General features: G+C 38.6%; 3 protein-coding genes, 1 long non-coding RNA gene and 1 pseudogene across 7 annotated transcripts; 3 read left to right on the top strand and 2 right to left on the bottom strand.

Moving 5' to 3' along the window:
• Positions 1-1,246: 1,246 nt before the first annotated feature.
• Positions 1,247-2,290, bottom strand: LOC109268614 (uncharacterized). Its single transcript, XR_002080711.2, has 2 exons — positions 1,992-2,290; positions 1,247-1,789 (listed from the first exon to the last, which is right to left on the bottom strand). It is a non-coding gene; the product is annotated as an uncharacterized LOC109268614 (long non-coding RNA).
• A 32-nt stretch (positions 2,291-2,322) lies between these two features.
• On the top strand, positions 2,323-39,659 carry BCL2L14 (BCL2 like 14). 3 transcript variants are annotated; one of them, XM_019451983.2, is made up of 7 exons: positions 2,323-2,444; positions 4,384-4,438; positions 24,857-25,293; positions 29,804-29,977; positions 32,029-32,099; positions 34,199-34,465; positions 39,227-39,659. In XM_019451983.2, the coding sequence occupies exons 3-7, from the start codon at positions 24,864-24,866 to the stop codon at positions 39,263-39,265; spliced, it is 981 nt and encodes a 326-aa protein (XP_019307528.2). In that variant the 5' UTR covers positions 2,323-2,444; positions 4,384-4,438; positions 24,857-24,863; the 3' UTR covers positions 39,266-39,659. The 3 variants fall into 3 exon arrangements, with proteins under 3 accessions (XP_019307528.2, XP_019307529.2, XP_019307527.2); XM_019451984.2 differs by lacking the exons at positions 2,323-2,444; positions 4,384-4,438 and adding an exon at positions 5,953-6,105; XM_019451982.2 differs by lacking the exons at positions 2,323-2,444; positions 4,384-4,438 and adding an exon at positions 16,684-16,909.
• An 8,256-nt stretch (positions 39,660-47,915) lies between these two features.
• Positions 47,916-225,847, bottom strand: LRP6 (LDL receptor related protein 6). Of its 2 annotated transcripts, XR_008419569.1 has the most exons (25): positions 225,536-225,847; positions 200,922-201,315; positions 153,049-153,246; positions 123,184-123,380; positions 121,294-121,425; positions 117,900-118,296; positions 116,578-116,749; positions 97,894-98,110; positions 96,846-97,135; positions 95,331-95,557; positions 93,191-93,375; positions 92,232-92,558; positions 83,103-83,305; positions 81,164-81,375; positions 80,034-80,224; positions 72,502-72,711; positions 69,874-69,999; positions 64,568-64,804; positions 63,973-64,083; positions 59,248-59,478; positions 57,863-57,999; positions 57,093-57,190; positions 54,699-55,033; positions 49,036-49,196; positions 47,916-48,299 (listed from the first exon to the last, which is right to left on the bottom strand). XR_008419569.1 is itself a non-coding variant. In XM_053895297.1 (23 exons), exons 1-23 carry the CDS (start codon positions 225,588-225,590, stop codon positions 54,739-54,741), a joined length of 4,842 nt encoding a protein of 1,613 aa, XP_053751272.1. In that variant the 5' UTR covers positions 225,591-225,847; the 3' UTR covers positions 51,943-54,738. The 2 variants fall into 2 exon arrangements, 1 of the variants encoding a protein (XP_053751272.1); XM_053895297.1 differs by lacking the exons at positions 47,916-48,299; positions 49,036-49,196 and having other exon boundaries at positions 51,943-55,033.
• LOC128774911 (bublin coiled-coil protein-like) lies at positions 169,979-170,231 on the top strand (annotated as a pseudogene).
• Positions 195,023-195,717, top strand: LOC109268617 (39S ribosomal protein L42, mitochondrial-like). Its single transcript, XM_053895299.1, has one exon. The coding sequence runs from the start codon at positions 195,161-195,163 to the stop codon at positions 195,587-195,589; it is 429 nt and encodes a 142-aa protein (XP_053751274.1). The 5' UTR covers positions 195,023-195,160; the 3' UTR covers positions 195,590-195,717.
• Positions 225,848-235,232: the final 9,385 nt, after the last annotated feature.

Here is a 235,232-nt window from a genome sequence, read left to right as displayed (position 1 = left end):
AGCTAATAAATTGGACTTCATCGAAATTTAAAACATTTGCTCTGTGGAAGACCTTGTGAAGATAACAAGACAAGGTACAGAGTAGGAGAGAAATATGTGAAAACCAGATGAGTATCTAGAATATATTAAGAACTCTCAAAATTCAACAGTAAAAAAAAGCAAACAATCCAGTTAGAACACAGACAAAACACACACAGAGACATTTCACCAGAGCAGATATACAGGTGACAAATAAGCACATGAAAAGATGTTCTTCATTATTAGCCACTTATTTTTCAGAAGTCTGCAAGGTTCAGCTAGTATAGACCAGGTGGCTCTGTTGATCTTGGCTGGCCTCCCTCTGTGTGGGGTTTAGCTGATCAAGGCTGGGATCCCTCTGTGTCAGCTGGGACTCCATTCCATGTATCTCTCAGCCTCATCCGTGAAATACACACTGAAACCACTATAAGAAGTCATGACCTACCTACCAGAATGGCAAACATAAAAAGTAGCAACAATAAACACCAAATCCTGACAAAGATGCAGAGAAAATAGGTCACCAATACATTGCTGGTGGTAATGTAAAAGGGTAGGATTTGGCAGGGTCTTTTTTTTTTTAACTAATCATGCAACTGCCATTATGACCCAGAAATTGAGCACCTGAGCATTTATCTCAGAGACATGAAGACTTACATTTACACAAAAATAGTACACCGATGTTTGTAGCAGCTTTATTCATGACAGCTCCAAACTAGAAACAACCCAGATGTCCTTCAATGGATGAATGGTTAAACAAATGTAGTACATCCATACCTTGGAACACTTTACTCAGCAGTAAAAGATAATAAACTATTGACAGATGTGATAACATAGGTATATATCTCCAGTGAATTATGCAGTGAAAAAAAAAAAAAGCCAATTCCAAATGGTTACATCCTATATGATTTCATTCATATAACATCCTTGAAATGACAAAATAATAGAAACAGAGGATAGATTGGGGGTTTCCAGGGGTTACGGAGAGGGTGGGAGCAAAAGGGAAGGGAATGTAGTCATAAATAGCAACATGAGGGATCCTTATGCTGATGAAAGTATTTTGTATCTTGACTCTGCCAATGTCACTATCCTGGTTATGATACTGTACTATAGTTTTGCATGATGTTACCATTGAGGAAAACTGGATAAAGGGTGCATGGGATCTTTTTTTTTTTTTTTTATGGGATCTTTATTTCTTACAAGTGCATGTAAATCTACATGGATTTCAAAATTAAAAGTTTGATTTGTTTAATTAAATAAAACCACTTATTTTTCAGAAGTCTGCAAGGTTCAGCTGATATAGACCAGGTGGCTCTGTTGATCTTAGCTGGCCTCGCTCATGTGTGGGGTTTAGCTGATCAAGGCAGGATCCCTCTGGGTCAGCTGGGACTCCATTCCATGTATCTCTCAGCCTCATCAGGCGGGCCTGGACATGTCGTTATGGCTACTATGCAGTGTGTACAAGAAAGCAAGCTCTAATGGACAAAAGTCCCCCAAGCCTGGGCTTCAGTCCTGACTTTCATATTGTAAGGGTTGAAGCAAGGTACACAACTTAGCCCAGAATCGAAGGACAAGGCAGAGCATCCTAGTCTTGAAGGGAGGGCACAAAGTCATAGGCACACGGGCACAGGGGGTAATGAACAGCTGGGGCCATGAAGGGCTCCCCCACATCATGCTGGATCTCCTCCAGGACTGAAACTAACTATTGCCACTCTTCCTTCTCATAGGCAGACCGTGGCTATTCTCTGTTGTTTCAAGCACCTTCCAACAGGGTCTGCCAAAGACATGTCACAGGGGAAGAGAATATATATTGTCTATAACCGTCCTACTCGGAGCCAATCTGCCTGTCATGTCCACAGCCACTTGCCTCCACCTTCCCCAGCCCTGACTCAACCTTTACTCCCTCTGTCGCCCCATCTGATTCTCTTCTCACCCCTTCCGTCCTCTGGAATCCCTGTGCCTTTCCTAGCACTCACCAGATTTTATTTTACCAGAATTCCTGTCCAAAGTCACTGAGATCAGTTCTTTTGGCCTCCATTCCCTCATCTTCAAAAGGTGGATTAATAGCAGTACCAACACCACTCTCCATTAGTGTTGACATGAGGATGAAACCATATAAGTCACATAATGAGTTTACCCCGCCTGGTGCAGAGTAACCCCTCCCTAAATTGCAGTGGCTCTGTTTTCTTTTACTAAGGGTGCAAACTGCGGGCAGTTAAAGGAATCCCAGCATTCTTAGTTAGAACTCTGAAAATATTTCCCCATAGAAACACTGTTCTATTCCATAACTGTATTCTGTTCAACTATTATTACTCCTAATCATTCTGTGGTCCTGGCAGTCCAGCCTAATCCTGAAGGTTAGATGGGTTCTCCTGGACTGGCCTGGCAAAACTAACCACCATGAAGAACATTACGGCAAGGAAAAAAATGTGAGTTCTAAACAAGTCCTTTACACATGAACTTTTGAGAGGCGCCTGGGTTGAGCATCTGACTCTTGATTTTGGCTCAGGTCATAATCCCAGAGTCATCAGATGAAGCCCCACATCCGGCTTCACACTGAGCAGGGAGCCTGCTTGGGATTTTCTCTCTCTCTCTCTCTCTCTCTCTCTCCCTCTGCCTCTCCCCATGTTTACATGCTCTCTAAATAAATAAATAAATAAACAAATAAATAATAAATAAAAATTTTAAAATAAAAAAAAACAAATGAACTTTTGAAATAGAACCCACTCTTAAGTTTGATATTACCTAGAAATGAACGTTATGAAGGTAGATACTTTGGAGATTGCAAACGTACCAGGCTGATGAATGGTGGATATTCTACTGACCTGAACCGTCTGAGCGAGAACCTTACGAACGAGGCTAGATGCCAGAGGAACTCAGGGCCATGGGTAGGAAGCCAAACCGTGTTGTAAAGAAAACTAGGTAGACCTTGGGGGAGAGGGGTCAATGGGAGATCACAATCAACACCTGGGTATGCAGCAGTTGGGGAGAGTCTTAGATGGGAGTCCCCAAAATGGGGAAAACGGGATCCTGAGAGCAATACCAGAGGGGTGCCTACTTGACGGTGACAAGCCCATGAAAATGGAAAGGTTGTGGCTGGAAGCTTACAAAAGTCTACCTGGGACCCAGCCAGAAAAGTAACAGCTAGACCCATACTTTGAAAATGGAATGGAATGGCCAGAAGAAATAGAAAAACTATAGCTCCAAGGCTAAGAGCCTAGAAAAGATGGATTCAGGGCCTTTATGTGGAAATGCTCGAAAAGGTTTGAATATAACACTACACCCCGAGGCTAAGCTGAGAGGTTTCAGCACACAACTGTGAGACACTCAGGACTTTTCACTGTAGTAAAATTCAGCATGAAGTTGACCTTGCAGGTGCACAGGACAGAAATGAGCAGAACGGGGAAAGGTGAGGGAGGGCATATTGCAAGCAACACAGGGAGTGGGGAAAGGAGCTGGCTTTTTGTGGAGGTACCGTCCCTTCTGCACACTGGACTGGTGAGAGCCAAGTTGAGACCCAACTGTACATGGGCGCAGGTCTGCTGGACTCGGTCTCAAACCTGTTAGTGCACCCCTCATAATACTGTGTCTCTGACGACTACACGTCGACCCTAACATGGCACCAAGATCTTTATGATGTTGAAACACAGAGAGCCAACAGGGAATCTCAGGGATGTATCCTATATTCCTGTCTTCCTCATCCCCGACGGCGGTCATGACGCTTCTGCTTGAACAATTTCACTGATGGAATCTCACTTCTCATGAGACACCCATCTCCTTATTCAAGGATTGTCATGGGGCACATGGGTGGCTCAGTCGGTTAAATGTCCAGCTCTTGGTTTTGGCTCAGCTCATGATCTCCTGTTTTCATGAGATGGAGCCCCCTGCCGGGCTCTCTTGGGATTCCTGCTTGGGATTCTCTCTCTTCTCTCTCTTCCTCTCTCTCTGCCCCTCCCCGGTGCATGTTCTCTCTCTCTCTCTCTCTCTCTCTCTCTCTCTCTCTCTCTCTCAATGAATAAACTTAAATAAATAAATAAATAAATAAATAAATAAATAAATAAACAAACAAACAAATAAATAAATAAAAGCCTGTCCTGTGAAGGATTCTCTCCAACCAAACAGATCAGATCTGCACCCTGGTGACTTCTACTGCTTGTCCTCGTTCTGTTCTCTGGAACGGAGCAGCTAAATCTAATCCTTCCTCCCCATGAGGCCCAGTTCCATTCTGCTAAATCTTCTCTCTTCTAGGATAAATGGTCCACATTACACAACCTTAATAATCAAGTCAATGAGCGTTTCATGATGGCCTTGACGTAAGCAGAACACAGTGCCCATGCAAAGTGAGTAAATTGTCTCTTTGTTCTTCAGGCAAACCGGGCGAAGACAGAAGCATGGATGGTGAATTCTAATACCAAGAAGACTGGTAAGTATTATAAAAAATGTTCAGAGCTTGCCATGGTGTAGCTATGGGGAAAGTGTAGACCAGTTCACCTTGGGGGATCTGAAAAAAGACTTCTAAGAAGAGGTGGGAGTTGAGCTGGGGCTTGCAAGACTTTGACAAGCAGATGGAGGGAAGGAGGCAGGTGGGGAGTGAAACAAGCAGAGGGCATGGGCTTGAGGACCTCGGCTCTCAACTTCCTACTTGACCTTGAGCATATTTTAAATGAGGGCCCTAAACTAAATGATCTCTAACGTCTGGTGCTAGAGACCCGATAGGGTGTGAGCTTGAGCATTCCAATTTAGGCAACAGTCCAAACCTGTGAAGCCCTGCCTATATCAAGGGAGTGGCATATGTGTTTGGGACAGGAGGTAGGGGGATAAGAGGAGGATAATCCATTCACTATTCTGCCTGTCACACTGATTCTGCACCCCTCACCATTCTGACTGTGTCATGTTGGGATACTGACAATGTCCTTCTTAGACTGGCAGTTACTATGAGCCAGACACCTTTGGAAGCATGACATATTTACTTTTACATCCCATGGACTCCTCACAGCAGCCCTATGAGATAAGTACAAGTTTTATTATTCCCATTTTACAGATGAGAAAATGGAGGCACAGAGAGATCAAATATCTTGCCCGAGTTCATTGAGCAAGGATTTGAACTCAGGTAGTCTAGCTTCCTACCTTACTTCTTCAATAAAAAACAGAAGAGCAGGGCACCCGGGTGGCTCAGCCGGATGAGCATCCAACTCTTGATTTGGGCCCAGGTAAAGATCTCCCAGTTCATGGGATCGAGCCCCGCACTGGGCTCTGCGCTGGCAGCGTGGAGCCTGCTTAGGATTCTCCCTCTCCCTCTCCCTCTCTCTCTCTCTCTCTCTCTCTGCCCTGCCCCCATTCGTGCTCTTTCTCTCAATAAATAAATAAACATTTGTTAAAAACACAAGGGCAGAACTGAGCACAGCTCTGTGGGCATGCTCTCCCTTACTAGGGTGAGAATACTGTTAAACTGTAGCTTCTTTTGCCCTCCCATTCACCCAGCCTAAGACATCAGCTTTCTTGGATGCCATGCCACATCAATTCATTCTGAGCTAGCAGTCACCTAAAGCCCCTAAAAGGCTTTTGACAGGAGCTGCTCTTAAACCAGGTCATTCCCATTCTGTTCGCATGCAGTGGATTAGTGAATCCCAGATGCTGGGTTGTTCATAAGCCTTTTAGATTCTCGGTAGTAGCTCCTGGTTTCACCCTACAATAATTCTGAAACATGATATGTTATCCAACGTTCCTGTTCCCAGCTTAGTAATAATATAACATGAACAGCTAATGGTTAGTGGAGGATTCATTAACTAAATGTGTTTCATGTAGTATCTTCTATAGTAGTTTTGTCTTTACACGAAGTCTTTTGTGATTGTTGTTGTTGTTACTATCGTTCTCATTTAAGGGAAAAGAAAACCAAGGCTAGTGAAGTTAAGAGACTTGCTCAACATCCAATCGGGAAGTGACAGACCCAAGGTTCATATCCAAGATTGTTCGATTCTGGGGCCAGAACTCATTCATATGCTTTCCCACCTCTTTGCATCATCTAGAAACTTGCCATTATCTAAGTCAATCACAAAAAACGTCAAACAGAATCAAGGACAGAACTCAGAGGTAAATTATATCCCTCTAGGCATATATGAACCAATTATTCAGGTAGTCATACATAGATTGAGGCATTTTTTTACATAATATTGAAAGGCCAGAGAAGTTTAGCGATCTGCCCAAGCTCAGACACTTAGGGAAGAAAGGAGATGAAAAAGAAAACGATCTTGGGGCACATGGGTGGCTCAGTAGGTTGAGTGTCTGACTCTTGATTTTGGCTGAGATCATGTTCTCGTGGTTCCTGGGTTAGAGCCCTACGTGGGGCTCTGTGCTGACAGTGTGGAGCATGCTTGGGATTCTCTCTGTCTCTGTCTCCCTCTCTGTGCCCCTCCTCCACTCACTCTGTATCTCTCTCAAAAAATAAATAAGCAAGCTTTTTTTAAAAAAAGGAAAATGACCCAGAGAGATCAGGCCCTTCATTGCATCAGCACACGCTTCAAGTATAAATGAGTATAAACATATCCAGAAAGTTTTGCAATTACAACGTCATCGAGACTGCAATTCTCCAACTTGTTCACATGCGTCTCACGAGCATCTTTGTCAAAAACCGTGCTGGAGCAAACGTGCACTTCATCAAAGACAACCCCCTGCCCCGTGGGAGATGGGATGAGTCTGCCCTGATGGCCTCTCAGCGAACACGCAGAAGCCCCCATTCTAACAGCTCACAAATCATCCTTTTACTAACGCGGTGTAGGATTTGGCAGGGAATTACCACAGGTGAAGCTTTGGGAGGCATGCCAGCTCCCTGAAAACTACACAAATCATCTCCAGGCATCAGGCTCCACTCAACACTGGCCCTGCGTCTCCCTGCCCTGTTGAACACACCTCTGTCATCTCCTCTTGACTGAAAACTTCAGCTTGCCTCAGACCCTTCCAACTGAGACTGTTTTCCTTGGTAAGAGAAGAGAGAAGTCCAATTGAACCAGAGTGGTCCGGTCTTCTTTCTCCCTTCTGTTGTTGGAAATGAATCTTAAAAAAAAAAAAAAAAAAAAAAATCCTTTCTTCTGTCATTCATATTTTCAAGGACCTCAGCAGAGACTGACCCTCACTCCAGGCCAGTTCCCCTCTTTTGTATTTGCTCTCTGTCCTAGCCACTGACAAAGACTCTCTTCTTGCCTGAATTTCATTCAGCCAGGCTCCTCTGAGCCCGTTGAGGGCCCCATCCTTGGGTATGCTCTCCCAGAGTCCAGTTGTAGCAAGAATCCTTTCAGGTCGGTTTAGCCAGAATCTCCCACCCTTGATAGAAGATCCCCCTTGATATCTGACCAGATTCTTCCTTCCCCGCCATCCCCCAGGGAATGTCTGGCTGCCCTGACCTGCCTCCAGCAAGAACCCTATCAGGTCGGGTTAGCCAGATTCCCCCTTATTCGTGATTCTTCTTCTTGGCAATTTTCTATCCACTGACCCCTTCCATTAGGAAGTCCCACTTTGCCTGTTGTTAAATTAAGAGCTAAGCCCAATGTCCCTGCCCTACTGCAGAACCTCAGTACCTAGTCCTGAATTTTGTCTACCTTATCATTTTAACAAGTGACAGAATAATTTTTTAATACCTCTTTTGGACACCTTTTATATGTGTTCATCTTTTTTTTTTTTTTTTTTACTTTTTTTTAAATTTTTGATAGGCAGAGAGAGACAGAGCACAAGTAGGGGAGGGGCAGAGAGAGAGGGAGACACAGAATCCAAAGCAGGCTCCAGGCTCTGAGCTGTCAGCACAGAGCCCGACGCGGGGCTTGAAATCACGAACCACAAGATCATGACCTGAGCCGAAGTCGGACGCCCAACTGACTGAGCCACCCACCCACTGAGCCCCATTAATGTTAATTTGTTTCTAGAAAGAGAGAGAGAACAAGGAGGGCAAGAGAGAGCGGGAGACAGAGAATCCCAAGCAGGCTCTGCACTGTCAGCATAGAGCCCAATGTAGGGCTCAAACCTGATCTGTGAGATCATGACCTGAGCTGAAATCAAGAGTCGGTTGGTCGCTTAACTGACTGAGCCTCCCAGAGGCCCCTATGTGTGTTTTTTTAAAGTGAGAGCTCATGTAAGGACTTCCTTTTGACCTCAAAATCAAATGTCTTCCCTTTGCTTCCTTCTCCAGATCATTCCCTTCTACTTACCCAATAAGAGGCAGAATCAGGATTCAGCTCCAAACTCTTTGCCTACACAGCCTGAGCCCTTATGGTACTATATTATTTGTAAATGAGTTATTAACTAAGCCATTAAAAACAACCAATACCAGAACCTTGAGACCTCTATCCCAATGCCTCTCAATCAATTAGACAATTAAAGAGGAATCTGAAAGGAACATGAAGTGCAGAGAATTAAGTGATTTTAACCAATGTTAGGAGATAATTTTTTCAAAGGTAAAATAAACAAAGCTGGGCCCTAGGTAAAGTGGTAAGGAGATTTTAAATAGTGATGTACTCCGCAATAGGGAAAAGAGTCTACCGTGAACTGAACTAAGCTTGGATTTGCACAGGGTGAATGTGTATTTTAAAGGGAGAATGGAGGGGCGCCTGGGTGGCTCAGTCGGTTGAGCATCCGACTTCAGCTCAGGTCACGATCTCACGGTCCGTGAGTTCGAGCCCCGCGTCGGGCTCTGGGCTGATGGCTCAGAGCCTGGAGCCTGCTTCCGATTCTGTGTCTCCCTCTCTCTCTGCCCCTCCCCCGTTCATGCTCTGTCTCTCTCTGTCTCAAAAATAAATAAATGTTTAAAAAAAAAAAAAAAGAAAGAAAAAAAAATAAAGGGAGAATGGAGTAGAGACCCAGAGAGCAGAACAGAGTGAAAAATTACAAGAAAGGAGGTCTAGTCCATGTGAAACCATCTGGGTCTGTTAGGCTCCTGCCCTCCCACAGACACTGGCAGACAGGGGCCCAGGGCTCAGGTGCTGTCTCGAACAAACTAAGTTCTTTTGTGATCCTTGAGTTTTCTCGGGCAGGCAGTTTAAGGGGGCCTAGCTAAGGTCATTGTTGGGATGTGGCCATATGCTGTTGGCAATTATGTTAGTGTTTCACTCAAGTCTTTATAGGCCAAGGTTGAGGCCTAGTCAAAAAAAGGGCTCAGAGGAGCCTGGCTAGAATGTGGTCATAGAGAATCTTTCTTCAACTTCCACATAATACAAAAGAATATGTGTCAAATATTTTATTTACCTCATTAATGGGTGGTGGGACTGGTATAATACTACAACCAGTTCAAAAGAGAACTTAAACTACCACGCATTTATAGTCAGTTAAGAAATGCTGGAACAGGGGCTCCTAGGTGGCTCAGTCAGTTAAGCGTCTGACTTTGGCTCATGTCCTGATCTCATGGTTCATGGGTTCAAGCCCCGCATCGGGCTCTGTGCTGACAGCTCAAAGCCTGGAACCTGCTTCGGATTCTGTGTCTCCCTCTCTCTGTCCCTCCCCACTCATGTTCTCTCCCTCTCTCTCTCTCAAAAATCAACATAAAAAAAATTTTTTTTTAATGCTGGAATAAATTGACAAATAGAGGCAAACTGGAAAAACAGGTCAATATCCACAGGACAATTAACAACCCCATTCCACAGGAGCCCATCTGCATTTTAATGGAAGGAACACTTTGTATTACTATCAGTCTCCTGTAAGTCAGCTTTTGTCTCTACAGAGTTGTAAAATAACCCCATCAGAAGCAAGCAAAGACGCACACATCTGTAAAATCAAATAATGTCCAAAGGTTCCAGCATTCCATTGAAAGGATATCCAATAATATCTTTTCATCCACTTCAAAACCTTCGTGTTTTCATCTACACCAATCTTCTTGTTCTGTATACCAAGCTCAACAGCAGTAAAAGTGAGTCCAGAAAATCAAAAAGATGATTGAAAAGCATCGATGATCAGGGATAGATCCACACAATAAGTATTAAGAAGACAGTCAATTTTGGTGGTTCGTTTCCTGAACTCTGAAGCCTGGTGGTCTAGGCTTCCTCAAATCCCGACATTGCCACACTGGTCGTGTTACACTAGGCACTTTTTCTCAGTTTCCCTGTGCCATCAAAATCCTCATCTGTAACATGGGTATAACAACAAGTACCTATTCCATAGCTGAGGGAATCATTGATAAAGTCTGGGTAAATTACAGATGTCATCCTTACGCCTGTGGGAGCCTGTGGCCATGAAAACCTGCCTCTCTTCAGCCTACAAGGCAATGTTTGGCTAGGCCAGATTTCTATCTTCATGATCACAAATTCTACACCAAGGTCAACATTAATTCTTTCTCCCAGGGTTCCCATTGCTTCTAGGAGACTAACCAGTTCTTGTCTGCCAAGTGCAAGAGTCAAGTGTAAGCAAAATTTATCACCATTGCCTCCTTTGACTTGAGTGATGACATTAGCACCAAGTATGAGGTTCTCCTTGTTTATCAGGAGTGTTTAGCAAAAGCCACAGTAGTGTAAACGTGCTGTCACAACTATACTCTGCTTCTGTGCCACTGTGATCCCTGTTCCAAAAGCACCATCCATCTTCCCTCTAGTCATAGCAAGACCCCCAAAACAGCACCTCAATTCTTTTGGTTTGTCTTCGCTCAGACATTCTAACCCCAACTTACAGCATCTCCTTGCAGGTGTACAGGAGGGAAAAAAAAACCCTTTCTTTGGCCTCCTGGGTACTTCCACTGGGAGCCTGTAAATTAGACAAAGGGAGATTCACAACAGAAAAACAAAGCCAAGTTTATTAACACATACAGCTTACATACACATGGGAGAAACTCAGTGATGAGTAACTCAAAAGGGTGGCTAGAACTTGGGGCTTACATAGCATCTTAAGAGAACAACAGTACATCTACACAACTATAGCAAACAAAGAAGCAGTTGTTAACAGACCTGCAAGTACTTTCTGTGACTATGCCCTGGGGCTCAGAGCAGAGGGAACAGGCACAAATTCTCATCTCTGAGTCTCACCCAGGAGAGTGAGTGCACACTTTACTATCTGCTGCCTGAGGGTCTTGCTTCTAATTAGCACACATCTAAGTGCGAACTGCAATCCTTCCTGGAGCCTGAAAGAGCTGGTGGGCACTTCCCCCGCCTTCTCGCTCCTACCAGCTCCAATAATAAAACCAAGTTGTTGGTATCTCCTTGGAAGGGTCTTGTCAACACATCTAGGGCCCCAACTTTTAAGGCTGCCGCCTGAGGGCTGGGCTGCCAAATCACCCCGCTCTGATAGCTAACACGGCTTGCCTCTGCCTTCTCCCTTTAGCCCACTCCAAATCACCAGTATCTCTCTCGAAGGAACTTGCACACATGGCTGGCACCCTAGCTTTTGCAGATGCCACGAAAGGACAGGCCCCCAGATCACTTGGTTCTGAAAGCCAACAGGCCTTGCACTCACAAATCCCATAGAACTATAGCCAACAGCCCACCTTCACAGACATATACTTAGGTCCAGTGTAGAGGGAGGCAGGCAAAAAAGCCCATCTCCCAATTTCTACTGGAAGGGCCCTAATTATATACTTTCCCAGCTGCTGCCAGAGGGTTTGGCGTCCAATCTAGATGCAAACTATGATTCTCCCCTTTGAGACACTGACAGGTTTTGGCACACCTTCAAGTTCTGGGAGCCACTAAGAACAGAGCATGGATAATCACAAAGGTTTGGGGGACAACCAATAGCCATTCTTTTTAAAAAAATTTTTTTTTAATGTTTATTCGTTTTTGAAAGACAGAGAGAGACAGAGTACAGCAGGGGTGGGGTGGAGAGAGAGGGGGAGCACAGAATCAGAAGCAGGCTCCAGGCTCTGAGCTGTCAGCACAGAGCCCGACACGGGGCTCGAACCCACCAACCGTGAGATCATGACCTGAGCCGAAGTCGGACGCTCAACTGACTGAGCCACCCAGGTGCCCCAACCAATAGCCATTCTTACAGAGATTGAGTCAGTACTCAAAAACCTCCCAGCAAAGATAATGAAGATGGCTTCTTTGGTAAATTGTACTAAACATTTAAAGAAGAATTAATACCAATCCTTCTCAGTCTCCCAAAAAAGAAAAGACAAGGAGACACTTCCAAACTCATTTTATAATACCAACATTACCCTAATACCAAAACCAGACAAGAACACTACAAGAAAAGAAGATTAAAGGCCAATATTCCTGATGAACATAGATGCAAAACCCTCAAAAAAATATTAGCAAAACAAATTCAGCAATGCATTTAAAGAATCAATACACTATAACCAAGTAGGATTTCTTCCAGGGATGCCAGAATAGTTCAACACCCACAAATCAATGTGACGCACCAGATAACAAAATGAAAGATAAAAAGCATACAATCATCTCAGTAGATGAAGAGAAAACATTGGACAAAATTCGATTTCTTTCATGATGAAAACTCTCAACAGATTGGGTACATAAGGAACATGCCTCAACATTATAAAGGACAAATATGACAAACCCACAGCTAACATCATACTCAATGGTGAAAACCGAAAGCTTTTCCCCTAAGATCAGGAATAAGACAAGGATACGCACTCTAGCCACTTCTATTCAACATAATACTCAAAGTCCTAGCCAGAGCAATTAGGCAAGAAGAAGAAAAAATCAAAGGTATCCAAATAAGAAAAGAAGAAGTAAAATTGCCCCTGTTTGTAGATGACATATTATAAGCCTAATACACACACACACACACACACACACACACACACACACACGCACACTCACACACACAGCCCGTTAGAGGGGTACCTGGGTGGCTCAGTCAGTTGGATGTCTGACTTAATCTCAGCTCAGGTCTTGATCTCATGGTTCGTGAGTTCGAGCCCCTTATGAGGCTCTGTTGACAGTGCAAAGCCCGCTTGGCATTCTCTCTGCCTCTCTCTCTGCCCCTCCCTTTCTCACTTGCCATCTCCCCCAAAATAAATAAACCTAAGCAAACAAAAACATGTTAGACCTAATAAAGGAATTCAATAAAGTTTCAGATACAAAACTCAATATACAAAAATCGGCTGCATTTCTACATACTAACGTTAACTATTGAAAAAAGAAAATTAAAAAAAAAACAATCCCATTTACAATATCCCATTTACAGTAGCACCAAAAATAATAAAATAGGCATGAATTTAACAAAGGAGACATATTTCATTCAGTTGCATCATTGAGATTGAAATAAGAATGAGAGTCAGAGCCCCAGAGAAGTATGTTATCCACTCTAAAATCTGTACATCTGGACTTTCAACTCTTATTTGATAGTCACTCTATACTCACAAAGATGGGCAAAAACCCCAAAGTTTTCCTGAGGATGAGCTATTTTTTTTTCACTTTTATTTATTTAAAAAAATGTTTTAAGTTTATTTATTTTGGGAGACAGAGAGAGGAGGGTCAGAGAGAGAAGGAGAAAGAGAATCCCAGGCAGGCTCCATGCTGTCAGCGTGGAGACCAATGTGGGGCTCGAACTCATGAGCCATGAGATCACGACCTGAGCCGAAACCAAGGGTTGCACGCTTAACCGACTGAGCCACCCAGGTGCCCATGATGATGAGCTTTTTATTCATACATCCAAACACTTAGGGATTTTTCCCTTAGACATATTTCCCACAATAATTTCAATAAATTCCAGAATCCAAGATTAATGCAAATTGAAAATAAAAATAACAATTTCAAAAATATCCATTGCCAATAATTCAACTCTTAGGACTCATTCCTCAGTAAACAATACAAAATATGGGCAAAGATACAGTTTGCCAAAAAATATGGGCAAACTATACTCTGCAACATTATTTATAACAGTGAACACATGAAAATAGACATTTTAAAAATGCCTGGTTGAATAATCTTAGGGCTTCCATTCACTGGACTTACACAGCCATTAAAAATTCTCTTTACAGGGCGCCTGGGTGGCTCAGTCGGTTAAGTGTCTGACTCTGGATTTGGCTTAGGTCACGATCTCATGGTTCGTGGGCTCGAGCACCACAACAGAGCCAGCTTGGGATTCTCTCTCTCTCCCTCTCAGCCCCTCCCCTGCTCGTGTTTTCTCTCTCTCTCTCACTCTCTTTCTCTCTCTCTCTCTCAAAATAAATAAATAAAACTTGAATATCCTATTTACAAAATACGTTTGTTGGTAGGGAGATAACTTTATGATAGACGTTAAGTGCAAAAAGCAAGTCATAGGGGCGCCTGGCTGGCTCAGTTGGTAGAGCATGGGGCTCTTGATCTCAGGGTCATGAATGAGGTCAAGCCCCACGGTGGGTGTGGAGCCGACTTAAAAAAAAAGAAAGCAAGCCGCAAAACTATGATAACGTCTTAACTATGTAAAACTATGTACATTGTGTTTGTTCAGGAATCCTTCTGGTTGAAAGAAACACTCAAATCAGCTGAGTAAAAAAAAAAAGGGGGGGGGGGAGGAGTCTCCCAGCCTCCAGGTGGCCAGTGGAGAGCTCTCAGTTATTGCTTATTGCTTCTCTCCTTATTTCTCCCCAGTTCTCTCCTGATTAGTTCCTTCCTCGCTTTTTCTGCCTGCCAGCTTTTTCTCCTCTGCTGCACAGGACCCAAACACGACCTCCCAAATGAAACACCCAGTGCAGGTAGCTAGACTCTCTGTAACACAATTCCAAATTTCAGGCAGACGGAATTGAATTGGCCCAACTTGGGTCATAGACCATCCATTTCTTGTCCAGTTGGATATGATTATTTAGGGTAGAGGTCATTTTGTCCAGCCGGCTGCAAGGGTGCCTTCGGAGAAGTGCGTAATTGGAAGCAGTGAGAAAGGGAAGGGCAGAGGGCCGGGCAGACGCTTGGGAGGTAGCTAGAGGTTATTATCATAGAGGGAAGGAAATAAGCCACATTTTTAATAACATTGATCACTGAATGACTGGATCATGATGGTCTTTATTTTATCTATGCTATTTTACACTTTACAAGTGTTCTACAACGCTGTGTTTTTTTAGAATCAGGAAAAATGTGGGTTGGGTTGGGTTTTTTTTTCATATATAACAAGTTTTGAGTTCCATCCCTATTATGTGCTAGCTTGTTATGGGAGTTGCCAGGTTGAATGATTAATGGACGTTCTCTGTCCTCAATGAGCCTGCCTCCTTGTGCCAGTTGCCCCTTCCTTGTGTTTGTACTTAACCTTGCCAAGACCTTGTGGGATTCTAAGTCGTTTCTGAAGCCAGTGTCATTCAGTTATGTAACTCTGAACGCCAATAACAACTGTAGTCTGTACCATGTGACTTAGTTATTGGTGGTATGCAATTGTTGACTCTTGAACTGTTTCAAATGAATATTCTTTAAAAAAAAAAGACTAAGTTTTTTTTTTGTTTTTTTTTTTTTAAAGAAAAACCATTCTAGGGGCTCCTGGGTGGCTCAGTTGTTTGAACGTCCAACTCTTGATTTTGGCTCAAGTCATGATCCCAGGGTCCTGGGATGGAGCCCGGCATCACGCTGAGCATAGAGCCTGCTTGGGATTCTTTCTCTCTCTCTCTCTCTCCCTCTGTCCCACTTTCTGCACGCATGTGCACTCTCTCTCTCTCTCTCTCTCTCAAAAGAAAAAAAAAGAAAAAGAAAAGCCATTCTTAATATTTTAATACTCCTTAAGTTGGCTAACTAGCACACGTTATGTGCAATAAATATTAGTTTTCTGGTTAAAATTCACTTTGTCACCATAGAACTAACTTTCCCATAACCACCGTCCATTTGTTTCTCATGGACCTGTTTGCCTAACATCTAAACGGCCAATTCTTCCTTCACTTTTATGAAATTAGCCTTAATTCCTCTTTCCCCACCTCACACTTCCTTCACCTTCTTGTTTTACTGGCCAGCTCTCAAGGTTTCAAGATCACACATATGGCCATAAATGTCTCTTTCAGTTAAGAATCTGGATAGAATGTGAAATCATATTTAACTGTCTTCTTTCATATACATAGGGAATTCTATCTTTAAAGTGTGAAAAAAAGGGGGGTCGGGAGCAGCGTCTGAGTGGCTCAGTTGGTTAAGCATCAGGCTTTGGCTCAGGTCATGATCTCATGGTTCATGGGTTTGAGCCCTGCATCGGGCTCTGCATGGAGCCTGCTTTGGATCCTCTGCCCCACCCCCCCGCCCCTCTCTCTCTCTCTCTGTACTCATCTCTCAAAATAAATAAACGTTGAAAAACTAGTAATAAAATAAAATTGTGGGGGAAAATGAGTTTTTGTGGCTTCTATGGCTGGGGTTAGAGTCAGTCTTTAAAGCCTTGCCAGTGGTTCCATTTGAAATATAATCTTTGAGTCACAGAGGAGAAGTAACATGATACAGTGTGAGGCTAGGAGAGCCAGGGTTCGGATCTCAGCTCAACTGGCAGGGACCATTAGCAAAATACATCGTGTTTCCCTGAGCCTGTTTCCTCATCTGTAAAATGGGAATCATAACACCTGCTTCTCAGTGTCTTTAAGATTAAATGCGTTACAATAGCTGCCACGTACATATTAGGTGGTCAGTAAACATTTGTTAACCTGATGAAATGTAAAGAACTTGCAGAACTATCAGGAAAACACCCACCTAATTGCCCCAAAGGGCAGTGAGAGTTTTTGATAAAGGAGGTAGAACTACTTTTAGTCAAATTGCATGGGCAAAGGTCAACCCCTCCTTCAGTTAAAAAGCTGGGGGCAGGGCTTAACCAGGAAGTGTAGTCCTTCCGTAAGCCTCCCTTCAGCCTTACTAGTCCCAAACCTGAAGCAGCTACAGTCAGATGGGATCTTGGGTCACATGAGCCTCCCTAAATGAGAAGCCAAGAAGACTGGGTGAACGTTTCCTCTTAAGTTTTGTGGAGAGAGACTCAGGTACAGAAATACCTTGCTGCCTACCTGACCTGAAGCAGGAAAAACCACTGACAGCTGCGTTCCCAGGTAACACCAGGGGGCACCAGTGTTCCCAGGAGGACCCAGTCTGGATTTTCAGTCCTGGGTTTGCTAAAGGAGGCAAATCCAACCAGGGGAGAGGTTTACTGGGTTTATTAAAAAGTTCTTAACATGTAAACTCGGAAGCCAAATGACAGCGAAGAATCTAGTTTGTTGGGGTTTCCAGAAAAAGGAGAGAGAAAGAAGTATTAGGTTTCTCTTTCATTTCTCCTTTGCTGTAGAAGGTTTGAAATAGCTCAGTTAAGCATATGTAACTGGCTGGATCATGTATAACACTATGCAGTCCTCTCTCATTGTAGGACAAGGTGTATGATGGAGTGACAGCCGGTCAGGGGCCAAGAGCCCACGGAGGTGCTGTCTCCTAGAGCAGGGAGGGGGCTGAGGACGGGAATCCCCGGGTTTGTGCCCAGGGTCCTGGGCACCTTGTGGGAACGTGGTCTAGCTCTGGCAGACCCTCACTGGCAAGGCCCAGGTAAAATGGGAAATCCCTCTCCCTCCCCTCTAGAAAGCTCCCTCCTGTCTGAGCCCACCCCCACCCCCCACCCCCTGCCCTGTTAGAGCCTCAGTCCTTTTGTATAGCTGAAGTGCTCTAAGGCTCTGTCTCTCAGGTTCCCTTCTGTTGTGGGAAGTGAAGATATTTTTAGCTCATTTCACCATTAGGATTACAAAACGTGTCCTCCTCGGAGATGGCAAACAGGGGAGAGGCATGGAGGTATAAAGCTGTCTGGAGTTCAGGGAGGAAGGAAAAGACAGCCTCTGAAGGGCACAGGGGCCACAGGGTGCTGAAGGGAAGGCTCGAGGCAACCAGACAAAATTCAGCTGACAGTTAGGTCTGGGAACCCCCTGGGGGATGAGTGTCTGTGTACAGGTGCACGTGGCACCCGGGCCTCATCTGTACATCCAGAGCTGGTGGAAGTAGGCTCGTGGGCTGAGCCCTCCACGGCCTTGGCCTTCGAACCGGGCAGACCCGCACGCAGCAAACTGAGCTCAATTCTGTCAGGCTCGCTTCGGCCACCAGTCACGGCAGCCTCCGTGCCGGAACCACAAGAGGCACACGTGCTTGTCCGTTACCTGCCACGGGGAGGGAAGTGAAATCCAGCCTCAGCAGTGAATCCACCGCTAGAAATCCCCAGAAGTGTGTCCGTCTGGTGATGAGAGCTAAGGACCTTCCCGAAGTTTCGGACTTCGCAGCTGAACATACAGTGCCGCCCACACAGCCCTCTGGGCAGGGGCTCCCAAAGGGAGAGGGGACACCGGGGGACTTTGGCCATTTAGGAGGGGTGAGGGGAGGGAGGACCCGTAAGAGAGGGAAGAGAGGCCAACGCTCTCGGACCTTGCTTGTGAAAGTAGGTTTGCCGTGGTTTGTTATGGATAAGGAGAGTGGATATAGACCGAGGGTGGAGCAGCAGGGCTGAGGATCCTGAGTCACTGAGTTAGAATAAGCCTCACGGGTCTTACCGTGTAGCCAATCCCCCAGTCCAGGCTCTGAACCAGCCGGGGGGTGGGGGGGGGCACCCAGGGCTTCCTTCCGGCCACATGCAGAATATTTATGGTGTGAGTTTCCATAAATTCAAAAGTTGGGCTTTTCATACAGAGAAAGACAGATACCATATATTTTCTCTCTTATGTGGATCCTGAGAAACTTAACAGAAACCCATGGGGGAGGGGAAGGGAAAGAAAAAAAAAGAGGTTATAGTGGGAGAGAGCCAAAGCATAAGAGACTCTTAAAAACTGAGAATAAACTGAGGGTTGATGGTGGGTGGGAGGGAGGGGAAAGTGGGTGATGGGTATTGAGGAGGGCACCTTTTGGGATGAGCACTGGGTGTTGTATGGAAACCAATTTGACAATAAATTTCATATATTGAAAACAAAAATAAAATAAATAAAAAGTTGGGCGGCTTTTACTTTCCACAGGAATAGCTGAGAGCAGAAGGGACCCAACAGGTGATACACTAACGCAATCCTGCTTTAAAACAAGCCTTAGCTATAAAGTTAACGGCTCTCCCTTCGTTTACAATGAGGATCAGTAGAGGGCAAGACCCTACGCTTGTCAAATGCATTTAACGTGTCTGAACTGACACTTTCATGTCTCCACTATTTTATTTTAGCCCAGTGCTTTGCGGGCGCTGGTCACAGACTCCCCACCTCCAATACCCCCCCCCGCCCCACCGTAGGGCTGCCTCATCTGGGCCAATACCTGAGCCCTGTGATGCTTTCGGCTTCTCTCTCATTTTCAGACTTGCCCTTTGGCTGGGCCAAGGGCTCCGTCCCTTTCTAGCTTGTAACACGACAAAAATCTCTTCTTTCACGTGGAAAGACTGTGTGCTCCATCTTGACCTCAGTAATTTTCCCCTTTTCTGCTCTTGCTCCTGAGTCAGCATCTAGCAAACTCTTTTCGTAAAGAGGTCAGACCCCACTTCTCTCAATCAGTGCCACACACACGCGCGCGCGCACACACACGCATGCGTGCACATGCACACACACAATTTTAAAGTCGTCCCACTACGTTAGAAAGGTTTGGGGTTTTTTAACTTACGTGCAGGTTTCTTCAGAAGCATAGTATGGCTTGAGGAGAGGGCTCACTCTCCCACCCAGGACATAGTTCCCACAGGACCTGAGTGCCTTCCCTGCCCAGAGCCATCCTGAGCGGCCCAATTCAAAAGGAAGCTTCCATTTTAAAACCTGATCACTTCTCTCGGGACACAGTCCAGCTCTGGGCTGTTGCCTGAGCTCGCCTCCTGCCACACCAAGTGGGCTCTCCCAGTTCTGACCACCTATCCTGCTCTTGCCTCACTCTTTCTGGCTTATTCTCCTGCTCCTCTCAGGCTGCTCACTCTCTCCCTTGGTCCATCTCAGTCACTTACTTTTACCTCAGTTCTCAACATCTTACATGCATACGGTTGCCAGATTTGCATAAAAATGCATGACATCCAGGGGCGCCTGGGTGGCTCAGTTGGTCAAGTGTCCGACTTGGTCATGATCTCATGGTTCGTAGGTTCAAGCCCCGCGTCGGGCTCTGTGCTGACAGCCCAGAGCCTAGATCCTGCTTCGGATTCTGTGTCTCCCTCTCTCTCTGTTCCTCCTTCACTCATGCTCTGTCTCTCTCTCTCAAAAATAAATAAACATCAAAAAAAAATTTTTTTAATGCGAGACATCCAATTTAGTTTGCATTTCAGATAAACAACAAATACTTTGCTCTAAGTATAAGCATGTTCCATACAATATTTGGGACATATTTATACTAAAAAATATTTGCTTATCTGAACTTCAAATTTAATAGGATGTCCTGCATTTTATCTGGCAGTTCTATAATCATTTTTTATTCATTCATCAAATATTCATAGAGAACTTACATGTGTCAGGCATGGTGCTTCGTGCTGGGAAAGCCAGCCAGGTTCCAGTCTTCATATCTTACAGAATATATACTTTACACACACACACACACACACACACACACACACACCATATACATATATATGTGTATAAAAGGGTGGCTTTTGTGCTAAGCCAAATATTTGTATGTCACTAGTTTTCTTGATTGCTGCATTTGATGAGGTTGCTTTTATAAACGCTAATATTTATTTACAAAAAGGTAACCTATTAAAATAATATAATTGTAATAAAGAATAATGCCAATATTTCTTGCACATTTATCATCTACCATGCACTATTTTAAGTGATTTACACACACTAATTCTTTGTATCCACATACAAACTTGACAAAGCGGGTTTGTTTGTTTCATTACTTTGGTTTTGTTTTTTGAGAGAGAGACCGCGAGAAGGGGAAGGGGCACAAAGAGAATCTTCTGTAAGCTCCGTGCCCAGTGCAGAGCTCGACTCCAGTCCAGGCCTCACCTCATGACCACTGTGACATCATGACCCAAACTGAAATCCAGAGTCAGACACTCAACCAACTGAGCCACCCAGTCGGCCCCTAAGTAGGGTTTTTTTTTTTAATCCCCATTTTGCAAATGGGAAAATGGAGGCATAAATAAATTAAGAAATGCGCCCAGTCACACAGCTCATAAGCAGAAGACCCAGCATGTGACCTAGGTTCTCTAAATCAAGAAGCCAGCATGTAAACCACTACTTTGTATGGACCACCACTTGTTTTAAGGATTTTCACTTTGTAATTTAGTCCTCCTACATGGTCAATGAGTTAGATAATATGAGTCATATTTTATAAATAGGAAAACAACACCTCAGAGAGGTTAGTGATTCGCTTCAGACCCTTTACCAATAAGTGAAAAAGCAGTTTTCCAATCTCTCTTCCTCACTGCAAATGCCGCAACCTCCCCATGCCATCTGAAACCCCCTTGGAGCTTAACTAAAGCAGCATTGCCCAAAGTGAGTTTCATAAATATTCTTTAATGAAAGACTTATCCAGGCACTTGTTCAAACACTTAAGTTCTATTCTAAATGCTTTACAAATATTAACTAATTCAATCTCCAAAACGGTATGAAATAGGTACTGTCATCACACCCATTTTAAACATGAGAAACTGAGGCATGGAGGCAAGTCACATGACTGCTAGTGGCAGAGCCAGGATTTGAACCCAGTCTGTCTCCAAATAGGAAAAAACATTCCACAAGCCATTGTCAAGTGCCTTTTTGCTCCAGGCTTTATTGTAGGCACTGGGCATGGGGCTGAGACAAAAGAGCACACAGACATGCCTGCCCTCATGGGGTTTATATTCTGTTGAGGAGGAAAGAATACATCTAGACAAACTTGGGAAAGGATCCTACTTGGGGGGGTGGCTAACACCGTACCAGGAAGAGGCAAACAGTTGACCTTTGAGACCATGTGGCGGGGGAGGGCGGGAATATGGGGGGCGGGGGGAGACAAAGGTGGAGAAGCAGCGGGAAGGAGCATGTGCGTTGTGGAGTTGTTGAAGTGACTCCAGACAGCAAAAGTTTCACTGTGGTGCATCACGTGACTGTGAAATTGGGAGATGGTGAGGGAAGAAAGATTGTCAAAGCCTGGAATAGGACAGGGATATGAGGAAACATAAGGGAGGAGGAAGCATAGTGGTTCTGACCCCTACCTCACGCCACAGCTCTCAAGCTTTACTCATGTTCAGTTACCTGAGGCAGGTGTCTGGAGCTCAGAAGTCATGTAAATACGCCTGTGTGTGTAGGAGGCAGTTCAGATCTAGCAAGTCTTCCTTGGCCACCCTGGGAAATCCATTTCTGTCCCCTCCATGTGCACCTTGATGTTCTGGCACAGCCCCCTGCAGCCCCTCCCAGCCTCGCTTCTGTCAGAACTCACCCAGACAGGGGCCATTGCTCTCTCAGGCCAAGGGGCCTTTCCTCAGATGAATGGCTTCTATACCAGCCTCTCACAAATAAAAGAGAGGAAACAAAAGTGGAAAGAGGAAGCACTGGCAGGCAGGCAGGGGAGATATTTCAGCCACAACACCTCCTTCAAACAGTAGAACCTTCGGGAAAAGTTAGAGAATATTGGACGAGGCAACGAAGGACCAAAGAAATTAAGTAACTTGTCCAAGAACATTGCACGTTAGAAGCTGAGCCAGCCCCAACCATCAGCCTCCAGACAATTTATTTGTACCCTGTCTCACTGCCTCAAACCCTGTCTGCGGTTAGGGTCCCATTTCTTTGTGAGTTCGTCTCGCTAGAAGAGGAAATAGTGGAGAGAAAAGGAGGAATAGATAGGCCGGTGGATCCCATGAATATCACCACAGCTTACTTATTATCATCAGCTTCCATGCCTAAGTAGGACCATGGAGGGAAGGGAACATGGTTAAAAGCCACCTCAAGAACAGAGTCAGAGGGCCTGGGGGATAACAGTTGTACTAGACAAAAAAATTATAGCCACCATTTTTGAGTCAGATTCTGGTGGGACTTCTCATACATTATCTTATACCCTCACAATATCCCTGCAAGATGATTTCTTATTTTTAATTTACTTACATGAAACTCAGGTTCAGAGAAGTGAAGTAACCTGTCCCAGGTCACACAGCTAGTCAGTTGGAAGGCCAGGAGTTAAGCTTAAATCTCCAGATTGTCAGAGTGAGAAGCCCGTGCTGTTTTCTAGTACAGCAGCTGCCTATGAAATTGTAATCCAGGGGCGCCTGGGTGGCTCAGTCGGTTAAGCGTCCGACTTCAGCTCAGGTCACGATCTCACACTCTGTGAGTTTGAGCCCCGCGTCGGGCTCTGGGCTGATGGCTCAGAGCCTGGAGCCTGCTTCCGATTCTGTGTCTCCCTCTCTCTCTGCCCCTCCCCCGTTCATTCTCTGTCTCTCTTTGTCTCAAAAATAAATAAACGTTAAAAAAAAAAAAAAGAAAAAAGAAATTGTAATCCAATGAGATGGGAGGACGGCACTTTCCGGCATCAGGAACAAAATGGAAAATGTAGTCCTTAACATCTAACAGAAGAAAACAGAGTATATTATTTGCAAAAAAAGAAATGGTTTCCTAGGGGCGCCTGGGAGGCTCAGTCTGTTAAGTGTCTGACTCTTGATTTCGGCTCACGTCATGATCTCACAGTTCGTGAGTTCGAGCCCCGTGTCAGGCTCCTTGCTCACAGTGCGGAGCCTGCTTGAGAGTCTCTCTTCCCCTCTCTCTCTGCCCCTCCCCCTGCTCATGCACAGGAGCACTCTCTCTCTCTCTCTCTGTCTCGAAAATAAACATTTTTTAAAAAATGAAATTATTTCCTAGCAGGAAACCAAAAAAGGTGATATTTCATGAAAGCTTTAATTGGAGAAAATCATTTTATTATACATGTCCAGTTATTCATTCAGAAATAAAGATGAAATCCTTCCATTCCATCATCTTAGTGCTCGGATTGATCTTCCCAAAACCTGCCAGTGACTACATCACTCTCCCACCAAATCTTTGAAAAGCTCCCTGCTGCCTCCATCAGTGCTCTTCAAAGCTGTAAAAATAGCAGGATTTTTTTCAAATGAGATATTTTTAAGTTTATTTATTGATTTATTTTGAGAGTGAGAGAGAGAGAGAGCACACGCTCATGCAAGAGTGCATGCTCTAGCGGGGAAGGGGCAGAGAGAGAAGGAGAGAATCCCAAGAAGGCTCCGAGGCAGGGCTCGAACTCACGAACCATGAGATCATGACCTGAGCCAAAACCAAGAGTCAGAAGCTTAACTGACTGAGCCACCCAGGCGCCCCCGGGTCTTACCTGGGATCCCAAGATGGCAGGAGGTAGAAGCAGACCTATGCAAGCCAGTGGAGACGGTAAAGGAAGAAGGAAGAGAGGATGGGAAGGGTCAGAGACCCCAGTTATTTCCCTCCTGAGTTAGCCTCCCCCTTTGCCCAACTACCCTCCCCAGGAAGTCCTTTGACTGCCTTCTGAGGTCTCAGGTCTCAGGCTCCTTTTGGGAAGTACTGACTGATCAGAGTGAGAAAACGCAGAGCATTTAGCCGCAGGTTCAAAGGCCCCCATAGTTGGCCCCACTGCCATTTCACTTACTGTCCCTCTATCCCTCAACCTCAGCTGCTCACAAAGCGCCTACATGTGTCTGTCACCCCTCTCGCCACTCTGCAAATACATCCTAAACTCCACCACAGTCTGCCCTCTGCCCACCCTGTTCTTAGCCCCCATACCCACCCACCCGCGTGAACCCTCTCTATGTGTCCTAGAGGCTTCGCTTGCCCTCTCTGGGCAGGTGTTCCCCACCCCCACCACCCCCCTCCCCGCACTGGCTACCTGCACCTCTGATCTGGCTCCTCGCCCGCTCTCTTCGTGTGGAGCTGTCTCTGTGCCTTCTCTCTCCCTTGTCTCTGAGGCTGTGCTTTCAGAAAGAACCCTGCGTTTTCCGCGTCCGATGCCTCCCTGCCTCTCTGCGTGGAAAGAACAGGTGCTCGAGGAACGTTCGCGGCACTCCACCCACCTCTCTGGACCTACAGAGAGTAGCGCACCCACAGGTCAAAGGACACGTGTGGACTTTGTTGTTGCAGGGTCGCCATGTGCGCCACCAGTGCCTGGGACCTGGAGGAGATCCCCCTGGACGATGACGACCCAAACAGCTTAGAATTCAAAATCCTGGCGTTCTACGCCAAACACCACGTCTTCAAGAACCCGCCGGATGCCTCCTCCCCAAGGCCACCGAGAACAAGAAGTTTGTCCCAGAGAGGACTGGGGAGTTGGCCAGCAAACGACTCGTGGACACAAGTGTCATGGGCTTGGAGAACTTCCCCATCCCCTGAGCAGGCCACAAACCTGGGCAAGAAAAAGTCGTCTTGGAGAGCACTCTTTGGAGTGGTAGAGAAGGAGGAAAATGAACAGAGCCTGCCTAGGGCCCGCTTGGAGGGTCAGGCGATACCAGAGCCTCACGGTCCCAGTCATTCAAGGGCTAGGTCCCTTTCTAACATGGGACAGCACAGAGAGCATGAAGGTAGGATTGGGGGATTCTTCTCTCCCACAACAAGATCTTCCCCTTCTTTGTGTGTCTGGTGGTCCATCTCCTCCCAGCTGGTAATGTGGGCTGAGGGAGGGCACGCCATTGTGCCTCAGTTTCCCCACTTATTAATATTCAATAATAATTGCCCTGCTTTTCTCAAGACCGAGCAGGAAGTAAGAGAATGGCAGCAAAGGGTGACAGAACAGGTTTTCTGGCTCCACTGCCTATAAATAAGCTTGCTGCCCAAACTCCCGATCCTCTGTGCCAAGGAGCCCTACACAGGGGTTGAGACTGCCACACTTCTGGAGGTAAGCCGACTCACCTCCCTGGGCCTCTGTTTCCATCTGTACATTGGGGTGTCCCACCCTCCCTACCTCTTAGGGTGGATGGAAAGATCTGGTAGCTGCATGCAAAAATACTTTTCAAAGTATAAGGCCCTCTGTGGGGAGAAAACACACCACGAAGAAGCATTTTGACAAAACCTTCCCCTCAGTAGAACAAAATACATTTTGTCATTTGTCTCAGGACAATGGAACATTTTCACAAAGGGCCTTAGCATACAGTTACCCTCCATCAACAAGCTTCGGCATAAGTATCTTCTTCCCTTTCAGCAGTGCCCAGTGCCCGCTGCCCACATTTTAAAAGAAGCGCCCACTCCTGCTGGGCTTGATGGCTGGGGTAAATTGTCAATAATTAGTCAACAGGTGGCAGTAATGTCTCAATTTTAAAACGGTGTGACCGTCCCCGGCTTACTTGGAGAATCAACCCCCGCTGGGTCGTTTTCTATCCCTCACGATGATCAAGGAAACGTTTATTTCCCGCTGGACTTTAAAATTTTAGAACCGGAGAAGTTGGGGGTGAGGTTATCTGGGGAACTCCTCCTCTCTGCACCCCACCCCCCTGCCATGGGTACAACAAGCTCCCGCTGGGGATGGTAGCTGAGCTCTGGAGCATACAGAACCCTGTGGACACACCTACATAGACTTTTCTGCTTGGCTGTCCCCTGGATTTTTCCGAGAGACAGGGGCACTTTTTACAGACCTTAATCCTCTGGTTTCCTGAGACAAATGACATTCTGTATTTTGATAACACTGAAGTGTCATTTGACCTTTTTTATTTACTAAAATTCTAAGATCTTTGTATAGACATAGATAGCTCTAAAATAGTAGAAACGGTCACTTCCCAAGGAGGCCTTGCTGTAGACACTTAGACTCGGTGTATATTCCCTTCCAACACTTCTCTTGCCCGCTTTCTTATTTGGTCAATTACGTGGGTGGTCTGTTGGTTTTTCATCGGATGTGACTCAAGAGAGTCTCATGTTCTACTTCTATTTTACCACGCATAAATCAGAGCTTAGCAGCTGGTGTCACCTGGGTTCTTTTAACTGAAGTTCACAATTTAGCCCTCGCTGCTGTTTCCAGGACCCGGACCCAGGCTTAAGTCAGAACTGTAAGGTTACGTCCCAAGATCAAAGTCTAGAAGCAAGAGGTCTTAGGAAGTAGAAAAATGGCGTCAGTGCCAATCTTAGAAACTACAAACCCAGGTTCTTTGACCCGTGAACCCTTGTTTGTCCACAGCTAGGATTCGCTAAATGTGGAATGATTCCTAGTCTGCCATCCCTAGGCTAGTAACTTCCAACCTCAAAGTCACCTTATATTCCAAAGTGGCTGCTGAGACTCCGGCCATCATCTCTCCATTTCAGGCAGGAAGAAGAGGAAGCAAGTGGTGGGAGGTGGGGCGGGGAACAAAAGGGTGTCTTTTTCTAGATAATTCAGTTCCGTTTTAGAGAGCTTTCTTGGAACTGCACTCAACTTTTCTTACATCTCACTGGCCACTCTTTAGTGTAAAGAAGGCTGGGAAATGTAGTCTGTGCAGCTGAGCCCATTGCTGCCTGTGACATTTCAGGGGTCTCTTGCTAAGGCAGAAGAAAATGGATTCTGGGAAGGAAGTAGCAGTCTCAACCATAGGGAAACACCCTGCCCCTTCTCTTTAAAACAAATGCCTCCAGGGGGTGCCTGGGTGGCTCAGTTGGTTGAGCGGTTGAGCATCTCACTCTCGGTTTACTCATGGTCTCATGGCCTGAGTCGGGCTCTACACTGGCAGCATGGAGGCTGCTTGGGATCCTCTCTCTTTCCCTCTCTCTCTGCCCCTCCCCCACTGGTGCTGTCTCTCTCTCTCAAAATAAATAAATAAACTTTAAGATAAATAAATACATGCATCCACAAAACAAATGCCTCAGGCCAAAGGCTGGATGCCAAGTCCTCCGGCTGTGCTCTCTCGCTCTCCTTATAGTGACATCACCTCCCCCAAAAATAGACCCCAAAGGACGGGCAGCCGTTCTGTCCTCTCCCCACCCCCATCCAATTCCCCCTTGCCTATCGGATGAGATCGACTCCAACAAGAAGGGAATCTTTTTTTTTTTTTCTCAGAGTTTAAAATTTAGGTATTTATTTTAATTAATGAGAATCTTATTAAGGAGGACGCTTGTTGGGATGCGCACTGGGTGTTGTATGTGAATGATCCATCACTAAATTCTCCCGAAACCAATACTACCCTATATGTCAGCTAACTAGAATTTAAATACAAACTTGGAAGAAAATAAAGAAATAAAATGGGCATCTTAGCTAGAGCTGGTTCATCTGAGTCTAAATGTACTTGCTCATACTTTTCCCTGCACGAATGTCACCTGCCTCTCTCCCTCCGTGCCCACCAATTCATAGAAAGCAATGCACTGTAAGCAGGTGAGTCAGATTGGGTATTCCCAGGCCGCCAGCGGTCTCCTGATCGCCCTGCCACATGACGGGGGCTGGGGGATAAGGAGGGACAGCCTTTGGGGCCTCTGTCTGCCTCCTTCAAGTACAAGATGGGCACAGTGTGGCTTTCTGGTAGAAGAGCCATGCGCTGATCACCCCAGACAGGCCGCACGAGGTTACAGAGGGGGAAAAAAATCCCCATCTTCTGCCGATACAAGGGAAGGCTCCCAGATACAAGAGGCTCTGGGATCCAGCCTCTTGCCATTTCCTTGTCAGGGGCCATGGTGGCCAGCGTTCAAGAGAGGAGGCTGGTTGGGCCGCAATAAGGTGGAAAGTATATATTTGGTTTGGCTGTTAAAACGGGAAGGAAAAGCATCCATCCTTCTCTCCTTGACTCTCTAATACTTCTCTCTCAATTCACTCCTTATTATCTCTTTTTGAACCCTGTGAACCAAACATGAAAAATACGGCTTTTTAAGGAAACCATTATGCCTTTTTTTTTTTTTTTTTAAGGAAGGCATTGTGGACAAAGCATTAGTTCCCATGGTCTTCCAGTGATGCCCAGAGGGTGAAGGGGGAGCACTAAACTCCCATACTGTGGAGGAATCCAGGGACAGAGTCAGAAGTCACATTGGCAGCTCCGTAGGATGTCAAAGCATGGGACAGGATCCCTCCTGGGACCCAGGCTATGCCTCTCTTAGCCATCTTCATTTACAAAGCCCAGGAATTCCTCTGGGCACCCCAACCTTCTGGCCCAAACCCCACTGTGTTGCTTTCTTCAAGTGTGTGAATGGGATAACGTTTTCCAAATACTACTTGGGCTCCGTAGGGCATCAAAGACAGAGCTGCACACATTTCTAAAACTTAAGAACTTAGCGACAAATCAACAATGAAAATTTTAGTCCCAAATAACTCAGCAATACCACCTGCTCCACCCCACCCCCCATCCCTGATGAAAAGCAGAGCTGACTCGTCCCTTCACAGGCTAGGACCTTCAGGGGGCCTTTAATTCAGGGGGCTAGGATATTTAAACCTTCATGCCCCCACATGCTTTATTCTATAGTAATGTGTGCAAATACATACATCTTTTCCTGGATTATAAATTCTTGAAAGCCGTGGACTGCACTTTATGTCCCCTGGTGTACCTATCAGCGTTAATTGGATGTTTCCCATTAGACCAGGAGGAGAGAGAAGACGTGTCACTTTAAGACCAAGGGGAGTTCAGTGTTGACTTGATAATGGGCTTGAGTAATGAATATGGTCTGAGAGCAGGGATATTTCTCTTTCCTCAGTGACCAACCCCCAAAGGCTTGTCAAACTCTTGAATGCCCTCCTCTGCACGTAGGGGCCAGCTCTCCCAAGATATAAAGAATGTCCTCCCCCCCCAAAAAAAGAATAAAAATAAAAGCATAATGAGGATTCCCTCAAGCAAAGAACTAAGCACTTTCTTTTGTGTTTCTTCCCTTGCAAAGGGGAAAGGGGACCCTAATTTTGCAAGACTTCAAAAAGAGGGTGCAGAAGGGCAATTGTTTCAAGGTGGCAATCATTCCTCTGTGCGCTCCTCCCCCATCCCAGCCTCTGCCAGGCAACTGCCAGAGCTTTCTGAAGAATGGCCTCCCCCGCACACACGTCCCCCGGCAGCTTCCTCTCCCTCTAGGCTGGGCTTTTCATTTCGGGCGACCGTGCATACCGATGAGCTAGACCAAGTTCTTCTGGGAAGGGCCGCTCAGCACCATTTGGTCTCGTTTCAGCTGAGGACCCCCAAGTCGTTTCCATTGCCAACCGCGTTGCCGAAATTGTGCATTCCTGGCCCCCAGCCGACGAGGTCCACAGCCAGGCGGCAAGCCGCAAGTCCAAAGGCAGTTTTGTCCATCCGTTCATCCAGCGCCAGGGCTTCCAGCTTCCAGCGCCCAGTGGTAAGAAAGGTAAACCCCCTTCCACGTGCTTGGGTCGTCTGGCCGGGTGTCCGCCAGGCAGAGCTATGCATTCGTGGGTTCGGTCAGCGCAGGGCTCTGCAGTTAGGGGTGTCTGCTGCCCTGGGCCGAGGGCAGGACAGCAGGCTGCTGGAGGCCCCGACCTTTAGCTCTTGAGACCGGCCCAGGCAAGGGCAGTGCGCCAACAGACCGAAGCAACGTGCCAAGCTCAGTGCTAACTGCAAAGCCTCCTGCTGAGGGGGCGGGGGAGCACGAAGCGGCCGCTCAACCTTGTCCACCGAGGGAGATGAGCTATTGGATTTAATCCTGTGGGTGACGATCGCGGGCCGGTTTGCTCCCGGGAATGCCCAGGTTGCGGAGGGAGCACGGGCCCAGGGACTTACAACGTGGCCCTGTGAAACAGCAGGGCGTTGTCAGACACCAGGTCTGGCACACCACGTGTAGCAGAAGCGAGAACTAGTGACCAGAGGGGGGGGGGGTCAGCTGTCACCAAAGCCACAGCCGTAGCGAGGACCAGGAGTTCCCAGCAGATGTGCAGGAATTCTGGAGTTGAACGGGAGCACAACCACGTGCCACAGGAAGAGAAGTTCAGTCCCACTTGCCATCACTGACGACTGTCTCTGCTCGTGGCCCTCCTTCCCCAAACTCCAGCCCAGGGGTGGGACGGAGGGGAGGCGGCCCCAGGATTGCAGTAGCCGAAGTACAAGGCGCAAGTGGCGGCGGCTGCCTGGCCTGCAAGCGGAGCGGTGATGTCGCCTGTCTCGTGCCGCATTGCTGGGACCGCAAACTACCCCTTCCGGGGCTGGAAGAGAAGAGGCCCCTCTGAGTGTGCTAAAAAGTGCCTCCACCTTATTGTGATCCCCTGTGTGTGGAGAGCTGCCCCTGAACCAGCCTCAGGCTGATGCTCGTCTCCTCTGTGCACGTGAGAAATGCCGGCCCTTGTTACAGTGACTCCCAGAGAGAGGGGCTACAGGGGCAGATAAAAACTACCTACACACGGGCCACGGAGACCCGCGTGCTGGTGCCTCCCAGGTGATTTGAGGCTCAGACCCCCCACTTCCCTTGCCTTTCGCTAGACCTTCCTGGGAGGTGATGGGCTGGATTAATTTCCTGGCCTCTCCTTCCCTCTTATCTGGAACACACATGAGGACTCCATGACTTCAAAGATTGTGCCATCAATGAAAAGCACTCCTGTATCAGTAACTGGCGTTTCTCTGTGTGGATTCTGTTCCGTAGCCATGACCGTTTTCCTCATGTTGGGTGGTTAGCATGTTTTGAGATAAGAAAAATCATACTCCACGTCCCCCATTCCCACGTACATACCAACAGGAGCCGTCTCTCTCTCTACCTGCCATTTTAGTCTTTGGAGTGGGAGCACTCCATAAGTGTATTTACTTATACCTCACTTTGTTGTAAAGACAGCATGCAAAGTATACATGTTAGTAAATAAGATTAATCAAATAAATCAATTTGAAAGATAATGTAAAAAGAATGCACTAGCGGGGAAATAGAGGTGGGTTTAGGAATGAGCTTAATTCCCAAAATGCAAGCCAGGAAGACCGTACCCCCTCTTAGCTGGGGCCCATAAATTCGGCTCTGTACTTTCTAGCAGCACAAAGGGGGAATATGACCAATTGGAATTTATGGTGTCCATATGGGAAAAGCAACATCTGCTCAGGAGAATCCTACCAACGAAAAAGAAGGTTCTCCTAAACATCTTCAGAGACAGGACCATGGGTCGTGGAACCAATATCGTCAACGACATTCTTACAGTAAATAAAGTGATGCATTTCATGGTGAGAAGCGGGGCGCTGAGAGAAAAAAGAAGAAAGGAAAGGAGGGGTCTGTAGGAGAGGGCAGCTGGAGTGGTTTGTGCCCCATCAGTCGAAGGAAGGTAAGAGTTAAGTTGCTGAGAATTACAAAGCACATGTCTCCCTCAGTCCCTAACCAGGCTACAAGTATTGTCCCTGGGGGCAAAAAAAAAAAAAAAGTTAAGATGATTTTTCTTCTTAAAAGAAATAACTGGAATTTTCCCCCGACAGATGGAGAAGAGCAAATAATAGCCCAAATCGTTGAGCTGCTGAAATATTCAGGGGATCAGTTGGAAAGAGAGGTATGGAGCTTCTTGAACTAATGTGATTTCTTTTCTGTGCCCACGCACTGGGACAGAGAATGGAAGCGTACTGCAGATTGTATTCCTTTGCAAGTTCTGGTTTCCACTTAGTCCTAAATTTTATTTCCCTTGGAGTCCAAATTCTTCATGCTGGCAGCATCTCAAAAATGAATCACTTTGGAAAACATAAGTAAACCTTCTGGAGCCTCCCTGGAATTTTTGGAAATGAAAAATGTAACTTTGTTATTGCAAGAAAAGACACCAATAAATTAAAATTTGCTGAATAGAATTATGAATCTGGTTCCCCGTGTAACTGATCCTCGGGGAAGTTTAGACTCTTGCATTTGCCCTGCAGTCTGGATATCGATGTCCCACGCCTGCTCCAAGGCTGGAGTCCTTCCCAAAATCTCCCCCGAGAGTGGCTGGACTGTTCTCTGCTCAAGGTCTCTCTCAGCTATTTGGCCGGGGAGGCGGATTAGTGTTACTTGGAGAACTTTGGACTTACTTCCTGCCATTTAGAAGTCAAGACCCATCATTCCCGTCAGGAAAGTGTGAGAGTGTCTTCAGATACAGAGCTGGTGAGCAGGACCCCAGAATTCTGTGCCGTTACCCACAGACTGCTGAGTAGCCTCTGGGGTCAGTCAGGGACTGGCCTGTGGACCCCTTGCCTTGTCCTGCCACGATCAGTGGATGGAAGTCAGGCCCCATGCGGCTTGTGCAGGAGGGGAAACAACACTAAGTGGCCAGCCACTCTACCCCAGTCCCAACTTCTCAGTGGGTCCTCCCTCAATGCCTTTGTCAGCAGTGTGTGCAGAGGATGGTAACTGGGAGGGCATGTGAGCTTCAAGTCCACAAGTAGAGGATGAACTGGGGTGCAGAGAAAGAAAATAGAATACGGTACATGACTTGAGGGCACTCCTATGTTTCTATGGAACTAACATCAATGGATAGGAGTTATGGGGCAATTGATTTTCTCCATTTTAGGAATGAACTTTCTAGCACTCAGGGCTGCCTTGTGACGGAATGAGCCTCCTGTCACCAGAAGAATGGCCAGTAGATGCCAATAACCAGCCAACAGTGCAGTCCTTGTACTGGGAGGGACCTATTCGAATCCTCGAGGACTCTTTACAGCTTGAAGACGCTGTGGCTCTCATGGCAACCTCCTTCCCAGCCTCCCTAAGAAGTGACTTGCATTAGGTCAGGGAGGCAAGGGACAGGAAGTGGTACGAAGCTGACCTTTGTGGCTCTAAAGAGAGACGCTTTCCTTTTCATCCCATAAATTACCACTTTAAAAGATCTCGCTTTGCTTGATGCACGCTCTTGATGATTTGGGGTGACGCTTTATGTTATTTATGCAGAAAACATGGTTGTTTCCCCAGTAGAGGACTCTGGTAGGAATACACAGAAGGTCTGACTTTGCTGTGTGGGTGTGAGTTCCTACTAGAGAGGGACAGTGACTCTGTCTAACCCTAACCCCTACCCCCCAACCCCATGGCTGCAGAGTGCCTGCAAAGCCCCTCATCCCTGAGACCACATGCAGGCTCATCTTGCACCTTCCTGAGATGCCAGAGGCAGGTGCAACCCAAAGGAGCAAAGAGAGAGGGGCCAGGGTACTCCATGGAAGTGTTTCTTTCTGGCATTTGATTCTTCGACCATTCTGGTAGAGTCCAGGCTTCTGGCTGCCCACTGGGGTTTTGAGTCTAGCTTCTTCAACTGGGTCGCTGATCAAAAGGGGTCCATTCTTGGTGTAGAGGACATTAGTCATTCTTGCTTCAGATTTATAAAACAGACAGGCTCCCGTGTCTCACAGAAGTTGGGGGGTGGGCTGGGCTCACATAAAGGACGCTGCTCCACCGAAATCTTTACATAGCATCTGATGCATCCCCCAGGATATCCCTTGTAGAAACAATGTTTGTTGAGAACCTGCTTAGCTTATCATTCGTCAAAGATAGAATTTCCAAATAAACATTTAATCCTTGCTCACTAAGAAACTTCTTAGTTGGAGCCAAGGTTTTCCACTGGGTGTTTCAGGGGCCCACTGTTGAGTCGGCTTCACGGGGCCAGGCTGCTGTACTAAATGCATATCCTCTTGTACACAGTTAAAGAAAGACAAGGCTTTAATGAACAGCTTCCAGGACCAGCTGTGCTACCCTGTTTTCAAGATCATCACAGACCAGTTCCTAAGGGGTGTGGACACCAGGGGAGAATCAGAGGTCAGAGCTCAGGGCTTTAAGGCTGCTCTTGCAATAGACGTCACGGCCAAGCTCACTGCTATCGACAATCACCCTATGAACAGGGTGCTGGGCTTTGGAACCAAGTACCTAAAAGACAACTTCTCGCCCTGGGTCCAGCAGCACGGTGGATGGGTAAGTGCATCCTATTTCAAAATGAACCTTCCCAGAATTCAGAGGAGACAGAATGGAAAGTTGTGGGGTTTTTTTCATTTTTTCGTTTTTTTTTTTTTTGTTTTTTTGTTTTTTTTAAGTGAAGGGAACACGTCTTTGAGGCAGTTCTCATGGATTTAGAAGTTGAGTGGCAAGAGATATATCCCAGTGATGGGATCCTATTTTTAGTGATTATCTTCATCATCGATAAATATTTACTAGGCTCCCAAAGGGTACATGGGATATGTGTGTTGGACCAGGGGGGACTGGTCAGATATAACAGGAAATGAAGAGATGTCAAGATATAAAATGTTTAGATATAATTTCTGTTTTCACAAATTTTGTAAGCAACCCAAGTCTGGCAGTGAGACAAGGAGAGGCAAACACTTCCTTGTTCTCTTAGCTGCTGACAGGCAGAGAGAGACACAGTGTTCATGATATTTTGTCATTGCTGCTTGGACCCAGCCATTTTGACAGGGACATTTTGATACAAAGCAAAAAGCAAACCATTAAATTTGTATCGTTTTGTTTTGTTTTATTTTAAATGAAGTTTATTTTTTAAGCAATCTCTACACCCCACATGGGGCTTGAACTCAACAATCCCGAGATCAAGAGTCACAAGGTCTCCCCACTGAGCCAGCCAGGTGCCCCAAATTTGTATGTTTTTTTAAATTTTTTTTATTTTTTAAATTTATTTCCAAATTAGTTAGCATATAGTGCAACAATGATTTCAGGAGTAGACTCCTTAGTGCCCCTTACCCGTTTAGCCCATCCACCCTCCCACAACCCCTCCAGTAACCCTCTGTTTGTTCTCCATATTTAAGAGTCTCTTATGTTTTGTCCCCCTCCCTGTTTTTATATTATTTTTGTTTCCCTTCCCTTATGTTCATCTGTTTTTTCTCTTAAAGTCCTCATATGAGTGAAGTCATATGATTTTTGTCTTTCTCTGACTAATTTCGCTTAGCATAATACCCTCCAGTTCCATCCATGTAGTTGCAAATGGCAAGATTTCATTCTTTTTGATTGCCGAGTAATACTCCATCGTACATATATACCACATCTTCTTTATCCATTCATCCAATGCCCATGGACATTTGGGCTCTTTCCATAATTTGGCTATTGTTGATATGTATCTGTTTTTAACTACCTGCTATCAGGCGAAACAGACATCTTCACCACCATGCCTCAGACTCAACATCCCCCCCCTCCCCACCAACCCCATCCTTTATCCTCATTCCTTGAGATTTCCTTAAAGCTGCCATACTCAGATGGCCTCCCAAGGTTAACCTTTCCAAAATGTGTAGCCCATAGTTTTAAATATCCATAGGCTCAGGGCACTTTATTTTGTCTGTTCAGATCCTTCTTGGAAGCACAGGCCTTTGTCCCACATTATCTTTAGTCCTCTTTCCACTAGAATGGAGCAAGGATAGTGGGTTTGAGTCTGCTCCACCATGGTCAGCATGACCCTGAGGCCTCCACTCTTGGTCTCTTGGTTTCCAGAAGGAATGCAGAGCTGATCTTGCTAAGGGACTGAAGTGCCCGCTGTGGTCTTTAGTGGCTGCCTGTTAAGCTTACCTAGTCTTCTGTTCCTTTCTATTTTCCACATCTGCACCAGATATGGTAGCCATAAGGGGCTGATCTGAACAACTGAGGCTCTTAAGTATTCTAAATTCAAGCTGCCTTAACTCATGCTAAGATGCCTCGACATTATTTTGGCTTTAACTGTTCTTTCTTCCAGGACCCCCTCAAGTCCCTCCTCTGTCCCCAAGCCTTTCCTGACCGCTCTAGCTTAAGGGCCTCACTAGCCTCTGACTTCTTACAACACTTCATATCTGCACTATAATTACATACAGGAAAGAATCATCCTGGTTAATGTTAATATATTTTTCCAAAATATATTTTTCAAAATATAATTTGGTCTTGTTAATATATTTTTCCAAAAAGATTGTAAGTATCAACTGGGTCCATGGGCCAGTTCTATTCAGTCTATAAATAGACTAAAAGTCTATGTAGTTGGTTAATGCAGCTGAAATGCCAACTGTGTTCTGTGAAAAAAAAAAAAAATAGTCTACACCGAAAGCACAAACAACAAAAGAAAAAATAAATTGGATTACATCAAATTAAAATTTTTTCTGCTTCAGGGGCACCTGGCCAGCTCAGTCGGTGGAGCATGTGACTCTTGATCTTGGGGTTGTGAGTTTGAGTCCCATGTTGGGTGTAGAGAGTATTTAGCAAATAAATATCTTAAGAAAGACAAATTTAAAAAATAAGTAATTTTTTTCTGCTTCAAAGGACACTACCAAGAAAATGAAAAGACAACACACAGAATGAAACAAAATATGTCCAAATCATATATCTGAAAAAGAACTTGTATTCAGAATATGGAATAAATTCTTACAACTCAACAATAAAAAGACAAAAGCCAATTTTGAATAGACATTTCTCCATAGAAGATATACAGATGGCCAGTATGCAATGAAAAGATGCTTGCTTAACATCTTCATTTCAACATTAGGCACATGTGAATCAAAACCACAGTAAGATATCATTTCACATGCACTAGCATGGCTAAAATAAAAAAGACAGATGTTGGTGAGGATGTGGAGAAATGTGAACCCTCATCCACTGCTGGTTGAATTCTAAATTTTCCCTTTTAGAAACAATTTGGCAATTCCCCCAAAATATTAAACATAGAGTCACCAATTCCACTCAGATATATACCCAAGAAAATTGATAACAAATGTTCACATAAAAACTTGTACATAAATGACCATAGCAGCATTCATTTTATGCATAATAGCCTGAAAGTGGAAACAACCCAAATGTTCATCAGTGATGAATGGTGAATAGCAAAACCAAAGGCAGTATGTCCATACAGTGGAATATTATTTAGGCATAAAAAGGAATGGAACAGATGGATGAACCTTGAAAACATTATGCTAAGTAAAAGTTAGACAAAAGGGTCATATACCATACGTTGTAAGATTCTATTTTCATGAAATGTCCAGAATAGGTGAATTCACAGAGACAGATTAGAGAAGAAGAGAGAGAATAGGGAGTGCCTGCTAATGGATAAAGAGTTTCTTTTTGTGTGATGGAAATGTTCTAAAATCAGCCAAACGTGATGGTTGCACAATTCTGTGAATTTACTAAAAACCACTGAATTATATATTTTAAAAGGATGAACTCTGTGATATATTTCAACAAATCTGTTATGAAAAAAATGGTGGTTCTAATTCTAGCAAGCAAATTAAAAGACAAAAGAAAAAAGAATACATTTTTATTTACTTATTTTTAATTTGGCTGCTGGTGTTAGAGAGAAAAACAGTTTTAATTAGAGAGGATTGATGGATTTTTGGTAGAAATAATAAAGGGAATTTTCAAAGCCTTCAGAATTTGATGACATTGTTCCTTATCATTTGTAATTTATTAGTTTACTTTTCCAGGTCATCATAAATCCGAATTTTAAGTCTTGGCCACAGTTAGGTTTAATTTGGAGCATGTGGCTGGAAATTGGAAGAGGGAAGAAAAAGAATGAGAGAGAAAGGACTATAATTTTTCCAAGGCTGATAGAGGAGTTGCAAAAAATAAAGAAGGAGGATGTTGATAAAAGAATATTTACAAGTTGATATGAGTTATGAAAATGTGAAGGAGATGTGGACACCTGTGCTCAGTCTCCAAGCACAAGAAAGAAAGATGACACTGGGTGGCAAGCTTCTAGGGACTTCCATTGGCTCTTGGTATTTTGGTGGCACTCCAGGGTGTCCTTATAGTGGTAGGGAAGGAGGAAAATGATTCCTATGCACCAGTTTTCCAGGGTTCCTAACTATCCCAGTGTTTCACATTTCCTGCAAGTACATCTATCTTCCCAACGAAATTGTAAACACAAGGGCAGATTTATGTATTTTATGCTTGTCTCTCAACACTCCCATTCTTTCTACATGCATCATAGATGTTCGGCCAATACTCTTAGCATAATCAATCAATCAATCAATCAATCAAATGAAAGAATAACAACTGTATCTAAAAAACATGTTAGGGGCATCTGGGTGGCTCAGTGGGTTAAGTGTCCGACTCTTGGTTTTGGCTCAGGTCATGATCTCACAGTTCATGGGTTTGACCCCAGAGTTGGGCACCATGCTTGGGATTCTATCTCTCTAGTTCTATCTCTATCTCTATCATCTCTATCTCTATCTCTATCTCTACCTCTACCTCTACTCCTCCCCCACGTGCATACTCTCTCAAAAATAAACTTAAAAAACATAAAATAAAAAATAAAAAACATGCTAAACTAGCTCCCATGAGATTTTAATTCACCCGTTGGCCATTTTTCCTCATTGTAAAGGACTGTTCCAATAGTCACCCTGTGCTCCTACAACTTCATCCATTTCACAGAGCTTTGCAAAGAGCATAATCTTCAACTTTCCATAATCTTCAACTTTCCAATATCTACTCCTTTGAATTTTTTTTTTAACTCTTTTGAATTTTAAATACAGCATCAAAGCCTTTCCCCATCTAGCCTATCAGCCCTGGGTGTGTAACCTAAGTCCTTCACATATGTTTTCCTTTCCTGAATACCAAGGCTGCTGGTCATCTTTCCAAACCTCCCCCCAACCCTAACATAGTCTCTGAAACCCGGGTCATGCCTGGGACAAGAGAGCAGAGTTAACAGGTTTATGTTTTCAGTTCAACAGTGAATTAAACTTGGAATTTTGTGAATCTATTTCTCTTTTTCCCCTCTAGGAAAAAGTGCTTGGGATATCACATGAAGAAGTAGACTGAAAAATCAGAAGATTTGTAATCTGGAATACTCATTATCCAGCTAGGATCCTGTCTACATTGGTTTCAGCATAGACTATGGGAGAAAATTAACATGTACAAGGCAGAGGGAGCACTGAAGTTTTCAAAGTCATTGTTCCTGTGAATCCAGAGGCCTGAGGAGAGAGGCCTTGTCTGTCTGCAGCTCATAGAATGTAGTAGTGTGGCCAGTGACATCCATGTTTCCCAGGTTCTCCAATGAGTGTGGGAGGAAGTCTAGGAAGACAAGTGGTAATTTTCCTTTCAGATGTTCAGAACAGAGACAGTCACCTTGCCTCTGTTGGCTGCTTTGGGGAAATTTTGTTACAGATATTTGCTGATCTCATAAGGGCGAAATGATAAATTGTGCATGTGTTTACTCTTTGGTTTTCTAGTACCATTTCTTTTTAAACTACACTTGGGATGGCCTAATAATGACGTTGTTTCAAGCCTACTTTTAGGAAGATGTTGCTATTGATGTTGGTAGATGCAGTTCAAAGAGACTTGAGTTCACTGCTATATCCACTAGTTTGGGGATATATTATCATGTCTGCCTTTTGACTCACTTCCCTAGAAAAATGCTTTGGCAGTTTGAAAAACTTCCATTTGGCAGAAAATTATTACTTCTACCTCCCTCAGCAATCTCAGAGACCCCACCTCTATTTCTCAAGGACTCTGAAATTTTCTTTATTTTTTTTGTGGTAGTGTAATGATTAGTAGCTGTTAAACACGTGCAAAGACCACTGTCAAGACTATCTTACATGGGGCACCAAGGTGGCTCAGTCGGTTAAGCATCCGACTTTGGATGAGGTCATTATCTCACGGTTCGTGAGTTTGAGCCCCGCATGGAGCTCTGTGCTGACAGCTCAGAGCCCGGAGCCTGCTTCGGATGCTGTGTCTCCCTCTCTCTCTGCCTCTCCCCGCACTTGTGCTTTCTCTCTCTCTCTCAAAAATAAACATTAAAAAAATTTTTTTAAAAGAGTATCTTATGTTTAAAACAAGTAAAAAGTAATAGTACTAAGATTTCCACGAAGATCGAATGAGTTAATTTATAAAAAGTGCTTACAACAGTGCTTGGTATTTAGTGCTGAGTGCTCACTTATGTTTAATATGCGCTGCCCTCAGCTAAAACAAAATTTCCTCTCCTCCCAAAGCAGTCACTGATTGCTTTTCTGAAATTAGTGTTCAGAATGAGGTTTTATAGTAAGCGAAATATGTTTCACAATTGTTTAACAAACAATAATTATTGAAACAATAATTTTTAAAATACTATCAAATTATAGTCTTAAAAATGTCTAGATCTGTAGCACCCAGCATGTAGCCTGATGTAAAACAGGTGTTTAATAAACCTGTGATGAGCAAATAAATGAATGCGTTAATCAGACATACTTCCAGCTCCAAGGGAAAAATTGGACCCATCTAATATCACATCAAATATCACTACTCTACCCATCTTAATTAAAATGAGTTATTCTCCCAGATTTGGAAATGGCAAGAGTAAAAGTAAGCCTCCGCAGCCAGAAGCACAGGCTAAATCACACTTCCGTGTGGTGTTACCACAGAACACGCATGCCCCAGTCTCCACCACTGAACCAGAAATTGTGTGCCATCACTGGCCCCACTGCTACTGAGAAATGATGCTGCTACCCCCACTCCCATCTCTCTTCCCCACCGGGAAGAATCTTCCCAATCTTGCCTGTCTCCAAGGTAAACTTCCAGGTGGATTACTTGGATTAGCTGACCCCAGATCATATGCCTGTGCTCCAGCTGTCAAGAGCTAGGAGAGTGGGCTTTCTACATTTTCAGTTCATTATGGGAGAAGGCTGTTTACCATATTTAAGTTACATAAGGTAGGGCATTCCCTAAGAGGAAGAGGGGGGCTCAAATAGGGGCTGTCCCCATTTATAGTGGCAAACATCCAATATACAAGTCTTTTTACCCCCACTCCTTCTGCTTACCGTGGCCACAAAAGCCAAAAGAATTTTGAGTGAGTTGCAATCAAATGGGGCCAAATTCTTCAACAACTCTTGTGACGTGGCTTTTGTGTAATTGTTTCATAGTTTTCTAACTTGTTCATTGGAAAGACTGTAAGAACTCTAAGGAGATAATTAAAGGTATTCTTGTACTTTTTAATCCAAGTACAAAAAAAAAGATAACTAACGTTAAACAGCATTCAGAATGCAATTGTTTGGGGCTCCTTGTGGAATTAATCTACAAGAAACACAAATGATAGGGGCTGATGAGGGGAAGTCTATGTTTGATCTGTAAAGTGTGACAATCTGAGAAAGCAACAGTGACTTGACAGTGGATGAAAGAGGAAGAATCAATGATTAGTAAACCCTGATACCACGGTTGATAAATGGTGGATGGTGGTTTTAGGTAATGCTGAATCAAACCTGGAGCTGTGGGAAAGGGTAAATAAAGAATGTAAATCAGGTAACTGTGGGAAAAAAAAATATTCCCTTTTGCTTCCTGCCCCCACACAGAAAGTCAGAAAAACATCCGAGATAAAGGAGTTTCTTCTTATGGATGGCGACAATGGGGATCACCTCTTCTCCCACTTTGATTCAACCATTCTACATTATGCATTTGCAACCTTGCACCTCTGGGCCTTTATAACGATATTTTTTCTCCACTTGGTCTGTCCTTGCCTCCTGGTCCCCTTTCCCCTTATTTCCACTAATTCAATGAACTCCAGCCCATCTTTCCAAATTCACTCCTTCATTTCTTCCAGGAAGCATTTGCTAACCCTCCCTTGGCTGCCAGAGGGCTACATTTGGATACCTTTCTTCATAGAGATGCTCCAGAGCACACTATTTATGGACATTATACTTAAGACATTATGCCATAAGAACTAATCTTTTGCATTGGATTATAAATGCTTCTGTTAACAAAAATGCTTTTGTAAACAAGTATTATGTCTAATTTAACTTTGTCTATCTAATGCCTGGCCTACTTTTAATATACAATTGCAAAATCATATACCCTAGCCTCACTGCTATAACTGGTAAATCAATGAGATTGGAGTATGGCCCAAGATATGTGTAGTTTTAACAAACTCTCCAAATGTTCCAAATCATCTGCAGCTTCCAGCCAAGATGAAGTAATAGTGACTGAGTTTAAACTCCTGCTTAAAACAACTGGAAAAAAAAAAAAGACAAGCTATATGAAAGAATAGCTTTCCGTTTTCAAGACATTGTGCATCAGGCAATGAAGGACTAGTCCCTGAGAGATGAGAAATAAGGTGAGCGTCCAACTCTTGATTTTGGCTCAGGTCATGACCTCATGGTCATGAGATCGAGCTGAGCATCTCTCTCCCTCTCTTTGCCCTTTCCCAGATCACATGTGCACACACACTCTCTCAAAGAACTTAAAATTTTTTTTAAATTATAAAAAAGAAAGGAAATAAAGAGAAAGAAAGCAGAATGGTGTCAAAGTAATGAAACCAAAAGATGGTTTGTGGAGATCAGTAACACCTCTAGCCTGATTGATCAGGAGAAAAGGCACAACTTACCAATAATAAACAGAGGGAACATCACTATAGGTCCTACAGATATTAAAAGGATAATAAGAGAATATCATATACCAAAAATTCAACAACTTAGATGAAATGGACAAATTTCTTAAAAGACACACTACCAAAGCTCACTCAAGAAAAATAGAATGTAGGTGCACCTAGGTGGCTCAGTCGGTTAAGCCTCTGACTCTTGATTTCAACTCAGGTCATGATCTTGCAGTTCATGAGATGGAGCATGGATAGCAGGGAGCCTGCTTGGGATTCTCTCTCTCTTCTCTCTCTGTCCCTCCTTCCCACTCGCATGTGCACACACACTCTCTCTCTCTCTCAAAAGAAATAAGTTAAAACATTTAAAAAACTAGAATGCAAACTTAACATTTCCAAAATGGAAAACATTTTAAGCAGTTCCTTTTTCTTTTCTTTTTTTTTTTTTGGGGGGGGGGGAGTATAGGATTGCATCTCTTTCTCTTGCTTTTATTTTACTTATTGTCAAGTTACCTAATATACAGTGTAGTCTTGGCTTCAGGAGTAGATTCCCATGATTCATCACTTACATAGAACATCCAGTGCTCATCCCAACAAGTGCCCTCCTCAATGTCCATCACCCATTTTCCCCGCCCCCCAACCCCCACCCCCATCAGCCCTCAGTTTGTTCTGTGTATTTAAGAGTCTCTTATGGTTTGCTTCCCTGTTTGTATCTTATTTTTCCTTCCCTTCCATAGTTTCTTTAAAAGTTAAACATCTACCAGATGACCCAACCATTTCATTCTTAGGAATTTATTCAAAAGAAATGAATTGGTCTAAAACTTGTACCAAATACAGTAACTATAGGGGCGCCTGGGTGGCTCAGTTAAGCGTCCAACTTCAGCTCAGGTCATGATCTCGCAGTTTGTGAATTCGAGCCCCACGTCAGGCTCTGTGCTGATAGCTTGGAGCCTGGAGCCTACTTGGGATTCTGTGTCTCCCTCTCTCTCTGCCCCTTCCCTGCTCACACTCTCTCTGTCTCTCAAAAAGAAATAAACGTTAAAAAAAAAAACTAAAAAAAAAAAAAAAAGGAATTTATTCAAAAGAAATGAATTGGTTTAAAACTTGTACCAAATATAGTAACTATAGGGGTGCCTGGGTGGCTCAGTCAGTTAAGCCTCTGACTTCAGCTCAGGTCATGATCTCACAGTTCGTGAGTTCGAGCCCCACATCGGCTCTGTGCTGACAGCTTAGAGCCTGGAGCCTGCTTTGGATTCTGTGTCTCCCTCTCTCTCTGCTCCTTCCCGGCTCATGCTCTGTCTCTGTCTCTCTTTCAAAAATAAATAAAAACATTTAAATAAATAAAGTACAAATATAGTAACTATATTTGTGAAAGCCCTAAATGGAAAACAACCCAAATGTTCATCAACAGATGAATGGATAAACAAATTGTGGTATATCCATACAATGAGATACTATTCATATATATATGAATATATATATAATATGTATATTATATATATATAAAGAATAAACTATCAGTATATGCTGTAACATGCATATGAATGAATCTCTAAGAAGCTCAACCAAAACCAAAAAAAAGTCATACACTACATATATACTTATATAAAATTATAGAAAATGCAATTAATTTATTGTGACAGAAAACAGGTCATTGGTTGCCTAGAACGGAGGGATGGAAAGAAGGAATTATAGAGGGGCATGAGCATTTTGGGGTGATAGAACTGTTGTTACCTTGTCTTACTATTTTGTGTGTATATAAAAACACAAAATTAATTACTGCATACTTCAAATACATGCTGCAGTTTATTGTATGTCAATTATACCTCAATAAAGCTGTCATAAATTTTCTTAAGACAACATGGCAACATTTCAGACAATCAAAGGCACAATTTATCATGATTAGATCAACACTGTAAGATATGCTGAAGGAAATTTCTTCAGCCAGAAGGAAAACTGTATTAGAAACCCAGATCTATAAAAAGGAATGAAGAGCACCAAAGAATAATATGAAGGTAAATAAAAATGTTTTTCTCATCTTTAAATTTTAAAAAAGAAAATTGATTAAAGCAAAAACAATGTCTCATGACATAACATGCAGAACATGTATGACAACAAAACATAAAAGACTAGAAGGGAAAAGTGAAAGAGACTGTTTCATTTTATATGAAAAATGAAGTAAAAAAGAGTAAAAAGAAGGAATAGTTGGGACAAAGAGAAAATATCAAAATGGTAGACAAATCAAATCAGCAATAATTGCATTAAATGGAAATGGCTAAATACTACCATTAAAATGCAGAAATAGTATTGATAAAAATGAAGACCAAACTACATATTTTATGTCTAAACATGAAAGAAAGAGAGGTTAAAAGTAAAAGAATAGAAAAATGAATGCAAAACTAGTCAGAAAGCTGGAATGGGTATATTAATATCAAAGTGGACTTCAAGTCAAGGAATATGGAGGCAAAGAGGGACATTACATAATAAAAAGGTGAATTATTACGACAATAATCCTAAATTATGCAGAGCTCAAAGCAAAAATTGACAAAACTAAAAGGGGAAATAGACAAATCCACAATTAAAGTTGATTTTCACACTGTTCTCCCAGGAGAACTGAATAGAAAATCAGCAAAGATATAGAAGACTTGAACGACAGTATAAACCAAACTGACCTAATTGACCTTTACTGAACACTGTATGCAACTACAGCATACTATAGTTAAATAAGAAAAAATTCAACCAAGTAAGTTTTATCTTTTTTTTTTCAACCAAGTACATTTAAAAAAAAAATTTTTTTTTTTAACTTTTATTTATTTTTGAGACAGAGAGAGACAGAGTATGAACGGGGGAGGGTCAGAGAGAGAGAGGGAGACACAGAATCCGAAACAGGCTCCAGGCTCCGAGCCGTCAGCACAGAGCCCAACGCGGGGCTCAAACTCACGGACCGCGAGATCATGACCCGAGCTGAAGTCGGCCGCTCAACCGACTGAGCCACCCAGGCGCCCCCCAAGTACATTTTAAAGATCTAATTGGCTTTACTGAACAATTCATGAATTGGCAGCATCCTCTGTACCGAGTAGAGGGGAGCTCCAAAGGGCTACAGAAAAGGAAAGGTTCTTAAAGGCAGGACAAGGAAGTCATAAACAGAAAAAAGGATTCTTTCGGGTGAAGTCCTTCCTTTGGGGAATGCAGAGGGCCCATGTGACATATTACCTTACTGGTGCTGACTAGAAAATTCCTGACAGGTTAAGACTACATTTCTGGGGGAGGTTGAAACTGCAATTAGGTTAAGCATTACACCCTGGTTTGTTGATGTGGCCTAGCATAAGTGACTCCATTTTGGACCTGTGATTTTCCTTTTTAATAGTACTCAAGTGCCCATAAAACATGCACTGTGATAGACCGTAATCTGGCTGGTAAAACAAGTCTCAATAAATTTTAAAGAGTTAAACTCATACAGAGGACCTATGATCATTATGGAATTAAATCTAAAAATAACAAAATGGTATCTGGAAAATCCCCAAATATTCAGAAATTAAACATACTTTTATGTAATCTAGGGTTCAAAGAAATTACAAGTGAAATTAGAAAGTGTTTTGAACTGAATGATAATGAAAACACCAAGATTTGTGGGATGCGGCTAAAGCATACATAGAGAGAAACATACAGCTTTAAATATTTTTATCAGAAAAAAAAATGTCTAAAATCAGTGACTTAAGCTTTTATCTTAAGCAACTAGCATATTTAATCCAAATAAGTTAAAGGAAGGAAATAATGAGCAGACAACAATGAAACAGAAAATGAACATACAACAGAGAGGAATTAGAACAAGAGCTGATTTTTAAAAAAATGTTATTATTTTTTAGAGAGAGAGTACAAGCAGCAGAGGGGCAGAGGGAAAGGGAGGGAGGGAATCTTAAGCAGGCTCCATGCCCAGCACAGTCCAGTGATGCAGGGCTCGGTCTCACAAACCTTGAGTTCATGACCTGAGCCAAAATAAAGAGTGGGACGTTTTACCGACTGAGCCACCCAGGCACTCCAGAGCTGATTTTTTTTTTTTTAAAGATCAAGAATATCAATACACCTTCAGTTTGACTGACCAAGACACAAATTACCAATATCAGAAATGGAAACAGGCATTGAAAGGATAAGAGACGCTTTTATGCCAATAAGCTGACTACTTAAGAGGAAATGGACAAATTCCTTGAAAGACATAAATGACAAAAATTGACATAATAGAAAATATAAATAGCTCCAGATCTACATTGAGTTCTTAAAAGCCCTGTCATGAGAATCACAGCACTGTATAAAACTTGATTCCCTTAACCCTTCCCAAGTCCTTCCCAAGAACTTGGGAAAACTCTATCAGAGCCTTATGCCAACAAATACTGAGAGATTAAATGAGTTCAGGCATGCCTTGGCAGTTAATTAAAATGGAACAAAGATTAGAATCTCAATCTTAATGTCCTTTTCCCTCCACCCACTGCCAACTGCCTCTGATCAAAATTTTGCACTGGAGTTTTTCATACTCAAACTGGATGTTTCCTGTCTAGCTTAGGTGTTAATCGGTTGGTTGATTACATTAAGGGGGAGACAGAGGGGATATTTAGTACTTGGTGCAACAGTAAATGCTGGACAAATCTTAGCAAAATCATCTTTTATTTTTAGTCTCTTAATTGGGAAAGATTGGCTTTATATGGTGATGAAAGCTGAAGTTACAAATGCAAATCTTGGGTGGAGAATTTTCGGGGTGGGGGGGACAGGTGGTGGTGGGGTCGGTGGTGTTATGAAGACGGCATGGTAGTACAAATAAATGGAACCAGAAATCAGAGCACATTGTAAGAAAGGAAAAGTATGTTCTAAGTTCTTGAGTTGGATCCCTGTAACATAAGAGATTAACAAGAGAAAAGCATACAAATGTCTTTTAAGTTTTAAGTGACACAGGAGCCCTCATAAAGAAATGAAAACCCAAAGAAATGGTTAAACCTGTGTTTTATGCTAGGTTTGATGAGAACCGCAAAGTCATGGAAAGATATGATAGAACAAAGAGTATGAGCTATGTGTAATAAATGGGGGCAAACTTAGCAAGGCCTGTTTGTCCCTTTCTCTTCTGAGATAAGGATGCCCCCTTACCTATGTGTACAGGGAGGGCACTTCTCACATTAGGGTTAACAACCGGCTTCAGGGAAAGGTCAGAGGGTTCTTCCTGCACATGCCATTTCTCGAATTCCTTGAAATACTCACTATGCTAATGTGTCGCATTTTGGGGTATCATGTCCCGGACCCTGTCAACAGTAATTCATCCTTTAATTGACATTTGCAGAAATACTGCAACTGTACGCAAAGAATTAAAAGTAAGAAAGACTGTACGTGTTAACTTAGCAGAAAACTTACCTGGGTAGAGAAAAGTCCAAAACAACTTGCACTGTCCTTCCCACTCTTGAGCCTGCCTTTAAATCAGGCAAAGCAACCTCGGTTCTGTCTTTCCTTTCTTGGACTCCACTGGGAACAGCACAACTTTGTTTTCCAAAGAAAAGAATGGGAGGGGTCAGCAAAGAAGTCAAGGTAAGCTCACTTAAGAGAAAGAGTCTCAGAGAGAAGACTTTACACTAACATTTGTTCCACTTAACCCCCTGATGTTTGAGCTTAACTAATGCCAAATAATAAAGCTTTCCTCTCTTCCTATCAAACCAGCAAACTTAGACCCAAGCAGGGATCTAGTAGCTGTGAGTTCTCACTGGTTTTTCCATTCACTCTCATGTTAAATGTTGTAGGGGAGAATAATAACTTTGTCTACCCTTCTGCTCTTAGCCGAGACCCTCGTAATAAGAAACAGATGAACAAAACAGACAGAAAATAACATGTATTAACTTACATATACATGGGAGATACCCAGGGAAAAGTGAGAAACTCCCCTAGATGGCTTACAATTCAGGCTTAACTACCGTATGAATAGGAAAAGGGGAGGGAAGATGTAGGCCTCTTAGGGAAGAGTAAGTAGGAAGTGATTTTAGGAAAGATGAATGGGTCCTTAGAAGAATAGGTGGGAGGTGTGACAGTCGGGACGAAGTTTGGCTATTTTTCCTAGTCTTCTCTCCAGGGATAAGAATCATTTTTCCCTGGTTGATCAAGCTCCCAGGGAGGGGATTTATGGTTTATGACAACTGTGTTCCTTTTGGAGGATCAGTCTTTAGACAGACAAGGGGAGCTCAGAGAAAGCCTCTATCTGTATTTGCTGTTTTAAAGTGCCCACCTGAATCACAGGGGCGTATTTTGAAGGGGTATATTCTGCGGCTCCTTCGGTATCGTCGTATCATATTGGGCTTTGTGTCAGGAAGAGCCATGTTCATTTTTAAAGCTAATTTCGAGAGGGGGGAGGTTCAGAGTCTACGGCGGGCTCCTTCCAGGAGTTTACTGAAAACAAGAGCAGGAAACACAAAATATTTCCCTTATTATCTGTTTCCAATCACAGGTATGGGCAGCACTGAACTATGCTCAAACCTCTCTTCCAAAGTTGTATTTTATTTGAAATACAAACAAGAAAAGTGGGTTTTGTTGCCTCTGAAATGCAAGTCACAGCAATGAACAATCGGCTATTTTAATTTCTTGCTGAAAAGAATTGACACTTTTATTTTCCACTGTTTTATTATAAAAATCAACATTTCATTTGTTACAACTCAGCTTATTGTAATAATCAAAAGGGGATTTATACAAGGTATTTTTATACAGTTTACAATTAAAGCACTTATTTTACAAAAAGGGGGAAGTGAATAGTGGACAAGGGCTGACCAAATGTTGGCCATTTAAATATAAATACATCCTTGCAAAGCACCATCGTACCAAAGTCCATGAACAAGAAACACCAGCTGACTTTAAGACAATAACAAAGATTAAAGCTTAAGAAAAAATTTAAAAACACAAAGGATAAACATCTGAAAGCAGCACCAGATCCTTCACTTGCAAATAAGGCTAGTCCAGCTTAAGCTCTTGGTATCCTCTTCTTTTTACATTTTCCTACTAACCCCAGATACTTAATTTCATGTAAAATTAGATTTATTCACTTTCTTTTCCTTTTAATATTTATATTTATGCATTGATAATCATACATATATGATATATATATCCCTGGCCTTCTTACATTTGTTTAAAAAAAATGGACAGTTAAGCATAAGCAAAAAGCACATTGTCTCTACATCTTTGGTGTAGACTTTTGGGTAAACCCTAGATAATGGTGGAAATGTAAAAGTTTTCGTTAGATCTATACTGAGTACAGGAAATCATTGTTTATAGTTCTATCTGTAAAGTCACGAGGATTGTTTACAGCAATAAACTTAGCAATAGCTTAAGGATGCTTTATGAAAAAGAAAAACCAAGTAAAATTACCTGGACTGAAGGAGGGTGAGGATCGTCAGTAAGACCAAAGAATCTACCTCCCCTTCTACTCAGGTGCAGGCTTATTAGTTTCATGAGATGCAGAATCAAGTCCAACAGAAATATCCTGAGTATATGGATTCACAATGCTCATAATTTAAAAACTATAAGTGTAAAATGTTATCTCCTGAAACTGAAAATTTCAAAAGGCAAATTTTGAGACTAGTATAAAATGATGCCATCCCAGAAGTCAGAAACCACACATATGCTACCAGTACTTTCTAAAATCATCTGTTGTTTCTCTTGGCTCATTTCAGGCTCGGGATAAAGAAAGGAATACCAAATAAAATTAAGTCTGAGTTTAAGAATTCTGAGAACATGTTTTAAACAACACTTGATTATAAACTTATGACTCAGTCCCTGTCTACACTTAGTGTATAGTCTCATTTGTGGATGCCCTAACATTTGTTGGCCAACTGATGATATTCACATACTCAAATCCACACCTCAAATATACGATGTATGTCATTATACAGACTTAAAGCTTATTAAAAGCATGGCATATCTGGGGTATGAAAAGCCCAAGATTTTTGCTTCTGAATTTTGTTAGATGTGTAATGGTAACCAATATGAAGCTCTTACGGCGTGCAAATCAATGAAGTGGCAACTTTTCCCTCAGCAAGAGAAAAAGCAATTTTAAAAACTACATTTCTAGGAATCAAATCTAGGCACAGGACTGACTAGACTAGCACAACTATCACAGAGGAGCCAACCTGCCTACAGTAAGCCTCTCTGGTACCAGAAGTAGTCTCTACTAGGATTACTGGTATAAGGTTACATAAACACACACAGACGCATTTAACAGGCTAGGTAGGTAAGCCATACCTACTAACTGTACTTGGAGTAGTCTTCATTAATAGGCCTTTATGGCAAAACAAAAAGATTCTCCCCCAAATTAATTGCTACCTAACACAGATGGTAGAGATTTTTGTGTATTATCAAAGTTGGAGTTGGCCTTCTACAAATTATTGACTTTAGAGTGTTTTAAAATGATGAACAAATATATAATCCTCAGTCAAGCTAAAATTTTACTGCTCAAAAGCTCTGCCCCCAAATTATTGGCCTATTAGATGAAAATGTACTGTAAAGTCTTCATTTCTAAATATATATCATCCCTTTAGAACAGATATTCTCAAGTGTCAGATACTTCTTGATATATCTCAAAGTACTGTTATATTAAAATTAAGATAGTTAAAATAACTAATGTTCTGCTGGACAGACATCTCATGTATGCTGCTATAGAAGAGGGGCAGCAAAGGTCAAAGGCGTAATAATATTTCACAAAAGAAAAATTAATACTGAGAAATTCTATCCCTTAGCTTTTTTTTTTTTTCTTGTGAATATGCCATTATCTGATTTAAGCAGCAAGGGGCGCCTGGGTGGCGCAGTCGGTTAAGCGTCCGACTTCAGCCAGGTCACGATCTCGCGGTCCGTGAGTTCGAGCCCCGCGTCAGGCTCTGGGCTGATGGCTCGGAGCCTGGAGCCTGTTTCCGATTCTGTGTCTCCCTCTCTCTCTGCCCCTCCCCCGTTCATGCTCTGTCTCTCTCTGTCCCAAAAATAAATTAAAAAAAAAAAAAAAAATAAGCAGCAAAACCCCTTGGGTCACCGTTCAGAAGACAAGGGTTCTGCAGGAGCCAAGTTCAAAGTTATAAAAGCACAGTTATAAAAGACCACTTCAATGAAGGTGAGCCTACTATAGCACATAAGCACAAAGTATACGATGCCAGAGTTCATTTCTCAGATAATTTTAATCACATCACTAACTAGACATGCTTTAAGACCGGTGTTCAAAATTAAATACTTAAGTATTTAAGGAAAATAATGACATTTTATTCATTTTACCCTCATGGATAGTGAATATAGCAATACATCAAATTCAAAACCTTTATCCACTTTCCCCCTGATTTGTGCTCATGTCTATTTTTTATCTTCAGTTTTTCCAATTAAACCTCTTGTGTTTAATACTAATCAAGATAGTTTGTTACTTAAGCTTAACTGTCCATGTAGCCCGAGGGCCAATCTTTCCCGATTTTTGACAATTCTCTCATTTAAAGGTACACCCCCCCACCCCAATATTAAGAATCCATCTCAACTACCCAAGAAAGAGGACCCTGAGATTAAGCGGAACTGCCTTCAAATAATTTCAAACAAATTGGCACACAAATCAGTATTTTGCAAGAAGAGGCCATTGCCATCGCAGTACAAGCACTTGAACTGAGATACAACAAGGCAATATTCTTCTTAATTCGTTATAGTGCAAGTTTCCACATGGGAAGCCCACCAGATAAAGATGCACATTAAAAAATGTAAACATATAGAATTCTTAAATTCTAATTGATACCCAGTTATTGCTAACCTTTCCATCTTCATTTAAGTGTCAGAGGCCCCCGTGTCACAGAATGCAACTCCAGTGTCCATTCTGTTAGACTGTGAGCACTTTGTTCCACCGACAGGAAGAGTTAATGCAAGACACTGATGGATCACCATTTATTTATATGCAAACTCAAGGGCACCTGATTCATAGAAGGTGCCCCTGACAATCTAAGCATTATTCTGAAACCACATTTTTTCTCATTAAAAAGTTTCCTCAGGTATTTTTAATTGCTTATAAAGTTACTTCACCCCTGCCAAAAGTCTGAATCTTTTCTTCCATGGTTTTCTCTTGGGCCCTGAAATCCAGAGAGGCCTCAGCAAGACAGAATTAAAAAAAAAAAAAAAAAAAAGAAAGAAATCATTCAAATAACTGACTGACCAACATCTGTTAAGGTAAAAATACATTAGTTTAAAAACACATTCAGTTTTAGCAGAGAAGTGCTGGAAAAATGTAAAAAGCAGGAAACTAACTTCTGGCAAGGTGGCAGAGCAGTGCTAGAATCATTCCACACGTCAGCCCTAAGAGCTGAAGAGGCAGCAGCCCCAGGACCGCGCAGGTCAGGCAGGTGGCAGAAGAGCCTTCCGTTACTCCCCTCCACCCAAGTTCTGACAGCTGAGAAGTCAACGGTTGGCCTTCTCATTTAATCCACATTGTTAAATTTGTTAAATCATCTTAATCCATAACAGGATAAGAGAGAACACACAAAAATATATAAGAGGTGATTATAAGAATAATTTGTGGATAATTTGAAAACAATCTAACATTCACATTGGGTAACAGGAAGATATTAAAGTCACGTCACACATTAGAAGAGGTATGTATGTAGACATCACTCAGAAAAATTGGCCTAAAGAACATGAAAATGTCACAACAGTTAATAAAGGGAAAACCTAATGATAACAAAAAAATTCTCTTTTTAAATAGATTGTCTCTAACTGGAACATATTTAAATGTTTTACTAGAAAAAATATATATATATAAATGATTTCATATTGTGGTATTATATGCTGAAAGTACTGCAAGGATATATGATTAATTTACAACAAAACATAATGGTTAAATTTGTAATTCTTAAACATTGCCTATATGTGTTGTGAAAAGATATTTTAATGAGCATTAAAACAATCGTGGAAGAGGAGCACTAGTATGTCTAACCTTTGATCATTAAGCAAAAACATCAGTCAAACTGAAGAGCTAAGCCTACAGAGGAACAGAGCTAGTAGAAATATTAAAATGAAACCTTAATTTAGAAAATTCCATTTTATCAATCCTCAGATAAAAAAGCTTTGAATAAATCGTGATATCTTGGCAAAATGGCCTACAAAGCTGCTGGGGGAGGAAGCAAGGTAAAAACACCTAGAGAAAAAACGAATTCTTCTGACAGAGGCTGTGGGTTCTAAGGTAGGGACAGAAGACTTGCACACACAAAGAGCCCCACACCATCTGACTGGACAGCTCATCTCCTCCAATGGCAACACCCAGAAGGGATTTTTATAAAGACCTATTTTCCTCACTAAAATAATGGGATTCCTAGAGAAAATAAAGCCCTTTGTCCAAAGTTAGTTTTAATACCTTTTTTTCTTTTTCCTTTTGTGATTTCTTAAACTTATTGGCCCTCAAATGTTAGCTAACATGAAGGCTATTTGGCTACTTCCAAGTATCTATGGTTTGCTGCTCTGAGATGGACTTGAATTTTTCTTCTTCTTCTTCTTCTTCTTCTTCTTCTTCTTCTTCTTCTTCTTCTTCTTCTTCTTCTTCTCTTTCTCTCTCTCTTTTTTTTGGTATTAATAAAGCCCAGACATTCCTGGTCAGTGATGCCTTTATTATTCCTGTTTCCTTTGTACTCAGTCACTTCACTGGGTTTAAGGCATGCTTTGTGTATTTAGTTTGCAAAAATAAAACTTTTAGTACAAATTTATTTTTTATACAAATTTTTATGGCACAAGCAGCAAATCTGCTGTTTTAAGAAAATATATAAATATCCTTTTCTTCTGTACAAATATCTCCAGTATTCCCTACCCCATTTATAATTTTTAACTGTACATGGTCTGCCTCATCTTTCTCCAATAGCTCCCTCCCCCCCTCCAGATCTCAACCAAATTTGTATTTACATTTTTGCGTTGGAGGCAGTCAGAGGAGGAGGGCCCCTCCTCAGGAGGAGTCTGTACAGGGGGAGGGTGGCGGTGGGTAGAGGTGATGAGAGTAGCTCCTCTCTGTGTATGGAGAGGGTGGGCAGCTTTCATAGTTCTCTTCTGCTGACAAGTATTGGCTTCGGGGCGTGGGAGGCGGGGGCACAGGCTCTGAGTCATAGTTCAAGTCACTAGTGTAGCCCTTGGCCGTTGCCACTGAGGTCATCCTCCGGCTGGGAGCATAGTCACTGTCACAGACATCTGTGCTGCAGGGTGTGGTAGGGGGTGCAAAGTGCCGGTAGCTATATGGCCTGTAGCTGGTAGGGGGAGAAGATCAAGAAGCAGACACTTAGTTTTATAGAAAAGCAGTTTCTTCTCTATCAGAATACAGAAGTATTAGATGTAAACTTCAGGTTGAAGATCATACACTACTACAATTAAAAAAAATTTTCTTGATGTTTCTTTATTTTTGAGAGACAGAGCATGAGCAACAGAGGGGGAGAGAGAGAGGGAGACACAACTCACAGCAGGCTCCAGGCTCTGCGCTGTCAAGCACAACCCGACGCAGGGCTCAAACCCAAGAACTGAGATCATGACCCAAACCGAAGTCGGACGTTTAACTGAGACCTAATTTATTTCTTGTTGTTCTGCCTTTTCAAGTTCAGCAAGTTTGCAGCATGGCTAACTAATAAAAAAGGCATTGAAAAGAGATGAACACACTAGTGAAAGGAAGCGCTCATTTCAAAGTGCTAGCTCTCACTTCTACTTCTATCTGTAACTTCATGTAGCATTTACATTTGAAATATAGTAAAGCTGATCTTATTTCATATTTATCCCAATCAAGGTTTCTTTATATACTCCGTCACCAAAGTGACAAAAGAGGGGCAAGAGCACGTGCAAAGCTGAGGTAACAATCCACTAAACACCCAGTGCTACAGAGTGTGCCACAAGACCCCATCCCAACACAGAAACCATCTGCTAGCACCCAGGGTTGGTCTCAAAACAAATGGCTAAAGGTTACACGACCTGCTGAGCAGGTTCTCAAGGGGTTTTACTACCAATATTGACATGAGGTCATAGCACTTTTTAGGTTTTATCTTTCTGTCCAATTAGGTTTGAGCCTTGATGAACATTCTAGGCTCAACTAAAAGGCCAAACACTTCCATTTTCATGTTAAAAAAAAAAAAAAAAAAAAAAAAAAAGCTAGGAAAAAAGGAAAGAAAATCAACAAAATTCTTTTACATTCCAGTTCAGACAAGAATCTCAACAAATGATGAAAAGTGACTCAGAAGAAAGAAACTGGGCTTAATTTGAGACGTGGGAAATGGTCAAGTAAGAAATGTTTTTGATGCAATTATGTTCATTTTAATGAAACAATGTTTTATTCAATTTAAAGAAATAACTTTTTAAAAATAAAAATTTGGGGTCTTTCATTTTGTTTTTTTCAGTTTTGAGGTTTCTGCTTTCTCTTTCGGCTTTTTAGAACAAACTAGTGGCAAGGAAAGCAATTTACAATAAAACACAAAAATATCAGCTCAGAATCAGGCCTTAATCTTATGTATATAAACTGAAATGGGAATTCTGAGTAAGATACTATCAACAGTTTCACTTGATTTCTACCTATCTGTACGGTTTTATCAGGGCAATTTGACTGGAAGTCTAGGAAACACTTATCTAGAAGATAATAGGCACTTGAGGGACACTGATAAACACAGCACTAGGTTTACACAGAGTATCAAGCCGCTGACTTTCTGCTGGCCTTTGAAACAAGATGGAAAGAGTAAGGTAAACACTAGTCCTTCTCCTGCTTAACATGCTCTACAGACACAAATCAGCACAAGGGGAAAATGTCCCCATTTTGTCTTACAAATAGATTTCATTTATTTTAGTGAGTTGTGATTTATTCCAGGCAACTTTATGAAGAATTTTTCATTCCAGATGGTGTAATACTGAAGCAAGGGCTGAACTTAAGCTTCTCCCAACTTCTCTCAAATTCTGTGCTCTTTGCACCCCTGCAATTTTACAGCTCTCACAACTCTTTGAACTCCAGTCCTATGCCAATATTCCATTCCTAGGCCACCAAACAAAGCTAACCTGAGCAGTAGCCTATTTTGTAATCAGTTATTTTGGTGGGTAACTTTTTCTTACAATACTGCCAAAGCAGTGTTGGGAGCTGACTCTACTTCATTATTATAAAGTCAACACTTGTGACTCTCTCTAAAAAAATGTGTAATGCCTGAAAAGAAAAGGATGTGCGGTAGGGACAACATCAGCATTATCAAGACAAGATGCCTAATCTCTCTCATCATCTATTTATGTAGGGCTACATCAAACCCACTACTTCTTTCTTCTAATAAATACTTCCACTTATCTTACCTGTAGGACCTATGAGTGGAAGGACTATTTGAAGAATAACCAAATTCCATGGTGTAATGTGATCGCTCTGTGGCTGGGGATGGCGGAGGGTTCAAAATCTAAATGGAACAATAATTAAATTATTACAATAATTATTACAATAATAATAATGCCAGATAAAGACCATTAGACTTTCTTTACACTCTCTTCCTTCATCTGTTTGTATTCCTTTCCCTTACACAGTTAGCACAATCTTTCTTTCAAAGAACTGACCTCAAATAGTGCTTCAGGAGTGGGGCTCTCTACTCCTTAAGATACAATTTCATCATGGCTAAACAGTGCAAGGTAATAAGCAGAAAATCTATAATCTGTACGTCACTGGTTTAAGTTCAGCACAATAGGGTTCTGATTTTTTAAAATTATAAACGTTTAGAGAAAAATCACTGACTTAGGAGAAATAACAGGCATGCTTCCTTTTTTGGGAGGTTACAGAATGAAGGTCATCCTAAGTCTCTCAGGAGATACTATTTAGTAGTTCTACTTTTACCCAAAATATGAAATTACTGTCTAGTGCCTTCAAATATGCTGGTTAATACACAGTAAACTTAAAGACTTTAAAAGTGCTTGCATGGTGGTGGCAAATCTTTCCTAGGAGCCTTATATGCCTAAATAGTATACTAAAAAACTTTCTAAGTTACCATCACTAAGCACTCACATTTAAAGAAGTTAAAAGTCTAGGATCCTATTTATCTTAGCATTCAAAGTGAAACAAAGGAAAACAGACTGCTTACTGCAGGGAAGTAAGTGCCTTTGGTGCTTGAAGAACTACTTGATGATGCTCCTGTGACATGAGCTCGGTCATAAGGGGGTCCACTGCTTCCCCCCATGATACTGAGGGAGCTGATCATTGATTTACCTCGAGACATTCCTAAAATGAAGGAGGATAAATACTGAAGATGATTAAGATCTATACAAATTATTTTTATGTATAAAATATTTTTATTTAATACTAGGATTACAAATACCAATAGCCAAATAGTTTGATTTTAAAACAATTTGTGCTCTCGTTTCCTAACAATAATTGAAAATGCTTAATGCAGAAGGGAAACAAATGTTCTCTAGAAGTGAACACTTCCACTGAGAGCTGGCCTAGAACAAGGCCAAGAATAGCTCCCATCCCTTCCCCCCAAGGATAGAAGCAGCACTCTTCAAAACAAGAAGTTTTCAACTTTAGAGGATTTGCAGAAGAAAAGGCCTATGGAGAGTGGAGGCTGTAAAGCAGGGTAGATTAAACAAGAGATTTGCTCAAAAGGAAACTAAATCCACTTTTAAGGGCATGAATACAAAGTATGGGAGATTTTTCATCTTTTTCATCTAATGTATGCAAATGTTGTTGGAATCACAACCACCAATGCCAGAATTCTATTTTTTCCCAAGTTACTTCCCATATTCCACTAACTGAAAATAGGTATAGCAAAATAAGGAATCATTATCATTAACCGTTTCAAAATCCTGTTTACTTAGAGTTACACCCAGAATAAGTTCTTATTTTCTGACAGCTTTTGCCCGGTAACTCCTTCTCCACATTCATTAAAATAATGGGGGGGGGGGGTCTTTTCACTATGGGCACCAGAAAGCACTACAAGAAAGCTGTACTTTGCTAGAGCAATATCGTCTACTCAAGTACACAGAATTTCTGGCTACTTGGCTATGCCAAAACAAACCTGCTATCAACCCAGCTATTTCCAAATCTTTGTTTGCTGAAAAGGAATCCTAATCTATTTTTTTGCACCTTCAATTCCTGTCCTCAGTGGTCCTGAGGTCTCCTAATAGTGCACCTAAAGGACTTGTGGTTTATGACGCTTTACCAAATGTCTAGCTTTCACTTTCAGTAGAGTACATCCAGAAATACAGTATATGTAGTGCATGCAGTAAATGCAATCAGTGTATATAAATGTGTATGTATTTGCTTTATATTTTTTGGACAATTTCTACTAAGATCTAAGATCTTCTGTATAAAGAGTGCTAAAAGTAAAATATTTATTCTTATAATTTTTTAAACCCAAAGGAGTCTAGTTTGAAACAGACTCTAGGCAGTATCTTGTTTCTATAAAGGAAATTTGGCAATGTTGCCAGGACCCAAGACTTGATTCCCAATGGATCAGTCTTAGCTCACCTGGAAGAGATCCTGACAAAGAACTTGGGTGTGGCACATAACCAAGGGGCACAGAAGCTGGTCCATGAACTACATAGTCATTAGTCATGGTTTCCCCATCTCCCTTCATACGTGGACACAACATTCTCTGGCAGATGAAGTATATGGTTCCAGACACAAAAATGGTGACAATTACTCCAATAACTGAACCAACTGTATTGGTGGCCTGTGGAGCTGGTTCCTCAGTTGGATCTAAAATGAGAATGCAGTACAGTTATATAATGGAGAAACAACTGCAGACTCAAAATAGTTATTATGAATACATGTACACCATGCCCTATGGGTATATAAATACCATTAGAAATCAAAATGAACTATCCTTAAGCAAAGATAGAAATAAAACAATACACTGAGAAGTATATCTGCAAACTGATAACAAAGATGTAAGTGAGTTATAGTTAATCATTAAGCTTTAATACAGAGACAGTTAAAATTTATCCTACTTTATTATTTTTTTAATGTTTATTTATTTTTGACAGAGAGAGAGAGAAAGAGAGAGAGAGAGACAGACAGACAGAGCATGAGCGGGGGAGGGGCAGAGAGAGAGGGAGACAACGGAATCCGAAGCAGGCTCCAGGTTCTGAGCTGACAGCACAGAGCCCGACATGGGGCTCGAACTCACAGACCACGAGATCATGACCTGAGCCGAAGTCAGACGCTCAACTGACTGAGCCACCCAGGCGCCCCATCCTACCTTATTTTTTAAAATTATTTATTTATTTAAGTAATCTCTACACCCAACATGGGGCTCGAACTCCTGACCCCGAGATCAAGAGTCGCATGCTCCTCCAACTGAGCCAGCCAGGTGCCTCATCCTACTTCATTTTGTATATCATAAAATAACAGGGTTATTTTGAAATTTCAGAGAAAATTTTAGGGCCAAAAGGGATGTACCTAGAAAAGTCGTCAAATGTTTTAACTGGAATAACAAAGAAGCCAACTCTGCACCAGCAAGGCACGAGCTCTGAGCCTGATTTTAGGTTTGAAAAGTGACATATAGGCCTGGTGAAGGGAGATGAGAAGCTAAAGATGAACATTAGCTCTCAGGCCCAATATGCTGGTACCTTCAGGGTAAGTCTAGTGAGGGCAAGAAACATAAGGTGTCTGGTACCTGAGTGCGGGACTTAGAAAGGTGAGAGCATGAGAGAACCAGAGGAAGACCCTGCCCGTGGCATTCACCTTCATCAGATCCCTGAGCTATCTAAGGCTTTAGAAGCAGGTGGCATCAATATTACAGGTAGAGGGAAATAGCAAAAGGCCTCATCAGATTTAGAGTATTACTCTTCTATTTAGAAGGAAATTCCTTCCATTCCGAATAGTCAGACTGTATCTCGCAACTGCAGATCTTTTAAAAAAACCTTCCTTCTGCTTCATCTTACCTTAAATCTCCCACCCACAGAGTTAAATTCAGCCCCTAATAGATTAAATAAAAGAAATGAAAGAAAATGATATCATTAAATTACAAAATATGCAGGGGCTGTCAGTTACATATTTTGTCTGTGGACTCTGGGGTACAGATCCTCCCCAGTCCTTGTGAGCAGCCATCTATCGTACTCCCTTCCAGTGCCTTGGCATTGCTTTCTAAGGCCAAGCGTCAAGACAGAATAGTTTATATTCACTATCTCCAATGCTTAGTCTCTGGGTCACATCCTAACTCACTGAAATCAGGCTCCTATCCTCATCGCCACAGTGAAACTAGTCTGGCAAAGGTCAGAGTTCTCCTATTTGCCATTTTCACTAACTCTTCATCTTACTGACCTCTCTAAACATTCAATGCTGCTGGCTCTATGTTTTCTTCTCAAAAATGTCTAAACAGTATCCTTCCAAGATACCACTCTCTTAATTTTACTGTCTCTGATTCTTCTTTTTTCTGTTTCCTTTTGTTGGCTTCCTTCTCTTCTGTTGCCTCTTAGGTGCAGGTGCTTGCCAGACTTCCTTCTATCTTCTACTATTTTCCTCTTCTACGTAACTCTCCCTGAGAGACTTCATCTACTGCTTAAGCTTTAATTATCTTTAACAGTAGAGGCCAAATCTCTCTCCTGAGCTACAGACCCATACAATTGACAACTTCCTGAATAGCTTCAGTGGGATAAGCTCATCAGCAACTTTGAAGAGACCTGTCTACACTGCAGTCGTCTTCACCAATATCTGACATGTTTCCTAGATTCCAGGGGTAAAGCAGATCATAAATAAATGATGGCACCTGTGGCAAATCAAAAGCATTTAAATTAAACTTAAATTTTAAAAATTAATAAAAAAAACCTGTATCAGGCAAACATTACATCTGAGCCAAGATATGGAATGGTCCTTCAGTTTTCAGTCCCTGCTACATACTCTAGTTAATGACTCCAGCCACTCAGTGAGATACCTATGAGTTAACCTAAACTTATCAACTACATCCATGTGGTTACAAAACGGTTTTTACTCTATTTCTGAGATAGCTCTGAACTCTATCCCTTCCTTTCCACCACCACTGCTCCTCTTGATTTAGATAATCATCTTCTGCCTAAACTACAATCGCCTCCTAAGAATTTTTAAATTATAGGCTCCAAGTAATTAGATGGTGAAAAAAATTTAGTGGGTTACAACAAGCATTTTAAAACAGAAAACTTCAGAATACATTCTACATAATATAGGTATATACTATCGCATGACTCGTTTACATGTACACCCCCATCTTTGTACTCCTCTTGAGGTGATCCAAAAAGTGTGAAAGCAACCAATGTGTCATTTAGCTGCCTCTAATCTTATATTGGCAATGCATCTGCTTTTACAGCTTTCACAATTACATAGCCATGCTGGTCCTTCACTTAAGTTTGTCAATGGCTGTTATTCTGGATGCTCTCTGGGCTTTTTAGAAGAAAAGCAGAGTCTTCTATGATCTCACCCTTACTGTATGTTCTTTTGCTGATATCCCTCCTCAAGACATAGCCTACATTTTGGCATCCCATTTACATGTAGTTTCCCAGAGGTGCCTGTTTCACTCTGCTTTTGAATAGCATATTCTCTCTGCTTGGAATGCAATCTCTCCACTTATCTGTACAATTAACTCTATTCACTGATCAATACCCAATTTTAAGCACCATTTTTCTAAGATGTCTTCCTTGATGAACCCTGTTTTTATTCCTGAAGATCTGACCACTCGCTCTGTTGTGCTACCACTCGTACAGATCTCTACAACAGCACGTTTAGTATCATTTACCACACTCCTTAATCAACAGTATCTACTATGAACCAAGCTATATATTTTATATACATTAAGTTATTTAATTTTCTCACAACCACCAGGCTAAACATTATCTTCATTTTAAAGATAAAGAAACTAAAGTCTGACAATAAATAATTTGCTGGTAAGAGGTGGAGCCAGAATTCAAATCCATCTCTACTTGGCTTTAAAATCGCTATTTTTATGGTGCCTGGGTGGCTCAGTCAGTTAAGCGTCTATTGGTTTTAGCTCAGGTCATGATCTCACGGTTTCATGAGTTCGAGCCCCGCACTGGGCTCTACGCTGGCAGTGCAGAGTCTGCTCGGGAGTCTCTCTCTCACCATTGTTCTCTGCCTCTCCCCCACTCACGCTATCTCTCTCTCAAAATAAGTAAACTAAAAAATAACAATAAAATAAAATCACTATTCTTACTACAACCTCAACCATAAAAGACTCTGAGAGAGGGAGAGAGAGAATCCCAAGCAGGCTCTGTGTTGCCAGTATAGAGCCTGACGTGGGGCTTGAACTCATGAAACTGTGAGATCATGACCTGAGCCAAGATCAAGAGTTGGATGTTTAACCGACTGAGCCACCCAGGCAACCTATGAGTAAAGAGCTTTTAAATGAATTTTATCTAAATTTCATTAAACCAGTTTGACAGGGTAGATCTGATTTATGCTGAATTCCACTCAGAACTAAGTTTATCAATTTGGGATATATTTTATGTCAGGGCATGGTCAATAGTTATGAACCCTGAAGAAACTATGGGTTATGTACCCTAGAGTCTTTAGGCCTAGGGGTATAAGATGGCCTAAGTATCTTCAGGCTACATTTTAAGGAAGCTATTAAAGTCACTGAGAAACTGGTAGAAATATGTCTAGAAAAAAATGAGAGATGATAAACATCAGAAATGATGTTCAGAAACTCTCAAGCTTATGCCACCAACTGATTTCTACATATCTAAATCATTTGAGAATTTCCTAACTCTAGTTGTGGCAAAATAATACTTATTCTTCTCTGATGCTTTCCTAAATGTTTCTGTGAAGAGCTTTGTGCATAAGAAAACCACTGTCTTTAAGGAATTATTACAAGCAAAACATAAAAGATCTTGGTACAAATAACTAGCTTAACTTTAATGCTTATTTCTTAATAAGGAAATTCTAAGTGAAACACATCTTTTTTTTTTTTTTTTTTTAATTTTTAACGTTTATTTATTTTTGAGAGAGAGACAGAGCATGAATGGGGGAAGGACAGAGAGAGAGGGAGACACAGAATCAGAAGCAGGCTCCAGGCTCTGAGCCATCAGCCCAGAGCCCGACGCGGGGCTCGAACTCACGGACCACGAGATTGCGACCTGAGCTGAAGTCGGACGCTTAACCGACTGAGCCACCCAGGCGCCCCGTGAAACACATCTTTAAAGAAAAAAAGTATTTTAAAAAGTCTCCCAGAAGCGTAATATATAAGATTTTAGTCCTACTTACAACAATCCAGTTCATCTGATTTGTCACTGCAATCCACATTATGATCACATTTCTTATGTTTTCCAATGCACTGACCGTTGGAACAGCGGAATTGATCAATTAAACAAAGCACTGGGAAAAAAATGCAAACAATTTTCTTATTTTCACTATCATGTAAAGTGAAACTCTGCCAAGAGACAAAAAGTACTTTCTGGGTACAAATGAAAAACAAATTAGACTTTAAAATATAACTTAAAAATTATTCTCTAGAGATTTCCATTGGTAGAGAGAAAAAAGTGGAAAAAGAAATCCAGCAGGAAATTTCCTATTTTGCTCTACTCTGTAAAGAATTAAAGAATTCTATCTATGTGCATTTCTAGATACTAAAAAAGTTCTAGAGAATTTATTTGCTCATTTTTTACCACGTTAAAGGTTAGTAGTGCAAAGAGGAAAATGTGAAATTATTTTACATTGTAATCAATTAATCCACTACTTCAGAGCTCACTGGAAACAAGGACTACTTACCACTGAGCCAAAGCAATACTCTGAATTTCAAACAACTGAACATTAATGGGAAAAAAAGACTACACAGCCAGGCCCTAGGAAGTCTGGATACCTTCACAGTTCTTCTCATCTGACTTATCCTGGCAGTTTGCATCTCCGTTGCATCGGAGGGCACCATCGATACACTGCCCACTGGCACACTGGAACTGGGACTCCGAGCATACAGGGCAATTGAGCTCATCGCTGTGGTCTTCACATTCAGTAAACCCATCACACCGCCAAGCCACAGGGATACAGTCAATTTCTCCGGTGAAACAAGTAAACTGCTGAGGAGAACATGTTGGGGGTTCTTCAAATGACCAAGGGGGAGGGGAGTGACAAAAACACAACAGTCACACAAAGGTACAAACACACCTAGTGAAGCTCATTTAATATTAACATGCGCAAAACACTTTTTAATAAATAAAGTTTGTAAACTATCCCTACTAATCAGAGAAGAAGTATAATTTTTACACTACCACATTTAGATTCACTAACTTGCAAAAACTATAAGGCAGAAGTTTTCTCAAATTTTATAACTCAAGCAGGATTATTTGCAATCCATTATAATCTGACACATAATTTAGGAATAATCACTATAATCACCAACCTCTAAATATTTTAAAGTTAGGGAAAGCACTTTGAGTTGTAAACTCAACCCAAAATGGAACACCATTTTAATTTTAATTTAAAAGAACTGACAAATAAACTACAGTTATTTACACTTGGGTATTTGGCAGGAAGTTTTTAAAAAATGAACCAGTGAGCCTGTTACTTCAAGGAAAATAATGGCAAAATCATAACACTGTACTTTTGAAGCATATTGTAACAATGGAGCTTTCAACCAGAAATTATAATTTTGGACAATCTGTGTCTAACATGGTAAGTTTGACAGATTCCCAGTACTTGAAAGTTTTTTTTTTTCTTTTTTAATGTTTATTTTTGTGAGAGAGAAAAAGAAGAGAGAGGAGAGCGTGGGGGAGGGGCAGAGAGAGAGGGAGACAGAGGATCCAAAGCAGGCTCCACACTGACAGCAGAGTGCCCGAAGCGGGGCTCAAATCCACAAGCTGTGAAATCATGACTGGAGCTGAAGTCAGACACTTAGCTGACTGAGCCACCCAGGTGTCCCTAAAGTTTTTTCTAATGAGACTGGTAGTGAGATAAACATGGGGTTTTTGATATTGAATAATGAAATTCATCAAAATCTGAAGATCTGGGAATTTTTGGTTGGAATTCTAGTATTTCCAAATGACCACAGTGTAAGGTTACAAAATCAGGTCTGGGTAAAATATCCAATTAGAGGACAAAACAGACCAGTGGATTTTAATTTAAGAGAGTATGAAAGTTCATATGGTTTCAAATTCCACATTGCAACTAAATCTACAGTAAACTACCACTGGTCAATACCTGGTGTAGAATTCAAGATATATGTATAATTATTTTAAAAGACTATTATTATAGTTTTCTATTTTCCAACTACATTTCAGGCTAAATTTCCTCATATATTTCAACCCAAACTACATATTACAACAGATTGAATGCAGAAGTAGACATGAGAATCTGGCCTAACATTAAAAGAGATATACAAAAATGTAAAAACAATGCCACATTTCTCACTAAAATTAAATTACTTTGCTTCAGAAAATATCGTTATAAATTTTAAAAAATAATTTTTAAGTATTTATGTATTTGAGAGAGAGAGAGAGAGTGCACGCTCACAAGTGGGGGAGGAGCAGAGAGGAGAGACAGAATCCCAAGCAGGCTCCACACCATCAGCGAAAGCCCGATGCCAGGCTTGAACTCACAAACTGTGAGATGACCTTACCCAAGATCAAGAGTGGGGCACTCAACCGAGTCACCCAAGGGCTCCAATATAGTTATAATTTTCTTAACAGGTTTAACTTTAGAACATGTAAGCGCTTATTATTATTATTTTTAACAAATTTTTTTAAAGTTCTTGGTTTTAAATTCTACTACAGTAAATATAGATAAACATAACCCATGCAAACACAAGCTGTTTGGGGCCCTTTTAATTTTTAAAAATGTAAAAGTTGCTAAGGCCACTTTGAGAATTGCCATTCAAGCCCAATTTCCTTGTTTTGCAAATAAGGAAACAGGCTCAGAGAGACTAAGTGACTGCCCAAGGTCATATAGCTTCCTACACAAAGGGATAATTAAAAATAAAAGATAGGACCAAAAGGACAGCCTCTCTAGTTTTAGCCCATTGCCTTTATATCCCAGGCTCCTGGACTTCATTTAAAACCTTCTCTCTTAGTAAATTCTCTAGATAATGTAACTTTGTTAATATCAGAAAACCTCTTATCTTTAAAGTAGAGAATACTGGGGCAGCGCCTGGGTGGCTCAGTCAGTTAAGGGCCTGACTCTTGGTTTTGGCTCAGGTCATGATCTCATGGCTTCATGGGTTTAAGCCCCACACTGGGCTCTGTGCTGGCAGCTGGGAGCCTGCTTGGGATTCCTTCTCTCCTCTCTCTCTGTCCCTCACCCACTCATGCTGTCTCTGTCTCTAAATAAATAGACAAACAAACAGACAAAAAAACTTTAGAGAACACTGCAAATTACAGGTGAACATTTTACATGGGGAATTTGAAGTATTATTTATAGAGGGAATTTGAGCCTATTTTGTATCCAGCACTATACTAGATCATGTGGAGAATAAAAATAGGTAAAATAGGGTCCATGTCCTTAAAGAGCTTATAATTTAATCTGGGGCTAGGAAGAGAAAGAGACTAATGAATATAAAACACAACATTACTCTGAACTGTATGTCAGGCAAACTGTGGTAACAAGAGTTACAATTCAGAGAAAGGGGGGCGGGGACAATAATGGCTAGTGAAGGTTTAAAGATCACGAGAAGACACTCCTTGAAAAATAAGACTTAGGACGGCATGCAAGAAGAGAACTACATCTTTGAAGTACCGCAAGTAAAGCCACAGAGGCAAAACAAAACAGAACAAAACAGAACATACAACAGTGGTCATCAAACTCTAAACAGCCAAACGAAAGTAAAGAGAGAAACGAAAGGAGACAGGTAAGATGAGCTCAAATGAAAACACATCTTGAGGGTCAGGAATTAAGATTCTGTGTTTCATTTACCTCCACTGTATAATCAATGTTAAATCACACACACACACACACACACACACACACACACACACACACACACACTTTCTTAAAGATTTTAAGTAATCCCTACACTCACCATGGGACCTAAATTCACAACCCTGCGATCAAGAGTCACACCAACTGAGCCAGCCAGGCGCCCCCGCAAAAAAAGTTGTATACAAACACTGACTACGGTTTTATTCTTAAGAACAGAAAAAATGAAAACAATTAAAATGTCACTCAACATGAGAAAAAACTGTGGCATATTATCCAGTGAAACACCACTCAGCAATAAGAAGAAAAAAACTACTGATACATTCCACTATATGGTTGAATCTCAAAAATAATCTCAAAAATATTAACCAAGAGAATCAGACACAAAAAGAATACATACATCGTTATTCCTTACATAAAATGCAAGAACAGACAAATCTAAATTATGGGGATAAAAATCAGAATAGTGCTTACTTCTGGAAGAGAACCAGCTGGAAAAGGGCTCCAGGGTACTTTTCTTAATGACACACTGTATATCTTGAGTGTTGGTAACCCATTTGTTAAAATGCTTTATTAATGTAATACATGCATTTAAAAATTTTAATACATACATTGAAAATAATCACAAAATATGACGAAAAAAATCAAAGTTCTTTTAAAAGACATTTTCTTTAAAGAAAAATTTCTTTAATGTTTATTTTTGAGAGAGAGAGAGGGAGACAGAGTGTGAGCAGGGGAGGGGCAAAGAGCGAGGGAGACACAGAATCCGAAGCAGGCTCCAGGCTCAGAGCTGTCAGCACAGAGCTTGAGATGGGGCTTGAACCCATGAACCTTGAGGTCATGACCCGAGCCAAAGTTGGATGCTTAACCAACTGAGCCACCAAGGTGCCCCTAAAAGACATTTATTTTCTAAATCGAAGATGGTATATTTGACTCAATTTTATCTATGTTATCATTACATAAAGGTAAGCATTTCTAAGATTTGCCTTAGTAGAGTAATAATAATCTAGCACCTTGATATGGAAACATATCATTGCTCTTTTTTTTATTGTGGTAAAATATATGTAACAAAGTTTACTATTTTAACCATTTTAAAGTACGTGGTTCAATGACATTAAGTACATTCACATTATTGTGCAACACTTGTTATTCTGAGGGAAGACACTTCAAGAACCAGAGCTTAACTTTTACTGTGTACATATTTGATCTCCCCAACTAAACTGTATGCTCTATCTCAAAGATATTCAAATCTCCTGTAGTCTGAGCAGAGTGCCTCACAGGTGCTACTAAATACATGGTTATTTACTTATTTTTTAAAGTAAAGTTAGAAGAATAAAATATTTTTATAACACCTTATCAACAACTTTTCTGAGTGTATAAACCAATCTTTGTTTACAGAAACATGTATTTAAGTAGTTGTTGTCATAGCAGAAAACACCATTAAAACTTTTTTTTCTACTTGAGCCAAATTTTGGCTACATTTTTACATGAGCTTATGGTCATAATGTTTAACAGCTGTATAAACTCAGTTATTTAACCTAATTTTCCTATCATTAGAAATTAGATTGCTTTCAGATTCCTGCCACTGTAGAGAAAGAACAGTCTTTTTCTTTCAGTTGAATTAATTTAGAATTATCCGCAAGAAGATTATTTCTGAATCAAGGGAATGAATATTACTATGGTATTTAATGTTACCACAATATGCTTTAACAAGGGAATGTACCAATTTGTTAATGCTCTCATGAATGACTGAACGAATTTCACTACAACATTATTGTAGTGATATCTTAAAAAAATTTTTTTGCTAGGTAAATAAGTAAAAACAATAGGGAACTACCAATAGATTTGAATAAAAGAATATTCTTTTCACTGGATACATTCCCAGCAATGATACCTAAACTTGGTAGAATCTAGAATTCAGTAGATGGAGATTATAGGAGGTAGAATTAATTCATTTCGTTACTCTCTGGGGTGAAAAAAGCTACTTTATTATTAGGAAATACAGTCATTCACAAGATGAGTTCCCCTCCCCTCAAAAGGGCACTTCCTCCTTAGTCCCAAGATTAGGTTACACTTATTACCTGTCATGATGGATTCACTCTCCGAATAACCCAGAAGGCTAGGATGACGCAGATGAATGGAATAAAAGTGACTAATCAAGTTAGGAGAAAGAGCAATTTCACTGACAATTCACAGAATGCTAGACAGTTATGGAACATGTTAAGTGGCACTTGGCCTTGCACAAGAAAGTAACGTATTTACCTCCACATGATAGCTCATCCTGAAGCAGAACCAAGTGCATGGGGCAAGAGCACCTTGTAGTACCATCTCCTTTTACAAGACAAATATGTGAACAGCCACCATTATCCTGAGCACAAGGGTGCTGTCCTGAAAAAAAGAGAAAAGAAAAGAGAAAAAGGGAAAGGGAGGGAGGCAAGGAGGGAGGGAAGAGGAAAAGAGAGAAAGGAAAGTAAGGGAGGGAGGGAGGGAGGGAGGAAAGGAAGACAGTTCAGTCAAAATCTATTTATGAACTGCCAAGAAAACCAAATGTAAAATTACCTCAGATTTTAATTTCACTAGCAGTATAATTCCTCACCCTAATCCCTACAAAAAATTGCAAGAAAATGAGAGCAATTTTAAAATGCAAAATACTTGTATTTAACCACTGTCTTTAAATATTTGTATCTAAAATAAATTTGATTATTGAAACTAAAAACATTGTTAGGGAGAATGCAGAAACCTGGGTTTTTCTATTTAAAATATAAAAAGTCTTCTAAAGATTTTAACTCAGAAATTCTACCTTTATAAAAGATGATTTTACTTAAAAACTGTATTCTTTTAATGAAATATAGAAATAATAAAATACAGAAAATTAGAGTTGTTATATTAAAGAAACGTAAGTTCACATGGATTGCAACCACTCAGAGACAATAAAAACTATTTGCTTGATCAACTGCAAAAGGTAACTTGCAATGTTACAAATGTTTAATTTCCTTATATTTAGGTTAAATTAAACTAATACAAAGTTAAGCAACTTTTCAAAGTCTGTCTCACAAATTGTATTTAATAGAGTTGCTTTCAATTTTCTACTTAGCCTGTGTTAAAAGTAACTTGACATCTGTCATCAGGATACCAGCATCTAAAGTAGCCACCCATTTATCTTCTGCCTTCTCAATAACACATCACCCCGCTTTCAGTGTGTGTTGATGAGATTGAAAGTCAGCTATCTATAAATGCGAAGATGTGCTATACTATATAGATGTCTCAAGAGAGACATCAGTCATACTGTGTACTAAAATGCACAACCTACATAGCACAAACTTTATTCCATGACACATTTGATAAAAATCTCACTCTCTTTAATGTTATTAGAAATTGGAAAAAAAGGGTTTTGCAATTATAAAACCATATTTAAATGTTGATTATAAAAAAAAACATTCCCCCTAAAATTCTGAAAATCTCCATTGAGATTTTCTGCAACAAAATAATCATTTGTCAACTGAATAAACAGCTTAGAAATTATTGCCTTTTTTATTTATTTTTAAAATTTTTTTTTAATGTTTATTTATTTTTGAGAGAGAGACAGAATGCAAGTGGGTTAGGGGCAGAGAGAGAGGGAGACACAGAATCTGGGTTCCAGGCTCTGTCTGAGCTGTCAGCACAGAGCCTGACGCGGGGCTCGAACTCACAAGCTGGAGATCATGACCTGAGCGGAAGTCAGATGCTCAACTGACTGAGCCACCCAGGCGCCCCTATTGCCTTTTAAAAAAATGTTTATTTTTGAGAGAAAGCGTGAGTGGGGAAGGTGCAAAGAGACGGGGACAGAGGATCCAAAGTGGGCTCTGGCTAATAGCAGAGAGCCCGATGCAGGGCTTGAACTCACAAACTGTGAGATCATGACCTGAGCCAAAGTTGGACACTCAGCCGACTGAGCCACCCAGGCACCACGAAATCATTGCCTTATTTCTATTAAGTGTTCAGCATTAAGTCACATGTCATAACTTAGAATGACAACAATTCTAATTCTCAAATACCCTGAACTTCTAAAAGTTCAGGAACAGTGACAACATAATGAAGACCTGAACAAGCAAAGGTGCTCTCCTTCTGCTATTCTCCTCTCATACTCCAGTTTGATTTGCAAGCATTGTGCTGAGAAGTTAAGGAGTTTCAATAACTCTCTCTTTTAATATTTCATTTAACATTAGCACTCCTGGTACAATCACATAAAACCCAGAGTAGTGATTGCTATGAGGGGTCTTTTGATACTAATAAGAAATTAGGGCAAGATGATGAGCCATATTAAAAAGTTTCCAGTAGGATTAAAAAAAAAAATTATGGGTACTTTTCTAAGCTGACAACTGAAAAATTTACGCAGGAGGAAAAAACAAACACTTGTTAATCACAGTCTTCTCTAAGTTTATTTCAAAAACTTTTGAAAATAATTTTCAGTTTGTTTTTGCTTCATAAGGTTATTCCAAGATAACTATATTCATCATTATATAATTTTTGTTTTAATTCAAACTATGGGGGCACAGGGAACAAAAGAAATATATACTTTATACCAGTATTCTTCAAGGGGCTTAAGGTGAGAAAGAAGGCATGCAAAGAAGAGTCTGCTGTATCTGGGGCAATTTTTGAAAATGAACAAAACCATTGCTTTCCCCACTCCTGTTTTATGGGGAAATGATGTTTAATTTGAAAAAGTTCCCAGATGAGTTTGATGTAAGGTTTTAAAAACACAGAGTTTAAAAATTGGCAAAATTAAAAGTGCACAAAAATCTGTTAAAAAAAAAAAAAAGGTAAGAAGACACAGAAGAACATCTTAATTCCATCTTAATCTCTTACAACAAATATGAATCCTGCAATTAGCAGTATGTCATCAGCACTTACTATATTCCTGTAGGTTCAGCTCCTTTACTGCATGAATGTCACTAAGCTGGGCAATTCGAGCCTGGACTTTGGTTCTACCCTCTCGACCTGTCATGTCAATTTTTTCAATCATTTGCTGCTGCTTGTCAATCCAATATAGCCAGTTTTCAAACACAGTCAGTCCCACAGGCTGCAAGATATTGGAGTCTTCTAATACTATCCGGTTGGCACCTTGGAAAGGAGAACATTCAACAGCAATGATTCATGTGGGTCAAGTCATGCATTCAATAATTACTGACTGAACACCAGTTAGATTCTAAAAGTACTGAAAAGGAAAATATGGTAAGTAAGCTCTTTACCACAAGAATTAAAAATCATTCTGAGAAGATATATATATCAGAAAACAGATTAGACACTTAAGTACAAACAAAAGCAAGTAAGTGCCCAACACACAGTAAATACTTTAGTTCATAGAAACATGGACAAAAACTTAAGAGTAGTTTTCAAACATTTTTAAAAACCAAATTCTATTCTTCAAATTAAACTTTATGAAAAGGCTTAACATATAAAACAGATAAAAATGGTACTTCTCTGGATAAAGCAGAAAAAAACAAATCAAGAGCAACAAAACCCTGAAGAGCAGGATGCTTTTGATGGGGGCAAGGCATTCACAGAACAAAAAAGAATCCCTGGAAATTAAATATATGAAAGCTCGAAAAAAATCCAACAGGAGGGTTTGAAGATAAATTGGAAAAACTCTCTCAGATAAAGAGATGGAAAATAAGTGAGAAAAATACTCACAACATCTGAGGAAAAATCAAGATTCAACATCTGAGTAAAAGTTCCAGAATGAGAAAACAAATCATTAAAAAAACATTAAAAAAAAAAAAAAAAACCTTTCTAGAACTCAAGATGTAAGTTTCCAGGGGTGCCTGGGTGGCTCAGTCGGTTAAACATCCAACTTCAGATCAGGTCATGATCTCACAGTTCGAGACCCGTGTCTGGCTCTGTGCTGACAGCTCACAGCATGGAGCCTGAAGCCTGATTCGGATTCCATATCTCCCTCTCCCTCTGCCCCTCCCCTGCTAATGCTCTGTGTCTGTCTGTCTGTCTGTCTGTCTGTCTCTCTTTCAAAAATAAACATTAAAAACAAAAAAAAGATGTTAAGTTTCCAGATACAAAGAATTCACCTAGTAACGAGTTCAATGAAAAGAAAGAAACAGAAGAGGGAAGACAGGGAGGGATCACACAAAGGCATATTATCATTAGATTCTAGAATATTTAGGAAAAAGAAAAGATGTTAAAAGTTTCTGGAGGGGAAAATAAAGGATCATATACAAATAGTTGGGAATCACAATGACATGAGATGGTTGAAGACAACAGAGTTCTGCCTTCAAAACTGGGAGATAAAAATAGTTATGAAACATGAATTCTATACATATCCAAATTATCAATCAAATGTGAGGGGAAAAAATTCAGACAAACAAATGAAAAAATTTAACCTCCTATGAACCCCTTTCAAGAAATAATAGAGGATGCATTCTACCAAGAAAAAGAAATTAGCCAGAGACATGGAATCCAGTCAGGGTTCAGCACCAAGGAGAAAGGCAGGTGCATTCCCAGGATAACAGTGAAAGGAAGTTGGCCTAAAAAAGCAAGCAAATCCAGATTGGAGCAAGATGATAAAGAAATTCAAGAGGTATGCTTTCAATTAAAAAGAAAAAAGATGGATTGCTTGATCCATCTGTATGTACTGAAATAATATTTACATTAGACAAGATTAACTTCAGGGGGGAAAAAAAGCTACAGAAGGCAACACGGTTAAAGGTAATATTTTCATAGCCATAAATAACAATTAAGTATGAACTTAAAAATTACGATATAACTACCCTGGGAGGATAGGAGGAGAGTTCATATGAGTATTTTGGCCTTATATGGTTTAAGACAGCAAAATCTTTATCTTCTATTAAATAAGTCAACTTGTGATGTCTAAAATTGAAAAATGGAGAAATAGCAGCTTTAAGCAAGTTGTTTTAAAATAGATGCCTCAGAGTGGGAAGTGAGTATGTAGGAGAACAGTAGACTTATTTTCTGTTATAACTGAGTATAAGCATTTGATTTCCACAAATATTTACATGTATTACTTTGATGAGATTAAGTTAAAAATAAGAAGAAGAATGAATAAAAAGGATTAGTTGTGCAAGGATGGTTTCAAGTGGACCACTGAGAAAAAAAGAGCTGTCAACAGTGTCACTGTAGAATCCCAGACATGATAAGGACCTGATCTACTTTGATGGCAGTGATAAAAGGGGAAGTAAAACACTGGAACCAACAATGAAGATACGCTTATTTATTCAACAAACTATGCATGTACTAAATGCAATCCAGTGTAAAAGGCTCTGTGGCAGGCTCAAAATATGAAGCAAAAAGAGATCCCATGATAAAAGTGTATGATTATCTGTGAATATACAAGCAAGGAAAAAATAAAACTACCAGTTTTACACTAACCTTTTTCAGAAAACAGAAAAAGAGGAAACATTTTATGAGGTCAACATAACCTTGATGGCAAAATGCCAAGTACACTATAAGAAAGGAAAATTATAGGGTAATCATTCTCATGAACACAGATACAAACCCTTAAACAAAACATTAGCAAATCAAATCCAGCAATATATAAAAAGGAAAATGTTATCATGCCGAGTTTGATTTATTCTAGAAAACTAGGAACAGAAGGAACTTTCTTAATCTGATAAAAATGTTATCTACAGAAAACCTCAGCAAACATAATACCTAATCATGAAGTATTGAATGCGTTCCTCTAAATCAAGAAAAACAAAACAAAACAAACACCCAAGGATTCTATTGTTCTATTCAACATTGTATTGGAGGTACCAGTCGGTGTTCTAAGGTAACAAGGAAAAAGTACTGCAAAAGAAGAAATGAAACTTTCATTATTTGTAGACAAATGGTTCTATGACATACAAAATCATAAAGAAACCACAAATAAATGAATTTAACAAGGTCCCTGGGAATAAGCTCAATATAGCAGGAATGGGAGAAAAAGAAACTATGTCTATATTCCAGCCATAATCAGAGATTAAAATATTAAAAATTTAGAATTACCACTAGCTTTACCACTAGCATTCAAAAGCTTCAAATACCAACGAATAACTCTAGTGAAGATGGGAAAGACCTCTACGAAGAAAACTATAAAACACTGAGGGAAATTAAAGTTCTAAAAAAATGGATGGATATACCATGTTCATAGTTTGGAAGACTAATATAAAAATAATTCTCTCTAAATTGACCTATAAATTCAAAGCAAACCCAGTCAAAATTCCACTAGGTTTCTTTCATTCTTGGTGGAAACTCAGAGGTAGATTCTAGAATGTATATGGAAATGCAAAAAAAAAAAAAAAAAAAAAGCAACAGCCATTGTGATGAAATACTAAGGACGAACATTGCCAAATAAATTTGTTTATAACATTATAATGATTAAGACAATAAAATACCACATAAGACAAAGTAACCAAGGGAACATCAGAAACAAACTCACAGAAATACAGTCACTTCATTTACAACAAAGGTGACATTAGAAAATAGTGGAGAAAGTATGGTCTTCTCTAAAACTGGTGTTAAATAGTAACATGAAAAAAAAATTTTTGACCCCTACCTCACCCCATGCCCAAAAATAAATTGCCAATGGATCATAGATCTAACTAAGAAAAGTTAAACAGAAAAATTTTAGGGAGTGCCTGGGTGGCTCAGTTGGTTGAGAGTCCGACTTCGGCTCAGGTCATGATCTCACAGTTAGTGGGTTCGAGCCCCGCGTTGGGCTCTGTGCTGACAGCTCAGAGCCTGGAGCCTTGGTTTCAGATTCTGTATTTCCCTCTCTCTCTGCCCCTCCCCTGCTCATGTTCTGTCTGTCTCTGTCTCTCAACAATAAATAAAAGTTAAAAAAAAAAATTTTTTTTTTTAATTTTTAGGAACAAAACCCATAAAATCCCTTTGTAACTTTGCAGTAGGCAAAGGTTTCTTAAACAGAACATAAAAAGTACTAATCATAAGGGGGAAAATTAGTAAACTGTACTGCACTAAAATTAAGAACTTTTTCATCTAAGGACACTATTGGAAGAGTGAAAAGGTAAATCACAAATTGGAAGATTTATGCAACATATACCCTCCTCTATAGAGAAAAGTATAAAGATATACTAAAAATTATCAAATAAGACCTAAACAAATGGAGGGATCCATCACAGTCATGGATGAAAAGACTGAATTTCTTTAATATGCCAATTCTCCTCCAATATATATGTAACTTGATAATGGATTAATAGTCTGAATAAAGAGTTTTTAAAAATCAGTGATAGAAAAAATATCAATAAATAGCAATTCACAGAAGAAAAAAAATGAATGACCAATAAATTAATATCAAACAGGGAAATGCGAATTTTGTTACTGAGATATACTTTTAAACTACTGCAATACTAAAAATTTAGAAGTCTAACAATACCAAATACTAGAGGGACAACTCACACACTTCTGGTGGGTATCTTAAATTGATATAATCATGTTGAAGAGCAATCTGGATATATCTATTCAAGGTGAATATATACATAGCACATTAAATAGCAATTCTACTACTAGGTTCAGGCCATTAGAGAAATGTTCAAATATGTGCACAAGAATATTCACTACAACATTGCTTTTAATGCTAAGAAACTGGAAATAGCAGTTGAGACAGCAGAATAGAGAAATTATAGAATGATTCATGTAATGAAATACTATTTAGCTTGAAAACAAATGACAGAGTTTTGGATCAACAGGGATCATCTCAAAACCACGATATGTCTGGAAAAAAGCAAGTTACAAAAGAATACACGATACTATTTATATTAAACTTAAAAAGTGAAACAAAAGTTCAAATATATGTGTAATGTGTATGTATGGCAAAAGACACACACACACACACACACACACACACACACAGCAAAATATGCATGACGAAGAAAAACATCAAAAGTTACCTTAAGGAAAAGAGGGAGGAGAATAGAATTGGGGATGGATATGTAAGGGCTTCAAAATTCTCCTTGAAGTATTGTCTCAAGGACAAGAAATAGTTCAAAAGCAAAAATGGCCCAAAAAACTAAGATTTAACAAAGCTGGATGATAGGAACTCATACTTTCTGTATGCTAGAACCATTTCATAATTAAGGGTAGGGAAAAAAAAGGCATTAAAAAAATGGAAGTTAAATTAATAATGATAGTGTTTTTGGATTTTTTCTTTTCTAAACTGTCTTTAATGGACATGTGTTAATTTCATAACAAAAAAAACATGATAAATGTAGAGAAAAGGAAAGAAGGCTAATAAGACTAATAAGAGTTAAAACACTGACATAAATAACTATTATTCAAATTAGAGGTGGCATAAAAGATACAGGTGAATAGATGAGGGAAAGAATATTCCATGTGAGGTATGTGTATACATATGGATAAATGTGTGCATGACTGGAATCAGAAAAGGCATAATGGAAGGAGGTATTTGAACCTGAAAAGAGAATATTTTCTAGTTTAAGAAAGTTATAAATGTATTCAAACATATAAAATTCAAGTGATACAGAAATACTCTCAACATATTAGTATGCTAGCCTTCCAGACCTTCCTCAAGGTATATCTGCTTGCCTATTCCTTGAAGAAAATACAAACATACCCATGTGTTTCTTAATAGTATACCTACCTATTTGTATGTGTGTATAGGTACATGTGGGTATACACAGTTTAAATATTTTTAAAGAGCAATCTGCCATCAAATATAGTGTGGGCATGTACATACATATATAAAATTAATTTAACCTTAAACAAAAACATTGTCATGCAACTTAATTTCTAAAAATTATCCTTTGGGGCAGCTGGGTGGCTCAGTCAATTAAGCGTCTGATTCTTGATTACAGCTCAGGTCATGATGTCATGGTTATGGGACTGAGTCCCACATCAGGTTCTATGCTGGGCATGGAACCTGCTTAGAATCCTCATTCTCCCTCTCCCTTTGTTCCTCCCCCGGTTCTCCCATGTACACGCATATATTCTCTCAAAAAAGAAAAAAGAAAATAAAAAATTATCCTTCTATGTCAGTGCACACAGATCTACCTCATTTCTTTTGGAATGACTGTTATATTGCATACACTTGATATATCAGAATGTATTTCTCTGTGACACATTATTATAAATAATGCTGAGCAGGTACCCTTGTACAAATGGGTCATTATTTCTGTAAAGAAAAAAACTATCTAAAAGGGAAATTCAATGGTACCTGGGTGGCTCAGTCTGTTGAGCATCTGACTTCAGTTCAAGTCATGATCTCATGGGTCTGTGGGTTCAAGCCCCACATCAGGCTCTGGGCTGACAGCTCAGAGCCAGGAGCCTGCTTCAGATTGTGTCTCCCTCTCTCTTTGTCCCTCCCCTGCTCACGTGCACTCTCTCTCTCTCAAAAATGAATAATCAATAAAAAAAAGAAAAAAGAAATGCATTGGCAAACCGCCCTCCAGAAAGGTCTTACCAATTCCACTTATACCAAAGTGCACGAGAGCATGCCATTCTCTACCATTCTGGCCAACGTTGGGTATAATAAACCTTCACATATTTTTGCCACTCTGATACATATAAATAGTTTATTATTTTAATTTCATTTACTTGATCAGTAGTGAGGGCACACAGAATATTTGGACATCAGAAACTGGGGGGGGCGGGTAGGTGAAGTAACTATGATTGCAGACAGAGGTCTGAAGACAAACGAACACCAGCAAGTGATTTAATTTGGTTAAAATACCATGAATTAAGATCATTTGAGGTTGACGATGGCTTTGTGAAAGGCAAATACCAACTTAAGTATACAACTAGTGTTCTTTCTTCAGGTTATGAGATTATCCTGAAGATTTTTTTTAGTAGCAGTGACATGATCAGATACCATGCTTCAGAAAAGTAGTTTGGGAAAAATGCATAAACTTTCTGGGGGGTGGGAGGGAATCAGCAGGGAGGAGATTTCACTGGCTACAACTCAGGCCAGAGTTCAGATAAGAACATAAACTAGAGCACAAGAATTAGGAATGGAGAAGTGATACATCAGAAATGTATTATTTATAGAGGCCAAATCAAGAAAACGGGGAAAGTATTATATAATAGAGGGATCAATCACATACGTGGTTGAAGAAAAAGTGCTTCCCAACCAACCTGATACTAACCCTTTAGAAAGAAGGGGCACCTGGGTGGCTCAGTCAGTTAAGCGTCTGACTTTGGTCAGTTCAAGCCCCACGTTGGGCTCTGTGCCGACAGTTCAGAGCCTGGAGCCTGCTTCAGATTCTGTGTCTCCCTCTCTCTCTACCCCTCCCCCACTCATGCTCGCTCGTGCTCTCTCAAAAAATGAGTATTAAAAAAAAATTAGAAAGAACTGTAAACAAATGTCCACAAAAATAATAAAATGGAAGAAAAATATAAATTCTATTAATGAATTGTCTCAATAACTGAAATTAAAATAAGGAATTACATTTCTTGGGTACCTGAGAGATCACTGCTTTCGATTCGACGGAGATCAGAATCTGCCCAAAAGAGCTTGCCCAATCTGCTATCAAGGGCTAATGCAATTGGTTTACTTAGGCCACTGAAAAAGAGGACCTCCCGTTCTGTTCCATCCAAAGCAGCCCGTTCAATTTTGGGAGACCTTTCCTGAAGATTGGTAAAATACATATACCTGAAGAGAAAGGAGGAAACAGTAAGTTTATCAAAGTAAGAAACCATACAAAATGAGACTATTCTTAAAGATATAAGGAGTAGAATATTTTAAAATCTTATTTTTAAATGTTGTAGAATGTGTTATTTTTAAGGCCATGGGATACTTTTATTACTTTTGATAACAGTAACACAGAGTATACAGAACTTCTTGGGGAGCTAATTTTCATGAATTAATAAAATGAAATGATAGACACAGGCACACCTATGCTTTTGGAATATTACAATACAGAAATAAAAGAACAGTGATCAGAGAGACCTGGACTCAAAATTTTAAATTCCTTCTCCAATTAGTCTATTTCATAACTAAAAATAAGTCATATATGAGTTATTTCTTATATTTAAATTCTGAAGTTCATCTCTTTCCAGTAACTCTTTTGAAGTAAGCTACTTCCCCTGAATTCCTTATCATTCATTCAGATGCAAAAAAGTACTATTTTACCAAATGTAAAGCTCTGTATTGAATGACAGAAAACATTAGTTCTTGTCATAAAGGAACCTAAAGTCTAGGAGAAAATATAACACCAAAAACACAATTAAGTCTGAGGTAGAGTTCTAAGCATAACTAGAGAGACAGAGATACAGAGTGCTGGGTATTTGGGAAAGGGGAAAACCACGCCAGGCTGGGGTGGGCTAGCTCAAGGAAAACTTCACTGCAGTTCAGTCTTGGGAGGTATGGGCAGAAATTAGAACTAAAGCAATAGTGACAAAGGAAAGAAATTCTAGGCAGGAAAGTCAGGGAAAGCAAAAATACAAGAAAACGCAGGGGCAGGTAGATAGAGCATATCGAGTTTTTTCACTGAAGCACAGTACATTAAAGGTAAATAACTAATGAGCTGAAAAGGAAGGCTGATGAGGATCTCACATGCCAAGATATCTGAAAGCAACTTGAGTAGCATACCCTTTCTCTGGGTTTACCACAATGGCTCGAGGTCGGTCTTGCTCGCCTTTTAATACCACTCCAATTGATCTCCCATCTAATCTTGTTACGTTAATGACATTGGTGGCCTCACAAGTCCAGTAAATGTAGCGGCTATAAATATCAATGCTGAGGTCATAGGGTTGTATTTCCAGGTTCTGATTTGGAACTGAGCTCACAACCACAGTAAAACCCTAGGGAAAGAAAAAGACACACACATAGAAAATTAGGCTCCAAGCCAGAGAGCCCTGAAGTGATCGCTCACAAAGCTTACACTTACATGGTACAAACCTGAGAAGGAACTCTCAAGTCTCACCAGACATTTCTTACTAACAGATTTTTTTTATGGGTAATGTGCTTCTTTTTTATCAGGCATTTTAAATGTTCCCTTTGGCTATTATGACATGTAGCAGAGGAGTGAGCTGAGGCCATATTAGTTGCTCTAGGAACCCGACAGTGCATTGATTGGAGTGGGAAGGTGGCAAGAGTCTCCTGTAAAGTGACTACAGCTTCAGCTAGAAACATCCCTACAAGTCCTCCAAAGCAGCGGTTCTCAACCAGGGGCATTTGGCACTGTGGGGAGACATTTCTGATTGCCACATCTATACGAGTACAACTAGCATCTAGTGGGTGGGGATGCTGTTAAACAGCTTACAATATACAGGTCATACCTCCACAACAAAAAGAATTATATAGCCTAAAAATGTCAATAGTGCTGAAGGTGTGAACCGCTTACAGAGACACAGCAATGAGGGCTAGAAACCACATCAACCAGTCATGTCCTTCTCCAATCCTCAAACCACCAAAAAAAAAAAAAAAAAAAAAAAAGTTTTTAACAAAGCAAAGCAATAGGGAGGTTCTGTTCTAATGTTCTATATGAATAAATTATATTTCATTTGCTTGGCAACGCTGAGATAATATATTCCTTAATGAGGCTATCTCATTTATCTGCTGTGTCCTTGACTGTATAATAACAGCTATAATTTCTATTATTTATCAGTCTGTTAGTCCTGGTCTATATAGTGTAAGGTGCATCTGTAATATACCACTATTGCTAGACCTCTCAATGATCCCTCAACAGCCCCTAAATACATGATCACCTCACCCTTAGTGACATACCAAAACTTAATCCAATCTCCCTAAATTCTAATATATTCAAAATTCAACATCACTGCTATAAGGAAGACAAATAATTATTCATAGTAATTCCCAGTCTAAAACTGTTTGGCCACAGAAAGAAAGTAAAGTAGTATGGATAACTGTGATATAAACCATGACTGGTATGTAAGCATAGATAAGATATTGATAATATTTTTATTCCCTCCTCTCCCTAGTCACCAAATAATAGCCCCCCCATCATTAAGTTAGTGATAACATATCCTTAGGTGTTTTCAATTTTACCAAGACTGTGTTATATGTTTCTTATCCTCTAAACCTTTTAAAAATAATTAATAATAATAGAACTGTTATTTACTGAGTCTATACATACTATGTAACAGATAATGGGCTATGTGCTTTACATTGTTTTCAGCTAAAAAGTTCCTAAGAATCTTAGTGAGTGACACAGATAGATCAAAACCAAGGTCTATTTAATTTCAAAGCTTCCAACACTCCATGTAAATGAAACCATAATGGAAAAAACTAAACAAACAGACATGAGTGGCAGTAACAAAGTCATTACCAACATACGAACTAAGTTTTCCTTATACAATTTTTATTCCAACAGCATTATCAAACAATTAGGATCTTTGATAATGATCAAAGATCATTAGGAGGAAAAAAAGCTGCTAGGTCCAGAATTTCACATTCTTCTCTCTCTCTGCACGTGCGCGCACGCATACACTCAAGAATTAAGTAAAAGAGGATGGTTAGTCCAACTACATAGTAAAAAAAACAGAATTTGAACCGAGCCCTGAATTACCTGGCTGCCATCTTCTTGTGCTTTTCGGATCATGTTTTGTCGTGAGTCAATCCAATAGAGTTGCTTGTCCAGTGGGTCATAGTCAATGGCCCGGACATTCCGAAGGCTGTGGATGGGAAGGATGATGTCAGGGCTCTGCTGTTCATCGATCACCATGCGGTTGATGGCACTCTTCTGACTGAAGAGTAGGAAAGTAGTTGGAGCTTAAAGAAAGAAAAGAGCAAATTTTAAACACAATTACTCTAAATCTTGTATCACTCAAAGATCTGATCAACCTGTTGTCTACATTTCATGCAAAACAGACACAGATGTTGAAGAGGTAAGACTGAGGACAAAACCGTCTGGAATGTCCCTAGAAACTCTCCTCAAGGTGACACTAATGAGCACTATGCTATCAAACCAGTTATGAATTTACCCAATGACATAGGGTATTATGTCATAACCCTAGCCTATTTTGTTCCATTTTGTTCACAGTGTCATAAAAGGAGACTTGATTTCAATAAAGCATTTGATAAAGATATTAAAATTCTCCTTGTGTGCCAAGTGAATAATCCTACTCTTCCATAAGCTATTCTGCGGGTGGCAGGAAACCTGGGTTTCCATAGGTCAAAGCAGAAATTCCAAGAAAGGTTTTAGTATCAGCTCTCTCATTGTCTACTCACTTGATCATAACTAAGTCACTGAACCTCTCTGGGTCAAAGTTTGCTCAACTCTAAAATAAGGTTACAGCTATTTTGTCCTGTTCATTGAGTTCCTGTAAGAATTTTACAACATATATGAAGATACTTCAAGAATTAAGGGTGCTGGGTGACTCAGTTGGTTAAGCCTCCTATTCTTGATTTTGGCTCAGGTCATGATTTCACAGTTCGTGAGTTTGAGTCCCGCATCGAGCTCTGCACTGTGAGTGTGGAGCCCACTTGGGATTCTCTCAGGGCGCCTGGGTGGCTCAGTTGGTTGAGAGTCTGGCTTAGGCTCGGGTCATGATCTCAGTTCCCGGGTTCAAGCCCTACATCAGGCTCTGTGTTGACAGCTCAGGGCCTGGAGCCTGGCTTTGGATTCTGTGTGTCTCCCTCTCTCTCTGACCTTCCCCCACATTCGCTCTGGCTCTCTCAAAAATAAACAAACATTAAAAGAAATGTAAGGGGGGGCGCCTGCGTGGCTCAGTCAGTTGGGCTTCCGACTTCAGTTCAGGTCATGATCTCGCGGTTCATGAGTTTGAGTCCCACAGGGGGCTCTGTGCTGACAGCTCAGAGCCTGGAGCCTGCTCCAGATTCTGTGTCTCCCTCTCTGTCTGCCCCTTTCCTGCTCACATTCTGTCTGTTTCTCTCTCAAAAATAAATAAACATTGGGGAGCCTGGGTGGCTCAATCAGTTGAGTGTTTGATTTCAGCTCAGGTCATGATCTCACAGTTCGTGGGTTCGAGCCCCACATCGGGTTCTGTGCTGACAGCTCGGAGCCTGAAGGCTGCTTCAGATTCTGTGTCTGCCTCTCTCCTTGCCTTTTCCCTGTTCATGCTCTCTCTCTCTCAAAAATAAACATTAAAACAAAATAATAAAAATAAATTTAAAAAATAAACATTAAAAAATGTAATAATGCATTATTGTCAATTATACCTCAATAAAAAAGTGTAAAGTATTATATAAATGTAAAGTAAAAATAACTACTGTTCATTATATCAGTAGTAGCAGTAATAAAGTTAGTATTAATAGAAATTAAATCCTCATGGATTGCAGTTACAGGTTTTATTTTGCATTGTGTGGATGATAATTGCAAGGAAAGCCAGTAAAAATGTCTCTCTCTCTCTTGCTCTCTTACACACACATGCACACACAAAACTAGTAATAACAAATGCTTTATACTCATTATCTCTATCTTCACAAAAAACCTTGTATTTATATTTTTACCAAAAAAATATATTAATCTGATATTAAGTTGATGTCCTAAATTTATGAAATGGGGAAATGCAACAGAGACTAACCCTCAGGACTAAGACACTGATTACTATGCAGGAAAACATCTAGAAAACAACAGCATTTGGGGCGCCTGGGTGGCTCAGTTGGTTAAGTGTCCAACTCTTGATAACAGCATAATGGCTCAGGTCATGATCTCATGGTTGAGATCAAGCTCCACTTGGGATTCTCTCTCTCCCGCTCTCTCTGCCCCTCCCCTGCATATTCTCTCACTTACAAAAAAAAAAAAAAAAAGAAAAAAGTAAAGAAACAGCATTTCACAGTGCTACCAACAACTTCAAAGTCTACTAAGTATTTTGAAAATCTTCATTAAACCATATATAAAGGGGCGCCTGGGTGGCTCAGTCGGTTAAGCGGCCGATTGGGCTCAGGTCATGATTTCGCGGTCCGTGAGTTCGAGCCCCGCGTCGGGCTCTGTGCTGACAGCTCAGAGCTTGGAGCCTGTTTCAGATTCTGTGTCTCCCTCTCTCTGACCCTCCCCCGTTCATGCTCTGTCTTTCTCTGTCTCAAAAATAAATAAACGTTAAAAAAATTAAAAAAAAAAAAAAACGTATATAAAAATTCCACAATTATACTCCAGTCTCTTGGTATTCAGTCATCACCTAAATCCAGTAGAATTTTGTGCTTTTCGTGGACATAAACATAAATGGCCAATCTAGAAGTCCTTGCTTAGGAGGACCTAAGCCCCATTCTTCACGATTCCATCAAGTGTGGTTCCCTGGTTTACTTTACATTTATACCCAAAAGTACATTGGCTTAATTTGAGTTTCCCAAAGAAACTCATTGCTACTCATAAAGAAACCTGGTATTTACAACACTGAAATTCTTTTTTTTTTTTTTTTTTTTTTTTAATGAAACATAGTTGACACACAATGCTACATTCACAACACTGAAATTCTGAAATTCTGCTTTGTGTAAATTCTTCACCAGCTAGAAGCCCATACCTAGCTTGGAAGATTTAGAAAGTCTCCCACTGGAACCCTCCATTATCTGGAGTCAACTCCATCACATACTGACTTAACAACTTTTAGCAATTTTAGTAGAACACATACACTAGGTAGTAAAAATATATGTCACAACAAGGTAGCTTTTTTTTTTTTTTAAGAATTATTTTTTGGCAGTACTGCTTTCTTGTAACTGAAGAAAAAAGGGGTGGGAGGGGGGCTCTAAACTCTTAAGTTTCTGACAGAATAATCACCACTTATACTAAGACATACAATGAAGCTTAGACTCCAGAGTTTTAGTTGCCAACTTTTCCTGCCTGGGAAACAATCAAGTATATATTTGGCCCCTACCATGTTTTACTGGGCACTTGCTTTTTTTTTGAGTCAAGTTTTAACCTTCAATTAGATTCTACAATTAGGTGTTTTAGAAACGTAGATTAAGACAAAGTCAAATATGGCTTCAAATAAATGCTTGTTTTGAAAAGTCTACATATGACATTAATGGAAGCTGATGTTGTCACTTATTTCAAGGAAGACTTGATTCTGTCATTCAGTGCTTAAAGTGATAAAGAATATGCAATTTTGTAAGCCCAAATCCAACCTAATTTATGTAACCTCTAACTCCCTCATCTCCTGCAGAATGGTACTTTGAGAAATTGTCATACAGACTGTCTGAGCTTTACATTGTCACAATGAAGACAGATGAGATGTTAAGTAGGAGGGAGGTTTTCAGCTCCTTTTGAAGGCACAATTGTTCACCTGCAGCTTAAAGGAAGGCCATGCTCTTGTGGAAGAACTTCATAAACTACAAGGCCAACAAGCCCATCACCTCTGACTGTGCCACTTGTGCCCTGTGCCAAGGGCATGAGTAGGGACCAAAGTCCAGTCCACACTTCATTAGCCAAGCCATGTACCTGTGTGGCTGCAAATGCTGAAAGGAAACCATTTTTTCCTGATTTGCACAAAGGTGCCATAGAGACCAACCACCTCAGTACTGAACAAGGGATTACACAATTTGGCTTCTTGTTTCCTCCCTGACTTGATCTCTTTATTCACTCTAATCCAGTGACACTGGCCCCCTCGGTGTTCCTCTAATATGCCAGACATGCTTCTTCCTAAGACCTCTGCATTTGCTGTCTCTTTTGCTTAATAGGTCTTCTCCCAGATATCCACATAACTCATTTCCTCACCTCCTTCCATTCTTGACATAATGTCACCTTATCAGTAAGGAGTTCTCTGATCAGTGTATTTAATATTGCAATTCTCCTCCTCACCCTTTCTTGCTCTTAATATTTCTCCAAAACATCTATCTCCATCTAACCCATGATATAGTTTACTTATTTGGTTCACTATCTGTCCCACTGGAATATAATCTCCATGGGGGCAGAGACTGATGTCTATTTCATTCACTGCTACATTTTCCACTGGCTCAAATAATGCCCAGTATGTAGCAGACATTCAATATATATTCATTGGAAGAAGAAATGAATAAACACATGAAGAAACAAGCATTAGATCACAATAACTAAGGGGCAGCCCTGTAGCCACAATTTTGAAAGAAAATAAAATTATTTCAGATAATTGGGAAGGAAAACAAACAAACATTTATTTAGGACCTCCAACATGTCACTCATCATTCTAGATAGTAATCCCCAAAATTATCATCTCCATTTTTAGGTAAGCAAACTCAGAAAGGTTAAGTATTTTCCCAAGGTCACAAAGCTGATAAGTGGAAGAGTATATGTATCTTTCTAAGTCCTCCCCTGCTTCTTCATTCTTTTATTTTACAATGATTTCTTGAATCATTACTACTCACCAAGCATTGTTCTAGGCACCTAAGATCCGTGAAAAAAACAAAACAAAAGAAAAACACTGCTTCAGGGAGCTTATGTTCCAATAAACAGACAATAAAAGCAATTAACATAATTAAGAAGTTATAGTATATAAATATTAGAGTACATAAATTACATACGGTAACAAAGAATGATAAATGTTACAGGAAAAAGAAAAAGTACAGGTAAGCAGCACTGGCAATGCTAAATAGGGTGGAAGGATGATTTGCCATTTTAAAAGGGTAGATCAAGTCTCACTGTGTAGGTCACAATTAAGCAAAGACTCAGAGATGAAGTATATCCATGTAAATATTTGCAGGAAAAACATTCCAAAAGGTGATAAGCAGCACAATAATCCTGAGGTGGGAGTAACTGGCATATTTGAAAACAACGAGGTTAGGGTAGCTGTGTCATGAAGAGAGCAAGGGGAGAACAGTGAAAGCCACGGTGAAAACAGTGAAAGCCAGGAGAAGCAAAGGGGGAGGGATGCAAAGTGAGGGGTACGGATCATGTAGGAACTTGTAGCCCATTATAACAACTAGGTTTTTACTCTGTGTGAAATGGGGAGCCATTGTAAGGTTTTGAGAAGAGAAACAGCATGATCTGATTTAGCTTTTGAAACACAGGTCAAACATGAAAAGATGCTCAACATCATTCACCATCAGGGAAATACAAATCGAAACCACAAATGAGATACCACCTCACACCTGTCAGAATGGCTAAAATTAACAACACAAGAAACAACAGGTGTTGGCAAGGATGCAGAGAAAGGGGAACCCTCCCACACTGTTGGCGGGAATGCAAACTGGCACAGCCACTCTGGAAAACAGTATGGAGGTTCCTCAAAAGTTAAAAATAGAACTACTTTACGATCTAGCAATTGCACTATTAGCTATTTACCCAAAGGATACAAAAGTACGGATTCAAAGGGGCACACATGTCCCAATGGTTATAGCATTATATCAGCAACAGCCAAACTGTGGAAAGAGCCCAAATGTCCACTGACTGATGAATGGATAAAGAAGATGTAGTATATATACAATGGAATATTACTCAGCCATCAAAGAGAATGAAATCTTGCCATTTGCAACAATGTGGGTGGAGCTACAGTGTATTATGCTAAGCAAAATAAGTCAGTTAGAGAAAGACAAACATCATATGATTTCATCCATATGTGGAATTTAAGAAAGAAAACAGATGAACATATGGGAGTGGGGAATAAAAAGAAAAAAGAGAGGTAAACAAACCATATCTTAAAGATAAAGAACTGAGAATTGATAGAGGGATGTGGGTGGGGATTGGGCTAGATGGGTGATGGGTATTAGATAGGGCACTTGTTATGATGAACATTGGGTGTTATATGTAAGTGATCAATCACTGAATTCTACTCCTGAAACCACTATTGCACTGTGTGTTAACTAACTAGAATTTAAATAAAAATCTGAAAAATAAATAAATAAATAAATAAATATATACATACATGAAACACAGGTCAAGGAGTAAATTGCCCACAATGTTGGAAAAGTATCTAAAGGCAAGCACTTTGTGATAAATTTCTCTCATAATCTGCCTTGGATTCTAATATATCTCTACACAAATATTAAATGGTACTAATTATAAAAAGAGGACACAACAGGGGCACCTGGGTGGCTCAGCTGGTTAAACACCTGATTCTTGAATGTGGCTCAAGTCATGATCTCAGTTTGTGGGTTTGAGCCCCACATCAGGCTCTCCTCTAGCAGCACAGAGCTGCTTTAGATTATCTCTCTGCCTCTCCTCCACTTGTACTCTCTCTCTCTCTCTCAAAAATAAGTAAACTTAAAAAAAAAAAAAAAGTACACAATAGAAAGCCACTTGAAGCACTGTTGATCTATCTCCAAAAGGCAGCCAAAGACAGATATGGGGACTCTCGGCACTGATTCCTCAGGCCTTCACTCAGCAACTAATAAGCACAAATATAAGCAGTAAAAACAATAATGATCTCAAAGGGTCTTTCCATATTCCCCTTGGTTCCATTCTCCATTGGTCATTACTCCTATTTTTTTCCTTCCATTCAACGTCAAACTTCTTGAAAAAGACAACTACCCCTCTCTCCCTTTCTCCATTCACATTCTGACCAACTCTAATCTTTAACCATTATTTCCCTGCAACTAATCTCTTTAGGGTTACTAATCACCACCTTCTTCAAAAATCCAGTGGACATTATTTTAGGGTTCACCTAACTCAGCCTGTCAGCAGCATACAGCACAGTTCTCTGTTTTGGAATAATCTTGTTTCTGGTGCCGCCATTCTCTCCTGTTTTTCCTTTTCCCTCTCTGGATGCTACTCTTCAGTGTCCACTGCAAGCTCTCCCTCCTCAGACAGAATTCCTTAGGTTACCAGACCCCTTCCTTTCTAACAGGAGCTGGCAAACTGCAGCCCACAGCTAGATCTTGCCCTGCTGTCTGTTTTAGAATAGTTTATTGGAATTCAGACACATTTTAAAAATGTCTTGTCCATGGCTTTCATGCTACAGTAGACAGAGTTGAACAGGTATGAGAAACTGTATGACTCACAAAGCCTAAGTGTTTACTCCCTGGCCCTGTACAGAAAGTTTGAGAACTCTAGCTCCATACCCTCTCCCTAAGTAATCTTACCCATTTTAATACGTGCTGGCAATTCCAAAATCTATTTATCTTCAACCTCATGTCTCCCCTCTTCTATCTATCTATTAAATGTATCTATGTCAATGTCCCATGGGGAAATCGATATAAACATGCCTAAAATTAAACTTCTCACTCTAGTCTTCTCATCTCCTACCTACTTAACTACTCAAACCAAAAATCTAAAAGTCACCCTTGCCTCCTCTCTCTTCTTCTTCCTCACGTACAACCTACTGTTCTGTTCATTCTAGCTTCAAAATATACCTTCAATCCATCAGCTTCTGTCACCACTGCCACGTCTCTTACCACATCAGTCTGCCTGACCTCCCTGCTACCACAACTCTCTTCAAATCCATTCTACACAATAATCAAATCATGTTATACCTTAATTTTCACAGCAACCTTACATGGTAGTTAATATTATTATTCCCATTTTACAAATGAGAAGTTTAAAGCTTAAAAAATTTATGGAACTTTAGTAAAACTCAAAACTATTATGTGGCAAAGACTCCATGAAATCATTAAACTATAAACTTATATTCTTTCTTTTTCACAACTGAAGCCTTGTGTCACAACACACTGAATCCTTTCCTATGTGACTTCTTATACTTTCAGTCACAGAATAAAGTAATTTCAATAGTGAACTGAATAGTTAATAGCTATTATTATTATTATACACATCATTTAATATTTTATATTATTATGTTAAATTTAAACATTACGTTTATATATCATGTAGAATAATATATATTTATTTTATACGTTTTATGTTTTATATATTTTTGTATATTACATTATGTCATATATGTGACTAATTGAATAATTAATAGCTAATCCAATATCCTATAGCAGTTTTGTTACCATCCACCCTAGTGAACCATATCCTACACTTCTCTGACACGAATTTACCCTTTCCAGTCGAATTCTCTATTTGTTTATCATATCTAGCAATTTGTTCTTGTCTATCCATCAAGACATGGGCCGTCACATATACTTGAGTCCTAAACCAGGTTTCCCCAAGCCAACAATGTTTGTTACATATTATGTTTTGATGTCATTAGCACAGTGTATGTGTGGTTAATGTGTATTTAATATGTAATATGTACGGCTAATATTTAAATATCAGCAGATATTACAGCCAAGAAAAATCTGGATGAATGGAGAAGATCTGGTAATCCACTGGAATTAAGTAGTGACCACCCACAATGCTCAGAGCATGTGCTCTTTAGTTCCCCAGATATTTACAATTATTTTATACCCGGATAAATTTACATGAAAAATATGTATTTTCCACCTGGCCTCTTATTTGCTTAAATTTTTTATCTTTAGTCTATACTATGAACTTCAAAGGACAAGGAGGTTGTAGTTTGAAAACTTTCTGTTTTACTGCCTGTACTTCATAATAAATATAACACGAATAAGAAAAATATAAATTCTTAATAGCACGCATGTATGATAGTCTGTCTCACTGAAGCTATTGTGCACTAAATATTTAAATGCTCAAAAGTAAAAGACTTAATTTTTTCTGCAATACCAATTTTTCCATAACAGCAACTGGCTATCATCAAACAGTTAAGTTACAAAAACGTGCATTTTTCCATCTTTAGTCCTTCTCTTTTGTTAAATGATCAACTCTGAACTTCTACAACTTGTTAGCTCTAGAAAGAACATGAACTACAGTGTTTTCAAAATCCTGCTTTCTCCTCGAATTCTAGTTTGCACTGGGGGAGACACAGCTTACCACTACAAGTCCTGTTGTCGGCGTTAAGAGAGTAGTGGGCAGGGCATCCACAAACAAAACCCCCAACTGGCACAGCCAAGCAGAGGTGGGAGCAGTGCCCATTGCTGGAAGCACACTCATTCCACCCTGCCTGCCGAGAGGAGTGAAAGACGAGGATGTCCATCACATAATCCAAATGGCCCTGGATGATGGTGCGGTTTTGGCCACTGGTTTTGTTGGCACGTTCAATGCTGCGCCGGCTCCAGTCTGTCCAGTAGATGTAATCTTGGTACTGAGTTAAGCCAAAAGGATGAGGCAAGTCATCTGCTATAACTTCCCGGTTGAGTCCTGTTTTCAGAAAGGCAGTAGACGGGAAAAGCAGAGGCATGAAACATGTGAGAGTAGAAGAACCTTATTGGCCAAAAGAAAGAAAGTTGTAACATATAAAATATTACAGTTGTAAGCAATTTAAGATAGAACAATTTATTTAACAGCAATTTTAAAACCAGACCAGTCCTCTGAAATCAATCCATCTGCAGTCTGACCCCATGCCTCAAACTTATATTCTTGCTATAAATCACTGAGTTTGTTTAAACTCCAAGTGGTCTGTTTTGACTGCAGTTTTATTTTCTCTCCATAAGGGTCTGTAAGTTGAACTTTTAGTCTTCCTTCCATAAAAAGATGGAAATGCATATACTGTACTTTACTAGTACAAAAAGTCACTTCAGGAATATCTAGGGAGTTACAAATTCCACTACAAGCCCAATAATAATGAAATTTCCACAAAATAAAGAGATGTGAATCCAAGAACCTGGCCCACTATTAATAATAATAAACAGGATACAATGTCAGAGCACCTAGACATTCATAGGAAGTTCTGTCAATAGTATCTAACCAATGGTAAACAGCAGTCACGGATTTTTGTATAGAAAGAATAACATACTGTCTGGATTAAAAAAAAAAAAAGAAGTACACCTTACCAAGCATATTTGAAGATTCTATTAAGTTGGTGTCCAGGTCTGTCCAATAAAGCCTCCTTTTAGCATAATCAATAGTTAGGCCATTTGCCCGTCCCACATTTGGAACTAACGTAGTACGTTCACTTCCATCCATGGCAGCTCTGTCTATCTTAGGTTTTCCACCCCATTCAGTCCAATACATAAATCTAAATTCAAAACAATAGATATGTAACAGGTCACTTTTGATTATTTGGGAAAAAGGGTCATATTCATGCATGGTAACTAAATAAATTTAAAGAAAATATACATTAAATCAAGGAAATCGGTAAAGCAAAATCAAGGCTATCATTTTTTCAATTATTTTGGCACCCTCACCTAAATATTTTTTCTCATATCCTAAAAAGGAAGTGAGTCAGCTTTCTTTAGTCTTTCCAATGAATTTGTTCCATCCAAAACCCAGAAACTGGAAACAAACTAATGATATCCATACTGCAGCACTTGCATTTATGCAACTAATATTCAAGAAGATACCAAAAAATTAAAGTTCTGGGCTCAGAATCTGATTCACGTCTGCATAAAATAGTTTTGTATCTTTACATATTTCTGAACACAAGTAATTTGAGGTTTAAATTTTTAGACTTATTTTTCAACTTGTATAATCAACTCTCCCCAAAAACAAGTTGCAGGAGTATATCAAAGGTAAAAATTAATAGTCTTTAAATGGAACTAAAAAGCAAAGTTTGAAATGTTTTTGGTCGTGCAGTCCAAGGGAACATACTATGTGTGTATGAGCAGTGACTCACCCCTTACTGTGTCGGCTGGGCACTGAACACTACTGCTATAATCCCTGTAAAATTTTAGAATACTTTCTTGCTTTTATATTATTTTTCCAAGTTTTTCACATTAACCTCAGAGCAGCCCCACAGTATAGGCTGTTTATAGATGTAAAGAGGCCAAAGCAATAAAAGAAATGTGAATGATCTAATTTCTTCAACTCCATCACATGGCAGGGCTAGAACTAGAACCTAATCCCTAGCTAAGTACTTTTTCAACTAAACTAGTAAGGTGCTAGTTTTGAGACATTCTGAATACTGGAACTAGAAAAGCACTCCACATGCCAACTCTCATCAAATACCTGAAGACAGACATTTACTCACCAGTCTGTCAGCTGATGGTTGACTTGGTAGCAATGCATGAACGTGCTTTTCTGAAAATTAAAGTTAGTCTTGGGCTTTGTTTGCATTTGTACTTGTCAGCTGACAGGCACGTGCACACAAGAAGCAAAAGCAACTGTGAGACAAATGTCACAGTTGCTAGCAGCCAAATAAACTGTGGAGTCCTTAGTCCCAATTATTAAATTTATCTGTGTGGTAACTAATGCTTAGAGTTAAGATCACCGTAATGCAACCACAACATGTCAGCACAGAGAAGCTATCTTTGCTCTGGCCTTCTAACGAGATGGAGACTAGGTAATAATGGAATTAATGTGATTTCAAGGATCTATTTTTAATTACAGGTATGGTAAATATGTTTGTATGTTCACACTGTTAACTTCTGCTTTTAAAAGTAGAATTATTCTTCAAATTTCAGATTTCTTAGCTGTTGGCTTTTTAAAACTTGCTACATCATGTAACCTACCTTTGAAAAACGTCATGTTGTAAAGAAATGTTTTTTTAATCGAAAACAGTTTACCATCTCATATCAAAGTTTCTCTAAGCTTTTAACAATGATCAAACTAATTGTCCACTTTGAACTGATGAATATTCTAAAATGGGACTTTTTAAAATGCAGCTATTTCTTAGTACACGGCATTATTTCAGTGGGTTTTAGATCTGATTTAACTTCAGAGAGGGTAAAGCAAAATGCAAACGATACCTTTAAAAAGGCTGTTTATTAGCATACAATGGGATCGGTAATATTTTAATTACTAGTCCATCTCACCAATCTTCCTTTACCTAATGTTAATAATGGCAAAAGTAAAATATAGCTAATAATTAGTTCTAAATCAGTGAAATCTCAACTAATGGGTTTTAAAATAAAGCCTACCTATGGTTTAGTTACCAGATTCCTAGTAAGCATTATTTAAGACATCAAAAATACAATCCATAATGAGGCTATGGGCAACACAGTTGCAAAGAATGCATACATAAAAGCTGTTTACCCTTCAGCAGGGTCCAGTGCAAGAGCTCTGGGACTATCTAGGTCTTTCCAAACCAAAACTTGTCGGTGCTGCCCATCCAACTTTGACACCTCAATTCGATTCGTTCCTGTGTCTGCCCAGTACAAGTTCTTCCCAAGCCAGTCTACTGCCATGCCTTCTGGATAATCTAAGCCAAATTCCACCACATGTTCCAGTGCACTGCCATTCATGAAGGCTCTGCTGATGGTCTGCAAGAATGAGATTAACAACAAAATCACATGGCTTAAGTATAAAACACTATCAAGAAAGAAGAGTTCTGGTTTTCGTTGGGTGCGAGGATCCAGAAGCATAGTTTCTTAATACAATTCATGTATTTTACAAGCACAGAAAAAGCCTGATGTCAATCTCTAATAAATGCAACTGTGACCTCGAGTTTTAGTATCAAGCCGAGGAGAAATTTTTGTAATTATTAAGGACCAAAAATTTACTCAAGTAAGACAGTGGAATGACTTTGCTTTTAAAATCTATTAGTAATCAAGTGAAAAAAATATGGCTAGAATGCTGTAGACTTGTAATTGGTAGTCAACTTCCTGAAGGCTCCTGAGAGTATGCCATGTCATTGTGTCAATCTGCAAAGATCTCAACAACCTTATACATCATAAAATGTACATAACCATTATCAGATTATTACCACTGCAGCTCTGAGTTCCCAAAATTTCAAGCCATTATTCAAGCCATTAATAATGGCTGCTACTTCTTGGCAAGTACTACCTTAAGTGTACACATGTTTACACATATTTTCTCATTTAATCCTCAAAATAGCCCTGCAAGATAGGCATTATCTCTATTTTCAAGATGAGGAAAACTTAGAAGGCCATACAATACAAGCCAAAATATACTTATTTTACTTCATTTATTCATTCATTCAAGTTAAAGATTTTATTGAACACAATTAGAATCCAATTCTGGCTCCAATACCCCGTGATTTTTGCATATTAAACAAATTTTACACAAATTATATGAAATAGGCCCAAAACAATCTAGAAGAAGGAAAGATTATTCTCCAGATTTTCTGTTCAGGAGCTCCTCCCTCTTATTGACTTAGTAGTGCTTTTCAATATTTATTTTAGGAAAAAGAAAATAAAGGTATATTCTAACTCATAATTGGCATTTTCTACCTCAGCCAGACTACGGAATTGTGTTTAAAATAAGTCAAGTCTCTATAACTCATTTAGATGGGACTTCAACTGCTTACTCTTTAATTGCAGAAAATGTCACTCATTATCCTCAAATGGAATAAAGCAGAGGTAGATTATGTCTTGCAGATTTAGAACACTCAAGCAAAGTATCCTGTATTTTAAAAAAGCACTTAATTAAATACGGAATGGACCTTCTCCTTCCTTTAAAAAGTTAAGGGCTTTTGTTGAATTCTGCCTATTAAACAACAAGGGAGAGTGATCACAGCATGAAGACTCAAATTTTAGAACCTCTCCCTTTTAGTCTTTGGTTTTAACATTTCAATTCTTTTAAGCTAACCTTGAGTGATATATCGGTCCAGTAAATTCGGTTGTCTGTCACATCAAAATCCAAAGCAGAAGCTTCTTTGACACCAGTGAGAGGAATGGCCACGTTATTATTGTTAGTTTCCAGAGAAATTCGCCTGATATCTGCTCTCCGTGAAAACAAAAGGAAAGCCTCTGGGACAATGCAAGTCTTCATGTCACTGATGAGTTCAAAGCCAATGGGGCAGGCACAACGAAGGCCCTGAGGCCTATATAGGCAAAGATGGCTACATCCCCCATTTTCCTCTGCACAAGGGTTGGAACCTAAAAAATATGTTAATTATAAAAGGATACAGAAAGACACACACATTGACACAATCAGCATATTTTCACTTTAAAATGACTAGGCATGTGGTTCACAAAGACCTATGATTCTATCTGCTCCAAAATATAGTTTCAATCCTAATGTCATAAATACCATGAAGATTAATAGGGAATAAAAAGCCAGGGGCAGTGATGCAGGCCTGTATTCCCACCTACTCAGGAGGCTGAGGCAGGCGGGAATGCTTGAGCCCAGGAGTTCTGCATTGTAGTGCATGCACTTTGCTAGGCCAGCCCTCCACACTAAGTTAGCTTCAACGTGGTGCCCTCCCGGGCACGGGATACCACCAGACTACCTAAGGACTGTGCACTGGCCCAAGTCGGAAACGGGACAGGTCAAAACCCCCTGCTAATCAACTGGAAATAAAGGTATGCAAATACTTTCCTTTGTACCCACAGTAAGCTTTAAAATAAGTTACATTATTCATACAATAGGACAGAATTCTTTTAATGAAGCAGGTGTGTGTGCATGTGTGTGTGTGTATATATTTAGCCCTTCAAGTAAAACTATGTAGCCAGAGTACTAAGCCAACATTCAAAAGGCCCATTTCTTGTTAAAAAAAAAAAAAAAAAAAAGAATTAACAGATAATTTCATATTCCCTCAAAACACCAAAAATTTACACTGCTGCTTGATAAACCACTATCTCTAACTTGTCTCATCCTTGGCATCCATCTCTGAAGGAATTTTTTAATTACTTACCAATGATTCGATGAACATTTGTGGCCTTTAGGCCCATGAGATCAGGAAGTTGATCTATGATGATCTCCCTCTCTGCGCTTCGTTTGTGTACTCTTTCGATGCTACGCCTCTGCCAGTCAGTCCAGTAAACATAGTCACCCAACAGAGTAAACCCAAATATGTGAGGAATTTTGTCTTCCACCAGTACTCGTCTCCCAGTGCCATCAATATTCATAACCTTCAAGTTTAAGTTTAAAGACAAGAGGAAAAGATGTGTACTTATTCTTCGAATGTATATAAAATGACAAATCCAACTGCCTGTTGTATCAAAACTGAAGTCATCTTAGTTATTTTTATTACAATGTTTTCACAAAATAACATGCTAATTTAACAAGAATGATTTAAAATACTCAGTATAAGCTCATATTTTCCCTCTATTTCTCTATCTCTTATTACTCTTCCTTCTAAAAATTCTGGCAATATTAGCCTTAGTATGTATCTCTTTTATTAAGTGCCTTTTAAAAATTAAAAATACAGTATCATTACCTTAAATTTGCTTTTACATTTGTTTTTACATTATAATGTACCTTCATACACATTATTTTATTATATATTTTGTTTTATAACATACTTTATTTTTCCTGAGAGTTTTGTCTGTTTTACATTTATAAGGAAACAGAGATTCACAGAAGATCACATAGCTGAAAACAATATGTCTTGTTTAGGACTCCTTCCGCTTATTATACTTTTTTATTTTATGGTTTTGTTTGAAAATTTTTTGAAAGCCCAAGATAAGGGCTCTCAGAACATCTCTCAGTCTCTTAAGATTATAATTATAAATGTATCTGGAGTTTACAACACTCTCTGCAACTAAGTTTCCAGGAACTGGGATGTACCTACTGTCTCCAACTACCCCATTTAGCAACATTATTAAATTCATTCTGAAACTCTCATAAACTCAACAATTTCTGTACAAGTGGCAAAGGCATCTTTTCTGTCCCTGACATTCCAGCAACATGTACTCATCTTCTGTTCTGAAAGATGGAGTCAGTCTTCTAAAGCAAAAACTTGGAAGTCCCCAACTGAAACCATTTCTACCATTAAGTGGCCTGTGTGCCAGGCAAACTGGACTTCAGAAATGTTATTCTGGTACTAAAATCATGTACACACATGCAAACAGTATCTTCCCTACCCTCCTACAAACAGTATTATGATTTATGCAAGAATTAATTTTTTTATCCATAAAATTAGTAGGAAATAGTACATATAAGTCAATACTGTGATTGCCTAAATGGAATGACAACCAGATGTTATCTTTATATCTCCTCTCTAAAATTTAAAAACTCTTGCTGACCTTCCAAGAACAGCCAAACCTTGAAAACAAAGTACTTAAAAAATTGAGTGAGCAAAACTGTGCTATATCCTTGCATTTTCATGGGTAAATATCAATAAATATTTCATTTATATCTGACAGAAGAGATGATAACTAAATGTTTGTGTGTTCATATCAGATACAATAGGACTTCCATTAAGCCAACTGTTTAAATCTTTATTTAATCTTTGTTTAAAAAGAGTATTTTTAAAAACATAGTTTATTTCTTTTATATTTATTTTTGAGAGAGAGAGAGAGAGAGGCACAGAGTGCAAGCGGGGGAGGAGGAGAGAGAGAGGGAGACACAGAATCTGAAGCAGGCTCCAGGCTCCGAGCTGCCGGCACAGAGCCTGATGCGGGGCTCGAATTCACGAACCATGAGATCATGACCTGAGCCGGAGTCGGATGCTCAACCAACTGATCCACCCAGGCGCCCCAAAAAACATAGTTTAAAAGAATACTATCCTAATTCCTACATTAAATATTGCTTAAAGTTAATCATTTCTCCTTAATCTGAGACATCACTCTTGACATTTTACATTCATATTTTCTTGCAACAGATGATTCCTGGATATGCTTTATGATGTTTGTATCTTAAGATTACTTTGGTATTTAAGAGCAAAAGGACTAAGTAGAGAAAAAGGGTCCATAATTTGTTTACGTATCTAACTAGAATGTGACCTCCAGAATAGCAGGAACCTAATTCATCCATTTACGTGCCTGCCACATCTACTGTTAAAGAGTCTGACAAAGAACTCAATAAATATTTGTTAAATAATTTTTAAAAAGAGATAGGTTTCCTAAGACACTCACTCAAGAAACCTTCCTAAAAATGGAAATGAAAATTTAACCATTATTATCCTCAGATTCTACAGTTTAGCCATTTGAATGAAAGGTATTCTTGCCCAAATTTTAAATCCATGTAAAAAATTTAAATCCACGTAAGAAAAAAATGCACACTACTCCCTACTTTTGGAGAATGGATACATTCCTGAACCCTCCCTAAAAGCAGAGCTCCAAGAAAGAATTTCTGGCCCCCCTGTATTATTGGAAACTGTGATCGGAGAGAAAAATCTTTCCTTTATAAGATGTGTAACAGAAACATCTTTATTCTAGGTAGGGAAAGTTTATTTTTTAAAACTCTGTACTTTTATTTTACCTCCATCCCGAGGTACTCTCCTCCAGAGATTATCTCTTGACTCTAGCATCATCTTCTACCCTTTCATGAGAACTTCCTTTTAGTACTATTTCCTTCCTTCCCAAGGATCTTCGATATCTCCCTCTTCATAGGATCCTTTTTTCTGCCTTTATCACAACACAATTTCTTCCAACTTAGAAAGACACTGTTTAACAGTTGAATGATTCTGTTTTTACTGCCACATTCTTTGAATATGATCTGTAACAGCTGCCTCCATCTCTTAAGATTCATTCCCTTACTCTGCTGACTTCCAATCTCTGACTCAGATGAAATAAGTCTACTGAAAATGGTCAGTGACTACCTCCTTGCTTTCCTCAGTTCTTGTGATCTTTTGCCTTATTTATTTATTTATTTTTTAATTTGATACTCTTAACCACCCACTGAAACTATGCACTGGATTTTCATGGCACAGTATGACCTTTTCCCTTTTTCTATAGCCAAAAAGGCTTTTTATCTCTTCATTTTTACTGGTTCTCCCTTCCTTTTTCAGACCTGGTTGGATATTTTCCAAGGTTTCCTGAGTTCTCCTCTGCAAATCACCTTTTAAAGACCATCAAATCTTGCAGCTTCTGTTATCTTATGTAAAAATAAATACACAAAAAATAAATATGTAAAGTTCTAGTCTAAGGTCTCATCAGTTTCTACTGCAGTATTTCCAACTGCATCTCCTGGAAAATGTACCACTACGTCATCTAAAATGTCATATACTTAACAGCGAACTTATGTTCTCTTGTTAGGGGGAGTTCACCATCCAATCGAAGAGTTTCCAACACACAATGCCAAACAGTATGCACTGTACCACCCTAAAATACTACTTCCTCACAAGTTTATGGTATATTAAACCGTCTGACTTGATTTTCTTCCTAGTTTCAGTATGATCTTAAATCAATTACTCTGCATTATCTTACATTTAATAAACTAACACTAATTTTGCTGTACTATGCCCAAATACTGACCTTCCTGTTAAGATTTGTTTCCTCATCTAAAGGCACATACTAAATGCCTAGTATCGAACTTCTTCATAAAAATAAAATTTACGGGCACCTGGCTGGCTCAGTTGGTTAGCATCCAACTTCAGCTCAGGTCATGATTTCACGATGGTTCAGGGGTTTGTGAGTTCAACCAGTGTCAGGCTCGCTGCTGACAGCTCAGAGCCTGGAGCCCGTTTCAGATTCTGTGTCTCCCTCTCTCTCTGCCCCTCCACGGCTCATGCTCTCTCTCCCTCTGTCTCAAAAATAAATAAACATTAAAAAATGAAATGAAATGAAATGAAATGAAATGAAATAAAATTTAAATTTCTCCTCCAAAAACATTACAGGATCAACCAACTCTTTCTTTCAGTTGTGTTAGCCTACAACATTTCTGTTCATTCTAATAAGTGAACAACTTAAAAGATGGCTGCATAAGTATGAATTTGGATAACAGGCAAAAAACGGAACTGAAAATCACAGTGGGAAAAATAACAAAATCACAACTCCAAAAGATGCTTTTAGTTTACACAATTAAGCGTCTTCTATTTAGCGGTGACTCTTCATTCTGCTCTCTAAAAATCTCTCATGATTGGCAAACAATGTTCTGGCACAACTAGACAGACTTAGATTTCGAATATAAGTTCTATCACTCACTGGGTACCCTTAGGCAATTTCTCACCGTAAAACAGGAAGAGAACTTGTAACACTGAATTATTTAAGAATGAAATAAAATAATGTTAAATACGTAGCACAGTATCAGATGTGTAGATGCCCTGCAGATGTTGGTTCTTGCCTTTTAAAATTATTTCAATAAATACCTTAGTACCTCTTAGTAAATAGTTACATTTAAATGGCTGTAACTAATTGATTAAAATGTAGTGCTTCAAAATAAAAACTGATACATTAATATAAAAGAATACGTGGAAATTGAAGACCAAAACAACCACACTGTCTAGCAGAAGAATAAAACAACAGAATAAAACAGAAGAATAAAAACAACAGAAATAAAACAGAAGAATAAAAACAATACAGACCTTTCTATATCCTGGCAACTAGTGGAAAACTACAGGGCTGCAGCCTTATTCCCATTTCCAACCCCCAATTTGTATTGTTTGCTTATGCCACTTAGATGTACATAACTAAAACAGCAGATAAAAAGGAGTGAACAGTTTGACAATTCGATCACAAATATTTTTGCTGCTGTACCGGACCCTTGCTCCACTCCCCCAGCCCCAAATCAAACATTAACAAACACATCTAATGAAGGCAAATCGCCGTGAAAGACCTCATGAGGAATGCTAAGAAGTTTATTACAGGGCCTCTTGTAGCTAAGGGATTACAATTTAGTTGAGGAGGTAAACTGTATTTACATTAAAACCATACACATATATTCCTCTCTGGCCTATATCTTATCAAGAAGTATAGGAAATAGAGGAGCTCAAATCCATCTTGAAGAATTAGAAGAATTTTGACAAACAGAAAAAGGGTTTTTCAGAATAAAAGTAACACATGTTAAGACACAGTCAAGGATGCCTTGTGTGAGTGACTTTGAAACAAATGCTTTGAGGCAGAGAGAACACAAAAGGGACTCAAAGGAGACAACATTAGGCAGATAGATACCATCCTATGGCAGGGATGAGACTTCAGGATGAGACCTATAGAAAACAAGATACTTCTGAGGGCACTTTAAAGGAGAGTGATAGGACAAAATTCTGTTTTGGGAGGACCTCATTTACCTCTGTTACTGTGTTCAGATTGTGCTGAAAATAATCATCTTAAATACAGAATTAGGGTTAATAAAATATTTTCAATTACTGTGGGATGGTAATAGAGGTCCAAATCCCTTATCTGAGGCTTAGGGCCAGCCATATTTCAGACTTCAGATTTACTGTGAAATTGAGAAAGGTGAACACGACACACATGGCATATCACCTCTGCCTGGCTTCAGGGAGCACTTGGTTGCCAAACACATTAATATTTTTGCAGCAAAATACATATATATTCCCACAAAAAAGGATAAATAAAGACTACAGATAGTCTTACATTGCTTCAAGTCAGGTGTTCCACCAAATGAATTAACGGAAATAAGTTGGTTTTGAGAGCTTTTTCGATTTCAGAATTACACATAAGGGATTATAGATTAGAAATGCTTTGGTCTAGGCCCTTGTCCAAACTGGTGTTTGGATCAGTGTTAATGCTGCTTTAAGTGCAAGCCAGGGTCTCAGGAAGAAGAAAAAAGGAGCAAAGAACATATGTAAAATAAAAGGTTTTTAGCAACATCTGTCAGAACAACAACAACAAATGGTAATGAAGGTCTTACAAAGATCTTTAGCACAGTGGCCAGGAACTCAAATACAGTTTTCCTAAAAGCCACAACTAAGGATTTTGTAGCTTTACCCACTAGAGCATTAGTCCCTTTTAGCTAATCCTTTTTCTTTCACTTTAACAGCAAAAATCAGAAGTTCCCCGCCCCCAGGGGTAGAGGGGAAGGAGGTAAATAAAGTGCACATTAAAGCTAGATACATCACATCTATTTCCACCTAAACCATGTAATTAAGATGTGCTAAAGATTTTTAAACGAAATTTTAGAAGCACATTGTTTCCCTTAATTCCCTATGTTTCTTGTAGTTTTTATAAGAGGACTGGGTCTAGAATAATACTGCCCAAGAGAAATATTTAAGCCCCACAGGTGAATCATGCATTGTAATTTTAAATTTTCTAGTAGCCAGATTCTAAGAAGTAAAAAGAAACAGGTAAAATTAACTTTAATACTGTATTTTATCTAATCCAATATATCCAAAATATTTTTATTTCAACACGTAATCAAAACTTAAAAATTTATTACTGAGGGGCACCTGGGTGGCTCAGTTGGTTAAGCATCTGACTTTGGCTCAGGTCATGATTTCATGGTTCCAACCTGTGTCAGGCAGGCTCTGTGCTGACAGTTCGAAGCCTGGAGCCTACTTCGAATTCGGGGTCTCCCTCTCTCTCTCTTTCTGCCCCTCCCCCACTCACATTCTGTCTCTCTCAGTAAAGGCTCAGTAAAGCCACAACAGTGAAATGTCTTCCATTTGGTCTTTAGTAAAGACTCAGTAAAGCCAGTAGGCTCAGTAAAGCCACAACAATGAAATGTCTTCCATTTGGTCTTTACTTCCTCTTCAGCTATACTATACTTAAATCCTAACATAGGTTAAAATTATTTCAAAAAATGATTTCTGATGAAAAAAATTTAATAGAATTCTACTTTTTTTCCCCAGCTTTTATCACATTTCCAAGTCCACATTTCAAAGAACTAGCTGAGACTTGTGAGAGCAAGGACAAAGGCCTGATTCTTTGATTTCTTTTAGGTTATCCCAATATTTAAGTTTAATAAGATAATCCATATCTGCCATCTCCTTGGCTCTCCCACTAAGAGTATTCTAGATTGACCATGTACTAATAATAATGGTTAAAGATGGTGGTTCATGAGAATCTCTGCTTTATGTCTGATATTTTTCATAATTAAAAAATAAAGAAGGGAGGAAAGATAAGGTGTAAGTCCAAGCGTACTTGAATAATAATAATAATAATAATAATAATAATAATAATAGCTGTCATTAACAAATGCTGTTATCACTTTTGTTGCTGATATGATGTGGAAACCAATTATAAGAATCCCCTGAAGAGATTAAGGGATTAAGAGATTAAGCTTAAACAAAATCTGATTGTGAGACTTTACTTTACATCTAAAGAACCATATATTTCTCTTTATACAGAGTCCAATGATTACTTTCTGAAATCTGTTTCTTTGCATTACTTTTGCAGAGATGACACTTCCATTAGAAAATGACATCTCCCATGGGGCGCCTGGGTGGCTCAGTTGGTTAGGCAACCAACTTCGGCTCAGGTCATGATCTCACAGTTCATGAGTTCGAGACCCGCATCGGGCTCTGTGCTGACGGCTCGGAGCCTGGAGCCTTCTTCGGATTCTGTGTCTTCCCCCCTCTCTCTACCCCTTCCCTTCTCACGCTCTGTATCTCTCTGTCTCGCAATAATAAATAAATGTTAAAAAAAAAAAGAAAGAAAGAAAATGACATCTCCCCTAAATACTGTGCTTTTTACCAGCTACACAATCTCTACTGGACAGAAGCAACACAGTGAAACAAGAACATACTGCTTCATCTCAAAGAAAATCACTATTATATTTCTCATACCCAACAAGTTACAGTTTGGGGCAGGTTACTAGGTTTGTAAATATGGTTTTAAGCTTCTTATGTTTAAAATAACAACACAAATCCTGGTTAAAGCTTGCTTGTACATTCTGAACCCAGAACAAATGAACCATTTTAAGTGATTCCAAAAGATTACCCTTATGCTTTCAAGGTGGAGCCAACACTAATTAAATCTGGCAACTCTTGACGGTGTGCTTCACTGTATTACCTCAGAGTGGTTTAATTCGTTACACTGAAATTGGGCTTCTGTCACTTCTAAAATCTACCTCCAAATCTGAACCAGAGTCTCTAGTGGTTTCAACTGCTTCAACCACATTGTGGTAGGGATTTAACTATTCTGAGGCATTCCCAAATATTACAAACCGCAATGAGAATATAGACTACAACAGGAAACAGATGTGGGTTAACCAGAATAGCTCCACAGAAAGGAGGTAATAGCAAACCTTCTGTAGGTATCACATCTGTTTTCTTGAGCAGTTTCAACAGCTTATTAAATGTCAAGACCGGATTACCCATAAATTGGGAACACAGCCAGTCTATTACCAAAGTTGTTGCTATGCAACTCCACTTGACTAGACACGTTCAAGAGATAGATGACAACAGGACAACCAGGTACCCATCATAAAATGAGCTAGAGTGGGAACATTATGACATCCTAAAAGAGAAATTTAAATTATGTTCACAATGAACCATTCCTCTTCTAATGTTCCAGCCAATGTCCAAAACAAGTAGTGAATTAAAATTTATATATAAAGAGACAATATACCTCATTGGAGGTTCACTGATAATAGGGTATAAAACAGAATTTCACAGAAGTGGTATTTAAAAAAAAAAATGGAATACATATCTGTGGAAGTAACAGTTCAATCATGCAGATGCTCACTGGGAGAAATGCCTTGAATCTAGTAGGGGAAGTAAAGAGATGTCATGTACCTGTGTAAGAGAGCGTAAGGGCAATTACAGTGTTGCATTAAAGCCTTTTAACCTAGTTTAAGATTTATGTCTCGGTAAATACAAGTGATTTAAAAAAAATTTTTTTTAACGTTTATTCATTTTTGAGAGACAGAGAACGAGTGGGGAAGGGGAAGAGAGAGGGAGACACAAAATCTGAAGCAGGCTCCAGGCTCCGAGCTGTCAGCACAGAGACTGACGCGGGGCTCGAACTCACGAACTGTGAGATCATGACCTGAGCCGAAGTCGGATGCTCAGGTGCCCCAATACAAGTGATTTTTAAAGTGAAAAGAGAAAATATCATAGTTTCATTACATAATTTTATTTTTTCAAGGAGTCATGTTTAGAATATTAAACATTTGCAGTTAGTATGCTCTTATAGAGAGCTAAGAATTGCTACTGTGGCCAAAGCTTTCTAAAGCCAAAATTACTCAGGAAAACTAAAAAATTGAAAACAGATTTTCAGTTGAAGGCATTATTATGATCAACACAATACCACCTTGGTCAATTCTATCAATTGCTTCATGAGACACTTTTAAGAGTCCCACTGTCCTAGGGCCTTCCAAAAACCCTAGCGCAGAAAACATTAGCATGTTAACAAGGGAAAACTGTTCTCTTTCCTCTCATTCTTTTCAAGCACAACTAAAATAAATTCTATTTGGAGTCTGAGTAGAAATAATAATCAATACCTTATTATTGAAAGGCAAATTACTCCAGTATCAATGAGCATGCCTTATGTCCAGATATTGTTTTTTCATTTTATCTTAATTTTTTAAAGTTTCTTTTTTTAAGTAATCTTTACACCCAACATGGAGCTCGAACTCATGACCCCAAGATCAAGAGTTGCATGCTCTTCCAACTGAACCAGCCGGGCGCCCCCCAGATACTGGTTTTTAAATACTACCCTTCATTAAAAAGAACCATGGTTCTTTGGAATAATAGTTGATTCTAGGGCTGAGGCAAGAGAAATATAAGATAAAGCTGAATATCTGTTCTTCCAAAAAAGGCTTTAAAATTATAGGGGTTGCTTGAAAAATTAAAAATAGAATCACTATATGATCCAGCAATCCCACTTCTGGGTATATATCTAAAAGAACTAAAACAGGATCTCAGAGATGTTTGCAATCCATGTTCACTGCAGCGTTATTCATAATAGCCAAAAGGTTGAACTAACCTAAATATCCACTGATGGATGAATGGGTAAAGAAAATGTGGTGCATACATAAAATACTATTCAGCCTTTAAAAATAAGGGAGTCTTGTTATATGCTACAAAACAGATGAACTGTGAGGACATTATGCTAAGGGAAATAAGCCAGTAACAACAAGGCAATACTGTATTATTCCACTTATTCCACTAGATGATTCCACTTTAGGTATCAAAAGAAGTCAAACTCTTAGAGAAAGGCAAGTTAAAATGGTGGTTGCCAGGCCAGGGGGAGGGGGGAAAAGGAAGCTATTTGGAAGAATTTCAGTTCTGCAAAATGAAAAAGTTCTAGAGATCTTGTTGTACAACAGCCTGCATAAATAATTAGCACTACTATACTCTCTGCTTAAAAATGGTTAAAATGGCAGATTTTATATTAAGCGTTTTTGTTTTGTTTTGTTTTGTTTTTTACCACAATTTAAAAAGAAGAGAAGGACGCTCATGAAAAGGACACAGGAATCAGCTTGAAGGTGCTCCTAATGCCAATTCTGGGATTTTTGCAACAATTTAATGATAATAATGAAATATTACCTTATAATATTCCATAATTTTATAGAGTAAAATACATATCCATGATTCCATACCAACATATATATATATATATATATATATATATATATATATATGAAAAATTGAATAAAGGGGAGAGAACAGCTCTTCCTTACGGGAGAATTCCAATTAATAAATATAACAGGAATAATGGATATTGTATCAATGTTAATTTCCTGGTGTTGATAACTGTTCTAGGAGTAGGTAGAATCAAACTGGGTGAAAGATATATTATTCTTCTATATTTTCTGTAAGTCTCAAATTATTTCAAAACGAACAGTCTCAAAGAGAAGCAACACAGCACAACACAAAAAGTACTGCATTAGGAAATCAGGAAATTGGAATTGCATTTTTTTCCTAAATAGAAAGTTATATGACCTTGGGCAAATACAAGAAGCTAACTAAGCAAAAAGCACCAAAGAATGCTGAATTTTAGGAAGAGAAACCTGGGACAGAAAGAAGAAATGTTTGTGTGAGCATTGTATCTAGAAAACATAGCTAATTTTATGAAAACTATAAACAGTTTCTTTATGCAAAAACAACTTTGCAAACCCATGAAACATTGTTTACTTACTACCTTTAGCCTAATGAAATCTACTGTGGCATAGAAGGGTTTTTTTCATATTTTAAGAATAACACAATAGCTAAAATATAAAAGCAACGTTATAAATCTCAACTGAATATAAAAGCCAAATCACTGTCAATCCAAAATAAAAAATAAATGAACAAAACAAAAAACTCTGAATAGGGGTGATATTAATTGCATAAAGCCTCTAATTTCATTCTTACTTACAAACTGTAGAAGACTGAAAGATTTCAGAAGCTCACAATTATAAACGAAATACTAAATAAATACCAGTCTACCGAAAATTTCACTACAACCAAAGAAATTCCTCTTCCTATTCTTTTTAAAGTTACTTATTTTGAGAGAAAGAGAGAGAGCATAGTGGGGGGAGGGGCAGAGAGAGAGGGAGGGAAAGAATTCCAAGTCTGCACTGTTAGCATGGAGCCCAACGTTGGGCTTGATCTCACTAACTGTGAGATCATGACCTGACTGAAATCAAGAGTCAGACGCTTAACTGATTGAGCCACCCAGGCACCCTGCCAAAGGAATTCTAATCCTTCTCTGAGATTTAGTTATTTCAGATCAAATCTAACAAAAAAAAATATATATATAGTGCAATGAATTAACAGTGTGGGAAATCTAGGAGTTCAACAAAAATAATTACAGGGCCTGCATTATAATATTCTTAGAAGGTCTAAATTTTTTTTTAAATTTATTTATTTTGAGAGAGTGTGAGCAAGCATACGCATGTGTGGGGGAGGGGAGGGGTAGACTCTCAAGCAGGTTCCTTGCTGTCAGCACAGAGCCAGACATGGGGCTTGATCTAATGACCCTAGGATAGTGACCCGAGCAAAAATCAAGAGTTGGATGCTCAACAGAGCCACCGAGGCGCACTGAAATTTTTAAATTGTAAACTACACTTAAAGTGCAAAAAATAACTGAAGGAGAAGCCTTTGTTCATTAGGGATAACTTTAGGAATAACTATTACACAGAATCATTAAATAGCTGGTAATAATTTTAAATTTAAATAAGAAGTTAAAATACTGGCCACTTTTAACTGCTCAAGGATTCATAAATTCCCTCCCAAGAAGTCCCAAAATTGTGGTCTTTGCCATTATCTGACTACCTACCCTTTCCAAACCTACTAAAAACAGTAAAAATAAGATCTCTGTGACCCTTGTAAAAGCTACAGAGAAATCTCTTCCTGAAAAATGTTTTACATGGACTCTGTTAGTAAAAACAATGTTTTACATGGACTCTGTTACATTTACATGTTTGGCAGGTTTCAAAAAATGGCTTTAAACATTCATTTAAACCTACCAAACATGTTAGTAACGAGGTAGCTTATATATGGGTCAATACAAAATATAAACGGATATTGCAAGATATGGCTTTCAGTAAAGCTGAGTTACTAAAGGGGCGCTTGGGTGGCTCAGTCAGTTAAGCATCTGACTTTGGCTCAGGTCATGATCTTGTGGTTTGTGAGTTTGAGCCCCACGTCAGGTTCTGTGCTGACAGCTCACAGCCTGAAGCCTGCTTCATATTCTGTCTCTCTCTCTCTCTCTGTACCTGCCTCTCAAAAATATAAACATTAAAAAAAATTAAAAAGAAAAGTGAGTTACTAAAGATTTAAACCCCCCAAATGCAAGTCTTCTTCAGTTAAGAGGGATTAAATGTATAGTAACTGAAGAAAAATTTAAAGAAAAAAGAAAATATTCTAGTCATCTGAATACAAACTTCCTTTAAGCAACTCTCCCAAGGCAAAATGTATTATCTGTCCTTAATCTAAAATAACATAGTTATCTTGTACAGTTAGTACAAAAAAACACCAGAAAATGTTGTAACGGGAAGAAACGTAAAGATCATCTGGTTCAAACAATCTTACTGGTCAAAATACAAAGACCAGATTATTATCTGAAGTATCTAAAGTCATCCAGTTAAATGGAAAATCAAACAAGAATTAAGGTCAGTACCCGATATTATAAAATGTTTCAATAAAGATCGAGAGATTACAACTTTTAACAATTAAACAGCATTCCAAATTGTAAAGAAGCTGATTTCTCAAGAAAATAGCATATTTAAAATCAGAACTCTTTCACTTCAGGAGTATAAAAACCAAAGGAACAAAAAAGGTAGACTGAAACTAAAAATATCTCCACACATATTAAATGGTTTTATACTAAAACATGAGAAGAAGAAGGGTAACAGAACATTTTAAAAATTATCCAAGAGCAAGTTCAAACGTGCTCACTAAAATAACAACATGCATCAGATTCTTCTAATTCACATAGATAAAACCATACTAACTCCTAAGTAAGGCAAAGCATCTTATTTGGTAAGGGTCTAGGGTTTGTGGTGGCATTTCAGGAAAGCATGTTTACACTCATCATCACGCAAGTTTCTCTCATTATATATGTGCAATGATTTTTTCAGAGCCAGATAAAGTAGAGTGCATAATGAGACAACAGAGCATATAATTAGATGATGTACTACTTTGGCTGCTGTAGATTATAACAAGTTAAATAATGTTGCTTGAATTGTACATCAAAAGGTAACTTTCAAGTAGGAATTCAAAAATGTGTTATCGTAAGATACATCCCAAACAGATGCCAAGTGATATAAAAGGACAGCGCCATGTTTACAACTCAATGATTATAAGCCCCTAATCCAGGTATTCTGTTGAGCTAAGGGATCTAATGATGGTGTTTATCAATATCATTCTTCAGTTATTATATGTCAGCAACATGTGGAGAAAAAATATATATTAACATACAGTGGTGTAAAGTAGTAGAAAGGGGCAAACATTCAGGTGTTTAAGCTCATTATCTTGAATATTTCTCTGAAACTGAACAATAAAATCAATTTTAAGGAGCACTGAATGTTATAAACTGGCAAAGATTCAAAAGGTACTTGTAATCAAAAGAGCTTTATCTCAATGGCAGATGATCATATTATTATTATTTCTTAAGGAAGAAATTAATCTTTAAAACAAACAAGAAAAATCACCATAAATGGGCCCTTTTGTGTTATAACAGAGTTTCACAATACACAGGCTAAAGATGCCAAGGAAATTACTTTACAAAGAAATCTGAAAACTTGGAAAACAAATTCCCTTATTAGGATATTGACAAAATAGAGGAAGGTGTCATGAAGGGAAAATGTAGCCCTGCAATTCCAGGCTTAGAATATAAAATAGATCATTCACCAATTGCCAACTTTTCAGCACACATCCTATACAATAATACACTCTTTATTCAAAACTTCTTAATACTCCAAGTTCTAACAATCTCTGTTTCCCAAAGTTGTGCCAGGTATAATTAGATTTGGACAAAACTAACTACGGACATTCTCTAAAGCAAGGAAATTTATAATAAGAGACTGAAAACAAATCGAGATGACCTCCAAGTAGGTAAGAAATCTCTCTTTACCTATAACTAGTATGTATTGCTGCATCTGTCAGCAGAAGCTGAGAACTGAAAGAAGAAAAAATGAAGTAAAACACATATACTAAAAAAAAAAAATTATGAGAAAAATTGAACCAACAATGTCATTTTCAATACAACCAGTGATTCAAAACACAGCGATTTACTCTGTCAATCAGTTAAGTTGTATGCAATGAGAAAAGCATCCTCAAAAAAAAAAAAAAAAAAAAAAAAAAGCTAATGATAACATTCCTTTTTTATAATTTTTTTCCTCTATGCTTATTTTTGAGTGACAGACTGAACAAGTGGGGGAGGGGCAGAGAGAAGGAGACACAGAATCTGAAGCAGGCTCCAGGTTCAGGGTTGTCAGCATACAGCCTGACACAGGACTCCAACCCAAGAACCGCAAGATCATGACCTGAGCTAAGTCGGATGCTTAACCAACTGAGCCACGCAGGTGCCCCGAACTTTCTTAACTTTTGTATAATGGCAAAAAAAATGCTTTAAACTTATAAATTATCAATGATAGGTCTTTGCTACTGAAAAGCAGTTTTCCAGGCCCTCAGTGCAACAGGTGTTTTTGGCAGTGAAACCTGACCAATCAAAACAAGAATGTTAAGACACAATGTGCTTCTGCCTACTGCAGGGTCTTATGAAATAGATACGAAGGCTTGTTTGATGACTGTCCTATCAGAATAATAGAAATTATCCCTTCTGATAATGCTTTCGTATATACTATAAGGAAGCCGCAGAACACTGTAATACTTGGGTGGGCACAGAGGTGGAGGGCGAGGGGGAGCTCAGTGCAGACAAGTAAACTAGAAGCTTGTTTCTAAAGGGTGATGAAATGATTTCAGCATAATGAATAAGAAGTATAAACAAGCACCAGCATTGTACCTTTCAAATAACACCTACAGGTAAGTGGTCAGTATCAGCTGACAAGTAGGGAAATCAGATATATCCTCACAGACACAGCCTTATCTTAAAGCATCAGCCAAAATTATGACTGTCTTTTAAAAAAATGTGACACCATTAGCAATTCCCCTTGTCCTATCCTTCTTTGCAGAAGCTGGTTATAAACCTTAGATAAACTTATTTGTTCTTTCTGCCAACTCTGCACAATAAAAATCAAATCTGAAACCTACAGCTTTCCAATATATCCAACACCTGGTTAATTCACCACTTACAAAAAAAAGGGAGAACCTGATCTAAGGAACCTCCACTGAAGGTGCAGATAGAGTAAGCAGATAAACATTCTGAGCTCTTCCCATAAGACCCAATCAAAACACAAAAGTTTACTGTGTCTTACAATTGCTACATATAAATTTCCCAAGTATCAATCTTTTCTTTTCAAATGTACTATAAACACATATAGGGTAGTTTGATCCCAAGTAAATGCAATCTTCCAGAAGGCAACAGGGCTATACAACTGTTATTTAATATTTCCTTACACTTCCTGGAAAAAGCAGCTTTCATTCTTGGGCATGACAAAAAGCTGGGAAGCTTTCTTCCATTCTTTTTTTTTTTTTAATGTTTATTTATTTTTGAGAGAGCAAGTGCAAGTGGGGGACGGGCACAGGGAGAGGGGGAGAGGGGGGAGGGAGAGGGGGAGAGGGGGAGAGGGGGAGAGGGGAGAGGGGAGAGGGGGAGAGGGGGGAGGGAGAGAGAGAGAGGGAGAATCCCAAGCAGGCTCCGTGCTGTTGACGCAGAACCTGAAGTGGGGCTCAAACTCTAAAACCGTAAGATTATGACCTGAGCTGAAATGAAGAGTCGGATGCCCCACTGACTGAGCCACCAAGGCACCCCTCTTCCATGATTTCTTTTTAAACTGCAGTTGATACACAATGCTACGTTAGTTTCAGGTGACTGGAGGAGTCCTACTGGGAAGATTTCTTAATAGGATGGACTGGGAGGGAGCACTGCCACCTAGCCCAGAGCAGGATCGGTAGTTAGCATCACCAGCTACATAACAAAAGCAAACAACCTCCTTAGAAAAAGAAGCACTTAAAAAATTATGTATTTTTCCAAAAGTTTTCAAGTTCACTATATTTAACCTACTATCAAGTAAAGTGAGATGAAAAGCTGGTTGTGGCAGTTGCTCCTGTAACCACCACTAGTCTCAGAAAGAGAAACTAACAGTTTTTCTCCCCCAATTATGCAAGATTAATTTAGATGGAGAGCTGTGCTCTTTTCTTAGTATGCCATATACCAGAAATTTTACACATCATCATAAATTAAGAAGAGAATAACAAAACCTGCTCTCTTTATCTCCCAAATGTGTCTATGAAAAAAAAGTGACAAAAGCACCGATGCTCAATTAGAGAAACTTCATCAGAATCTCCAGGCAAAGAAAAAGGGGAGGTCTTTTTGTGTATAATCTAGTGGAGGTAGATGTACCATTAACCCCAAATAATCTGTCAAAAAGAGGACAGACAGCAAACCTGGAGGAAGAGAAGCAGATCTGAAAGGCAGGTTTTTAAGGACGCTACCACTCAAAGAAGAAGGGGAGAAAGAAGAAAGTGAGGAACAAATGACACCACTGTATACATATGTACAGCTCAAGAAGACAGAACAGGCCAGAATGAATACTAATTTTACAATCTACTGTACTTACTGTAAGCCAAGAAAATAAATCCTATTTAATCAATATTACATACTGTTATATAATGTGATTCATTTGTATTCTCCAACCCTGTCACTCAGAACCTCCAAAAATTCTCACTTTTCTACCTAAATCCCTCCTAAACTATTAGTGATTTTGAATACATATCTGTATCTAAAGTACTTAAAGTGACCTGAAGTGTGGAAAATTCCCAGTAAGAAACAAATGTTTTATTTACAATCTAATCAGTCATAGTAACCTTAAAAAGATAATACCAAGTATAGAATTTTTAAATCCCTACAAAATAATAAATCAAGTGTTCTTCCCTACAAACATTCTTGTAGGACATAGGACCTTTTAACTATTTTTCTAAGAGTAGCAATACCTATACCCTCATGTACAGTCCATAGCTGATCAACAATATACATCTGTGAACTGCTTGGGAACGAGTATGCAGTTTGTACTCGAGCTGACCCAAGTGAAGCTAATAGCCTGTCTTAAAAAAAAAAAAAAAATGAAATCATAACTTTGGTCTCATTAGCACTGCCTTCTAAGCTGTTAAAGATTCAAACCCTAACTTGGATTTAAGGAGGGGGGAGGCAGTGAACCACTAACAACAGGGAGAAAATTTATATAGTCAAGTCTATGCAAAATCTCCTATTAATGCAAACCAGCTGCAAGAATAAGAGATGCAGTTTGCAGTATTTGAGCCTTGTGGAACACTAATGGGTTCTTCTATTCCAAGTTTCCATTCTGAAAGGAAAGCCCTTTAATTCATTATTCCCTCAGAGTCCCTGGCCCTCCTAAGAATTACCTTTCTAAAATTCTGCAGCCCAAATTATCTATCTGTTAGGAGATGATGTGCTGTGGCTCTGATGAGCCATTCCAAGCCATTCCTTATATGAGAAGTCACACATCCCCCCCACAAAGAAATATCGTGAAAGAAACTGTTTTAAGAATGTGATCCATAAGACCTCTAGCACAGCCTAACTCAAAGTTGTGAAATTTAGAGTTCACATTCAACGTCAATGTACGTGCCATTTACAAAACACTGTGGTAAAATATTCACCACTGGTTATTTCGACCATAATTCTATTGTGACTGCTACAACTTAATTCTACCATTTAGTAAATATTTCCCCAAGCTTTGGTTAATTAATCTTTCTCCTACACAGCTCATAAATCAATTTAAAAACTATTTGCATGTAACCATCTTAACACTTAATATATGACACTACCTGCCCCCAACACCAGTAACAACAAAAAGAGGTTATATATACACAAATGGGCTGTTTTCCTGACAGGACTACCAGCTCTTCCAGTATACGTCTTATATAATATTTGATTCGTGCAGAAACTGTCCCTAGGAAATTCAAGCAGTGGCTTCATCCATAATGAGGGAAATCAGTCACGTAAGCTTTCAGGACTAGAAATAGAGGAATATCCACTTCTCATACCAGTATAGCTCATAGCTCAGATATCTATCAGAGTTCAGTGGAAGAAAATACATAATGCCTAGAATCCTGAAGGCTGAATAAAATTTCCATAAAAGATACCTCTGGCACCCCAGACAAGAGGCAAGAATATCTGCGTCAAATTAACATCAACTCAAAAACCATTATAAAACTGGTTTTAAAATGAAAAAGCGAGAAACAAACCTCAATTTTGTCTGTTTTGGCATCTCCCCAGTATATTTTGCCTTCATCATAATCCAAGGCTAAACCATTTGGCCAACCAAGAGAAGTGTTAACCAACACTACTCGGTCAGAACCATCCAGAGCTGCTCGCTCAATTTTCGGGATTTCTCCCCAGTCAGTCCAATACATGTACCTACAGAAGTACACAGAAAATGAGCTAAACACAGATAATAAACTGTAACTTTCAGATATCCTAAAGGTGAGGTCCACCCCTCATATTCCACTGGTATCAGTTAACACCACAGAAGGGAAAAAAATAGGACTTAAACACGCTCAAAAGTTATGTTTAAGACATAATAGCAGTGCATATGCTTGTAGGAAATTTTCAGATCAAACAGTGTTTTCTAGAACTGATAATGTCTTCCGATAATAAGATTTCATTTTTAGTTATGTTTTTCCAAAATATTTTGTGCTCCTTCCCATTAATAGTCATCTCTTTTTTCCAAACTTTTTATTTATTTAAGTAATCTCCACCCCACCAATGGGCTTGAATTCATGACCCGGAGGATCAAGAGTCACATGCTCTTCCAACTGAGCCAGCCACGCGCCCCAGTCATCTCTTCTTCTTGCTGGCTTGTCACCTCTGACACAAAAAGGCTATCCCAGTAGTAATATTCAGATGACAAACTGAATTCCTAAAATAACTAATTCTTTTTGTAGTGCTAAGTAACTGCTGTGGCTCCTGGGAGTTTAAGTAGCTCTAAGGCATTGATATACACTGAAGTGTAATACTTTGTCACCATGTTCACCCTCAGAGTGAGTTGCATAGTAACAAATAACATGGGTGAGTATACAGAAAGCTATGTTTCCCTGGGTTGTGGTCAGGGTGTTCTGTCTGACAAAAAAAAAATTTTTTTTCAAGTCATTCATATATCTTGGGATATATAAAGTTAGATATATCCTTTACCATATCATTCTAGAAGTACTAAAAATGGGATGGAATTACATCTTCTAGAGGAAGAGAAAGAGTTCTGAAAACAATTTCTTTCCACATTTTTCATGGTCATGATGCAACCTCGGCAAAATCTGTAGCCAACACCCAAAGTCAGCAAGTACTGACTTAATTTATAAAGAAAAACTATTCAAATCATTCAAGGGAAAAAAACCTAAGAATTCTTTAATTTGAGATTTTATTCCAATCAGTATGTTCTAAAAATGAACAGCCACTAAAGAGCTGTTTATTGAAAACCAATATATACTTCATATTGTTTTTGTCAATGTTTTTAGAAACCTGTACAAAACAGAAACACCAGGCAAAATTTTCTATCGGCAGAGCTTCTTACCCAACCATGGGATCTAACACAATAGCCCGGGGTTCCTCTAAGTCCTCTGAAATCAAGATCTTCCTCATGGTCCCATTGAGCCTTGTTACTTCTATCCGATCAGTGCCAGTGTCTGTCCAATAAAGATTTCGGGCAACCCAGTCAACAGCAATACCATCAGGATGCGCAATTTGAGCGGTGACCACAAACTGGCTGCCAGATCCATCTATGAATGAGCGGCGTATGGCCCTCACTTCATCATCAGTCCAGTAGATATAGCCTTCCACAGGATCATAATCTATGGCAATGGCATGACGGATGTCTTCTAACTGTAAAACAATGTCTGTGAAATCTGGTGTATCCAAAGAAATGCGTCTCAAGTCTGTCCTTCGGGCTAAAAGCAGTAATTCGGTGGCACCTAGAACGACAAAGTGAAATAAACGAAGAAAAAAATTGAAACCCACAGGTAAAATTTAGTCATTCTAAATAAAGAATGCAGAACCTCTTTAAGAATTGAAAAGTAAAGGGGTACAAAAGGATACTCAGGGTCTATTTAGGGTGGAAATGGAAAGTAAACATAATGAACTAGGAATAGCTTGACTACAAGGCCAAGCTCTATAATGGCTCAGCTCTCCAAATCAAGTTTTGATTCCTTCTCTATTTTCATTCGTTATATAGGTCCTGAAATTAATAACAGTTACTTAACAGGTATAATGAATAATGACTAAGAAGTTAAGTAGTTGAATATTAAAGGAGGAAGGAGACATAGTAGGTCCTTTGTTCAAGAAGTATGTTTAAAAAGGTAAATAAATCCAAGACAAAGGTCTTTTGTATCTGATGAGAATATTCTAAAAGTAGACTGTGATGGTTGTACAACTGTAAATTAGTTAAAAAGCCCAGTGAATTGCATACTTGAAGTGACTGAAGTTTATAGCATGCAAATTATATTTCAGTAAAGCTGTTTTAACAAAGAGAACTATAAGGCAATGCCTGACATAATTAAGAACAAAGAAGGCTATGGTGAAGGAAAGCAGCAGCAGAGAGGGAATCAGTTAACAAAACAGTGGTTAAGAGTAAGAGCTGTAGATCTGATAGAAACAGATTCAAGTTCCTATACAAACTTAGGCAAAACTTGATCTCCCTAAACCTAGTTTTCTTCATCTATCTCTCACAGGGTTGCTGTGAGGATTAAACAAGATCAATGTATGGGAGCCTGGGTGGCTCAATCGGTTAAGTGGCCAACTTCAGTTCAGATCATAATCTCATCACAGTTTGTGATTTCAAGCCCCGCATTGGGCTCACTGCTGTCAGCACAGAGCCCGCTTCCGATCCTCTGTCCCCATCTCTCTCTACCTCTCCCCCCTGCTTGCACTCTCTCTTCTCAAAAATAAACAAACGTTTTTTAAAAATAACGTCAATGTAAAATTCAGGAATGTACTGAACATGCACTGGATAAATATTAGCTAATATATTATCAGTAAAAAAGAACACTCAAATTTTTATTTCACTGAGTTTTAAGTCAGATTTGCTTATGAAATGTTTTAAACACAAAATAATATTCAATAAAAACATAGCTGAGAATGAGAACATTAAATTCAATCTTTTTTTTGTTTTGATTTTTAATGTCCAAGTAAGGCACCAGCAAAAAGTCATCTAACTATAAAAGATAGTAAGCAAGTTGATATCTGAAAGACTGAAAAAAGATTCCCAAAGAAGTGAGTCTAAAAGAAAATACCGGTGGGGCGCCTAGAGGGCTCAGCTGGTTAAGCATCCAACTTCAGCTCAAGTCCTGATCTCGCAGTTCATGAGTTTGAGTCCCATGTTGGGCTCTGTGCTGACAGCTCCGAGCCAGGAGCCTGCTTCGGATTCTGTGTCTCTCTCACTCTCTCTCTGCCCCTCACCGAGCTCATGCTCTGTCTCTTTCTCTCAAGAATATTAGGAAAAAAAATTTTTTTTAAATAAAACACTGGTATTAAGTTTCACAGCAATCTGGAATTATAGTTGCAAAAAAAAAATATGAAGAGGAGTCAAGCTCTCAAGATCAACTTTTTGACTTGATAACTAATTATAAACTTCATCTTAGAGAAAATACAGCCCTAAATACCACAGCAGGCACCAAGCAGGCATAACTGTACCATTCACTGCCTCTGCTAACTACCAAAAAGAGCCAGCCCAAACTTTGCAAACAAAGAAGTCATAGAAAGTGAAGCTGTTAATTTGAGCAAGGTGATCAAAACAGAATAGTTAACTTAAAGCTACTACACGCCAAATGTACATCTAAAATTTTAAATACTAGTTAAACATGTACATTTACACTGCTGTGAGGGAGTAGACAGACCACTATTACTAAAATAAATCCTCTGTTTTAAAGTCAGGCTACATGTTTTAAACAAAAAAGCAACATTACAAAAACCTTTTGTTTTAAATTGAAACCAAATTATTGTTTGCCATGGAAACCGCCTGACAAGAGTCAGCCAGCTTCACCTTTGACTAGGAGGATAATTTATCAATGCCAAGTCATGACAAATATCCTGTACACCAACTCAATTCCATCTCTCTGACTCCCTGACCCCCTTGCCAGGAACACTCTAACCCAACTGAAATAAAGACTTCTGCTTTTCAGAGTTAGATAAAGAAGTCACTGCTAAATATAACAATTTTCTTACTAGGTCTTGCTGGTGGCTAGAAAACCAGATAGCTAGTATGGTAAGAAAGAAGAATAACATTCTCATTAAGAAGAAAAAGAGAAAAACTGGTGTTCTCCCAAACCACAAGTCTCTTGAAATGTCCTAATTAAACATACTTCTCCAATGTGCCCTCTCTCTATAGGGGAAGTAAAGAGAGTAAGCAGAAGTAGCAGTGGTTAAGTACAGAAAGAGGTTGCTTGCTTTAAATAGTAGAAACTGGAATGTTTTTCTTCTTCTTCTGAAAGCACTTCTGTTGTTAAAAGGCAATTAAAAATAGCATCCAATAAACTTTTAGAAAATTTATCTACCCCATGACAGTCTTTATAGTTGGAAGTTTAGTAAATATTGTTTCTTTCACTGAGGTTCTTTATTTTCAAGTGCAACCTACTGTTAAAAACACATTTTTTAAGAAAAGTAATATTCATTTTCACAAAAATCGATTGTGATATCAATGGCTGACATCTCGTGAAAAATGAAATAGCACCTAATTTTTTTCAAAAATAGCACGTTAAAAATTTAGTTGAAATACTAATTTATAAAATAGTATTAAAGAGATGCCCTCAAATACAAAACACCCTTGTTATATAACCAACTGTGAAGGCAGAGATTAAGTGACTACTCTCCCAAAACACTGTAATCTACAGAGCTTATTATAGAGAAATAAAATAAATCATACAGAATTCCAACTGCTATCTAAAATTTTTCCTTCTGGGAGACCACCTTCTTACCATCTTTGCAGGTTTTTCCATTCTCCAGGAGTTTGACCCCGGTTGGGCAAGCACACTGATAGAAAGGCTTGACTGGAGACATCAAACACAAGTGGGAACAACCACCATTATCAATTCCACATGGATTTGTAGCTGTCAAATATAAATCACACTGATTAATACCAATGATTATGGATGCCCTCCCTCACGCTAGGTACACAAAGGTTAACAACCATAACAAGAGCAACTGTGATAAACCAAATTATTACCAAATGTCATCCAGGTGGCTTGACTACCAAAACATCTGCAAGGAAGGAAATTAATCAATGAGAATTGACTTATCATTTTGTACCTTGACAGGAATACACAAGAAATAAACAGGAGACCCCTGCCCTAAAAGAGCTTACAATCTAGTCTGTATGCCAAAATTAACAAACTAGGAAACAATATAAAACAATGAAATTATGTGCTATCTTATACATTATAGACTTTAAATATTACTGAACCAAATGGAAAATAAATCGCTAAGGATTAAAGAAGAAAACTTTCACTGAAGATGTAGGACGCGACACGATCCTTGAAGAATAGGAAGGATAGACAGAAGAACATTTCAAATGTGGTAAAACTGTATGAATAAAAGCTTAGAGACTGTACACTGGGTGAGACATTAAGGCAAATAGTCTAACTGGATATTAAAGGTTTCTGTTGACTAGTAAGAGCTAAACCTAAGTGAGCACAGAGAATGGGAACAAATTGTGGTGGAGGGTACTGAAAGCCAAGAAAAATAACTAGAATGTTGAAAAATCATACTGTGGAAATATTAACATGGAAAAGATAAACATAATAGACTAAAAGAGGGAAAACTGAGAAGCGGGGATTAATTAGCACACTTGTAGAAACTATGGAAAGGGATGGATTTAAATAATATTCATAAAAAAAAATCAACATAAAATGGAGACCAACAAAATATGAAAGATGAAAGCAGTAATAACCGCAAATTCTCAAACTAGTAAAACAAAAATCAAAAACAACCGTTAAACAAAATCAGAAAACAAACAAAAAGGAAATTCTCTAAAATATGCTAAGCATGGGAAGAAAAATTCATACATTTTTACAAAAGGCCAACCCCTACATTTAAAAACATTCTTATGGACTCATGATCACCAGATTGCAATGTAACACATTCAATATTTGACTATCTCCCCCTAAACAGACAGAACTAATACAAAGCAATGCATAATCCAAAAAAACCCTTCATTTTTGGCTTTGGAATACAATCTGAAATACACTCAGACAAATGCCAGACATTTATTTATATACAAGTGCCAAACACTTAACATTCTCATATTCCTTTTAAACCTAATTCTATCCCTCTCTTACAATAAATTGTTGCCAGCAGCCAAAGCTCAAGTCACTGCAAAGGTTGACCAAAAATAGAAGCAAAACTAAGAAAAAAGGAGGGGAGGTGGAGAGAGAGTGTGCATAGAAAAGCTTAAGCAGGTATTTTATTAGGCAACCTGAGGTAGTTAGATTCATTCACAGAGGTTTCTTTTTAAGAAAAGTTTGTTTTCAAACACACCCATCTGAACAAAATCAAACACACATTAGAGAGAAATAATATAAACAAGAAACGCATTTGTGTATAAGCTTAGCTATCTCAGTTTCTTATTTTCTCTCTTCTCTACCACCATAATCCCAGACCCAAACAAAGGGCTGGCCAACAGTGATAGATAACAAGCTACAAATGGTTTAGGCTGCTGCTTAACCTGAACTATATTTTGACATTTTTCCTATGTTTCATTCCTTTCCACTACCTTTGGATACGTCCTCTCTCCTCCTGCCCTCACTAAAGCCAGACATCTGAGTGCTAAAGCTATTCCAACTTGCAATTTAAAAATCAAGATCACTTACCATTTGGCTGCCTCTGTTGGCTGAAGGCATGTATATCCATGGGAGAGAAGATGTTAGAATGGATTTCACGCAGACCCTCGCCAGAATACTTGTTGCAAGCCAAAATGGAGTGTGTATTCCAGTCAGTCCAGTACAATGTGTCCTCAAATAATGTCAAGGCAAAAGGATGTGGAAGGGAACCTTTAACCACTGCCTGCCTATTAACAAGAACAGAAAAACTCAAACATTTCTAAAATTTCTTTTATCAAAATTTGATCTTGCCCATTAAAACAGTCTTACAGTCTGCAATAACACATACAAATCCCAAGTAACACATCTCTTAAGGTCAAATACACCTATGAAAAATAAGTCACACAGTAAATTTGAACGTATCTTCATGATGTCCAAAACCCCCAAGTACTTGGCAACAGGCCCCATGTTCACTACAAGCTAGCAGAGAGAAGCTCCCAGTATTAGCACTACTGTCAATTTCCACCTCTGGACTCACATCTTCCAGCCTTCCACAAAATTCATTAGGAGACAGGTGGCCAAAATTGTTACAGCAAAAAGAAAAATCCCAGGGCTTACTCACAGTTGGCACTGTGAAATAGTTTTAAATCTGCAATAGGTTTTCCCCTTCTTGAGGTGTAAAAACAAAGAACCTGAGCCTGTTTCTTCTCCCATCATTTATGGTTTCGATAAACGAAAGTAAAAACATATACTTGAAAGGGCTTAAAAAGGTGTTCTGGTGGAGCTGTTTCTGCAAAACCCAGTCTAGCTCCAGCAAATGATCATTTCTGCTTGCTTTCTGCTATCTGGTTACTTGACCTCCACAAGTCAGGTAGCAAAAAGAACAAGTGCTGCCACAGGCATTGTGTTCATGAGACAAAGCAGACCCAAAAATCTCACAAGCCATCCATACTATACCAAAGTTAAAACAGACAGCTTGGTTAGTGCGCAACCACAGAACTTTGCAGTGTCATGGAGAATTATTAGTATACACTCCTGATTAGTAAATCACATTCTGAGCCAAAATAATAATCAGAAAAAAAATTATTTGATGTTTACCTAATATCAAATATAATATTTTCATAAATAGTCTGGGAGAGAGGAATGGAAAATATAAGCAACTGAAGAGAAATAAAGAGCATCACATATTTCTGGGAAGATAATCCAATTTTCAGGTCCTGGACATTACATGATGATCTCAAATACTGAGGAAGACTACCAGCATACTAAATTAAATTCAAGGGCAGTAAGATAATTTTTATCTAAGCAGAGTTAGTATCTGTTATTGCACATGGAATGGTCCTAGACTAAGGTGTTTTAAATTCAGGCTAGATTTTTAAAAAACTGAACACAAGATTAGCATGACTAGTTTACCAAACAAATTTCTATTTTAGAAACTCATCCCAATTCTGCCAGCCCACATCACCACAATTTTATCCTCCCATTTTTCTTTATTCCCTAGCAGATTACTTTTCCTTCTCATTTCCCCAAAAGAACTATCACAATGTCAACTTATGAGGTTGTTTCTTCCACTTTCTAAATGAATGGCTTTATTGAATTTACTAAAGTGATTATGTCATTTATAAGAGTGATATCATAGTTTAAGTCCAAATTTAAATAGGTCTACATTATTTCACACTAAAATCGACCAAAAATTCAGTATGGTAAGACATTAAAAGAGCCCCGAGAAGCTGCCAAGAAAGACAAGCAACCCAACTGAAAAATGAGGAATAGTAAAAAAAAAAAAAAACGAAAAAGAAAAAAAAAAAGAAAAAAAAAACCCTAAATTACTTATCATTTCATTAACCATCTTAAAGAACTGCAAATTCCATAATCAGATCTTTGAAAAACTTTGGAAGGAAAAAAAGCCTTCTAAGTCATGTATATCATTAAATAAAAAGTTAAAATTCACTCTTTGAAGTAAACACAGGAAAACAGACAGGAAAAATAAAAACCTTCCCTAAAAGATACACTAATTTTATATATTGGCTGAAAAGATTTATGTATTGGTCAGAAATAAGATAGACCTGAGTTCAATGTCCCTCTAACACTTAACTACTTACACCATTTCTGCAAGCTTTATTTTATCTGCAAATGAAAGATAATCTACCCTCACTGAGTTAAAGGTTAAATGATAATATGTGCAAAAGCATTTAGCATTATTCTTGGCCCTTTATAAACATTTCATAAATAATTCCTCAGTTGCAGGATATATTTTTCAACATTTTAACATTTCTGAGATGGGGTAACATTTTACAACTGAAGTTGCACATTTCCTGTATTAGTTTGTAAATAAAAAAGTTCTTAAAATCAATATCATATCAGAGTCAAGTAAATACTAGACTGCTTCTTTATATTCCCAGGATCTCACTGTGCCCAAATTAGGTGGAATGATTAGACACTCAGTAAATACTTGATAAAATTAGATACCTTAAGTGATATATGTAATTAATAGAGCTGAACAGAAAGCAGAGTTAAGAAGGCTGGGGAGGAGCAGAGAGAGAGGAAGACACAGAATCCAAAACAGGCTCCAGGCTCTGAGCTGTTGGCACAGAGCCTGATACAGCACTCGAACTCACACCGTGAGATCATGAGCTGAGCCAAAGTCAGACCCTTAACAGACTGAGCCACCCAGGGGCTCCTCACTTATTCTTAACATATTTTTTGGTCATTCATTGATTCATCCAACCAACAGTGACTTGTTACTCAAAGTGGAGATAATACATAGTCTTCACCTTTAATCTCTCTGGTTGGGATTACTAAATAGGCCTACTTGGTTTCTCCCTGGAAATGTAAGTTTCTCCAAGGAGAAATTAATCATGGGTACCAAAAACAAACATGGCAGGCAAGATCAAAGCCCCATTCTTCAGCAGTAGGCCACAACAACAAGAGTTCAAAAATGGATCTCTACTATGAAGACCAAAGGAAAGAAACTGAGACCCCTGTTGATGTTTTGATTTAGTGCTGACAACCTCTGAGTGTCATCCCTTCCCTGTATCTGTCATTATCAGCAGTGTACTGATAGGACTCAACCCCACCAATACCCCCAAGTACATGAGCCCCTTGCTATCTCTTTCATATTCCATGTTTGGTGAGTTCCTCTTTTAAATTCTGCACCAACTGGACTTATCCTTTACAGAACACCTGCGCACTTGCATTCACTTTCTCTCTTTCTGGACCTCTTCCCAGAAAGTTGTCCTCTGCCCCTGTCTCAGAATTTCCCCCACCTGTGTGGGTAATAAATCTTTGTTTAGTCATACCAAAGTACTACTGTCATAAATTTTGACATGTGAACCTAACCTTGGAAGGGAGCTCCCATAGGGAAGTTGTTTTAACACCTAAGAAGATGACAGCAGTAGGGGCATCTGGATGGTTAAGACATGAAAAGTATTAAGGGTTGAACGTCCAACTCTTGATTCTAGCTCAGGTTATGATCTCATGGTTGTAGGATAGAGCCCCGTGTCAGGCTCCATGCTGAGTGTGGAGCCTGCTTAAGATTCTCTACCTCTCCCCGCTCCCCTGCTTGCATTTTCTCTCTCTCAAATAATAACAATAAAAAAAGAATGTGACAGTACTGGTAGTAGCACAGGTTTTAAAAAATCTCCACAAGTCCTCCACATAAAAACAGAGAGAGCAACTCTAGGTAGCAAAACCGAAAATCCATTCACAACAGAGCTAGGCAAAAAAAAAAAAAAAAAAAAAAAAAAAAATGTATATATATATATATATATATATACATACACACATATAATATATATAATATAATATGATATAATATAATATATTACCAAAAACCTCAAAATACAAAAAGATGGAAAACTACCAAGAGCCATAAGATCTGATTGGCATCAGCACTTCTGCAGGAGGAATCATAAAGAAACAATAGGGCATTTGGGAGACCTAAAAACAAGTTAGGTAACAATGGAAAGCAGTGCAAACAAATCTGAGAAAGTCAGCTGACTAGGAAGGGTTCTGGCCACTCCAAGAATGAGGAAATACAATGAATCCATGGTTGGCACTAAAGGGGCTAGTGCACTTTAACCCACTATGAACTCTTAAAGCTGACCTTCCAGACAAAGCTCCATACTGAAGATAAATTACTGGTAGTAGAATGAAAAATGAATGGAAAAATAAGGCACAGAAAAAAGTGGGAGGAGGAAACAGAGCCAGGAAATCTCAGAAAGCAAGCTGCCATATTTTGAAACACACACAAGAGTTCTGTGAAGTTATAGAAGTTATGACGAACACTGCCTTCTTTGACAAGTTTAAGAAAAATAATTATACATGAAAATAAAATACTAAAGGTATTAAGGGCAAATCCCATTTTAAAAGCTAATATTCAAGGGGTGTCTGGGTGGCTCAGTCAGTTAAGCATCCAACTTCGGCTCAGGTCATGATCTCATGGTCCATGAGTTCAAGCCCCGCATCGGTCTCTGTGCTGACAGCTCAGAACCTGAAGCCTGCCTTGGATTCTGTGTCTCCCTCTCTTTCTGCCCCTCCCCTGCTCACAGTCTGTCTGTCTGTCTCTCTCTCTTTCAAAAATAAAAGAAACATTAAACATTTTTTTAAAAAGTTAATATTCAAAACAAAATAAAAAATAACATTCCTACAATTAAAATATGACAGAAATATATGGCTCTAGAATAAAATGTATCACCTATTGCAAAATACTTTCATACTAGCCATAAAAAAATAAAACAAAATTAAAAACTTCAAAACTGAGGTGACAGGATGAAAGAATTAGAAGTAGAAGAATAAATCACTTCAGAAATGAAGTCTAAAGTAGAAATAACACAAGAATCAATAAAAAAAAAAAAATAAGGAAACAGAAACAGAAGGTGAAAAGGAGGAATTTTTTGTGATTTTTTTTTTTCAGTTTTGAGAAATAATTGACATACATCACTATAAAGTTTAAAGCATACAACATGATGATCTGGTATGCATATATTGTGAAATGATTATAATAGATTCAACTAATATTCATCATGTAGAAACTTTTAAAAAGAAAAGAAAAAGTCTTTTCTCTATGTGATGAGAATTCATGGAATTTATTCTCAACAACTTTCCTGTATCATATAGCAGTGTTACGTATAGTCATTATGCTGTATATTACATCCCTAAGGGGGGATTTTTAAAAATCAAAAAGAAATAGCACAAAAAAAGTTTAAAAAGTAAAAGATATGGAACACAAAGGACATGGGAGAGAATAAAATTATATTGGAGCAGGACACCAAATGGGAACTTAAATCCTTAGGAAGCATGAAGGAGTACCAGAAACCGCAAATATGTGCGTTAATACAAAAGACTACAAATAATGCTTTCTCCTTTTTTCTTTTTAACCCTTTAAAACACGTAAAATCTTATTAAGCAAAAATTAGTATAACTTCATATTGGTTACAACGAAATGTAACATAAATGACAATAGCAAAAAAGAGGGAGGAAATGGAGTTATACTAGAGTAAAACTTCCATACTTTATAGAAATTGACCCAGTATTATCATAAAGTATTTTTTGACAAAATGCAAAAAATGCACTAGAATAACACTAAAATTATTTGATTGTCCAAAATATAGTTTTAAAAAATCAGCAAAGGGATTAAAATGGCACTCCAGAAAATATCTACTTAAGGAGGCAAAAAAGAGCCAAAACTAAACAAAAAAGAAAGATATAAAAAAAAAAAAATCAAAATGTCAGCTGTAAGCCCAACCATATCATTGATAACACTAAATGTGAATATATTAAACACTTCAATCAAAAGGCAAAAGGCTGCACCCTTTAAATAGATACAGTTTTTCCTTTTCAAAAAAAATACCTCTATCTATATAGACAAAGATTGTTTGACTAGGTAAAACAAAACAAGATTCAACTATATGCTGTCTACAAAAGACGTACTTTGTATTGAGTTGAAAGTAAAACGTTACAGCAAACAGTAAATCCATTAAGAGAGATGGAGAGGCTCTATCAGATAATATATACTTTAAGACAAAAAGTATATAAGAGGTAAAGAAGAAGCACATTTTATAATGACAAAGGATCAAATTATGAGGAAGATACAACTATAAACATATACACATATAAAAACAGAGCCTCAAACAAATGAAGAAAAAACTGACAGCAATGGATAAATAGTTCAACATTAACAGTCCAAGATCTCAACATCCTACTCTTACGTTAATCAAGTTTAGAACCGCTAGGCAGAAATGGGGTACCTGGTAGGCTCAGTTGGAAGAGCATGCAACTTTGATCACAAGGTTGTAAGTTTGAGCCCAACGTTGAGAGTAGAGATTACTTAAAAATAAAATCTTAAAAAAAAAAAAAAAAAAGAAGAAGAACTAGACAGGAAAACATTAAGGATATGGAAATCTGAACATTATTAACCAATTTAAACTAGCCTCTACAGAAAAGTCCCATCCAATAACAAGAGAATATACATTCTTCAAACTATGCAAGGAAGTTACTCTAGGAGAGACCACATACTAGGTCACAGAACAAGTCTCAATTCACTTTAAAAGACTGAATTATATGAAGTATATTCTCTGAGAACTACGGAATTCATTAATAAATCTACAACAATAATATATGAGAAGTCCACAAATGAGAATTTTCTAAATTCTTAATGTCTTCTCTATAAGCAATGGGCCCAAGAAGAAATCACAAGAAGTTCTTTTAAATGTTTTGAGATAAAAGGAAATGAAAATACAACATACAGAAACTTTGCAAAAAGAACTAGGGTTCTAAGTTACCCTAGAACTTCCTAGGGTAAATTCTATACATTTACCCCTTAGGTGCCTATATTAGAAAAGAAGCTAATTACAAATCAATAAACTAAGCTTCAAGCTTAAGAAATGAGGAAAAAAAAGAGTAAACTAAATCCAAAGCTAGCATAAGAAAACAAAAATATTAGGGTAGTGATCAATGGCATATTAAAACACAAAAACAGTAGAGGAAGTCAAATTCAGTAAAACTAAATGTGAGTTCTATGAAAAGATTCACAAAATTGACTATCCTTTAGCTAGACTCAGACTGGCCTCCCAAAAAAGAGAAAAGACATAAATTGGGTAATTTGTGAATAAAATCATGTATACAAGAAGAACATCACAACTGACCTAACAGAAATTAAAAGGATTATAAGGAGATACAATGAATAACTTTATGCCAATGTAGACAACTCGGATAAAATGGAAATATTCCTGGAAAGAAACAAACAAAAGTGAATCAAGAAGAAATAAAAAAAAAATCTAAAGACCCAATACAATTAAAGAAATTGACTTAACAACTGAAAATCTTCCCATAAAGAAATCCCCAGGCCCAGATGGCTTCACTGATGGCTTCTACAAAATAGTTACTGGAGAAATAATATCAATCTATCCCACACTCTTCCAGGAAACAGTGGAAGAGGGGACACTTCCTACCTCATTCCATGAGGTTAGTATTACACCAAGGCCAGACAAAGGCAGGATAAGAAAAATCAACTACAGACCAATACCTCTTATGAATAAAGACATAAAAATCCTCAACAGATTGTCAGCAAACTGAATCTCTCAACATCTAAACAGGATTCTAAACCATAACCAAATGGGATTTACCCCAAGAACGCAAGACTGGTTTAACAACTAAAAACAATTAATGCAATTCATCATGTTCACAAATTAAAAAATAAAATCATATAATCATCTCCATAGACTGAATCTACTGCTAAAAGCACTGGTAGTATCTATTGCTAATACTAAACAGGATTGGACAAAATATAATACTCTGTCATGGTATAAATTGTGAAGAGACCAGGAATAAAAGGAAACTTCCACAAAAGGCGTCTACAAAAAAAACCTACTGCTATCATGCTCAATGGCAAAAAAAAAAAAAAAAGAAGATAATAATAATAAATTATTTTCCCCCAAAGATCAGGAACAAACAAGGATGTCTTCTATTCAACACTGTAACAGAGGACCTAGTCAGTACAATCAACAGGAATAGAGGACATCTAGATTGGAAAGGAAGAAGTAAAACTGTCATTGTTCACAGTACATGATTCTAAGGGTGGAAAATACTAAAGAATATTTTTTTAAAGACTCCCAGGCCTAATTAATTCAGTAAAGTTACAGTATATAAGGTCAATATATGGAAATAAACTGCATTTCTATATACTAGCAATGAAAAATACAGAAATCGATATGATTAGTATTTGACAAGAAAGCCGAGAATAGTCAGTAGAGAAAAAAACAGCCTCTTCAATAAATGATGCAGGGAAGATTAGACATTCACATGTGAAAGAATGAAACTAAACCCCTATCTTAATACCATTTACAAAAATTAACTCAAAATGGATTAAACCTAAGACCTGAAAAACATAAAACTCCTAGAAGAAAACAAACACAGGGAAAAAGCTCCTTGACATGCTTCTTGACAACAATTTTTTGGATAGGACACCCGAAGCACAAGCAACAAGATAAAAAAGAAGCAAGTGGGACTTCATTAAACTAGAAAGCGCTACACAACAAAAGAAGTGCTTAACAAAATGATAAGGTAACCTACTGAATGGAAGAAAATATTTGCAAATTGGCTACCATCAAAAAGACAAGAGATAACACATAGGGAATACAGTCAATGATACTGTGAAAGAATTGTATGGTGACAGATGGTAGCTACACTTGTGGCAAGCATAACATAAGGTATAAACTTGTCAAATCACTACGCTGTACACCTGAAACTGATGTGACATTGTGTGTCAACTGTACTTCAATTAAAAAAAAAAAAGGAAGGAAGGAAGATTCATCCATTTCGAAAGGAAGCCAGGATGATGTCATATCAACTGCACTGTGGACACTACCTGCTTGTAACGTCTAGTGTGACTGTCTGACTCCCAACTAGACGGGAACCCTGGAGGGCAGTAATGTTGTCTGCTCTGTGCATTGGATTATGGTCATGGTTAATGCCTAAAAAGTTGCCTGAACCTAGTGGGGCTTCCTATGTATTTGATGAATGTCCCACGTGCTCACCCTCAAGGATCTCTGCTTTGGATTCACCCAGACAGGGACCTCCTAGACAGAATCTCAAATCTCATTTTCAGAAGGAAAAACAGCTTAGCCCCAGGCTAAGGGACTGTGAGGAATGTGGCAGAAGCTTCCTCATAAGGAGGAGGAAAATGATAAATCAGCTCAACCACAGGCCCTCCAGCAGACCTTTCCACAGGGCAAGGCACCCATTAAAAAGAGAAAAAAACACAAGACAGCAAATGCTGACAAGAATGTGCAGAAAAGGGAACCTGTGTGCACTGATAGTGGGAATGTAAATTGGTACGGCCACTACAGAAAACAGTAAGGAAGTTGCTCTAAAATTAAAAAGAGAACCATACAATCCAGCAATCCCACTTCTGAAGGAAATGAAATCACTATGTCCAAGAGATACTTGTATCTTCATGTTCACTAAAGCATCATTTAAAATAGCCAAGACATGGAAACAACCTAAGTGTCCATGGATAAATGAATGGATAAAGAAAATGTGGTGTGTATATATACAATGGAATACTATTCAGCCATAAAAAAGGGAAATCCTGTCACCTGCAACAACAGTAATATTATACTAAGTGCAATAAGTCAGAGAAAGACAGATATGGTCTCAGATGTGGCATCTTAAAAGAATACATAAATTGAAATTTATTAAATAATTCATTCAGAACACCACAAAAAATAACTGAATATTTCAGAATAAATTTGACATAAGAGTATAAGATGCCATACAGAAAATGTAGCACAAATTTAAATGTAAGTTAAAACAATAAAACTCATAGAAGAAAACACAGCTGTAAATCTTTGTGACTTTGGATTAGGCAATAATTTCTAAAGATATCAAGTACACTTGTAGCAAAAGAAAAACTAACACATTAAACTTTACAAAATTAAACACTTCTTTGCTTCATAACACACTGACAAGAAAATGAAAACAAAAACTACAGATGGACAGGAAATATTACTAAATCACATACCCAATGCAAAACGTGTTTCCAGAAAACTCTTACAATTCAGTGAGATAAATAATTTAAAAATGGGTAAACAACTTGAATAGTGTCTTAAACATAACTGGGCCTCACATGAAGAGAGCTGAACCACACTGTGTTCAAGAAGACTGTAGTCTAGTAGGCCAGACAGGAAGTACAGTTAATACTGTATCTGGAGTAGAAATGAGAGACACATTAAAGGGACCTAACTCAATTTATCAAAATCTAGTATTTAGTTTTATCCAAATTACTTGTTTTCTCCTGATTATAGAAGAAATACATGAATGTTCCCCATAAAAATTTGGAAAAGAAATATAAAGAGCATCTTTCTAGTCCTTTATTTTATGCATATGAACAATATGTACATCTCTATATACACATACAAGCAATTCCCAATCATCAAGGAATGGAACAACTGGTTTCTGTTTTTAAAATAGTTAAGGCCCAACTAACCAACAAGATTTAGAATTTACAATTTAGTAAAAATCCACTCGCTCTAAATCATAGAGCCCCAAAGCACAGAAGGAAAAGAGCAGAGCCAAACCAAGAGATGATGGAGCCACCTGCACTAAGCCAAAAATAAAGAGTATTTATATTTAGCACCCTAGTTACTGAGCTTCTTCACTGGGCATATATACAGCAGGCCCCAAAGTCCTCGTTTCCCTGTAACAGTGGTGAACTTGCCTTGAGAAAATGGTTAATTTATTTTGAAAGACTCCAACTCATCCTCTCCTCTGGATTTTTTTCCCCACAAACGTGAGCTGTTGTAAATTTGAGGCATTTGCTGCATCATAATGACCTGTTTTCATTTAACAACATAAAGATTTTTATCATGTTATTAAACATTTCTTTCACATTATTTTTTAATTTTTTTTTAATGTTTATTTATTTTTGAGACAGAGAGAGACAGAGCATGAACAGGGGAGGGTCAGAGAGAGAGAAAGACACAGAATCTGAAGCAGGCTCCAAGCTCTGAGCTGTCAGCACAGAGCCCGACGCGGGGCTCGAACTCACGAACCGCGAGATCATGACCTGAGCCGAAGTCGGACGCTTAACCGACTGAGCCACCCAGGCGCCCCTCACATTATTTTTGATGGCTATGTAACACTGCATTGAATGATGGTGCTATAATTTAAACACCCATATTGTTCAACATTCAACATTATATATTAAATAAGGGTTTTTTTACATTTGTTTATTTTGAGATAGAGGGAGGGAGGGAGAGCATGAGCAGGGCAGGGGCAGAAGAGAGGGAGGGAGAGAATCCCAAGCAGGGTCCAGGCTGTCACTGCAGAGCCCTACACGGGGCTCAATCCCACACACTGAGAGATTGCGACCTGAACCAAAATCAAGTCAGATGATGCTTAACCGACTGAGGCACCCACGAGCCTCTAAATAAGGTATTTTTAAACAGAAACATGCATTAAAAATAAAGATTATGAATCAGTTGATAAAATGTTTTGACCACAACCTGGCAGAAATCTAATTCTGTATTTCCCAAGAGCACTGGTTCTGTATTCACTATTTCAGTATTTGCAATAACTCTGTAGAATTAAGTACCATGAACAACAAGAATCCACTATAATTAACACTATGGAAAATACCTGCTCTCACTAGTAAAGAAAAAATACACTTAATACAAGTAAAATGCATTTTAAAATTTCAAAGTGAATAACATTTTTTCTTAAACTTAATGTAAAAAATGATATGCGGACATACACTTTGTGACAGTGAAAATCAATAAAATCATTCCATTAAAAAAAAGATGGCCTTAAAATCTCTATGTACCTTGATATATAAATCCCATTTCTAATAATTAATTCTAAGATGTAATCAAAGATGCAAATTCATATAGGCTCTTCCTTATTGTAACAATTATTTGTAAAAGTAAAAAATTACAACTTGAGTGGTTCACAATAGGGCAGTATGCTTAAAAGATATTATTCGGGCACCTGGGTGGCTCAGTCAGTTAAGCTTCGGCTCAGGTCGTGATCTCACGGTCTGTGGGTTCAAGCCCTTCTTTGGGCTCTGTGCTGACAGCTCAGAGCCTGGAGCCTGCCTCAGATTCTGTGGTCTCCCTCTGTCTCTGCCCCTCCCCCACTCATACTGTTGCTTTCTCTCAAAAATAAACAAACATTAAAAAATACATTATTCAACATTCAGATTGTTTTACTTATATCTTCAATTTATATTTAATAGCATAACTGTTTGATCATGCTCTTTTCTTATATTCTACTTTTATTCTTTCCTTACACTCCTCTCTCCTTTCTCATGGACTTTTCCCACTAGATTGAATTTATATGCTTTTATGTCTCTAGGCTCTAGGGTTTGGAAATATATACAAACTGTTTTATTCAATTTTAATTACCTTTATGTTTTTAAATCATATTTGATCTTATTTTAGATGATAACCAACTTCAAGAATAAGACAGTATCTACTGACACTGCCATATATTAAGGTAAGATGTTAATAGGGTTTTATTCCTGTGTGTCTTTCTTCTTCATCTGACCATCCCACTACCATGTCTCATTTTTTATCGATAACACCTGATATTTAGATGTTTATTATGTACTTTTTTATCTTCTATTTCAAAATATCTCATGGTTTCATTAAGTTTTAAAAGCACATTAACAGCAATTACTAGATTTAACTCCATGTTTAACTTCTTCAAATATTTACTTATCTGACTTCCTCACTCAAGCTCTACATTTTAATTCTGAGGTATATCAAGTAACTTTTTCAGAAAGAGCAATATAGTGTATTTTGATTCCTTGCATATCTTGCATATTCCCTTGCATATTCCCTTGTATATCTTTCTGTTGCAGTAACACATAACAACTCCTGCATCAACCTCCAGATCCCAAATCTTTTCTTCCACTGTTTTCATCTCTGCTTCTCCAAATTGTGGGATAATTTCAAGGTTAAATTCCATTTCACTGATTTGATTTCTTTTTAGTCATCTGTCTAGATCCCCCATTGCTTAAACTGTTTTAAACAATCATGCTCTTTATCATCATTCTGTTTTTACTGATCTTAAATGTATTCTTTCACACTACCTACTCTATTTTCATGTATACTGACTGCATCCTTTTGAACTCTGATAGTTTTTTCCTCCTCTATCTTAAAGGAAATTGCAGGAAGACATTTGCTCTGATTCCTTAATATGGGTCATTCATTTGAACTGTAGTATCTTATGCGCCCTGTTATTTTTTTTTTTTTTCCTATTTGCTTGTATTTCAGAGGGAGGTCTGTACTTAATTGGAAGTTGATGTCAATTCTGTTGCAGTCTACAAATTCCTAGTCCAGGCTTTCAGATCCAGAAGGGAGAAGGCAATAAATTTTCAATTTGCAGCTTTAATTTGGAAATCAATTCACACTAGGTCGGGGGCAGGGGATTTGACACTAGCAATAATAGCATATTCATGTATTGTTTTTTTCAAATTTCTGGTAGCACCAAGAAGTCTGTTAATATAGTGAGACTGCTTATTCTCTGACACCACTGTGCTCATTCACAAGCCAGCTGTAACTACACCTCTGACCTTTGCCTAACATGCTCAATCATGTCAAGTATGGTTGCCATAACATATGGATCCTTCCATACCTGGTATATATTTCCCAAAAGTGCTAAAAGAATCCAGATGAGGCCTACCTTTTATCTCACCCCACACTTCCTCCTCCTCATCAACCTCACTCCAGCCACCATCTCTGGAGAGCCATGGTTATTATTACTTATTTGCATAAATCTCTTCAACTTGCTTCCTTGGGAAGCAGATTCTTCACAAGCTGAGTAAGTGATGAACTATGTCCATCTGCCTGGGTCTGAGGGGTTTCCTGAAACCCGGGCAAAAAACGATGGTTAATCACACAACAGCTCAGTCAGACTGAGACATCTTTCAATCTTGAACCCTGCAGAAACTCTTCAAGGTTTCTGTTATGTTATTATCTTTGCCTAAGTCTCTGACACTGATGCAAAATTCCCCTATGTTTATAGTTCATGGCTTTAATAATCATTAACTTGATAATGACTATAAATCTATATCTTCCTCTAAGACTGCTCTGCTCAGCTGCAGGCTCATATATTCAGAGCTCTCCAGACTTCATAACCATGGTTTTCTCTAAGCAACCCAAACATGTCCAAAGCTGAACTCCACTCTCTTCCCACATCTAAAAAAAGGAAAGAAACAAGTAAAGAAAGGAAAAACAATCTATTCTACATTTCTGAATCCATCTCAAATGAGCGGCACTTTCATCTAACTAGCCATTCAAAACAGAAACAGGAGTCATCATAGACATCTTCAGAGAGCAACAGGTAGTTTATCAGGACTGGGCACAGTGTACAAGAGAGGAAATGGTGAGAACATTTGTCTAAAATGAGAGAAAGGAATTATATGGTTTACGTCACAATGAAAAGAGTTTGTGCTTCACCTGAGAATAATGATGATTTACTGGGAGATTTAAGGAAGAGGACTAATTATAACTAATCTTCAAACCATTTTCTATACAACCATCAAATTGGGACTTCTAAAAGATAAATCCAGCTAGGTCAATCTGCTATTTGAAAATCTCCAAAGACTCCTACTACTTTTCAGGATAAAATCCAAATGCCTTATCTTAGAATGAATACTAGGCCCTACATGATCTGGCTCCTATCCATCCTCCTAGACTTGCCTCCAACCATTCCCCCACATTTCCTACTGCTGCTGAATAACACTGACAAAACAAAGTGTTCTTTAAAAACCTTAATTTAAAAACCTGACTCTAAGGGCGCCTGGGTCGGTTAGGTGTCTTGACTCTTGATTTCTGGTCAGGTCATGATCTCACATCTCCTGAGATCCAGCCCTATGTTGGGCTCTGCACTCACAGCATGGAGCCTGCTTAGGATATTCTCTCTCTCCCTCCCTCTCTCTCTCTCTCTCTCCCTCTCCCTCCCGCTCTTCCTCTCTCTCTCCCCCTCCCTCCACCCCTTCCCCACTTGAGCTCTCTCTCAAAATAAAGGAATAACCTTTAAAAAACAAAACAAACAACAACAAAAACCCTGATTCTGGTCATTAGGAATTATTTTCCACAGAGAGGGCTTTTATTACTTCCCCAAGATTTTAAAGTTTATTATTTTTCTTCAGTGTCTGTCAAGGCAGGTTAAAATAACATATTTACACCCTTGATACATGCTTTAAAGTCAGTTAAATGCACCTGCTTCTGAACTGTATTCTGTTCCACTGATCTCTATCCTTAGATTTAATACATTATTTTAATTACTCTAGCTTTATGGTAAATCTTGAAATCAAGTTGAAAAATGTCATACATTTTTTTAAATCTTAAAAAAATCTGTTGAACTATTTTAATGGGTCCTGGGCATAACCATACAAATTTTAGATTCAATTTGTCATTTATTTAAAAAGTGTACGTGCACATGTACACGCATGCACATACACACACACACACACTGTCTCAAAAACTCTTGGAATTTTTGTTGAGACTGTACTGAATCTATAGACTAGTTAAGGGAGAAATGCCATGTTAACAATACAGGTGACCCTTGAAAAAGACAGGGGGTTAGGGGCACTGACCCCTAACACAGTGGAAAATCAACAAATAACTTCTGTCTCCTCAAAAACTTAACTACCAATAGCCTACCATTTGTTGATCAAAAGCATTACTGATAACGTAAGCAGCCCACTGACACATGTTTTGTATATGTTTTATACACTATATTCTTACAATAAAGCTAGAGAATGCTACTCAGAAAATATACATTTATTGTACTGTATTTATAAAAAATCTGCATACAAGTGGACCTGTGTAGCTCAAACTGATGTTGTTCAAGAGTCAACTGGATATTGATAATTTTTTTCTTAAAAACTAAATATTGCAATCTTCCCAAAGATAAATATTGCAGTCTTCCCACTGTTGCAACTGGAAATGAAAGAACTATGCGTTTTATATTTCACAACACATGTAACAGTAGGTAGTAAGAGTGCCTGGGTGGCTCAGTCAGTTAAGCATCTAACTTCAGTTCAGGTCATGATCTCACCATTGGCGAGTTCGAGCCCCATGTCAGGCTCTGTGCCGACAGCTCAGAGCCTGAAGCCTGCTTCGGATTCTGTGTCTCCCTCTCTCTCTGCCCCACCCCCGCTTGCCCTCTGTCTCTCAAAAAATGAATAAACATAAAAAAATAAAATAAAAACAGTCTTACAGGTAATGTACTTTCTGCAGAGATAGTGCTTAGGAGGCATTATTAATGCATTTTAGGAAATGCATATGAGAGCTTTTGAGTTATCTATGTCCAAAAATAACTGATATACTTAAAACTATATTCCACAGCTTATATGAAGACTGCTTGAAATGAGATATACAAATATAGAATAACTAAGTGTATGCTATAAATCCCTGTTGTTTATTTTCTGTTAAGGAAGAGAAGCAATTAAGAATCTTGAAGCTCATCATGGAAACTGCACTGCTCGTGTGGGTTTCCAGATTTGGAATCAACAATTATGTAGCTTTTCCCAGAACTGAATGGTAAGACTGTTTTTTACTTTTGTGTGAGATTTCTTTGTAGAATGTAATAGATCTAAGGTTATTATTCTCAACTGATAATCAATTAGCTTACTCCTTCTAAGACCAAAGTGCAATCCTTCAAGTGTTTGGATGGCTTTCTGACAAATGCACTGATGTTCGTCTCAAAAGGAACTCAGAAAGTGTGGAAGTTTAAGGAAAGATCCATTATCAGTAGAAGGGTGGCTAAAAAGTTCACGCCTTGCTAATGACTAATTCAAAGAACCATTTTCATAAAGAATACCACACAATTATTATTCTATAATAAATAATATCAACTGATACACTTTTACTGAACACCTAGTAAGTACTGGCTACGGTGGTCTGCTACATACTCTTATCAAAAGCAAATGATGATTAAAGGACGACCATTTAAGGGATGTAGAGTTTACGCCTTCCCTGGGTACTCCAAGGCCTATCTTTAGTTTAACTTCCAGAAGATTTCTATCTTGAATAACATTAGCTTACTCATTTGTAGAATTACCTCTACTGAATTATGTCCCCAATTTTAAACAGAGACCACCATGGGAAAGTAATATAAAATTAACATACACAAAAAATTGCAACTTTTTAATACACCACATCTCTTAGTGACTCCATGTGAAAATTTTCCTCTCAAATTTAATCTGATGAAAACATTCCCTTGCAAAGAACTCACAGGCTTCCCCCTTTCCAATATTGTGTACTGGTAATGAACTTTATCTGATGAGAAGCTTAAAGATAACTTGTTTTTAACCTTTTTATTATATTATAACACTGATACAGAAAAAACTACAGAAAATAAATGAATAATTTAATGTGTTATTATATGGTAAACACCCCATAACCTTCACCCAAATCAGGAAAGAAATTTGTCAACCACCTCAGAAGGTTCTTCGTGGACCCTGTACCAACCCTTCCTTCTCCTCAAAAGTAACCATTAATCTGAGTTTACAGTAATCACCTCCTTACTTTTCTTTATAGTTTTATTAGCTAAGTGTGCATCCACAAAAAAAGTCTAGCCTTTACCACCTTTTTTTTTTTTTCATTTACTAAGTCTGTTAAGTCATATTTTTTTAGAGCAGCTTTCGGTTCACAGCAAAATTGAGGGGAAGATACAGAAAATTTTCCATATACCTCCTACCTCCACACATGCACAGTCTTCGTCATCATCAACATCCCCCACCAGACTGGTACTTTTGTTATACTTGATGAATCTACACTAATGTATCATAATCACCCGAAGTCCATAGCTTACATTAGGGTTCACTCTTGGATGCTGTCCATTCTACAGGCTTGGACAAATCCATGAAATGTATCCATCATTATAGTATCATACAGAATTATTTTCACTACCTAAAAATCCTGTGCGCAGCCTATTCATCCCTCAACCCCCTTTTTAGTCTCTTTTAATCTACAAGTTCCATCATCATTCTTCACAGTTTATCTGTTGACGGACCTGAGTTATATTTGACCTTTATGTCCAGATCCACTGATGCATACTCATAGAGCAGTTCAGTTATGTTTCTCTGTCCCTGCTTTTCCTGCATATTTCCTGCAAATTCAAAGTTTGGTCAGATGCACGTCAAACTGACACCTTTGGCAAAATGAAAGATGGTGTACTTTTCTTCCATCGGCAAATAACGTCTGTTTTTTTCTTGGTTATGATGTCAGCAGCCATTGACCTTCACTGCCTACATCCAATTTCACTGGAAATTATAAAATGCTGATATGCTGATTTTATCATTTATTTTTCATATATTAGTGGGAATAGCTTTCTCGTATCTACTATTCTGTCAACTACTGGTAGCTTCAGTTAGGAAAGGGAAAATAAATTGCTTCTTTCCCTTTATCACCGTTAGAAGTAATGAATTGGTTCCCTGTCATCCTCTCAAACTGACCACTTCCCTTCTACAATGTCATCATGAACTCAAGGATTTAAACATACTTGATGAGTTTCTTTCCATCTTTGACCTGAGAGGCACTTCTTAAGTTACTTCTCCAGGCTTACTAAAATGACCCCAGTAGTCTGTAATAGACTCTTTGCTATCTGGTACGTCATATGTTCCAGCTTATCTTGTACATTTCTTGCCATAGACATAAAATCAACCATTTCACCTGAAATGTGTGAATTCTTTTAAGGTGGAACAGTTTTCCAAGGTTATAACATAGTTATTTTATGTTTTTTCTCCCTATTCCTCTTTAGCAGTCATAGTTAGGAAACATACGTACTTCTGTGTATGTATCTGTGTAACATAAAATACCTACTGAGCTCGTGCCAATACTTCCAATTAAAATGCAGAATTATCAGTTTTCCTTCCTTAACCTCTAAAATATTACATTTATTTCACTTCTTCCACACTGAAAATCCTGCTTATCCAAGGGCAAAAGAATTAATATATCCAATGATCACTCAATCCAAAATTAAACAATCTCAAAAAAAAAAAAACCCTCAGAATTGAGCATTAATGCCAATACACCAATGTAGTTACTATGAAGAGTTCAACAGAATTTCTGCATATAGTACCCTCTATTCTTGCTTCATTTTTTATAGTGGCACTTTAGCTATCTTATCTAAAATGTAATTGCTACATACTATAACCCTCTCAATTTCAATCCTCCTTTAGTTTTCATACTACAAATAATTATATAATTAATGCTCTTCACCAAACCTTTTTTAAAAATATCTCACTCATCATTTTGGTTGTCTAAAGCTGAGGCACTGGCACATTTTCAGGAATGACTCAGGGAAAACAGTATTTCTTGACTTCCTGCATGTTGGTAATAGTGTATCTACAGCTTTATAAGAGAAAGCCAGTTATGATAAAAAAAAACAACTGCCTCACATTTTCTTACTCGAATATCTTGAAATTATTATTCTATTTAATCCTGACATGAAGTGAAACTGTGAGAGAAAGTCTGATGCTAATTCAATTCTCTTTTCCTTATGTTAGAGATCAAGAGAGTATTTTTTTTTTTCTCTATAGAGTAATTTTACCAGAATGTCTTGGTGGTGTTTGCTTTGACTATTATTCTCAGGTACATAAGTGTTCTCTTTCGATCTGTAGTTTCAAATCTTGTTTTAACTTTGCCTGAATTATAGTTTTTCTTATGTGGTCTATTCCCTCGCTTTGGTTATCTTCCTAAAAGGGTCTTTTGTCTCTGTTGTTTCTTCTTTGACTACCTTCAATATTTGTCACTCTCTCACACCTTTTTAAAATTTTTACATTTCACTTTGGTCTTTAAATGTTTCTTCTTTTTCAACTCCTACTTAAAGATCTTTTCTGTTTATTCAGTCTTATGTCCCTTCTACTTTAGCTATCTTTCGTCAAATATCTTTCTTCACTTATAATTTTTAGTTCTGTCATCTCATTTCTGAATTTTCTCATTTTAATTTATTTTGATCTTTGACATGTGACATTGGTGTCTCAATCTGATTGTGCATTTCTAAATGGAGGTTTGATCAGTCCTATTGACATATCTTTCTGGGTGAGTTTTCTATGTAAGGACATTATTCTTTTTCTCATCCTTTTTCTTCAGCTTTATTGAGGTATAACTGACATAAAATTGAAAAACATTTAAAGTGTACATAGTGATACGACATACACATAAAGTGTAAAATGATTCTCCACACCTAGTTAATTATCACATCTCATGCATTTTTGGTTTTGTTTGTCTTTCTTTTTGTTGGAGAGGGGGAAACATCTAGCAAATTTCAATTATATAGTACAATGTTATCAACTAAAAAGACAATGTTACATATTAAATACTCAGAACTTACTCATCTTCAATCTGAAAGTTTATATACCTTTTTACAAAACCTCTTCCTATTTACCTCACTCCTCATTCCCTGGTAACCACTTTTCTTCTTTGTTTCTATGAAATTAACTTAAAAAAAAAAAAAAATTCCACGTACATCTGATACCATGCAGTATTTGTCATTCTCTACCTGGCTCATTTCACTAAGCCTAATGGCCTCAAGGTCCACCCATGTCATCACAAACAGCAGGATGTCCTTCCTTCTCGTGGCTGAATGATACTGTATTGAATGTATATATACCACCACCTTCTTTATTCATTCACTGACAGACATAAACATTTCCAATGTACTGGGTATTATGAATAATGCTACTATGAACATGGGAATGCAGATATCTCAAGACCCTATTTTGATTTCCTTTGGACATACACCCCAAAGTGAGATTACTGGATCACATGGTAATAATATTTTTAATTTTCTGAGGGGCCTCCATGCTGGCTGCACCAATATACAATCCCATCAACAGCGCAAAAGGGTTCCCTTTTCTTGACATTCCTGCCAATACTTATCTCAACTTTTTGATGGTAGAAATTCTAGTAAGCGTGAGGTGATAACTGTAGTTTTAATTTGCATTTCCCTGATTAGTTATGTTGAGCACCTTTTCACATGCCTGATGGCCATCTGCAAGTCCTCCTTGGAAAAATTAAGTTAAGTTCCTTTGCCCTTTTTTTTTTTTTTTTTAGGTAGGCTTCACATGACTCAGGGAGCCAATGCAGGGCGTGAACTCAGGACCCTGAGATCAAGATGTGAGCTGAGACCAAAAGTCAGATGCTTAACCGACTGAGCCACCCAGGTGCCCCATCTGTCCATTTCTTAATGAGATTTTTTACGATTCGGTTATGTATGTTTTTTATACATTCTGGATGTTAGCAACCTATCAAACATAAAATTTACAAATACTTTATCCCATTCTGCATGCTGCCTTTCATTTTGTTGATGGTTTCCTTTATTGTCCAGCTTTTTAGTTTGATGCAGTGCTACTTATTTTTGCTTTCATTATCTTGCTTCTGTTGACAAAACCAAAAAATCACTATCAATATTCATGTCAAGCTTACCCCATGTTTTCTTCTAGGCATTTTATGGTTTCAGGTTTTAAATGTATGTCTTTAACCCATTTTGAGTTGATTTTTGTGCATAGTATAAAATACGGTCCAGTTTTATTGTTTTTTTTTTAAGTTTATTTATTTTTTAGAGAAAGAACATGAGCACAAGTGGGGGAGGAGAGAGAGAAAGTGAGGGAAAGAGAGAGAATCCCAAGCAAGCTCTGCAATGATAGCACGGCTCGAACTCATGAACCGTGAGATCATGATCTGAGCTTAACCAACTGAACGACCCAGGCACCCCATCCATTTTTATTCTTTTGTGCATCTGCTCAATTTTGCCAACATCATTATATGGACAAGACTATCCTTTCACTACTGTACATTCTTAGCTCTTTTGTCATAAATTAATTGATCATATATGCACTGGTTTATTTCTGGGCTCTCTAATCTGTTCCACTGATCTAGGTGCCTGTTTTTTTGCCACCACTATACTGTTTTCATTACTGTAGCTTTGGAATATAGTCTGAAATAAGGGAGCATGATGCCTCTAAGCTTTGTTCTTCATTCCCAAAACTGCATTGGTTATTAGGGGGCTTTTGTGGTGTCATCAAATGTTTATTCCATTTCTGTGAAAAATTTCACTGGAATTTTGATAGGAATTACACTGATTCTGGAGGTGGCTTTGGGTACTATGGCCATTTTAACAAACGAATTCTTCCAACCCATAAGAAAGGATCATCTTTACATTTATTTTTGTCTTTTTCAATTTCTTTCATCAGCATCTTATAGTATTCAAGGTACAGATCTTTCACTTCCTTGTTTAAATCTCTTACTGTGTGTTATATACATATATTTTTCATGCTATAGTAAATACAATTGTCTTCTTAGTTTCTCTTTCTGATAGTACTAGCATATAGAAATGCAACTCATTTTTGTATATTGATCTTGTATATTGCACCTTTACCGAATTTATTCATTCTAATAGTTTTTTGGTGGTTTTAGGATTATCTATATATAACATCAGGTCTTATGCAAATAGAGATAATTTTACTTAATCCTTTCTTTTATGGATGCTCTTTATTTCCTTTTCTTGCCTAACTGCACTGGCTAGGACCACCAGTACTAGGTTGAATAACAGCAACAGTGAGCACCCTTATCTTGTTTTCAGCTTCTCACTTTTTGAGTATAGTATTAGCTATGGGTTTATCATATATAGCCTTTATCATGTTAAGGTATGTTCCCTATATCCTCATTTTGTTGAGATTTAATCATGAATATTTAATTTTGCCACTGGAATATATACCACTTGATTACGATCTTTTCAATGTACTGTTGAATTTGGTTTGCTAGTATTTTGTTAAGAATTTATGCATTTAAAAAAAGGATTTATGCATCTATATTCATTAGGAATATTGGATGGTAATTTTTCTTTCTTGTAGGTCCCTTGTCTGATTTTAATATCAAGGTAATATAATAGCTATAAAATGGGAAAGTACTCCCCCCACTCTTCTATTCTGTAGAAGATTTTAAGAAGGGTTGGTATTAATTCTTCCTCAAGGGTGTGGTAGAGTTTACCAGTGAAGCAGTCTGGTCCTAGACTTTTGTTTTTTGAGAGGCTTTTGATTGCTAATTCAATCTCCTTGTAAGTATCGGATCCATTCAGATTTTCTATTTCTTCATGATTCAGGGTTTATTATTACTATTTTTTTAATGTTTATTCATTTTTGAGAGCTGCGACAACAGAGCCTGACATGGGGCTTGAACTCACGAACCCTGAGATCATGACCTGAGCCGACTGAGCCACCCAGGCACCCCTTAGCCACCCAGGCACCCCTTTCATGATTCAGTCTTGACAGACTGTATGTTTCTAGGAATTTTCCATTTCTTCTAGGTTGCTCAATTTGTTTGGTGTATACTTGTTCATAGTAGTCTCCTCTGATCCTTTGTATTTGTGTGGTATCAGTTGTAATGTCTACTCTCTCACTTCTGACTTTACTTCAGTCTTCTTTTTTCTTGTTAAGCCTAGCTAAAGGTTTGTCTATTTTGTTCCTCTCTTCAAAAAGAGCTCTTAATTTGATTAGATAGATCTTTTCTATTGCCTTTATTGTCTCTATTTCATGAATTTCCACTCTAATTCTTTGGTATTTCCTTCATTCCAGAAACTCTGGGCTTAGTTTGTTCTCTTTATCTAGTTCTTTGAAGAATAAATTTAGATTGAGCTTTCGTTCCTTCCTATAGGCAATTATCCCTATGAACTTCCCTCTTAAAACTGCTTTTGTTGTATCTCTTAAGTTTTGAGAGATGTTGCATTTGGATTTTTATTGGTCTCAGATACTTTTGATTTCTCCTTTGATTTCTTCCTTAACCCAGAGATTTTTCAGGAATATCTTGTTTCACCACCACATATCAGTAAATTTTCTAATTTTCTTTTTTTTTAATTGAGGAATAATTGACACACTTTATATTAGTTTCAGGTATGATATAAGCATTCAATATCTGTATATATTTCAAAATGATCACCACAATAAGTCTAGTTAATATCCATCACCATACATAGTTACAAAACATTCTTCTTGTAATAAGAACATTTAAGATTTTTTTTTTAATATGAAATTTATTGTCAAATTGGTTTCCATACAAGAACATTTAAGATTTACTCTTGGGCACCTGGGTGGCTCAGCTGGTTAAGAATCCAACTCCTGATTTCAGCTCAGGTCATGATCTTACAATTTGTGAGATCGAGCCCCACGCTGGGGCAGAGCCCGCTTGGGATTCTCTCTCTCCCTCTCTCTGCCCTTCCCCTGCTCTCTCTCTCAAAATAAGTAAATAAACATTAAAAAAAAAAGATTTACTCTTAATAACTTTAAAGTATGCAATACAGTACCATTAACTATAGTCACCATGATGTACATTACATCCCCCTGACTTACTTACTTTATAACTAAAGTCTGTACCTTTTTCTTTTGACTCCCTTCATCCATTTTGCCCATGCCCCATCCCCTGTCTCTGGCAACCACCAATCTGTTCTCTGTATCTATGAGCTTGGTTTTGTTTTTTAGATTCTATACATAAGTGAGTTCATATAGTATTTGTCTTTCTCTAACTTCTTTCACATAGCATAATGAATGCCCTTAAGTTCCATCCATGTTCACTCTAATGTAAGATTTCACTCTCCTTAAAACTGAGTAATATTCTTTTTTGGAATTTACCTCATTTTCTTCATCCATCCATCAAAGGCCACTGAGGTTATTTCCATATCTTGGCTATTATAAATAACGCTTTAATGAACATGGGGTTGTATAAATATTTTTAAGCTAGTATTTCTATTTTCTTCAGATAAATACTCAGAAGTATAATTGCTGGATCACATGGTAGTTCTATTTTTAATTTCTTGACGAACTTTAATACTGTTTTCCACAGTGGCTGTCCCAGTTTACATTCCCACCAACAGGGCACAAGAGTTTCCTTTTCTCCACATCCTCGCCAACACTTGTATTTCTTGTCTTTTTCATAACAGCCATTCTAACAGGTATGAGATGATAATTCTCCAGTTTTCTTCTTGTAACTGATTTCTAGTTTCATACCACTGTAGTCAGCAAAATGCCTGATACGATTTTAACCTTCTTAAATTTATTAACACTTGTCTGTGGACTAACATAAGATCTATTTTGGAGAATGTTCCATATGCACTTGAGAAAAATGTGTGTTCTGGTGCTACTGGATGGAATGTTTCTAAATGTCTCTTAAGTCCACCTGGTCTCACAGGTAATTTTAGTCCTATTGATTTTCTGCCTCAATGACCTTTAAAGCTAAAGTGAGTCTCTTGTAGGCAGAATATAGTGAGTCTTGTGTTTTTATCCATTCAGCCACTCTATGAGATTTCATTAAAGAATTTAGTCCATTTCTATATAAAGTAATAACTGATAGACATGGACTTAATATTGCCATTTAGTTCATTGTTTTCTGGCTGTTTTGTATTTCATTTGTTCTTTTCTTGCTCTCTTTGTGATTTGATATTCTATAGTGGTATGCTTAGATTCCTACTAATCTTTTCTGTGTATACAATAGATTTTTGCTGTTGGCTACCAGGAAACTTATGTAGGACATCTATCCCAGCAGGGCTCAGCACAGAGGAAATAGTCAGAATCCCCCATGTCCCAATCTCTCCCTATAGGAAGTCTATTTCCCCAAAAGAAACCTGAAGTAAGGTTTCTAATTTAGCAGATATCCAGGGGCTGACAACAATCATCCCAGGAGACCAGGGAGTTCTACAGACACCACCTCCACCTTTTCTCTCTAGCCCAATCCAAATCTCCAGTATCTCCACACAATCAGCTTACAGACACATCTGAAGCCCCAGCTTTTACAGATGCCACCCAAGAGATGGGACTCTGGATCACCTGTCTCTGAAAACTAATGGGGTTTACATTTATAAGTTGCACAGGGCTGTAGCAATGTAGTAGTTCTTAATGGGTATATATACCTGTGTACCCAGGCTGTATATCTGGGTCCAATGCTGTGGAAACAGGCAAAAATGTCCATCTCTAAGTCTCTCCCTGTAAGGCCCCTAACTATATACTTTCCCAGTTATTTCCTGGGTGATCTAGCTTCCAATCAGCCTGCAGGTGCTGATTGTGATCCTTTCCTTTGGAACACCTGATAAATCTGGGCACACTCTCAACTACTGGGAGCCACTAAGATTAAAGAAGTCAGTTTGGGGGGTGTCTGGGTGGCTCAGTTGGTTAAACATCCAACTCTTAATCTGGGCTCAGGTCATGATCTTGCAGTTCGTGAATTCAAGCCCCACATCGGGGTCTGTGCTGATGGTGTGGACCCTGCTTGGGATTCTGTCTCTCCTTCTCTCTGCCCCTCCACCACTTGTGTTCTCATTCTCTCTCTCTGTCTCTCTGTCTCTCTCTCTCAAAATAAATAAATAAACAACAAAATTTAAAAAAAAAAGAAGAAGAAGAAGAAGGCACTTTGGGCAATCACCCAAGTATGAGAGACAACCAAGAACTCACATCAGGCTGGTTGATAAGGTTGATGTCCTACAGAATACCAGTCCATCAAAACTAGGAGGGGTGGTGTTTTGGTTTTTTTTTTTTTAATTTTTTTAACGTTTATTTATTTTTGAGAGACAGAGAACAAACAGGGGAGGAACAGAGAGAGACACGCAGAATCTGAAGCAGGCTCCAGGCTCCGAGCTGTCAGCACAGAGCCTGACGCGGGGCTCGAACCCACGAACTGTGAGATCATGACCCTAGCTGAAGTCAGTTGCTCAACCGACTGAGCCACCCAGGCACCCCGGTGTTTTTTTTTTTTTTTTAATCTAACGTGTAGAAACCAACACAGAGTTGGGGCACCTGGGTGGCTCAGTCGGTTAAGCGTCTGACTTCAGCTCAGGTCACGATCTCACGGTCCGTGAGTTCGAGCCCCATGTCGGGCTCTGGGCTGATGGCTCAGAGCCTGGAGCCTGCTTCCGATTCTGTGTCTCCCTCTCTCCCTGCCCCTGCCCCGTTCATGCTCTCTCTGTCTCAAAAATAAATAAAACGTTAAAAGAAAATTTAAAAAAAAAAAAAAAGAAAGAAACCAACACAGAGTAAAGAAAAATGAACAAACAGAAGAATATGTTCCAAACAAAAGAGCAAGAAAAAACTCCAGAAACAGACCTTAGTGAAACAAAGGTAAGTGATTTACTTGATAAAGAGTTCAAAATAACAGTCATAAACATGTTCACCAAGGTCAGAACAATGCATGAATAAAGTGAGAATTTTAACAAAGAGAGAAAATATAGGAAAGCACCAATAAAAATTACAGAGCAAAGAATACAATAACTGAACTGAAAAATTTGAGAGAGGAGTTCAACAGCAGACTAGATCAAGCAGAAGAAAGTATCAGCAAATTCAAAGACAGGGCAGTAGAATTCATCCAAAGAAACAGAAAGAAAAAACAATAAAAGTGAAGACAGTTTAAGGGACTTCTTTAAATTTACTTTTTTTATTTTGAGAGAGAGAGCACACGCAGGGGAGAGGAAGAGAGACTCCCAAGCAGGTTCCATGCTGTCAGCACAGAGCCCAACACAGGGCTCAATCCCACAAACCGTGAGATCACGACCTGAGCCGACATCAAGTGTCAGACATTTAGTCGACTAAGTCACCCAAGTGTCCCAGACAGCTTATGGGAATTTTAGGAGATCAGCAAGTAGACCACTACTCACATGATAATGGCCCCAGAAGGAGAGGATGAAGACAAAGGGTCAGGAAGTTTACTGAGAGAAAATGCCTAAAAACTGCCCTAACCTGGGGAAAGAAACAGACATCCAGATACAAGAAGCCCAGAAAGTTTCAAAAAAGATGAATCCAAAAAAACCTACTCCAAGATATATTTTAATTAAATTGTCAAATGTTAAAGACACAAAGAGTATCTTAAAAACAACAGGAGAAAAAGAACTTGTTTCACACAAGGGAATCCTTGTAAGACCATCAGCATATTTTTCAGCAGAAACTTTGGAAGCCAGGAGAGGATGGCAAAATATATTAAAAGTGCCGAGAAGCGGGGGAACTGCCAACCAAGAATACTCTACCTGGCAAAGCTGTCTGAATGGAAGGAGAAATAAAGAATTTTCTAGAAAAGGAAAAGCAGAAGGAGTTTATCACCACTAGATCAGCCTTACAAGAAATGTTAAGAGGACTTCCTCCAAGCTGAAACAAAAAGAGCGCTAATTAGTAACAAGAAAACATGCAAGTATAAATCTCATTGGTAAAAAGGTAAGTATATGGTTTAATTCAGAATGCTCTAATTTTGTAATATTGGTGGGTAAATCACTTATAAATCTAGTATGAAGGTTAAAAAATAAAAGTAGTACAAGTAACTATAATGTGTTAATGGATACATAAGGTAAAAAGATGCAAATTGTGACAGAAACATTAAATGTGGAAGGGAGAGTAAAACCTATAAAGCTAAGATGCATTCAAAGCTGTTATTAGCTTAAAATACTGTTATCAATGTCAGATATTCTTTATAATAATTTTAAATGGGATTTTATCTTGATACTATTGTGTTTCTCATGTTAATGGAAAATTAGTTTTCCTGAATTTTTAGAAGATGGCGTTCAAGGTAGTTTTTCCAGTTTTATAGAACTGACTCTTCTATTGTTTTCCTGTAATGTTAAACAATATGGCAGCTTCCTTTCTGAGACCTCCCAGCTGTTCCTCTGCCAATTCTTATCTGAACTTTCTCTTTTCTTCCTCTTCTGACCCTCTAACTTTCCCTATTCTGCTCATTTGATGCTACTATTGTATTTTGTTTCCACTCAGTGCGCTACATCCTGTACTGGTAGAGAACTCTAGAAGTTCTGTTTCAAGAATTCTCAGGAGCCAGACTGCTCTATCCTCTTCTGTCTTTACCATGAACACACTGTATTTGGCTGATACTGGAGTGGGCAACTCCCGCCACTGTCTCATTTCAGCTGCTGCTCTTAATATAGTCCAGCAAATTGTCTACTAAATAGTTGAAGCTATTTTGGAGGTCTTCTGTTTTCAAGTTCTATGCAATACCCCATTCAACTTTCTCTTGTGGCTGCTAGTGGTCTGCTCTTACCTGCTTTGATTTCTGGATGCCTGAGGTTAGTTTTATGGTACGCTTCTGAGTTTGCTATCTAGTTTCATTAGTTTTTGTACGAATATTCTGAGAAAGTCAAAAAAACTATGACATGACCAGATTTACTTCCTAGCATCTCTCTCAAAGAGAAATTTGAAGTACAAACAAAGCAATTATGTTTTTATATTCATCACATACTTCTTACTTTCCTTCATTTATTTCCAATTGTTTTTAAACCATCTTGTTATAAGTCGTTTCATTCTTTTTTAAAACAAGGCAAGAAAATACTCCAACTCCATAGTTACAAAAACTTTATTTTAATAAATTATTTAAATCTTTCATGATTTTCAATACTTCTAAATGCTTCCTGATTCATGGTTCAGATAACTTACAAATGTTTACACTTGGAAAAATTCCTTCAACTATCTAAGGTTCTCTGTTTCTGTTGAGAATGAGACCACTAGAAAACAAAATAATCATTCAAACACAAGAACTATTTATAAATAGAAAGTGTCAGTAAAATTCTGAACATGATCTGACAAGAAATTCCATGTTTGTGTATTATAACTAAATTAGCTCAGAGTGAAAAAAAGAAAGAAAGAAAGAAAGAAAGAAAGAAAGAAAGAAAGAAAGAAAGAAAGAAAGAAAGAAAGAAAAAAGAAAAGAAAAAAATACAGTCTATAAGTTCTAAGTCCTATCAAGATAGATGAAATGTAGTTACCTTTTGTCAAGAGCAAACTAAAAGTGTACTCTTCTTCCTCTTTGACACTTGGCCAAAAATACATAAATTTATTCATAATAAAATTAGGCCTTTATAATTCACTTATGATATCAAAACACCATGATGTTTACTTAAAGCTTAAAAATAAACTTAATAAGGCAATCTTACCGATTTGTTCCATCCAGATTTGATTTGTGGATGAAATTGAGTTTTGCATCTGCCCAATAAAGCTTCTGTTCCTCATAATCCAAAGTCAGTCCATTTGGCCAGTAAATTTCAGTGTTTATTATAATGAAGCGACTTGAACCATCCATTCCAGCACGTTCTATCTTTGGTACTTCTCCCCAGTCTGTCCAGTACATGAACCTAAAAACCATATACACAAACCCATGACATAAGCAAGGTAATACCCAAATAATTTTTAACTATCACTATTACATAAAGAAAGTTCCCTCAAGAACACTAAAACTAAAACCCCTGGGTATTATCAAAATTTTAACAATTTACCTTTTTGTCACCACCATGGTAATAACTGATTCAGATAAGCACCATCAAGCATGCAAAAACTGTGTGATCAAAGTTTACTAAGAAAAAGGGTATTCACACTCTCAATGTATCTCCCCACAGGTTACTTATTGATGACAAAGGGGAAAATAGTAACTTTAGAGAAAATAAACTTGGTGGATACTACCTTAACCACATCACCTAAGTTAACATCATCAATGAGAGGGAACAAACTGGTGTCACATATGTGATGCACTGGAAAGGATATGCTATCTTTCATGCAGATTCTCTTAAATAGTATCTGCCAAAAAATGCATAACCTGAACACAATTATGAAAAAGTGGAGAAAATTGAGAAACTTCTAGAAAACAAATGGCCTTTGAAAATATCAATGTCATGAAAGTCAAAGAAAGGCTGAGAAACTAATCTAGATTAGATTAGAGCAGAATAAATCTAATCTACATTAGAACAGAATAAAGAGACATGGTAACTACATAAAGTGCATGGTTCTAGACCGAGCAGCTGGGGAAAATGCTATGAAAACATTATTAGGAAACCTGGGAAAATCTAAGGGACTATCAAATTACCTAATAGAAATGTACTGATGTTAATTTCCTAAATACGATCCTTGTACTGTGGTTAGAGTATATAGGAGTTCATTGTACCATTTTTGCTTCTATTCTACAAGTTTGAAGCTTTTTCCAAAATTAAAAAAAAAAAAAAACAGAAATCTATTATTAATAGTCTCATTTCGGGGGGGGGGAGAAAATTTTCCTTGTTAAAGGTAAAATTCTTAATGTGTTATATTTCAATTAAAAGCATATTTTTTTAAGTTAATGAAGGTGCTCTGAATTAGATATGAGATACCCAAATAAACATGTTCAAACACAATAGAAATTCAGGCATAAATTTTACTCAAAAATAATGTTGGAATGGTAATACTAAAATTATTCCACTTGTACAAATAGGTATTTCATATAAACTGTTTACTCAGGGGAATTAGGGGAAGAGAATATCAGGTAGCTAGATACAAGATATTGTGCTGATGGTTTTACATACATTATCTCACTTAGGCCTTATAGCAGTGTTATGAAATATATTTGTCCATCACTGTATTTCAGACAACTCAGAAGAGTTAGCATATTACTTAAAGTCACACAGCTAATAAATGCAGAAAAGAAATTGAAACCTACATCCCCCAGATTGCAAAGCCAACACTTATGCCTTTGATTTGTAAGGAATAGAGAAGGCAGTGTCCCCTAAAATGAGGATAATGATTGGATATTGTCCAGAATGAGGAGAATGATCAGATTCATACAAGATAAAACTACACAAAAAAAGCAAGCCAGACAATTTTAGACCATCTTAAAATTTTCTGGGTTTTATTCTAAGAGCAAATAACAACACCTGAAGACTTAAGATTGAAAGTGATATGACTGGCTTTGTGAGGTTTGGAGGAGTGGAGCAGCCAAGAAGGAGGAGAGTGGCTGCAGTATAGAAAAAGACTGCAGGAAAACAAGAAAAAAAACGAATACAAAGAGGCCAGAGCTCCCAAAATGGCTCTGTGAGAAACTCAGCAAATCCTCTCGTCTAAAACCAAAAAAGAAAAGAAAAAAAAGGACAGTCAAAAGTAATTAGAGTCTGTGAAAATTGACCAAAGGATAAACAACAAAATGAGAAGCATTTATTCAGGAATATCTACTAAATCTCAGGAGGAAGTGTAACATTTCAGCCAGAAGTTATGTGCACCCCATCCACCCTGCTAAGTGTGTGGCACACCTTAGAAGACACAGCAGACCTTAAAACTTGGCAGCTACCTGGCCCTGCAAGAGAATGCTGACTTTATTTGAAGCAAGTAATGGAAAAACCTATGCCCAGGAATGTTGTTAAAAACAAGAGTGCTCTCCATGGCAAACAATCAGAGAGGGCTATTATCCCAAGCAATACTGGTCCAAAAATATAAATGTAATGTAGGTAAATTTTACTTTAATTTTTTTTAATGGATGCAAGACTTTACTAGATACAGGAATGCTCAATATCATCAATCATCAGGGAAATGCAAATTAAAACCATAGTAAGATATCACTCCACGCCCACTAAAATGGCTAACACTTAAAAGACTAACAATACTAGGGCACCTGGATGGCTCAATTGGTTGAGTGTCCGACTCTTGATTTTGGCTCAGGTCATGATCTGAGAGTTGTGGGATCAGGTTACTCAGTGTGGAGCCCACCTGAGATTCTCTCTCTCTCTCTCTGCCCCTCTCCCTCATTTGCGCTCTCTCTATATATAAAATAACATAAATAATTAAAAAAATTAAAGACTAACAATACTAAGTGTTGGTAACAATGGAGCAAGTGGAACTCTCATACACCACTAGTATAATCACTTTGGAAAACACTTTGTCAGTTTCTTATAAAGTTAAATATACATCTAACTCTATGAACCAGCAACTCTACCTTTAGGTATTTATCCAAGAGAAATAAAAACATATCCACAAATAACCCAGTTAAGAAATGGACAGACAACATGAATAGAGACACTCTTCCAAAGAAGACATCCAGACAGCTACCAGACACATGAAAAAATGCTCAAGGATATACACTCAAGGATATACAAATCAAAACCACAATGAGATACCACCTCACATCTGTCAGAATGGCTAAAATTAACAACACAAGAAACAACAGGTGTTGGGGAGAATGCAGAGAAAGGGGAACCCTCTGACACTATTGGTGGGAATGCAAACTGATGGAGCCACTCTGGAGAATAGTATAGAGGTTTCTCGAGAAACTAAAAATAGAACTACCCAACAATCCAGCAACTGCACTATTAGGTGTTTACCCAAAGGATACAAAAATACTGATTCAAAGGGATACATGCAACCCCAAGTTTATAGCAGCATTATCAACAATAGCCAAACTATAGAGAGCGCCCAATTTCCATCAACTGATGAACAGATAAAGATGTGGCGCGCGCGCACACACACACACACACACACACACACACACTGGAATATTACTCAGCCATCAAAAAGAATGAAATCTTGCCAATTGCAATGATGTGGATGGAGCTAGAAAATATTATGCTAAGTGAAATAAGTCATTCAGAGAAAGACAAATACTATATGATTTCACTGATATGTAGAATTTAAGAAACAAAACAGACGAACATATGGGAGGAGAAAAGAGAGGGAAACAAACCACAAAAGACTCTTAACGACAGAGGCCAAACTGAGGGTTACTGGAGGGGAGGTGAATGGGGGATGGGCTAAATGGGTGATGGACATTAAGAAGGGCACATGTTGGGATGAGCACTGGGTGTTGTATGTAAGTGATGAGTCACTGAATTCTACTCCTGAAACCAATGTGCACTGTATGTTAACTAACTAAAATATAAATTTAAAGAAAAAAAAGGGAAAAAAACCACATCGACACAACAATTGTACGTGCTAGTTCACAGAAACTTTACTCATAATAGCTAAAATCTAGAAACAACACAAATATCCATTAATAGGATGATATAAAATTCTGGTATATTCATGCAATGAAATACTACTTAGCAATACAAAAAAAAACCACATTCATTCAAAAAAAGGATGAATTTTTAAATTTAGGATGAACAAAAGAAGCCAGACACAAAAGAGTACCTACTTCATGACTCTATTCTATGAAGTTCCAGATTCGCAAAACCAATGTACAGTGATAGAAATCAGTAATTACTAGGTAGAAGCAGAGATTGACTTGAAAGGGGCTCAGGCAGCTTTCTGGAGTGATGTGATGAAAAACTTAGGGGGAGGAAAGGTAAGCATATACATTTATCAAAACATCAAGCTACAAATGTAAAAATATGTGTACTTCTGCATATAAATTATATCTCAATAAAGCTGCTTAAAGTACAAATACGATGGGGCCTCTGGGTGGCGCAGTCAGTTGAGCCAGGTCATGATCTCACAGTTGGTGAGTTCCAGCCCCACAGAAGGAGACTCTGTGTCTCCTTCTCTCTCTACCCCTCCCCAACTTGTGCTCTGTCTCTGTGTGTCTCTCTCTCTCAAAGATAAACATTAAAAAAAAAAAAAATGTTAAAACTAATTCAAAAGTACCTTTTCTATAGAAGCCTTTCCTAGTTTGCCCAGAGTTACTCCCTCCTAGGTGCTCCCGCAGTATGTTTCACTGTGCTGTAGCACTTATCCTAGTTTGTATATAAACTATGAAGAATTTATATGGACTGATCATAAGTGATTTTGCACACTATCAAGATGTATATAGCAGTAAGTGGTGTTGTCTATTTTGTACAATAAAATTTAGACAGCTCTACAAATTGTTATTAACCTAAATAAGCATTAAACTTATTTAATAAATAAGAATTCAGTGTCTACTTTATGGTGAAATAAAAACCTGTTAATACGAAGGGAATCCAACATGGTGGAGAAGTAGGGGGACCTGAAGTTCCCTTGTCCCTCAAACACAGCAGTGTTGAGGCCAAAAGGCTTTTGAATTCTAACAGTCCAGGCTGCAGTGACAGACGTCTGCAGGGGCCCACGGGGACAACCTGGTGGGCCATAGGTGCATAACTGAGAACTGGGGAGATAAAACAAGCAGCATAGGCACAGAGGGGAGGGATCCCCTTCTGCAGAGAGACAAAGGGAAGAGAAAGAGAGGATGTGGAAGTGTAGGACTGTATTTGGACAAGAGAAAAACCACTGACTGGGATCGGAAAAAAACAGAAAAAGATCCAATTTCTAACTGCAGGGCTTTCTCCACACGGGCCGGCTGCCCTGTTCACGCACCTGGGGAGGAAGGGAGCCAGCCCCAGGATCGGTAACTAGTTCAGAGGCATAGAGGGAGAAAGCAATCCCCTCCTTCGAGTGCTATGGGAAGAAGATATATAACCGTTCAAAAAACAAAGACTGCCTGCACCCAAGCCAGAGGCCATTTATGGGCAGGGCAGAAGGCACTTCCCTGAAACCTGGCACGTGGACTGGGACCCTTTAAGAGGTTTGAATCCCAATCCAGAGCCAGGGAGGCAAGGGAGGCAAGGGAGGCAAGGGAGTCAGGGGAGCAGGACAAACCGCCTCGCTAGCACCCGCACAGCGCTGTGAGGAGGTCATCCATTGGTGGGGCAGAGTGGTTCTCCCCTGGCATTGGGAGCGTGGAGCGGGACCCCTGAAGACATCTGGGTTTGAACCCCACACAAGCCCCAGGGAGGCATAGGAGACTGTGGAGGGAAGGGAAAAAGAAAAAACAAAAAACAGCCCACTAATGGCCTGAACAGAGTGGTTTAGGGTACCTGGTCTGGGATGCCGCCATTTTTCTCCACATCACCAACAAGGTGGGGCTTCAGGGAATGGACAGCAGCCCACAGTGGAGGGGGGACCCACCTATACCAAACCACGCCCCTCCACACCTGGTAACTGCACATCTACCTGCAACTGACGCTAACCAACCAGACAGCCTCTCCTCCAGACCAGCGCTGCCAGTGGATCCAAGGCACCCAGAGGTTTTGCATTTTCTGATTTAATTCTTGGTCAATTCTTATTTTATGTGTACACACACACACACACACACACACGTGTGTGTGTGTATATTTTTTTTTCCTTCCCTTTCTCTTTCTTTTTTCCCTCTTCTAGTCTGGTTATTCTGATTGTTGGTTTGTTTAAGAAGACATATTTAATCTATTCTCTTTACACCTGTTCTGTATCTCCTTCTTTATTTTCCTCTCCCTCTCTCTGGATTAAACTGCATAGTTTCTCTGCCCAATCAATTTTCTTTTATTTTTCCCCACTCCTGTCATTTCTCTCTTTGTATGGGTTAAGGATTCTTCTACCACTACCACCACCACCGCCACCCCCCGCTTTTCTTTTTTTTTTTTTTTAATTTTTTCTTCCAAGGTTACTTCAATGAACAAATCAAAGCACACCTGGTGGAGGGTCCAAAACAATCACTATGAGTAGGGAGATACAGCAATCAGAATCACAACAACAGAGAGCACACAACACACTCCAAAAAACACTTCCTGAAGGGCCAGGCCCCAGACAGTGTATGACCCCTTTTTGATACAGTACTGCTCACAGGTGCAGGACACATAACAAGTTTTTAAAACACATAAAGGACAGAAAACTAGTCAAAATGACGAAATGGAAGAATTCTCCTCAAAAGAAATTCCAGGAAGAAATGACAGCTAAAGAATTGGTGAAAATAGATATAAACAATATAAGTGAACAAGAATTTAGAATAATAGTCATAAGATTAATCTCTGGGCTTGGAAAAAAGCATAGAAGACAGCAGAGAATCTATTGCTGCAGAGATCAAGGAACTAAAAAGTAGTCATGATGAATTAAAAAATACTGTAAATGAGGTGCAAAATAAACTGGAGGCAGTAACAGTGAGGATTGAAGAGGCAGAGAAGAGAATAAGTGAAATAGAAGATAAAATTATGGAAAAAGATGAAGCTGAGAAAAAGAGAGATAAAATTCTAGACCACGAGGGGAGAATAAGAGAACTAAGTGATTCAATGAAATGAAATAATATCCATATAACAGGAGTTCCAGAAGAAGACAGAGAGAAAGGGGCGGAAAGTGTACTTGAACTGGCAAATTCTGAAAGCAGCTAGGGACACATGGGCCTTAACCTACAAGGGTAGATGCATCAAGGGTAGTAGCAGACCTATCTACTAAAATTTGGCAGGTCAGGAGGGAGTGGCAGGAAATATTCAATGTGCTGAATAGGAAAAATATGCAGCCAAGAATCCTTTATCCAGCAAAGCTGTCATTCAGAATAGGAGAGATAAAGGTTTTCCCAAACAAAAACTGAAGGAGTTCATCACCACTAAACCAGCCCTATAAGAGATCCTAAAGGGGACTCCGTGAGTGGAATGTTGCAAAGACTACAAAGGACCAGGGACATTACCACAAGCATGAAACCTACAGATAACACAATGACACTAAATCCCTATCTTTCAATAAAAATGCTAAATGTAAATGGACTAAATGCTCCAATCTAAAGACACAGGGTATCAGAATGGATTAAAAAAACAACAACAAAAACCATCCATCTACTTGCTGTCTTACAAGAGACCCATTTTAGACTTGAGGACACCTTCAGATTGAAGTGAGGGGATGGAGAACCACCTATCATGCAAGTCAAAAGAAAGCTGGAGTAGCCATACTTTTTTCAGACAAACTAGATTTTAAACTAAAGGCTGTAACAAGAGATGAAGAAGGGCATTATATCATAATTACAGGGTCTATCCATCAAGAAGAGCTAACAATTATCCATCAAGAAGAGCTATGCACCGAATTCAGAAGCATCCAAATATATATAACAATAACATCAGCAATCTTATTGGTAAGAATGTGGTAATTGCAGGGGACTTTAATACTCCACTTACAACAATGGACAGATCATCTAGACAGAATATCAATAAAGAAACAGTGGCCCTGAATGATACACTGGACCAGATGGACTTGACAGATATATTCAGAACTTTTCATCCAAAAGCAGAATACACATTTTCTCTACTGCACATGGAACATTCTCCAAGATAGAGCACATACTGGGTCACAAAACAGCCCTCAATAAATATAAAAGAAATGAGATCATACCATGCACATTTTCAAATCACAATGCTATGAAACCTAGCTAGTGAAGAAATTGAATCAGTAATCAAAAATCTCCCAACAAGTAAGAGTTCTGGGCCAGATGGCTTACCAGGGGAATTCTACCAGACATTAATACCTTTCCTTCTCAAGCTGTTCCAAAAAAACAGAAACGGAAGGAAAACTTCCGGACTCATTCTCTGAAGGCAGCATTACCTTGATTCCCAAACCAGACAGAGACCCCACTAAAAAGGAGAATTACAGGCCAATATCCCTGATGAACATGGATGTAAAAATTCTCAACAAGATACTAGCAAATTGAATGCAACGGTATATAAAAAGAATTATTCACCATGATCAAGTGGGATTCATTCCTGGGCTGCAGGGCTGCTTCAATATTTGCAAATCAATCAATGTGATACATCACATTAATAAAATAAAGAATAAGGACCATTCGATCCTGTCAATAGATGCAGAAAAAGCATTTGACAAAATATAGTACCCTCTCTCAATAAAAACCCTCAAGAAAGCAGGGATAAAAAGAACATACCTAACATCATAAAAGCCATATATGAAAGGCCGACAGCTAATATCATCCTCAATGGGGAAAAACTGAGAGCTTTCCCCCTGAGATCAGGAACACGACAGGGATGTCCACTCTCACTACTGTTGTTTAACATAGTGTTGGAAGTCCTAGCCTCAGTAATCAGACAACAAAATGAAATAAAAGGCATCCAAATTGGCAAAGAAGTAGTCAAACTTTCACTTTTCGCAGATGACATGATACCCTACATGGAAAACCCAAAAGACTCCACCAAAAGCTGCTAGAACTGATACAAGAATTCAGCAAAGTCACAGGATACAAAATCAATATACAGAAATCAGTTGCATTTCTATACATCAATAATGAAGCACCAGAAAGAGAAATCAAGACATTAGTCCCATTTACAACTGGGCCAAGAACCAGAAAATATCTAAGAATAAACCTAGCCAAAGATGTATGCTGAAAACTACAGAAAACTTATGAACGAAATTGAAGAAGACACAAAGAAATGGAAAAACGTTCCATGCTCATGGACTGGAAGAATACTGTTAAAACGTCAATACTACCCAAAGCAATCCACACATTCAGTGTAATCCCAATCAAAATAGCACCAGCATTCTTCTCAAAGCTAGAATAAACAATCCTAAAATTTGTATGGAACCAGAAAAGACCCCGAATAGTCAAAGTAATATTGAAAAAGAAAACCAAAGCAGGAGGTATCATGATCCCGGACTTTAGCCTCTACTACAAAGCTGTAATCATGAAGACGATATGGTACTGGCACAAAAACACATACATAGACCAATGGAATAGAACAGAGAACCCAGAATCGTACCTACAAATGCATGGCCAACTAATCTTTGACAAAGCAGGAAAGAGTATTCAATGGAAAAAAGACAGTCTCTTTAGCAAACGGTGCTGGGAGAACTGGACAGCAACATGTAGAAAAATGAAATTAGACCACTTTCTTACACTATACACAAAAATAAACTCAAAATGGATGAAAGACCTAAATATGACACAGGAAACCATCAAAACCCTAGAGGAGAAAACAGGCAACAACCTCTTTGACCTCACCCTCAGTGATTTCTTGCTCAACATATCTCCAGAGGCAATGGAATTAAAAGCAAAAATGAATTTCGGAACCTCATCAAGTAAAAAGTTTCTGCACTGCAAAGGAAACATTCAACAAAACTAAAAGGCAACCGACAGAATGGGAGAAGATATTTGCAAATGAAATATCGGATAAGAGTTAGTATCCAAAATCTAATAAAGAACTTACCAAACTCAACACCCAAAAAACAAATAATCCAGTGAAGAAATGGGCAGAAGACATGAATAGATGCTTCTCCAAAGAAGACATCCAGATGGCCAACAGACACATGAAAAGCTGCTCAACATCATTTACCATCAGGGAAATACAAATCCAAACCACACTGAGATACCACCTCACACCAATCAGAGTGGCTACAATTAACAATTCAGGAAACAACAGATGCTGGCAAGGATGTGTAGAAACAGGAACCCTCCTGCACTGTTGATGGGAATTCAAACTGGTATAGCCACTCTGGAAAACAGTGTGGAGATTCCTCAAAAAAATTAAAAAGAGACCTACCCTCTGACCCAGGAATAGCACTGCTAGGAATTTATCCAAAGGATTCAGGAGTGCTGATGCATAAGGGCACAGGTACCCCAATGTTTTTAGCAGCACTTTGAACAATAGCCAAATTATGGAAAGAGCCTAAATGTCCATCAACTGATGAACGGATAAAGAAGATGTGGTTTATATATACAATAGAATACTACTTAGCAATGAGAAAGAATGAAATCCTGCCATTTGTAGCAACGTGGATGGAACTGGAGGGTATTATGCCAAGTGAAATAAGTCAGTCACAGAAAGACAGATATCGTGTGTTCTCACTCATATGTGGAACTTGAGAAACCTACCAGAAGACCATGGGGGAAAGGAAGGGGAAAAAAAATGTTACAAACAGAGAGGGAGGGAGGCAAACCGTAAGAGACTCTTAAATACACAGAACGAACTGAGGGTTGGTGGGGCGGCGGGGGGAGGGGTGTGGAGAGGGGAAAATGGGTGATGGGCATTGAGGAGGGCACTTGTTGGGATGAGCACTGGGTATAGTATGGAAGCTCCCAAAACTAAGAGCACACTGTATACACTGTATGCTAGCCAACTTGATAACAAATTATATTTTTTAAAAAGTTGTTAATAAATTAGCTCAATTAGAATTTTAGTAATAAAATTATTTGTATGCCACTGCTTATCAAAGCTAATAGATAATTCTCACACTATTTAATAGTAAAAAATATATCAAGTCATGTTACTTCAAGGTTAAAAGCTTCAAATACAAGTGAAAATGAGACATTTGTCAAGATGAAAATTTGATAAAAATTTAGAAGTAAATCTTGCCAATACCTTCATTTGTTCAAATATTTAAAATGTAAAGTAATAAATTTCATCTATAAATACTAAAATTTCCCTATGTTACCTGATTAACATTTAAGTTAAAAACTCACTACAAGTTTAATATAGAAAGAGAAAGAGCCACAGGAAGTAGAAAAACACAGAAGTATTTTAAAAATTACCAAGATATTATTCAATTTTTAAAAATGTACTAAGCACCTATTAGGAGCTAAGCATCATCCTTGACATAAATACAAAAATAAGCAAGGCAAAACAACTGCTCCTATGAAACCTGCATCTAGGCAAGGAGTGATAAACGTAGCAGGAGATGTATGAACAGGGTGCTAAGAGAGTACAAGGAAGTGATACTTAATCAAGGTAGTAAATGTTAACAGTTGTCAATAAAAGCTTACCAGAGGAACAGTACTTTTATTTAGGCAGTTCTCAAAATGAGAAACAGCATTCCAGGAAGACAGAGCATATGCAAAAGACATCAGAAGTCATGACACATTCAATAAAGAGCAAGATCAGTAGAGCTGCAGAATGTAGTGGATTGAGGGGAACACCTGCCAACAAAAGAAATCCCACAGAAGGGACCTATTCTGATGTGCAAAGAAGCTTGAACTGCATGACCTATAGGTGATGCAAAGGTATTTTAGACTCTAAACAGAAAATTAAAGCAGTAAGATTATCGTTTTAATCACTGGTGATAAGGTGAAGAAATTCAAGAAAGAAAAGCAAAGCACAAAACTTCTGAAATATTCCAAATGAGAACTGATGAAAACAAAAGTGGAAAGATGGAACAATGTGGGAGAAGAAAGATAAATGATAGAGCAGGATGGCTCTCAAGAGCTGGCAAATGTGCACGAGTCCACATTGGTGTCATTCAACAAAACGGAATAGAGACAGAGTTTAGGGGGCAGCATGATGACTTCAGAGAAGGATGAAATGAGCATCTTTATCTCATTGTTTTTCCTTCTACAACCATGGAACCACTCAACAGAGTAAAAGAAAAATTAGTGCAAAAATTAGGAGAGTTGGGCAGAAAAGGTAAATAAAATAAAAAGGGTCTTACTTAGTAAAATAAAAAGTTGGGCTATAGGAATAGGGCAAAAGAAACTGCAATAAAAAGCTGCATATGAAACCAAACCAGCCCCAAAGTGTATGAGTCATGCCACATTCTAAGAACATAATGTGACATATAGAAGGTGAAATTTTACAACCAGTGAAAAAAATTTTGACTACTCTAATGAAAGTGAAAAAAAAAAAGTATCATGCGAAATTCATACACTCTTCCTCTTCCTGACCCCTGCACCAGTTCCATCTTACTTTGGTTAGTAAATTAGGCTTTTAAGTGAAGTGGAGGTTGGAGAATTCAAGGATATGTTTCCTGATAGAACTACAAAGAAAAAAAAGAACTGTGAAGAAGTCGGCTATAATTCCATGCTTCCCCTCTACTTGACTGTGTTTGTATCACATTTTAACAATAAGTGGTGATTGACAAAAGACAGTGAAAGCATTCATTTTAGAGTTGTTTTTTTTTTTTTAAAGAGAATGTACAGTAACCATATGAAAAAGATTCTACTATTGAGGGACAAGAAGGAACATGGGGATGGCTCTATTAGACTCTTTGCTGTGATAATATTCATCATAATGGAATTCTACATATATAAACTGGTTATCCTGGAGAAAATTAGGTTGCTAAGAATGATCCTTAAACAGTCTAGTTGACTAATTTCAAAAAGTTGGACATAATATAAAGAATAAATTTAATTCAGAAATAATACTAATATACCACTCTAAGAAGATAAAGTTTATAAACCTGGAAATAAATAACATACTAAATCCATTTAATTCCCTATTATCAAACAAAATGCTAACTATAGTACAGGCATACCTTGTTAAATTGCGTTTCACAGATACTATGTTTTTTTGTTTTGTTTTGTTTTTACAAATTGAAGGTTTGTGACAAGACTTTATCAAGAAAGTCCATCAGAACCATTTTCCAACAGCACTTTCTCACGTCATGTCTCCGTCACACTTTAGTAATTCTCCCAATATTTCAACTTTTCATCACTATTATATTTGTTACGGTGATCTGTGATCATCACTCACTTTGTAAGCTCAAATAATGGTATGCATTTTTAGCAGTATTTTTTAATTAAGGTATATACATTGTTTAGACATAATGCTATTGCACACTTAACAGACTACAGTATACAGTAATAGACCACAGTATAGTGTAAATATAACTTTTATATGTACTGGCAAACCTAAAAGTTCACTTGACTCACTTCACTGTGATATTCACTTTATGGCCGTAGTATGGAACCAAACCCCCAATATCTCCAAGTTATGCATTTTCCCAAATTGCTATTGTCTACAATCCTTTCTGAAGAAATCATAGGTGATGCATTTTGAGGTCCTTTAAATATAATAGAGGATATACTGTCTAGAATGTCTCTCTCCTCCTTCTATACTGTCATAAATATCCTGATTCTTCAGAAGAGTTCAAATGTCACCATTAGTGATATTTGGTGAAGAATTTCATGACTCCCTCAAGCACACTCTCCCTGTACATTTCAATATCCCCTGTACATCAAATACACAAAATATTAGGGCTCTTCACACATTTCCCACCCCTCTATATTCCAGGTCCTTGCCTTACTTATTACTGTAACCCCCATCACAAAACAATCTAATATAATGGCAAGAGTATGTACAGTCAGCACTCAAATGCTTAATAATGGTTTTCATTCACCTGCTCTTGGGACATTGTGTATGTGTGTATTACAGAAACCATAACCTTAAAAAATAAAGGCAGAATTTTATTTTAACAAATATCATTATTCTTCTACTATGTTCCAGTTACAAGCTGTTTGCTATTCCTTGAACGTGCAACAGCATGAAAGAGTCTGGCACACAGTGTTCCTACTGACTAAAAACTATTACCCATTTCCATACCTTGTCCCTCTGGAAAACAACTGCTCAGCTAGAAAAGGTCAATCTGAAATAGCCCCCAAAATAAAACTGAATACTCTCTCCTTTGTTCCCCTACTGTACAGACTGATATAGAAATACGTGTAACACTTTACTGCAACAATATCTCCACTAAATTTAAAACTGGTTTATACCTAATAAACCCATATAATTAGTCTACTCAAGACACATTTTGCTACAAGGTCACATTAGAGGGTATACTAGAATATCCCATCGCTCAAAACCAGAAGTTATACAGAGATAGTTTCATGGACTTTTTTTTTAATGGCTTGGTGGAGAGAATTTATGTTTTCAAGGTAAAATTACTTCAGTCACGCCTTTAATTAGTATCGATTACAGGAATCCCAAAATTAGTTTTTGAGGAGAATCTTGCCTTTACCCTTGAATATTTTCTCAGTTCACCTCTCCAGCTTACCTTACCTGCTTTTACAAAATTGCACTTTGCCCTGATGCAACAGGGATAAATGCCAAAGAAATCTATGACTTGTGGGTATTATAATGGTATTGTTCATTACATTATATAGCAGCTTTCTCATGAGGACTAATGGGGGTAAAAATCGGTTTCATTATTAGGAGTCAAGATGACTTCTCAGAGAACGACATCTACCTAAAGAACATTAACTCTTATAATTGGTATTTTCTTTTTTAGATTGGCTTAGATTTTTCCTGGGGCCCATTCCAGTTACAAAACTTATAGTTCTATTAACTCTCTTCTTCCTATATGTCCACCATCATACCTCATTCACTCTTTCAACATTAAAAAGGGGGGAAAGTAGAACCAATACTCAAATCATGGCAAAGATAGCCACAAATCCTATGATCATTCACTTACAAAATGTCTGCCATGGATACCTGGCATCTGAGGGGGCCATCTAGTATCTACCTTCCTATGCTTAAAGAATCTTCCACTTTATGAGACAGAATCACTTGAAACTAAAGAAACTGAAAGCAGCAGCTATTTGCTTTCCGAACCTCCCTTGCAAGTGGGACAGGTGCATAAGATTTGGGTTTTGCCAGTCAGACAAACCAAGAAAAGGAGGAAGAGGAGACAGAGAAGAAGGAAGCAACAGCAGAGCAGCACAGCAAGGACCACAAGCAATCCATGCTGGTGAGGTTGGGGGCAATACCAAAAGAAAATTAAATCCAGTTTGAATTAATTCAGCCTTCTTTAATCCACTTTTGCAAAAAGAACTAGCAGCAATTTTAGGAATATCTGTTGCCTCATGTCAGTGAGAGTACAAATAGTGGCAAATATGCTACCTAACATCCAGTGCTATCACTGGATCACATCTGTGGTATGATTTGTAGCATTGTTCCTGGCTACAGATTCGAAGGCTGGTTCTCCTACCATTTAGGAAATAACTCAATATTATTAGGAGTAACCCAATAACCTCTTTAAAAATACTTTTTCTGTTTAAATCACAGGGACTTCTGTTACTTAAAATGATGGGGATGCCTGGGTGGCTCAGTCGGTTGAGCGTCCAACTCTTGCTTTTGGCTCAGGTGATGATCCCAGGGTCGTGGGATTGAGCCCTGTGTCCAGTTTCACACTGGGCATGGAGCCTGCTTTAGATTCTCTCTCCCGTTGCCCCTCTCCGCCACTCGCTTGCTCTCTAAAAATAAAAATAAACTGTGAACATGAACATCAATTTTTAGATCCAAACAAAAGCATCACTTTAAAGTTTAGACGGTCACTTCAACTCTTCTCCCAACAAGGCCTCATATAACTACCCCCATTCGCAACATGTTACAAATGGCGTGTTTTCAAAAGTCTCACAGCTCTTCCTTCAATCTACCGGGACTCCTCTCATAAGGGCCAATGTCAACATCCATGAGAATGACTGGCAGAGAACCACCAGGGAAATCACATCCTGAACCTTCCATCTGTGGTCTTACCTAAAACAGTATCTTGATGAAAACTGATATAAAGAGAACAATCTGTGACAGAAAAGCCAACTTAACATTAAAACTTGTGGGGCGCCTGGGTGGCTCAGTTGGTTGGGCGTCCGACTTCAGCTCAGGTCATGATCTCGAGGTCTGTGAGTTCGAGCCCCGCATCAGGCTCTGTGCTGACAGCTCAGAGCCTGGAGCCTGTTTCAGATTCTGTGTCTCCCTCTCTCTCTCTGACCCTCCCCTGTTCATGCTCTGTCTCTCTCTGTCTCAAAAATAAATAAACGTTAAAAAAAAATTTTTTTAATATATAAATAAAACTTGGTATTTATGTCACCATAAACAATGAAACAATGAACTGTTAAAGGAAGAAAACTCAGCTAAACTGTCTGATTTATTCACACTTTCGTAACTTCAAAACCCAATCATCAGTCCTAGAATTGTAAATATAGCAATTATGCTATGGTCTGAAAGTCTGTCCCCCTTAAAACTCGTATGTTGCAATCTCAACTCTCAATGTGATGGTATTAGGAGGTAGGGCTTCTGGGGGTAAATAGTCACTAGGGTAGAGCCCTCATAAATAGGATTACTGCCCTTACTAATACGGCCCAAGAAAGCTCCCCTGTCTCTTCTACTTTGTGAGGTTTCAGTGAAAAACAGCCATCTAGAAAGCAGGCCCTCAGCAGACACCAAATCTGCCAGCACCTTGATCTTGGATCTTCCAACCTCCAGAACTGAGGGAAATAAATTTCTGCTATTTTTAAGTCACCAGTAATGGTATTTTGTTATAAAAGCCTGAACAGACTAATACAAGTTTTCTTTAACATAGTGTTTCTTAGACTGTGCTCCCTCCTCCACACATATACACACACACTAATGATGATGACGATGCCACCATCACCACCACCAGGATGAAATACCAAAAGCATAAATTTTCAATCCCAGCAGCATTTGGGAATGACTTACTTCAGAAACTCTTAAAAATATCAGGAAAAGAAAAAAAGAAACTCTTAAAAATATCAATAACTTCGGCTCTTCCATCAGAGATTCTGATTAAATTGGTCTGGGTTGGGACCCAAGCATCAATATTGTCTAAAAGCACCTTGACCTTTCACCCAACACAGCATTCCATCATAGCACAATGTCAGGCCCCAACAGGGACCTGGGCATGCCGATGGAGGCAGGCACAAAAGGCAAGGATGGTGGCTTCTGGGAAGCAGAACATGCTGCCATCAACTCCATGATGGACCAGATCAACTCCTGTCTGGACCACTTAGGAGGAGAAAAATGACCCCCTCCATGCCTGCCTCCAGAAGCTGCTTGAGTCCACCCAGCAGATATGCCTTGCATTCCAGCAGCAGCTCAGGAAGGTCCCTAACAATGCCAGTTCCTAGGCTCTGGGAGCCACCAACCAGCTACAACCCTGCCTCCCTGGGTTATGTTCTGGCCTGGGCACTCACCACCTGGGTTAGATACCTTCTCATGGGCTGGCCTGCGAGTCCCCTGGTGAGTCTGCCTGCCTGGGCCATCCTTCTGGTACTCCCCTTGGCATGCCTGGGCCAGCCCCCACCACCCAAGCATCCTCTCCTGGGGTCAGGTGTGGACTTGCAAACCACCCACCTTGCCTGTCTGCCTAATTCCAGAGCACTCCCCACTCTGCCCAGGCCTTGAGCATCCACATTAAATACTCTCCAGCAAAAAATAAATAACAATAAAAGATCCTCAAGGAATTCTAATTCACTTAGGGCTCAAAACTAGTGAAGAAGAATCCGACTTTCTGAAGCATCTGTTTGTCCTTAGCACTCTGTTCTTTTACAGTGGTGTTAATGTATTTAACTCACTAACCAGTTGGCCCTAAATATTAGTTAATAATTAGCTCTTAAAGCTATGGAAGATCATATTAGGAAGCAAAGCACCAAATAAATTACTTCCCACACAACAGTCTTCCATATTTTCCTCAAAAATTTTATAACTTGAGAAGTAGAATTTTTAGATTTCACAATTACTGCTTAAATTTTACTGAGTATAAATATCCAAAGATCTGTGAAGATAAAAATAGACTGTCAACAGAGTGGCCAAAATGAAGAAATCAGGAGACTATAGATGCTGGAGAGGATGTGGAGAAACAGGAACCCTCTTGCACTGTTGGTGGGAATGCAAATTGGTGTAGCCGCTCTGGAAAGCAGTGTGGAGGTTCCTCAGAAAATTAAAAATAGACCTACCCTATGACCCAGCAATAGCACTGCTAGGAATTTATCCAAGGGATACAGGAGTACTGATGCATAGGGGCACTTGTACCCCAATGTTTATAGCAGCACTTTCAACAATAGCCAAATTATGGAAAGAGCCTAAATGTCCATCAACTGATGAATGGATAAAGAAATTGTGGTTTATATACACAATGGAATACTACGTGGCAATGAGAAAAAATGAAATATGGCCTTTTGTAGCAACGTGGATGGAACTGGAGAGTGTGATGCTAAGTGAAATAAGCCATACAGAGAAAGACAGATACCATATGGTTTCACTCTTATGTGGATCCTGAGAAACGTAACAGAAACCCATGGGGGAGGGGAAGGGAAAAAAAAAAAAAAAGAGGTTAGAGTGGGAGAGAGCCAAAGCATAAGAGACTGTTAAAAACTGAGAACAAACTGAGGGTTGATGGGGGGTGGGAGGGAGGGAAGGGTGGGTGATGGGTATTGAGGAGGGCACCTTTTGGGATGAGCACTGGGTGTTGTATGGAAACCAATTTGACAGTAAATTTCATATATTAAAAAATAAAAAATAAAAAAAAATAAAAAAAATAGACTGTCAAACTTCTATTACAAATTTTCAAGCTTTTAGTATCCAATTCTTTACTATATAAATATTTAGTGGTAACCCTCAGTGATGTTTTAGTTTGCTTCTTCACTCAATATATTATACACACCAGAGTCTCATTTTACTTATAAGATATGAACAAATGAATATAATTAAATATCCTTTAAATGCTTGTATTCTCAGTTTAGAAAATTCTGCAAAAGTGGTAAAAGAGGCATTATGTTAACTTACCTACAAATTTTCATAAAAATATACACAATATAAATAGTGCAGTCACTTTGACACTGTATTACTTTGACACTGGGTGACTTACATCAACCATTAGCTATTCTTAATAAAGTGTGAAAAGATCACAAAACTAATGCTTTCTTGTTGTTGTTGTTTTTATTTTAGAGAGAGACAGACAAACAGCGAGCACACGCGCGAGAGAGGGGCAAAGGGAGAGAGGTACACAGTCCCAACTAGGCTCCATGCTCAGCTCAGAGCCCAACACATGGCTCAATCCCATAACACAACCTGGGACACAACCTGAACCAAAATCAGGAATCAGACACTTAACTGACTGAACCACTCTGGTGCCCCACAAAACTAATGTTTTTTAAAATAATCATAAATTTTTTGTTTTGTCCTTCAAGTAGGTCCAGTCAAATAGGAGAAGTCATCGTGGCTTTAAGAAAACTGCATTACTCGAAACCAATTAATAATGCTGAGATTTCACCTGGGAAAACTGGTATACTTCCAAATGTTTAAACACTCCTGAAAATAAAAAGCCATCACTTTTTACTCTTTTTCAAATCCACATAAATCAACAGAGAAAAGTCTGCAATCTTAATCAGACACCCACAGTAGACCTACTGTTTGTGGGGGGGAAAGGGGGGAGCATTAAGATTCTTCGACAAAACTATAGACTCCATTTTTTTCTGAGACTCCAAAACTCAGAATGAAATAGTAGCTAGAAAATCTCCAGTCTTCTGATAATGGTGCTAATTTTAGAGCTACCTGGATACTAACTAGGACCAAAAAGCAAGAATTAGTTACTTCCAACTTCACCCTGGAATCAAACAAGTCAAAGAAAAAACTTCAAGGTAATCACAGAAAAAAACAAAAGAGAAACAGTCATTTAATACTCACTTTTTAAAACATCAGAAACACGTATTTTAAATAGGATGACTTCACAACGATTTAGTTACCAGAAGAATATAAAGCAACAGGTAAGATATTAATTTGCTATTAAGTTCTATATAAATACTACTTAAAAAAACCGAAGAGTACATTTCAGTAGGCATTTAAAAAAAATTTTTTTTAATGTTTTATTTATTTTTGAGACAGAGAGAGACAGAGCATGAACAGGGGAGGGGCAGAGAGAGAGGGAGACACAGAATCTGAAGCAGGCTCCAGGCTCTGAGCTGTCAGCACAGAGCCCAATGTGGGGCTTGAACTCATGGACCATGAGATCATGACCTGAGCCAAAGTCGGACGCTTAACTGACTGAGCCACCCAGGCGCCCCTCAGTAGGCATTTCAATAGGCATTCATTAATCTACCAGAGATGGAAAGCAGGTAGAAAAGAAGAAGGACAAAATCATTTGAAAGCTACAAAATAAACTTTTTCCTTAAATTGAAATAACTGACAAAAAGAAAATGGGACCAGACTAGGAATTAATTTCTAATCTAACTCTCAAAATTTATCAAATTGAAAATCTAGTGTATATTTTTAAAACTCATGGTGGAGAGGGGGGTTCTCTTTAGAGTCTCACACTACTTCACAACCCCAAAAACAATTAAAGAATTAAGTATGATGTATGGTGCAAGCAAGGAGGCAACCAGTATGGACAGCAATCTGTACTGGTAATATTCTATTGATTAGCTTGTATATATAGTAGGCATACCATAATTATTATGTTATTTTTTTTACCTCAATTTTAAAAATAATGTCTTGTGGGCTGGAAACAATGCAGGAGAACTTAAACTCATGATAATGACATATATAAGACAAAGGGATAATAAGCAGAGATAAAGTATACTAAGGATTTCATAAGTATACATGTCAAAAAAATCCTAGAATTTTAAGAATTCTCAAAAAAATAAAATTTTTAAAATTCTCAAAAGACTGCAAATTTGCAGATGGAAGAAACTGAATGACAAAATATAATCGATATGAAAGACAAGAAGAGAAAAGAAATGGGCAGAATAGAAAACTCAAAATAAAATGTCAGCTATGAATCCAAATACATGAGCAACCACAATAAGCACAAGTTGTAAAAGGACTTTAAAAAGCTTCAGTAGATGGTGCCTGGGTGGCTCAGTCAGACTTCAGCTCAGGCCATGGTCTCACGGCTCATGAATTCGAGTCCCACATCAGGCTCTGTGCTGACAGTCCAGAGCCTGGAGACTGCTTTGGATTCTGTGGTCTCCCTCCCTCTCTGTCCCTGACCCCACACTTGTGTTCTGTCTCTCTCAAAAATAAATAAAAGCATTTTTAAAAAAATTTTTTTAAAAAGCTTCAGTAGAAGACAAACTTTAACAATGGATTTAAAATCAACCCAAAAACTGCAACTATATGCTACTTAAAAAAGAAACATCTAGAAAATATAAACACACAAAAAGTAACAAGATGGAACACTATATAAATGAGGCAAAAACTTACCTGAGAAAAGTGGATATGGCAAGCAATACCTAACAAAACTCTGGGGCAAACTGCATTAGCAGCAACTAAGTCAATAAATAATGGTATAAGCACATTAGGAAGAAAAGTCTTTATCTTACCTCTATTTCAAAACACTGCTTCAATGCACATAAAGCAAAATAGGCATATCTATAGAAAGAAACTGTCAAATTAATCACCAAGCGAAATATTTTTAACACACTTCTCTCAGCAATAAATCAGAGACTTAAAAATCAGGAATCAGAAGATTTCAACAGAACAAATTTGATTGAATGGACACATCTAGAACACTGCACTCAAAAAACACAGAATATACAATCTTCTTAAGCACACATAGAATAAATTTTTTAGTAAGCTCTACACCCAACATAGAGCTCAAACTCACAACCTCAAGACCAAGAGTCATGCCCCACATGGAATTTTTTTTAAGTTTACTTATTTGAGAGAGAAGGAGAGACAGAGAATGGGAGCACGTGTGCTTGGGGGAGGGGCATAGAGAGAAGGATAGAGAAATCTCAACTGGCTCACCACTGTCAGTGCAGAATCCTACACAGGCTCGATCCCAAGAACTGTGAGATCATGACCTGAGCCAATGCTCAGATGCTCAAATGACGGAGCGACCCAGGCGCCCCAATATTTTCTAGATATAACCACACACTGGACCATAATGCAAACCTTAAGTACAGGACTACCATACATGCCACACAGTAATTGTAATTAATTAACCTAGAAAGATTAACTAGGAAAAATCCATATCTGTTTCGAAATTAAGAATCACATTTCTAAAAAAACACAGTTCAAAGAAACCTCAATGGAAATTGTAAATTTCCGTTATTAGATTACTGCATTATTACTAAATATTAGATGCAAATAATGAAACTTTGAGGTACAGGTAAAAATAGTACTAAGGATGTTTAAATTATAAAAGCTAAAAGGACAAGAAGAGCTAATCCAAAGAAAGTGTAAGAAAAATAAAGGGAGAAGAAATCCCTAAAGTAAAAAAATAAAATAAAAAAGTACCACAGATTTTCCAAAAGTATAGGAACAACATGAGCTTACAAAACTACATCAAGTCAAGTTTTTAGAAACCTGAATAAGCTACAACTATTAATAAAATCAAGAGAGTAAATTCATGTTTTCCAGGTGGGAGAAAAAGGGAGGGAGAACATAGCCCATACATCTACTGGTAAATTCTCTAAAATTTTCAAAGACCAAATAATTCTAATCTTAAGACAAAAATTATTGCAATGTACTGGAAAAGAAAACATTCCAGAATAGCAGAATAAACAGTTTTCTCAAGTACATACAGAATATTCACAAGAATATGGGCTATGCAACAAAGAATTGAAATCATACATGGTATGTTCTCTGGCCACAAGAAAATTAGAGTAGAATATATAAGGAAAGATATCTACAAAATCCTAAAAATTTGGAAATTAACCAATACACTTCTAAACACATAACTGCAGTAGATGATTAACCTTTTCCTTACAGAGGGCTGGCCTTTGCCCTCAGTCAGTGTAAGGTAATCTCTAAACCCTTGAATTGTCTTTACTAAGAGTGCCTTTTTGTTGATCTGAGGCCATAAGCCACCTCAGATAATCTAGGCTAACAATGTGTAGGGGCTTTGGGCCACTCAGTGTAAGCCCAACCTCTGGGGGGGCTAGAGACTATAGCCAACAAAGCAGGAAGTCATCATGTCTACATGACCAAACCCTAATAAAACACACACCAAGTCTCATCTGACTTCCCTATTTGGCATCACTCTACATGTTGGCACACATTGCTGGGAGAAGTAAGCGCTGTCCACACACCTAACACTACTGGGAGAAGACAACTGAAGGTCTGCACTTGGAACTCTCCTGGACCCTGTCCTATGCACCTCTTTCCCTGGCTGATTTTTACTTGTACTAAAATAAACCATAACCAGCATATAACAACTTTCAGTGAATTCTGGAAGTCCTAGTGAATTACTGAACCTACAGGTAGTCATGACAACCCTCAATCTGCAACTGGGTCAAAAGTGCGAGTGGTTTTAGGGAAGGGGGGATAAGCAAAATAGGTGACACGGATTAAGAGTTATAAACTTACGGTTATGAATAAGTCACAGGCATGAAAAGTCCAGCATAAGGAATATAAACAATAATACTGTAATAACTTTTTATGTTGACAGATGGTAACTACACTTATCACAGTGAGCATTTCATAATGTGTATGTAATTGTTGAATCACTATGCTGTACATTTGAAACTAATATAATGTTTTATGTCAACCATACTTTAATTAAAAAAAATAAGATCAGCTAAATTTAAAGGCTTTAGAAGGGTGCCTGGGTGGCTCAGTCAGTTTCAGCTTGGGTCATGATCTCACAGTTCACGGGATTAAGTCCCTCATCAGTCTCTGTGCTTGTCAGAAACTTAAGATTCTCTCTCCTATCTCTCTGCCCTTCCCCCACTCACACACATACACACCCAGGCTCTCTCTTAGGCTCTCAAAACAAATAAATACATAAATAAATAAACAAACATTAAAAATAAATAAAAGCTTTGGAAAGAACTGTACTTTTAAATAAATGGAATGTTATTTTTTTTAATTCTGTCTAAAAAGCCTAGTAGTTTATGTTTTACTAGCCATACCCTGACTTATATGCCAACCCAGGTAGAGCCTAGGTTGGTGACTTTACCCAGGGATTAACCAGCCCTGAGAATGGGGGCCATGTGCTCCCTAGACTGGGAAACACCACCCTCCAATAGAAGCAGCATATGGCAAAACTCAGAATCCACTGTATTTATACTTAAAACCTTCCTTCCATATCTCTAGAATGATGCTTGCAAACAACCTATGAAAGTGCCATATTCTTTGAATTCCGCAAAGCGGCTCTGAATAATAAAGCTGATTTGACAGTGTTTAAAACATACACACACAAATACACATACAAGATACCACTGCATACATGTAAGAATGGCTTAAAGGAAACTGACAATATCAGGTACTAGTGAGGATGCAAAGCAACTGGAACTCTCATACACGGCTAGTGGAAATGAAAAATGGCACAGCCACTTTGGCAAATTTTCAGTTTCTTATAAAGTTAATTATAGTTACCACAGAACACAGCAATCTGACTCCTAGGTATTTACCCAAGAGTAATGAAAGAGAAATAAAAACTTAGGCTCATACATAATACGAATAGTTAAAGCAGCTTTATTTGTGACTGCCAAAACTAGAAACAACCCAAATATTCTTGAACTAATTAGTGGATAAACAAACTGTAAAGCATCCATACAATCTTACTCAGCCACAACAACAAAAACTACTGATACACACAGCAACACAGATAAATCTCAAATGCATTATTCAGCCTCAAAGAAGCCAATCTCAAAGGCTACATACTGCATGATTCCATTTATATGACATTCTGGAATAGACAAAACTATAGGAACAGAAAACAAGTCAGTAACTGCAAGGAGCTGAGAGTGGGGGGCAAGAAGTACAAAAACACACAAGGAAATTGGGGGGGGGGGGGGGTAGAACACTTCCATATCTCAATTGTGGTGCTGGTATCGACAAAGATTCTCTGACTAACCTCTATCTAGGTTCCATTGAGTCCTTTCTCAGCTAGGCCTCAACCTTGGCCTACAAAGACTTGAACAGGATACTAACATAGCTTCTAATAGCTCAAGGCTGCATCCCTAAGATGACCCTAGTCCCTCATAAAGTGCCTGCCTGAGAAAACTCACTGCTGCCAAAAGAATTTACTGTTTGTTCCAGCCAACACCTGAACATAGGGCCCCTGTCTGCCAGTCTCTGTGGGAGGGCAGGAGCCTTGGATAAGTGCCAGTTAACCAACCCAGATGGTTTCACACAGACCAATTTCCCCTTCCAGTTTTTTTGTAATTTATCACTCCCCTGACTCTACTGAACCCTTGCTCACCCCCTCCCTACTCCTTCATTCTCCCTTTAAAACACTGAGTTACCCATGTACAAATCAAAGTAGAATTCCATTTACACTGCACTCTATTCCACACTGCAATAATATATTACTGATTAAAATCTGAACTTACCCTTTTAACTAGGGTCCAGCTTTGTTCATCTTTGACAACACAGAATTGTATGCATTTGTCAAAATTTGCAATATCATATACTAAAAAAAAGGTACATTTTACTTTATGTAAAATTATACCTCAATTACAATAAGCAAAAAAATGAAAGCAACAAGTTTCTGAACCATCAGCTTCTGAACCATAATTCACTTCATTAATTATGTCAGAGAAAAATCATATGATCTGAAATGCAGAAAAGCTACAAACAAACACCAATTCTAGAATTTTTGCTTGTATCAACAACTGAATGCATACATCCTTTTTCTCTAAAGCAAAAATGGCAAACTATGACGAGGGTTTCAAATCTAGCCCATGCTTTGTTTTTGTATGGCCCTATGAGCTAAGAATGGTTTTTACATTTTTAAAGGTTGTTAAAAAAAAAAAGAAAGAAAGAAAGAAAAAAAGAAAAAGAAAAAAGAACATGCAACAGAGACTATATGTGGCCCACAAAGACTAAAATGTTTACACTCTGAATGTTTCTAGAAAACTTGGACCACCCTTTGCTCTAAAGCCTTACAACTCAAAATATAGACCATGTAGCAACAGCCTCAGAAAATCTCAAGCTCCATCCGAAAGTACTAAATCAGAACATGCATTGTAACAGAGTAAAACCAAAGTATTACCTTTCCATAGAGATGGGTCTTTGGAATATCAGAATATACACAGTAAATATATAATAACGTAAGTAGTATATACAACTCTAGAAAACAGCAATATTTCTAGTATAAAACTACATCAAACCAGATAAAGCATCAATTAAATCTCAGTGATATTGTGACTGTATGTATTTTCCCAACTCAAAATTATAGTTGATACAATGCAACACTAAGATAAAATATTTTAAATCATTCTCCCAGAAAATGTGGTAATAAGCATGCATAATAAAAAATTACAAAGATGCTCCAAGGTTTCTAAGAAATATCTCCCTAATTATTTCACTCAAGCCCTTCATTTCATCAAAAGAAAAAATAGGACTTGAATTTTCCCAAGACTTTATATGGCATACTACAGTCATTTATCTCAGCCTCAGAATGACTTGAAAATGGTCATTCTACAAGTCTTGCCACAAACTGTTTAACTGAAAATTAGGTACAAGTATTAGCGACACTGAAACTCTGTTGCTGTGTTTCCTCCTGGGAATGAAAGAAAGAGAGAGAGAAGAAAGAAGCATACCACATATATTTAACAGTACTTTAAATAAAATTACAAATAGTGCAAAATGCAATCATTACTCTACAATTATGGGTTATGTATTTGTTTGTATCAATACAAAGCTCCCTCATATCCAAAGTCATTCAACAATATGATTGCTAATACACAGGTTTGGATTTAGGACTCTCCCACATTCTTTCTGTGAGGTCTAACAAATCCTACAATGCTTTTGAAAGCCAATGTTGAAAATATTAACTATAATATACTTTTCTACTAGTTCTACCTTAAATATAAAAAACTGTGCATTAATTCCAGGGCTGAGATTTTTTACGTTTGATTGCTTTGAGGTTAATGAACTAAACCGACTTAAAATGTACGCTGTGTATTAAGTTAAACATGAGCTCATACTGAGGTCTTCAATTCTAATTCACTACCGCAAGGATCATCCTTCCCCTTGTTTATTTGTACCTTCCTATCCCAAGTAAGAAACTTGGTTCCTACCTCGTATGATCTATTTTACTTAACTGCTTAATTCTAGCATGCAATCACAGCTATGGGAAGCAACACTGACAACTGGAGTGCACTGCTTATGTGCAGTTCCTTTCGCCCTTAGTCTTTCAGGTTCCATGCATTTCCAAAGTTAATTAAGTCAGCACCTTTCCTCCCCACCTCTGTCAGTGAGATTCTTTCATAATTTCTAACAGAATTAGAATCTTCTGTCTCAATCTGCAATCTACCTAAGGTCTTCCAACCTTCTAAATTATTTTTTTAAATTTGCATACATTAAGGTTCACTTTCTGAGTTAAAGTTCTATGGGTTTTGACAAATGCACAGTGTGCTTTTTTATGATGCTTCTCATCTTTTATAAACATAAAACATCTTACAATTTTACCACTCATTCTACAGGCAAACACACACATTTCCAAAGTCATCTTCAATTCTACTAAACAGGATACAGAGTTTTCATGTTTGTAGTCTTATCTCCATGCACATACCACTCTTTCCACAATCTCTGAGGAGACTCATTTCAGAAAACTTTGCTTTCAGATTACTAACAGTTGTCTGCTCATGATTAGGCTTAAAAGAAAAATTGTTACAGTATATAAGAAAACAGATTTCATCTTATTTTACAACTAAGTTTTGAGAGTTTTACTCACACCTCTATCATTAATAAATTAATGAAAGCATATAAAGACAGTTATGAACTCATTTTGCTGATTTCACTTCCACTTTGGTCCTCCCATATACAAACTGATACGAGGCAGATTTGCTTATCTCAGTCTCACTGTAAAGATTTTTACACAAAGTCAGTCTAGTCTAAACAGTATCTGCTTACTATAGATTAAGTTTATTTTAATAAATAACAATATTATTAAATCCAATACCAATGATTCAGGGAATGTGACTGAGAATATAAGTAAGATTCAACAGCACATAGGTTCTAGCCCCTAAAGCCTGCCCCAAACCAGATAAAGACCTCTGAATATTCCTAGAACTCATCTATCAAAACTAAAATTCCAGACTATACTGTGTAAGATCCTCTTGGTTAATAAATATCATATTATTATTTTCCCATGAGTCATGTATTCATATTTTCAATGCAAAAAAAAAAAAAAACAAACAAAGCTCTAACTTCCAACTTAAGTCCAGTGTGAAAGTAGCTCAGAAGTCATCACTCCATTCTAATGACCAGCAAAAACCTGAACAAACTGAAAAATCAACAATTCTTAGATCCATCAGAGAGGCAGGGTCACATAGCAAATTGGTGCCCTCAAAACTGGAGAAAAGCAAATCCAGAATATCACAACTTACAAGAGCAGAAACCCATAAACAGAAACCTCCAGGAGAATCAGTAGTAGGGTAGGAAACCTAAACTGTATTTGACTTGTAAGAGCCTTAGCTTAGACAAATCTGAAAGTTAAAATTTCTAAAGGGAGTCAGTCATGAGGGGGCCCTCACACTTCGGAAAGTTTTACCTCCAGGAACTCTACCAGGGCCTCACAGTGAAGATCAAAGAAATATCACCTCATGCTCCCAGCAGGAGGAAGGATAAACTAACCAACACATTGTATTCTTCTTAGCAAGGCTTGCCCTAGAGGGACACAAATTTACCAGAGCCTAAACTATTGGGGTTTTATCAGAGCCTAACCCACCTAAGGGAAGGGAATTACCCAACTCCAGCATCCTGTAGCCACCTTGACCCACCTAATGAGGAAAAAAACTAAGAAGCATTTGTCAAGCTCACAGCTCAGGAGCACAGGCTCACTAAAAAACTGGGCCCTCGCCTGGGTGGCTCAGTCAGTTGAGTGTCCAACTTTGGTTCAGGACATGATCTCATGGTTTGTGGGTTTGAGGCCTGCGTCAGGCTCTGTGCTGATAGCTCAGAGCCTGGAGCCTGCTAAGGATTCTTTGTCTCCCTCTCTTGCTGCTCCTCCCCTGCTCATGCTCTCTCTTGGTCTCAAAAATAAATACAACATTCAAAAAAAAAAAAAAAAAAAAAACAGGACCCTAATCGCAATCCCTATCAAACTAACACCAACATTCTTCACAGAGCTAGAACAAATAATCCTAAAACTTATATGGAACCAGACCCCGAATAGCCAAAGCAATCTTGAAAAAGAAAACCAAAGTTGGAGGCATCACAATCCCAGACTTCAAGCTGTATTACAAAGCTGTAATCATCAAGACAATATGGTACTGGCATAAAAACAGACACTCAGATCAATGGAACAGAAGAGAGAACCCAGAATTGTACCCACAAATGTATGGCCAACTAATCTTTGACAAAGCAGGTAAGAATATCCAATGGAATAAAGACAGTCTCTTCAGCAAGTGGTGCTGGGAAAACTGGACAGTGACATGCAGAAGAATGAACCTGGACCACTCTCTTAAACCATACAGAAAAATAAACTCAAAATGGATGAAAAGACCTAAACAAAAGACAAAAAACCATCAATATCCTCGAGGAGAAAGCAGGCAAAAACCTCTTTGATCTTGGCCACAGCAACTTCTTACTCAACACGTCTCCAGAGGCAACGGAAACAAAAGCAAAAATGAACTACTGGGACCTCATCAAAATAAAACGTTTCTGCACAGTGAAAGAAACAATCAGCAAAACTAAAAGGCAACCAATGGAATGGGAGAAGATATTTGCAAATGACATATCAGATAAAGGGTTAGTATCCAAAATCTATAAAGAACTTATCAAACTCAACACCCAGAAAACAAAGAATCCAATGAAGAAATGGGCAAAAGACACGAACAGACACGTCTCCAAAGAAGACATCCAGATGGCCAACTGACACAAGAAAAAATGCTCAACATCACTCATCATCAGGGAAATACAAATCAAAACCACAATGAGATACCACCTCACTCCTGTCAGAATGGCTAACATTAACAACTCAAACAACAACAAATGTTGGCGAGGATGAGGAGAAAGAGGATCTCTTTTGCACTGCTGGTGGGAGTGCAAACTGGGGCAGCCACTCTGGAAAACAGTATGGAGGTTCCTCAAAAAATTAAAAAGAGAACTACTCTATGACCCAGCAATTGCACTACTAGGTATTTATCCAAGGGATAATACACGTGTATGATTTTAAAGGGGCACATGTACCCCCAATTTATAGTAGCACTATCAACAATAGCCAAAGTATGGTAAGAGCCCAAATGTCCATCGATGGATGAATGGATAAAGAAGATGTGGTATATATACACAACGGAGTATTACTTGGCAATCAAAAAGAATGAAATCTTGCCATTTGCAATTACGTGGATGGAACTAGAGGGTATTATGCTAGGCAAAATTAGTCAGAGAAAGACAAATATCATGACTTCACTCATATGAGGAATTTAAGATACAAAACAGATGAACATAAGGGAAGGGAAGCAAAAATAATATAAAAACAGGGAGGGGACAAAACATCTCTCTTAAATATAGAGAACAGAGGGTTGCTGGAGGGACTGTGGGAGGGAGGATGGGCTAAATGGGTAAGGGGCATTAAGGAATTTACTCCTGAAATCATTGTTGCACTATATGCCAACTAACCTGGATGTAAACTTAAAAAAAAAACAAAACAACAAAACTTGGCCCCAGTGAAAGAATTATAGAATGCTTCTCCTCTCCCAAAACACATTACTCAACACATTACTGAAGGCCAATTTACTGCAATTCCTTTTACCTAGTATATTATAGCTGGCTTTCAACGAAAAATTATAAGGCATATTAAAAAGAAAATTACTTTGAAAAAACAAGGCAAGCAAGCATCAGAAACAGACTCAGATATGGCAGGCATGTTGGAATTATCAGACTACAAATTTAAACAATCATAATTAATATCCCAAGGACTCTAATGGAAAAGATAGGCAACATGTAAGAACAGATCGGTAATATGACCCAAGAGATGGAGGAAATTCTAAGAATCAAAAAAAAAAAAAAAAAAAAGATGGAGATCAAAAACACTGTAACAGAAATGAATGCCTTTAATGGAATCAATAGTAGACAGGACACAGCTAAGGAAAGAATCTGAGCTTACAGATATGTCCACAGAAACAGCCAAAGAGAAAAACGACTGGCGGGGGGGCGGGGGGGGGGGGGGGTGCGGGTGTCAAAACAGAACAGAATATCCAAGGACCGGGGGACAACTACAAAAGATATAACATAAAGATACACATATGCATGATGAGAATACCAGAAGGAAAAGAAAAAGGAATATGTGAGGCAATAATGACTCATAATTTCTCCAAATTAATGTCAGACACCAAACCACAGATCCAAGAAGCTCACAGAACAGCAAAGCAGCATAAATACATTAAAAAAAAAAAAAAAAAAACCTACACCTAAGCAAATCATATTTAAACCCCAGAAATTCAAAGACATAGAAAAAATCTTGGGAAAACAAAATCCAGAAGAAAAAAACACACCTCAGATACAGAGGAGCAAAGATAAGAATGACATCTAACTTTTCCTCAGAAACCATGCAAGCAAGAAAAGACTGGATTGAAATATTTGAAGTATTTAGAGAGGTGAAAGGTCCAGGGAACCTACCAACCTAGAATTCTGTACCCTGCAAAATTATTATTCAAAAGTGAAAAAAGACTTTCTCAAACAAAACTTGAGGGAATTTTTGCCTGTAGACCTGCCTTGCAAGAAGTTCTGAAAAGAGAAGAAAATGATATAAATAAGAAACTCAGATCTACATTAAAGAAAGGAAGAGCATTAGAGAAGGAATAAATGAATAGAAAATAAAAGCTTTTATTACAGAAGGGAGGAATTAGAAATATTTTGTCCCAGCAGAGAGGGCAGGGGTTGGTGCTGGTGGCTCAGTCGGTTAGGCATCCAACTTTGGCCTAGGTTATGATCTTGCGGTTCTGGGTTTGAGCCCCACAACAGGCTCTGTGCTGGCAGCTCAGAGCCTGAAGCCTGCTTCAGTCTCTCTCTGTCCCTCCTCCATTCACGCTCTCAGTGTCTCTCTCAAAATAAGTAAATAAGCATTTTTTTTAAAAAGAAAGAACGAAAGAAAGATTTTGTCACACTCAATTTTGCTGTGAACCTAAAACTTCTCTTTAAAAAAGTCTACAAAATGGGGCACCTGGGTGGCTCAGTCAGTTAAACGTCTGACTTCAGCTCTGGTCATGATCTCACGGTTCGTGAGTTTGAGCCCCATGTCAGGCTCTGTGCTGACAGCTCAGAGCCTGGAGCCTGCTTCGGATTCTGGGTCTCCCTCTCTCTCTCTCTCTCAAAAACAAATAAACATTAAAAAAATTTTATAAGGGGCGCTTGGGTGGCTCAGTCGGTTGAACGTTCGGCTTCAGCTCAGGTCATTCGTGATCTCGTGGTTTGCGAGTTTGAGCCCCGCATCAGGCTCTGTGCTGACAGCTCGGAGCCTGGAGCCTGCTTCGGATTCTGTGTCTCCCTCTCTCTCTGCCCCTCCCTTGCTTGCACTCAGTCTCTATCTCTCTCAAAAATAAACATTAAAAAATTTTTAATTTATTAAAAAAAAAAATAAGTCTACAAAAAAACAGGTGGGATGTATTATGCTAAGTGAAATAAGTCAGTGAGAGAAAGACAAATATGATTTCACTCCTACGTGGAATTTAAGAAACACAACAGATGAACACAGGGGAAGGGAAGAAAAAATAAGATAAAAACAGAGAGGAAGGCAAACCATAAGAGACTCTTAAATACAGAGAACTGAGGGCTGCTGGGTTGGGAGGATGGGCTAAATGGGTGATGGGCATTAAAGAGGGCACTTACTTGTTCGGATGAGCACTGGGTGTTATATTTAAGTGATGAATCACTAAATTCTACTCCTGAAACATACAGTTAACTATATGTTAACTCACTTGATTTTAAATAAAAATTTAAAAATAAAAATAAATTTTAAAAAATGTGGAACACCTGGGTGGCTCAGTCAGTTCAGCATCTGACTCCTGGTTTTGACTCAGGTCATGATTTCACAGTTCATGAGTTCGAGCCCCACATCAGGCTCTGCGCTGGCGGTGTGGAGACTGCTTGGGATTCTCTCACTCTCCCTCTCTACCCCTCCCCTGCTCATGTGTACACACTCTCTTTCTCTCTCTCACTCTCTCAAAATAAGTAAACTTAAAAAAAAAAAAAAAAAAGACAAAGCCCTTTTGCTTCAGTTTGCTGTTCTATAAAGCTTAGTACTCATTTGTATTGGTCAGTAAGATTGGTACCAAACCTTCAATTGGTACCTTTTCCCAAAGGCAGCTAAATTATGTATCCACAGGAAAGAATAAGAAACAGAGCCTGAGGGGCGCCTGGGTGGCTCAGTCAGTTAAGCATCCAACTTCGGCTCAGGTCACGATCTCGCGGTCCGCGAGTTCGAGCCCCGCGTCGGGCTCTGGGCTGATGGCTCAGAGCCTGAGCCTGCTTCTGATTCTGTGTTCCCCTCTCTCTCTGCCCCTCCCCCGTTCATGCTGTGTCTCTCTCTGTCTCAAAAATAAATAAACGTTAAAAAAAAAAAAAATTAAAAAAAAAAAAAAAAAGAAACAGAGCCTGAAAGAAATTAATGTTATTCTTAAAATGCAACAAGTGGGTATCTCTAGTAACGGAATGACCTGACAGCAGAATGAGGCTCTGTGCTTGGGTCCTCTCCACAGCAGTCACATTGTATTTTTCCCTAGGCTTCAGGCTCAGAATCTGCTTTATGCAACTTTGTCCCTCTCCAAGGAGCACAGTAAAACGGCAACAGGTCCTAGAGAGTCAGGAGAGAAACATTTATGGCACTCAGGGATGCGTCAATGAAGCTGATCCAAAAGGAGTGGAAGCTATTGAGCCCTGCTCAGAGGACACTATAAAGGGATGTGATGTTGGAGAACTATGGCAGCTGATCACACGGATAGTTCCATTTTGTAAACCCAAACTCATCCATCATTCAGCATGAGGGGAAAAGAACAACCCTAACAGAGGAAAGAAAACATCTAATGGGATTTGTCCTCCAAAATCAGATAAAGTATCTCCTGTATCCAAAGTAGATACAGAAGACTTACTCTGTTAAACTGGGTTATGATTATCTGAGGACTTTATTTGAGCCAGGTGAGGAGACAAAGCTGAGTTACAGTAATGAATACCAATTTACATCCCTTAGTACAAGTGTAGTACAAGATAAGAGTACCATGCTCTGTTCTCAAATATGTATAATCCAGACATGGTACAAAGATACAATATCTCTATAAACTTAACAGACACCTAGGTATTAAAAGAAATTAAAGGTCCATTCTATGTATCAGAAAGACTATGTAAACTAGAAAAATCCCAAGTTTATAAAAGAGCTTTAAAAATTCTCAGTAAACTTTACCTTTAGAGTTTTTCACATTAATTTATTAAATACAGATAATTTAAAAACAAAATTGGATCCTTTAGGGACTTTTGTTTGTCATATTTCAAAATAATTCTGACTTCAAAATTTCCAGAAACAGCTAGGGTAGAGTTGCCAATAGAAAGCATCATGGGGGCAATGAATGTCAAATAAGTCATCAAGAGTTACATCTGCATTGGAAAGGTAAGTGAAGGCCATTTCCAGAACTAAATATACAGCATCTGGGCACCTGGGTGGCTCAGTCAGTTGAGAGACCAACTGTTGATTTTGGATCAGGTCATGATCCCAAGGCTGTAGGATCAAGTCCTGTGTCAGGCTCCACGCTGAGTGTGGAGCACCTGCTAAAAGCCTGAGTGTCAGTCACACTAAGGTGTCAGACTTCATAAAGAGCAATCTTTGGGTGCTGGTACTTTTAAGACAAAGTTAACCTTTAAAGGGGGTTGGGCACCAGCCAATAAGAGAAAGGTGTAAACTTTTTAAAGATCTATCAGTTAAATAAAAACAGACTGCAGCCAAATAGAGATTTTAGGATGCAGGGAAAAAAAGATTTCTGAGGAAAAAAATATTCTCTATATTCTCTGTTAGAATATGATTTAAATATTTTGTTATTAGAATGAGGAATATCTGACACTGAGGCTTGACACCTCCCTCTTAAACCACTTGCTTAAAAATAAGACTACAAGGTAAACTCCTTGACTACATCACTGTATCTTTCCAAAAATAATTGGGGTACACATATTAAAAAGTAGGTTTGGTTTAGCTTAGTTTTTTTGTTTGGGGAGTTAACCTAGCTTAGAAACTCTATGATTACCTGAATGTACTCAACAATAAAGTGTCTAAATTCAACTAGCTGTGTAATATATTCTGCAAAAGTTTTTTATCCGCATCATATTGAAAAGCCAATTTTAGTATCCTTAGGATGCAAGACTGTTTGATAAATGTTGCCTGTGGCTTCTCACAGGCCAGGCTACAGGCTCATATAGAAAAAATCTTCAGCAACAATTATTACTAACTCTCAATTATGTGGTCTATTTGGCCCCTAATTTATTTTGGCTTCAATGGGTTCTGTTTTGGCTTTGACTTAAGAGAAGATAAACATTCTTACTTGATACTGAAGAATTAAACATATACGGTTACAGCGCCAGTTTGCAATAGTATTCACATCTGCTATTCATCAAAAATCATGAACCAGTACCAGGCTGTTAAATGCTGTTCACTAGTTTCCATACAAATGTAATTTTATTGTTGTATCTGGCCTGATATCCACTGCAATACTTTCTGGAAAATAAATTTTAAATGAAGTGAAGGGTTGAAGACAGGCTTTATTTTAATTAGGAAGTAATTACAGTAAGTAAAGAAACTGTTAAGTTTTTAAAACATCAAAATTTCTTATGCCAGGAAGTAAAAATACCTCAATTGACAATCAGACTAGATATCAACCATTTTATACAAATTTACTACAATCCAAAGCATAATAATGTCTACAATTTAGGTAAGGATAAAATAATAAATTTTCCAAAATGTTCACAAACCCTAGTCTAGTATGTTCTCCATTCTGAATCCAGTTTCCCCTAACAAAAATATCCAGAAGCGCTCAGTTTCAATAAACCTAAACTGGTTTAGGTTTTGTACCCTTTACAAGAAGTAATTACACACAAAGGTGGCTAATAAAGAGAACATTTAGAATTGAGTCATAAAAACTAAATGAACCAGATCTATACTTGATCATAAATCATTTTGTGATTCTTGAAGTTACCTATTTAATCCTACTTATAATTAAAAGTCATTAATACACATATTAGTAAGTATGAATAATGCTTATCTTGCATATATATCCACAATAAGAAAAGGCAATATTAAAAACATGAAAGTTAGAATTTCTATTTCTGATAATTTAATAATAAAATAAGCAGAAAACCCTCCTTTTACAAAACCTCTAGAACCACTTTTATTTGATTTATACATTGCCATGGTCTGAATGCTTGTGTCCCTTCAAAATTCGTATGTTGAAATTCTAACCCTCAAAGGTGATAAGATGTGGAGCCTTTGAGAGGTGCTTAGTAATGAGGACACAGCTACAAAGAAACCCCTACGTTGTTCCACCGTGTAAGGACACAGCAAGAAGGCACCAGCTATGAACCAAAAAGAGGGCCCTCACCAGAAGGGGACCATGCTGGCACCCTAATCTTAGACTTCCCAGCCTCCAAACTGTAAGCAATAAATTTGTCATTATAAGCCATTCACTATTTTGTTACAGCAGCCCAAACAGACTAAGACATACATATACACAAAATAAAAATACATAAACAAGCTTTTAAATATAGAGCTAAGTATCATGAAAGTAGGGGAAGAAATCTCTAGACAGCCAAAAATGAACAGGGAGGTAAAAAGTAGTACATGCTTGATGTTACAACAACCCTTTAGGATGTTCTCATCTCAGAAACTGAGGGACTTCTGTTTCAGCAGCAAAACAGGGAAGATAAGGCCCTGACACATAAGAAACACACTGTGAGAAGATTCTTGCACATTTCACAGACTCCCTGGGAACAATGAAATACAAAAATTTGCCACTGGCAGAGGAAGGCAAAGGAGCTTTTCAGTCTTGGCCTAGGTTCTGAAAAGGTAGGAAAAATCAGCAAAGACTTTGTAACCACACACTGCCCTCACATCGGTTTAGAGGTTGAATTAATTCTCTGTACATGGTACAGGAACTTCGAACTCCAAAAATTAAATGTAAAAAATGATCTCTGCTTGAACAAGGTGATAACATAGGTGTACACATCTGCTAAAACCGCATAAATAAGGTCTGTGCATTTTACTGTATAGAAATTATATTTCAATTTAAAAACAGAAAATAAAGTTGTCCCTGGAAACCCTGTAGGGTGGTTAGCAGAAGCAAACTAAAACCTCTCTAGAGGGATATGCACCACCAACCCCCCACCCCGGAGGCCAGTAACTCCTCTGAAGATCAGCTCACAATCCGAAACTATACAGTACCTATGGAAACAACAGTTCACCTTAAGCAAGAAACAGCAAATATAACAAAGCACAGAAGTGAATTTCTAAAAACTTTAGACAACCGAGCAATCTAATAGAGATCATAAATATTTAAAAAGATTAAAACACATAAAATATGGAATAAAATACATGAGATAAAACATCATAAAACAGTAACAGATATTCCTAATAAAATAATACAAAAAAATAATGTTCAGTGGGTGTTAAAACAATCAATAGATGAGGAACTGGATATTGGCATAGTACAAAAGGATCATCCCACAAATTATGTGAAGGATATAAGAGGAAAAACTCAGCTTTATAATAAAGATGTTAACTTTCACCATCTGAACCTAATGAACTATCTTAGTATCACTACAAGGAGGACAAGATATTATGTGCTTTCTGATGTGATGAATACAAAGTACTTAGTACTACCTATGAAGCATTCGTGCAAAATGTTGAATTTGTCACTAAGTCTTCTATTTTAAATTTCATTTTATAAGAAATGTAAAGACATAAAAATAAGTCAAACATTACAAGGATCACTTAGAAAATCCAAAATCTAAAACATTCTACTGGATAACTGTACAATCTTTCCAGTAAGGCAACAGGATGAGAGGGGAAAAAAGGCAGGGGGAGGTGGATAAGACCAGGCTTCCACTATCACAGAATGGACCAAAAGAGGAAAGGGACAAGACTAGTATGTAATTTTGCGGTGGTGGACTGGAACTGGAGTTATCAACATGAACTCATGTTCTTTTCATATGTAGACAAAGATGGAAACACACAGAACTATAAAAGAACACTCGTGCATTAGCTCATTTGTGCAAAAAGGAATTCAAGAAGATAAAACCAAAAATTAATGAAAGTAAAATACCTATAAATAAGAGGGAACAGACTGGACAGGAAGGGGGAATAGGACCAGGGTAAAAGAGATGGGGAAGAAGGACACTACTCAGAGTATAACTTTTTGTCTTATTTCTAACTCTTAAAAAATGGCAATTGTTTGACAAACTCCAATATAAATCAATACTTAAAATCAGCTAGGATACAGGGGAACATTCGAAATGGAAGACAAACAGTAATAATTGTTTTATAAATGAAGAACACAGCCACACTGCAACAGATAAGAAATTACCTAAATAAATTTCAAAGACAGTATTTTGACTCTATGGACAGTAGTTTCATAGCATTGTATTCTAGACAGTAAATTTGTTACTCATAGAATAGGTTAGCAATTCTGAAACCCTTGCACACTAGGTTTGCACCCAAATATACAAAAATATACTGTGGATAAGACCAGGTTTCTCAATATCAAAGAACAGACCAAAAGAAGAAAAGGACAAGACTATAATATAATTTTGCAGCAGTGGGTTGGAACTGGATATAATGAACTCATGTTTTTTTGAATATATAGACAAAGATGAAAATACACAGAACTATGTGCACGTGTACACATCCATGTATTTCTTAACTCTGTGTACTGAGAGGTCTTAAAAGCAATGAAAACCTAGTAGCAATGAACACACTTAGCTTCCAGATCTTAGTTTCTAAATACCATTTTCCAGGGGTGCCTGGGTGGTTCAGTCAGTTAAGTGTCCGACTTTGGCTCAGATCATGATCTCATAGTTTGTGGGTTCGAGCCCCACGTCAGGCTCTGTGCTGACACCTCAGAACCTAGAGCCTGCTTTGGATTCTGTGTCTCCCTCTCTTTCTGCCCCTCCCCAGCTCTCTCACTCGCTCTCTCTCATAGATAGATAGATAAATAGATAAACAGATAAATAAATAAATAAATAAATACCATTTTCCAATAAAAGGAGACAGAGCTCCTTGGAGGAATGGTTGATTCTAAGCACGAAGTAGAAAAAGGACAAAATAAGTCTGAAACATCTTCCACAGTCAGACCATTATAAGTACTCAAAAAATGATGAGGACTTATCAAAAGGACACAGAAACAAATTTGAAGGAGCTCCCAATGGCCAAATCTGGGACAGTTTAAGCAAAAAATGATGACATTATACTGGACTATAATCTATAGAATTAAAGAAATGCACATGAGTCCATACTAATATAAACAATACATAAATAAATAAGTGGGAAGAACAAGATAGCTCTTCATTAAAGTAGAATTTAATAATACATGTGGAAGAAACAATGGAACTAGAAAAATCACCATGTGGCAAAACCACAGCAATCATCGTTGCAGGCAAAAACCATCAAAGAATGCTTAAATTAGTGGATAAAAGAATGATGAGAAACAAGGTAACTACATAGCTTCCAATATTTATTGCAAGGAAAATAACAGTAAATCCAGTTTAAAAAAAAAAACAACACTCTGGCAGACAACATCATAAGTAATCAAATATAACATCGCCAGGATTCATATCATGCACTATTGATATGATGGATGCCCTGAGAAGAGCACACATCACTTCTGTGGTATTCTTGCCAAAAAAGTATAACCTTAATCAATCATAAGAAAACATCAGACAAACCCAAATTGAGAGACATTCTAAAAAATGACTGTCCAGTAATGTTCAAAAGGTCAAGGTTATAAAGACAAAGACTGCTAAAATGTCCCAGATTAGAAAAGACTATGTAGATACCAACTAAATGCAATATGGGATCCTAGACCAGAAGGACACTAGTAGGAAAACTGGACAAGTTTAAATATGGTACACAGAGATACAGTACTATATCAACATTAATTTCTTGGTCTATATAACTGTTCTATGGTTAAATAAAATGTTAATCTTAAGGGATGCGGGGTGTACTATTTTTGTAACTTTTTTATAAGTCTAAAATTATTGGTATGCTATTCTCTCTACTTTCATGTAGGCTGACATTTTCTCATAAGTCTTTTAAATGAGGAGCACAAAGAGCTTCTAGAAAAGCATAGTCACTGACATTAAAAGCTCAATTGATTCATTAAACTGCAAAATTAGGCACACCTGAGAAAAGAATTAGTTATCTGGAAGACAAGTAAAAAAATAAACTACACACTAGCCCAGAGAAATAAAGAGACGATATGAAAACAAGATTAAGAGTCATGGAGCAGAAAGGAGTTCCAAAGGATTCTAAGGATGATGAGGGAAAAGTAAAAAATAATGGATGATAAGTTTCTAGAACTACCAAACAATAATAATAGATTTTACAAACATGAGTTCTAAGCAGGACTAAAAAAAAAAAAAAAAAAAAAAAAAATAGAGCTACATCTAGACACAGTGTAGGAAAAGCTGCAAAATATCAAAACTTAAGAGATGCTTATGGGCTGCTTCTAAAGAACCAGGAAAAAAAAAAAAAAACAGATAAAGTACTTACAAAGCCACAATGTTAATTAGAAAATAACAGACCTCTCATAGCAACAATTAAAATCATAAGACCCTCCTACAACTGAATGAAAATAACTATTGCCCAGATTCTATAATCAACTAATTTTCACTCACAAATGAGGGCAAACTAAATACATTTTCAGATGAAGACCAAGAGTTTATAATTAATCAACTTTTGCTAAAAAAAGCTGAAGTACATACTTCAATATAAGGAAGCTGAACCCAAGTGGATTAAGTGCATGCAAAAAGCAATGGTAAAATAAAAAATGATAGCGTATAAATCTAAAAAACAAAGAATTTACAAAAATCCTTCTTTAAATAAAGCTACCATGTTGCATTTTTAAAGTAATTCAATTTGCAAAACAAAACAAGAAACACAGCTTTATCAAGATGCTTTTCATGAAGAAAAAAGCACTTAATGTGAGACTGGGAAATCTCAGCTAAGAATCTGGCTGTCTTGGCGTGCCTGGATGGCTCAGTTGGTTAAGCATCCAAGGCTTGATTTCAGCTTAGGTCAGTCATGACCCCATGGTCGTGAGACTGAGCCCTCCATCAAGTTCTGCACCAAGCATGAAGCCTGCTTAAGATTCTCTCTCCCCCTCTCCCTCTCCCTCTCCTGCATCCTCCCCCCACACATCCACCCCTCTCCCCTGCTCACTCTCTCTCTCTCAAATTACAAAAAAAAAAAAAATTGTAAATTAGAATCTAGCTGTCTCTTATTTTGGCCAAGGCCTTGGTTTCTTTAGCCAAAAAGTGAAGGCCTTTAGCTATAAGATCCTCAAGATTTCCTACCAGTTCTAGGATTTAATGGGTAGAAAATAGGCTCCCCCAGTTTGCAGGACATCTTTCAAAACTGTACGTTGCTGAGATATGGAGCAAGATCCTTCATACACAGAACCAATGTTTTAAAGCAAAGACTAGCATGAAGCTTTCTATTTTAGCATAATTGGCTATCTGCTTCTATGCAAAAGCTATGGAAATGGATATAATCTCAGGGAAAGAATAAAGAAAATGATGCACTTTTACTATTCCGTATCTCAAGAGCTAGTGAAAGAAGGAAAAGAGTGGTCCAAGTGATAGGAAAACCAAAGAGTATAAAAATCAGGAAGTCTTAAGAGAAAAACTTCTAAAAGGAATACAGTATCAATATTAAATAATGCGAAAAATACTAAAGACAATCATTTTCTTCCTACCTCACAAATCAGCTCTCTGGCAAACTCCTTCCAAAATCTTAAAGGCTCAATGGCACAAATATTTGGTGCCAGTTAAAAATAATTTACTGTAGGAGGTAAGATGGCGGGCTCGCGGTGAGCGTCGGTCAGGGATGAAAATAGGTATGCCTGGAAGCAGATTTTAAAAGCAGTTTCTCCAGGTCATCTTTCACACCACCGGATAAGCATCTTGAGTCACCATGGTATTAGCAGCAGTAAAACGGGTGATATCAAACAGAACTATCTGGAAACATTTATTTCCGATTCAAAACGGAGCTTTATATTGTGTTTGTCATAAATCTACGTATTCGCCTCTTCCAGATGACTATAATTGCAAAGTAGAGCTTGCTTTGACATCTGATGGCAGGACAATAGTATGCTACCACCCTTCTGTGGACATTCCATATGAACGTACAAAACCTATCCCATGGCCAGATCCTGTGTGTAATAATGAAGAAACACATGATCAAGTGCTGAAAACCAGATTAGAAGAAAAAAATGAACCCTTGGAGCAAGGACCTATGATAGAACAACTTAGCAAAATGTTCTTTACTACTAAGCACCATTGGTATCCTCGTGGACAGTATCATAGACGTCGTAGGAAACTGGATCCACCAAAAGACAGATGATATTGAGGTTTTCAGGAATCAAAGAGATGTTATCTTGTGCCTTATTTGCCATTTGAGAAAATGCAATTGAGTGTATTCACTGTTATGTAGCAAAACAATAATAAAATGTCTTTTTATGTCTTAAAAAAATAAAAAATAAAAATAAAAATAATTTACTGTAGCTTCTAAAGAGCCAATCACAGTGGAATACAGCAAGGGTACGTAAGATCACCAAAATACAGACAGTTAAAGGTATCCTGTTGTTTACTCTCACAAAATTTTATTCTTCTTTCTGCTTAGGCCGAATTAAAAGGTCAGTGCTGCAAGCAAGGAAAGCGTTTACTGAAAAACCAAAACTATTAAGAGACTGGACTAGGTAAAGTCATTTAGTTATACTGTAAATATTCCTTTTTAATATTCCTTCAATAAAAGTGGGCCTGGAGATAGAGGACATAAAAAAATTTTGACTACATAATTAAAACTCAATCTAAGGGTAATGGATAGTAGACATAAAGAATAGTAGACATAAAGAACTAAAAATTGGATGGGATTAAGATTTCTTGTAAAAATTGGATATGAGTTAAGATTTTTCTTTTTTTTAAGTAAAGAGCCCTACACTAACATTTGAAAATATACATATACACACACACTTACTTATTCTTAAAAAGTTTTCTTTTCATTTTCAAGGACCTTGCATCATACCCCAGAGGCGGGTAAAGCCAAACCAATAATCCAGATTTCCTGGATTAGTGGCTTTTCTAATACGTTTCTCTTAAATTTGGGGTAGTAATCTCAAAACCTCACCTCCCAAACATATGTTTAACCTATATAATCTGCCTGAAAGTAATTTGCTATCTTTTTCATTCTTCAAACAAAAAGAACCTTTGACAGTTTACAGTATTTTCCAATTTACATCACGTAGAATTGGCAAACTGGTTTTACGAGTCGAATAGCCCTAAAAAAGGGCGGGGGGGGGGGGGGGGGGGGTGTTGAGTGTGATGACCTATGCAATAAGGGCAGTAGAAACAAATTTTAAGAATCTGTTCTGCAAAGGGGCACCTGGGTGGTTCAGTCGGTTAAGCATCTGACTTTGGCTCAGGTCATGATCTCAAGGTTCATGAGTTCCAGCCCCACACCGAGCTCTCTGCTATCAGCACAGAGCCCACTTCAGATCCTCCATCCCCTTCTCTCTTTGCCTTTCCCCCACTTGTGCACTCTCTCTCTCTCTCTCTCTCTCAAAAATAAACAAACATTAAAAAAAAACTTTAGAAAAAAATTTTTAAAAAGAATCTGTTCTGCAGAAATAATTCTAAGTGTAACATACACTAAATTATGGACTTGAATGTGTAATTGTAAAGTAAAAAATTTTAAATTGATATAGAGTACTTATTTAAATATCTTCACTTTTTAAGTTTAAACAATGTCAAAACTGAAAGAAACCCATCATATTAGAGATGAGAAAACTGAAGTCCAAAAAGATAAAATGACTTATATTTATAAGTGACTTTATAAGTGACTTTTATATTTCCATAAAATATAATCTTGATGAACTGAATTGAAAAACTAAAAACCTTGTTATGTTTTAAATAAGAAATTATAATCAAAACCATACTGAGGTAGAATTCATGAGATGATGCTAAAATTTACATTTGCTTAGAAAACATTTTCTCCTCTAACAAGGAAAACTAAAAGGATTATGAAAGAAAATAAAAAATCCAGTCACTCAAAAGATATTTATTGGGGTGCCTAGGTGGCTCAGTTGGTTAAGCGGCCAACTTGGACTCAGGTCATCTCACAGTTCATGGGTTCAAGCCCCGCAGTGGGCTCAGTGTTGACAGCTCAGAGCCTGGAACCTGCTTCCAATTCTGTATCTCCTTCTCTCTCTGCCCCTCCCCCACTCCTGCTCTGTCTGTGTCTCTCTCTCAAAATTAAATAGACATTAAAAGATTTTTTAAATATTTTTGAACACCTTCTATGTGGCAGGAATGATTTTTGTCACCTGGAACATAACAGTGTAGAAAATACTTTTAAACATACTCAAGATATGACAATTAAATGTATATAATTGTTGAGGAAAGTATACATTATTCTTTTTCCACTGAGTTCTGCAAGCATTTTTAAAGCAGAGCTCTTAGTACTATAAATATTATTCTTCATGATAAGAATATATTTTAAAAATATGTATCATTCAAAGTGGTTCAGTATGAATTCACTTCAGACTGAATCACTAAAGTTTAACTTTTTCAAAAATATCCAAAAGGATTTGAAATATGAACAGATCCTTAACAAACAAAAAACCCTTAAAACTGCTTTATGTGTACCTGAAACACCTGGCCCTCAACATCACTAAGATTAGTACAGTCATTGTGAAACAGACTAAGGAACTTACAATTAGAGCAGCCACACAGTCAGGAATACCTTTCCCTATAAAGTAAGGATACTGCTTTCTCTAACTATGGTTGTTCATTTCTGGAACAATTTGTATACACACATTTTCCTGCCCCTTATTCTGAATTCTACACTGCCATCACTCAAAAGAAAGAAAAAAAAATCTCAGACTAACAGAGGCCAAATTTAGGGAGGGAAACAAAAATCTTCCTTCAGTCTAGGCTAAATGGACTGATCACACAAAGAACTCCATACATCCGAAAGCACACAGATGTCTGCACTAGTTCCCAGGGCTCAAACAATACCAGTCATTCAATAGCTTTCCTTTTACATAAGCTGATGTGAGAGAGCTCAGTCAGCTCTTCTGAACCCCATAACCCAGGATACTGGAACTCTGATAAGGCCTACATTTTTCTTCAGCACTGTTTTCATGTACTTTCTCTGGAAAGTAAACTTCATTTCTCCCCCCCCCCAAAATAAATCTGGAAATCATCTCTTCTGTTTGATAAGTGATGTACTCAATCTAAAATTACTTTTCCAGTAAAACCACAATCCTTAACATAAATTTAAGATCAACACTGAAGACTGATAGAATATATTTTTAAATGCATGAGTTTAAAATATAATTTTACACTCCATCATGCTAACTACCAAATGTATACCATTTGGCTGCATTCTATTTATTTCCAGTTGTGTAATTTTAAAAATAGCCATATGACACATAACTTTCCAAAAATTAAAAAGATTTTAAGAATGGGAGGGGGAGAAAATTTACATACACACTCCTACACATAAGCAACACTAACCACAACCTTCAAAAATAATGAAAAAATATTTGAGTGTCTGAGCAAACTTTACGCCTTCACTGAGCATCCCTTAGAAGCTTTAATAACACTACTGTCTACCTTCAAAGCACAGTTTTATTGATTCTTCCAGTAATATTCTTGATCAGCTGAGTCTTTGGTGGTTTCTCATCTTCAATACTGGGAAGTTAGCCACAGAAAAACTCTAATGTATTTTTTAATCATACGGTAAACTTACTTCCTAGATACTTATCAGATGAGACACCCAGAAGTAAAGCTGATCAGCTTTAGGGCACAAAATGAGAATGACTCATTTAATCATTATATTATCAAATCCTGAGTGAAGAGTTACCTATAAATTCAGCTCCCTTGAATATGTACCATCACATTATCCCTTATATGATGTACTATCGTATTATTCCTTATAGAAATGATCTACATGCTGCTCCAGAACTGTGGTAATCAAGCTCTTTTATCTACCCATCCACCACAAGAGCTCTGTGGCCCTTCCAATTTTTTTTAACACTCTTCCCCTCTCCACTTACACACTACATAATGCAAATAAACAGGCTTTTGAAGAAGGGAAAGTTCTCTCTCCCAAGTTTTCTGTCTTTAAATACACTGCAAATCCTTAAAGATATTCTTTCTCCCCAACAAGAACACAAAAAGCAGAACTCTAAACATACTACTTAATGGGTATTTGGCTAAATTGCCATCATCACCCTTACAGTTATAAAATTAAGTCTGTCAAAAAAAAAATTTTAAGAACTATTTGTCTTTTCACCAAAGTTCCCTAATGACCACTGAAAGCACCAAAAACCCTGTATGCTCTATAAAGCAGTAACCTCACAAACATTTCAACACGGAGACTCTCAAACTTTGTTGGAAAAACACAGATTCCATTTGTCAAAAATATCTTTCAAGTTCTCAACAACCAAATTCTTCAATCTGTACAGTTTATTGCATATCCAACATCTGTGACCTCCTCCTTGGGCCACTCAATACTTTTTCCTCCCACTAGAACCACTGTATTTTATCATGCTTTATTAAAAGACCATCCTGACTTTAGCAGATACCTCTTAATGCCCCTCTGAAAATTATACAATTTTAATACACACACACACACACACACACATATATATAAATACACACACATAAAAATTACATGTGTGTTCCAGACTTCTCATCCTAAAGTTTCACTATACTGAGTCAGAGTACAAGCAGGGGAGGAGCAGAAGAGAGGGGGAAACAGAATCTGAAGCAGGCTCCCGGCTCTGACCTTCAGTACAGAGCCCAACAAGGGGCCTGAACTTACGAACCATGAGATCACGACCTGAGCTGAAGTTGGACGCTTAACCGACTGAGCCACCCAGGCACTCCTATAAATGAATTTTAAAACATTCCAACATACTTGAAAGTCAAAGAAAACAAAGTGTTAAAATGGTTATTTGCAGGTTACTTATCTTTAGATTTTAAATTACTAGTAACTCATTTCAGGTTCATGTTTAGATGTTTATCTACCCCTACCATGACAGGTGGCATGACAACATATTCAATAAACAAGTATCAAGGAATGGTATATGGTAGAAGTGAAGCATAGTAACAGAAGCATATAATGACACAGTTCACATTTTCTAACAGGATTTACCCTTGGCTTTACGTTTCCCTTCTCATTAGAAAATAAATCTTTACAGCAAATCTCTTGAATTAGAAATGAGTTAACAACTTAATTTTTATTGTTCATTCAATACTGGCATATTAAATTATTAAATAATAGTTCAGAGTTTAATTAAAAAAACACTAGTACTACAAAATGATTGCATATACAATGAAAGTTTTAAGATCCATAAATCAATACTACTCTTTTAGGTCTTCATTCCTTCTTCTTCTAATTATCCTCTTGTACTTATTAAATGTAGAAAACAAACCAAGAACTCTATATATTGCTGTCCTGTAAGTGATATTAGAAACAAAACTGTTTACAGAAACATCTTAAAGAACACAACACAATCTTCCACATTCAAGTCTACTTGAAAAGAAGCTCAAAGAATCTAAAATTGGGTTTTTGACCTCTTTTCTCTTGGGGATGGGGGAGTCTATGCTAGCAGAAAGAAACCAGGAAACAGAGATGCAACAGCCTTTGTACATTGCACAAAACTTACCCACTTGAAGGATCTAAGGCAATAGCTCTGGGTTGATCCAACTCTTGCCAAAATAAAACTTTTCGTAAAGATCCATCTAAATTAGAAACTTCAATCCGATTTGTTTCAGAATCTGTCCAGTATAATTTTTCTCCAAGCCAATCGCATGCCAGTCCATCAGGGGACAATAATCCAGAGACAACAACATTCTGTACACTCTCAGTTTTGTTAAACTCTGTTCGTTTAATGGCTTCTTCGCTGACATCACTCCAGTATATCAAGCCATGACCAAACACAAAGTCCACCGCAGCTGCATCCTCCAAGCCTCCAACTACAATCGTAGCATTCTCTTTGCCATTTGTAGCATCAACCAATCGCAAGTCCCGTCTGTTTGCATAAAGCAACAAAGGGGCCGCTAGAACAAAAAAAGAGAAATAAGTAAGAAAGGAAATGTAATGGCTCTCATAAATTGAGTTTCAAATCAGCATTAATGAACAAATACTATCAAAAATAAGAGTAAATAAATCTGTAGAAGACTGTCTTAAAATCTTTTCACAAAATACTATTTTTGTAGCACTTAAATACAAAAAGTTGCAAGAACCAGGAATTAATTCTCCTAGGACAGTCTTTTCTGGTTAAAATAGTCTGTCACATTAAAAAGCTTGGCCATTCCAAGAATTTGCAACGATGGAACCAGTGGAACATTCACACCCTACTGGAGAGAATGTAAAATGGTGCAGCCAATTTGGAAAATAGTTCTTAAAAGGTTAAACATACAACCTACCATATTATCCAGCCATTCCATGCCTAGGTATTTACTCAAGAGAAATAAAAGCATATGTCAATACAAAGACCTGTATATAAATGTTCATAGCAGCTTATCAACAGCAGCAGTCATCAACAGATAGATGAACAAACTGTGATACATCCATACAATAAAAAGTAATGAATTATGTGTACATGTAATCTCATACAATATGTGAATCTCAAAATAATTATGGAGAGTGAAAGAACTCAGACCAAAAAAAAGAGAGTATAGATTGCATGACTCCACTTATACAAAATTTTAGAAAATTCAAATTACTCTATTGTGACAGAAAGCAAATCAGCAATTGTCTAGAGGTGAACAGAGAGGGTAAAAAAAGAACAGGGCTTATACAGGGAGGGATTATAAAGAGGCATGAGGAAACCTGTAGGTAATAGATATATTAGGTTGGCTATGATGATGGTTCCAGAGATATACACATATCAAAACTTTATTAAATGTTATACTTTCCATATGCACAATTTATTGTATCATCAATTATATCTTAATTAAGCTGTTAAATAAACAGTCTGGCAGAGACAGCTCTTAGCACAACTATTTTATTCTGTCTTACATTATTATCAGAATGACCTCTGAGTAAGGCCTAAGACCAAAATTAAATACAAAGGCTATCCTAAAGAAATAATATTTAACTTTTAGAAGGCTGACTTTGTTAGGATTGAAGTTGTATAAATTCCATGGTTTGGGGTGTTTTAAGTATCTATTCCAAGTTCCTGATATTTACTTTCCAGGCATTATTAGTAACTAAAGATCTAGACTACAACTATCCACACAACTTTCTATGATAATAGAAATAGACTCTCCACTGGGCAATACAGTACCCACTGACCACATGTGGCTAGGAAGCACCTAAAACATGGCTAGTATGACTAAGAAATTAAATCTTTTATTTTATTTTATCTTAATTCATTTACATTTAAATAGACAAGTGGTCGTATTGGATAGCACAGATCTAAAGGCTGAGATAAGACAAATGAGGAAGGAAAAATAATACCAGAATTATACAATAATCTACATAATCTTCTCCCACAATTACTTACCGAAGGTCTAAAACTGTGTCATCCAAAGCCAATACCACATACCATTTAAAAGTAATTGCTACCCTGTTTTTAAGAAATTAATTTCAAAAAATTAAGGTGCTCAAAAAAGCATAAAGAAAAAAATGATGTTTAAGCCAGTTTATGGATTATGGCTGCCAAATGGAGTTATAAAGTCCACTATTTTCATCTATAACATGAATTTCCCTTCTAACAAAGCTTAAATTCAACTTTCTTAGTCAAAAACAAATGGGTGGATAGATTTTTTAAAAAGTGACTAAGAGCTCTTTCTGCTTATTCTGTACATCTGATACTGTTATTGACAAATTTATAAATCTCCCTCACAGATTGATTCACTTTTAACTAATTTCATGCCTTCATTCATCACACTGATTTATCAGTACTCACAGTGTCCAGTGCACTCTCTTATATCGAGCCCCTCATACTAGGAGCCAATTCAAAAAATCAGGAAAAGGGTCTCTATTAATGAAGGGTACAATGCCAAGTGCTGCACAAGGCTAAGTCTGAGCACTTATAATTTAAAGTCCAAAACTGATAATAATCTAATATTTATTGAGCACCTTTCTTTGGCACTATCCTTGGAAAACTGTGGACCAGATCTGCATATGGCATTAAGTATCAGCTAAATCTAGTAATAGTAAGTCTGTTTATGACTTTCAAGTCAAACATTTCTACTGAACATGGGGTCTACAAAATCCAAAGAACCCATCTGACCATTTAAGGCTTCAGAAGCCTAAGTACAAGAGGAATAAAAGAAGGTTGGGGTGGGGAACAAGTTAACTTCTTTTAACTTAGCAGTACTGTTTATAATTAAGATTTCTAAAGGACTATACTTAGGGACCCCTGCTGGCTCAGTCACTACAGCTCAGTGACTACAGTCACTATGCAACTCCTGATCTCAGCATTATTGAGTTCAAGTCCCATGTTGGGTGTGGATATTACTTAAAAATAAGATCTTTAGGGGCGCCTGGGTGGCTCAGTTGGTTAGGCAGCCGACTTCGGCTCAGGTCATGATCTCACGGTCCGTGAGTTCAAGCCCCGCGTCGGGCTCTGTGCTGACAGCTCAGAGCCTGGAGCCTGTTTCAGATTCTGTGTCTCCCTCTCTCTGACCCTCCCCCGTTCATGCTCGGTCTCTCTCTGTCTCAAAAATAAATAAACGTTTAAAAAATAAATAAATAAAATAAAAATTAAAATAAAAATAAGATCTTTAAAAAAAAATACAGAAAGAAATAAAGGACTATACTTAAACCTACGAACTGTTAAAAGGAAATCCTAGAGTTCACTCTAACAAGGTAAATGTCATATATCCCCAACAACTTAATTTAAACTTCTCAAAAATCTCTCATGTCCCACCCATCCTCCTTTATCTTGTCCACAGTCTCAAATGACAAGTTACCCTTTCTCCTTTTTAAGGTTAAAGCAAAACTTTTGATTCAGCCTCCCTACTTCCTCTCTGCAACTTTGCTCTATGGATGATTCCCTATTTCTTAGATCTTCAATGACTCCTGCCAGGTCCCTGCTATCAAAAACTTTAATATCCCTAACCTTGCTACCACCAAGAGAATTGTATTTCTCCTCACCACAAAATCTTACAATACTGAATATACTTCATACCACCACCTCTTATTCTAATTTACAGTAACTCTCCACCAGTCACTCAACTAATCCTACTCTCTCCAAGTCTTCCTAACCAAATCCAATGGCCTTTTCTCAGTCCTTATTCTTGACCTCTCTAGCATTCAACAGTGTTGACGATAGCTCTACCTATACAGAATGTTCTCCTTATACTATACTACGCTATTATTCTTATTTTTCTGGTCATGCTTCATTTGCCTTTTAGTTTCAAATCTCCCCCCCCCCCCACTTCTCAATTATAGATATCCCCAAGATTCTCTCTTTCTTGTTCCTGAAATGCAAAAGTATAGTAGAGAAAGCCAAGTTCACCTGGTCAATAAAGCAACTCTATTCAGGTAATTTTTTCATCTCCAGCCTAATCTTCACTACTGGACCTATAACCTCTTGTTGGCTATCTCCTCTAGCCATTAAATTCATCACCTGCCCCCCAACCCACCAAAAACAAAAAAAAACAACAACACTTCAAGAGTCAACAGTACCATTTTCTAATCTCACTGGTACACTGAGAGTACCATTTTCTAATCTCACTGGTACCCTCTTTGACACCTCCCTTTTCCCCCAGTCTGCCAATTACTGTCTTGCTGATCCTTCTTTAGCATGTCCTTAAATGTTTCTTTTCCATTTTTAGAACCACTATCCTACTCTAGACCTTCATGACCTTATACCTAAACTAATAGTAAGTGATCTCAATATTCTCCCAATCCTTTTCCACCTCAAATACTTCTGCTTTATCTCACTCAAAAAGCTTTCTGATTTCCTTTGCCTAAAATAAAAAAGGCTCAATACTTCAGGCCACCACCAGGTGACTTCTACCTATGACTCTAACTTAATAGCCTCTGGATCATACAAACTGGTTTTTAACATACTGACTGTGAGCACTACATCACCACAGTGTATTCATTTTCCATACTCCGTATTTCTCTCTCATTATCCCAGCAAGCAAGTTCTTCAAGGCCAGATTTAAACCTTACCTATTCCATCAATCTTTCCTACTGCCTCAGCTTTCCTTCTTTGAGACCTTACAGTCTTTACCATGTATTTGATATTAGCATTTTTAAAAATACATTTACTATTTCAACCAAGACCTCTGTCCCTTGGGAACAGCAGCACTATCTTATAACTAAGTTTATCCCCAAACCGTGGCAGAGTTTACTGCCTGACAATAATACGGTAAACATATTTACTAATATCGAATAGGTATTTTCTAGAACCTGCACTAATATCTAAAAGGTATTTTCCAGAAGCAATATATCTGCCATTAACCCAAAAGGATTTTACATTAAGTACTGGCCAAGGGCTCACAAATGCCCATTTCTTACCTATTGACTTGTCCAAAGTTTAGTCAAGTATACCTCCTCGCCACGCACTGCTAAACTTTGGCTAGCTCTCAGCTTAAGCAAGACAATGCAGAACATCCTCTTTTAAGGACTCGTTCCGAGCATAAGGTGACCACAGAAAAAACATCTGTTAAATTACCACGGTCATGTCATCTGCTAACCCCCACCAGTTTATCCCACTCTCCCACAAAGATTCTGCTGGCACTATTCACTTGTATCTATAAGAGAAAAGCCTTTTGGGGGCACCTGGGTGGCTCGGTCGGTTAAGCGTCCGACTTCGGCTCAGGTCATGATCTCACGGTCCGTGAGTTCGAGCCCGCGTCAGGCTCTGTGCTGACAGCTCAGAGCCTGGAGCCTGTTTCAGATTCTGGGTCTCCCTCTCTCTCTGCTCCTCCCCTGTTCATGCTCTGTCTCTCTCTGTCTCAAAAATAAATAAACATTAAAAAAAAATTAAAAAAAAAAAAAAAAGAGAAAAGCCTTTTGGAATTTGATGTTCAGATACCTACGTACCTCATGGTCAGAGCATCACAACAGTCTTTCCAAATAAAGTGTCTTCCTAAGTAGAGATTTATTTTTGACGCTTGTATGGTGACATAACTTGGATGAGGACTGGGCTTCAACTACGGACACACACCATCCCTACCTTGATAATGCTATTTAAACTTCTCTCCTTTCCAGAAATTCATGTATCTTTCCTCAATTTCAACTCCTGAATCAGTGCTCCATACATCTAGTCTGTTGCAACATGGTACTTTGATATTTTCCAGCCAAGAAATTTTTTTCTCTGGCTCTTTGAGTAGACAATCACACCCTAACTCTTGAGCAGGAATATTCCCAGCTATTCTGTGAGGCCTTTTCTATTCTCCCTTGACTCCTCCAGGAGATTACAGAGGCAATTTCCTTGGCTCATCACAAGGGAACACACCTCACCGCACTGCACTTTGCACTTTCCTGCACTTTGCAGATAATGCCTTTTTTACAAATTAAAGGTTTGTGGCAATTCTGCGTCAAGTCTACTGGTGCCATTTTTCCTATAGCATTTGCTCACTTCATGTATGTACTTCACCTTATGGTTAATTCTCCTAATATTTCTAATATTTTCATTATTGTTGTATTTGTTATGGTAATCTTTGATCAGTGACTTGTTATACTACTACTGTAATTGTTTTGGGGCACCACAAACTGTACCCACAAAGACAACAAAATCAATAAGTGTTTTATGTGTTCTGACTGTGCCACCAACCAGACATTCCCCTGTGTCTCTCCCTCTCCTCAGGTCCCGAGACACAACAATGTTGAAATCAGGCCAATGAATAACCCTATAATGGCCTCTAAGTGTTCAAGTGAAAGTAAGAGGCCCACATCTCTCACTTTAAATCAAAAGCTAGAAGTGATTAAGCTTAGTGAGAAAGGCATGTCAAAAGCAGAAACAGGCCAAAAGCTAGGCCTCTTGTGCCAATTAGCCAAGTTGTGAATGCAAAGGGAAAGCTTTTGAAGGAAATTAAAAGTACTACTAGAGTGAACACACAAATGATAAGAAAGCACAACAGCCTTATTGATGATAATGGAAAAAGTTTTAGCAGTCTAGATAGATCAAACCAACCACAACATTCCCTTAAGCCAAAGGTTAACCCAGAGCAAAGCCCAAACTCTCTTCAGTTCTACGAAGGCTGAGAGAGGTGAGGAACCTGCAGAAAAGTCTGAAGCTAACACAGGATGGTTCTCGAGGTTTAAAGAAAGAAGCCTCTCCATAACATAAAAGTGCAAGGTAAAGCACCAAGTATCAATATAGAAGCAGAAGAAAGTTATTCAGAAAATCTAGATAAGATAATTAAGGAAGGTGGCTACACTAAATCACACATTTTCAATGTAGACAAAACAACCTTATATTAGAAAAACACAACATCTAGAACCTCCACAGCTAGAGAAAAGTCAATGCCTGGCTTCAAATCATCAAAGAACCAACTGACTCTCTCCTTAGGGGATAACGCAGCTGGTGGCTTTAAACTGAAACCAATGCTCATTCACCATTCTGAAAATCCTAGAGTGCTCAAAAATTATGCTAAATCTACTCTGCCTGTTCTATAAATGGAACAGCAAAGCCTGGATGACAACACATCTGTTTACAACATGGTTTACTGGTTTTTAAGCCCACTGTTGAGACCCACTGCTCAGAAAAAAAAAGATTACTTTCAAAATATTACTGCTCGTTGACAATGCATCTGGTCACTCAAAAGCGCTGATGGAGATGTTCAACAAGATCACTGCTGGGGCACCTGGCTGGCTCCGTTGGTTAAACGTCCAACTTCAGCTCAGGTCATGATTTCATGGTTCATGAGCTAGAGCCCCACATTGCGGGAGCTCGAGACCCACTTTGGATGAGCCCCACTTCTCTGTCTCCTCTCTCTGCCCCTCACTCACACCCTCTCTCGTAAATAAATAAATAAATAAATAAATAAATAAATAAATAAAGTTCTAATAATGATATGGCCAAGTTAATAACCAATATTAATAAAAATGTGAGCAGCGGCATTAAAGTAGCCTGTTAATAGAGCCCCACGGGGGAGACACACTCAGCAAAACTTCTGATGCTTAACCTTCATAACAAAAATAACAGAGCCATCACTTTTGCATACAATATTTTGTATTTTAAAGAACAGTTTAACACGTATGATTCCACTTGATTTCCATGTCCTCCCTGTGAGGGTTTTGAGTCAGGTGTCCCTACCTCACTGGTAATTAAGAGAATTAAGACACAAAGAAGTGACCTATCCATGGTCACAGAGCCAGTCAGTAAGGAATCTAGAGTTCTTCTAGGTTCCATATTTTCTTACAAAAATCTGCTCATTCTGACACCTACCCACAGTGCTTTCCCATTAACGAGAATTCTACTTTTCCATCATAATGCCAAAAATGCCAGTAGAATACAGTTATACACATAACGAGGACGACATCAGCTACAACTTAGCAGCATGCTTAGTGCTTTACATATAGTCTCATTTAATTTTTACAACACTGTAAAGTAGATGGTATCATTATGCCAATTTTACAGATGAAGAAATCAAGAATCAATGATGTTAACTACCTAACTCAAGACCATCCAATTAATAAGTTTATCATGTGGAGAACAAATTCAATCCCAGGTCTGATTCCAAAGCTGGACTCCAAACACCAACCCAAATTTCCCTGTGTCTCAGTGCCTAAGGCTCTCACCTCCCTCTCCTGGAGTCAGTACCGTGTCAAACCTGAAATAAGCTTAGTGGGCACTAGTTGTTTCCATGAATCCTTCATAATCTTTTTTAAAAGAACTTTTATTCATGCAGAGCAAGTAAACTTAAAGTATAGATAATACACAATGTTACGTTACTCTCAGGTGTACAACATGATGATTTCAAAAGTCTATGCCATGCTCACCACAAGTGTAGTTACCAACTGTCACTACAGAATGCTATTACAGTATTTTAATACATGTTTTTTTAATGTAACATGTGTTATACATACATAAAATATTTTCCTATCTCTAGATGGTATTACCAATTATAATTTTAGATTATAAAATCCCTTAAAAGAGTTCTATTCTAATTGGTTTGAAAGTAAATACTTGTTCATATAAATTGAATATTCCTAAGATTTCCAAAAATCAAGGAACTTAAACTTCTTCTACTTTCAAAAGTATTTTTCATAGAAACTAACCCACGTATTTTAAGAATCCAAAGTAACACATATTTAAGTAAATCTTTGGAAAATGAGACTAGTTCAATATTGTTGGTATAATAAAAATAGCTATGTCTTCTGAGTTATCGACATAAAATTAAGACAAGCATACATTTTTATTCTATCTGGATATGTTCTTCCTAAACTTTTACAGGTTTACTAACAGAATAAACTAGCTTTACATCTACATTTGTATTTAGCCAAGTTGTTCTGACAATCATTATTTCAGTTAGTAACTATGTTTTGTATTGTAATAAACCAACTTGAAGATAGTTTCCAAAATATTTTCTTAACACGTTAAGAACTATGCTGGGGCACCTAGATGGCTCAGTGGATTAAGCATCCGACTTCTGCTCAGGTCATGATCTCATGGTTTGTGGGTTTGAGCCCTGCATCAGTCTCTGTGCTGACAGGTCAGAGCCTGGAGCCTGCTTCAGATTCTGTGCCTCCCTCTCTCTCTGTCCCTACCCTGCTCGCCCGCGTGTTCTCTCTCTCTCTCTCAAAAATAAACATTAAAAAAAATGTTTAAAAAAACTGCAAGAACTATGCTAATTCACTAATATTTATTAAATAACAAGATCATTTCTATAAGATAGAATACAGCATAAGCATTTCAAGTTTATATATATTTTTTTACCCCTTACTTTGAGGGTTACCAAGCAGCTATATATATATATATATATATATATATATATATATATATATATATATATATATATTTGAGTTTATTTATAAGCATATTCATCTTTGCCACATTGAGAAGTGTATGGCTATAAAAAGTTGTAAGACATATATTCATAAGCTCTGCCAGTCTACTGAAAAATGATGGTGCATGACAGGTAGTTCAGGTCTCCAACTCCGTAAAATAGCAGCAATTATTAAGTCATAATCTTACATTTATTTTAACGTTTATTTATTTTTGAGAGAGTGAGCGTGCATGCACAGGGGACAGACAGAGACAGAGAGAGAATCTCAAGCAGGCCCCAAGCTGTCAGCTCAGAGCCCAACACAGGGCTTGATCTCACGAACCATGAGATCACGACCTGAGCCAAAATTAAGACCCAGACACTTAACCAACTGAGTCAGTCACCCAGGTGCCCCCATAATTTCATAAATGAAACTGTACTAGGAGAAAAAGTGACAGAAAAGAACAACTTTGTATACAGGTGTGCAGGATGTGTTTTTATTAAGAAAAAGAAAATAGTCCCAAAGTAAAATGACTAATTATTCCAGAATAGAAAGAAGAAGATGCAAGACAAAAGCTGAATGGTTACAGAAAATTATGAAAAGTTTATGAAAAAGAAATTTTTTTGTTGTGGTCAAAGCTGGCTAGGATCTGATGGGTTTATTTGTAAGATTTTCAAAAAGTGCTTTAGTATCAAATATTGTTACTTGCACAAAAGTAAAATTCAGTCTATTAAAATGACAAAATTTTCTCGGGTTACTGGTCTGCTCTTAATAAAGAGGTTATAAAAGATTTTTCTTTGCCTTCTAAATAATCTCCCTAGAAAGTGAAAATCCCGTATCTTATCAGAATTTCCTGTGCTTGAGGGGCGCCTGGGTGGCTCAGTTGGTTGGGGGTCCAGCTTTGGCTCAGGTCACGATCTCGCGATTCATGAGTTTGAGCCCCACATGAGGCTCTGTGCTGACAGCTCAGAGCCTGAAGCCTGCTTCAGATTCTGTGTCTTCCTCTCTCTGCCCTCCCCCATTCATGTTCTGTCTCTTAAAAATGAATAAACATTAAAAAAAAAAATTAGAATTTCCTGTGCTTGATGTTGACTTTATCATATCTTGATTATTTACAAAAACAAAACAAAACAAAAATCCTTCTCACTTTTCAGAGAGCTATGCTTCATCATGTTCCTTCCTATGTTTACTTTAAATAAAATTTTTTACACTTTGGTTAAATGGGTAGCCAACTATTTCTTCTCAATGACCCATCATCCTATCTAATCAAACGTACAAATCTCCAAATCTCCTACAACTCCAACACTCTGCTTTTACTAAATCAAGTCCTAAATGATGTATTTTGCCCCATGACTATCTTCGAAATTTCCCAAAGGGTCCCTGGGAATTCACAAAGAATTTCTTCTTTCATCTTCTAAAAAGAGGTGTTAAAAATAACTAGGTTAATTTGATCAATGTTATGATTTGTGGGGCGCCTTGCTGGCTCAGTTGGTACAGCATGCAACTCTTGATCTTGGGGTTATGGGTTTGAGCCCCGCATTGGGTACAGAGATTACTTAAAAAAATTAAATCTTTAAAAAAAAATGTTATTACATGGCAAATCAGAAGTGATGCTTACATTCCCTAGATTAAATCATATGAGTAAAATATTATTTAACAAATTACATGAAGTTCCTAGGAATTTATCAATATTCTGTTAATGATATGTTTCTATTTATCAGGAGTCCTGGTGCTGCTTTTCCTAATATTAGACAACAATACTGTGTCATCAGTGATCATTTCAGTTACACATTTTTATGTTAACTTCGTCATATACAATAGGCTCGTGTTTCTCAGTCAGAATTCACATCACTTACTTAAGGAATTTTATTATATAGATGTTTAGGACTTATTCCAGACTTATTAAAATTTTTACTTAATAATCTCGATATATTCTCTTTGTTGTTGTTTTTGGCCTCCTTCCCACCCCATTCCCTCTTAATTTTGAAATATTCTTGATGTGCCCTAACTATATGTTTGATGGGACATGTGGCCCAGGATTATGATATATTTTACAGTTTTATTCTCTGCAAAGATCATATACATTCATCATATAGATGATATAATATCCACTCTTCTTTAAAATAAGGTTAATCATTATGGTTATATTTTGTCTAAAACTTTTTTGGATTGACCTGACTTTCGTTTGCATGTCACAAAACCAAATTTCCTAATCAATTGCATTATGTTTTATAACAAACTCTCATCAGATCTTTCGTTTTTAAAATTACTGGGGGGGGGGGGGGGGGGTGCGGGTCGTGGCAGCACCTGGGTGGCTCAGTCAGTTAAGCATCAGACTTCAGTTCAGGTCATGATCTCATGGTTCATGAATTCGAGCCCCAAATCGAGCTCCTCACCGACAGTGTGGAGCCTGCTTAGAATTCTCTCTTTCTCTCCCTCTCCCCTTTTGTCTCCCTCTCCCCCACTCTCTCTCTCTCAAAATAAATAAACTTTAAAAATAAAATAATCCATAGTGGGACACCTGGCTGGCTTAGTCAGAAGAGCATGCAACTCTTGATCTTGGGATCATGAGTTTAAGCCCCACATTGACCATAGAAATTACTTAATAATAAATTGGTTAATTAATTAAATTAAATAATCAGGAGTAAGTTAATCACCACCATTTTAAGTCTTTTGTCATCTACAGGTTTTGTTTTTTTTTTATTCTGATGCTTTCCTGAAAGTGCTTGCAAATCAGGTATAAGCTAGCTAGAGTACTCATCTTCAAAGGACTGTTGAAAAAGGACTATACCAGGTACTCTTGGCTTCTGATCACTTAAATAACTTTGAGACTGTACCAGTGGACTAAATCAGGATTTCTAAGAAGCTAGTGGAGAAGCAGATAGGTTCATAAGACTACTAACCAAAGATCTAGAAGAACAAGAATTAACAGGACTGAATAAACTGATGAAGAATGATCACAAGTTTTATTTAAGATACTGCTGATGCTTTAATGTCCCATTTTCTGGATATAAAGCATTCTTTTCTTTTTTCTTTTAAGTTATCTATAACTCATTAATGATTTAAGCAGACTATGCTTCTGTAAACAGAAATAAAACATTTTTCCTCCTTGTCTGACTCCTCCATAATTCAAAAACTTTCATTGTGTATTCTTATTTTCCCAGAAATACAGTTATTTGCATAAGTTCAATAAGAGTCTGTCCCACTAGTTGGAAACATTGGTTATGCAACCAAGGCTTTGACTGGCATGCCATTTTTGAAAGTGGTGCTAATTTAATCAAATATGACTAGACAGATTTAAGGAGCTGTGGCTGACTTCATGAAGCCAGTGCTCACAGTCCTCTTAGGAAAAAAGGACTGGTACTTGGCTTGGAGTTCCAAGCTTTGCAGGAGAAGTAAGCAAGATCACTCCCAGTCAGGCCCAAGAACCCTAGGACACATTTGAGAATGTCAAGAATTCACCTGCATCTATAGGTACTACAAGTGAAACCTGATAGTGAATTCTTGAGTTGGCTTCCTGGCTTCAAGAAGCTTTTAAAAATGAAATCCAAAATAAAAAGTTCTGCACAGCAAAGGTAACCATTAACAAAACAAAAAGGCCACCTACTGAGTAGGAGAAGATACTTGCAAATTTGTACAAATTTGATACTTGTAAGGACTTAATATCTAAAATACATAATGAACTTATACAATTTAACACGCACAAAAAGCAATCTGATTAAAAGATGAGCAGACAAAGGCGCCTGTGTGGCTCAGTTGGTTAAGCGTCCAACTTCAGCTCAGGTCATGATCTCACGTTCCTGAATTCAAGCCCCACATCAGATTCCACCCTTGCAATGCAGAGCCTGCTTGGGATTCTCTCTCTCTCTCCCTCTCTCTACCCCTTCCCCCACGTGCTTACTCTGTTTCTCTCAAAAGTAAAGAAATAAACTTAAAAAAAAAAAAAAAAAAGATGAGCAGAGGACCTGTAGAGACATTTTCCCAAAGGCATACACATTACAAGAGACACATGAAATGATGCTCAACATCACTAATCAGAGAAATGCAAATCAAAACCACAATGAAATTATCACTTCACACCTGTCAGAATGGCTAAAATCAAAACCACAAGAAACAACAAGCATTGGCAAGGATGTGGAGAAGAGGGAACATCAGGCACTGTTTGTGGGAATGTAAACTGGTGCAACCACTGTGGAAAACATGGAGGCTCCTCAAAAATTAGAAATAGAATGCCATATACTTCAGTAATTCCACTACTGGCTATTAATCCACAGAAAATGAAAAACATTAATTTGAAAAGATATACACAGCCCTATGTTTACAATAATTTACAATAGCTAAGATATGGAAGCAATCCAGTGTCCATCACTAGATGAATGAATGAAAGTGTGGTGATGTGGTATATGTACACACACACACACACACACACACACACACAGGACTATCACTCTGCCATAGAAAAGAATGAGATCTTGCTATCTGTGACAACATAGATGGATCTAGAGGGTATTATGCTAAGTGAAATAAGTCAGACAAAGACAAATAGCATATGATTTCATTTATATATGGAATCTAAAAAACAAAGCAAACTATTAAATACAAAAAACAAGAGCGCTTGGCTGGCTCAGTCAGTAGAGTGTATGATTGTTGATCTCAGGGTCAAGAATTCAAGCCCCACATTGGGCATGGAACCTAATTTAAATAAATACATTTTATAAATAAATTCGTACATACATACCGAGAACAAGCTGGTGGTTACCAGAGGGAAGATGGGTGGGGGAATGGGCAAAAAATGAAGAGGATTAAGAGGTACAAACTTCTACTTATAAAATAAGTCACAGAGATGACAAGTACAGCATAGGGAATATAGCCAATAATACTGTAGTAACACTAAATGGTGACAGAGGTGACTACACTTATCATGATAAGCACTGAGTAATGTACACAATTGTCAAATCACTGTACTGTATACATGAAGCTAATATAACATTGCATGGCAATTATACTTCAATACTAAATTTTTTCCTCCAAGTCCAATCCAAAATTCCTTATAAAAATGTTCAGCAAAGCAAACTTATAAGGCCCATACCTACATAAATAATCAGGTCAAATCTCATGATATCAACTTCACAATTACTCTTACTCTACCCTGCTATGGACTGAATGTTTGTGTTCCCTAAAACTCTTATATTGAAACCTTACCCCCACTATGTGAAGGTATTAGGAGATGAGGTCTTTGGGGACTAATTAGGATTACATAAGGTCATGAGGATGGAGTCCTCATGAATGGGATTAGTACCCTTTCAAGAGTCGAGAGCTTGTTTCCTCTCTCTGCTATCCACCATGTGAGGATAGCGAGGTAAATAGTCTGCAATCCACAGAATTCCTCAACCAAAAACTGATCATGCTGGAACCTTTATCTTGGACTTTAAGCCTCCAGAACCATGAGAAATAAATTTCTGTTGTTTATAAGCTACCCAAGCTACACTATTTTTGTTTTTTTTTTTTTATTAAAAAAAAATTTTTTTAACGTTTATTTACTTTTTGAGACAGAGAGAGACAGAGCATGAATGGGGGAGGGTCAGAGAGAGAGAGGGAGACACAGAATCTGAAACAGGCTCCAGGCTCTGAGCTGTCAGCACAGAGCCCAACACGGGGCTCGAACTCACAAACCATGAGATCGTGACCTGAGCTGAAGTCGGACGCTTAACCGACTGAGCCACCCAGGCACCCCTACACTATTTTTGTTATAGCAAAAAGCCTGTAAGCCTTAGCAGACTAAAACATATCCCTAATAGTGAAAAATTCTGTTTTGAACGGGGGACTAACCAAGTGTTCACAACTATCCATTACTTAATCCACTGAGTTGGCTTGACCAAACTTTAGTCAGGCTTTTCCCCTTTCCCACAAGCCCCTAAACTTTGGCTTGCCCTAAGTTTAAGGAAGTAGATGCAGGACTTCCTCTCTCTCTTTTTTTTTTTTAATTTTTTTTTAACATTTATTTATTTTTGAGACAGAGAGAGAGCATGAACGGGGGAGGGGCAGAGAGAGAAGGAGACACAGAATCGGAAGCAGGCTCCAGGCTCTGAGCCATCAGCCCAGAGCCTGACGCGGGGCTCGAACTCATAGACCGCAAGATCTGAGCTGAAGTGACCTGAGCTGAAGTCGGAAGCTCAACCGACTGAGCCACCCAGGCGCCCCAGGACTTCCTCTCTTAACAGCTCATTCCATGCATCTGCTGACCATAGAGGGGAAACAAATCCAGTTAAACTATCCTGATCATGCAATCTGCTCACCCCCACCCACTTTACTCACCTCCATTGAAAGCTCCTGCTGGCCCTGCTTACCCTACTCTGTAAAAGTTTTTTGTGTTTAATTTGAGACACTTGCAGATCTTTCAGTCAGAGCATCCTCCCTATTATAATAATCTTTCCAAATAGTCTCTCCTTACCTAAATCCGGACTAGTTTTTATTTAACAGTATTATGACAAACCACCTATTGCAAAGTCTAAAATAACACTGATATTTATTTTCCTCTATTAAAAATGACTGGTATAGGGGAGCCTAGGTGTCTCAGTTGGTTAAGCACCCGACTTCATCTCAGGTCATGATCTCACGGCTCATGAGTTCAAGCCCCACGTCAGGCTCTGTGCTGACAGCTCAGAGCCTAGGGCCTGCTTCGGATTCTGTCTCCCCCTCCCTCCACCCCCGTCGCTTGCACTCTCTCTCTCTCTCTCTCTCTCTCTCAGATATAAACATTAAAAAAAATGTTTTAAATGACTGGTATCATCTTCAAAACTGTAATAAGGCCCAGGTAAAATTAAGTACATACAGAAAGCAATGCATGTGAAATTACCGTCCAGAGTACCAGCAATCTAGACTTAAGTTAGTCATTCACCTTTCTCCTTCATGAAATGAAGAATTTGGGCCAGGTAATTTCTAATATCCCTTCTATCCTGTTAATCTAATATGAATTTGGCAAAAAAAGGTTAACTGAGACAGGGCTCTGTGTAAGTTAGTACACAGAAACGAGACGCTGGTGAACTACTGAGTGCTTCTCCAGCAGAAAAAAGAGGAACTTAGGACTTTTTTTTAATGTCCATAACTTCAGAAAGAGATTTCAGAAATTTCTCCAAATAAAGATCCCAATGATCAAAACCACACTCATTCGAAAGTACCTCATGTATCCATACAATGATTATTCAGCCATAAAAAGGAAATACTGATACATGCTATAAATGTGAATGAACCTTTAAAACATTATGCTAAGTGAAACCAAGACACAAAAGGCTACATGTTGTATGATTCCTTTTATATGAAATGTTCAGAATAAGCAAATCTGTAGACACAGAAAAGTAGATTACTCATTACCAGAGGCTGGGGGAAAGGGGAAATGGAAAGTGACTACTAAGGAGTATGGAGTTTCTTTTTGGGGGTGATGAAATGTTCTGGGATTAGACAGTGGTGATGGCTGTACAATCCTGTGAATATACTAGAAACCACTGAACTGGACACTTTAAAATGGAGAACTTTATGGTATGTGAAGTATATCTTTAATAAAAAAAAAACAGGGTTAAAAAAGTACTTGAGATTGCTAATTATATTACCAATGCAAGAGTTATATCCTAAAACCAGACAACATATTACATAATCCACATTTCAAATTCAGTCTCATATATAAACATGCTGATTTATTTCTGATTAGTTTCTCAGGTAGAAACACGCTGATTTATTTCTGATTCAGTTTTCTCTATCTAATCTGTGCTAAAAGAAATTACAGTACCTACAAATTTATACCATATCTAATAAATGACTTGAGACAAAACACAAAATGAAGCCCCAAAACAAACTGTATAAATGCCATAAAAATTCACATCTTTTTATACCGCTTTAAATGTAAAATTTAGAATACCTAATACAGGCAAAGCTCTGGTACATGGTAGTACTGAAGGAAAAATAGCTATTCTTGAAACAGCTTATATCTAACAAAGAGCTGTTGTCTTCACTGGCATAAATCAAGAAACCTACAAATAAAGACCATATAAATTGTAGCTAAGAGTTCGCATTAATCAAGTTCAGATGTTAGCTTTCTCAGACTCGCAAAATACAGAATCTTTAAATTGGATATATGGATACACTTAAATTCCATCTTTCAATGAAAGCTGGCCAATAATGAGAAAGACTCCTATCCCTATATCCAGTGATTTTGGTCTAGGAATGATAACGTCTAGGATGATAAATGGTCTAGGATGACTAACCAAGGCCATCAGAGAAAATGGCTTCCTGGCCAAACATATAGAATTTGATAAAGGTATCATTTTCCAATAAGTGAGTGACTATTTTCTTGAAAAACATGACTACTGCAAATCATATTCACCTCTGCATTTTTAAAAACTTTTTTTAATGTTTATTTATTTTTGAGAGAGACACAGAGCAAGAGCGGGGAAGGGGCAGAGAGAGAGGGAGACACGGAATCTGAAGCAGGCTCCTGGCTCTGAGTTGTAAGCACAGAGGCCAACGCGGGGCTTGAACCCATGAACCATAAGATCATGACCTGAGCTGAAGTCAGCTGCTTAACTGACTGAGCCACCCAGGCGCCCTGCATTTTTATTTTTACTGAGAATGTAATCAATAATTTTAAGCCTAATGTCAATTTATAACTTAAAAATTCACTTAACTAATAAATTTTTTCAGCTAAAAATATGATTTCACTTTGCATCCCCAATCTCCTGGCCCTGCCAAGCAAGGTATCACAGAAACAAAAATTAGCAAGTTACATTACAGCTAAGAGGATCACAGCATTAAAGCACCACTAATTTTCAACAAACAGAGCCCAGGCACATCTGAATGTCTTGAACTTTTTGTGAAGATAGTCAACTACCACAAATAAACAGTTGAGAAACAAAGTGTGTGCTAATATCAAATTAACACTGTTTTCCTCTTATTTTAAATTAGTAATTTCAAGGGCAAATATCCTATTCTTAGGTCCCCTAGTCTATGTATTTGACTATGTAATTTCAAAGTTATTCACATGGAGCAGAATTCTATTCATTAAGGTGAGGCTCATTTTACAGAAAACACATAAAAACTCTCATATGAAGAATAAAACATGGGGGCACCTGGGTGGCTCAGTTAAGCGTCTACCTTGGGCTCAGGTCATGATCTCATGGTTCGTGAGTTCGAGCCCTACGTTGGGCTCTCTGCTGATCCGTGCAGAGTCCACTTTGGATCCTCTGTCCCCTTTTCTCTCTGCCCCTCCCCACCTCGTGCGTGTGCACACACGTTTTCTCTCAAAAATAAATAATAAAAATAAATAAAATATACTACTTTTAAAAAAAGAGTAAAACATACAATGCAAGGCTCATTTTACAGAAGACACATTAAAAACTTTCATATGAAGAGTGAAACATGCAATGCTGGAAGTTGGTATAGCATTTACCCATCCTGCAGGGAGAAGTTCATCAATTGAATAATTTTAACTGTTATAACAAAATAATAGGATAAAAAAATTTTCTCAGGGCACCTGGGTGGCTCAGTCAGCTAAGCGGCCAACTCTTGATTTCAGCTCAGATCATGATCTCATGGTTTGTGAGTTCAAGCCCCACATCTGGCTCTGCACTGACAGCACGGAGGCTGCTTGGGATTCTCTCTCTCCCTCTCTTCTGCCTCTCCCCTGCCTGTGCTCTACCTCTCTTTCTCTCAAAAGAAATAAACATTTTTAAAATTTTTTCTCAATTAGACAATGTTTTGATAAAATCATTCTGCCCATACTAAACTCTTAAACAAGTAAATAAGTATCACAATCAACTGCACTATTTATCCTCTGGTTTATCTATAATACTCACCTAAAATAGTGTTAAATAAAGCTTCAATCCTTTAGAAGGTAAAGTAAACTTAATAGCAACCATCTTAGTTATATAAAATAAAACATATCAGAAGTGGGGAACCTGGCTGGCTCAGACAGAGGAGCATGCAACTCTTGATGTCAAGGTCAAGAGTTTGAGTCCCACGTTTGGGGTACAGAATACTTAAAAAATAAATAAAAACTTAAAAAAGAAAATATCAGGGGCACCTGGGTGGCTCAGTCGGTTAAGCGTCCGACTTCGGCTCAGGTCATGATCTCACAGTTTATGGGTTCAAGCCCCGCGTCAGGCTCTGTGCTGACAGCTCAGAGCCTGGAGCCTGTTTCAGATTCTGTGTCTCCCTCTCTCTCTGCCCCTCCCCTGTTCACGCTGTCTCTGTCTCAAGAATAAACATAAAAAAAAAATTTAATAAAAAAAAGACAATATCGGAAATAAAGGTATTTCGTGGAGTTTTTGTTTCAGTTGTAGAAGAGTCAAAAAGTTCAAAAACCACTGGCCTAAAATTATTGGCTCCCTAAAACAGTACCTGGCACTTAAATGTTTTACTAGTCTTTCCTGAGCATTAATGTTTCTTTTAATTTAGCCATCTTAATATTAGTAGCCATTTATTCAAAGTCTACTACTGACTGTGCACCATACTCTCCCTTTGCAAATATTATCCCATCAGTTCTCATAGAAATCTTGTAAGATATTACCTCTACTTAACAGGAGAGGAAACTAAAGCTAAGTAACTTGTCCAAGACTACATAAAGTAGTAGAATATCTGAACTTAATTTATCCACAAAGCCTATATCTTCCTGCCCCTCTTTATAATCTTCTCTAAATATAACTTGCAATGAAGTTTCCATGATGAAATTAAAATTTCAAGAGTATCTACAATGACCTAAACAGGTTATTGTGTTACTTGTTTTTCCAACATGTTCAAATTATAAACTCACATAAAATATTTTCATTTATATACCCTCCAGAGTCTTATTTGATATTCAAAAAAGAGTCCTTTCTGATAGCCAAAGCATGTATAACTATACGGAAAGAATATTTCAGTTCAGCAAATGGAAAAACCTCCAATTAAAGCAAAACAGGGGCGCCTGGGTGGCTCAGTTGGTTAAGCGTCCAACTCTGGACTTCGGCTCAGGTCATGATCTCATGGTTCATGAGTTCAAGCCCCACAGTGAGCTCTGCACTAACAGCACAGAGCCTACTTGGGATTGTCTCTCTCTCTCTCTCTGTCTCTCTCTCTGTCTCTCTCTCTGCCCCTCCCTTGCTCATGCATGCACACTCTCTCTCTCCAAATAAATAAATGAATAAACTTTAAAAAAAAAAAAAAGGCAAAACAAAGAAGTCGCTGAAAAACCAAACCAATGGGAAAAGTCTGTTAGGCCTCATAATAACAAAGAGCTGAAATCTTACTCGTACCCAATCAAATTATTCCTTAGCCAGATAAGCAAACCTAAAGCCAGGTAACTAGGAATGAAAGTATCAGATTTAACTATATGAAATTACCATCAAATATCAATCACATCAGGGGTGGTCGGGTGGCTCAGTGGGTTAAGCATCAGCTCTTGACTTCAGCTCAGGTCATGATCTCACCGTTTGTGGGTTCAAGCCCCACACTGGGCTCTGCACTGGCAGTGCAAAGCCTGCTTGGGATTCTCTCTCTCCCTCTCTCTCTGCCCCTCCCCTGCTCATGTGCACGTGCAATCTCTCTCTCTCAAAATAAATTCTTAAAAAGTATCAATCATGTTAATCAACCTAATGCTCAAAGGATCATCCAGTCCAGCCCTCTCCAGGTGTGTTGCTTAGATCAAAGATTCACCAGAATGTTAAAAAAATTTATGGAAAAAATATTCCCAAGTTTGGGAAATAATGAGTTAAACAAAATTAAAATTGGTCTCTTCACATTCTCTCAGAGATCTTAACATTTTAATATGAATTACGCATCTCTGTATACCTAATGAAAATAAGTTATACAGAGATTAAGTGACTTACCCAAGGTCACGACACAGCTAGCTAATGGCAAACTTAGAATGAAAACTTAATTCTCCTGATTCCCACTCCAAAATTCACTCTACCTCCTCAAGATTTTGTTCCACTTGATATTAAAGCAAATGCTTTTCCAAGGACCACTTCTACAAAATATAAGATAGAAAACACTAGTGGCTTGTTTGTACAGTATTTACCACCATCCCACAAAAACTAATAATATTTTCTAAAAAACTAAGTAGCAAAAACTTTTTATGAAACAACAAAGCCTCCTCAACATAAGTTGGGACATAGTATTTACAGATTATACACACAATGGTATTCCAAAATTTATAAAAAATCTTATAAAAATATTTGCTCTAAGGGCACCTGGGTGGCTCAGTCGGTTAAGTGTCCGACTTCAGCTCAGGTCATGATCTCATGGTTTGTGAGTTCAAGCCCCACATTGGGCTCTGTGCTGACAGCTCGGAGCCTGGAGCCTGTTTCAGATTCTGTGTCTCCCTCTCTCTCTGCCCCTCCCCTGCTCATGCTTTCGCTCTCCCTCTGTCTCAAAAATAAATAAATATTTAAAAATATATATATATTTGCTCTAGAAAATTGGAGATATAATCTTTTCTAATCAGTACCTGGATGGAACCAAGAGAACAGTAAGGATGGCAACCGAGATTGTGAGGTCCATTAGAACAGGGACATGGCTATTTTGCTCACCACTATACCATCAGAGCCTGATATACAGTAGGCAGGTATTCCCATACATATTTGCTAAAAGAATGAACAATAAATCCCTACTATTAATAAATCCCTACCAATAAATCCCTACCATCCTTCCACTGTTAATTAGCTATAGGAGCTTAATCAGATCATAATCAGTTTGATTCTGAGTATCCTCACTTGCAAATTAAGCAGTTAGACCAGAATGATCAAAATCTCTTCTGGCCACAAGAATTTGTAAATCTTACACAAATTAACTCTCAAATTCCTGGCATTTGAGAATATGTCCACAATAAAAAATTATAACAAAAAATAATATTAGCAAATCACTTGATATTCATCATTTCACTTAATATGCCTGTTAAACATGCAAATTAGGTCAGGATTACTATTTACATTTTACAGGTAAAGAAACTGAGACCCAGAGAAATTGACTGACTAGACCAGAATCACAAGGTTATTAAATAGAGAAGCACAGACTTTGAACCCAAGATTTAGTGCTGAAATCCCCAAATCTTTCCATTACACTTTGTCCTCAGATGATAGGGGTTAGGGATGCAGCCCAGACGATGACCGCATTATTCCCTGGCTTTCAGCTATTGACTTAACAGCGCTACAGGACAAAAGGTCTCCCGAACTCTCTCATCAACCCATCATCCCAATACTAACTCCTCATAACAACTCCTCTACAGAAAAAATTATCTTAACGCAACAAGTTAATCACATTTTTCTCCTCAGAGCCCAAGGTCAACTAATGCCACTATTATAACACAGAATGACATTATCAAGGAATGAAAAAAACCTAAATTATGAATGAAAATCTTTCACATCAGAAGACTATTTTTTAGTTCAAATAATATGTACTCACAGTTAAGCACTGATAAATTCAAAGACCACCTTATACTATCATTATGCTACACTGAAAATGAGAGGTCCACTTTTGGAAATTTGCTGGTAGAAATGAGGCAGTTTAAACTATTAACTCTTTTAGGTCTTGTTACATAACACCGTACTTCAAATTAATACTTCAAATACAATTTCTCTGAAGTCAAGTAACGAACAAACCCAACTCTAGACTCAAACTTAGTGTTAAACAAATGGCATTTATGTCACACCCTTACCCTCCAAGAAATACAACCAGGCAACCAGAAGCATCCCCAGGTTATGGACTTAGATTTCCCGAGGACTTTAACCAACCAGCTGACTCTCATGTTTAACTACTAACTTTCTGTCTTAAAATATATGCATATTCTTAGGTCAAATATGTTTCTCACAACTAGAGCAAGATCCCCTTTCAACAAAGAGTATACGGTGATGAAATAAACATATACTTATTAAGCCTTTCAAGTACACAACACTGTATTAAATTCTCTGCCAAGACAATTAAGCGAGCACTGTCTTTCTGGGGGTGACATGCGAAAATAGTTTGGAATATGCTGACAGTGAGTCATAATTATTAAGTATAAGTAGATATAACATGCAAACGTAATAATCCTGCAAGAGTAACTACAGAAAAAAAAAAAAAAAATTCCTCCCACTCAAAAAAAAAAAAAAAAAAAGTCAATCGCATTCATCCAACACAAATATACACACACAGAAGGTATCTTGGGTTCATTTGCACAAGATCATGAGTTACTATCGTGCCCTGTAAACTTTAGCAAGTTATGGAGGCTTAACAAAAGTTTACCTTGTTAAATGAAGAGCTAAAAATCTCCATGGACTCAAGAGGTCTTATACCTGAAAATAATTTGCCATGAACACGTGAGAATTTTAACAAAACCAAAGCCACAGCCTTTGCATCGATCCACACGTAAATTCCTCTGCTGGTAAATGCTCAATAGCAAGACTCATCACCACTTCCACACGGATAAGTTTGAGAAGAGCTGTTGAAATCTTGCGGGCCAATCAAAAACCTTAGTGAACTGTCACAAAATAAAAGTCACGGCGTATGTGACAGCTTCACAGAGCAATTCAAAAAACCACAGGGCCGTCGAATTTATGCGATTCTCGGAGCAAAATACCCAGAATAGCCCACTTTTTTTACCAAAGTGCCAAGCAGTCCCCCAGGGGAGCGCAGCAAACGATAACTTAGGTCCCAGGACAGGCTCCTCTTCACACAAGGATGACTTTCCTATTCAGTGCCAACTGTACACTTGCAGGCTCCGAAAATAGGGGCAAGTCCTGAATACCAGGGGTTACAAGGGCAACGTTTCTATTTTATTATGGGCTGAAGCTCAGAAGATTCCCAGTGCTGAAACGCTCGACCTATAACCTCGGAGTCACTTTCCAACTGTGCTCTCACCCAGGATCATTAGATCCCCAACGGAAGCCAATTATTAGTAGTAACAAGGCCTGGAAAAATAGTAAGAAGGCTCTAAAAGTTCACGTAAGAGACACAGAAAAGGTGGGGGCTTCCAGAGAGAAGACCAACGTTAAAGCATCTTCGGCTCCAACATTTTAAAAGCCAAAATCCATACAAAGACCCTTCTCCCGGATGACTCCCGGCAGAAAGGGACACGCAGACCCTCAGTCACTGCGATAGAATGGAGCTCCAGGGGTTCACCTACACAAGCAGCCCGGATGAGGCTCCTCTGTGTCCAGGGAAGGTCCGGAACCCCAGGAAGGGGTCTGCATTGTGGCCAGGCGGAGCGCACAGCCCCTTCTCCCGGGCCCCTTTCTCTCTCCTTCCCCACGACCAGGCCTCTCCTGGCTCCTCTTCCCCTTCTCCTCCCTCCCTCCCCCTCCCCCCAGACACACACAAAACAAGGCCACCTCCCCCCCAAATCCCACCAACTTTCCCGCTCCCCCCCCCCTTTCCCACCTCTCAGGAGCGCACAGAAACTGCAGGCCAGGAGGCTCCTCAGGACGGCCCCCATCTTCCCTTCTCGCGTTCTCTTCTCTCACCGGCGAGGGGCGGCCAGAAAAGGGGGAGGCGAGGAGCCGGGGCGGCCGCCGCAGCGGCAGGTCTGCACGCTCATGCTTCCCAGCTTTCCAGAGAGAGAAGAAAGAAAGGGGCACGTCAAGGCTCCGCGCGCGCCGCCGCCGCCGCCCTCTCTACCGCGCCGCTCTGCCGGGGGCTCGCGCGACGCCAGCGTCTGCTTCCATCCCGCCGCCTCCTCCCCCGGCGCCCCGCTTCCCCCGCGCAGTTCCTCATTCAGCCTCTTCCTCTCACGCAGCGGCGCAGGGATACCGCGGTCCCGCCGCCGCCACGGGTCGCCGCGAAGGTCTCCCTGCGCGCGGGCGAGCCCCTCCCTCGGCGCCGCCTCCCGAGCAGCTGCGGAAGAAGGTGGGGGGCCGCGCGCACGGCTTCTGCTTGGAGACCCCGGGAGATCTGCCAGGCGAGCAGTGGCGAGCTGGAGGGAAAAGGCCTCCCGCCGGCGCATTCCTATGGGATTCTTTCCTGGGTCGGCCGCTGCGGCCCTCCCCGCGGAGGGCGTGAAGCGACGTCGAACAACATCGGCCCGGCGTGGTCGGGACTACTTTCTGCGGCTCGGCCGGGCCGCCGCCTGCTCCGCTCTTTGTGCGGTCGCCGCCGGCCGAGCCAGGTGGAGGTCCGGGTCCCCGCTGCCTGACACCTGGGCTGAGGACGCGGGAGGCGGCGGGCCGGCTGCGGAGCTTCAGGCCGTGCGCGGGGAGCCGCGCGGGGCCCGGCACAGGGTGACGAGTTCAATCTTGGGGCTTGGAAATGGGTTTACGCTTTTCTCTGTTAAGGAAAATAAAGACTAATGCTGCTTACACCAGCTTTAAACGTGATACGGGGAGGATGTCCAAACGCCAACTCAGAACAGAGATTTTTATTTTCTCGTGGCTTTCCAGAATTACAGACCATCCCCAGAATTAGGTCCCACAAGGACTAAAGATTTCTAATCGGCCAGGTAAAATTCCAGGATAAATGCGTCAGCACCTAAGACAGAGCAAAGGGACAATTGGTAAGAACTGTGCTTGGGATTTTACGAGTTGCATTTATAGATAAATCTTTGGCATTTTTTTGATCAGTTCGCAGCTTGAGGAGGGAAAGATTCACCAGAATCTCAGCCTGGTTTTGCACCGCCTCTGCTGCTTTTGATGCTTCCCGGTGGAACAGCCCAGACATCCACCCCAGAAAAGAAGTGGCAACTTCAGCTGAGGAGGCAACTCCAGCCAGAGTTAACCATAATGGAGCCATCGGGTGAATTCTGTACGGCTGTCACAGGCCCTTACCTGGAGGCAGACGTGCGAGCAAGTGGAGGAACTTCCACCATGTTACTTATACAAAAATTCCTCCTTAACTGCAAGACCTCCTGCAGGTGCCTGAAACCATGGATAGCACCCAGCCCTACGTATACCGGTTTTACCTATGCATACATACCTGAGTTAAAGTTTAACTTATCAATTAGGCACACGAAGAGATTAACAACAATAACTAACCATAAAATAGATCAACTACAACAATATACTGTAATAAAAGTTATGTGACTATGGCCTGTCTCTCAAACTATCTTTCCTGTACTCACTCTTCATGTGATGATGTGAAATGATAAAATGTCTACACGAGAGATGAAGTGAAGTGAAATGATGCAGGCATTGGGACGTAACCTTAGGCTACTATTGACTTTTGACAACAGTCAGAAGAATGATCTGCTTCCCATCGTGGTTGGCTGCAGGGAACCACTGCAAGCAAAAACCTCTGATAAGGGGGCACTACTGTACCTCAGTGACATTGGAGTTCACTGAGGGTTTGCACGCACATTATCATATTGGCACTAGCCTGGAGTGAGGCAGGATTTGTTACTTACTATCCTCATTGCACTGAGGAGGAAAATGAGGGGTTCAATGACTTTGCCAGGGCCACTCAAGTAGTGAACAGCAGGACCCAAACCCAGCCCAGGTCTTTCAACTTCAGACACTGCTTCTTCCAAGAAATATGTGCTGAACTAAGTGATACAGGTCTGTAAGTAGACGGAGGGCAGAAACAGTCAAATCACTTTCTCCTAAATTCACCTGAAGAAAGTCTAGCCACCACTGATTTAAATTACCTTCTTCCAAGAACCATGTCAAGACTGCAAATTTGGCCTACTGGCCTCCTCAAAACAGGTAACTGTGAACCAGGTTTTTCAGCAATAGCCTAGAAAATGTATTACTGTGAAGCTAGTGAGGCTGTGGAAACACCATAATGTAGTGATGAAGAGAAGGCATGAGCTTTGGATCCAAACCCTACCAGTTACAAGATGTAACTACTCAAAGATGTACATGATGTACAAAACCCACTGCACCTCAGTTTTCTCGTCTGTAACATGGGGATGATACCTCCTTCAGGCTTGTAGTAAGGATTAAATTAAATAGTAAATTGGGGTGCCTGGGTGGCCCAGTCGGTTAAGCGTCCAACTTTGGCTCAGGTCCTGATCTCGCGATTCGTTGGTTGGAGCCCCGTGTCAGGCTCTGTGCTGACAGCTTAGAGCCTGGAGCTTCCTTGCTTCATATTCTATGTCTCCCTCTCTCTGCTTCTCTCCCCTGCTCATTCTCTCTCCCTCTCTCTCTCTCTCTCCCAAAAGTAAGTAAACATTAAAATTTTTTTTAATATATCTAAACTATATTGATAAATAATATGTCAATATATAATAGATGCTCAATAAATAATCATTTCCTTTCTCAACCTCAAGGTGAGAAAGGTGTCATAATATGACCATATTATGGTGTTATAATAACTTGGAATCCTTGGAACATAATAGAAGAGAGGGAAAAATCACATGCTCAAAATGCTTATCACAGGATTATTTATAATTGGAGGTAGACAACTGTGAAGCTGATGAAAATTAACCTTCACTTAAATTAAGTGACAATTAAGCTTCACTTTCACAGGCCCCTTCCAGACCCCGGGAGCGTCCCTAACAATGTATTCACAAAGTTTGCGAAAGTAAGGCTTTTTTGTATTCTTTTACTGAAAACATCTCTCAAAATTGTATAAATTTCAAGTTCCATAAAACCTGGATCTGTTCCTATTTATAATAGGAAACCGAGTACAACCTAAGTTTCTATAGCCGTCATCCTAAGTAGAGAGAGGAAGTATCATACAATGTTGAAAAGTGATGGTTCAGATGACTACACAACAGTGGTGGAAAATGTTTACAGTTAGTTAAACTTAAAACGTGAAAGTGCACGTATGTCTTCATTACAACCATGTAAAATATAAATATAAACACAAGCATATATTATAAATATACTTCCTTATTTACCACATATTGGAGGAAAGACCAAAAGTAAATAGTAACTGCATTAAAACAGGCATTAGGATGGTAAAGTAATATGAGATTTATTTTACTTTTTATTTCTTAAATTTCCGTTAATATATTCTTCTGTTTTTCCAATTTTTTAAGAGGTACTTAAGTGAAAAATCTATGTAGCTTAAGGTTAAGCCCTAGCCTGGACGTCATTCTTACTACTTAACTAATTTATTTTTGCATTCATTCAAATGCTTATTAAATATTCAATGCAGGTCACTGTGTTATGTGTTGGGGATGCAAAGATGAGACTAATCATGGCTCCTACCCTCCAAAAGCTTACAACTGTGTTTAGAAACACTAATTGATAAAACAAATAATTTAAATGTTAAAATTGCTATGGTGTAGGTGTGCAGAATATCAATAAGGAACTTGAGTGTTTGTCTGCCTGCACCATTTAAAAAAAGGAAAATAACCTGAGAGCTTAAGCCTGAAATTTAAGTCGGAGTCTGTCAGGCCAACAAGACTGACAAGGAATTCCAAGCAGAAGGGTAGCAGGTGCAAAGGCACTGAATTATTAGAGAGCTTGGCATGTTGGAGATTTGAAAGTAGATCCATATAGCTGAAGCATAGGGTGCTTTTAGAGAATGTCAGAAAATGAGGCAGGCCATTAAGTAGATATTGGATAAATAAATTGATTTTTAAGTCATGCTTAGTCATTTAGATTTTAGCCTGTTGACAGTGTGGAGTTTGAAGCATTTTTCTCATGGTAGAGAACTGATTTACGTGTTAAATAATATCTCTGACTGCAGTGTGAATAGAAGGGAGGCAAGGCAAAAAGTAGGAAGACCAAGGAGGAAGTTATTTTTAGCCCCTGAAAGAGATGGTCAGGCCAACAACCCAGGGGATTGAAGAGATCATGGATTTGAGGAATATGGGGTAGAAACCGCAGGGCTTGGGAACCTATCCGATGTGAATTGAGAGAGGGAGAGAGAGAGAGAGAGAGAGAGAGAGAGAGAAGTAGTCTAGGGTGAATTTCCAGGTTTCTAAGTTATGCACCCAAGTGAATGAGAGTCTCGTTTACTAAGAAAAGAAATGCCTAAGGAGGATTTCAGAAGAGGTGATGATAAGTTCAACAATGGGTCTTTTGTATTGGCCCTGCCTGTAAAACTTCCAGCTGGAGATATACAGTACACAGTTTTGATGTAGAAGTTTGGACTCAGGAGAGGAGTGGAAAATATAGCTATTCAGTGATGATTGTGGAACTTATACACCACACAACCCAGGAATGTGCTGTAGAATAGTAAATAGTTATTACCACAATTTTCTGGAGGATGACAGTAAGACATCTGCAGGAAGTGAGGGCATTTTCATAGTTCAGGTGAAGTGAACTTGGGGCCACCTCACTGGTGGGCTGAGGGTAGAGGTTACAGCTGAAGCCATAAACTTACCTAAGGGGAGAAGAGAGCACTCGTTGTGGCTAGAAAAGTGAGCCAGAGCAGATCCATGTGGAATACAAGTATCTAGGAATGAATAGAAAAAGAGAAGCTAGAGACATAAACCGAAAGGGGGAAGGTGGAAAACTGGTTGAAGAGTTGTGGTGAGAGAAGGTGCGGTCAATAATGGCGAATACAGGGTATGGTGGAGACAGTCTGCTCTGAGAAACACTGAAACAAGGCTGCTGTGACTTATAATTTCCAAAAAGGTCATTGATGGGAGCATACATTATGCCAACATTTTAGGAAAGCAATCTAGGAGTAAAATATACACAACTTTTATTTTATTTTTTTATTAGGGAGGGGAGGGGTGTACATGGGGGAGGGGCAGAGAGAGAGAGAGGAAGAGAGAATCTTAAGCAGGCTTTACACCAAGCAAGGAGCCTGATACCAGGACTCTATCTCAGGACCATGAGATCATGACCTGTGCCAAAATCAAGTCAATGCTTAACCCACTGAGCCAACCAGGTAGCCCGTTATACACACCTTTTTAAAAAAAAATTTTTTTTTGTTTATTTTGCATGTGAGAGAGAAAGATAAAACACACGAGTGGTGGAGGGACAGAGAGTGAGAATCCCAAGCAGGCTCTGCACCTGTAGCACAGTGTTCTCGGCAAGGCCCAAACTCACAAAACTGTGAGATCATGACCTGAGCCAAAATCAAGAGTCCGGCACTTAACTGACTGGGCCACTCAGGTGCCCCCCCCCCCCAATATCCACCTCTTTTAAAATAGAATCCCACCTCTTAGAATTTATCCACAGGAACAAAATTTATAGAGACATAGATATTTAGTAAAACATTGTAATATAAAATGAACAAAACAAACAAGCCTACAAATATGGTAGTTTTATATGGTTCAATCTAATAAGAAAAAAAAAACCTGAATGCATTCAAAAGGGAATAGTTGAAGAAACAATGGTCTATCCTTATTGTGGAATACTATACAGCTGTTAAAAAGAATTGTGTAGATTTAGATGTATCGATTTGGAAGTGTAGCCTTGATATACTGTTAATTGAAGAACAAGTTAGAGAACAGTATGTTCTGTGTGATGGAATTGTTTAGAAGGGAAGAAGAGAGAGGGAGGGTACAGGATGAATTGGCCTTGGACAGGGGGAGGAGGAGAACCACCATTTCCGGATGCGAGAGAAGGAGGAGACCTATCAAAAGCTGCTGGGGGCGCCTGGGTGGCTCAGTCGGTTAAGCGGCCGACTTCAGCTCAGGTCATGATCTCGCGGTCCGTGAGTTCAAGCCCCGCGTCGGGCTCTGTGCTGACAGCTCAGAGCCTGGAGCCTGTTTCAGATTCTGTGTCTCCCTCTCTCTCTGACCCTCCCCCGTTCATGCTCTGTCTCTCTCTGTCTCAAAAATAAATAAATGTTAAAAAAAAAAATTAAAAAAAAAAAAAAGCTGCTGAAGTTCCAACTCCCTTTTTCCACCCCTACTTTCACAGGCTGCTTCCAGAGGCTCTGGGAGGGACCATGACCATGATATAACATGTCATATGTTTTTACAAAATTTTCCAGGGTAAATTTTTTTGTATTCTTTTTTTTTTTTAATTCCTCCTTTTCCAGTTGCATGTGCTCAGGTACCACAAAACCCGAATCTGCCCCTTGTAACTATAGGTTTGGGGGCAATGGGATAACAGAGACAAATATTTGAAAGAGTTTACATTTGATGGCCTTTATTTGCTTAATACAGTAGTCCCCCCTTATCTAAAGTTTCACTTTCCCTGGTTTCAGTTACCCACAGCCAACCACAGTCCCTGTCATCAGAAGATCAAGACTAGTAGTCTAATGTTCTGGCACAATGTTACTCACCTCACTTCATCTCATCTCATCATGGGAGCATTTTAGCATCTCGTCATCACAAGCAGAAGGGTGAGTATAGTACAATACGATATTTGGGGAGACGGAGACCACATTCACAGAACTTTTATTACACTATATTGTTATAATTGTTCCATTTTTTTAAGTAAGCTCTGTGCCCAACACGGGGCTTGAACTCATGACCCTGAGATCGAGATCGTATGCCCCACTGAGCCAGGCAGGCACCCCTGTTCTATTATTAGTTACTGTTGTTGATCTCTTACTGCACCTAATTTATAAGTTAAGCTTTTATGTTTAGGAGGAAACATGGTTTCAGGCACCCTCAGGGGGATTGGAATGTGTACCCCATGGGTAAGGGGAGACCACTGTATTCAAAAAGCAAAGTTTGGTGTGCCTGGGTGGCTCAGTCAGTTGAGTATCCGACTCAATTTTGGCTTGGGTCGTGATCCCAGGGTCGTGGGAACAAGCCCCATGTCATGCTTCACGCTGCTTGGGACTTTCTCTCTCTCCCTCTGCCCCTCTCCCCTTCTTCTCCCCTCTCTAAAATAAAAAAATACATAAATAATTTTTTTTAAAAAGCAAAGTTAATCTATTCAGAGTGAAGTAAGAAAGAATACAGCGTGGGCTTCAGAAATGTGATAAAGATGTGAAGAGTTGCTGCTGGAAATGGAAGAGGGAAGTGACGAAGGACGTGTTGCAAGGTTTCCTAACATCGGACGGGGTGTGACTGCAGCTGCTCACCATAAATTTGGGGGATACCGTAAGAGTGCCTTACCTCTATTTTTCCATCTTTGAATGGGATTTAATAGTCATTCCTAGCTACAGAATAAGAGTATTGCATGAGATGCCTAAATATAGTTATAATTTGAAAAGAAGTATACTTTGTTTCTAATAATATTTGTTTCTTATTTCATCAGTGGCCGTATAACCCCCCAGTAAAACCTAATAAAACTTTTTAATGATCAATAAATGAAAACACTGTGCACTAAAGTACTCAGGTTAGCCCCAGCAGAATTAAAGGACTCCTGCAGCAGAGGACACTCTGTCGCAGGGACTCGGATGTAGACGGAGCAGAGAGGAGGGGTCCATGCAGGGAAGGGGATGATAGAGGGAGCGGAATATTGGTTACATACAGAGGGATTAATCAAAAAGTAAATACATTAAGAATAATAGAAGCTGGCTTTCTGTTGGAGAAGGGAGTCACAAATAGAAGGCAGATATATCAGTGTCAATGTCAATGAAAATGATGGAGTGGGGAAATCCACGGGCCTGTCTCTTCCCATAAATACTGAAAAAAAAAAAAAACACTGGCAAAAACTCTCAGAGTCAACTTTATCAGAGCTCTACAAGACAGTGAAAGGTTGGGGCACCTGGGTGGCTCAGTCGGTTGAGCGGCCGACTTCGGCTCGGGTCATGATCTCGCGGTCTGTGAGTTCGAGCCCCGCGTCGGGCTCTGTGCTGACTGCTCAGAGCCTGGAGCCTGTTTCGGATACTGTGTCTCCCTCTCTCTCTGACCCTCCCCCGTTCATGCTCTGCCAAAAATAAATAAACGTTTAAAAAAAAAAAAAGACAATGAAAGGTTTATAGCAACCAAGCAAATGCTTAGTCAAGAGAATGAGCACTGAGGGGCACCTGAGTGGCTCAGTCAGTTAAGCATCTGACTCTTGATTTTGGCTTAGGACATGATCTCACGGTTCATGAAATAGAGCCCTGTGTCAGGCTGTGCACTGACAGTGTGGAGCCTGCTTGAGATTCTCCCTCTCTCTCTCTGCCCCTCCCCGGCTTGCACTCTCTCTTTCTGTCTCAAAATAAATAAACATTTAAACAAACAAATAAATAAATAGAGGGGGTTTTTGTTGTTGTTGTTGTTTTTAAAAGAGAATGAGCACTGGGCACCTGAGTGGCTCAGTTGGTTAAGCGTCCAATTTCAGCTCAGGTCATGATCTCGCAGTTCATGAGTTCAAGCCCCACATCGGGCTCTGTGCTGACAGCTCAGAGCCTGGAGCCTGCTTCAGATTCTGTGTCTCCCTCTCTCTCTGCCCCTCCCCCGCTCATATTCTCTCTCTCTCTCTCTCTCTCTCTCTCTCTCTCTCTCTCTCTCTCTCAAAATAATAAACATTAAAAAAAGAGAGAGAATGAGCACTGAAACATGGTAGAAGAGGTTTGTTGTGTTTTAATTTACTCTTGTCTGCCCTTCTCTCCATGGTGCAGTAGCAATGTAGAAGGTACCAATCAGGTTTCCAGTAACAAAGAGAAAGGGACATAAAGAATATTTGAAGAAGGAGGCACCTGGGTGGCTCAGTCGGTTAAGTGTCCAACTTCGGCTCAGGTCACGATCTCACAGTTCGTGGGTTCGAGCCCTGCATTGGGCTGTGTACTAACAGCTCAGAGCCTGGAGCCTGCTTCAGATTCTGTGTCTCCTTCTCTCCCTGGCCCTGCCCAACTCACGCTCTCTATCTCTGTCTCTCTCTCTCCCTCTCTCTCTCCAAAAAATGAGTAAACATTAAAAAAAAAGAATATTTGAAGGAATGAGTCAAAAACTTCCCATATTTGATAAAATAGGTAAATCTACATGTCCAGGTATCTCAACACATACAAAGCAGTTACAAATACAGAAAGAGAAAACACTAGAACAGATGCTGTGATTCTTTATTGGTATGTATCGATATTGGATGTATCGATATGAATTTATGGTTTTCAGTATATGTGGATAGATATAGAAATAAATAGCTATAAATGAATATGTGACTCTGTGTGTGTGTGTGTGTGTGTATGTGTGTGTGTGTATTCCCTAGCTCTGTCCACCAAGCAGATGTGTCAGTTCATGTTTACTAAGAAGGAGTTACCAAGACTCTTGCACAAGATTAGATGTGCAAGAGATATATAGGAGGAGTGTGACAGCCTCCAAGGTGGCCCCCAGTGATTCTTACTTCTTGGTGGTCTCACACCTGGAAAGTCCTTCCCAAAATGAATAGAGTTGACCTATTTCTGCAATGACATG

This window comes from Panthera pardus, unplaced genomic scaffold (genome assembly GCF_024362965.1).
Source record: "Panthera pardus isolate Hobbes unplaced genomic scaffold, ASM2436296v1 HiC_scaffold_6, whole genome shotgun sequence".
NCBI lineage: Eukaryota > Metazoa > Chordata > Mammalia > Carnivora > Felidae > Panthera > Panthera pardus.
This window is presented reverse-complemented; position numbering and strand designations above follow the sequence as displayed.

Coding starts and splice junctions, on each gene's coding strand:
- BCL2L14 (XM_019451983.2), top strand. CDS start 24,864: ATGTGCGCCACCAGTGCCTGGGACCTGGAGGAGATCCCCCTGGACGAT. Junction 29,978..32,028: donor AGCGCCCAGTGGTAAGAAAG/GTAAACCCCCTT, acceptor TTCCCCCGACAG/ATGGAGAAGAGCAAATAATA. Junction 32,100..34,198: donor GGGATCAGTTGGAAAGAGAG/GTATGGAGCTTC, acceptor TCTTGTACACAG/TTAAAGAAAGACAAGGCTTT.
- LOC109268617 (XM_053895299.1), top strand. CDS start 195,161: ATGGTATTAGCAGCAGTAAAACGGGTGATATCAAACAGAACTATCTGG.
- LRP6 (XM_053895297.1), bottom strand. CDS start 225,590: ATGGGGGCCGTCCTGAGGAGCCTCCTGGCCTGCAGTTTCTGTGCGCTC. Junction 98,111..116,577: donor CCAAAACAGACAAAATTGAG/GTTTGTTTCTCG, acceptor TTAAACTTGAAG/GTTATGAATATTGATGGCAC. Junction 64,805..69,873: donor GGATGAGCTATCATGTGGAG/GTAAATACGTTA, acceptor GGTCATTTGAAG/AACCCCCAACATGTTCTCCT.